Below are 288,358 nucleotides of genomic sequence, written 5' to 3'. Positions count from 1 at the left end.
GGAATAAATCTAGTCCTTTCATAAAATAGCATTCATTTCTAAACAAAAATTAACTAGGGACAACCCCTTGTTACATATAGAGTTTTAAAATATATGATATATACGCAGTAATAGTTCCTTATTACTAAAAGAGAGAAATATAGCCTTATACAATAATAATAATAAGAAGAAGAAGAAGAAATAAATAAATATGCCTTTTGTACAAATATGCTCTTATTAAATATTAATATTTTTACAGATATCGTAATAAGTCTGCTAATGTTTATTTCTGAACTCAAGTGACTCCTGTCGGTAATGTAGTAGAAGCTTTATACATAAAAATAAATTGTCCTGAATGCAGTCGTTATACTTACTTCCATATGCAATCACTCTTTGAGTTTAGTTTCACAAGATATTGTGTAACAAAATTATGCCCTCACGCACACGGTGAATTTTTAATCGAAAAATGTCTTTATATTAACAAAGATATAAATTTTTTAATTTAAGAGACGCATTAAATTTTGACAACGAACTACATAATGAACTCTCTAGCCACCATTATTTATTAGCTGCCAGACGAAGTGCACGCCACTCTGTGTCAGTTTAATGCAGTCAATTTCTGAGATTTCTCTTTCAAAATTATAGTTGTTAATAAATTCTGTAATATATTTTTGGAATTTATTTGAAGTCAGTGCCCTGAAGAATGACGTTTATATCTGTCTAGAAATAAGATACACTGAAATTATATGTTGTAGCTTTCTTCTCCGGTTAGACTAATTGAAGAGTGCTAGTCGAAAATTCAATTTGTTGATATGAGTTTAAGTAAACAAAATAAACATGGATCCTAAGATTATTTTTTTACCAGATTTTTTTTCGACTGATATTTAAACAGATATTTTATTATTATTGTTTTGTTGTTAAATCAACTTTACTAAAGTCAAAGATTCACTTTTTTCAACAAATTTTTAACAGATCGAAACGGAATACTTTCTTTTTTTTAATTTTTTATTAGAAATTGTACAAATATGCTCTTAATATTTTTTAATATTAATATTTTTGTCATTTGTTGTAATCATTTGTTCAGTATTCTGAACAAATGATTAGTGAAAATAGTTTAGTAATTGGGTACAAAAATGTAAAGAAAAAACAACACAGATCACCCAGAGAAATTTTATTAAATATAAATTTACAAATGAACTCACAGAATCTTAAAAAGTCAAAATTATAAAAATATTCATTCATAAAATTTGTAAACAATACACTCTAAGTGTTATTAAATTTTATTTAACAGGAACATTTGATGAAATAAACGAAGTTAAAATAATTTGTAACAAATATTCAAATAATAATTGCTGCCATATATTTATGACTATATACAATGTCTTATTATGTTAAAAATTACAAACAAAAATAATTTATTGTCATAATAATGTGTGCATTTATTATAAATTTAACATTGATTTTTATTTAATTAAATAATTAATATTTAACATTTAAATATTACAAGTCTAAAATTATAAATCTAAAATAAAATAAATGAAAAAATAAAATAAAATATCAACATCTAAATATTATTTAATTTCAAAACGCGCTTTTATTTCAAGTTTTTCTACTTTAAACGTTTTAAAATATAAATATAACGATTTAAATAAATAATTTTTCTTTCTGAGCACCATACTGGTTAAAATGAAATCTATTTAAAATAATCGATATGGAACTAAAACAGAACCTTAAAATATAAATTGATGTAACAGTTTTCCCAAAGGGATCAAGTAATGAATGTCTCAAGAACTGTGAAATTTTAAAGAAATAATTTCGCTTTGTTATTAAAGTGGAACATTTGATTACGTTCTTAAAGAACACGTGCTGTGAAGAGCATGGATGTTTTGATAGGCACAAGACAATGAACATGAAATTATAGCCTTGGAATGCACCCAATAACGTATTCATTTGCACGTAATTGAAGAGTACTTGAAGCGAGCTAAAAGTCATTCGTATCAGTGATCATGGCGTTAGCAATATCCATTAAAGGTTTAAAATGAAAAATAGCGAGCACAGAAAGAAGGACAGACCGTCTAGGTAAATAGCAATTGCCTTTGTTCGATATTCTTCTGCGATTCTCACTGGAATTTTCTGTCCGTTATATCACAGGAAAAATGCTGCCCAGCTTACCGCAAGTCTCAGGAAATGTAAGAGAAGATAATACATCCATTAGTTACCATGACAACCGTCATAAGTGCTTTGCTTGAGATAAAAGTAGATGAGTTGCATTGTTTATACTAAATTGCCTCTCTTAATGCTCAGTGCTGAAAAGAGAGAGATATTACCACGGAGAACCAAGAGGGGGCGCTAATGGGCAGCGTCCGGTGGAAGGAAAAATTGTGTGGCATCGAGCCGTCACTCTATCCAATAGTGTGGCGTTAAATCGCACAGCAGAATAGTCCAAAATGGACTCCTTCTTGAGACATTGAAAACCTCCGAATTCGCAAATCCTGTAGTGATGTAGTAGAGCCTCAGATTCAAGAACGTGAGCTGATGCATATCCTGTAAAAAAAAAAAAGAAAAGAAAAGATATTGTTAAGTTAGTTTCGACAATGTTGCGATTAATATTTTATAATTAATATACAAATTCAATTGATTGATTAGGTATATTATTAGTGATCAACACTCAACTCTACGTCGATTCAGTCCAAGGCATCCAACCCCGAATAACAAAAATAAATTTTAAAAAATGCTGAGTGAATGATTCCAATGAATAAAATTATTTACATATTTTTTAGAAAAAGCGCCATTTTATTTTTAACCTAGGTGCGGTCGACCCTGAACATATTCAATTCTATTGATTTAGTGTGCACTTGGAATTCACTGCTCTGTCGGAATAACGACCATCCCACTGAGTCAAAGATACAGGTTAGGCTTGAATCCCTAACGATCCTCATAAGTTATTAGGGAGGGGTTCATATGCATCATGTATAGTCGCAGATTCCAGTTCCGCATGTACCATCTCATCCTTTCATTGTAGCCTCCATAAAGTATCAAATGCTTACTTCGTTAGTCGCTGCCATCGTGGTCTTAGATTGGGCCGAATGTGGTTTATGCTACATGTTTGAGAAACCTGCTGTAGATTAAAGACAAAACTGAAGGAGAATAATTTGATTATTTGACTGAATGCAAAAAAATCCTTCCAAAATAGTTTTTAAATTAACCCTTTTGTAGACATAGGCCACAGCTGCGTTGATTTCAATATTTATATGGTGAAAAGAAAATAATAATAATAAAGAAAAAAAAATTTTCAGTAGCAATGTTAAAGGCGGTAGAAAATGCAAGTTTTTTCCAGCATCAGCCTTCCTTTTGAAAAATCACTCAACATATCTTGCGTTTTCACATTTGATAGAAGAATGTGTTATCTTGCTTGCTTACCGTCTCGTTTTTATTTATTTTTTTTCTTTTATTCCTAAGGTTGCTTTATTTTCATGAATCCATTCACAAAGTGGTGATGTGAACAAACTTCATTCTATGCCGGGCACAGACGTTATTTTCCTAGAAATGCATTTTTTATCCAGTGACGCAACACAACAGATATTACACCATGGAAAGCATCACGAACCAAACACTTGACACCTTTTGTTGAAGCTATCACAAAGAATGAAACTGTATGGTACGAGAAATATCGAACATTTCTCAACAGCACTGATATAACGAGTGAAGTAGTAAAATGCTTTACGTTTTGTATTACGATATTGAATAACAAATTGCATTACAAATTAGATTAACATATCCCATCCACTTCATTGATGTACATGACGTCATGTTTCTGAGGATATTCGAACATGCTCAGAAACATGATAGGGTTAAGTACTCTTTAAAAATTTAGTGGTGTTTTTGTCTGAAGACTTGCCTTGTGTCTGTGGCGTTATTAATCACAAACACAAAATTGCTATACTGGTTCAATAAGTGGATAAATTAAAGAGTTATCCTTACTATATGATTACATATGATGCCATCCTGTTAAATTATAACAGCATTTAATTACTACTGAATGAAGGAAACATGCAGAACGTTGAACCCTTTGGGTCAGATGCTCTTAATATGGATAGGACTACGAGGCTTAAAGCGTTTAAAATTGGAACCCCATCCTGGGATATTCGCTGAATGTGTCTAGACTTAATAGTTTAGCCGGCAACCTATCGGTTGGAATCACTGTGTTTAAACCTACGTCTTTCCTCTACAAAAAAAAATGAAAAAAATTGCAAATAAAAAGCTAAAAGTACTAAAAACGAAAGAAAACAGAACTCACCAGGAATGTAACGCCAAATGACATGATTTCCGACTTCTAGAACCTTGTCTGGCATAACGATGTATTTCGACCTTGCTCCATACCTCATGATTCCAGTCATTCTTCTGGTTTTGTATTGAGTCAGCAGGTAGGGCACGTAATTAGGTGATTTCTCGGGCTCTTCCCCGTAAGCCTTGGTGTCATTCTCCCAATAAAGATAAAAGAAGACATTTCTCATCAGAAAACCACCGGCCTTCCGTTTATTTCTCCAGTTGGTTGAAACGGAATTTAGTAGAGCGGTAAAGTTGTCGTGTCTTCTCGGGATGATGTACTCGTCGAAGTCCAGCAGGGCAACATATTTAAATAAATACATCGTACGATAAATACAGTCGTTTAGAGACGAAAACAGACCTTCGGTCCTTATCTCCTTTTGTGATTTGATGTCCAGTTCCCATGGCAACGTAGTGACCAATCCTTCTTCCTTGTACAGGGTGAGAATCTTCTCCACATCGGGACCCACAGAATGATTATAAAAAATGAAATGTTGGATTCCCAGCAGACGATACATTTCCAGAAACTCTACCAACCAGACAGCCCTATTGTAGCTATAATGTAGTGGTTTTACGCAGAGAGCAAGATCACCCCTTGGGGTAATGTTGTCCAACTTATTTGATCGCACAGGGATATCGGCGTGCACTTGGAAATTCTGGTCGGCCGATATGGAAACTTTAACGGGCATTGGACGCTCCTTGGGACTTGTGCAATACACAAAGACTGATGCGTATTTCAGTTTCCAATTCTCGTTGGCTACTTTTAACGTTGCCTTCACTGCATGTTGACTGTTATTAGCGTACGTCAGGCGACAATAAACCGCTGGTGGTTTCATGGTTAATGTTACAGCGATCACGGTAACCATCGGATTGTTCAAACGATCGTCCCAAAAAGCGGAATAAACTAATAGTTTGTAGGAAGCCTTTGGACTATTCGCTCTTTGCCACTGGTCATGATAACCATGAAAACGCCTTTGGTATTCTGTCATGTTTGAAGCGATGCTTTTATGGCTTGGATGAGCTGAGTGCGGTGGAGATTTCTTTGTTTGTGAATAAGGTGAGGCAGGAATTTTGGGGATGGTTTTGCTCTTCCGAAGAGGGAGAACAAACTTTGGAGGGAATATCTTAATGGGTGCAAAAAGTCTGAAAGCTCTTATGTGGAGACTCGAACGATTTTCTGTTCTGTACAAGCTTTCTACTGGTGTCATCCCGTCTGGACTTATTTCTGCCAGATCTTGGACGGAGGAATTGAGGATTAGGAAGCCGAAAAATGCCATCACGATGGAGCCATTGATAATTACCTTCATAAAGAACTTCTTCCATCTTCTAGAAACTAAACGTCTCGTTGGCATTCTTTTTAATGAAGTGTTGACTAGATATGGATGGGAGATTGGCAGTTCTAAAATGATACTATCCCTAAGATCCAGGCCAACTGTGGTTACGGGAATTATTATCTGAAAGCGAAGAGCTAAGAAAGGATGGTGTCATCATTCTACAAGTCCACAGTTCTCTCTCTCTTCTGCTGCTTCTGAAAGTTAAAATAAATAGTTAATTAAATGTTATATTCTTACATAAAAGTATGTATTATATATGTGTTTATATAAAACTTATCATCTCAATCCATTAGTTTTTCCAAAAATAGCACATCCCTTGAAGACTGAAGATTAGGTGATAGATAATTATTATCGCCAATGCGAAATCATTGCCATTCTTATCGGAGACCTGAAGTGATTTGGGGAAAAAATATGCATGTTTGGTTTCTTAGAATAGATTTTCAGATAGTACTCACTGTACTAGTGTACGCACGTGAGCCAAAACATTATGATCACCTACCTAGTAACATGTTGGGCCTCCTTTTCCTGAGCTAACCGTTCGTACCCGTGTTGACATTAACTCCACTAGACCACAGAAAGTATCCTGAGGTATTAGTTCCTCTTTCTAGACAGAAAGCGTCGAGAAAGAGGAACTAACATCGATTGGCAGATGGTGCGTTCCACATGATCCTACAAAGGACCACAGTCACTATGTAAGGAAATACCTGTACCGAAACATTCCATAGGTAAGAAGTAACAGTCAAGGTGTGTTAATGGAGACGAGAGAACCTGATGATGTCCATAAAAATATTTCATGCACCAGCATACCCACCACAGTCTCTTTCTAGCCAATCATGTAATCTGGTTGGTAGGAAACTCTCTGATTTGATTTTCCCTTTCAGTCCTTTCCGACCGTAGGTGACTTTGTAGCCATTGCTCACAAAGCATTCCCGATGAGACTTTTACAGGGTTGTTCACCATTGCTTTTCCCAAACCCCCAATTTTATCCGTGCTCGGGATCGACGTATGGCTGGGACGTATTCATGACTGTAATCCATGTGAGTTCAAGGGGCCGGTTTGCCTGTTCTGGGACACGTAAACCCCGAGTTTCCCGGTGGAAAAAAAAAAAAAAACCTACCTCCATATGAGACTGGCTGAGTTACCTTTAGTCGAAAAAGACCAGATAAAGATTCCTCACGTAACTGACGGGAATCGAACCCAGGTCTTTCCGAACAAAGGGGCTTCGTCTATACTGACTTAGCTACAGAGGCTCTGAAAACTGTCTGGATGGGCATGATGTGTTGTCTCATGAGTGTATTATAGATGTGCAAACTTGGCAAATTTTTATATTAAATATTAAAAAAATACGACTCCCATTTATACTCTGTCCGATAAAAGAAAATATTCTGCCTAATTATTTACTACAGAGGGCGTTAGTCATCCCAATACAAGCACTTCTGCTCAGGTGTGTGTGTGTGTGTGTGTGTGTGTGTGTGTGTGTGTGTGTGTGTGTGTGTGTGTGTGTGTGTGTGTGTGTGTGTGTGTGTGTGTGTGTGTGTGTGTGCGCGCGCGCGCGCGCGCGCGCGTTTTCCTCCCAATAGTAACCCTACCAGGAGGTAATTTATTCCTACATCCATTGCACAATGCATATATTACATGAAGCTCCCAAGTACTGATTAACATATATTTACATTTATATTTTTGTATCAATATTCATTTTTACATTTATATTTTATATCTACATGTACATATTCCGAACTTTACATTCTTATTTTCATTTTTATATGTATATGATACACATATATTTACACTATATAATTCTTTCTGTATCAGTAATTTATGGTAAATTACAACGACTGGAAGAGTTGTTCTTAATAACAAATTTAATTAATTCTGAGTGATATTCTACTTTTCGATAAGTCTCTGTTTTGACACTGTGTGTGTGTGTGTGTGAGAGAGAGAGAGAGAGAGAGAGAGAGAGAGAGAGAGAGAGAGAGAGAGAATTTCATCATGACTTCCAATCATGGAGATACTGAATAACTTATTCCAGGAACACACAAAGAGAATGCTGAATCATCACCAGTCAACATATATAGCACAATATTCACCACTTTATATCTTTCTTGCTTGCTTGCATTATGTGCACTTCTAACTTGAATTGCTGTTTTTGATTACTTTATTTTTGCACATACGATACTTGTTATTTACCTTTTAACCCTCCTTTAATTGTATACACGCAGTTCCTTTTGATCCCTGGAAATTAGTCCCAAAAAATAATGATAGCTTGCTCTGTTTATCGCCTGTGACTTTGCCAGTTTCATTGTCTTCATATAATCGCGTGCACTGCGTGTATTACCATGGCAACATCCCACGATGCTTTGCATTGTTGATACGCAGTTTGCGAAACTCGCCAGTTACAGCGTTTTCCCCAGGCGCTCAAGAGTTGCCTGCACGAGTATGAAGTTTGTAAGTAACACGCAAGAGATGCTTTAGCCTGCCACGTGGGATTTCCTTGATTTACATCTGTTATTCAGAAAAAGGAAGCTGAAATGTCTTTGTCGATTCCCCGTGTTGCATTTTACCTTATCATAATTCAGTCTTCCTCAATCACATAAAACTCTGACGTAGCAATTTGACTCCGCATTACACAACGCTAGACGAAAGTGTGTGCGAGCACTTTTTAAATATTAAATGAAGAATGGCAGAATAATGTACAAGAGTGACGGAATCCAATAGAGGAAAGATGAAACTTGGCAGATAAATTAGTGCTGATGTTGCTGAAGAAAATGAGTTAAGAAGGTTAGCTGAGCGGTACACTTGGAAAAGGCATGCAAGAGTACAAAAAAGCAAATACCATGTAAAATACGTAAAAGACATTGTAAAAGTTATGGAAAGGACCCAAGGGTCTCTATAAAAAGATGTATTTCGTTTTAATTCTAGCTTTCCTTATCTAATATGAAGTCAAAGAAATGTACTAAGATAGTTTAGTAAACATTCCAAAACCAAACATCGTGAAAATCTCCTGAGATGTTTATCATATTTGGCTTTAATATCTGCATGAAAAGCTTCTGATTGTAGCTTTGAATGCAGAAAATTTTACCTTGACGATCTATAAAGAAAAAGATAAATTTATCCTCACGAGAGAACACCAATGCCATTATTGGAACATGTAGCAATTCTCATGCATTTTTCTGCCTTTTATACACCCGTGAGCTAAAACATTATGCTCCCTTCCTAGCCTGTTTAAACAAACTTATCATTTGCACATCTGTAGCTTTTGCAATGACTGGAAAATACACCTCAATTACAACTCAATAATTTACTGCCATAATGCGATCGTTGCGGATTTCATTACTAGTGGAACTGATATTTGCATCACATGTGGTTTCCTCTTTTCGCGATAATGGCTTTGACGCTATCGATGGCTTGATAACTCTTTTTTTATTATGAACACTTGAATCAATGCTAACCAGCTTCTGATCCATTATCAAACAACTTCTTATTGCTAACAATGAATTCGGGGCGAAGGAGGGAGTATGGCAGAATCAATTCCACGAATTCAACCAACATATTCCAGCCATGCCAAAAATCTAACTGACTATTAGCCGAAAATACGATGACACTTGCGTTTGTAAAGTGATATGAATAAAAATGGACGCCACTCAAGATAGAAAATAAAAGTGGAGAGGTGTTCCTAATAAAGTGTTCACTCAATATGTATAGTATATCACCCACGAGACGCTCAACAACACGACAGTGCCGTGTGCGAGCAAGCAATAAGAGACATCTATTCATAAATTCCTTAAAAGGCTGAGGGGATTGTATTTATTGAGAAACATGAGTACGGGAAAAGCAATTCAGACGATCAGAGTTAGATGGAACGAAGGAAGATGTGCAGATGATTCAATAAGTTAAAAATTAAATTGTGTGCGATGCTCACCAGGCGCTGGTCGTGTTTGTGATGATTAGAAAAAAAAGCTGAGAAATGGTAGAGGCCGGTTGGGTCGAGCCATGTTCGTAAAAGTACCAATAAAAAAAGAGGCATAAAAGCGTTTATGGGAAAGTAATTGGAGGGAATCTGTAAGGGAAGGGGGATCAACTATTAGATAGATTACTTTCTTCTGTATGCAATAAAGAATTCTCAGGGAGATTTAGAGTGCGTCATCTCAAATGTGAGAACAATATTCAACAGTCGTGATTTCAGATGCATAAAGCGTAAGTAGTTGATCATGAAAGATGGTTTTTTGGAGGAAGAAGAGGAGGAGGAGGAGGAGGTGCGATGTGTTTGTTAAGCACACGTCTGTAATTCTATACTTCAGCAGCAAATACAGTATTTTACATTAATTAAAATACTCTAAGAACGTTAATTAGCCATGGATCCACCATTGATAATTAGCCATATATCCACCGCGGATAAAACATATCCGTGGTCTTAATCAAATCCAGAATTTGGTTTGTGTAGGATTAAAGAAACAAAATGAATTTCTAAGACGATATCACCCAAAATATGTTATACACCAGAATAGTGTATCACCATATTCTGAGCTCTGAATTCATAGCTATTTAACTTTTTTTTAAAAAAAAATCAGCTAACGCCTTTTTATTCCCGTATACGGGAAGTAGGCGAGGCCATTTAGCCCTATCTAACTTTTGGAGACTGAGTGGGCAGTTCAATCTCCACTGGTACCAATCAGAGATAGATGGCCCAAGGCTATCACTAATTAAGCGGTACACAGTGAAGAGAGATGGCCCAAATGTGCCGCCATCTCGTGGTCCCTAGCTATTTAACGATGTTATTTATTTAATTTATGAATTCCAAAAGCGATCTTAATGTTTATGGCATTCTGAGATTTGATTTTAACACTCCAAGTAAGTAAACAAAAGTCTTTATTTCTCAATATGTCACATTATGTCAATATTACTGAATATTGCAAAGTCATTATTAATATCTCTCGGTATAAGCAGTTCAATGTATTTATGATACCAAGTTCGATCTTTGGAGTCTTGATATCCGTGCAGGTTTCCTGAATTCTTGACTGCATTCTGAATGAAGAAGTTCCATCGGCAGCTCTTTGGATTTACTTTTTGTCTGAACTTCTCTTTAGTTTGACCTTTTCTTGGTGAAGGAGGAACACCCACTCTTATTTGGCCAATAGAATCGTCGAACAATGTAGCAGTTGCTGAGAATAGAGGTCGAGTTTGATGGCGTTCTTCATAAAGTAGCTGGAAGTCCGCTTCATCCTCAGAATTCCAAAACATTAGTGTGTTTTCTAACCAACAGTTAGTAGGGATGGAGAGTGCTACTTCACCCGAGATGATTCTTTGAATTTGTGAATTCCGATAGTTGAATGAAACAAATGATTCATCGAAGATCCCAAGTTGCATCGCAGATATGCGAGTAATTCTCCACAAACATCAACGCGATTCTGGGCATGTCTATGACGTGTCAATTCATGACAAATATTGATAGCCCTATTGAGCAAAACCTGATGAAGATGGTGATGCCATCATCGTCTTCAGTTAAATTTAGGTCACCCATTTTTAAGGTGAAGTTGGGATTTAAGTTTCACCATACTAAATTAAGTGCTATCTTTCGAGATAATCCACATGCACTTTCCTTCATTAACCTCTGTTGTTTTAAAACGGGCTTATTGGGTAGAGAGAGAGTCTTTCATCAGACATCGTTATTAAATTGATTAAAAAAAAATTGTAGTTCTATTTTTCTGTCAGTTTTTCTAGAATAAAACTGAATACTAGAATGTGAAAAATATTTTGAGCTAAAAAACGTAACTTCAGCTTGAATATCAGGCCGAGAAAGGTTTGGTTTCACTCCTTCAAGAAGGGGAGAGACCAAACCAAGATCATATTTCGACTACCGCTTACATATTCTATGACTACTTTGTCGCTCATCGTTTTAATTGTTTTTTACCTTTTGCCATAAAGCCTCTGTTGCTCAATTGGTTTCGACGGAGCCCTTTGATTGGAATGGTCTGGATTCAAATCCCACTAAGTCGTTGGACTTTTCAAATGAAGGAGAGTTAGCCGGTCTTATACGGCTGTGGCAGGTTTTTTCTCCTACAAAATCGGGTTCTTTCCATTCCTGAAAAGAGTCAAACTGACACCGTGAACACGTATATCTACAGACAAAAAAAAAATACTTTGGGCAAGGAACGCAACAGGAAACACGTTGTTCTATTATTATTCCCTAGTAAAGCAGCATTACTAAGCCACCAACCATTAGATTGAAGAACACAAAACAATGACCTTTTAACCTTGACTCCGTAATCAACTTGACATTCGTTTTTATGATATTAGAAAACGTGTGTGTACTTTAACCAAATAGTCCAGTAGGTAGGCTAGAATTCAGTGAAATGTATGATTCACATTCTCTTCTGTTATTGCGTAACAGTAATGTTAATGTTCATTTATTCATTTATGCCTATTTACATAAAACAAATCACAGCAATCAACACATCAGAAAAAGTATCTTATACAAAGAATCTCAAATAAAAACCTTTTACTATGTTATTGTTGACAGTGATATCTTCACGTTGGTTCAGGCTATAGAGGATTTAAAATAAAAAGTGATCATTTATTTTTGAGCAGGAAAATATTGAATATTTTTTCAAAGAAAACTGCTTAAGAATATTTTGAAACGAATCAAAGTTGATCAGTTTCAGAGGTGAATTTCAGACTAAAATACACAAATATTATTCAAGAAAAAAAAAAAAAAATTTAAAACATGGACCAAACCTTGGTGATTCATTGCCAGGCCCTGAAAAACACATTGATTGATACAGCCAGAGAGGTAGTATTTAGTAAAGTTGTCTGCAAGGATAAAAAAACTCAGAACTCCATGGTGCACTCAGAAATTTAAAGAGATAGTCAAAGCAACAACAAGAAAGCATATCCAAAGTTCCTGGTAAGTAAATCAGCTGTGTTCCAAAAATAAGATCAAGTTTCAGCAACTACAAACAATCTCACAACCTTCTACAATTCCCAGGTGTATACAAAGTCACATGTGAGTGCGGAAAACCTTCCTATGGCCAAACGGGGAAATCTATCCTCCTACGTCTCGAGGAACACCAGAGAGACATTGCTTACAAGAGAACCAGAGCTACTGCCCTATCAGGCCATGTCCTGTTTTCAATAAACACGAATAACGAAAGCCGCCAACTGAAGTAAATTGGACAACAACTTCAAACCTACACATTTGCCACGATGAGGTAGAACGCCGCATTGTCGAGTCAAAAGAAATCACCTTGGACCCTCTTCATGTGAACAATAATCTCAGCTATAATTTTCCTGACTCTTTCGGCTCTACTATCACATACTGGAGATCGCGTGGTTCCACACACGCACAAGTGTACAACAATAGAACTTTAACACGGACTATAGCTCAAGTCCATAATAACTGTAATTTACAGTCGAATTTATAGCTTTATAATTTTATAGCTCTTTAGAGTGTCTCAATGTTTTTTTCAGTGTCTTTTAATAGCTTTCTATGTTCTTAACGCCTGATGAAGTCAATCCCGACGAAACATGTTGCGTTTTCAAATAAATCTTAATTTGTCATAATTCTGATTTTTAGTCAGTTTATATTAAAATGAACATATCCAATCTCCGAGTTAATAGTAGTAGTCATATCATATTTTCATAGTAGTCATATCACATATTCTGAATATATATATTCCCCAGATTTCAGTCTTCATTTAGTTCTTTTTCTTACTATCCCAACATCACACACCTCTTTGCTAACCTTTTCTCTACTATTCTATTTAAAAGTGGCCATTCCATGTGAGATTACGTTTATTCACATATTCTGAAATAATATGCCGTTCTGCTTGGTCGAGTGGTTACAGAGCCCGCTCTCCAAGCAATAGGCTGCAGGTTAGAATCCTGCCGTAGGTATGAAGGTTTTTGATTGTAGTTTACAATTTTTAATCGCTTCCGTAGCGCAGTTGGAAGAACAGTAATACGTTGCGCCATTCGACTGGAAAAGGTCTAAGTTCGATTCTCGTCGTGATGAGCGGAATAAAGATTCCTCTCATCACGACGATTTCAACTGAATTTGGAATTTGGGTTAGCCAATCTCATACGGAGGTAGCAGGGTTTTTCTCCCTGAAATTCTGGTTTTTCATCCCACATGTAGACAAATCGGCCTTAAGAACACACGCAAATTACAAGTCAAAAAATACTAGCCGTGGTGGTGGCAGTAGATGGCTTTGGAGTGGGTAATGATGGTAGTGGCGGTTCGCTGTAGTTAGAGGATTGAGTGGTGAAGACGGAGGGAGTTGTAGAGTAAATGCCCTTCCCCGATGAGTCTTTGAACACCTTGGAAGTGTAACATAATGATAATAATCCTTCCAATTGCCAGCCTGGTTGTCCTAGTGGTTAGCATACTTGCTTTCCAACCAACAGGTCGTGGGTTAGAACTCCACTGTGAGTAGGTCAATTTGTATTTGTTAAAGCTTGCTCTAGACGAGCTTGAGTCGCTCATTGAGTTTATAAGGTATTGTATTTTTAATTTAAAAAATGTACCTTCAATTTATTCACCCATCGAATTCATCAATTCAATCGCTTGATCTTTCTCATCTCTTATATTTGTGGTCTTCGATCATTGATTAAAGTTTATTTATGTCTGACCAACACTCACATCCGTGACTTAAAATTGGTTTAAACACAGTCTTGTATATTGCTAGTTTAGTGTTTTGACTAATTTTTCTCTTGTTCCATATTAATTTATTCCAATGATTCTTTATCATACTATCTTCGCTTAATTTGCTATCAATTTCGATATTTAATTTACCATCTTGAGTAAAACCGATGCCTAATTAGCTGAAATGTTTTACTTTTTGTAATTGTTATTGTTCTACAGATTCCCTATTTATAATGTAGAGTATCCGTAGCTCAGTCGATAGTGATGATACCTTCTGGGTGGAAAATCTCCCTGCTTCAAATTCAGTCTAAGAAGCGAAAAACTCGTAGAAGGCCTTTTACGCTGAAGGTGAGTAATCCGGCTTCATATGATGAAAGGTTTCGTCCAAACAACCGAACTCAAAACCATTGATATTTCCGCATGCAACGGATATTTTCTGTGTTGTCATAGCTTCATTCATTATTTTAGTTTTTTATTGATGATTCTGACACCATTTTTTTTCACAATTAATTCATTCAGTTAATGACTCTTAAAAACCTGTAGTAGATTTATGTAAGACGATAATATCATTTTACACCATACAGATTTAGTGTTTTCAACAAGATAAATATATATATCTTAATAGATATCTTAAATAGATATATTAATCTTTTAAATAAATATCTGTATTATCTGTATAAAATTCTTGTAATTTCTCGAATATTTGACGTAAAGATCTGAGTAATTTTAATTACTTATCATCCTCATATCCTTATCTTTTTTATATCGCCTTTATGATCTTTGATTCTCTTCCTGGTACTCTTTCCTCTGTTTGTAAGCTTTCTTAGTAGTCTCCGAAATATTTGGTTACCTTCGTGGAATTAGCGTTATTATTTTTCAATGTATGATAGTGAAGGTCATTAGTAGATGTAGATATTGGAATTACGGATGTAGAGAGTAATTTATTTAGGCATTTCAAAACACATCCCGTGTGTTGGTGTGGGGGGTGGGGAGACCTACTATACTCATCTAGCACAGTAGGTCTCTCAGTAGATGAGTAAGTACTGGTAAATGAATATAGGTAGCTCTACCTGTACTTATCTAGTACAGATATTGCTGCCAATTTTGTTATTTGATGTTGCGTAAAACATTGGAAATATTGTCTGACATTGGGAAGTATTGTATGTAAAACATCGGTTATCTATCTAAGAAAAGTATGAGAAAAAGATAGAAATATGATATATAAGGTGTCTAAAATCAAACCAGTTATGCTAGTGTGAATTTCCAAGTATGTGTGTGCACATCCTCGTTCCTTATTGCAATTGGGGACTTTTATAAGAAGGAAGAAAGATGCAAGAAGGTTCCCCACTATTTTATGGTTGTGGGTTAAAGGTGTTAATAATGATGAAACCGAATATATTGCAACACTCTTCTGCTACAACGCGAGAATTTTCTTGTAAATAAATTCTGTCTTTTGTTCCTTAAAGGTTTTGCAAGAGGAAAAAAAAACAACAAACAAAGCTGAAGTACTTGGTTTGTTTTCAGTAATGATAGCTAAATTACACTAGCAGTGCGTTTAGTAATGTTGGGTAAGGTAAGTTGAAAAGTATGGAGAATTTAAAATCTTATAAAATGGATAAAAATTAGAATACATATTATTTTAAACCGTAATATTCTATAGAAATAATAAAATTATCTTCAATAGTTTTTTATATTAAGAAGTTTTAATAATATGAACACAGACACCAATTTATTTTTTGTATACGTGAAACGAAATAACCATTATTGTTGCACACGGAAACCCTTAGAGGGTAATGTAGGAATAATACAGAGCTTTAATAGCTCAATAACACCTATCCCTACACTGTCTTCTACAGATAACGGGGAAGATGAAAAGCATTCTTGCTTCGCCCCTTTAAGCCAGTCCTTATAAGGACGGATGTTGTTTGTTCATACTGCACAAATGTCGCAATTTTGGTGATGAAACGTACCTTCGAGAACTAATACTGAAAGAATTTTTTGAGAACAACGATTGAGTGAGAACTATTTAAATTAATGAGTACATTAAATGGCTTTGATTGATTAATATATTTCTAATAAACGAAGTCCTCATTGTCTCTATCCATTATCACGTGATAGCTCACAGAATGGATCCTTGTGCACGAGATTACACTTAGTAAATGAAGCAATCACGTCAATCTCTCTCTCTCCATTCTGTACTTAGGGGAAGCTTCGCCAGTGTTCCACGATTAGAGCATCTCCAAAGGCTCGTAATTGGGCAGCCTTTCGAAAGGCCTCTCATTAAGCAGTTTCTTTCGTAACTTTGTTCCTAAAAGTTCCGAAGTAATTTAAATTGCATTGCGGGTTTGTGTGATGACCTTCTAAATATGTGCTGACACGGAGGGCGGCCGTAAATTGCAACGTACTTGTGTAGTTTCTCGCATCCTGTGTGAAATGCGTTATGCGATGAGTGACGTTAGTGAAACTCGACAGACACGTCAATAGGCAGTTCGGTGTGGTGTCAAATAAAGCGAATGAAGAAGGAATACCAAAGCATCGTTGACTGACTGACTCACTCGAAGAATAAATTGGCTGACTGCTAATAAATAAAAGTCGTACAAGAAAACCCAGCTGCGTGTCAACGACCAAACTTCATACGATTTTTTTTTTCCCGCATAGCCAATTTCTTGGTTGATTCTAAGCGATAATGAATGCTTTTCTATCTCGGCGAATATTCAATTTGTTTAGCAGATACTAAATTAGTATTTTATACAGCTAAATCAAGTAAGAGATCACGTGAGTTTATGGAAGATTCGATACTGGCACATGATGGCTTGCATGCGCCAATCTCGCTCGCTCTAATATCGGCTCCAAAGACTCATTATGATGAGATTTATCTCATCGTCATTATTACTTTAATATTTCGATCACTAGCTGTTGACTTAACAATCTGTGTTTGTTCTTTAGTTTATATTCTCTACCCCCCCCCTTACATTTTTCTAATTTCTCGCAAGAAACACGAACACTCTCGATTCAATAAAGAAGGTTAGATACGAAACTATTAACTCAGCTTAACCATTGCACACTTCACATAATAGGGTTAAAGAGTTAGCTTTATAACCCCCACAGGCCAATTCCAAGACGTCATCTTAAACGTAGCAAACCGTCACGCCTCGAGAGTAAACAGTTACACCCTCAATTATGAAATGGGACTTTTTTTTTTTGGTTTGTTTGACTATCATGTACTCGTATTTATTTATATGTTTCTCAGACTACCAAGCAACATTTTAAGCAAAGCAGATCGCAATGAACTTAGAATCATTTTTGGCCTCATATATTACAGAAATTTTATGTTGTTGTTGTTTTGCTTAATTTGGCTATTAAAAATATCTATTTGAGATTATTCAACAAATTTAATAGCGATTCAAAATACATTAAATTTGATCAAGTCATGATGGAATAGTTATTATTTGAAATGTTTGCTAATAAAAAATGAAGTTAGGTGACATTCGCTTATTTCACCGATTATTTCGGAGTTTCACTGAATACTTTTGAACCCAGAACTAATTTAAGAAGGGAGATTATTATATCGAAACGAAAACGAAAAAAAACAACACTTTGAACACACAGAAGGATTGTATTGTTATTTTTATTTAATGTTCGGTACTGTTTATGTGGGCCTCCATAGATCAGTCGGTAAAGACGAAGCCCTTTAGTCGGACAGACCTGGGTTCAATGTCCGTCCATGACGTGAGGAACCTTTATCTGATCTCATTAGACTAAAGGTGAGTTAACCGGTCTCATACGGAGTTGGAAGGTTTGTCTCCCGGTAACTTGGTTATTCATCCCTCAAAACAAGCACACACACACACACACCGGTCTCGTGAACACACACGGATTACAGTCATAAATACTTACGGCCACTCAGGATTTAATCTTGGAGGTGGGGGGGGGGAATTGAGTAGACGATTTGAGAATACACACTACGCATCGCATACGACTTATTATACCTGTGAACGGATAAACGAAATAGCGCTCGGTCCGCAAGAGCACTACTTCGTCCGCCTTGTGTTCACAGCGGCCGTGATTTCCGAGAGCTGTAGGGTATTCCCACATTATGTGAACCCTAATTTATAAATAATATAGAAATAGAAGACACGACACACATAAATAAAATAATAAATTTTAATTATAAAAAGATTTTGGAAATTTTTCTAGTGTTTTTTGTTCTTCTTTTTCTTTGGGAGAAGAGGCGCCTTATCCCCCCGCCCTCTTGGTGGGCCACTGCTTATGGCAAGGAAGGCAACGGGAAACCACCTTGCTTCATAATCATCTCCCTAGTAATTAGCTGCAACCCACTCAACAGAGAGGAGGCCACAGGATAGCACTGTTTATGTAATACGGAAGGCACGATTCATTAAATTGGATATAATTTGTATGCGAATCAGCCCATAAAGATCGGAAACCTATTACATTCTGGTATAGTGTGCTAATAAAGATCAGATAGTTCTGAAACCATATCCAAGAGATCAAAATTTGGAACGTTTTAAGCCAATTCAGGCCTCCAGTAATCAGGGAGGTACTCACACACGCACACACACTGAACGATGAAATGCCTCTCCCGCCTAAAGACTATCGCAAATTTCCAGGACCGCAGAGGAATTCGAAGCCGGTTGGTTGGAGAATGAGTAACCATTTGATAAATCAAGCTAGTATTGCGTGTGTTCTGCATTTGTTTGTCTGTTTTGCTGGTAAACTCAAGAATCCGTTAGGAAAACGTTCTACCCTGTATAGGACTAACTAACACTGATGTTCAGTTGAAAATCCCTTATCTTGACATCCTTTTTTTTTGTTTTCCTTTACTTAACTATTTCACTGTCTCACCTAGCAAGTTCTGGAACTGTAATTCGTTTCTCCTTCTGTCCATCGTTATTGTATATTAAATTCGATTCATAATGTGCAGCGATTAAAACAGAGCTTTCAAAGTATTTAACAGAAACATCCTACCCAATCTAGTTGACGAACTAGAGCCTAATCCAGGTATTTCTTTAAACTTTGGAATTACTTTCAATATTTCCACAAACCGATTTGCTGGTATTAGCATATTCTATTCTTCTTACCCCTCCCTTCCTTTGGCCCATATACATTTATTATTCGTATTCTAATTCCCCTTATTAGGGGAATCTGTTGTTGCTATTCTTCCTTTGCTCTCGCGAAATTTCCTTCAGTTAATTGTGTTATCCAAATCCCTATATTTCTAGCCTTTGAATCCCCTCCAGCTGCACCAAAACCTAATCCAGTAACGTGTTTGTATTTTCGTTAATCTGATGAATGTTACTGTGCATTCTCCGCGATTCTAATATTTAAATTTAGTATCATTCCTAGACTTTATCTCTCTTCGATCTTCTAGCTAAGTTTTGAATAATTAACGAGTCTTTTCTCATTACCGTAAAATGCAATTTCCTCTAAGTAATTTTTCCGACTCCGACTCTCCTTTTAGTCTATCCAATTAACAATGTTTAACCTACCTCGTCCCGATATTAATTTATTCATGAAATGTCCTCTTGTTCCATAACATGTCGATGTCATATGTAGAGCTAAAAATGGTTTCACTTTCCTGTTTTCACTAAATATTCATTTTCAACAGTTTTATCTCCCTGATGTACCCTTCTTCAAAAGCACTTACGTTATAATTCTTTCTTAATTCCTTTACGATCTTATGCATTAGTTTCACTGATGTGTTATAAGCTGATAATTCATTCTGTTTTCTTTTTTACTTACTTTTATTCCCTTATTCCCATAACAATAGGCGTGTCTGAGAGCTCTCTATCTAAACAACCATTTGATGAGTCTTTAAATGTATAAGATAAATAGCTCGAAGATAAAGCTACCTAAAGTTATTTCTTTGTGCTAATCCCACCCATAAATGTTGGGAGAAAAAAATACAGTGCGATTGTGATTCACATTGAAATAGATGAAGGCCCCGCTTTACGACGTTTCGCTTTACGTTGATCCGCTCATAAGATTTCCAATTATGACCAATGTTGTCCATTTATACGAGGCCATATTCGCTCATACGACAATGATAGAGTGATTCTGCTGGTGATCAACCATTACTCAGATGTCGTGAACTCGGTTTACAGAAGACGTCATGGTTCTGAGTTTCGGTGTTCTTAAAAATGTATCGTTCTTATTAATGGCAAACAGAAATTAAAGGAAGGGTGCTGTTGCTTCCAGTGAAAGGAAGGAAGACACGCAAACATTAAATTACATACTACACATACTGGCCACTAAATTAGAAACTTTTATTTAATACCATGTTAGACCCTCCTTTAATCCGAATTACAGCATAGACACGATTTGGCATCGATTCCACAAGGTGTTGGAATGCATCTACGTGTACAACATACCAGGCGCTCACCACACAGTCCTTTAACTGCCCAAATTTGATGAAAGAGGATTTTGCTCCCGGATCTGTTTCGTTAACTTATCCCATACATTCTCAATGGGATTCGGATCTGAGCTTTCTGGTGGCCAGGGAAGATGATGGAAGTCGCTGTCACGCTCGCCGAACCACTGCTGAATAATTCTTACCCGATGGACAGGACCATTGTCGGCCATGAACCAACCGCCACCTGCTGGATAAAAAAGTCAACATTGAAGGATGGACTTGGTCGCCAACAATGTTCAGATATTCCTTGGAGGACACCCGACCTTCCAACAATATCAGGGGAACCGTTCCGTACCAATACAACCTGTCCGACTCTGTGCCACCACCTTCCAGAATCTTGAGTCGTGTTTACAAGGTAAGCTGGGTTCATTGCTTCATGGGGCTCCCGGCAAACTCTCTGCCTACTTTCAGTACAGAGCAAGGTTACATCGTGACTCGTCAGACCACATGAATTTCGGTGTGCCTGACACTATAGATGAACTTTCCGGGTCTCAGAAATCACTGGTTTCCGCATAGCATGCGATTCCCAATAATTACCAATACCGATTCTCTTCAATTCGGTGCACATAGTTCGGAGAGATATAGGTTGAGAACAGCTTTCGTTAAATGCTTCGGTCAATTGCTACACACAAGAAGCTCTGTTTGTCTGTACAAGCTTTCTCAGACAACAGCGATCTCGTTCCTGGCAGACTGTCTTAGGACCACAGTTCGACTATTAGAGGCGTAACTGTGGTCCCAAAATAACACAAGCAATGTGTGTTATCTTTCCACTGATTAAACAGTCGGGATATCTTAACTTTTGAGAAACCCAGTCAGCTCTGTTGTTTTCACAGTCGTGATTCCCACCAGAAGGATGATCCCTTGTCGAACTTCGAAAGATCCTTTGTTTTTCCCATTGTGATCAAACTATTGACGATTACTGACCAGCTTCTTTCTTAAATACTTGACTAGAAGAAAAGTTTCTAATTTAGTGGCGGTATGTGTAAGATTAAAATGATTAAATTTAGTGACGAGGCATATTATTGACCAGTATTCCTGTTATAGAGAAACAAACTATTCTAAATGTTTCGTTTACTTAACTGATGTAAAATAAATACTTCATTTATGTAAATAAATGCACAGTTACTCGCATATACGACTGCTTTAAAATGTTATTAAACCATTAGATGCAAGTAAAAAAAAAAAAAAAAAAAAGCAGCGATTCGCTTTACGACGATGGTCTGAAATTTGACGTGTCATATGACCGGGGTACACAGGTTTCGTATTAAAATCAACACAGATGCGTTGTTATCAACATATGATCGTAAGCCTGCTCTTAGTGTGACGTGACAAAGGGAAGTACAAAGCAAAAAATCAGACAGTTGTGGATGAAAAAGTTGATTAGATGAGAACAGAACAGCATTTGGTCAAATGGTTCTATACAAAATCGACGCAGTAGAAATACGGGGTATCCCGCTTTACGGTGAAAGCTGTCCTTCACCGCAGGCTCAGACGAGGTCGCACTCCTTGTTACTGTTGATGTACTAGTGATCGTTGTAGTGTAAGGTATATACATTCATGAATGGGACATAATGAAAATTATTCATTCAGCCAATTAACAGATATCATATTACTATGAACAGAATAGCTACTGCATATGTTTATGCCGAAATGCATAAACATATGCAGATAAACGATTCACATGCCACCCGTTATGACAAACGCTGTTGTGAAGCCGCAGGTCCAGCGATGTTGGAGAAGATAAGCTGCATGCAGTGGAACAATTCCTTGGTACCAGTGACTGCTCGTTTCTAGGTTTTCCAGCCAATGGTACGGATGGATGTTGCACGATTAATTGTATTAGTCCTAGTTCCAGGGATAAGATGAAAGTGAATCAGTTCGGTGATATCCGTGATTTTGTGCTCATATGCACTGCCGAATTCTACTTGTATGGATCTGAAGACTATTTACTGCCATCTGCATAACACATGGAACCAGCTATGGAATGCCATCGACGCAGTTAGGAAGATAACAACATTCCCGAGTCATTCAAAGGACCAGAAATTCTTAGTGCAACAGAACTCGGTTGTACATTAATAATAACGGTAAAAAAACTTCAACATAATTTGCAAATCGTTTGTAACTAACCATATGTGTTCAGTTCTGTTCACAGTTTATAAACTTTTCACCCACAACTACTTTGTCTAATTTTCTTTCCTAAGAAGTAGCCAATGTTCGTGGGTAAATTTTCTATTTACTCATAGATACAGAACAAGATGCTCATATTTAAAATATGTAATTAATATTCTTAATTACGTATTCCCCTATATAATACATTAGTGCCAGGGTTGGATTAACAAGTCAGTTACGTATTGCAAGCACAATCTACTCAAACCTTATTTGCGGAAAGGCAATATGTAGTCTGCAAATATACGTCTATTGTGTCTTTTAAATTAAGTGTTATAAATAGGGGCAGCTCATGCATAGGCACTGCGGAACTGCTGCACCCCCCCCCCCCAATTTTTTCTTCAATATATAAATATATTTATTTATTTATTTATTTATATTTGCTTGTAATATTTAATTTTATCATCAACAATCCTATACAATTCTCTTATTTTGTATAAAAAATAATAACAATCCATCCTGTAGCACTTAGGAGGGTGCTAGCAGCACTGTGTTTACCACAGTGTCATATTGCTACGCGCGCAAGCATATGCACGTCATAGTGAGATGCGAGCTATTAGGGTAATGCGGCACTGTCCGTCGCGCAGTTCCATTGTTGTTTATATGCAGTTTGCTCCAGTAGTAGAGTGTTCGTAGTTTATGCTTATCGTGTTTACTCTGTCTCTTTAAATATTTGGACATTACAATTAAAGACATAACATTTGTTATAGTTTTTATTTTAGAACATTATTGGAGTTATGATAATAGATTTCATTTTTTAAGTAATTTTGAATTATACCAAACTGTAGAATTTTATCGATAATAAACAATATTGTTTCATGTTTATTTTATTTTTTTTTTAATTTTTACCATAATTTTGATATTTTATCCAAACACGTATACACTGTACTTATAGTGTGTATGTACATTTCGAAAGTTGCAGCACCCCCACGATTTCAAGCAACGAGCCGCCACTGGTTATAGACATATAGATGTATATCGCATGGTAGAAACTTCTGTTTCATAAGAATAAAATAACCATTTGAGAATAAAATAACCATTTGAGAATAAAATAACCATTTGAGAATAAAATAACCTTCTGTAGTTTGGTATGAAAACGTGGATGTGTCATATCTGCTAAATACAAGTTCATTTTTGAAATAGGAATAATATTTTCCCCAATAAAACATTAACTTAAAGAAATGCATAACTTACATAACATACAGTAGTTTTTTTGTTTTTGTTTTTTTTACGCAGAGTTTCTGATTTTCTTTGTTTATAAACGTATTTAATCCTAAGGTCACTCAGTGGTCAAATATATATTAGCTACACCCCCCGCATCCCCCCCCCCCGGTAATGCGCGATTAACGATGCGTTGCGCATATAGGCTGCGAAAAACAAGGCAAACTGTAAACAATATCTGCTTTCAAGTGTGTGATAATGGGCAAAGGTCGTGAGGATAACAAATTAAGAAGAGCACTTGCTAAAAGATCAAGTCAGACCAAATCTAAGATTATGCCTACGATCAATCAATCAATCTATAATTATAGCAAAATGCAATTTATAATGAAGTTCTGAAACAATGCAATTTATAATAAAGTTATGAAATACAAGTATAGATAGGGTAATATAGATAGAGCAGTATAGGAATGGAAGTTGTGCGTATAAAATGAAATTTAGTTATAGGGACTCTAAAGAATACACTTTGAGAAGTCACCAAAAAAAAAAAATCTTAAATTGCGTATGATTTAGCGATAACCATTCTAGACTATAAGTCAACAAAAGTCTTAATATCGTTCGTAGAGTACTTAATTGCAGAATAGATGTTTAAATGGCATATAGCCAAAGTGAAAAAAATAGCGTCACAAATAGCGTCATTGTGGAAGATGTTTTATCAGCAAAGTTTCTGCTGATAATGCATCCCACTCTCTTATATCTTAAGCACGTTGGAGTATCCATAAATATAGAAAGCCATTTCACGCTATGCATGTTTAAACAACCGTGTAGCATTGTTTGAATGAGATAGAATGACGCATCAATGTCGTTTTTATATACAAAGAATGATATTGCAATAATTAAGCCTATTTGTTATACGTATAAAAATAATAAAATGGTTTAGCAGTATATGCTGAATAAAATCTTTTTAATGAAAAACCAATGGAAAACGTTTATAATTTTATTATAGTTGCAAAATGTTTATATTAACATTTATAATGTTTTTCTTTGATATGTAAAGCTGAAGAGTGTTTAGCCAGAATCTCTTAAATCGCGAAGATCATATTTCAGACATCACTGGCCATTTCACATCGTTTTTACAATATCTATTTACTTCTTCAGTCAGAATGACGATTATCAGTCAACATTAAGGGTCGAAGTGATTGATAAATTACCTCAAAGAAAAATAAATAAATAATGGCTAGCACTAAAATATTTTGCTTAGTTTAAGGTATCCACGATAAGGAGCCACTCGGCGAGCTTCCTCATTCTTTGAAGAGCTTGCTGTATTGAAGCTTGAGGAAGGAAAAACTGCGCCTGCAATAAGCCTTGCAGAATATATGAAAACAGGAGAGTAATTCGGGAGCGATTGTGGATTTGAATTGCCCAACTCCGCAATTCCGTATGGTGATGGTGAAATGACGTCAGTAGTAAAGAGAAAGGCGAATTGCGGTTCTACCTTTGCTAGAAATTGCAGCCTTTTCTTACAAAATAAGGGTCATTGGAATAACTACGTGAGGTAACAGCATTACAATTATCTTTCTTTCTCTTCACCTTCATTTGAGATGTTACAGCGCCACCTGGTGTAGTTTTTATTGTTGTTAGAGGCAACTTAAACTTACCTTGTGTGGCGTTTATTAACAAACGTCTTAAGAAATGTTTTATACGATTCGCCATTTAAAGAAAAATAAATTAAACAATCAATATTAAGTGTACGTTTTCTTCATTATCACGGTGTCTACGCATAGAATGCAATTCCGATTATTAGATACGCACAAAGAAAAGCAGCGAAGTGAGTGCTGACCTTCCACCGTTAAGGAGGGGTCTTAATTCTGTTCAGAACTAGGGCAAAATGTTGTTGCCTAGTTGATAATAAATGGATAAAGGGGTGCGTTCGTTCGCGAGTTTTTTCGGAACTAGTTTTCAAGATATTTGGTTTGGTTTTGATAAGATGAAGGTAAAAGACACATTAAGTGCTTTCATCCGGTATAAAACCAGTGATATATCCGGTACTTGAGATAATAAGTACGAGTAGGTGTTGAAGGTCGTTTCCATGCTCACCAGTGTCACAATTAAGGGATTACTTAGAAAGTCCCATAGAATCCTCAGGAAGATTTAAGACTGTCCATTGAAGATAGGAAGTGATAGCTATTATTCGATACTGCAGGCTATTTTAAAACATTATTACAGAGTTTACTGTTATATCTTTCAAAATAATCGAAGAAATGGATGAAGTATACAACAGGAAAGAAAATCTTAATGTAATGCTAGGAATTATAGAAAAAAAAAAGTTAGAGTTGTTATATCCCCTATGTCTATAAAATACGAGCTATTTGAAAACTTCTTTTTTTTTTTTTCAATTTTGAATTACTTTAGGATTTTTCCGGGTAGGGGGGGGAATAAGAGACTCTGTACTAGATGATTTTTACCATTTGGTATGACAGTACTACCCTATTTGCTTATTGGCAGTCTTTGCTATCGCCCCATAGATTTCTCGCCTTTTAGGAATGCTGCTGCTATAAAATATGTATGAAAAAAGAATTGCATTAAAATTTAATTTTGTTTAATTCTCAAATAAGAATAGATTTGTAACAGAAGACATACCAGACAATTCTTCAGCAGTACTCCTTTAGCCCTGCGGAGGTCGCATCTGATCTGACAGATACAAACAAATAGTTTAATATAAATATTCTTACACGTATCCAGTGTATAACTTGGAGGTCATGAGTAGCTGCGCATGCGTATATTACGAGTGATATTTCACACTATTTAAGCGGTCAGTTTTGGTTGAACACGTGTTATGTAATGGTGTGTGATATTTGCTAGTAAATTGTATCTGAGAGATACCGCGAACTCCGATGTCAGCATAGTATTGGTTTAGTGGTTGTTGTTTTTTTTCTTTGTTTCTTTGTTAAATAATTAGTATTTTTATTTTTTAAGTTTTATCGCATTTTAGCACATACTAATAATGAATATATCTATCAGATACACGCGACCTACGCTACAATTTTTTCGACCGTGACCTCCGCAGGGTTAAACTCCCTGTCCCCCCCCCCCTGCAGGAAACTACACGTGACCGGATGTATGCCAAGCTACAGTTATGGTGACATTTCGTCTCGCCAACCTCGAGACAGTTGGACAGAGAGACGACAATTATTGAACACCAGCAACCTATAAAAAGGCGCCCTTTTACAAAGTACGTCAGAAGTAGGGCGAGAAAGATACGCACACAATCACAGACATCAAAGAAAAATAGAAAACGTAATGAAGCAATAGACAGCAAGACATGGAGATGACTGTTATCTGACATGGGAACTAAATTCAGCTCTATAATCGCTGTCCTCGACCTTATCCCGTTTGTGACTCGGTAAATAAGCGAATGTTTGTTGAAGGCCATCAACAAAACAGGTTCGACTCGTTCGTTTACCGAGAAGAGATACCGTGGGGAAAATTTTTCAAAACAACTGACTAAACGCTGGATAAAAAATATTCTAATCCAGCAGCACGTGCCTTGGAAATCTTCCTCGTAGAGTATTTCCTGGTTAGATTATCTATGAAAGGATCGTTCGAAATCTGAAATTCAAATAATGGTAAACAATAGTTGCGTTGAAATATTTTGAATGTGTGCAATAATATACTTAGTTATGCACGCATGCGTGAATTGACTCTCGATTGCGACAATGAAATATATAAATATTTCATTAAACACTTCTCATATGAGAAATTTCAGTTCGTTTTGAGATTGCCTTGCTTATCCAAACTCCATAGCGTCTTGAAAAGAAAAAAATCCATTTTTTGGTTTCTAGAGCAGAGTCGCCAGGTTATCTAACCCTACCCAAAGCATTAAATATGTTTTAAAAAATATATTATATTATACTAACTCGATAGGACTAAAATTCCATTCCCATAACCCTTCCCCTCCTAAAAATCATAAATGTAAATGTCCTATTACATTTTGTCTGCCAAGAACGAAAACCTACCTCCAATCACTTTTAAAATCATTCGCTACACTCAAGTAAAACATCATTAAGCTTTTTTTTTTCAGTCATTTATTCTTCTTGATTAATTAATCTTATTTTAAAATAATCGTAGTTATTTTTCGTTCTGTTAAATCCTTTTTACAGAAACTTCTAAGTGCCGACTAGAAAATCTCATTTCTTTTCTTCCCATGCAATTAAGCTCCATAATTAAAGTTTTCTTTTATCTTTAATTGAGTAATAATCTTGTTAAATATGCAACTCGATCCAATGCAGAAACGAATGTAAAAATATTTCGTTCACTTCATTAATTCCCTTCCCCAAGGTTGTCCTCTTAGATCAGACGATTACCATTTTTGCTCACGATTCGTTTTGTTTAATGATTCCATGTTACTCAGCACCAGACGATAAATTATTCAGAACTTTACTCTCAGATGAACCCTATTAATATACGTGTGCCAGAGAATTTCTGGTCAAAGTAATTTAATCAGTTGAAACCAACGTATAATGCAGTTTCAAGCATGCATAAAGTTGTTAGTGAGCTATGTGTATTTCGCGGTAACAATAGAGCACGCGCAGCCAGTCAGAAACTGTCAGATCATGTGACTAGCATAATAATTATGGTGAAATCTGAAACACCTATAGTGAGGTTTGCAATCAATGACTAAGACATTTTGGCGTGCTTATTGCAATGGTAGTAGATTCTCCTACTTCGTATGGTTCGTCTTGCATATTCGCAACCTACCCACCCCTTCTTAGAGCAGCTTATCTACAAATACTGAACGTGCATTGCACATATATGCTGCATGCGTAAATCTTGAATTAATAGGCAAGACCTAAACAGGAAAAGACTTGGAAATGCATTTATCAGTAATGATGTAAATAGGGGCTCGTATTTTATTTATTTATTTTTTCTGTGTCAGCTGAATTCTTGGAGACATACATACAAGCGCATGAATCGATTTTCTTGGCCAGCTGACGGAGTTAAGAAACCTCTTTATTACACGTACATTTTTCTTACGAATGGCTTGCATTGCGACTTATGTTAAATTAAAATCTACGGCCGAAAGCGTATTGCTTCATTAAAATATGGCTTTGAAAGCGTGGTAGATGCGGCAAACAAGACACAATAAACCGTTCTCAAACGAGTGCTTACGTTAGCCTGAAAATACTAAAACGGTTCACTCCACTTTACTTACAAAGGGTAGTTGCTAAATGAGGAGCAGAAAAAAAAAGCCAATCTTGGCCTCGGATATCATAATGCATGTCTATACATTTTTGGCTAGTTAAAAGAATAAAATGACATTTAAACACATGATGGAACTCCCCTTCCTTCTGGAATTTTACCCACAAAAACCAGACAAACCAGCTGAAGAACACACGCACACTCATGGCCTTAGTTACGTTTACATAATTCTAAACGAAATCAACATCAGAAGTAACCAATACAAGACCGAATCCATTTCTTTCTTAAATAATGGAAATACTTCATGATTTTAGAATTTACTTAGACCTGTTTTAATCCTTTTACAATTAATTTCTAAAATAAACAAAAATATAGAAAAGTTTTAGAAATTTTATATAAAAATATAAGTTTTATATACATTTATATTTATTAGGAATTTATGTAAAATAAATTTAAAATTTTTCTCTTAGTATTAGTCAATTTTCTCATATACCCTGTATATTTTTTCATATAACAGTACTTTAGGTTAAACGAGAGTTAAAATTCATTCAGATAACTCCCCGTGTGGTTGCTGAGATAAGAATAGCACCAATGCAAATCCAAGCATGTCGTAAGAGGCGACTAATTGGACGCTGAGATTCGAGAGTTTGAGTTCGCTCTCTTAAGGTTTTTGCCTTAAGGGAGCAATTTGAGTCTCCGAGGAAAGTGTTCTCCGGCACGGCACGCTGAGGGGCTTTGTCGGTGAATGTTTTTCTTCGGAATATGAGTGGTTCTGCTTGGTGGTGGGTGGAAGGCCATCACTGAGTGGAGCCAACGCTGAGATGGACGGTCTTTCGGCCACTATTGAGTGGTCTAGGGATCGTCTTAATTTTTAGAGATTGGCATTACTTACATCACCAATGTAGCTCATGCATGTCGTACGAGGCGACTAAAATTGGTACTCAGGGAGGGTAATGGATAGCAATGCTGTAGCCAATGAAGTTCTAAATGAGGCTCGGCTATTGCTGTTATCCTCTTGCCATGATCAGAGCTTTATAGCTCAATAACACCTTATCCTTACACTGTCCTCTACAGACAACAGGGAATATGAAAAGCAATCTTGTTTCGCCCCTTTAAGCCAGTCCTTATAAGGACTATAAGAATAAATTGATTCAGTTAATAGACCGTGAGATGCGGTGATTAATACCCTTGGAGGGTAATGGATGGCAATGCTGTAGCCAGTGAAGTTCTAACTGAGGCTTGGCTATTGCTGTTGCCCTCCTGCCATGATCAGAGCTTTAATAGCTCAATAACACCTTATTCTTTAGTTTTTATATTTTTTAGTTATAGTTTTTATATTTACTTTATATACATTTAAATTACTTATTTTAATAATTATTAAAATTAAGTTAATTTAGTTCGCTCTTTATTTACTTTAGTTGAAATTGAAATCTATCAATAAATGCCACTTTCAATTACTTTTAATGTTTCTAAGAAAATACTTTGACTTCATCGTGAAGCGAAATTATTATAATAAATATAAGGTGCCTGAATATTTTAATCATTTAAGGATTACTATTCTCCCTGTACCATCCAACTCAAGAATAGTTCCAATTTGCATTCCTATTTCTGGCATTTCTATAAAAAAAAAAAACAGAAATATTTATCTTGTCTTTATACTGACATACTGATCGCGTTAGTCCGATAGATGAAATTAAGATTGACATTTATTGACATCCAGCTACTCTGTACCCAAATAGAGCGAACACTCTTTGGAGATATCTCGTGTAATCAACTGATGGTCGTGTTTTATCAACTAATCGGAACTGTAAGATGCTTCTGATACATCACAATACTACCGAATTACAGCAAACTCAGTATCAAAGAGGCGGTAAGTTATTAAGATAGTTTATCCCTTTTCTAACTTACATTTTGTCCCTGCGATTTAAAAAACTGCCCACCTACACTTTTGAATCTTGTCTGGATATTAGAAAAACGTACGAATATTAGAGCATAATACAAAAAAAAAGGACATTTATTATGGTTTTAAAAAACAGGGGGGGGAAATATTTATTATTACGGTGGGATGAAAGTCTGACATTATATCTTCACTTTAGTCCGCTGGACAAATGAAACTCCTACATACTGAGACCGAAAAATAAGATCACTCTACTGAAAGAAGTTAAATAACTTATAATGAACTATATTTCTATGACTGAAATATTTATAATTAAAGACAATTTCCCTGAGACGCCTTTACAGCCTCTTGGTAATGTTGTTTCATGGACGACAATGTTACTGTCCATCTTGCAAGTATTGTTCAATAGTGGTTCAACGAGCACGAGGTCGAAATCCATCATCTTCTCTGATTACCGCAAAGCCCGGATCTAAACCTCATCGAGAATGTATTAGAAACACAGATCCGGGAGCAAAATCTTCTTCCATCAAATCTGAGCCAGTTAATGGACTGTCTGGTAGGCTGCAGACGTAGATGCAATCCAATCCCTTGTGGAATCTATGCCAAACCGCATGTGGGCTGTAATTTGGGCGAAAGGAGGAACACGGTAGTATTAAATAATTCATTGGCAGGTGTGTGTGTGTGTGTTCGATTTCTTGTTTTCTTTTGTACGGTGTTCCTCCTTTACCCTTATGACTTTGATAGCCCTTATTAAACCACATTGATATGATTGGCATTTTCGGTGTTGATTAAAGTATAAAGACTAAAAGTACATAAAGAATTTTAAATATTATTCATCTTTTATAACGTATACCCAATTAAGAATACCACAGTATTACTTTCACGTGAAATAAAGCGCTTGAAGTAACATTAATCTATATTCTGCCGTGCATTTGCCAGTGCCTGCAATTCAATATAGACACATGCTCTTCGAAATGCGCGTATTATTCTATTACAAATCATATAACAGTTCATTTTCAATATTTGTTTCTAAATTTTTAAGCCCAAATATAGTTTCTGTACCTTAAGGTCGGCGATTAATAATGTGCAGACTTTACTCCAGCTGAAGGTCCGAGATGGAAGGAGTGCTGAATCTGGTTTCTGGGTTTATTATTTTAGCTCTTATTCCATCCTAACCGCCTTATCCTTGTACGGTTAGGAAATCCAAGGATACTTGGAAGGTCGTGGGCGCTTAAGTGCCTGTTAGAGCCACTGATGGATGGGTCCCGTCCACAACACTAATACTTCAAGCAACTAGAGCGAAGTTTCACACCGAGCGATGAAACTCATTTACATGAAGATTCACAAGCATCCATGGTGCAGTGGGATCTGGGCCAGGAATGGATGCTAACAGGTTTTTTTGGGCTTGTACAAGGTGGGTAACTGCCATAGCAGTTTCTTAACCCAAGAGGCGGAGCGAACTCGGTTGTGATAGCCTTTTTGATGGATTGTACACTCCTAAAATAATCAAGTTAGCTACACGACTAAAAAGAAATTTGTTATCTGAAATTTAGGGTAATTTTTCTGGGGGCCTGAGTAGGTGATAGTGCTATTTTGATTAGGAGGCAAATATAATCAGATTTTGGATGGTAATCTAAAGATTCTGGGGAAATACCTAAACTGACGAGAAAGGCTGTCGATTTGTGTTTGATACTAAAGGGGCGAGCGCTTTCCCATGTGTTTTAGGTGAGCTTTTTTAGGGGACTGGGTTTTCCAGTTGACTGAACTCTCAAGTCATATTTGCATTCTATTATTTGTACCACACGATTTAAGGATTACATACTTAATTTCTTTAATGATGAATCCATTGTTTACATAAAAGAATAAATCTATCTACTTGCAAAGAGCAAATTTAAACAAAACCACACGCATGGCAAGAAGCTGCATTTAGTATATCGGACGTGTCTGCGATTAAAAGAAGCTACACTATATACAAACAGATAACGTAGAAGCATCCATATTTTGTTTCGTGATCACCTCGATGTGTTATTGACCTCTGCTATGTACACTCCCTTTTCCTTCCCGTCACTAAGTAGGGGAGGAGTCGAACATGTCACGCGAAAGCTCGCTCTCCGTTTGATTCAATAATGCAACGGTTTACTTTTAGAATGAAGTGTGCGATGAAGTCGCTCTTTCAATGGACATTTCAAATAGCAGTCTGTTCAACATTTCCTTTTGAACAGAGATAAAAAAAGGGTGCTCAAGGAACAACTCGGTTTCCTTAATGAATATGAAAAGTCGCGACAATTAAGAATAATAAAAACTGTCACACTTTTCTAATTCTTTCTCGCAATGCAAACACATCCCCGTCATAATAAAATAAACACCTTTCTATCTCTCTATAGAATTAAACGGCATTAGGCCTCGCGTGATTTTGCAATCAGTCAACTATTCTGCCTTCTGTTGCTAAGCAACCACGTTTACACAGTATACAGTTTCCTCGATCATGTGTACATGGAGGAAGCAGTACGAAGCAGCCACACCCATTCGTTTACCTCCTCTTAGGGGATATAACCGAACACAACTGGGCGTATATAGCCGACACCACATGAATAGTTTGAAACAATAGCACATAAGTCATGTGACAGCTAAAATAAGAGTCTGGGTTATCCGAATCGATCATTTATTAAGCTAAATGGATCGTCTCATTCTGGTAAGATGGTCCTTTTGAATGTTCTCTGAAATAATGAGACGTCATGATGGTATCATTTGGTTTATTAAACTCTTTGATGTATCGTTATAGTCAGTGGGCCTTCCGATCCTCTCTTTAGTAATTGAAAGGGGTGTGTAACACACAGATGGCTATGCCATTTTTTTCCCGGATTTCTTTGAAACAAAGACATCACCAGCGAAATTCTAAATCTAAAACGAAACATCAGTTAGAAGATGAAATAATATATTTTTAGTTTTTTTATCTATTTGCTTTATTGTTTTAATATGCATAATACGGTATAACTTGGATAGCTTACATTTCTTTAGTAGAATAATCACCAACAAAGAGGACAGCCTTTTCCAACAGACGTCATAACTGAGGAACATTAATCTACAGGATGAGGGCTTTGAATATTTTACTTAAGACTGGTATGTTGCATAAAATATCGATTTGTCCCTGTCACGAAATAAAGTGGAGTGAAGAGATATCCAGCAAATGCTGCAATTCGCACAATGCTGTAGCTTGTTCGCCAATTAAATATTCAATGACCAGCGTTATTTCTTTTTTTTTTTTAATTTCTTAAAGAGAAGACCACGCGTGACATTATTGGCTTTTTTTATTTGTACAAAGTAGAGAATGTTTTACCTCAACGTTGTACTCACAATCACAAAAGTTACAAATCATATCATTGTTGCCATTTACAGGCCACACGCACGGTTTTAATTATCGGTATCAGATTGAGTTTTGGTACTTCATCTATAGGATGCATTTTCTCTATACAACTATCGTTGTTTTGTAAAACCCTAAAGTGAAACTGCATAATTTTAACATGTAAAAATAGATAAATAATTTTATCCAAGATGCCGATAAAATCTTGAAAATAAAATAAGATAAAATAAAACTGTTATTTTAGTTCAATCTTTAAAGTGTTTATAAGATTTTCTAAGAATAAACTTCGCCTAATGTTGCTGTCACTTTCTGAATTTAACCGAATTTTCATTTAACCATATTTTTAGAAGATTCAAAATAAGATTTTGAATCTTCTAAAAATATTAGAAGATTCAAAGTAGAGTTGAGAGAGTGGCATTGTGCAGGATTTGATTATTACAGTGGATATAATCTAACCATTTGTTTGTTTTTCCATTCATCGTTCCATTCACCATTCACTGGAAAAATCAAAAATTATGGAATTTGTATGCTTCCTGTCTTAAAAATAAATAAATAAAACTCGAAAAGATCACCAGTTATATAAAATATGTTCACGAGGTTTACTTTCTAAAGTATACATTTAAGAACTGCAATATATGTAGTTCTTCCTTCTTCAAAATCCTTTCTGTATGTTATGAGAATTTTTTTTTACTCCAGTTTTTAAACAACAGTTATGACGCGATCTAGTGTCAAATTTTTGCTTCTCTTATTTTACAATACTTATAATGCATATTTTCTTTTATGTCATAACTAACATAGAACCTTGAGTTTCGTTGTTAGTCTTAATACTAGATTTTAAAACATGAATTTTTGGCACCCAATTAGGTCTCCGTGCTATGAACGAAATAACTTACATCTAACACATGTGAGAACACTTAATTCTACTGCACACAACCCTGCGGCTTGCTTTGCAAATAAGTGACACAGTCTGAGTTCGAACAAATCAACATTAACCAAGAGATATAGCTCAGTAGTTCACGTAAAAGGTTCTGGTGGTTGTTTTGAAGTTAGGATAGAAGTAATAAAGGGAAATATACTTCCTATAAATTGTGCGTGTTCCCCAGCTATTTGGCCTGTATTACGGAATGAAAAACGAACGTTTTCGTGAAGTAAACGCTTTATATATGACCGGCTAACTCACCTTCTGTTGAAAAGACCTTATGACAGGTCTTTGCATGCTACACGTTTTTCCCCTTCACTCGATAGAAATTCTTTACTCTCACAGGCTTTCGCTTTCAGAAGTGGATCCTGCTTCAACAGAATGATCCCGCAATCCACGGATGAGAGGGTTCTACGGAGGGTCTACCTTCTTTGACATTTTCACACTTCCGCAGTAGACGGTTTTGCATATTCCTCCAAATATTATTGTTTTTTCGATCTTTCTAAGATTCTTTGGGACAGTAATATTCTCAAAGTTTCGGTAAAAACTAAAACACCGAGTCTTGGAAGACATGTAAAAGTATTTCAGTTACTTGGATGATATTTTGTCCATATTATAATAGATTATCTTCCTAGAACATTGAATTAAAATACAACAAAAACGATATGCAGGATTCCAGATGTTATGTTAACTCAAATGAACAAGAAGCTTTTCTAAACTAGTATCTTGGACTTGAGCCTAAATAGACAAAACGTTATAAACGTAAAAATTTGCAATTGTTTGAGACGTGTGATCTGTGTTAATGCCAATAAGGGAGATATTTGTACTTAAGTACTAGTTTTCCACGCCTCCCACTTAAAATAATGCGAAACAGTTAACAATACTTGTCACTTTTCTTCAACAAAACCTAGTTTGTTCTTGTGTTCAAGTATAACCTACAGAACTGTTAATCCAGTCGCAACCATGCCATAAAAGAGTGTGTAAACATTCTTGGGAATAGGATCAGAAGTACATGCCTAAGCTGAAAATGACCTGTAAAGACTAAAATGACCAGCACCGTATTTTAATAGGATAAAATCAGTCGCATTCCTCACAGCCTGAACACTCTTCCAGCTGTAGTGCAAGTTCTGAGTGTATTATTCGTATTTCTTAACTATATCCATCATACGAGGGTGGCCTGAAAAGTTCTCTAACAATGAAAAAAACGAATTTATATCAAAATTATTTTTATTTTTCAACATAATCTCCCTTAAGACTAATACGTTTATTCCAGCGATGCTCCAGCGCTATTATCCAGTCCCTGTAGTCGTTCTCAGTAAAATCTGCAAAATACCCCTCTACAGCTGCATTCACCTCTTGATTCGAAGAAAAACGCTGACCAGGAAGGAAGAGTTTTAGTTTTGGAAAGAGATGGAAGTCAGAGAGACAAATCTGGGGAATAGGGTGGATGTTCCAACAATTCATTGTGCAGATCCCTTAATTTTCCCATTGCCAAAATACCTTTGGGGGCAGGTGCATTGTCCTGATGAAAGATGATTTTTTTCTTCTGCAAACCGGGTCGTTTCTGACGAATTTTACGTCTAGTCGGGTTAAAAGATCGGAATAATATTCCCCGGCTATTGTTTTACCCTTTTCAAGATAATTAATAAACAAAATGCCTTTAGCATCTCAAAACACCGATGCCGTGGCCTTTCCTGCTGATTGAACCGACTTTGTCTTCTTTGGCGCTGAAATACGGCTTCTGTCCACCGTTTTGACTGCTGTTTGGATTCTGGTGGATAATGGTGAATCCAGGTCTCATCCATAGCAATAAATCGACGCATAAAATTAGTTTTATTGTTTTTAAAACGCTCCAATGCGAGTGCGATTTTGATCTGCTGTGTGCAAGCGCGGCACCCATCTTGTGCAAAGCTTTTTAATTTGTAATTCTCATGCAAAGTATATCCTACACGTTCTTGTGAAATGCCTCTAGGAGTAGTCTCAGCAATTTCATACACTTTGACTGGCCGGTCATCCAATATCACATCGTGTACTTGATCAATGATTTCTGGTGTTGTTACACTCTTTGGACGTCCTTCAAGTGGATCAACTTCAAGGCTGGTACGGTCACATTTAAACTCGGCAGCCCATTTCTTAATTGTCGAAAATGAAGGAGAAGAGTGCCCATAAACTTTTTTGAACTTCGAATGAATTACATTTGGCGTTAAACCTTCTTTTACAAAGAATTTTATAACCGCACGATACTCATTTTTTTTCAAGCAAGGGATACAGATATACCCTTGACATCTGTATCCGTTGTCAAGGGATATTAATGTAATCTGTATGACATCTATATGACAGATGTATGATACATCCGTTATGGCAGATGTATACAGATGTATGATACATCCGTTATGGCAGATGTATACAGATGTATGATACATGTACCAACTTTGAAAAATAAATGTTGCCGAAAGTGGCAACACTATCGGCAACATTTTTTTTTCGGACCACCCACGTACATTTCAAAAATACTTTGTATAATATTGCATTGAAATATTAAGCTACTGACGGCCTTATTTTATTCATGGTTTCATATAAATCCAAATAATAACTAAAATTATGAATGTATGTTGGATTACTTATGAAAAAATTAATTGAAATATTTTAATATAAGTAATTGTATAATAGGCATGCGCATCGCAGGCTATTACCACAAAATATTAGAGCTATTAGAATGAACAGAGACATTTTCGGTTTATAATACAAAGCAAGTATGAAATTCTGTGTAAAGGGTTTTGTTTATTAACAAGTAACTTGTAGCTTAGACACAGTGAAAAGACAGAAGTACGAAATGCAAAAATCCTCTGTATATATCTGATACTCTTAATGGCTATATCCATAGAAAACATTACTATAATAATGTATTGATATTTAAATTAAAATATATTAATTAAAATAGTACATAATATTTCAATATTAAAATAAACTTTTTTTTATTATTTGATTCTTTTTAATTTTATACTGCTATTTTAAATACTTTTAGTTATTTAATTTCAAACTTTTTTTAAGAATTATTGTTTTAGTAATTCTCTTTAAGTCTAAACTAGAATAAAAATTCATTTCGAAATACATTTTTATAAAATTCCGGGTAGGACACAAAGAAAAATGAAGCAATCATGTTTTTCAAATATTTCAAAAAGGTTATTTAAAACCTTTCAAATTACTATATTAATATCTAAAATTAATATATTTTAATTTATGTTATTACTAAATATAATATCTTGCGTATTATGTTTAAAATCTTTGGAAATATTTTTGCATAAAAAGGACACCAAAATATATAGTTTGATTTGATTAAAGTTTATTCACTTTTCATTTATTGTTTTATTTAGGAGATGCGAGTGAATTAATCATACTTGACATCAATAGCGAACAAATTAATGTGAACATTCACATTTTAAAGAAAATGTAATCTCGCGAGAAAACTAAGCACGAATAAACTCCAACTTGATCTAATAATTTATACGTGTTCCTCTGTTCCTAATAAGTTCATAAATTCGCTTAAGCATAGACCCTACACAATTTTAGTGTAGTACACAATTTTCTTATTTCTGCATCTCTAAACTATACTTTTCTAATGGATTGTATTAAGTTATCTTTTGTATCACAATTGAATTTTCTTCTAATTCTCATTTTCATTATGGCGCACAAATTTTCTATTGGGTTAATGTCTGGAGAGTTACAAAACATCCATTTGCCACTGAAGCAATTGGATATTGTGATGTTAAAGTTACCAAGCTATTTTAAACCTGGTTTTACTCCATTTCCCAAGTAAGCAAACAGACAAACTAAAATCTTGGTATTTCTAGCCTGGCTCCCACTGATGAGACCTCAATAAAGGTCGAAACCGGTCTGGGTAGTGGCCCCCCTTGCCTTTAATACAAAACATCATACATTTCCTCTAGGAGATGTGCTTTGCATTAAGGGTAAATATTAAGATTAGTGATCAGAGCTTATACTTTTACCATGAGTTGCCTTGGTCTTGCACTACCTGTAGGATCAGCTAGACTTGCAACACTTGCAGGCGCAAACTTAAATATGGGTTTTCATTTGTAGGGGATGATGACTGTCCTAACCCTTTGTGTGTGGGGAAGTATTCTCAACGGTTGCATGAAATCCTCTCTACTCGCGCAACATTTAGAAACTAAACATCCTATGTATAAAAACAAAGAAATATATTATTTTTAGCGCTTAGAAAAGCGGCCAAATGTAACTGCATACATCACGTCAGGAAAGAAAGACAATGAGAATGCAGTTGAGGATTCCGACTGCATTGCTTATCGCATAGCTAAGTGTGGTAAAAAAAAAAAAAAAAAAAAAAAAAAAAACATACCACAGTTGAAGATTTAATTTCTCTTTGTATTAACGATACCGGTTTTTGTATGTTTGGGGAAGAACGTCCGCAAAATCGATACTATCTCTTTTTCAAACAATACAATGACTCGAAGAATTCAGGATATGTCTGACGATGTTGAAGCTGCAGTAGTAGATAGAATTAAAAAAAAAAAAGTAAATTCTTTTCCATCCAGGTCGATGAAAGTGTAGATGTTGCTGATTTATCTATTTTGCTCGTCATCGCTAGTTATTTGACAGAAAATAAAATTGAGGAAAACCTGTTTCTTTGTTATCCATTGACAGAGCGTACCACAGGCGAAGATATTTTTAATGTGATCGATGGTTATCTCATTGAAAAAGAGATTATTTAGTCGAATTTCTGTGATGTATGCACTGACGGAGCCAAGTCTATGCCAGGTTGTTTTATAGGCCTACACGGCCGAGTTAAAGAAGTAGCTCCCCATGTACCATGGAGTCACTGCTGCATTCGCAGACAAACTCTTGCATCCAAGCCTCTTCCTAGTGAACTGAAAGACGTTCTTGATGAGGCTGTAAAAGTTGTGAATTTTATTAAGTCACAACCACGAAACTCCAGATTGTTTCAAGCGCTGTGCGAAGAAATGAACAGCCTTCACAGCACATTACTTTTGCATACGGAGGTAAGGTGGTAACGTATCTCGTGGTAAAGTACTTACACGGCTGTTTGAACTTAGACATGAAGTCCAGGTTTTTTTGAAGACCATCGTTTCCGTCTTGCTCCAAAGTTTCATGACAGTGATTGGCTTCAAAGTCTTGCATATTTATCAGATATCTGTCTAGAAATAAACAAACTCAACTTGGGACTTCAAAACAGCTCAATCACTATATTCAAAGTAACCGACAAAATTGAGTCAATGATTAAAAACTGGACTTTTGGAAAGCGTGTATTGAAAGAGTTCATTGTGAGGTTTTTCAAAATCTGCACAACTTCTTATCTGGGAATCACTTGCGTCTATCCCAAAACGTGAAAGAGAATATTTTAAGTCACTTGGAAGGTCTCAAAGTGTCCTTTTATAAATACTTCCCTCAACGTGGAAAAGAAAACAATTGTATTGCAGATTCCTTCAATGAAGAATTCTTCAAAGAAGCTAAACTATCAGTTAATGAAAAGAGCAGTTAATCGAACTTTCAACCGATTTTTCTTTAAATTCTGATTTTAAAAGAAAGCATCTTATTATCTTCTGGGTAGATGTCAGTGAGGAATACTAACAGCTCAGTGAGAAGCCACTCAAATGCCTCTTGCCATTTACCAATACTGAACTAGTGGAGAGAGCTTTTTCTTCGTACACCTTCATAAAGAAATAAGTACCGCAACAAGCTTAATGCAAGTTCGGATTCAAGACTGTATCTTGCATCTTTTGGGCTTGATTTCAAGAAACGAAGTGCATCAAAGCAAGTTCAAGGGTCTCACCAACAATGCTTCAATTCGGCTAGTGTTCTGTATACCAATTATTACAGACTTTTCAGATAACACAAATAAATATTAATAATAATAATAAATCAAAAGTTTGTTAAATACTTGATCATCATTATCAATATTTGACATGAAGCTATACTTATTTCTGTGTTACGAAATTGTAAAATTAAATCTGTGGTTTGTACTTTTAGCGTAGAATTTTCCTTTCCCAACTCATCACCTCATTTCCACTATTTTACATTAAGATAAGCACTGAACAAAAGTGTCAGTATTTAAAACAGCTATTTTAAAAACAAGGAGTACAATTTATAGAAATAAGTTTAAAAGTGGTACGCAAGTGAAAAAAGGTTGGGAACCACTGACATAGAGCAGTCGCCCGTTCAAAGCGACGTCAGCAATAAGTGATCAAGATGCTCGGCGATGACACCACTCAGTAACAGACAAAAAAAAAAGAAAAACACCATAGAGCGAAACCGCTCATATCCTAGGGAAAGAACCCGCGAAAGGGATGGTTTCCCAAGCACATGAAGAAATCAAGACTACTTTAGAAACCAATACTACACCCGTAAAAGCCTGAAAGATATAATGATAATGTAATCTAATCGGTGCAAATAAAAAAATTGACAATTGACATTTATGTCTTTAGGAGTGAAGCAAGAGGCTTTTCATATTCCCCGCTATCTGTTGTGGTTACAGTGAGGGTAAAATTTATTAGCAGTTTCCTCGCCCTGAATTTCTATTAATTAGCGGATAGATCTGAGCTATGGTTTTTAGATGCCTTTGCGCACGCAGACTTGATGCGTTGGTTGAAAGATAGCTTTTTGTCGAGAATTACACCCAGGTAATTTGTTTCTATCTGCCAGGGAATTTTAGTATTGAATAGTAACACATCTCCTACAGGAGACATTGGCCTTTTTGAGAAAAGAACAGCTGAGCTTTTCAGGTGGTTGACTTCCAGTCTCCACTTGGAGAACCAGCCCTCCAGCTTTAGAAGGTTTTCTTGAAGCTTTCTGTTAATGAAATGGGGTCTGAGAGATCTGGTTAGTATTGCCGTATCGTCCGCATATAGGGCCAAAATGGAAGTCATCGGATTGTGTGGGATGTCTGACATGTATACAGAGAACAGCAATGGAGCCAGTAGAGATCCCTGCGGCACTCCAGCAAAGATGTGGCGCTGGGAGGATGTAGAACTGTTGATTTTTACTTGCATTGATCTTGTCTGAAGATATTAATGGATTAGATGAACCATTTTTAGTGATGTACCGGCTGAGATAAGTTGGTGCAGGAGACCAAAATGCCAGATTTTGTCAAATGCTTTGGATAAGTCTAGGAAAACAGCTCCCGTACACTGCCGCCAGTTGTAGCTGGTGGTGATGTATTCGACAATTCTGTGGATTTGCTGAGTAGTAATATAGTGTTGCCGAAAACCAAACTGTTCTTTAGGGAGGATGTTTAGGTCATTTACTGAGGTTTGGAGTCATGAGAGGATGACGTTCTCTGCAACCTTACCCAGATAAGAGATAAGACTGATTGGACAATAATTTTGCGGTAGGTGTGGGTCTTTGCCTGGCTTATGAATAGGAATTACATCAGACAGTTTGCAGGTGGAAGGAAAATAGTGAAATCTTAAGATTGCATTTATTATACTGGTCAGGTGCACTACAGCTTTCCGAGGCAGCAGCTTGATCACCCTGTTTGAGATGCCATCTGGTCCACGTGCTTTATTGTTCTTAAGTTTTTTAATAATATCACATAATTCAACAGGTGATGTGGGTGCAATATGGTCAACGCTGGTATCTTGGAGATTTAAAGGGTGTCTGACCTGTCTGTAGATTTTGTACATGTGATTGAAATCTAAGTTGTTATAAGAGGGTTTACACTGCTCTTCAAGAGACTTTAGCATGGCTTCTGCGTTATCTACATCAGTTTGAACTAAGCCCTGTTTTGAAATTATGGGGGAAGGGAACTGTTTTTATTTCTGATGTTTCTCAGTAACCCCCAGATAGAGTGATCAATAGGAGAGATAGAGGATAACTTTTTATCCCAAACTTGGTTTCTATGAATTTTAAGTGCATCTCTAACTGCCCCATTTATTCTGTTTAGAGCTGTTTTATCTTGTGGTGCACGCCTGTTAGGGAATCTTTTCGTAGCTCTGATTTTCTCTCTGATCAAGTTCATGATGTCTTCAGACAAACGATCTGGCTTGCGGGCAGATTTGTAGGAGGTAGCTACCTTTATAGCAGAATGAATTTGTTGGGCGAGATTTGTAACTGCAGTTTCTACTTCTTCTTTTGTGCGTATGTGAGGAACAGGTCCAATATAATCTTTGAGTGCTGCTGATAGTCTTTCCCATGCAATGTAGGAGTGAGAAGGAGGACACAGGTATTCTTGATTTCCCAGCTGTAGTAGAATTGGATTGTGATCGGATGATAGTTTATCCATAGATATGATGCTGTATTGAAGTTTAATATCCTGCAGGATAGCTATATCCAGGATGTCATTAGTGCCAAACGTACTGAGATGAGTTGGTTCGGTGGGGCCTGCCACAACAGCGTTGCTTGATCCTAAGTAATTGGAAAGGATGCAACCATTCTTGTTTGTGGTTGTACAATTCCACGAAGGATGCTTGGAATTCAGATCCCCGGCAATAATGGTGGGCTCTCTAATGCATAAGATGGCATTTAGGTCAGAGTGAAGTAGAGATTTTTGGGGAGAGTTGTAAGCTGAGTAGATTTTCAGTTTTCCAGTGGATCTGGTGACTACTTCCACGCCAGTGATCTCAAGGTTAGTGGTTGAAGGATAACTCATAAAGTGGTGCTTAATGTAGTTTTTAATGAAGATGGCAGTGCCGCCGCCTCTATAGAGTAGTCTGTCATTTCTGTATAGGTGATAGCCCTTGATTTTAGGATTGTCTGAGGGTTTTAAATGAGTTTCACTGATTAAAATAACATCTGGTTGATACCTATAAGTGAAATCTCGGAGTTCAAGAATTTTGTTTTTGAGGCGATTTGCGTTCAAAGCAACTATCTGAAGAGATGTTGGAATAAGTCTGTTACTATTCATTTATGAGAGCTGTGAGGATGACCTGCGTTTCACGAAGAAATCTTTTAGTGAAAGTTTCAGTAGGGTTTGATAGGCTGAAATTTTGTAGCATGTTTGCTAGTGAGACCGTAATAACAGCTGTTAGATTTTTAGGTGCTGTTGGTTGATTTTGTTCCGGTATTAGTCTATTTGTATCGGCATAACTTCTTGTTTGCTTTTGGGTGCCTCTATTTTTGAAGGTCTACGATTTTGGCCGATGAGTCTCCGGTTTTGATGCCTGGGACTCTGGTGTTCTTATACTGTAGTAGGAGGGCTGATTGACTGCCTCCATCCGTCTGTTCTTTGGATGCTGAGTACATCCTTTGTAGTTCGCAGGATGAGGGCCACCGCAGTTGGCACATTTGGCCGAGCTGGTCCTCGGCTTTGTGCAGGTATTGGTTGGGTGGCTGTCCCTACATTTCAAACATCTATATTCTGCTCTACAAAGATTCTGGGCATGGCCAAACTTCTGGCACCTGTGACACTGCCCAGTAGATGATCTTCTCCGGAGTGGTTCTGGTGTGATGAGACCACAAACTGTTTTTAAGTTGTAGATATCCTTGAATATTTTATGAATCTCAACTAGGACTAATGGCATGGGAGTCTTGTCTGCTTTGTACATTCTGCTGACCTTGACTGGAGACAGATCCTGAAAATTAAAGTCAGCAGCTATTTCTGCTGTGTCAATGTCTTCACTGAATCTGACTGACCTTCTGCGATAACGTCTGTGACACTTTCCGGGGGAAACGTGTCGTACAGTTTCACCTTTCCTGGCCAATTGTTGTTAAGTAGTTCACCTAGTCTTATAAATTCTTTATATACCTCCTCGAATATTGTCTCATTTAGCTGTTAACTATCAATGTGAAGTATCTATCTAATATATAATATATAAATTAAAAAAAAACTAAAAAAAAAAAAACGCTTACCGTGCAGTTGTAGTCTTACCGGCACTGCTACAGGACTCTGTACTGAGCTGGATCTCAAGGACTTCCGTATAGCGTATAAACACAAAATACATCACATTAAAGGAGTATCGTGAGACCGCAATCAACACTCAAAACACACTCGAATGACAATGAACAGCGCGACTTTGAAATATAGACTTTACGGCAAATTCTCGTGAGAAACGAAGTCTTTACGTGTTCCCACGGTAGCTCTAAGAATAGATATCAACACTGGATGGCATCTAACTTACGGTACGAATGCACATCCTATAAAATCTTAACCGAACTCATAATCACCTCTCTACGACAAACTCAGATACCTCCTCATCCAAACCCTCTCCAAATAAAAAAAAAAAATAAAGTAAAATAAAATAATCGGCCAATAATAATATTTTCAATATACAAGTAAAAAAATGGTGCATTATCATATTATTAAATACACCAGATTTTAGCCATTGATTTATAAATTGTATTAAGTATAACGAAATATTATATCCTTGTTTAATATTTTGCTCATTCATAAGCAAACAAAGTTTGCGCGTGAAGGATACTTCATTCTCAAACTTTGTCTATGAATGGATAAAGCTTTAAAACAACAATATAATTTGTCACGCGTAATATAGTTTTTAACATAATTCTACCCTTATTCTCTAATTGGTTTTAGACCTTGTTTGTATTAAAAAAAACTCCAGAAATTCTTTTAATTTTTAAATAATTATCACGATAATTGAATTTTAAGTCAAAAATGAATCGATCTAATCTGGAATCCAATTCCCACGTCAAAAAAGTACGCATCGTATAAACATCACTCAGAAGGAATATTTTAATCTTCGCATAGTGCCATGCATGGGCTAAGGTGCAGATTTTTTTTCATGTTTGTTTATGAGAGTCCAACCACGAAAAGCTTTTAGTCTTTAATATATTGTTCGCCCCGTGGATTTCCATTTCTACCTTAACGATAACTAATTTTAAAATATACAAAAATAAAAATTATAATATTATGCAATAAAATATGGAATATATTTATACATTCCAAATTCTGCTATCGAACAATAATTTTCTGAACAAAATGTCTGTCATAACAAAGTCATTATAATAAAAAAAAAATTTATCTTTAGCGGATTATGTTTAAATTATGAGAGAGAAAAAAGCAATACATTTTCTCGTAATGAACACGCTCGTGCTAATATAAAGCAATGCCTATTGGGAGCGTCATATTTTATTCAAATGCTGTGCAGGTACATAGAGGAAAGGCAAAGTCAATTACAGTTTGCAGCCATCGGACTTATTCGGCTGTATACTCATCCGTCAGCGGTGGTAATGACCTAGCAGTCATCAAGTTTCCCAAGTGCCAGTCAATAGCCCTATTGCGTGAGTAAACTCGTTCTCACTTTCTCTGTTCTTAATTTCCTTTTTCTGTTTTTTTCTTTCTATCAATCCCTCACTGTCTTCGCTACTGATTAGATGCAGATTTTAAATTGCATTTTTCACGCTAATTTAAGGTCCTTTTGCACTGATCAATGCTGTGTATTTCCAACCTTTAATTACTGTTTCAAATCCACAGACGGCTCGTTAAATGTACATTGGAAACATTAAAAATATCATCGTGAAAATAACTCGGGCTTCGCCTAATACCATCACCAGCGATAGACAGAAAGTAAAAGAGCAATATAATGATATTACAGGTAGTTTGAATACACCGGAGGATGTTCTTGTTTTTTATAGATTTCTTGTTGGGAATTAATCACCAGTGTCTACTAATGGTTGCATGTACAACTATCCTGATTGGTCGTTTTATTATTTTTCCATAATTTTATGTATTTCTTTCTAGCAATGCCACTTTGTGCTGCTCGTGTTCGAAATCATTAGTTCTTTTTCTTTAAAGAAATAAACACAATATTCAATGAGATATGCCATTTGTTGAAGAATTTATCGGATTTTTACCAAAAGGAAAAAAATCGAGAGAACAGAAATTTTTAGAGGGTTGTTCAGTCTTTTTTTTTTTCTTAAACTTTCCTAAGTCAATACTATTCAGTACTCTTTATCAGTTAAAATATGGCTACATGTTTGTGTTATAATTTGGACTCAAAAGCACGACGAGCGTAACCTTTTACGTAACCTTGAACTTCACATGGTTGGCCTATTTCGTTCTTGACGACGTAAAACTGATAGCGGAAACACACAGATCATTCTTTCACATGAGGACAAAGTAGATCGTGTTGTTGCCATGGTAACGCGAAAGCATCGAGTGACGTCTGTCTCATCACATAAATAAAAGAAACTGTTTGATGAGACAACAGTCAATTTATGTCTAATTTTCTGTATCTAATAGAAACACTCAGTTATTTTTCTACAAAGTTTCAAAAATTAAATAAATAAATAATACAATTTTTGAATTTTATTTATTTATTTAATAAAATGAGCCGTAACAAAAAATGTTGCCATTCAGCAAGCGATTTTATCCAGTAGTTCGCTTTTTTTTTCTTTCTTTTTCTTTTCTTTTTTTTTTTTTTGATTAAAAAAAATGAATAAGAAACCATGGACTGAATTACCAAAATAAGCGTAGTCTTTTTAATGGTTTTACTGGAAGAGTAAATTTCTGATTTACTGTTTCACGATGCTTAATATTGTTTTCCTTTATATGATAAAATCGACTTAAGAAAAGAGAAAAATATACAATAAAATATTTTTAAAACCTTAAAAGCAATTGTTGATTAAAATTTTCTAATTATTTTGGAATATTGCGAACACATCTTTTCTTTATTAATATAGCTTTTATATAGTAAATGATGCGGAAAAGAAAACCGTGCATTATTTGACCTGAGGGGGCACTTGAAGTGAATTAGACAATTAAAAAAAATTTTTAATATTTAAATCCATGAAATGCCAGCATGTGTAAATAGCATTTAATTCAGCACCTAGAAAATAATATAAAATTTCACACAAATACAAAAGAAAGTTATGTAGATAACAAGATTTAGAAATATACTTTTTTAATGAAATTTGTTGTGCCCTGCACATCTTAGACAAGATAAACGACACAAAAGGATTCAGTAAGTTACATGCCTACAAGCTAAAGATTCCTTTCTGCATCAAACAGTTTTTTTTTTTTTTAAATAAAAACTACATAAAACGAGAAGATTTAACAAAGTTGGAGTAAAAACCTTTAATATGTTAAATTTGGCTATAAAATATGGACGGATCAATAATATCCTTTAAAATCTTTTCTTATTTTTATAAAATACTGTTATTAATCTCTACACTTTAGTATTTTATTATCAACCTACCAAAAGTTAATATATAGTGGATATTTAAATTTCTGAGAGCACTGTTTTTCTGATTCATTCAATCCAATACCCTTGGAGGGTAACGGATATCACTGGTGTAGCTAATGAAGTTCTAACTGAGGTCGGCTATTGATTACCCTCCTGCCATGATCAGAGCTTTAATAGCTCAATAACACCTTATCCCTACACTGTCCTCTACAGATAACGGGGAAGATGAAAAGCATTCTTGCTTCGCCCCTTTAAGCCAGTCCTTATATAAGGACTATAAAGTTCTACTGAACTTGTCACGGATGGAGAAATAAATTAATCAACGGTGAGATGTGGTGATTAATACCCTTGGAGGGTAATGGTTGGCAATGCTGTAACCAATGAGGAGTTCTAACTGTGGCTTGGCTATTGCTGTTACCCTCTTGCCATGATCATAGCTTTAATAGCTCAATAACACCTTATCACTACACTGTCCTTTGCAGATAACGGGGAAGATGAAAAGCATTCTTGCTTCGCCCCTTTAAGCCAGTCCTTATATATGGTTGTACTCAACTCCCCGTGTGGTTGCCGGGATAAGAATAGCTCCACCGCAAATCCATGCGTGTCGTAAGAAGTGACTAAATAGACGCAGAGTTTCGAAAGTTTTGCTCTCTCAGGTTTTTCTTTCGAATTTTGCTTCCGGTGAGGGGGGGGGGGGCTGAGATTTCGGGAAGTTTGCCTGGGAGTGCATACATACATATATATATTTTGAGTCTCTGGGGAGTGCATACATACATATATATTTTGAGTCTCTGGGGAGGGTGTCCTCCGGCACGGCCCGCTGAGGGGCTTTGTCGGTGGATGCTCTTTCCTGGAATATGAGCGGCTCGATGGGGGGGGGCATCACCGAGAGGAACCGACGCTGAGTTGGACGGTCTTTCGGCCATCATGTAGTAGTCTAGGGATAGTCCTAATTTTTAGAGTCGACTTTACTTAAAAAAAACACCAATGTAGCTCATGCATGTCGTACGAAGTGACTAAAATGAGTACCCAGGGAGGGTAATGGATGGCAATTCTGTAGCCAATGAAGTTCTAACTGAGGGCTCGGCTATTGCTGTTACCCTCTTGCCATGATCAGAGCTTTATAGCTCAATAAAACCTTATCCTTACACTGTCCTCTAGACAACGGGGAATATGAAAAGCATTCTTGCTTCGCCCCTTTAAGCCAGTCGTTATAAGGACTATAAGTTGTACTGAACAAGGAAATCGGTTCGAGAACTCGTCTAGGGTAACGGGTGGCAATGCTGTAGCCAATGAAGTTTTAACTGAGACTCGGCATTGCTGTTACTCAGAATAACCAGAGCTTAAATTGTACTGAATAAAGGGTTTTTGTACTATTAAATTAAATGCTTCTGATGAGAATTAAAACAGGGGGATTCAAATATTGAATCTAAAGGTAACATATCGTCTTAGATAAGTGAGAATCTACTTATGCGGTGGTGTTGGCATCACCAAATTTGGTGATGCCAACACCACGGCACAAATTTACATACAGAGGAGCCATTCATGTTAATATGCGAGTTCAGCATGTTTTATTCTTTTTAGACTTCTACGCCTATATATGTATATTAAATTTATTTCCAAACTTAAACGGTGTTGTAGGATTTTTCTTAGAAAACCCCGGTTTTTTCCTTCCACAAAACAAACCAACCAGCCGGTGAACACAGTTAAATTTAAAATGCAATAAACTCAGTCTTAGATGCTTCATGTTTCAAAATAATGAAAGCTTTGATAATAAAAAATATTTAATCAGCAATGACCTTATTTGTTTATAATGCATTTATAGAATGCCATGGTCCTAACTTCCGAAAATTAAAAATAACAAGAAGTCGTTTTATAACTTTCAAATATGTTTTTATAGAAAAGTACTGGTGCTCGTCTCTATTTACTTTTCTAGTATACTGGTAATAAACTGATATTGCATCACTACATTAAATTATCATTTAATGTCGGTTACTTGCCGAGCATAAATAATGATGGATGAGTCATTGCTCTTAAACCAAATGCGAGAATTTCAACTGTATCGATCGTAGTTTCCTAATGCATATTAGTGAAGCGAGAAAAAAAAAAAGAAAAAAAAACACTATTGGTGTTTCTATTATGCAGACTTGTAACTATTGTTGCGTGCTATAATAAGTTCGTCTACCGTTTCCAGGCCATGTCATACATTGATAAAGCAACAATAAACCACACGTGTGTTCGTGTCAGCAAAAGAAAATGTTTATGTTAAAAAAAAAAAAAAAAAAAAAAAAAACCATAATCGAAGCACGAAAATATTAGCTACATTTGCGTAAACTTACAAGTGCGATAATCGAAAAAAAAAAAAAAAAAACATAATCCAAGCACGTAAATATTAGCTACATTTGCGTGACCTACAAGTGCGATCAAGAAAAATAGATGAAGTTAATTTTAACATTTGCCGATATGCTAAGTAAATAATTCTTTATATATAAATCCAACTTCTAAATTTTTCATAAGGTATATTTTTCACAAGAATTCTGATAATTTAGGTTTTTCTATAAAATAGAACGGAATCAATAATATTATTCTCAAATTTAAATTATTTCTGCCCAATCGAGATTATTAGCTCTACACTTTAGTATTTCACTATGAACCTATCCAGAAGTTCACATATAGTTGGATTATGGCGAATCGACCGTGAGATGCGGTGATTAATACCCTTGGAGGGTAATGGATGACAATGCTGAAGCCAATGAAGTTCTAACTGAGACTCGGCTATTGCTGTTACCCTCCTGCCATGATCAGAGCTTTAATAGTTCGATAACACCTTATCCCTACACTGTCCTCTACAGATAACGGGGAATATGAAAAGCATTCTTGCTTCGCCCCTTTAAGCCAGTCCTTATAAGGACTATTAATAATGTGGTATTTTGATTAGGAGAATTGGGAGTGCGAAAGATGGCGGCTCGTGTGTTAGTGTTTCGTGTCGTGTATTATTGATGATGAATTGTGAATTCGATTGATATGTTTTTAGCGATTTATTTATGCTTATTCATTAGTAATAGTAGTTAATTGCTTGCTACCATAAACAGCCACTTTATTTTCCATAGTGCTTTATCCAGGTAAGTCATTTGTAATTACAAGGGTGATACGCTAGGCCTACTGCCGCTAGTATCGCCACTGTTTCTTATAGTGACATTTTACTGCTGGTAGACAAAGAGTGTCTACGGGATTTGCTAGTGGACCCTCAAAAGTCCACAGGATTATCTTTACCTGCTCGGGACACCTGAGAAATCTCTACTCTTCCTCCATCTGTGTCTTAACACATTTTAAATTATTGTAATGGCAAAACTTCTGAATGAGACCAAATTCGAGGAAGTATACATCGAATTCCTCAGACTAGGAAAGCTGCTAAGTGATAATTGGCCGGGAAAAGTGAAATTGTATGACACGCCCCCCCCCGAATGTGTCTCAGACGTTTAGATTCGGTGCCTTCTACTCCTTCAGACTTTATAGAAGTGCGCGCACGCAAAAAAGTGAAGAACAACAGAAGAACTGCACAATGTCAATACTAAAATGGAACAGGATTCTCAGGGTTCAGACGCCGCTATTTCTCCCAAAGAAAAGGTGCCTCCGAACATCCTTAGAGAAAAGCAGAAGTGGGCAGCTTTAAGATCCACAATGTCCAATCTGCATACTGGCTCCATTAAGGCCAAAAACATGGATGAAGGCATGAAGATCCAGCCAGCAACAGTGACAGATTATAGAAGGTTGACTAAAGAACTGGACGACAGAGGCATCCAGTATCATACCTTTGCGCTCAGCTCCGAAAGAAACTTAAAAGTGGTCCTTCGTGGTGTCTGTGAAGACACTGACACAGCAGAAATAGCTGCTTACCTAAATTCTCAGGATCTACTTCCAGTCAAGGTCAGCAGAATGTACAAAGCAGACAAGACTCCCATGCCATTAGTCCTTGTTGAGATTCATAAAATATACAAGGATATCTACAACTTAAAAACAGTCTGTGGTCTCATCGTCACACCAGAACCACTTCGGAAAAGATCATCTTATGGGCAGTGCCACAGGTGCCAGAAGTTTGGCCATGCCCACAATCTATGCAGAGCGGAATATAGATGTTTAAAATGTGGAGAAAGCCACCCAACCAATACCTGCACAAAGCCGAGGAGCACCTCGGCCAAATGTGCAAACTGCAGTGGCCCTCATCCTGCGAACTAGAAAGGATGTACTCAGCACCCAAAGAACAGACGGGTGGAGGCAGTAAATCAGCCCACCTCCTACAGTACAAGAACACCAGATGCCCAGGCATGAAAACCGGAGACTCAGCGGCCACAATCGGAGACCTCCAAAAATAGAGACACCCAAAAGCAAACAAGAAGTTATGCCGATGTGACCCGTACAATTAGACCAATTCCAGAACAAAATCAACCAACAGCACCTAAAAACCTAACAGCTGTTATTACGGCCTCACTAGCAAACATGCTACAAAATTTCAGCCTGTCAAACCCTATTGAAACCTCCGCTAAAAGATTTCTTCGTGAAACGCAGGTCATCCTCACAGCTCTCATAAATGAATAGTAGCAAACTCACTCCAGCATCTCTTCAGATAATTGCTTGGAACGCAAATGGCCTCAAAAACAAAATTCTGGAACTCCGAGATTTTACTCATAGGTATCAACCAGATGTTATTTTAATCAGTGAAACTCATTTAAGACCCTCAGACAATCCTAAAATCAGGGGCTATCACCTATACAGAAATGACAGACTACTCTATAGAGGCAGCTGCACTACCATCTTCATTAAAAACTACATTAAGCACCACTCTGTGAGTTGAGCTTCAAGCACTAACCTTGAGATCACAGGCGTGGAAGTAGTCACCAGCTCCACTGGAAAACTGAAAATCTACTCAGCTTACAACCGTCCCAAAAATCTCTACTACACTCTGACCTAAATGTCATCTTATACCTCAGAGAGCCGACCATTATAGCCGGGGATCTGAACTCCAAGCACCCTTCATGGAATTGCTCAACCACAAACAAGAATGGTTGTATCCTTTCCAATTACTTAGGATCAAGCAATGCTGTTGTGGCTGGCCCCACCGAACCAACTCATCTCAGTACGTTTGGCACTACTGACATCCTGGATATAGGTATCCTGCAGGATATCAAACTTCAATACAGCATTATATCCATGGATGACTATCATCTGATCACAACCTAATTCTACTACAGCTGGGAAAACAAGAATACCTGTCTCCTCCTTCTCACTCCTACATTGCATGAGAAAGACTGTCAACAGCACTTACGGATTATATTGGACCTGCTCGTCACATACGCACAAAAGAAGAAGTAGAAACTGCAGTTACAAATCTCGCACAACAAATTAATTCTGCTATAAAGGTAGCTTCCTCCTATAAATCTGCCCGCAAGCCAGATTGTTTGCCTGATGACATCATGAACTTGATCAGAGACAAAAACAAAGCTAGGAAAAGATTCCGTTGCACGTGTGTACCACAAGATAAAACAAATCTAAACAGATTAAATGGGGCAGTAAGAGATGCACTCATAGCTTTTGGTTTCTATGAGATGAAAAGTTATCCTCCATTTCACCTACTGATCACTCCATCTGGGGACTACTAAAAAATATCAAAAACAAAGACCCTTCCCCCAATATTCTCTGACCAGGGGCTTTCTCACACAGATGTAGACAAAGCAGAAGTTATAGCATACAATTTAGAGGAGCAATGCAGGCCTTCGTATGGCAACCTTGACTTTGACCACATATATAAGATTCACAGCAAGGTCAGACACTCACTCAAACTTCCTATCACCAGCACTGACCATATTGCACCAACATCACCTGCTGAGATATATGACATTATTAAAAAATTAAAGAACAAAAAAGCTCCTGGGCTAGACGGCATTAGTAATCGGGTGATCAAACTTCTGCCCCGAAAAGCAGTAGTGCACCTGACCAGTATAATAAATGCAATTTTAAGATTTCACTATTTTCCTTCCACCTGGAAACTGGCTATACATAAGCCAGACAAAGACCCACACCTACCGCAAAATTATCGTCCAATCTGCCTCATTTCCAATCTGGGTAAGGTTACAGAGAAGGTCATCCTCTCACGACTCCAAACCTCAGTAAATGATCTAAACATCCTCCCTAAAGAACAGTTTGGTTTTAGGCAACACCATAGTACTACTCAGAAAATCCACAGAATTGTCGAATACATCACCACCAGCTACAACTGGCGCCAGTGCACAGGAGCTGTTTTCCGAGACTTATCCAAAGCATTTGACAAAACCTGGCATTTTGTACTCCTGCACAAGCTTATCTCAGCCGGTACCTCACTAAAAATGGTTCATTTAATCCATTCATATCTTCAGAATAGATCAATGCAAGTAGAAATCAACGGTTCTACATCTTCCCAGCGCCACATCTTTGCTGGAGTGCTGCAGGGATCTCTACTGGCTCCATTCCTGTTCTCTATATACATGTCAGACATCCCGCACAATCCGATGACTTCCATTTTGGCCCTGTATGCGGACGATACGGCAATACTAACCAGATCTCTCAGACCCCATTTCATTACCAGAAAGCTTCAAGGAAACATTCTAAAGCTGGAGAGTTGGTTCTCTAAGTGGAGATTGGAAGTCAACCCCCAGCAAAGCTCAGCCGTTCTTTTCTCAAAAAGGCCAATGTCTCCTGCAGTAGATGTTTTACTATTCATTACTAAAATTCGCTGGCAGGCAGAAACAAACTACCTGGGTGAAATTCTCTACAAAAAGCTATCTTTCGATCAGCACACCAAGTCTGCGTGCACAAAGGCATCTAAAGCCATAGCTCAGATCTATCCGCTAATTAATAGAAATAGCAAGCTCAGCAACAGAATTAAATTGCAACTATACCAGATGACGATTCGTCCTATAATCACCTACGCCTCTGCAGCCTGGAGCCACACCTCTAATACTAACATTATCAAGATACAAAGAGTGCAGAACAAGTGCTTGAGAATGATTCTGAACGCTCCGTGGTATGTTAGAAACAATCAGCTTTATAGAGATTCAAATATTCCCTATATTTTCTCTTTTCTACAATCCTTAGCATCCAAGTTTTTCCTGAAGACGTCCACACACCCCAACGATTTGGTTCAGCAAGCTGCAGCATACGAGGCAACTCACTGTAACCACAATAGATAGCGGGGAATATGAAAAGCATCTTGCTTCACCCCTAAAGGCATAAATGTGAATTGTCAATGTGGTATTTTGCAGGTAGATAGCCGTGAGATGCGGTGATTAATACCCTTGGAGGGTGATGGATGGCAATGCTGTAGCCAATGAAGTTCTAACTGAGGCTCGGCTATTGTTGTTACTCTCCTGCCATAATCAGAGCTTTAATAGCTCAATAATACCTTATCCGTACACTGTCCTCTACAGATAACGGGGAAGATGAAAAGCATTCTTGCTTTGCCCCTTTAAGCGAGTCCTTATAAGGACTACTAAGATGTGGTATTTGAACAAACGGATTTTGTCTTCTGAAGTTTTCTGGTGTAAACTAGCAGTTCGCTAAAGTCAGTCAAACATTAAAAACTAATAGAAGGTGAACATACGGGTTCAGTGGACAGAGCTCGTGTCTTTTAAGTAGTGCAAACCAATGCAACTCTCATACCTAAAGTTATATTCTCATAAACTATATATTCGGCTCTAAAATATGGATGGATACATAACATCCTTTACCTTAATGTCAAAATCTTTGTTCATGTAATTAGATGTCTTATAAGCACACGTTTTTCTGTAATGTATCAAAAAGCACTTCATGAAGTCAACATTTAAGCACTGTAACAATAGTCAATGATCTATTTTGATGGGCTAATTGAAGGCTGATGGCCCCAAAGATTTATGATAATCATATCACTCAATCGTAACTTTTTTTATGGAAAAAAGTGCTCCTGTAATTTTCCTAAATAAAGTAATAATTTTTACAATATAGCTGTCAAAATATAAACACTTCATATACATACTCCATTTGCAAACTAAATTGTACATTAAACACAATATTTTAAAATATTATGTTTATTTGTAAATATGTTCTTTTACTGATAAATGGCAAATACAAGATTTTTTTAAAAAAATCATAATATAAATTACTAATATAGCAAAATTACTTAATACTCGACTTGCACACGTGCGGTAATAATACAGTAATTTCTGAAGAGATTTAATTAGGATTGCGGTAATAGAATTTTGAATTTTTAATGGCGGGTGTGTGACTTGCAGTTCCTTAGGGACATATCCGCTTAGCGTACTATTGTGGGGCTCTGCAACTGTGTGTCTGAAGCCTGTTGCTCCCTGTGCACTGTTACCGAAAGAGAAATAAAAAAAAAGGGTGGGGGGGTGACAGTGGTTCCTTGTGCCTATTTTACAAAATAACTATATAATATGACTCGGAATTGATGATAATATGTAGCGCAATGGAAGTATTTATGACTGTCAGATTATCTTTCAAAATAACATAGTTCGAATAAAAGGATTACCTCATAAAAATGGAAACTGCGAGCCTGATTAAGGCAATACAAAAGCTAATCTAACATTTTATGACTCCCAATATGTAAATGAGTCATAAAACGTTAGATTAGCTTTTGGTAATAAAAGGGACCGGTTAACAGAATAGACAGTCCAAAAAACAAGCTGTAGAAGGAGGTTGGGAAATGAATCAGACATTCCAAAACGAATCTATCCTTACTACAGTGTTCCATCCGACTGTGCATGCCATGTGGAGGTGGGACCGTCACCAAGCTACGGCTTTAATGCTGTGATTCACGTTAGTCCTCCCCCCCGAACTTATTATGCCGGTTTCTTACAACGATTCAACCTGTTTCCGTGTCATTGTTAATTGATGCAGACATCGGAGATTTGTACGGAATAGACGAACCGTAGCAATTTTATCCCAGGAAGAGAAAGACCCAGTGGGGTGGAAATTGAAATATAAAAAAAAGCCAAAAGCCCTCGGTATATCTATTTAGGGTCTTAAATGTGCAATGCGTGACCAGCATACTGGAAATCGTTCCCCCAGCTGAAATTCTAAATCAATCACTACATCAGTGTGGCCATCCAAGGTCTTGGTTTGCTGCATTTACGTCAGGAGTACGTCAAAACATCAGTGGAGTATCTTACGATCAGAGCCAGCTTATTTGTTCAGTAATACATCCATCCCGAGTCACACTTATCTATTTTTTGCCCCAACATAAGAAGTAACTTTCCCATTCATCCTCTCCTTTCTCGAGTATTTAGAAAAAGAATAAATCAAACCGTCTTGTAAGTGCTGTTCTTTGCGCATGCAGTCAAACGGGTAGGACTTAATATTGTTAAGAAAACTTGCCATGCAAAGCACGAATGAACGAAAAAAAAAATAAGAAAAGCATCCAAGATCTTACCTTTACGTGTTTATGTGACGATAACTTTTCCTCAGCCTCCCTGTTCAAGTGAGAAGCCAGCGGTTTTGGTCAACGATATCATTCTCACTGGAGCCCCAAGTGCCAAATGCGCACACGCAGTGGTGGCGCGCGCTAACATGTTATTAACAATGAGATGCAATCGATTCAAAGTATACCACGTGACCGGCATATGGAAAACGTAAGCTGGGACTGGCAGAGCGCCAATAGTTGTATTTGTACGGATAGGAATCAGTGGAATTTTTCGCCCGCACTCCCTCTCGGACTAATCAGTGCGCTGGCCCATGTAAAAGCGATCTTTATCCATTTTATTAGCAACGAATAGAACGTCCTGGAATTCGCTATCAATAACTGTGGATCTGCAAATATTGCCGTAGCTTAATCGTAAACGCTTCAGTGATCCGGGATTTTTTTTTTTTTTTTTCAGCAGAGGGACCGTTTATCGGTAACCTTGAATGGCCACCGCGATACCAGAGACCAACCCAATTGTTAATGGGAAATGAAGCGATAAGGACAAGCACCCACACAAATGTAGATAGCGGAGAAATCAAAAGAACCCCCACACACACACACTTCTCTGCACCAAACATACCAAAATGTAATCGGAGATGGGGACGTTAGAAAAATTGATTTCATTGTTCTTGCTTTAAGTGGGGAGGGACTGCATAGGGTGAAGTGGTTCTCCTTGATACATATTATATTCACACATACTTGCGCTCCTGTTTCTCTCTCTCTCTCTTTCTGTCTATCTCTTTTTCGTTCTCCACTTCATTTATGTCTTTATTTGCCTTCTTCTATCTCACAAACCTTTTTCCCCTTCATCTTTCTCTTCCTCTACATATTCGCTGGCCTGGTTGACGAGTGGTTAGCGTATCTGCAGTCCAGCCCACAAGCTGCGGGTTCGAATCCCGCCTTAGGTATGAATGTTTGTGATTGTCTTTAGGTAGGAAATGAAAATCATCGTCTGACGTGAGACTGCCATACTGATTATTGACCTGTAAAGGGCGCATGAATAAAGTTCCATGCTTGGTTCTCTACAGTCTGATTTCCGGTCTATGTAAAAAAACAACCAAAAAGAGAAAATACATAAAATTAACAGAAAAAAAAAATCCTTAGCTCGTGCACTTCTTCGTCCATTCATCGATTCCTTAATTGAAGAATTAATGTATTCTCTAAAAACAAATATTTATGCCCGTATTTGTGTTTATTGCGTGTTTGGTTTGTCTGTTTTGAGGGATGAAAAACCCGAGGTTTCGTGAAAAAAAAAAAAAAAATCTTCCACCTCCATATGAAGCTAGCCAACTCTCACAATTTGATTGGAAAATGACCTGATAAAGGTTTCTAACGTCATAAACGAGATTCGAGGTTGAAAACATCGAGATTCTCACCTCGATATTTTCAACCAAAGGAATTGTCTACACCAACTGAGTTACACAAGCTCCTACCACGGAACTCGTATTGTATTATAGGTTTACACAAAACCTTTCATGGATGGAAGCCAAATATATATATCCTACTCTCTTTCTGTCTACACTTTTCCTACATTCCCGCTCTTTCTTTCTCATTCACTCTATCTTTCTTTCCTCCTGTACATTTCACTTTTCTCTTTGTCATTAATTGTCTTTCAACTGTGACTGTTGCTTACCACACTCTGTGATGCGTCATTTGAGAGAGAGAGAGAGAGAGAGAGAGAGAAAGAAATTAGGATGATTACAGGAGATAACAGCAAAGCGGTTTGCTGAAGAGAGAAGACTTTCAGATCCTTTTCACCAGCAGCGAATGCAGGCGAAATAACATACCAGTTCTTTTTTTTTTCTTGTTTGTAATCTGTTTTATTAAGAATTTTATTGTTTTTATTCAAAAAATAAAAACTATAGACGACCTATGATCGAAACTTTTCGAATCATCCGCTAGATGACACCACTGCTGTAAGCAAAGCTTCTCGGTCCGGTATAGATGGAACTGTGTCTGCTGAGAAAAATAAATAAAAATTGCAGCTTATGTTATTGAGAAGTATCTTGTGAAACGTGACTCTGTGTATGCGTCCTTTGCACGTGAACAACAAGTTCGTGAAAGTTGAGAGAAAAAACTGAGACAAAAATCTTCGGCATGTAAGATCTTGCTTTGGAAGAAGAAATACTGCGTTTATTTTCCAACTTCAAAACGTACACTAACGGGGGGAGGAGAGAGAAAGACCCTAATTTGAAGGTCTCCCTTTTCCCATACTAATTACATTATTCACTACCCTTAAAAGCAATATTTGTGTTCAGATGTCTCCGAACAGTTTCAATTCAGTACGTTTTTTATTTGGTCATGATTTAAGGCTGAGCCAACAAAACCACTTTCCATATTTCTAAGTAACCTCCTTTCTGTGGAAATATTCGCATTCTATCTTGTTTACTCTGTCATGTTGCATATTTCTTTTCCTAGAATGTCTAGAGGACTCACAATACTTTCGTTATATAGTTTGCTTGCCTGCTGTGTAGGCAATTCAACGACACAAGACAAAATTACAGAATTCATCTAGCTGAAAGCATGCGAAGCAAAAAAAAAGAAAAAAAAAAACAGGCTTAATTTTGCAATTTTGTGTCATTATTTTCTATACTTCATGCATATTAAACACAATATGTAAACAAGAAAACGCATTCTTCCTTTACTGTGCGCAACGTCGAAATGAGTCTCTAGAGACGGTTGCCATGACAACAGATTGGATGCACCAAACACACGTTTTGCAGTAGTGAACGGAAGCGAAGAAATAAACCTACTAAGTGCGGTATGCAACAGACTAAGAAAGCTGAAATAATGCTTACAAAAGAGGTATAAACCTTATTTATAATGGAATGTGTATTCACCCTTGCTCAACCATTTGGATTACAGCAAAAGTCCCACAAAAGATCATTTGCATGATAATGTACAGAAAAAATAATTCATAAGAACCGTTCCACTAGGAATTTTCACACAAATCCACCCTTTTTTTTTTTTTTTTTTTGAAGATTATCTGTTTTTTTTAAATATTGCAGAAGAATCTGATGAATAAATTCATACATAATTATATACAACGTTAGCCTTAATGTTGATGTTGGTGTGTGTATATATATATATATATATATATTAGGCGTGTATCCACGTGACTACAGAGTGAAGATTACTTTATAAATTAAACATACAAAAATTCAAAGATAAAGTTAAAAACTTCATCGCTAGCTACATTGCTACATCGCCCCAACCTTAACCTCAACGATTGACTATCTACGTGTATAATCTGGGAAAATGTTATCACCAACTCTCATCTGTTTATTTCTCTTACAAATCAAAGAAAGGAAAAAGTCCAACACGTATCTGGAATTGTTCAGAATAGTTTCTCAAGGTCACCCTGAATCGGATAGTGTAGCTTTAGAACGTTTTTCGGAGCATCTAACCCCATCCACGGCTATATTATGCAATTATACCCATGAAACATTGGATAGGTAGAAAAAAAAAAATTCTTTTGATGACGTCGTCCACAAGTTGATCATGGATCCTTCAATTCTCCTGCAGTCATATGAAGAGTGATTCATAACTTGAAACACATCTTGTGATTGCGCCTTCCAGGAATTCGGGCATGCTAATCCAGGTTCCATCTCTAATAACATATACAAACATCTACATGTTTAGCAAACGCTCTTGCCTTTACACTGTTGCGTCAGGTTTGCAGACAATTTTCTCTAAGACGCATAAGAGAAAGAATCTACGCGTCTTACCTAAGCAAACAAAACAACTGATACACGAAAGAGTACGTAAAAGATTCAGTCCCAAAGGGGACCCTCTGCTGCCGTTCACCGATGGTTTTTTCCTTAGTTTTTTTGTCCATAAAATTTAACACTCGCCGTATCAGTTCAGTGAAACCTAAAATCTTTCGGACTGATGTGGGGCCCACTGGGATCGCAGCGAAGTGCTATTTGAAATAGGAGGCCGTATTTCTGTGTATCGACTACTGACGAAGGTGAGACGAGTCTTATGCCAGCTGCGTTCAAACTTTTATGTATCACCTAAGCTTACGAACAATTTCAATATATTCCGCCCTTTATTTCCATTAAATATTTTTGTAAATATTAAAACGTTTTTTACAGAAGCGCCCTCTACATTTCGGAAACCGTTACCATATGCTATGAAAAGCTTCAATATTTAAAAGCCAGTGTTGGTTTGCCTTCGTAGTCTATTTCTTTCTTTCCGTCAGTTGTCTGTGCTTTCTTCCATGCTCATATAACCAGCTGTGCTGTGCGTGAAATGCAGATCAGTAAGTGAATATTGGATGACATTTAGGACAATCGGGATTACTGCTTTACTTCAAAATACTTCCTCGTGTTGCATAACGTTATATCAAAGGTAACTCAATTAATGTTGCATTAGTGTAGTTGTCTCCACAACAACAGTACACATCATGAGCCGTCAGCTAAACAAATAATCGATCTTTGTCTTATAGACGTGCGTGCTCGCTCATGCGTGGAAGGGTTTGTACAACTTGTCCCGTGTTTCACTGATGCTTTTTAGCAATTTCTGGAGACTTATCCTTTAACAGATTTAACACGCATTTTAAATCGTTTTATGGAATCAAATGATTTCTTACACGAAAAAAAAATTATTAGAAATATCACAACAAATAACTAAATCACGTATCCCACAACACAAAAACTCATTTGTCTAACTGGCCTTGAACAGCATCTCAACTTTGCACCTAGATCGATTGTGAGTTCACTCTGATTCCCCTGCGCAATATGACTGTAAAATCATTTCATAATGGATGATTTTCATCTCCAGGTGTGATTCTATCGCCTTATTTATGAGACCTGAACAAAAAAAAAAAAAAAATCAGAATTATATTCCCAAATTATGTTTGTTTGTCGTGTGGGGTTCTCCCCAATTTTCCCCATCTGTCCAGTTAGAACCGATGAGGTTGTGCCCTCCAGTGAGGGACTTCTAAGTATGTATTTTTGACTGTAGATCCGGTTGTGTGTATGTTTTCGCGAGAAAAACCCTCTACCTCCGTATTAAACCAGCTAACTCATCGAAAGAGACCATATAATCGACCACAGGTCTTTCCGACCAAAGGGCTTCGTCTATACCGAACTGAGCTACAGAGGCTTCTAAGATTATGTAACCATGTTATGTTATTAAAATGTCTTTTAGCTTTAAAACATTTCATTAGACTTATATATGTGTAGCTCCTCGTCAGGTTCCATGGTCCTGAATCTCGTTCCTGATTATCAACGCCCGAACCAGGTTATATTTTTGTGAACCATCCCAAGATTCAGAAGCAGCTCTAAAAGTGATCACCACCCACAATTGTTTCCTGATTTCTCCCTCCTTTCTGTGCGCCTATAGCACCCCTTTATATTTTAATAACTCTTATCAATCGTATAACTGTTAAGTATCCGGGTTGAATTTTTCCGTCGGCTTGACGAAAATCTATCATTTTCATATGATGTCGGATGATTTATCCTCTGATGCAGAATGCCGTTAATTTCTTAGTAGGAGCTCCACCCCTACGGCCTTCGACCGTTACCTCCGTGCTTAGTGGCTCAATTACTTACGCCAACGTGCGTGTTATACAGACTTGTAACCCTGTAGTTTATCGTAATGTGGCAATTATTCAATCTGAAATGGGCGTTGAGTTTAAAGGTTCGATAATTTAGAAATTTAATGTTATGTGTATTAAATTAAACTTTTCTAAATTACTATTCTCTATTGATCGGTCAAATATTTATTAAATTTGATCCAACTTTTGGAGCCGTTTACGAACAAAATCTATAAATTGGCATTCACATAGTCGTTGGGCTCTTTCAAAGTGGCTTCATAACCTTAGATGCTTTGTACGTAATTGAAATAAATATTTATTTCTATTAATAAAATAGAAATAAATGAAGAATGTTTTTGCTCAGTGCAACAATAAAAACACGTGGCTTGCTCTAAAGAGATATTTTGTCTCCTGCGCTATTTAATATTTGCATGAATGATATCAGCACTCTGCCCATAGATACTCACATACTTCAGTACGCAGATGATGTGGCACTGATTTTAGCCCATAACAACCTTCAAAAAAGCAGCAGAACTTCCGAAGTGGTTTCATTAACTCCAATTCATCTCGATAGGAGAAAAGCACATTTGAATGCTGATTAAAACCCCCTAGATATAAATCTCAATTTAGTGAAAAACTAATAATTTGCCACTAAACAGATTGCAGAAACGTAGAAAAAAATAGGCTCATGTATTCTAACAAAAGAAATTAGAAAAGCGAAATGTGTCGGCATTTATAAAAATCACGATATCAAATGGAATAACCATAATACCTGGCTTTTAAAAAAACTATTGCAGTGAACGCACTCTAAATGAGACACATATTTCCACTTGACATCAAAATTCTGATATGCAAATATTTTTGTGGAGCAACAATCCGTTATGACCTGGATGGATACGGAAAATAAACTCAGCTGTGCGAAACTAAAAATGTCACAACTCTCCACAGCCAATACAAAGTGGTCCATTGACATAAACGCTTCTAAATATTCCTCTTTTCGACATTGAATTATAATACTGCAACTCTACTACAAAATACGAATAATGAGAATCAACTCGTGTCATTTCTTCACACACATAAAGCAACGCATTTCCAACTGATACAATAACACTTATGGGAAAGTAGTGACTAACTACCGTGTACCTTTTTTTAAATAAACTTCTAGTGAATAACCTATAGACGCCTTAAGAATACTACTGGATTCTATACAGAAATTATAAACGGGGAGTTACCTCGGATGTTGGTTGGTTAGCTTTCGCTGGATCTTTCTAATTAATTACCTGTCCGGTGGAAGCTAACCAAGCAACACAGGTAACTCTATCAAAGTTTTTATAGTTGAAGAATAAGATCTCTGGATTGAGTTCAAATCCAGTATATGATGTGAAAAGTGTTTATAAGGATTTCTCAAATGAAGATGACGTAAACAAAATCAAGGATTAGCGACAATACTGAGTGAAGCGGTGACCTCACTCTCCACTGCGTTACTTTGCGTCATGTGATGAGAACTGAAATATTAAAACTAAAATTTAATTTTTAATTTAATAAATTTAAATTTTTAAGGCGTAGACAATCTACACTCTTTATACTTGGCCATAATCTTTATAAATTATCATCGCAGATGGGACTTATGTTTCGATGAAACTCCCGCAGTAAAAGCTACTTCTCGTCTCAAATGTATTCTTCCTTCGATGACCTATTTGTCGCCTTTACGGAAGATTATTGCAGTTAGGATACAACGCATTTACGAGGACTCATTTCGCAGGCTTATAAAACGAAATCATCGATAGCAACTAGGACAGACGTTTCTTTTGTGCAATGGAGTTTATTATCATGCAAATAATGCACGAAACTTGGACTGGTTAGCAAACACACCACACAATTACATCCAATAGCAATCACGGGCCGAATTATACGCGAACTCGATGGACCGTACAAGGTGACTCATCACTGAAAAAAAATCACCGCTGGTTATTTTGTGAAACCGGCAGTCGCCACTTCGCTGAAGCATGGGGAAACGATAAATGACCTCATCGTATCTATTTTCCGTCACTACGTACAAGCAAAGAATTACAATATAAAAGTAAACGTAAAAAAACTGAAGGTCAAACTGCAAAACATTTCCTGTAAGTAATCAAGACAGGACAATTAAAAACTGTTGGGCAGCATAACAGTGAAGGGATAACAAACACATTTTGTATATTTCCTATAGTTTACTCAACAATGCCAGCACGTGACTTCAACAATTAAAAAAAAATTAACACTTGTAATTCCGATAATGACTAGCATTGAGTCAGTATGAATATAAAACCTATCAGAAACAAGCTTAATTAGAACAGGATTTTGCATACTGAGTTATTGTCATGGTTACGAATTTATTCTCCAGATGTTCATTTCCAGTTTGCACCGATGACACTCATAAGTGAAGAATCTGCAATGTTTTTCACCTCTTGTGCTTCCTTCATATTTAAATGATGTCATAAGACCTCTCTCACCAAGAGTTAAGTTTACAAATGCTCCCCTTTATCACTCCCACTTGTGCACATATACACAGATTTCTGAAAGAAAGAGAATAAAAAACTGGAATATTTCCATATAACACTATTGCTATATCTTATTTATTTTAACTAGATCTTCGGTACCCAGAGAATGCTAACATATTACCATATTTCGTGATATTTATATATTTACGATATTTTCAGTCTAGTCTGTCACCTGGTGCACGCTAGCTTAACGCTGTTGTCATGAGAACAAGGGAGCCTAGCAACAGCTTATTTTAGGATGCTGAAATCTGAAACATACACGGTTGTATGTTTCAAAATATTTGCATATATTTCAATGTTTACATACATGCAAGCAACAGCTGTATGTATCATTAATGCATCCATCACATCAGTCTTTAACGTAGCAATGAAAGCGAACTATTTTATTTATACACTATTGTATAAAAAGTCATAGTATACACGTGCAGATATAAACAAAAAAAAAAAAAAACTTCATCGACAGATGTTAAGTAACATGTTAGCTGTAATAACTGCTTCAATGCGTCGTTTGCGACTATTTTCTATTTGCCTTTGACATCGTTCAGTTCCAGTATTGAAGAGTGACCTTCGCTGCTCTGTTTGTGCATTCTAATTCGTCCCCAGATGCTCTACCGGATTCCGATTATGACAGCAATGCTCTGAGGTTACTTTCTTCAAACCATGTGACTGTGATGTAGTAATCGAGTATTATAACTTTTGATGGCGTAACAGTGATTGTTATCAGGATACCACAGTGTAAGACGTATCAGTCAGTCAATGTATCATTGGTAATTCCATCCACGCACTTATTTATTTATACCATCGAAAGCAACTCCTGCATAGTTACAGGAAAACCATTTCAAATAAAGCACTTCACTTATCCGGGTTTTCAAATGCGGTTAGTGGGTTGCATCTCTTCTACAATGGTTTACGCATACAAGTTGGTGGTGACTTCTCACAACTTTCAAACTCTCTGACAGTAAAATAAAGGACCCAGCCCCTCTTATAAAGAATTTCTCCTGTAAGTCACTATTTTAACCAATCTAGTTGTGTTTTGGGATTCAGTATCATTTGTTCGACTTCTCTTTGTTCAGCACATAACTGAATGCGAATTAGAAGTGATTAATAAGAAATAGTATGAGTGATATCTTTTCCAGGACGACATCTGATTATCGTTATTACCCTTATTATCTGATGACCCTTGGAAACCCTCTTCTGATATTCACATTCTGCATACAAGATTGAAATGGCTTCCAAGAAACCTAGGGATATCGTTCATATCTGTGCAATCGGGGAAGTGTTCAATGACTTTTTATACGGGTGTTTGTACCAGGATGTTTCTATAACTAAGGTATCTATCCTCACTCCTCCAGAAAAGTCGAGAAAGTAAAGTTATACTTATTAAACACACAATGAAGAATACCATTTATGGCCGTTGCTTACGACTCTGCAGTTCGGTGTTTAAAATGACATCTCGCGACCATCATTGTAGTATTTATGGATGGTTGTGGCAGCTTTCATACGTGTTTAGTATTGGCTGTAGGTTGGTTTCATTGTTTTTTGAATTGGAGAGAAAAAGGTCAAGTTTTGGGGGTTACAAATTGCACTGCTTCTACTGTTTGGAGAGGAATAAATATTTCAGATCGGCGGATGCTTCTACAGATATCATTTTAACATCTTCATAAGCTGCAAGAATTATAGAAAGTTTGAGGATTATATGAAGACCAGATATATTCTTTTTCTGTATGTAAAGCTGAGAAATCTTACCTTTGAAATTTTCTCTAACTGCCTATCTAGTATATCAGTGGGATTCTCCTTTCAAGTGTAGTTATTGCTTTTAAAAGTTTTTAAATATATTTATACAAACATTTCTTGTAATATCATAATTTGTCTTATTTAAATGAATAAATAAATCAACCTATATGTTACGTGTGCAGTTTACTTATGTATAAGACAGAGTTCAATTTAACGATAAATAAAACCGACCTTCAGTTTTCTGCATAAGAAATAAATGAAACACACAAAAATGGAAATCAACTGTATTAAAGGAGTGACCACTTTTGAATAACAGACATTTTAAAAGTAGGAATTCATTTATCACTCCTACCTTTGTCATTTCGCCTTCACCGGTTGACCCTTATTATCTTCTTGACAAGAGTTCCTGTCGACTTCGTCGAATGATGTCGTAAAAATGCAATATCTTTGTCATTCGGAAAGACCTCTCTCCCACATCGATTCTCAGTTGCCTAAAAAATGCGCACCAAAATAAATCTCTCCCTTTATAGAGAGAGAATCCCTTGTGGAAAACGCCCTCTCATATAAAACATTTCAGACCTTGAACATTGTTATCAATTAAATATAGGAACTTGACTTACAATTACCAACAGACATTGCATTGTAATTACAGTAACCTTTAACTTGTGCCACCAGTATCTCTCTTCTATGATCTTTTGATGGAACTAATTGCTAAAATACAAAACGTGAAAGGACAGCAGGAAAAAGGTATTAAAATTTTATTGCCCATAATGAGAGTGATCGATCAGAGCTTCGGTTCGGTCGGTATCACAAGCGTGATATAGATGGCGCTGTTAGAATTGTGGTAGTTTATACATTAATGGGCTTCCAAGAAGAAAAGACTGTGCTCCTCTCCCTCTCTCTCTCTCTCTCTCACACACACACACACATACACGGGTGCAGTACGAGTACAGTGTGTGTGTGTGTGTGTGCTTATCTTTTTTTTTTAATAGCAGTTCAATTTAACCTGTATATTAAAGTTTAGTATTTTCCAATTAATGTTTTCCCGATACTTAGTTACGTGAAACTCGCGAACTGTCACGTGATGAAAACTATATTAAATGCCTCAAAAAGTAACGATTTTGGATTTTTTTTTCATATGAAGCATCTATTGTATACTAAAATTAACGTAAGTAAATACTTGTCATTCGCTCGATTAACACTCAATCATCTTCCGACACAAAGATTTGCATAAATTCAAGTAGGAAGAAACACATGCAAATCAAGGAAGATCTTATTGGTTACATTAATATTGACGGTGAATGATGTTTTAGACAATTTCAAAATAATAAAAAAACTCTGCATGGAATTTGAAATGGCGATAGTCACAAGGTTCGTTTAAGCTTCCAAAAATGGATAGCTCCATGAAAAAGTCAATTCTTAAGAAAGTTTCAAACGAAATCATTTGGCTCCTTCAGTACAAGTATAGGAGCAGCACTATTAGAAAGCTATTGCAGTCGACCCACTTGGGCGCAGACCTAGCATGCTGTTTTTTGGGTTACGATCTTAGACTCTTCGAAACCAAGGACCAAAGGCAGAAGTGTAGCCTAAATAATTATAACGCTACCTGCTAGATCTTGCGGCTACTCCAGTAACCAGGCGCAAGCATGCCTGTAAGCACGGAGTCATCTTTGAATTTTTACGGAGAGAGAGAGAGAACTAGGAGTAAGCAACGCAATTTTTTTTCCAGTTTAGAGAAAATTAAAGGATATCCAAATCGAAGAGATCTTACATGGAGAATAGCGTATGGCAAATTACCAGCCAACTCAAATAGATGACATATCTCGGCTACGGAAACACCTGTTGTGATGCGTGCCTGAATCTAGACACGCCAGAGTATGTCTTCTTCAGTTGCCCCCTAGCTGGAAAAGGTTTCGAAAAAGTCTGGAAAAGGTTTTGAAAGAGAAGTAAGATACCACCATTAACAACAGAAAAGGTGTTGTTCTTATAATTTCTCCAACCAGGAAATAAAGCAGACAAAATCAGAATGTTTGTTATTAACGAACAAAAAATTCCATATTTGGAAAGTAAGAAAGAAGTGTTCAGGTTTTACAGAAACATCAGCATGGCCTTTAATGTTGGAGTCTCTGTCAAGCCTGGGCGCTTCTTATAGTTCAGTTCTCAAGTTTCTACACACTAAAAAAGATCGTGCTAGGAGACGACAAGTTCAGGAAAACGTGGTGCATCACCCCCACTATGCACAGTTCGGAGAGGAGAGATGAAATTCTCTTAGTTAATATTCTAAAAGGGAAAGCTGGAACTCATCCCTCCCCCCTATAAGGATGGACTGAATGACTAACCTTGGAAGCGCTGGCCTGCTTGAGGTAGTCGGTTCGTGAGTATCTCCTGTGCAAGCTACTACGCTTGGGCAGAAGATACTCACGTGACAATTAAAAACACCTTATAAGCAGTCAGACGAATGAAAATTAAAGCAAGTGTAAAGAAGACAGAAGATGATAAAAAGTAGCAGGTGATGCTGTTCAGTACTTAAAAACAAGCAGGGTTCGATAAAGGGCTTATTGTGGGTGCTCGTGTGTCTGGAACCACGTTGAAAACGTCAGAGTTGATTGGTTTCTCAAAAAGTGAGATATCGCTGGTGTTTAATCAGCGGAAAAATAACCGATATTGCTTGTCTAAGGAATGTAACTATGGTCGCGAGACCGCCGTCGTTTGCGAAAGCTTGTACGGACAAACAGAACTTCCTGTGTGCAGCAATTGACCGAAGTATTTAATGAAGGCTGTTTCCGACCCAAATCTCACCGAACCATGGAGGAAACTGAAGAGGATCGGAATTGGAAGTCGCTAAAGGAGATCCAACACGGTATCAGTGCTAGACATAATAGTAGAAAAATGTGTGTGACAATGCACGGAACACAAACCACACAAATATGTCAACGTATTTTTTATTTATATTTTTACAGCCACATTTAAAACAGTTCAACTCCTCAATCACACAAATTATTTTGAATCCTACCCAGCAACTAACTGCAACAGATCATGTTTTCACCCTTGACTTTTTCAAGAAGGTACGCCATTCTACTTTCCTATGAGACCAAGTAATTTTCATTTAAAACGTAATAAAGACATATGCGTAGAATAAGTCTAATAGAATGGAAAACAGTGAAAAAAAAAAAAAATTTAGAATTGAATATTTATAATGCGATGATCATCCCAGTTGTGCTACATGCAACGGAAAACTGGATGGTAAAGAACGATGAACAAGAAAGGTTATTGGATTTTGAATAAAAGAATACCTGAATGAATCAACGCTATTGTTTGGACGGAAAGAAGAAGATAAAAAAGAGAGATAGAGATAGGTAATGTCAGATGAACGTGTAAGTAAAATGCATCAGCTAGACAGGTTCCTGAATATTTTACTGTATGAAAGAATAAAAGCGATGAGACTACCTGAAAATGGATAGCGGATATGGAACAGACCTGTAAAATTTAACATCTGATAATAAATGCAGGAACTACTACGTTACATGTGGAGAGAGGAGGGAAAGATGTTCAGGTAGTCGATCTGTTGTTGCACGGAAGAAAATCACCTGTTATAATAAAAATAATAGTTTAATGTAATGCCCTATGGTTAAACTGAACGCCCCGCTTAGATTCGCTGAACTACTGGTTGCTAGTGTTGTCCCCAGCGGAGACTTGACGTTGGTGTTGCAGACTTGTATTAATATGATGAGCAGAGAAGCTACTAATCGGTATTAAATATCGTCATGGTTACACAAATTAAATATATTCATGTCAAGGTTAACTAGAATTATACTCGAGTGTCCGTCTAGACGTATACAGGGTGGTTCAAAATTCCACGTATAAACTTTGAGGGGCGGTAGAGAACATCAAAATCAATTTTGAACCACCCTATATTATAATAATAATATGATTGTTTCAACGACAAAAGTTTTTTTATTTTTGAATTTAATCCCTCCCACGTTTTTTGCATGAAATGGCTTCTGCATCTAATATGCTGACTTCCATACGCTTATTAAATCACTAAAACATGCATTGGCACGTTTAATGGTTTTGTTACCATGGTTTATTGAGTCACCCAGTCCATTGTTAGCCTTATGTTATTCTCAAAACGAAAGGTGCAGAATTAAAAATAGACTGGTGTCAGAAACCGACAGATGATATTGCTACTCATTCTGGGCGAAGTGCGTATTACCATTACTGTTTTTTTCTATGGAGACCAATTTTAATAACTCATTATTACTTTAATAACTAGCAGTGTTCGTAATTACTACTATTTGTCTGTACAGTAGAGTAGCTTTTTTGCTTGGTTCTGGATGAAGTGACTCTTTCCTAAGGGTTGCCATGTACACGTATAATACATTTCTACATTTCTACCGAGAGAGAGAGAGAAGGAAAGAAAGAATTGTGGGAATGGGCAAGCTACAAATGTCACAATTCTCCTTTCTTATTCCACTGACTAAGATGTAAGAGAAGCAAACATATTTGCCGTAAGAAACGATCTAAAATAAATCATTCACCTCCCAGTCAGGATTCTCACAATTTCAATAGGTGTTGGATTGAAAATAATAATAAAAAGAAGAATATTCTAAATTATTTTAAATTTTATGAAAGAATTTGAATCAACGTAATTTTTACATAAAGATTTTATATAAATAGCAAATAATTACTTAAAAATCATGTAGTTTATTCATTGCTTTAATATCTTAATTCCGCATAAAATATACTCCGTGAATTCAGTTCATTATAACAACCCGGATCAGAACAGTGTCGTTCTATGCTCAAGCTGTTATGTCTGCTGAATGCTACGTTCATGGGACAATTTGCCTGGTTTCAAAACTTAAAAAAATAATAAATAAAAAAAAATGAATCTGCTATACATAAGATGTCTGTGATCTGTAATATAATTCGGTCTTGTCAGAGATTAACAATGACAGAGTTTATCTCATCACTCACAGGAAATGAACTGAAGTAAATTATTTATTGTAAAACTTCATGACCATAAACACAACGATGTGCTTGATAAAAACGGATAATTTTAATTTATATAAAATGAATACAATGCAAAATTTCATTCTTCATTTTAGGGTACAGTCAATGGAAAAATAATAAATTTGCTGATAGAATATATGTGCCTGTAGAAATTGGGTTTGCTTCCATAGTGCTAGACGGCCAGAAGAAAGACCGCTGTAGATTCGATTTTACTCGCCGACTATAGGAATATTTCGTCTTTCTTCGGTCAGTACCAGAGTTTGTTAATCTTTGGACAGGCAAGAATGCTTTTGTCTTCCAGAAAATTCGAGTTTTTAATTTCATAGCTAAATAAAATCAACCATATAACTCGCACTATGTCGGACATAGTATATGTATGTTGGGGTTTAGGGCTACGATATGATGGTAATTGTTTGCCGTAATCTCCCCTCTGATAGCTTGATTCACTGAGGCTATTAGTGATGGGTGTAAGGCGGACACCAGCTGGTAAACAATCTCTAAAATAACTTAACTGAATGGGTTTCATACCCGGGGCTCTTGAAAGAAAGGGCGGCCTGCTGAGCAATGAAAGCTCCGTAAAAAAAAGGAAATTGAGTTCTTTCCTTAAAAAAGGAAAGGACTCAATTAGGGAACATCATGTAGCATTGCTGAACATGTCGCAATTATTGTTATGTGTCTGTATATAAATATTTCATAAAAATAAAAATAAAACATACATAAATTCTAAAAAAAATTATAAACATATCCTCAAACGCAGTTTCATCGAAAGATAGTAGAAGTTTGTCAATAACTGTTGGACAACGGCAGACACATGTTCTCTGTCCTTCATCTTCGCCAGCAATTGAGTGCGCATCTTTCAACGATTTGTAAACTTACGAATAGTGAGATGGAAGGTTCCATGGAAATTCATCAAAAAACAGTTAATCGAAAGACAATTCATCGAAAATTTTAACTAAAATTTCATTAAATTGATCCATCCAAACCGGAATTTCTACTATCATTTCTAAACGTTTTTCGAAATGATAGTAGGATTCTTTTTCCTCATGTGTTTACCTCCCAAACATAAAACTATCTCATAGTATTTATTATTCGTATTACATGTGCTGAAGATGAGTTAGCCGGTATCATATGGTAGTGATAGTTTTTTCCCTCCATAAAACTCCGACTTTTTATCTTTCAAAGCAGACAAGTCCAGCGTGGAACACACACATTTGCAGACGTGAGTAGCTGTCTCATAGTCATGCTTGTTTCTGAGTCAATGTAACCAAGCCAGTTCGATTATGTTCTGTAAATATATAAAGTAGGTTTTGTTTGCTTGGAATTAGGCCTAAACAACAAATGCTGTCAGGATCAGTCTCTTTATGTCTGCTAATTGCACGTATTCTGTAAGCCGCTTGCGTATTTTTCGAGATGAAAAATCCAATTTTCTTGGAAGAAAACCCTTCCACCCAAGTATGAGACGGGTTAACCAAGCTTTATATCGAAAATCATTTAGATGGGACTCAAACATTTCTTAGGGTAACAAGAGGACCTCCTTAGCACAGTCGATATCGACCATGACTTGGGTTTGAATCCAGTCTAGGACGCAAAATGCAGAGAACCTTTAGAAGGACTTTTCAGTTGAAGGTGAGTTAGTCGGTGTGTTGAATGTTTAATTATGGTAAACAGACAAATGTATACCATCATTAAACATTCAACAGTATCAAAAAACAGCAGCGATCTATATCTAAGTTGTGTCTAAGTAGTGTTCTGGAATAATCAAAAAAATTAAAAAAAATAAAAACCAGAGATATGAATTGAAAGAAAAAAACGATGAATGATAAGTAGGACAGTAGATGATGCGTCATTTCGGTGAAGAAAAGGTGGATACACGTGTTTCCTATGGAATTTGCAATACGACTACGCACATGCTAATTTTAATCTCGGTTTTATTGCTTTTTTTTTTATTAAGCAAATAAAAAGAAAGAAAAAAAAAGGTAAGTGGATTACCTTTCCTTGGTCACACAACGCTGGAAGAAAAAGATAAACACGTTTTTGACATATTTATTGATATTATTAGAATTGTAAACAAGTAATAGTTTGTGATAGGCAGACCCAGAAAGAATCTCGAGATTAGTAATGTTATATAACAGAAAAGACCAACTTTTCATGAGAAATTTATTTTTGTAAAAAATTAATTTGGTTTGCATTTCGTCTTAGTAACCTAATCCAAATGACAAGATATTCTGATTATCAAAATTAGAATGCATAGGAAGGTTCTACAACTTGTGGAGGTCAAGTGAGTGAGATTTATTGACCTCTACGACGTCAATAATCTCAACTTGTAAACTTAGCACCTTGGTGTCTGGTCAGAATCTCTTCAGTCATATGAGTTACCTTTAAGATTTCGAGCTGTCTTTGAAAGCAACGAATGCCCAAATAGATATCGTTGATAAATAAATAACCTGGACAGCCAAACTGGATAGAGCTTCACTCTCCAGTCAATAAGCCATAACTTAGAATCCCATTGCAGAAATGGATATTTGCGAATATCTTTTGACTATATTTGAGGAATTTATTTCATCGGCCTACGTGAGATCATCACTCTGATGATCTCACGTAGGCCGATGTTTACGTCAGATCTCATGTTTACGAATAATTTCACCCTTGGCTCATCAACGATATTAATATATTACAGGAATTTCCGTAATATGGAATACCATTTTAAACACAACATGATATTTCTTATTACTCGAAGTTTTTCTATAGATTCACCATTCGTGGGTGGAATTTACATATGAAAAAAAACTAAGAAAATATATTTATTGTGATCTTCATTTGGCATCTGAAATGTATGTTAGGATGCAATTAAAGTACTTGATTTTCTAACACAGTTTTGAAACTATCCTTTTAAAATACGACAGTACTCTCGTTCCAGACATAGAACCATTGAATTCATACTAAATCTTAAGAACAACTATTGAAACGGAAATAAGCACGATGATGCCGATGTGATCTTTACTTGGGTGTTACCTGCGTGAGGAAATTTAATATTCTTATGAAGTTGATTTATGATATACGCGTAATTCGGCACAGCCACGTGGGTATCCTCAAGGAACAAAGTGATCAAAGATGGAACAATAATTTATAGCTATTCAGGTGAGACTATAAGTAAGTGTGTGTGTGTGCCATCCTTCTACAATATTATTACTTCGCAGAGAGAGTGAGGAAAGACAGACAAGGGAAGATTTATAATTCAGACACTTACAAATGATTACAATTCATTTTCGGCTACCACCTTTCCGAGATGTGCCTCAACGAACGAATTACGTTTCTCTTAATACCCCTCACTGCGATCAAAGTCAGTTGCGATTCATCTTTCTAAAGGTTTAATCTCGTTCACAGGGTCTAATCTCTGTGGCTGCTACCAGCGCTTTCGGTGTCATTCCATGAAAAGTGGTTAACGAAGGTGTGTGCTATGAAATGTCTCTCTCTCTCTCTCTATTAAGAATAATTATTAAGATTTTCTGGATTAGGTATTTATAAACAGCATTTGGCTGCTTTCGGTCGCACTTGCTAAAATTCCACTTTTAAAATTATACATAGGTGAAAGTTGTTATATCCACTAAACAAGGGAAAAAAGCAGAAAATGGAGTAGAAAAAGACAGATATTTCAACACTTCAGATGTCCTTTTAATCTTCTCTCTCTCTCTCTCTCTCTCTCTCTCTCTCTGTACTTCCCACATCTCTTCTCTAGCGTACAAAGCAAATTATGCTACCAAGAAATTATATTCGTCCACTATCCTTCATCTAAGTGTAAGTAAACAAAGATTGCGCATGAAATATCTTTAGGAATAAGATGATACAAAAATAATATTTTCGCAAGTATAATTTAATCTTAAATTTATAAAAAAAAACTAGAATTTCTATCTCATATTTAAAAAATTTTAATTAAAAATGCTACACCTTTTTGTTTTAAGTATATGTAAAGTACATGAAAAGAATAGCTAGAATTTCTGATGTCTGATGAATTCTACATCACGTATCTCATATCTATGTTTGATGAATTCTTCATCTCGTATCGTCATTGCCTTTGCATAGCCTCCCATGTGGTTGCCGGGATAAGAATAGCGCCGATGCAAATTTATGCGTGTCGTAAGAGGCGACTAAATGGACGCAGAGTTTCGAGAGTTTTGCTCTCTCAGGTTTCTTCCGGAATTTTGCTCCCGGTGAGGAAGGGGGGCGTTGTGGAGACACAGGTGTCTCCACAATGGCCCTATACTCAGACGATACTGTAATAATGGGATCCTCTCCCTGTAACCTAGATTAGGAACCAAAAAACTGCAATCTTGGGACTAGAACAATGGCGAATTTATGGCAGCGCATACCAGAGTATTGCAATACTATTCACAAGAAGACGAGTGTCTCAGGAGGACAAAGTATTCTTGTTTGGTGCCCTTATTCCATGGCAACTATATACTTTTGATTGGAACCACAGATCCGATCAGAACAGTTAACTTGAGTATCTTTCTCTGGCTATCACTGCTTTGACTTTCCGTGGATATGGTTGTTATGGGATACTAAGGCAAATGATATAAAGTCATCAGTCTCTATGTACGAGGAACCAAGCCACTTTGTGTTTGCTTATTCTCTATGGATAGTTATCATTCAAATATTAATTCTTTTGCTATGAGTGGTGCGTCAATACACACCCAAAATATACAGCGCTTTTGATTTTGAAAATCAAAACGAAAAAGACCAGTTAAAATGTATCAAAAAATTAAAATGGTATGGTTTACCATTATGGAAATAATAATAATAATAAATGTGGACAGCTATCATAATGTATGAAAAGTAGTACACACTTTTTGCAGACTTCTGTGAAAAGCAAGAATTATTTCTTTAAAATGTCGATGTGTTCACCAAATTAACTAAAAACATTCTAAAATATTTATGACCCTCCGCATAGCAGTGGAAGGTCTATCAAAGTCATGAGTATTTTTTTTTTATTCTAAAGGAGTGATTCTGTTTTTGAAGAGCAAAATGAGTACTTGCTATCTACCAAATCTTGTTCAAATTCATTTAAGACAGATTCTTTGAAATAGTTATCTTATTAGCTTGAATTCGAATGCACGTAGTGTTCAAAATAATCAAAACAATTCTATTTTAACGGATTGTATTTATAAAAATTCAACATAACCAAACAATTACCCAATATTCTCTCTTTTTTAATGAATTGCAGATGAAAAAAATTACCAAATTATATCTGCGTACAATGTCTTAAATACGAGGGTTAGTGAGAGTGACAATTCTATAGTTGTTGTTGTTTTTAAACGTGTAATGCCTAAACTATAATTTGCACTTCTATCTCTTCCTCCCACAAATCCTTTACCAGAAGTTTATACAAAATACAGAAATGGTACACAAATTTAGATACGTTGATGAATCTCTCAGGTTTATTTCTTTGTTTTTGAGGGGGTTTCAGAACCACTGCAACATAGAAAGATTCCCTTGTAAAAAAATACTAAGTTGAAAAGTTCGGTGTAACCAATATTCACTCAATTTTTGTTCAATTACTTATATTATTTTTCATTTTACTTTCAGATTATATTTATTTAAGAAATTATTTCATTTTGTTCACTTGACTTTATTTCTTAGAAAATCCCCGTGATAAAAAATAAAAAAATAAACAACTATGAAAGTGAATCAAGAGAATTTTCTCATGTCTACTGAACCTCCTTTTATCTGATTCTCCGTCACACATGAATTCATTACACATAAAAATAAATATTAAAATTTTAATATTCACACATTAAAATAAATATTGCATATATTCTGTGCTAGGATAGCGCAATGTTAATTAAGTTACTAAACACTATTAATTAAAATTCCCTGTTATTAGTAGTAATGATATTATTTTAGTCTGTTCAGATAAAACTTTCTCAGTCATTTCTAAGATATTAAATTATTATCTCATTTAAGGCTGAGGCAACTCATGTCTAAGGTGGAGCAAGCTCCGATCACTATTCTTGATATTTACCCATAATGTGAACGTAGCTCCTAGGAGCTGTATTACTGTTTTATTATTACTGCAGCAACTGACCCTTAAGGTAGTGCAAGCTGAGGCAACTCATATCAAAGGTGGAGCAAGATCCGATCACTGTTCTTGATATTTACCCATAATGTGAACTTAGCTCCTAGGAGCTGTATTACTGTTCTACATTATGGGTAAATATCAAGAATAGTGATCGGAGCTTGCTCCACCTTAGACATGAGTTGCCTCAGCTTGCACTACCTTAAGGGTCAGTTGCTGCAGTATCCAGGTGTTTGCTTACGCTTGGAATCGCCGAACTTTATATAGTTTCTACTATATTCGGCATGAAACTTTTTGAGTTTCTTATTCGGCTAAGAAACGATATGGGATGTAATATCCATTAACTTAAACAAGTTACATGTCGCCGAATTGAAGCTTTTGGCTCTTCATATGTCTAATAATTTATTATCTCATGTTTATTATCTTAGAAACTGCATCTTTTAGTTACAATCCTCAGATATTAAGAAGGTTAACCTCTTGTAATTTCTTATCATTATGTATAATTAAAAATATGTTAATTTGTTTAATTAATGAATAACTAATTTGTACAGTTAGTTATAAGAAGTTTGAATTCTTATAACATCTTATTTTATATAATTAAGTGTTTACAAACAGGCCGATTTAAAAAGAAAATGAAAATGATTTGTCAAAGTTTAGTAAAGAAAAAGGCCTAGGTTGAAATCACGTCACGAATGGGAGAAATCTTTATAGAATCTTATGTACATGCGCACGGGACTCTAGGGAGGTGGCCCCTGGAGGATTCTAGCGCCTCTGGAAAAGTCTAGCGAACATGGTTTGCCCATGTAAGGAACAAGACATTTTGTTTTGTTTAATCCGCATGGCATTCTTACATTAAAGATCAAATATATATTCTCTCCATCTTCGCTTATCCCTAAAGGAATATGTATCTTGATTTAGTGGCAGAGATATAAATAATGATTTACATTTTTGTATTAATAAATACGTAGAATCATTTGCAAACCGTTCGGTTTAATTATTTGATCAATAGATGGCGCCACGCGTGTGCGTATGTCTTGACGAATTTAATTTCTGATTTCAATATTAATACGAGTGTTAGCAATGTCAGTGTGTGTGTGTGAATACACACACCCAATTAACAGATATCATACACTGCCTCGTGGCTTTCGTTGCCATGGTGAAATCTAATCGAGCAATCGCTTAATCATCCAAGTATTTACCGTAGGGGAATTATGTTTCTAAGTAACCCAATTTCCTAAAAATAATAATAATCGTGAAAACGTCCAATTTGCTTCATGAAATATTTCGTTTCAAGTTTTAGCTAAACGTTCATTTTAATTTATAATAACAAAAATCGCATATTTGTCACTCCTGCCAATTTAGCTCTTTTAGAGCTAGATCTAGCTCTTTTTTTCTTCCCTAGCTCCTTCAGAACTAGTTTCAGCTCTTTTTAGTTGTTTTTATAACTTACTGTTAAAGAAATTTTTAAAAGTTTTCCAGATGTTCGAATTTGATAAGAATTGTATTTTACGTTTGGTACGAGCATCGTCCACGTTTCAAATGCATGATGACGTCAGTCAACAACCTGGCCTAACAGTCTGCCATTTTGTCGCCTTAAAATTGAAAGCACCGCTACAAGTTAGTCTTTGCACAGTTCTTGTTGGTAGTTATGATAGCGAGTGGGAAGTTTTCAAAGACTGGTCGTAATTCGTTGCAGTAAAGAGTTGTATACGCTTCTTCAAAAATGAGCAAAGAGAAAAATAAAGCTTACAAGCAAAAATTTAGGAGGGAGTGGTTGCAAATGGGAATGCTTAGTAAATGGTTGTGTGAAGTTCCTGGTGACGATACAAATGGCCACTGTAAGTTTTGTTGATGTGATATAGCTGCTAAACATTGTCAGCTTGTAAAGCATAGCGAAACTAAGAAACATCTTGCTGTAGTTCCATATAAGGCTGTTCCTATTACAAATAATCTTGTGAAAAAGTCTGATGAGACCGCGAACTTTGAAGGCAAGTTAGCATTATTTCTTTGTTGTCACTCATCATTCAGCAGTTGTGATCATCTAGTAGATCTTTGTAAAAATATAATCTTAGACAGTCAAATTATGCCAAAGGTAAAAATGCACCGAACTAAGTGCTCTGCAATTATAAAGAATATTCTAAGTGAGCATTTTGAAGAAGATCTAATTGCGGACATTGGAGGTGAAAATTTCAGCTTGCTAATGGACGAATCGAATGATATCAAAGTGAATAAGATTTTAGGAATGGCCATCATTTATTATAGCAAGAAATTCAACAAAATTATGCATACATTTCTGAGCATGGTGGTGGTTCTAGAAAAGTGTGATGCTAGTGGTATTGTGGCTGCACTGAAAAAGGAGCTCTTGACCAAGAAACTGGACATTAAAAATCCCATTGCAATTGGTATAGACAACGCTAGTGTCTGTACCAATTGTTGCTTGACACAACCAATTATGTTTGGTGTCAATAATGGCGTTTATGAACAACTGAAGGCATATATTCCCTCCTTAATTTTAATTAGTTGTGTATGTCATTCATTACAACTGGCAATGTCTTACACTTGTGCAGAATCTCTCCCAAGAAAATTAGAATTTTTAGTTGCCGAAACGTATAATTGGTTTGCACATTCTTCAAGACAAGCAGCATACAAAGAGTTGTATCAAACTATCAACGAAAATGATGCTCCTCTGAAAATTGTAAGAAATTGTGCAGCAAGGTGACTCTCCATTGAACCTGCAGTAGACAGAATTCTCAGTCAGTGGTTGGAATTAAAAACTCACTTCGAAGTCCTGAGTGTCACTGAGAAATGTTATAAAGTTCAAATTTTGTGGGAGATGTACAAAGATGAAAGGAATCTGTTGTACCTTTTATTTTTGCATCCTGTTCTAGTTCAAGTTCAGCAAATTAACAAAATTTTCCAATCTAACAGTGCGGATAAGATGAGATTATTTGAAGACCTTTCTCGTTTGATTCGCTCTGTTGCTAATATGTTAGTGCTATCGTCATCCACAGTCGACCCGAGTCAGAGATTGATGACAATTTGGATCACAATCCAAATCTTGGTTACAGATTTGAAAGAAAATTTTCAGAGTTGATGATACAAAAGAAAATGACGCAAAATGATGAGCGAAATCTTAGAAGTAGAGCAAGACAGTGTCTTCTTGGTCTCTTCAAACAGCTTAAGCAAAAGTTGCCTGAACACTTGAATATTTTAAGAATGATGTCTTCTTTTTCTGTTGACAGTATCTTAAAACATATAAAAGAACCTGTTACTCCCATCTTAGAAATAATACTGAAAACAAGAAAAGATGTTGCTGCTACTGAATACCAGAATAGTACTAGCCACTTAAATAAATAGACAAATAGTCCGCGCGGTTAGCCTAGTGGCTTTGCGCTTCGCAACCGTATGCCTGGGGAAGGAGTGTCCTAGGTTTTCGATTCCCGTCGACGCAAAGAACATAAGGATCTTCCTCAGCCAATAGCCAAGTTAGCCGGTCTTGGCCGTGGACATCAGGGTTTTCCGCCAGTTGTTTGGGGTTTTCATCCCGCAAACAGGCAAACTGGTCTCGTGAACACACACGGATTATAGTCAGGAATACTAACCCAGCCATAGGCCTGATTCGTCAGCCTACGCCGGTTCCGGAGCCCGGAGAAAATTTAGGGGGGAGGGGGACTAGATGGTGCCGTACCGCCCTGTAAAAGGGGACTCACGGCTACTGTACCATCACACAATGGAATGGACAAATATAGAAAACACTGAGCTATTCTGGACTGAAGTACGAGAATACAAAGATGCATCTGGAATGAATCCATTTAAAGAAATTGCTCAGTGTGCAATGAGTTTATTAATACTGCCAAATTCTAATGCGGAAATTGAACAAATTTTTAATTCCATGAATGTAGTTAAAACTAAATTAAGAAACACGATGGAATTGCCAATTCTGAAGCTATGTTGTCAGTCAAATATGGCCTCAGGCGTAGCAACAAGTGCTGTGCAGACTATCATTTACCAGCCTCTACACTGAGTAATATTGGAACGATGGCCACATATAAATTAAAGCTCAAAATCTAAGTGAATTAAGCGCAGAAGACCACATGGAAGATGTATTTAGCCACTTATATGCAAGTATCACTTCAATAAACAGCTACTACTTTTAAAATTTTAGCTTCAAATTTTTATTTTTACCTCCTTTTTAGCTCTTTTTTTTTTTAAGATTTAGCTGTTTTTAGTCATTTTCATTTGGCAACACTACTCCTGATGTTTTAAGCCAGATATAATCCGTACAGTGATACCGTCTATCGCACTGCAATAAAGTCATAGAGTGCCAACCAGGGTGATCACTCAGCAAAAATATTTAGTACCAACTTATGCAGGAAAAAGGTACTAGATCTAAAAAAAAAAAAAAGTACTAAACTTTTATTTGCTTTTGTTTCATTCACTAAATTTAGGGCATTTTACGGTATTACTACCTTATTATCATAGATGAGTGCACTGTAAACCACTAAATTAACACGTGCACAACAAATATGAAAAGGAAAAAAGTCAAAACTCACCTCACTGTAGTCATTTGTGAATCCAAGAGATGCAGTTGTCAATAATCGTAACAGAAGTCCCAATTGTAACTTTAGCACTTAACATGTGTATTAATTTACCATATAATTTTAGTCTCATTTTAGTGTTTAAAATAATGTAACATTAAATTTTCAGTTATTTAATATGCTATTTACATATATACGAGGATTCCCACTCACAAGAAAAACACTTGAAGTATTTATTCGTTATTTTTAGCAGATTTTGCTAAATTAATTAACTCTTCAGAAATAGTAGAATCTGTAGCTGATGAATGTTTCAATTTTTCTTTTGTCAAAAGGACTCCATTCATCAAGGGAGATTGTAGTTTATTTCTTGTTTTATTTTTATTTATTGTCACTGCTGAAAATATTCTTTCAGTTGCTGCTGACGAATGAGGGAGGCACAGTACAGCTTTAACTAATGTTGCTAAATTAGAAAACATTTGTTCTCCTACAGGATTTTTCATTTCAAAAACTTTATTCCAAAAAAAAACATGAATTCTTGACCTTTTTTCAATGCTTTTACAGTCTTCAAAGTTGCCATTCTTTATATACATTTTCTATGTCTAAAAACTGACCATTGTCGGCTGGATTTCTTTTCAATGGGGTCCGAATTACGCCGTGCATCAATAAAAAGTGGTTACTCATGTTAAAATGTTTAATTTTCCCACTTGTTTTCATTGCTGTAATGATCTTTTAACGCCGAGAAATATTTGAATAGCGAAGAATACATTTTCATTGGCTAATACCAGTCGGATTGCATGAGTATGGGATCGGGGGGGGGGGAAGGTTAGTGAACAGTGAGAAGCGGAGAGAAAAAAAAGAGAAATCATGCTTGTGTGACTGAATGTGACATATAGGGAGGTGGGAGAACAGAAAATTATTAAAGTCATATGTCTAACTCCATATTGTTATTTTAATTATTATTATTATTATTATTCGGAAGGAAGGAAGTACTAGATCTGTTGGTGAACGTACTAGAACACTAAAAATTTATAAAAAGTACTAGATCTAGTACGAAAGTACTAGATGTGGTCACCCTGGTGCCAACTCATGTACTGTCCTTATAAGGACTGGCTTAAAGCGGCGAAGCAAGAATGCTTTTCATTTTCCCCGTTATATCTGTAGAGGACAGTGTACGGATAAGGTGTCATTGAGCTATTAAAGCTCTGATCATGGCAGGAGTGTAACAGCAATTGCCGAGCTTCAGTTATAACTTCATTGGCTACAGATTGCCATCCATTACCCTCCAAGGGTATTTTAATCACCGCATCTCACGGTCCATAATAATAATAATAATTTGTGAGTTCAACAAATCTTCATCATCGGCCTGTAGAGTAAGATAGGCTGAGAGTCAGCAGATAGTAGGAGAGGAAATAAAGATAGAGTGCATAGTGGTAGGGTAGGTTAAAGAGGCCTCAGTTGACCTGTTTTAGCTGTTTGTCCCCCAGGGGCGTTTCTAAAACGGTCGTTGATTTTTCACTTTACAAAAAAAGGAAACATGTGACAAAACAAAAACAAAAAAGTACAGAGAAAAGCAAAAATTGAAAGGTAAACTTAGAGGTGGAGGAAGGATCTGGCCCGAGTGATGCAGCTCACAAGGAACTGCACCGCCTCGCTGTAAGCCTTCGCCGCTCGGGTTCTCAGGTCCTCCCCCACCTGTGATAGCTGAAACCGGTGTAGCTGTGTACAGAAACCCCACAAGGTGGTTACTGTGTCTTTCTTTTGTTGTGGGCAGTTATTATTCTTTTGGCCACCTCACTTCCCTTGGCCATGTCTAGTTTGCAGAGAGCTATGAAGAACGCCGAAGCTGCCTCCTCGTCTAAATCCTGGGCTACCTCTACTTGCTCAGGGGTGATTTTGCTGATGTCATCAACGAAAATATCACCCCATTTTGCACTGACGATGTCAGATCCATGTTCTCCTGTGAGGAGGAGTTCAGGTTCTCCTATTTTTTTTATCGCTTCTTTGAATTTTTCCGCCATCCCTGGGATACCTCTGATGAGATGGCTGAGAGTCTCCCCTGCTTTCGCCTGAGGGACTTCTGGGTGAGCGGTCTCAGATACTTTTGCTGTTTTAGGCGTTACCAACTCTTCTTCCTGTGGGCTTAATGGCCGTTTGGAGGTGTTGATGTTTACCTCCATCTTTCCTTCTTCCCTATCTGTATCTATTTCATCTGTATTAGTATCTATATTGGTATTGATGGTTTCAATAGCCACTGTTTCTTCTTGTTGGATTTTACTGCTTGTGGAAGTTTTTTTCCCCTTTCGGTTTTTCTTAGACGTGGAGGTATGGATTTCTGTTATATCAGGAGCAGCCTCGAAAGGAGGAGAAGCTTCCTGTGGTGTGTCATTTCCATTGCTTGGTGGAGTTGCTGGCGTGATTGCACCACCCATCCTCTCAGCAAGGGTTCTGGATGGGCATGTGTCCACTTTGTGGTCAATTACCCCACATTTCAGGCAAGCTGACTCACAGTTGTCTTGGTTGTGGCCTGCTTTGAGGCAGTTTTTACATTTCATTCTAGGACAGTCTGCCCCAAGGTGAGTGAAAGCACCACATCTAAAACATTGTTTTTTAACACCAGGGTAATTTATCATTACTCTGGCGGATCCAATAAGAATGAAGTTGGGAACGGGCGTTTTCATCTTGAGGGAGATGTGGACTTCACCCGACTTCCATTTGGGGTTTTCTGCGTCATTTAGGACTTCCACCTTGTGTATAACGCCCCATTTCCCGAATATTTCGTGGATGATCTTTACATCCGTTTCAATATATTCTAAAGGGAATCTGGGGATTCTAAGTAATTTGGTAATACTCCCTACCAAAAATGGAACTATTGTTTTTCCATTACATTCGAATCCTGCAAGTAGTTTGTCTCTTGTTTGCTCACTCCTTACTACTACTTGGAAGCGGCCACCACCAAAGGGAGTAAACCCAAAAATCTGCTCAGCACCGACGCTTTCGATGAGCGCTTTGGCCAAACATCGAGGTCGTAGATCAGCTTCCACTTCGATTCCAAGGGTCCGCGTACGCGGCAAAGCCATGCTGGTGAGGCCTAAGCTATTCCCACCACCGAGTGTGTTATTCTTGCCCCAGTCTGGGGTTTATTCTGTATCTGCTGCTGTGGTTTATTATCAAGTGTCTCTATGAGACGCTTTGCCGATAATAACTGAGCTAACATATACTATAATTTGCGCTTAGCTAAACAATTTGCTAATCAGTTATAGGGAAAGTTCACAAAAATGAACTACACACTTGATCTAAGCCAAAAGGCCGAGAAGCGAAGATATATAACATAACACATCAACTACCCGGAAAGAATTATGTGATTCTTTATGTGATAACGGTCCATTAATAATAATTTCATCACACCCATCACCACACCTCATGTGCTGTTTACAGTATATTTGCTATAATAATTAACGTATACAAAAAATTAAATGGTGTGTTATATAAATTTTATTTATTTATTTAAATATAAATAATATTTATATTTAAATATATTAAATATTATATTCATTAAATATTTAATTATATTAAATAATGTATTCAAATATATTAAATATAAATATATTTGAATACATTATATATAAATATAAATTGAAAATAAGGTAAAACTAAGAAGAAATTCGTCTGCCTTTCTTTTCGTTGGATAACAATAAAACCTGAAAATCTGAATCAAAATGTCCCGGATTTTAGTTTTTCACATCCATTTAATGAGCAACATACAGTTTGCAGTTTAACTTCACACTCCTAGAGAAGTTTTGTAAAGTGCTAGTGTTCAGTTTTGACTAAATTCTTCATTCCCAAAACGACTTCCCGAAGCGGATCCGCTAGTTCTTTAAAATGAGATCAGTTTTCGCGAACACGTACATTTTGCGAGCAACAGCTGTTCGCTAAGAGGATCTGTCTAAAGCTAAAGGTAGTGGAAACAAAGAAAATTAACAACGAACAAGAGAAAAGAGCTGCCGTTTTAAGTCAGCTCTTTCTAAGAAACAAAAATCGATGGGATGCGAGAAGAAAGACAAAACAGAAATGGAATCAGGTAAATAAAAAAATACAAGTCTGCTGTCTAATTTTTAGTATCTTAAAATATTGAAATTTCACGATAGAGACATTCTTCGGAGCATGTGAATAACAGTACATGGGAGAAGAATTTGCGCATGCGTTACAGCTGGGAATGTATAAATAAATGTGAAGAAGAGAAATCTGTTAATCATAAAAAGAAAGAAATGGCAGTTTTCCAACGTATCACAGCATTTGTGACAAGTTAACATCGGTCGAGATTCAACGCCATCTAGCGACAATCAATAGCTTTTAGCTGTCTGCAATGTTTTTATTTTAATATTTATAATTTTTTTTTCTAAAATTAATTTTTTACGATAAAACTAATTTTGATTTCGCTAATATTTTATACAATTTATTTTAAAATATTTAAACATACAATTGATAATATAAATTAGTTTCAGTTGTTTTTAACTCTAATTATATTAACATTTTGTTTACCATAATTTAGTCTAATGCAACCGACAACAATCGAACAAATGTTATGACTATTAAAGGGATAAAAAAGCCGTTTGGCTTTTCATTTTAATTACAAATGTTATGACTTTTAAAAGATCAAATTGATCAAATTTCCTTCCTTTTTATCCCTATTATTTTTATGTTTATTTAATGAAAATCGTTTAGTTGTTGTATGTGTCTCCCTCTCTGATGAAAGTAAATGGAGATGAATACAAACGTAGGATAATATTTAAAAAATAAATAAATAAATAAAATAAAAAATTAAAAAAAATATATATATATATGTGTGTGTGAAATATATAAGACCGAATCTTTTTTACTTTTATAAAGATGGGAAGCAGCCAAAAAAAATTCGCATCGTAAAATATCAACTCAATTAGAAGTTTTTATCACATAATGATATTCCATTTTATTTTTATATAATTATTTTTAATATGGTAAATTACGACACAATTTATTATATTATAATATAAAAGGCTGTGTCATGATAATCAATTAAATACTATATTTATTTAAAAATGATTAAATTACTAAAGTATAGGTTGCTGGGGTATTAAGAGAGTTTTTGCTTTGTCTTTGATGGAAACGAAGTATTCGAAACAGCTGTCAGCCTCGTGGATACTAATTTAAGCGCTAATTCCGTTGATTCCTGCTATTATTAAAACAACATTTACATATTGATAATTGCATTTATTAAAGCTGTGAAGTCAGACAATGAATCATTATGTGCTCTGATGGTAACGTTTGTTATGACAAACCTTAGCAAACTCTTAGCCATAAATAAACTGGACATATTATGATCTGTTTTTAGTATTATACCTTTGGATGCATTTTATATGTTCCACATTGTTTCAAAGGACGCAAAGAAGCCATCATTTAATTCGTAATTAAATTATGAAGTGTGGTTCTTGTTAGTAAATCTCTGTTGGTAATTTTTTTTTTTTCCCCACTATTTTTAAAAAAGCCAAAGTACTTTCAATTTTAAAACCTGGTAAGCCTAATCATAAACCGGAAAGTTACCGACCTATTACTCTCCTCAGTTGTTGTTGTTATAAACTCTTTGAAAGACTTATTTATAATAGAATAAGCGCCACAATTTTTAAAAATGTCCCAATAGAACAAGCTGGCTTCAGACCAAATCGTGGGTGTTGTGACCAGGTTCTCTCTTTGGTAACTCACATAGAAGCTGGTTTTCAAAAAGGTTTAAAAACATCAGCAGCATTTATTGATTTGTCAACAGCCTTCGACACCGTTTGGAGACAAGGCCTTCTATATAAATTATCCCATGTAAAACAATAGTCTATTATTAACAATATGCTAAGAGATAGAAGATTTATGGTGACTATAGGTAATAAAACTAACAGCGAAAGGAAGTTAAATAATGGACTGCCACAGGGATCTGTTTTATCTTCGTTATCATTCAGTCTGTATATATCTGATCTTCCCGTCACTACGTCAAGGAAATTTTGTTATGCCGACGATATAGCAATAACTACACAGCATAAATCGTACAGAAGAAATTCTGAAAGATGGCTTAACTATTCTGGATGAATATTTTAAAAGATGGAGACTCTGTTTAAATAGGAGCAAAACGGTAATATCTTGTTTTCATCTAAATAATAACTTGGCAAATGTGAAACTAAAAATTGAATTGAACAACACTATACTTCCATATAATACATTCCCTAAGTACTTGGGAGTCACACTTGACCGTTCTCTCACTTTCCGGCAACATCTTTCAAACTTGGCATATAAACTAAGGACACGTAATAATATCCTACAGAGACTCTGTGGCACTACCTGGGGTTCTAGCCCTCTACTCTTCGGACAACAGCCATTGCTTTGGTATTCTCAAGTGCTGAATATTGTGCTTCTGTGTGGCTAAATAGCCCTCAAACAAAGATTATCAATTCTCAATTGAACAATACCTTAAGATTAATTACAGGCTCTATTAGATCGACCCCACCATATTGGTTACCTCTTTTAGCAGGCATTATTCCTACAGAACTACGTAGATTGAATTCTTTAGTCCGTGAATTCCAAAAAATTGCTGGTAATCCGAACCTACCTATTCATCAGGATCTCTTAACGTCAATAGATTGAAATCTCGCCATCCATCACTACGAGCAGCAGAAGAACTAGTGCTAAATAATTTTAATCCTTCATCAAAGCGGAAAGAAACATGGAAGGAAAATACGAAAGAACATTTGAATAACATCTTTAAAGGTGATCAAATCATCTCAGGATCAGATCTACCTAGCAAAATATGGACGGTACTAAATAGAATTCGGACAAATCATGGCCTATGTGGAGATACTCTCTATAAATGGAACAGACAAACATTTCCAGAATGTGACTGTGGTGCTCCACGACAGACTATGCAACATATTATTGTAACAGAATGCATCTTCCGTGCTTGTCGGAATGACTTTTTACAAGCGGCTCCTGAAGCTGTGACCTGGATTACGAACTTAGATCTGAATTTATAATGATATATATATATATATATATATATATATATATATTTCTTTTCCTTATTATAACATATTAAGACTTTTACGTTTAACTCTTGTTTTAATTTTCCAACTTCTTGGATTAGATCTGTGTTTTCCTTCAAAGTTTTAACTTAAAATATTTTAAATTCTTCAATTCTGTTAATATATAATGACATCATGATTCTGTTTTTTAACATCATGTTTTTGTCATGAGCTATGTTTGTATATATATATTATTATTATTAAAGTTAACTTTAATATCAAAACACAGTGCAATGTTTCTTGCGATAGGTCAGCTTTATCGGTGTGCTTTCATATTTGTTGATGATGCCCAAATCCTCAGCATCACATTTTTTTTTAAGGACAGTATTTATATTCAACCCAGGACTGTTGTTATAATACTTGCCACCTCTAGACAAGCTCTATATTACCATCCCTAAATTCAAGTAAACGTGTAATTTTTTACAAGAAATTACATATGTTTGATTGATATACAATTTCGTCGATTTTTATTTTACCTTATCTTACCTATCCTCTTCGCTTCCTGTGGGGCATAGGGCCTCAACCATCGACTTCCATCTGACTTTGTTCAGCCTCTTTACACATTTACTCCAGGAAATATCTTCTGTCTTTCCTTGCACTTTTTTATCCTATTTCTTTTGTTTTTTTCTGTAGTTTGCAGAAGTGTATTCCATAAAGCTTTCCTTTCTTCACATAAGTTGATTGCTTTTTCAGAGATCCATTGTTTGTGATTCCTGCTCTGCCTTCCCACTACTTCGGTGGTACTATTACATTTATTCTTTATTTTTCCCCAGTTCTCTTCGATGTCTATTTCCTTATGTTGTTCTATAAAACTTCCATATTTATTCCTTAATGTTACTTTATATTTGTCTTTTGTATCCTTGTTTCGATATATTGTATTTAATTCTTTGGTTCTTGCCTTAAAATATTTTCCCTAGTTTCATTTTTATTTTTACAATCAGTAAGAAGTGGTCTGTAAAAGCATCTGCACCTCTCCAAACTCTTACATCCGTCAAAGAGGTTCTCCACGATCTGCTTTTGGATTTCTTATCAGTTGATATCCAAGTCTGTTTATAGATTTCTTATGTTTAAATAAGGTTCCTTCTATGATCATATCATTGAAAACGCAAGTCTTTTAGGATTTCTCCATTTTAATTACAGTTTCCTAAACCTTCTTTTCCCATTATTTATTCATATCCCACGTTACAATCTCCTACTTTTGCATTCATGTCCCCTATAATTAAAAGCATATCTTTACTTTTTCCTTCATCCACTTCGTTTTGGAACATATCATAGAAGTCTTCTTTCTCCTCTGTTTTTGCATTGTTTGTTGTTCCATGTATGTTTATTATAGTTACATTTCTGTATTTAGTTTTGAATATAGCTTTGATGATTCTTAGTGCTCTTCTAGCATCTGTTGTTAACACGAAAGCTACACCTTTGCTATGTGTGTCATCTTCGTTCTGGAAAGGAGGAGGGTGTTGGTTGTTAGTTGGATTTCTCCGCTACAGTTCCATCTTGTCTCGTTTACACCTATTATTTCTATTTTTTTATTTCTATTTTGTATCTGTCCATTTCTCTGGTGCGAAAGTGGAAAATTAGCTTTTCCACTTTCGCACAAAGGCTTAATATTCCAGCATCTAATTTTGGTTAAACATTTTGGGCTAAAGAGATGTTTTATTGGGTTTTTCAGCCTGTCAGCTTCCCCCATAGGGCTTTACTGGCTTTATTTTCCTCAGTGCTTCTCCTTCTTGGTTTTGTGTCGGTTTTCCAACAATGGTTGAGGTTTCTATAGCAATATGTTTTTTTTTTTTTATATATATTGTGGTTGCTGGCCACAAGTACAACCCTCCTCCTTTCTCATCCGGGCTTGAGACAAGCAATGGCGGAGTTGTCTGTTTTTATAGCCCTCCAATTTAGCAATCCTAGGCATTGTCTTAGGTGCTTAGTAGTTATGATGGCCCTATTCCACTCTTTCTTAGGGGTGCTCACGCTAGCACTAATTGTTGCTAATCATGTAGAATTGTACAAATTTAGACTACCTTTCTTGAAAGATTCACTTAGAAGCATACGATGTCTATAACCTGTGTGTGTGTGTGTGTGTGCTTCAGTATAAACTCCATTATGCTGCATTAAACTATATTTATAATTCTATTATTAGCGGACTGATGTACGCTCTATATGTTTAAAAAAAAAATTAAATGTAGAGGAAAAAATTACTATTTACATCTTCATTATCTTACTCAGTTTATCCGTTATCATTGTTATATCTTTAAAGTATTCACTTCGAACAACAGATTAAAGAGAAAAACAGATTAAAATGAAATTTAAAAATAATTCTTCTCTCTTTGGAAAGTTGTCGCCTCATTCCATTCTGCTAAGCGGGACCAAGCAGTGGTGCTTGCGTTAGACCGAGGCATTACCAATATGGATCTAAATCTTTACATATCTTATATAAATTTTTTTTTTAAGTTAAGGGATATTACATCCCATATAGTTTCTTAGCCGAATAAGAAACTCAAAGAGTTTCATGCCGAATATAGTAAAAACTATATATAAAGTTCGGCGATTCCAAGCGTAAGCAAATACCTGGATACTGCAGCACTGATCCCAAAGGATAGTGCAAGCTGGGGCAACTCGTGGTAGAGGTGGAGCGAGCTCCGATCACTATTCTTGATATTTGCCCATAATGTGAACTTAGCTCATAGGAACTGTATTTTTGTTCACATTATGAGAGAAGGTCACTACCCAGACCGGTTTCGACCTTTGTTGAGGTCTCATCAGTGAGTAGGTAGACCTAGTTAATATCAAGTTTGTAGCGAACAGAACTTGTACCCCTACTACGAGTATTGCCGTGAGGTGCTCTAATAAATTATTAGATATGTGAAGATCCAAAGGCTTCAATTCGGCGACATATAACTTGTTTAAGTTAAGGGATATTACATCCCATATAGTTTCTTAGCCGAATAAGAAACCAATATCAAGAATAGTGATCGGAGCTCGCTCCACCTCTACCACGAGTTGCCCCAGCTTGCACTACCCTTTGGGATCAGTGCTGCAGTATCCAGGTATTTGCTTACGTTTGGAATCGCCGAACTTTATATATAGTTTTTACTATATTCGGCATGAAACTCTTTGAGTTTCTTATTCGGCTAAGAAACTATATGGGATGTAATATCCCTTAACTTAAACAAGTTACATGTCGCCGAATTGAAGCCTTTGGCTCTTCACATATCTAATAAATTTTTTGATTTTATTCAGAACACTATATTAATATAAAAATCTAACTTTATATATGCAGAAAATGTATTTTGTAGGTAAAATCTTAATTTATCGGAAACAGATTTTTTTTTTTTTAAGGACGAAGTGAATTTAACAGATATTTTGACTGTCTGACATGATTAGTATTCCATGCTTATTTTCCTACCAACAATGATATTTCATATTAGTCTGTTATTTGTGGGTGGCTTCAGTATTGGCAGACCTTGTATCGGTCTTCTAAGGCATTTCTGATTGCATCACTCTACGAGATCGTTGTCTTCCTCTGGATCTCATTTTTTCCTGCCATCTTGCATAAAACTCTTGTTTGCTAACCTTTCCTCTGCCATTCGAATTAACTGGCTACCTCGCCAGAGATTAGCTCTGCTCACACATTCTTGTCAATATCACAATTGTCAGCAACATTAGCGTCCAGGAATGTCATGATGATGAAAATGTCACGTTCCTTCTAAACATTTATCTTCATTTTCATATAAATCTGCCGTTGTTGCCAATGTGTTCACTTCCCAATTTTCTCAGAACTCTCGTATCTTTGATTTATAGTCTTTTATTTGTTTCGTTTCTATCCCAACCCAAAACATTCATAACTTCAAATTGGTTTGAAAATTATCTTGTGCGATCGTTTATCGTCACGAGGAGAGGAATCCTTATGTGAAAGTTTATTTTTTACATCGGGTGACAGGTTTCTATCTCATGGAAACTCGGGTTCTTCGTCCCACAAAACTTGACCACAGAGCGCACTGTGACAGTGTAGTGATGGAGAGTAGACACCGTGTGGTACAGTTGTCTCCCCCGTAAACAGTCCTTGTACGTGTCGTACAATAATAATAATAATAATAATAATAATAATAATGTCGATTTCTCTCTTGTCCCATATCAAATTTTGTTTAACTGGATTCAAACCAAAGGACTCTGACTTCTTTGTAACTGAAAGATGCTCGACTTTAATTATGTTTAAGACTTTAATAAACATTTTATCTTGCTTAATACTTCATGGAAGTTACTTTCTACTTGAAATACTCTTGTAGACTAAGTCTATATGAATAAATACCCAACAACAATGACATTATCAATAAGAATTCGTGTGTGTGTTGTACACATCAATTTAGGAATATGTAATGGTTGAGCATGGTGTTAGTAATGACTAGTGCATATCCTGAGCAAAAATTAATTATAATGGTAAGAAATTCTGACCTCCCTCTTCACGTTCCCTCACACGCGCATATATTCTCGAAACAGTTTTGAATGATTCGATTTAATTTCGTACTTTTTAAATTTTTCATAAGTAGTAACTACTTTTTATATAACTCTCCCCATTTTACATTATATTACTTCAGTTAAAATCTACTTTAATTGAATGGAGTCATTCAAGTGTAATCTGAAATCATCATTGTGGATTTCTGGACTCAAATGAATGCATTCCATTACAAATTAAAGAAGGGATCCATCTAACGCAGACGTCAGCTTTGCAATAAAATGAGATACTTTTAAGGAAGCATTCCTGGATGAGGAGTGGGCAAATGAACACACACACGCTCTGTAAGATTGCATAAAAAGGAGTCTGCCGGAAATAAAAGGAGAGCGTCGTAAGTTTCGGACACTTTAATGATTTTACAATCAAGATAAGCCTTAAAGGCTCGAAGAGCTATTATGGTTTTTACAAACATTCATATGACCAAAGTGGAATTCGTACCCACAGTGTGTTAGAGTGGAGAACGTATGCTGTCCACTCCGACAACCAGACAAACACTACAGTTCTCTTATATATATAACTTCATGATGTTCATTGGTGTTTTATATGCAACAGAATAATTTCAAATTCTCAGTGAAATAAACTACTTCCCAATTAATACCCAGAAATCATTCTACGTAGTCGCTTGTCAAGACTACTGTCTCGACAAGCGACTTATATAACGGGATCGTCTTAACTTCCTTCCTTCTGCAAGCGAACCTCATTTTAATTAAATTATGCTTCATTTCGAAGTTAACCAAAATATTCAAATCGTGGATACTTTCCTGTCTACTATTCAACTTAATAGTAGTCCATTATATAGCTTTACGTATATATATATCGAGAGGAATGGTGCATTTAATATTCATGTAATCATCGATAGTAATTGGTGTATTTTAATCAACATTTGGTTAGGATAAAAGCACAAGCAACTAGTTGAGTATCTTCCTTGTTATATCACAAGAAAACAAAACGAGAGGGATTATGTAGAAAATCTTTAATTAAATTTCACATATAAAGAATATTCTGATGACAAAATTAAGACATTAACTTAGTAAATGATGGAGATCTTAGACTGAAGAATACAATTATTGCAGTATTATATCTAAAACAGAATAAAATTATTGAAATTCATTACATTTACTTATCTCGGTTCACTTATCTCGTATTGTTAAATATGAGACAATATTCTGAGGCAGCTCAAACTGTTTGACAAACATTTCTGTGTTACAACCAAATATTTGACGCACCTGAGCACAACATAAATGTTGCAAGGAAGGGAGCTGTTGACCTTTTTCAAGCACATAATTTCGCATTTGGTCATCTTGGATTTCCAACAGAGCAGATTGGCTGTGCATCCATCTTTCATTTTGGGATTTTATGCCTGCTCTAAGCAGCATATTCACTATAACTTTATTGTTATTTTTTGCTGCATAAAAAAGTGGTGTTAATCCTTTGACATCACTGACATTGGGATCGCCTCCGTGACGAAGAAACAATTCGACTACGGAATTCAGAGAATGCTTGGAAGCAGACACAAGAGCTGGATCAACGTTTGGAGGGTGAAGTCTTAAGTCACCGAAGTTATGAAATAATAGTTTCATCACTTTAAACTGCTTGGGATGATGATGTACACTGACGGAAACTCTCTCTAAAATCGAAGCCAAACAAGCCATCAAAGGCGTCCATCCATGGATGTTCTGCTTGTTAACCTAAAATATAAGAGACAAAATGTTGAAAACCGAATATGTGGAAAGAAATAATGTTTAAGTAACACTAAGTTCAGTTCAGTGCGTTATAGTATTTTCAGAAATACGACTGTAATTTCCAAAGATCAGCACAGTGCGCATAACTGTGAGAAAGTATAATATCTTCCTTTTTCAGGTCAACTGTAAGATTTTGAGTAAAAAGATCGGTTTGTGTGAATTAAGTAACGTTTAAAAATCGCCAAACTATTCATGGTTATAGAGATCGAGTTTTGAATACCCCTCCCCTCTTAGAATTCAATCTCTGTGCACTTTAAGACAGTAAGATTCAAAGCATCCCCAATGCCTAAAAGGGAATTGTTAAGACTAGTGAATAAAAATTAAGATGGATATTCTCCTACCTGGTCGTAACCCGTTTTTATTAGGAAGACCACCTGGGTTTATACTCTTCTCAGACTACTTAGATGTCGTCTACAACCAACTGTTGACTCAAATGTCTTACAAAAATTCTCCATACACCACTAATTTACCATTCCAACTCTTTTGTTTAAAAAAAAAAACTCAGATTTCAATCCTAAACACAAACCCAAAACTCGTCACTTGCTATTAACGGTCAATTACTCTTCATGTTGGTTATGATCTCAGGATATTTCAGCTAGATTGGAAACACCACAAAGAGAGAGAGTGACGGAAATGAGATGGGTCTCCGACTTAACCTAACTTTGGTTACCTTTAATTTAGAACAAGTAGAAGAAAAACTTTCCTGTATAAATCCCCACCTATGACTCTATTACAAACTTACTTTCTCCAGTCGTTATATCAACTAAACATAAGCACATTACTTTTACATTCCATTAAAACCACCGTTATATAATGTGTATATACGTCCATAATTACATGGATGCAAAGTGTCCATTAAAGTCAATATAACCATTGGATATTATAGAAGAAAATTATATGCATACAGAGGCGTAACTAGAGGGGGGATGGACAGCACTTTGAACTTTTGCAGTTAATTCTAAACTATAGTCTCGAGAACTCAGTTCCAATAATTGTAAATCTACAGCGAATTTTCCTCTCAATTACTGTAAGTGTGAGAGGAGTTTTTCTAAATAAAACTGATTAAGTACATTGCTATGAAATAGACTTCAACGATTTTGCTAAAAGCAAAACCTCTAGCTACACCACTGTATGCATACGAAACATATATTTTTAATCCGATATATTTGGTTGAATTTCATGTCAAGTGCTTGCATCTGAGTGTCTTCAACAAATAAATTATCATTACACCATAAACCTGCTTCAATGCGTTGTATTTTCGTTTTGTTGCTTAAGTTTCATATCTCTCTTGCTTATGAATAAATAATCGCTACGTGAATCCGCTATCCACGCCGATTTAGAGTGCTACTTTAATATTTCAATGAAATATTAAATTTAATTAAATTTTTATTGTCAATATTAAATATTTAATATTGACAATAAAAATGGGAAAATCGGCAGTCTCCAGTTGTTATTCCGGTAATGTGAGTATAATGCAAATATTCTGATGGGGAAAAAAAACGAATTTTTTTGAACGAAAAACTTTATATTAATAAATAAATTATAACTTTATATATATATATATATATATATATATATTGTATCAGTTCGCCACCATTCCCCAAAACTGAACATTCGTCCATTAGTGATATTCTGTAATAACTCTTATAAGCAACTCACCTGTGCTCCTTTGCTCAACAACAGGAATGCCATTTCAACAGATGGACAAATCGAGCTTGTAACATAGAAGAGTGCAGTATTGCCACAATGGTCTGCTTTGTTCACGTCAGCTCCATTCTCAATAAAATATCTTGCCAAGTCAAATCTGTGCCACATGCATGCTATAATCAAAGGAGTGTGGCCATCTCTATCTTCAGCATCGATATCACTACCTGCTGCTAGCAACATCTCTATAATTCCTAAGATTGAAACAAAAGCATATAAAATATCAGATATAATAACAAAATAAGTAGTTGGAAATTTACAACTTAGCTAAAAACTATTCAATGCTGCTGCTATTACTCATATCCGTGCATACCTTTGCTTGAGTGTTTTGCAGCAATGTGAAGTGGGGTCTCCAAAAGAGATGTCCTGCTGGCTATGGCACCTTCTAGTGGACGACATCGCATACCTTCTATATCATTGCCTAATGCAGCAAGATGGGCAAAACTCATTCCATGATTATCTTCATTGAAAATGGTATCTAAGTTGCTACCAAAGACGACGACAACGCCTAATGAAAAAGTAAAAGAATAATATAAGAATACGAAATGATACTTAACGTGGCATGCAGAAATCAATCATTTCAATTTAGTTTAAAAATGATATAACGTGATATTGTATGCTAGTGAAATGGGAAAGATCAAATTTACAACGTATTTGTATTCAAATATCTAAGAGGACTTACTTATATGGACCAATCTCATCGGCGAACAATCACACAGTGCAGATCTGATATTCACATCATTCCCTACGTTAAATGCATTCAGTGGACCAGTTTTTCGCAACATCACTTCGGCATAAAAACTGTTCATTCCTTTTTCATCCTCTATATCGTCATCACATGGATCCCATATCTGTACCTTGGTGTAAGTTGTAATCCTTCTATTTTCCCTCGCAATATTCTGAATAAGATGGTAAATAGCATTAAACATTGTAGTGATCAAAAACGTTCCGTTACATACATTGCATTTTTAACCTGTGCGGGTTATTAATTTAAAATTAAATAAAATACGATAAATTGGAATTCGAAACGATAGAAATCTTACCTCATTGGCCAGTCGAGGACTCATAGCAATATACTTAAAACTAACCAAGCTTTCCACTTGATAATCTTGAATATTCTCACAACTTAAATGAACACATAAATGAATTCAAAGTGGCCTGGCTTCATTATATAAACTTTTGAAGTTGTTCTGGGTTACAGAGTACATATCATTCAATAAAAACTATTGAGTTATTGTAATGACGAAATTATATCGTTTAAGTTGTTGGTGTCCAGGATATGTTTACCCTATCCAATCAGATTAGACTCAGTAACACACACAAAAATATTACCCGAAATAACTTGTTGAATTTCATTCCACAAATGCCTTCGGATAATATTTTAATATTATTGGAATAATTAAAATAAATAAATGTCAGAAGCTCGATTTAAAATTTTATATAAATTGGAATCAGTTTGTTGATGTGTAGCGAATGATGCATGTTCTCAATGCATTTGTCAGATTTTGTGTTTACTATCAAAGATGTTACAAATTAATTACGAAATCTCAGGACTTCACTACTGTTCCTAGGTTTTGTTTTGTTTTTCATCTTTCGATATATTCTCTGTTGATCTTAACCCATGTAGCACGATATCGTTGATGTTTTACTACGTATGTACAGCATGTTATACAGTTAAGTGTTAATTTCCATTTGTCAGATCAAAGAAATATTCTATTTAAATCTACGTGAAGTAGCTGACATAGTCTACTACCAATTTATATCTCCTGCAATTTCATTTTAATTACATTAGCTCTTTCATTGAAAATTCGAAATAGCAGTGAATCCAAAACCGATTCCTATGCTAATCCAATGATTAATTATTTAAGACCGCTCTATCTCTACCTAATCTTTACAAATACAGCTTACTTTGAGTGTCGCATTTTCGCACTTCGTAAATAAGACTACTGTTCAAAATTTTATCCAAGGATTTGCTAAAATCCAAATACATAATGCCCGAAATTATTTCCTACAGCTAACTCTAAGTGGTATTATGTTATCCAAGTTCTAAGAACTAAGCGGTCATCTCGATAATAAGGCCATGTCCGATTCGCTTGTAATTCATTTTAAATTCTAATTATTTTTACTGACTTTCCTTAACAAAAGTTTTGGTTGTCATAGATTTTCGCACTTGTACGAGAGTCGTCTGAAAAGTTCTCGGCCTCGACCATAGATGGCAACACTATCGGCGAGATGCTTTTTCGAACTTAGTACTTCTCTCATAGGCATCCATATGAATTGCAAGTCATTCTATCAAGTAATTTGTTTTATACAGCTGTCTGAAGCAAAAGTGTTGTCTGTATCCCTTGAAATAAATACAAGTGAGCCTCGTACGGTTAAAAAATTCTTTGTAAAAGAAGGGTTAACGCCAAACAAAATTCATTCGAAGTTAAAAAAAGTTTATGGGCACTTTTTTCCTTCGTTTTCGACAATTAAGAAATGGGCTGCCGAGTTTAACGTGGCCATACCACCCTTGAAGATGATTCATGTGAAAGACGTCCAAAACGTGTAACAACTCCAGAAATCATTCATCAAGTGCATGATATGTTATTGATGAAATTGCTGAGAATATAGGTATTTCAAAAGAACGTGTAGGATATATTTTCCATGAGGAATTGCAAATGAAAAAGCTTTGCTTTTTCATTTGCAATTCCAATGTGAGCAACTGCGGCACCCAAGATGGGTGCCGCGCCTTGCTCACAGCAGTTCAAAAACGCACTCGCGTGAAAATCTCTGAAAAGGGCTTGTAGCGTTTTAAATAGAATAAAACTGATTTTGTGCGTCGATTTATTACTATGGATGAGTCTTGGATTCACCATTACACATCAGAATCCAAACAGCAGTCAAAATAGTGGACAGAATCCAGTTGTTCAGCGTCAAAGAAGACAAAGTCTGTTCCATCAGCAGGAAAGGTCATGGCGTCGGATTTTTGAGATGCTAAACGCATTTTGTTGATTAATTATCTTGAAAATGGTAAAACAATATCTGGGGAATATTATTCGAATCTTTTAACCGGACTGAACGAAAATATTCGTGAGAAAAGACCCAGTTTGCAGAAGAAAAAATCATCTTTCTTCTGGACAATGCACCTGCCCACAAAGGTGTTTTTTTGCAATGGGAAATTTAAGGGATCTGCACTATGAATTATTAGAACATCCACCGTTATCCCCAGGTTTGGCTCCCTCTGACTTCTATCTCTTCTCAAAACCAAACCTCTTCCTCGCTGCTCAGAGTTTTTCTTGTAACCAAGTGGTGATTGCAGCTGCAGAGAGATATTTTGCAGATCTTACTGAGAACCACTACAGGGACGGGATTATGGCGCTGGAGCATCTCTAGAATAAATGTATTAGTCTTAAAAGGGATTATGTTGAAAAATACAAATAAGTTTGAAATTATAAATTCGTTTTTTCATTGTTGGGCCGAGAACGTTGACCTTAATATCAATCAGTGGGGGCGGGGAGTACAATCCAAATTACAGAACTACGTCATGTTGTTCCACTGATCGGAAATATTTAGCACGTGACAGAATACGCGTATAGGAATTAATTGGCTGCGCTATGAAAATAAAAATGCCGTGCACTCTGGTTGTCTCAATATAAACATGCTCTCTAGGTACATTTGTAAATATCGTTAACAGTATTGCAGAAATTGTGCCGAGCTCACAATTACATCAATTAGGGTTATTATCTAGCGACAAGAACTGCATGGCTGATGTGGGATAATTCATATTACTCTTACATCTTGAAGGCATTAGTGAACGCATAGCGAAAGTTTAAAAACCATTAAATATTTTTGCCGCCTTTCGCCCAATCAAAAAAATCTCCATCTTTCTCACCTCTCCAAAGGACAAGCTTCCACATCTAAATCATCAAGGTGTCTACTAGATTCCTTGCTTTTGTGGGTTATATTATTTTGGACGAACAGGTAGATCTGCTTTTATTCGGATAGTAGAACACAAGTCTTATGTTGAATACCTTGAACCTAAACAGTCTGAATTTGCAGAGCATGCCATCCAAACTAGACATAGAGTTAATTGGAACAAGACAAAATTCCTTCAGAAATGTTGGTTCCCTATGGAACCAACATTTCTTCATATATATATATATATATATATATATATATATATATATATAATATGAATTAAAAATTAAATAAAATAATATATGCATATGTTATTTTATTTAATATTTATGTTATTTTTTTACTTCGTTATTCTTCTTATTATTTTTTAATAAGTTAAGAGATTTAATGACCTTTAAGTTATCTTACATTAGCTCCCTAGGTGGCGCCTTTTGGAATTTTCAGTTATTTTTCTATCAGCTCTGTACTGAAGGTGCCTGTGATACACAGGAGAAACTTCTACTAATATTTTACGTGAATTAATTCCGGTATTATAATTTTTTAAATATGCTTACTGATGGTAATGAAACACATCTGCTTGAAGTAGTTCAGCCTGTATATTGTCACTCCCAGATGCTTTATTATTTTTTGTTTTCTTTACTGCTGATTTATTTCTAGTTTAGTTATAGTTCCTATATTTATTTTAAGTATTTCTTGTTCTAGGTTTTCCATTCCTCCATTTAAAATTTCTTGGAAATTTTCTACCCATCTTTTTTGTATATCTGCTTCATTTGTGAATAACTTTCCTTGTTCATTTTTACAGGTCCTTCTCTTTTAAAACTCTTTTCCATCTAACTTTATTGTGACCTCAAGAAAGCTAGATGTATAATCTAACTTTCTTGAGTTAGTGCAAGTGCAAGGAAAGATATACATACGAGGAAAACTGCAAGGAAAGATGCATATCTTTCCTTGCACTTTTTTTTACCTGTCCGTTTTTTATCCTGTTTCTTTTGTTTTCTTCTGTACTTTGCAGAAGTGTATTCCATAAAGCTTTCCTTTCTTCACATAAGTTGATGGTTTTTTCAAAGATCACTGTTCGTGATTCCTGCCCTGCCTTCCCAGAACTTCGATGGTACTCTTAAATATATGCTTTATTTTTTCACAGTTCTCTTCGATGTCTATTTCCTTATGTTGTTCTATAAGGCTTCCATATTTATTCCATAATGAAACTAGGAAAATATTTTCCCTAGTTTCATTTTTATTTTTACAATCAGTAATAAGTGGTCTGTAAAAGCATCTGCACCTCTCCAAACTCTTACATCCATCAAAGAGGTTCTCCAAGATCTGCTTTTAGATTTCTTATCAGGTGATATCCAATCTATTTATGGATTTCTTTATGTTTAAATAAGGTTCCTCCAATGATCATATCGTTGAAAGTGCAAAAGTCTTTTAGGATTTCTCCATTTTCATTACAGTTTCCTAAACCTTATTTTCCTATTATTCATTTGTGTGTGTGTGTGTGTGTGTGTGTGTGTGTGTGTGTGTGTGTGTGTGTGTGTGTGTGTGTGTGTGTGTGTGTGTGTGTGTGTGTGTGTGTGTGTGTGTGTGTGTGTGTGTGTGTGTGTGTGTGTGTGTGTGTGTGTGTGTGTGTGTGTGTGTGTGTGTGTGTGTGTGTGTGTGTGTGTGTGTGTGTGTGTGTGTGTGTGTGTGTGTGTCTTGCACAAATTAACTTAGGCATATGTAAAGGTTGAACATGGTGTTAGTAATGACTAGTGCATATCTTAAGCCGAAATTATTTATAATGGTAAGTAATTCTGACCATCCCCTCCCCCTCCACACGCATATATTCTCAAAACATTTTTCAATGTTTCGGTTTGATTTCCTACTTTACAATTTAAGTCATCAACAAGTACTATTTTTTTTCTCACTTCGCGAAAAAAAAAATCCTATACCTTTTCCCTATTAAAGTTCTGTTGCAGCGAACGGGGTATGGATTCAAATCCCACTATGGGTATAGATGTCTATGATTATCTAAAGCTCGAAGATGAATTTCATTACTCGGTGTGAGACCACCTCCCCGTTCATTGGGGGAGGAGAGCTTGAAGTAGCTCGAAAAAGTTTCATATTTGGTCAGGAGTATGTGAATAACATTATATATACATTTTTTTTTGTGGACACCTAGCAACGAGATGCACCACGGGAAGGTGAAGACATTAAATATTGTAGCTGACAATTCAGAGAAATTTGTAGAATTTCTCTGAATTTCCTAAAATGCTACGTGAGATCTCCTGCTAGGTAACTAGCTAAATTATATTTTCATGCCATCAAACTATTATTATTATTATTATTATTATTACGGGCGACTCCAGAGAGTCCTTAGACTCATCGAGTCTAAGGACTCTCTGATTAGTTTTTAAACCAACTACCACGATCAGACAAGTCTTAAGATCTCCCAATGATGAGGTACCTTTCTTCAAATTTCCTGGAGTATATAAAATTTCATGCACGTGTGGCCTTTCTTACATTGGACAGACCTCTTGAAGTTTTGAAATAAGAAAGAAGGAACACGTGGGGGATGTCAATCACAATAGAATCATCACATCTGGTTTAGCTCATCATTTCTCAACATCAAATCACGTTATAGATTGGAAAAAGAGTTCTATGCCTTACATCGAGAATGACTACAGACACAGAACTTTCAAAGAAGCAGCAGCGGTGCTACGCACAGGCAGTAATTTAAATAGAAATCAAGGTGCTTTCTTAAAGACATATGGAAATATCTCATCAATTCTCTCAGCTCAACAGAACTATAATATGCGAAAAACTACACAACACACGTGGTCATGTACCGGATTCTGACTGAAGCATTCGAACGCATGCACGCCATCAAACACGAATGATCAAATGTAACTGCCTAACAGTTACTAAAGTTTATGTTTTCATGTAACTTGATGCATTTGTTTTCACACCAGTTCACCCTTGAAAATGCTAGACAATTGGCTAGTGAAACTTGATGGCTCTTTGTATTTATAATCATTAAATCTTATGGTCTTTTAACAATAAAAGTTCTTAGTTTTAACAGCTTAGACCAAAAATGAACAGTTTAACTTTAAGACCACATTAATCTTAAGACATGCAATGAGATGTTATAATTCGGATACCAGTGATCTGGGGAAAGTGAGAAGTAGTTATAGCATTCATTCAAAAAAATAAATAAAGTGAAGTAAACTTTTTTTTTCTTGTTTGAAATCAATGGTATCCGGGTTTTTTTTGGGGGGGGGTCATTAAAGACAGCTTACAAATAAAAAAAAAAGACTTGTTGAAGAATTCGTCACTTGTAAGAAATGATAAGACACAAAAATGATAGGTAAATTTGTCGAAAATTGCATCACTAATAAAAATGTTAAGTACCGCTGGTTTTGTATACACTACATGGATTAGAAATTACTAGTATTATGTTCCAACATAGATGTGCAGAAATCCAAATGGAAAGCACTGATAAGAAATAAAAGAAACGTCCAAAAACAAGTAAAATAGTCTTACTAGGTTTTTGTCGACAATGATAACCTTCATGCTGATTCCGGATATGAGTATACTTTTCATTCAACTTGTATATATTACTTTTTTACTGGAATACTGAGTTGAATTGCCTCCTGCAGCGTTCAGTCAGAAAGATATGCGAAGAATCGGGAAAAAGCTGTTTACCAAAAGGGCTTTTTATCTTGATGGAACCGTACTAATTGTGATCAAAAGATGTTCTCCTAGACTAACATCGGTTTTTAGGTTAGGTGTTAAATAGGGTCAAGATGGAAGTATAACAATATACAGCCAATTAGAAAAAAACAAAACAAAAAAACATGTCATAAGTCTACGAACACACTGTTGACGTTTTGTTCTCATCTCAGTGTCGCCCAAAGTAATTGAGATCATCAAGAATCAACTTCCTGTAACACTTGGGAAACTTAACTAATCACTCACATCCAATCTGGATGTGAGTGAAATGAAGACCGAAATGTTCAATTTTATTCACTTACTACAAGAATTTTTCAGAACATTTAAGATCTGATTGTGGAAGTAGAAAATCAATCTTTGGCGCCAACTAGTAACTAGGTTTAAAACCCGAAGCTCAGCAAAAATCTACACTTGAATCATAAGAGTATAGAATAAGGGCGACACACAATTAGCAGAACCGAAATCTTTTCCACGAACATTTTATTTTTAAGAGTCCTCGATTAGGCAAAGATTTGATACATTAAACATTTTTGCATACACTTTCTGAGTATCCAATAGAAACGGATCTACTCCTCAACAAATCGCTCACAATGCACATCATACATGTCTATCAATATACGGATTGCCACCACATCTCTTCATATCCGTATTTTGGCTTGCTCAGTAGGTTTGTGACATGCATTATCTTCATGATGGCAATTTCTCATCGTCTATATGATTCTTTTCGATGAGAACCTCTTCGACGACTTGAAGCTTGCAGTCGAGGACGAAGGTGGCACGTTCGTTACTGTATCACAAAATGTCGACTCGGCGCTATGTACGCAGTTAAAGGAATTGGAACTATTACAAGAACTGACCAAGGTTTCCCCGAAAGGCTACATCAAACAACAGACTACCATTTGGCTGTAAAAAAACGGAACTTTTGCGATGTCCTGTCAAGAAGTGTTTCGTGATGTTACTGAAGTCATATATGCAAATATTTCCAACTGTTACCACAAACAATCGCAGAACTTGTCGAAACTAGAGCAATGAAAATGTGGCTTGAAGTTAGTCTGATGATTCCTTTTCGGCCTACAAACGGATTCTAGACGATGCTTGATCTGGAGAGAATGAGAAATACTCAACCATCCCTCCAACGTCAGAGAAAAGCGCACTTCAACTGGAGACAGTGTTCTCCTTTGTGGGAGACAGAGAGGAATGTTGATGAATGGCTCTCCTCACGTATTTTGTAGAGATCGTAAATGCACAAAGGTAACGAGAATAGGACGTCACTTTCTATGCGAATTTGGAAGAGTGTGGTTGGCCCAGTTTTCTTTGAATGCATGACAATGCCACTGCCCAGAGTACTCACATTGGTGAGGAGTTGAATCTGGCCATCACGATATATGATCGTGATGTCCCGATGAAATATGTGCAAGACGTCCTTTTAATTCCCATTACATGCCCACAACCATTCACTTGTTTCCCTGGTGAGTTAAAGTCTCTTCTGATGAAAGAAGGGATTTGTTGCCAAAGAAACTTATTGACACCCTTATATCGAACATGTGCTGCTGTCAAGCGAGTATAGCCGTTAACGCCGTACTCATTTCGTGTGATCATGCATATTAGGTTTAAATCTGCAATGCGATCTTTTTTGCTAATGTTCGACATTGCTTATATATCCTTAAGTATGGCCTAATATATCACAACCTTCACGTGAAACACCGTATTTTCTAAGTGGTTTCTTAATGTTGTCGAACAGTGTACTTAGAATCAGAAATAAGAGATGGCAGCAGATGTCGGCGTATCTCATTTGTAGACCAAATTCCCGTTCCCAGATGAACACCAACTGTTACGGTTTTGGCATAAGAGACTTGCTACTAGCCAGTAATGTAACCTGCTCTTTTTGGAGAAGGAAAAAGGCACTGGATATCTAAATATTTATAATTTTATAAATATTACACGTTAATTTAAAATATCTTATAAAATTTAGTGTCCGCGCGGATAGCTGGGTGGTTATTTGCTTTGCAACTATATGTCTGGGAAACGAATGTACTGGGTTCGATTCCCGTCGCTGACGTGAGTCACTACAATATTATTATTTTTACGTGACACTTCCAAGGACTCAAAAGACTCATCGTGGGAAGGCACACCACTCCATTGGAACTCGGCGAACATCGCCATCTATCGTCCATCACCACCACAACAACCGTGACATTTATTATTAATTTCTATTCCAATGTTACTGGAAATAGTTGAAATCAGTGGGCATTTTACCTGACCGTGAAGTGGTGATTATTAGACTGTAATAGTGATAGGAGAAAACATAATCTAAAGCACGCTTTCTAATGATTCTGGAACTAGTCTACCAATCTTTGGCACCAACAAAAGTCTATACTAGAATCATAAGAGTGGATGGAATAAAAGCGACACAAAATGAGCAGAACCGAAATCTTTTTCATCAATATTTTATTTTTAACACTCGTCGATTAGGCAAAGATTCGATATAATAAACATTTTGGCACGCACATCCTGAGTATCCAATAGCAACTGATCTAGTCCTCAACAAGTCACCCACAATACAAATTATTTAGGCTTTAAAAATAAGGATTGCGACCACATCACTTCATTTCCATTTTTGGCTTGCTGAGTGATTTTATCACGTCTCCAGTATCTTCAAGATGGCAATTCCTCATCGTTTAGATGAAAACCAGTTCAACGACTTCAACCTTGCAGTAGAGTGCGAAGGTGGCACGTTCGCTCACTGTATCACGAAATGTCGTCTCGGCGATATGGATACAGTTTCGGAAATTCGATGTATTGCAAGTGCTGACCAAGGTTTCTCCCAAAAGGCTACATCAACCAAAACAGACTACCATTTGGCTCTGACAAAACTGAACTTTTTCGATGTTCCTGTCATGAAGTGTTCCATAATGTTGCTGGGACCATATATGGAAACATTTCCAACCCTTACCACAAACCATTGCAGAGATTGTCGAAACTAGAGCCAGGAACATGTGGCTTGAAGCTCTAAAAAATAGTCCGATGACGTATTGGCCTTAAAACGAATTCTAGATGAAGCTTGATCTGGACACAATGAGAAATATTATACCATCCCTCAAACATCAAAAAATAGGATCCTTAAACTGGAGACGGTGTTCTTGTGTTGGGATAAGGAGGAATAATCATCAATAGCTCTCTCCATGTATTTTTATAGAATTCCAAAAATGCGCACATGTAACTAGAATAAGACTACAGTTCCTATGCGAATTGTAAGAGTTGCGATTTTGTAAAAGTAAACTGTGGTTGCCACAGTTTACTTTCAATATATGACAATGCTACTTCCCAGAGAACTCAAATGGTGGAAGAGTACCTTGAAACTGGAGCTATCCAATAACTGCCGAGGCCATCACGATCTGTGATCGTGACACCCAGATCAAATATGTGCAGGACTTCCTTTGGATTCCCATTACATACCCACAACCACGTACTTGGTCTCCTGGTGAGCAGAATTCTGATGAAAAAAGATGATTTGTTGCCGAAGAATCTTATATATATACACACACACACTGTATAGAACATGTACCACACTCAAGCCAGTTTAGCCGTTAGCATTGTACTGATTTCGTGTGACCATGTTTGCATGCATAAGTTGTTGAAATGTGTAATGCAACATTTTTTTTTTTTTGATAATGCTTATATACCTTTTAAACCTAATTACTTGTTGGTTTTAAACCTGGGGTTTAAAACCACTTGTTGGTGCCAAAGATTGGTTGACTAGTTCCAGAATCAGATGATAAATGCTCTGAAAAATTCTTTTCATATATAAATATGGCCTACTTTATCACAAATTTCAAGTGCAACACAACATTTTCTAAGTATTTTCTTAATTTTGTCGAACAATGTATTTAGAATCAGAAATAACAGATGGCAGCAGATGTCTGCGTAACTCATTTGTCTCCCAGAACTTTCTTCCCAATTGCACACGAAATGTTACAGTTATTGGCATACGGAGATCGGATATTAGTCAGTTATGCAACTTGTCCTTTTCGCGAAGGAAAAGTGATTAGATATGTAAATATTTCTAATTTTATAAATATTACACGTTAATTTAAAAAAAAAGCTTATAAAATTTATATAGATCAGCCAAATTTAATAAACTAATAGAAAATAATTTAATCCGCGAAATGAGCAATATATTTTCTTAAGGTTGGGTAAAATTAGGTTTTAACGATGACAACATTCAAAGTAAATTCAAATCTACCAATTATAAGTAACTATTCTTTGACTAGTGGACAGTGTCACCACTCTCCAAGCAAACTGGCCGAAGGATCGAATTCCACTGCAGTATAGATCCACCCTTGATCTGAGGGCACAGAGTGGCTTGAAAAGTTCAGTTTAAATTATGACTCTTAGGCTGCAACAGTGATTAAAACACATAATCTAAAGCACGCGTTGGAAAGATAATCCATAAAATTGAAAGTGAGTAGAAATGGAGTTCACAACGCAAACGCATTTGATAAAAAAAAAAAAAACTATGGAAAATGAACATGCTTATTATACTAATTAGCCGTTAGTCGAAAATATTGTTATTATTTTTCCATTTGAATATAAAATATAAAACTATTTTTAAATCATATGTTAATTTGAATATCAGCAAAATTTAGCTTAATTTTTAATAAATTTTATTTCTTAGAAACAGTCTTTATTAGTACACCTTTTATATTTAAAAATACTTTTTATAGAAAAAAACGAGGAAACAAGAATTCGTAAATTCTTGTACTAGAATGTACCTGTACTAGAATGTACAGGCTCGATTTGCCAAATTTCTTTTCTGGATATTAAAGAAGTTTATAGTAAGTTCTATGATTCATTTAACAGACTCCAAACGTCGAAAAATTCAACGCCTCCAGAACTCAAATAATTAAGCATTTAAGCGGTGGTTCACCCAACCCTAGCGGATAAATATCTCGCGAGAAAATCTGAATATTTTTTATTATATTTGCAGTTACTTCTTTGTCAAAAACGAGGTTGGAAAACATTACAGAAGTTGCAAAAAATCAGTAAAATGCATTTGCGCCTGTCTGAAAAATCTGTACATGAATGCATACAAATATTTATCGTGCTTGAAAAGCACTCTAAGAAATTTCGCAACCAATGATGATTTTCCATTTTTGTCCATTTCCTTATTTGATATTTATAAAATTTAACACATCATCATCACAACTTGTTTAACTCAAATCATTAATTTCACATACTTTTCATAAATTCATTTTAGGGGGGTAAAAAAATATCATTTATTCTCTAGAATAGACCATTCATCTGCCTTCTGCTGTTTTCACTTATAGATTTCACTTTATCTCAGCTAATTCCTATTATTCTTTATCTTCATAAACACACATGTTCAGCAAGGAAATTTTATATATAATCATTCTGCTTAGATCGCCTCCCTATGCAATTTGTCCTCCCCATTTTCCTTATCTGTAGAACCTTTTTTTGGTGGGGGGGTTAAAATAATAAAACTCTCCTAACGCATCCTAAAATCTCCTTATTTTCTAATATGGAGTACACCAGACCATTTTAGTTTCATCTAATCTTTTTATACTGAGTGAGCAGTTCAATCTTTACAAATTGCCACCTCAAGAATATCACTAATTTGTAAACTGCATCCAATGAAGTGAGGGTGAAAATAAGTGCCGCCATCTGGTGGTCCCTAACCTAACATACAACACTATATCATACAATGTATTTATGTATTTATTGTATGATATAGTGTTGGTCATATGGTCGATTTACTCTAGTTTATGGGAGAAAAACCCCGACTTCCCAGGAGAGAAAAAAACTATGGGTGTGGCAGAGATCAACAAACTCGCAAATTAATCAAGGAATGGCGTAAAAAAAAATTTCCACTGGTCGATGACTAGAATCGGACTTCGGTCTTTCATCGCAGTATTGGAGAAGCAAACAGGCACTACCACTGAATTACACATATTTCTGGGATAAGCTTCTAGAATAATTTTAGTAACGTCTAAGTTTCTATCATATCATCCTATCGTCCACCGGTCAACTAAACTCTGCTACACAATTTCAATATATACTCATTGGGGTATTTCACTACCAGTCACCAGATACGTCACTCATCTATGATCCGTCTCCACCACAGGATTTCCAAGAAATACAGGTGATCAAATCTGTTCTTGGTAGTCAAGATGCGGCAAAATCAGCAGGGTAATCACCTCCCTATCTATAGTTCCTCAGTATGTTCTTCAACATCCACCATCCACCACAAATATCTAAACTCATCAACCTCGTGTAATCCAATACCATGAATATAATACAAAGTATGTAATATCTTCATCGCTCAATGGACTTTTTAAAATCCATTACCTTATATTTTGCAACATTAAATTGCGACTGTACTCACTGCTTACACTGTCAGTTATTTAAATCATCCTACAGGACATCCACATCACCATTATATAGTTGCCAGTCTTCCATAGTTATCCCCTTAATTCTATAGCTATATCATAATATACAAATTAAAGAGTAATGGCCCTAATATGGCGCGCTAAGCCACTCCATTAATAATCCTCAATATCCTAGATTTCGCCCTTCCATATACCGCTCTCTGATGTCTGTCTCTTTGCCACCCCATGCTAACAACTTCATATCCATTCGCTTAGTTCCAACATGTGTAGTACTTTTCTATACGTTTGCAGAATCCAACAGTATCATGGCTTTACCATTTTCATTATCAGAAAATGTGAATAAATTACTATGGTGTCAACTACATTTTTACGAAGCTGCACTGTCCACCACAGAGTATCATACTCTGTGGTGGATAGTGCACCACAGAGTATCATACTCTTATTCACCTACTGTTGGATTTTACTTTTAACAGACTTTTCCAATACTTTACCCACCACTTCTGAGATATTAATTGGTCTGTACTTTAATTCTTCTTTCTTGAAGCCACTTTTATATAATGGAACTATCTTGCTATCTCTCCACTCCCTTGAAACCTTGCCAGAGCTGAGATTTAGATTAAATTCATCCGAGGCACTTTCATTTTACTTGCCATATTCATGTAGTAGACGGGCTGACGTAGCATTTGGTCAAACTGCTGTATTCATATTGAAAAGTTCCAATATGATGAGCACTTTCTGTTCATCTACCTCGATTTTGACATTAACACCGTCATCAATAACTGCAAAATCTCCAAATGTAGGTTTTGGAGATTTTGCAGTTATTGCCCTTTCAAAGTGATCGCTTTCAAAGGGTGTACTTTCAAAGCTGAACTATTTGTTGTTTCTGTTGCTCTTAGTCAATTTTTCGTTCTGTAGTCATTCCTTCTCTTGCAACAGCGAGAAAAAAAAAACATATTGGTTTTACTTTGGCCTTCTCTTGCCTAATTTTCTCTTGTAAACACTAATTGTCAGCCATCTTGTCTGTACTTTGTATTGCTCATGAGCATACTGATAGCCATTATATTTATTTTCCCCTTGACAATTCTTTCTTTATTTCATTTTTTAATATTTTTGGTAGCACCCGTTTACATCGGTACTCTTCCGTATCCCTACTATGTTTATTCTCGTGAGTTGGACTCTCTCAAGCAATCCCTCACCCCTTCCCATGCGCCACTGACATTCTTTCCATGAGCTTCTTATGTCATGGCACTGCTCCAATTCGCCACATGTTTATCATAATCATCCACGTTTAGTTTCAGATACATTCTTTCTTGACTGAAATGTTCATGTCTGAGGTAGATTTTGACTGTAGTTATTGATATATCTTCTGATGCTATTAGCAGATTCCAACACTCTCAATCCCGTGGTACCCTCTATGACATGCTATTTCAGGTAATTATCCCTTTATAATATAAATCAAATATCCGTCCTTTTTGCCATCTTGTCCCCTTTTAATCTACATCCGCATGATGATTGCTCGGCCTGTATTTATTGTGTAAATCTGCCAATACATGCTATCTGCCTCTTCCTCTGTACAGCAAATATAGCAGCAACCAACAATGTGTTTTTTCCCATTGTTCTCTCTCATTTAATACCACTGCTCCTCTTTCCTCTCTCAAAATGCAACACCCCTTACATTCTATTCCTGTAGATCTTGCCGATGCTAATAACTTTCGGGCTAGTAGATCTGACCAATTCCGAAATCGCCTCCTCTTTATTTCTGATACTTTTGACATTGTCATACATGCATTTTAACATTGCTTTGGACCCACAGTGACTCTTGCATAACATCAATACTACCTCATCCGGATTTGAAACAGCAACCAGCATAGTATAATCATTACTGTGGGGGTTCAGACTCCATAACAATTCTAGTTTCCCTGAATTTGTACTTACACCATCTATTGCATAACACTTTCACCAAAGATCTCATTTCAAAACCATTCAAATGCAGTCCTCAAGTTCCCTCCTTTCATTTCTAATCCACACACCATTCCTCTTGAACAATCAGTAATCGTGGTGCTTCTCAATTCTGTTCTTTCATACCGAAGCAGCAGATTACACGATCTTTAGGTTTGCGAAGAAGATGCAATTGCATCTTCTTCGCAAATCTCTTAAATCTATAAAACATAAATGTCTTGTTGGATTCCTAGCAGGGGCGGTTCGTGCATAGGCACGCGGAACTGCAGCACCCCCAATTTTTCTCGATATATAAATATATTTATTAATTTATTTATATTTGCTTGTAATATTTAATTTTATCATCAACAATCCTATACAATTTTCTTATTTTGTATAAAAGAATAATAAAAATCCATCTTGTACCACTTAGGAGGACGAAGAACGCTAGCGGCACTGTGTTAGTAGTAGTGCTTACCTTGTTTACTTCGTCTCTTTAAATATTTAGACATTACAATCAAAGGATTTAATTGTAATGTCCAAAAATTGTAAATCCATTCCTTTAATTACAATTAAAGGAATGGATTTTATTTTTAAGTAATTTGGAATTATACTAAACTGTATAATTTTATCGATAATAAACAATATTTTTTCATGAAACAAAACAAGAAGAATATATTTAATTTTTAAGTAATTTTGAATTATTTCTTACTTAATCCTCTTTACCCCACCTGGGAGCATAGGTCTTCCACCACCATTTTCCACTGGTCGCTGTTTATGTTTCTGCGTTTATTTGGTTCCAGTTTTATTAGTATTTGTTATTTCTTTCAATGTTGTTCTTTTCCATGTTTCTCTTGGCCTTCCTCGTCTTTTTTTTTACCCTGTGGGTAAATCTAGAGCCTGTTTTATTATTATTTTCTCTTCTTTCCTCAAGACATGCCCCAACCATCTCCGTTTCCTTTTAAGTATCTGTTGCAACAGGGGTTTTTGGTTTGTTCTCTGCCATAGTTCTTCGTTTGATAGTTCGATGCTTTGGTCAATATATTTCCAGTATCATTCTTAAACACTTGTTTAGGAAGACCTGGACATTATTAACTATCGTTTTGTTTAACATCCACGTTTCTGATCCATATATTAGTATTGCCTTTACATTTGAGTTACATATTCTCATTTCAGTTTTTATAGACAAATCTTGTTTTTCCAAATATTTCTAAGTTGGTTGAAAGTTGAATAAGCCAGCTATAACCAAAGTATGTAAACTGTTTTACTTCTTTAAGCGGTATTTCTTCTATTGTTATTTGTTTATTTTGCTTTGCATTTATTTTCATCAACATTGTTTTATTTTTATTTATCCTAAGACCAACTTTTTTGTCTATTTCTACAAGTGTTGTTGTTTTTTGTTCTATATGTTGGTGCTTCTGTGAAAGTAAGCAGATATCATCTGCAAAATCGAGATCGTGGAGTTGGTTTTGAAGTAACCATTGTAGTCTAGTATTTCCATGAGATACGTTTTTCATCACCCAGTCTGACAATTAAAAACATACTAGGGGAGAGTATCCAACCTTGCCTTACTCCTGTCTTTGTTTTAAATGGTTCTGAGAAGGTATTTCCATGTATTACTTTAATTTCAAAATTTTCATACATGTTTTTAATTATTCTTATTTTTTCTGGGAGTCCATAATTTCCAAGTAACTTCCATAGGGAAGATCTGTTTATACTGTCGAAAGCTTGTTCAAAATCGATAAAATTTACATATAAGCTTGCCTGCCATTCCAATGATTGTTCTATGATAATTCGTAAAGTAGCAATCTGGTCGGTGCATGATCTATTGGCTCTAAATCCTGCCTGTTCTGGTCTTAATTGTTTTTCTATTTTGATTCCTTTCTAGTGTTATCCTTGCTGGTAGTTTACTTATAACACTCAGCAATGTTATACCTCTCCGATTTTTGCATTCAGATAGGTTCCCGTTTTGGGGTAATTTCACCAGTAATCCAGTATTCCTTAGGCCACTCTTCTTTCTGCCATACCTCATTTAAGTAAGGGATATAATATCTCTGCTATAAGTTTTGGATTTGCTTTTAGTTTATCGTCTGGTATGTTGTCTGCTCTCGGTGCTTTACCTTTGAATTATACCAAACTGTATAATTTTATCGATAATAATCAATATTTTTAATTTATTTTTAAAAAAAATTATCTTAATTTTGATATTTTATCCAAACACGCATACAATGCACTTATAGTGTGTATGTATATTTCGAAAGTTGCAGCACCCCCCACGATTTCAAGCCACGAGCAGCCACTAATTCCTATCAAACTACTGAATATTGACACCTTTAAATCTTTTCCTGTATCATTAATATGGAAGTTATTTCGATAACTGTACAATCTGGCGTTGTGATTTCCAGATATGGTAATTCAGTAAACTTCCAGAATATCATTTCGCCATCTTTGCAAGGAAATTCATGCAAATGCATCTACAAATTCGGACTTCAGCTTTTAAAATTGTCGAACCGTCCAGGGGGTGGAAGAGCCTCGATAATATTAAAACGCTTTAAGCAAATCAATCTTCATCTACTGCTTCAATTAGTCCTTTGCTTAACATTCGACATGCAGTATTCCCCCCCCCATTATCCGCAGGGGCTACGTTCCAAGAATCCACCTCCCTCGCGCACAGCACCGAACCTATTTTTTCCTATACATACATACGTATGATAAAGTTTAATTTATAAATTAGGCACAGTAAGAGATTAACCACAATAACATCATAGAACAAGTATAAAAATATACTGGAATAAAGTTATATGAAGTTCAACTACCTCAGCGTACGTTTCTTTATTATTATAGTAAATATTGTTGTTAATATCTTACTGTGAAGAAGTCAAAAACTTTCACCTTTTCAATTAAAAAGAACTTTACGGATCCTCTTTGGAATATTCGGATTTCCAGAATCTGCACTCTTGCGCTTAGGGGCAATTATCAATAAAAATAAAGATTACTTGAAAATAAGCACTACGATACAGCGACAGTAGATCCGAGAACTACTCAGAATTCGCACGATTTAAAATTTATGAATTGTTAATTTCTGGAATTTTCCATTTAACATTTTGGGGATTGGATTGACCCCGGTAAGGGGACTAGTGTATTTTTACGCTAATAGTAGAATATAAGTTTTATGTATTTCTTCTAGCACTATTTTCTGCCCTTTTTATTAACATGTTTTTATTGTTTCCACCTTACTTTATTCCCCTAGCTAATTTATAAATTTCAATTAAAACTTCGCTATTAGATATATCTAACAAATAGACACTCCCTTGTTACATTAGGAGCTGAGAGATGATGGCTGTAATCTAATACAGGCTTGACAAGCGTCTTATATAACGGGATCGTCTTAACTTCTTCGTTCTGCAGGCGAACCTCATTTTAATTAAACTACGATTAATTTCTAAGTTAACCAAAATATTCAAATCGTAGATACTTTCCTATCTATTATTCAACTGAATAGTATTCCACTATTTAGTTTTACGTATATCAAGAGGAATAATGCTTTTAATTATTCGTGTAATCATCGATAGTAATTGGTGTATTTTAATCAATATTAGGTTGGAATAAAAGCACAAGGAAGTAGTTGAGTATCTTCCTTGCTAGATCACATGAAAACAAAACGAGAGTGATTATATAGAAAATTTTTAATTAAATTTCACATACAAAGAATATTCTGATGACAAAATTATGACATTAATTTAGTAAATCTAGATATGAATCTTAGACTGAAGATTACAATTTTTGCAATATTATATCTGAAATAGTTGTTGAAATTCATGACATTTACATTGGTTCACTTATCTCGTATTGTTAAATATGAGACAATATTCTGAGATAGCTCAAACTGTTTCACAATTATTTCTGTGTTACAACCAAATATTTGACGCAACTGAGCACAACATAAATGTTGCAGGGAAGGGAGCTGCTGACCTTTTTCCAGTACATATTTTCTCATTTGGTCATCTTCTATTTCCATCAGAGCAGATTGGTTGTGCATCCATCTTTCATTTCGGGGTCTTATGCCTGCTCTAAGCAGCATATTCACTATAACTTTGTTGTTATTTTTTGCAGCATAAAAAAGTGGTGTTAATCCTTTGACATCACTGACATTGGGATCACCTCCGTGACGAAGAAACAATTCGACTACGGAATTCAGAGAATGCTTGGAAGCAGACACAAGAGCTGGATCAACGTTTGGAGGGTGAAGCCTTAAGTCACCGAAGTTATGAAGCAGTAGTTTCATCACGTCAAACTGCTTGGGATGACGATGTACACTGGCCGAGACTCTCTCTAGAATTGAAGCCAAACAAGCCATCAACGGTGTCCATCCATGGATGTTCTGCTTGTTAACCTAGAACATAAGAAAAAAAACAACAACAATTATGTTGAAAACCAAATATGTGGAAGGAAATAATGTTTAAGTAATACTAAATTCAGTTTATTGCGTTAGTACTTTCAGAAATACGACTGAAATTGTAAAAGTTCTGCACATAATGTTACAAAGTTGCCAAATTATGGTTATAAAATTCGAGTTCCGAATATTCTCCCACTCACAAGAGTCTATAACAGAAATGTTAAGAAGAGTGAATATAAACTTAAGATGGGTATACTCCTACCTGGTCGTAATTAGTTGTTATTAGCAGGGATCCTAACGTAATTTTTTTTCTTGGATACACTAACCATCCTCGATCCAAATGCCATTCGAAAACAGAAACATTCCAGTATGACCATGATGGTTTATGGTCTTTTTACACTACCTGGATGCAATCAAATGCTGGCTCAATTGTCAGTTGTCAAAACACAACTCTTTGATTTTGTGGTCAGTATCGATATTACTCTTCACGTTGGTTATGATGTAAGGATATTTTAGCAAAATGAAAACTCTTCAGAGTGAATGACGGAACTCATATGAGCTCCGCATTACCTAACTTTCTTTACCTTTTATTTAAGCTCCATTGGAAACTTTCTTCAGTTATATTAAACAAACATAAACACATTACTCTTCCTCGTAAAACCGCCATATAGTTCTGGATGTATAAATACGTCCGTAATTACATGGATGCGAAGTATCTATTGAAGTCCATATAACCATTGGATATTATCGATATCTTCCATGTATACAAAACGTATATTTTTGATATATTTGGACATGCGGCTGGTTAAAATTCAATTTGTTGAAGAGACTCAGAGATTTCTAATGAAATCTCTGAGTCTCTTCAACAAGAAATTTATAGCTCTCAATATCATCACTTAATTCCACAAGAAGAAGAAAATATCTTCGATGGGATATCTCTCCCATTATTAGTACCTCAGTACTTGCTGCTCGTGTAGAAAACAAATTTCCTCTTCAAGTCATAACCAAATCAATTTTCGCATGTTTCACTTTCTCGCGTCTACAAAAAAACTTTTAATATCCTTCCTTTAGTTCAGTGTTGCCTTCTTTCTACGTGTTAGAGAACGTTTCATTCTGCCAAGCTTCACTATTCAGGTTGGTGTTTCCCCTTTAGTACTGCTCTGTTGTTCTCTTGCGATTTTGATGCAGTTTTACAGTACGTACTTTCAGATTACAATATTTGAACAAAATATCAGGATATATATACAGTGCAATTGACAGTAAAACAAAAATAATAATAATTACATAGGAAAATCAGCAGTGATATTCTTAGGGAAAAACAATAACGCTTATAAAAATAACTTATTTCAGAAGATTTTAAAAACCCTTTATCAAAATATTCTCGAACCCATAGTCTTTTATGTCAGTATATTTGAAAATGCTGTGATGAAACACCCAAATTTTCGGAACAAAAATCCTTATATAATTATAAAATAATATAAATATCGTTTTAATCATTTTTCCCAAGTAAGCAAACAGACAAGTAAATCAAGTTTGCGCCTGAACTATGTTCAGGTCTGATACAACTCGTGGTAAAGGTGGAGTCAGCTCTGATCACTTTCCCATAGCATCTTCCCTAATACAAAGCAATTCCACTTGCGGAGATGTACGATGCTATGCATTAAAGGAAAGCGCCACTACCGAGACCGGTTTCGACCTTATTTATGCCTCGTTACTGAGAGCCAGACCCAGAGATGCCAAGGCTGAAGTGATGCAGAGCTTATAAATTTTACCTATACAAGTTGCCACAATGTGCTTTGACCTTATTAAATAAAAATCTCATATATATATATATATATATATTTCGCGTTAATAATTGGTAATTTTAACTGCTAGAAGCAACTCACCTCTGCTCCTTTGCTCCATAACAGGGATACCATTTCAAGAGATGGACAAATCGAGCTTGTAACATAGAAGAATGCAGTATTGCCACAATGGTCTGCTCTGTTCAAGTCAGCTCCATTCTCAATTAAATATCTTGCCAAGTCAAATCTGTGCCAGATGCATGTTATAATTAAAGGAGTGTGGCCATCTATATCTTCAGCATCGATATCACTGCCAGCTGCTAACAACATCTGCATTATTGCTAAGAAAGAAAAAAAATATATATATATACTGTATATATAAATTGTCAGATATAGTAACAAAATAAGTGGTTAGATACTATTATTTAGCCTGTAAACTATTAAGACGTGGATCCGTGCATACCTTTGCTTGAGTGTTTTGCAGCAATGTGAAGTGGGGTCTCCAAACGAGATGTTCTGCTGGTGATTGCAGCTTCTAGTGGACGATATCGCATGCCTTCTATATCATTGCGTAATGCAGCAAGATGGAGAAAACCCATTCCATGATTACTTTCATTGATAATGGTATCAAAGATGCTACCAAAAGCGACTCCTACACCTAATGAAAAGCAAAATAATAATATAAGAACACGAAATGATACATAGCATGACATGCAACAACCAATCATTTCAATTTAGTTTTAAAATAACATAATATTATATTGTATACTATCGAAATGGGAAAGATCAAATTTACAACGTATTTGTATTCAAATGTCTAAGAGGACTTACTTATATGGACCAATCTCATCGGCGAACAATCACACAGTGCAGATCTGACATTCACATCACTCCTCACGTTAAATGCATTCAGTGCACCAGTTTTTCGCAACATTACTTCGGCGTAAAAACCGTTTATTCCAACTACATCCTGTATAATATCTTTATAAGGATTCCATACCTGTGCCTTGGTATAAGTTGTAATTCTTCTATTTTCAATGGCAATGTGCTGAATAAGACAAATATAAAATAGCATTAAACATTGTAATGATAAAAAAAAGTTCAATTAAATACACTAAATTTTAAACATGCACGCCTGGTTATTAATTTAAAAATTAAATAAAAAAAGGATAAAATAGAATCAGAAACGATAGAAATCTTACCTCATTGTACAGTCGAGGACTCATAGCAGTATACTTGAAATTATCAAAGTTTTCTACCTTGATAATCTTGAATATATTCACTACTTAAATGATCATATAAATAAATTCAAAGTGGCCTGGCTTTCGTTATATATAATTTTAAAATGTTCTGGGTTCCAGAGTACAGATCATTCAATAAAAACTATTGAGTTATTGTAATGAAGACATAATTTCATTTAGGTTTTGGTGTCCAGGGTATGTTTACCCAAGCTAATCAGATTAGACTTAATGACAGACACAAAAATATTACCCGAAGGCACTTGTTGAATTTCATTCAACAAGTGCCTTCGGGATAATATTTTATCCTGAAGGCACGGAATAAATGAAAAAACTTCACGGAATAATGAAAATAAATAAATGTCAAAAGCTCGATTTAACCAAATGCAAAATGTTATAAAAATTTCAATCAGTTTGTCCATGTGTAATTATTGATGCACATGCCCAATCCATTTGTTCGGATTTGTGTTTACTATCAAAGATACCACAAATTAATTCCAAAATCCCTGAACTTCACTGCTGTTCATAGATTTTGTTTTCTTTCATCTTTCGATATTTTCAGTTGATCTGTACCCATATAGCAGGTTATCCTTGAAACTTTACTACCTAGATATAGAATGTTAAACTGTTAAAACTTAATTATCATTTGTCAGATCAAAAACAATATTCTATTTTAATCTACGTGAAGTACCTGACAGTGTCTACTACTAATTCATATCGCTTGCAAATTTCAACTTTTAATTATATTAGCTCTATCATTGACAATTCGAAATAGCATTGAATCCAAAACTGATTCCTATGTAGGGTTACTATATGTCTGCATTTTGATAATGAAAATATCTGTCCCCATATATTTTCGAAAAGGTCCCGTTTTGTCCGCATTTCTGTGGGAGCATTTTAGATTTTTTTCCCCCAGGCTTTTCTGCTGTGTTGGTAACATTGAAACAAGAATGCAGGAGATTGGTTATATTATAGAACAATTGAATCAATAATCGAATCGAATTCCGTGTTTAGATATCCGCACTCTTTTTTTTTTTTTTTTCAACTTTTCGTTCTTTCTCGCTGGCGCTGGCCTCGCGTTAATGGTGTTACTGTGTGCTTAACGCTTTCATTGCCAAGCTGAAAATTGGAATTTCGTGTGGTGGCCAAATTTTTTTTATTTTTTTATTTAGTTAACGACGTCCACGCGATAACGCGTGATCGACCGTTTGGTGAGAACTTGCATCGCGCGATATCGCGTGATTGGCAATGAACGTGTTAATGCTATGATAGTGGTGGAGTTTGAAGTGGAAATCAAGACGCATCCTTAGTTTTCATCGTTCGCAATTAGTATTAATGACCTTACCAAGGTCATTATTAAATTATCAAATTATATTAGAATTAAAATATATACCACGTTTTAGCTTATGACATAACCATTATGTAGGCCTACCGAAACATTACGATATAATTTTATGTCATCTTACTTATATTTATTTCAGATTATCTGGAGGATGTGTAAAGCCAAAAGAAAGTGCTCCTTCAATGATAATCATAGGGGAAATTTTCCATGTTTTTGCCCTGGACGTGAGCCATGGGACGCTGAATGCATTGTATGCAATCCTGGTACATACGTTTCGGTTGCACAGCATGGGATAAGAGACTTGGAACTACATGCAAAAACAGAAAAGCATTTAAAGTGTGTTAGAGGACAGAGTTCAACAGGAAAATTAAATGATTATATTATCAAGCCAAATTCAGAATTGGAAGACAGTGTAAGTGCTGCTGAAGGGGCCCTTGCATATCATACTGTTGTTCATCACAACAGTTACAATTCCATGGACTGTGCTCCTGGATTGTTGAAACAAATTTTCATCGATTCAAAAATTGCAGCCAAAGTGTCGAGTGGTCGCACAAAAACACAAGCCGTTGTAAATTCTGTACTTAATGCTATGATAGTAGATGCTAGTAACTATGGTAATGTGAAAGCATTTCCTATCCTTATTCAATATTTTGACTACAAGAATGGCGGTTTACAGATTAAAGTAGTGAATGTTGGGAGCAAACCAAATGAAACTGCAGAAACTATTTCAACTTATGTCAGTGAAACACTAAACAATTTGGAACGTCAAAATAAATGTGTTGCTTTTGGGTGGTGATAATTGCAATACCATGTTTTGGGTCTTGCAAAAGGTCAAGGCAATAATGTTTTTGCCAACTTGAAGAGGATGGTTAGCCAATCGGTGGTCGGAGTGGTATGCCCTCCACACATCCTTAATAATTGCATCCAATATGGTACAGACCCGCGTGACATTGACCTACAAACTTTAATAGTTAAAATATATAATTGCTTTTCTATATACACTGTCCATGTGGAGTCTCTCAAGGAGTTCTGTGAGTTTGTGGATATAGATTACCAGCAACTTTTAAATCACAGTAAAACACGATGGCTATCCTTGTATCCTGCTGCTCAAATACTAATTCAAATGTATCCAGCTCTTAAATCATTCTTTTTATCTCAAAACAGACCACCAGCTGCTTTAAACTGCACTAAATGATGCATTCATAAAAACATCAGCTAATTAACACAAAATTACAAAATAGGCAAAAACTAATATAAGGGAACACTTGTTAGATTTTTAATTGTATGACATTCCCCACCTTCACCAACTATTATGAAATATAACAAAGATTCAGAATAAGAACGTATTAGCTACAAGTAAATAAAGTAGAGCGTACTTTCCAGGCTGTTAAGTCCTAACGATAAAATGTTCGTTCTTTGTTGTTATTTGCGTTTAATTTTGAATTTATACTGAAAATGCCTTTAACATTTACGTTCGAATTTTAGTTGCATGTAAATTCTGCTTAAGTGTGCCGTTGTATTATGTGTTATCTAAACATCTGCTTAAGTTTCGATCAGTGGATACATTACGAAATCATTTCTGCTATAAGATTAATCGCTTTGTCACATTCATTGGAATATCCTTATCATTTTTTTGTTTGTTTGTTGTTGTTGTTTTAACCTGCAGACCAATTTTTAATTCATACATAATTGGTTACTGGATGTCATTTTCTTAACATTTTCTTGACGATGCACAATTAAAAACGAGAAGCTATTTTTATATAAACTAAAACCGACCTATAGGAATTCAGATCACGAAACATTAGCTAACATTCAAACAAATTTGACTAAAAAAGAAAAAGCTATTTCAACTTCTATTTCTTTCCTTGGTCCACTGAGCTTGTATTAATGAAAAGAGCCTTTCAACACTGGCATTGTGACCTGGAATTGCAAACAGAAATTGAGCCATCTTTACAATTTCATTTTATTCTCTTCACTCTTGCAGACTTCAATGCAGTCACACCATTTTTTTCTGACTTGACACTTCTTTTCCATCATATGAAGCAACAAATCTAAGGATGCGTCTTGATTTCCACTTCAAATACCACAACTATCATAGCACTAAGCACACAGTAACGCCATTAACGTGAGGCCAGCGCCAGCAAGAAAGAGCGAAAAGTTGAAAAATAACGAGTGCGTAGTTCGATTCGATTATTGATTCAAGTGTTCTATAATATAACCAACCTCCTGCATTCTTGTTTTAGCAATGTTTCCAACACAGGAGAAACGCCTGGGGAAAAAATCTAAAATGCTCCCACAGAATTACGTACTCTTTTGTTTGCTTTTCGTATCTTAGTGTGTCTGTTTGTGTGATTTCAGTGTTTCAATTATTAATTTGATAAGATACGATAGTAACATGCACATGGCCCCGGTAAGAAGGAAAATAATGACAGCCAGTTCGCCATCTTTGTTCAAAAATTGTAGCATAAAGGAGATTATTCAATGTACTATATGCGAGATGTATGCTTTGCGGAGAGCGGTTGGAGTCTGGTTAGATGATGATAGTGGAGTGAATGTGTGCATAAAGTGTAAGGAAAATGAGGAATTAAAGTGTGTTTCAGGTTGTGAGTGTGATATTGTTGTTGAAAGTCAGAATGTAGAAAATAGTGATATGATAAGAAATTGCAAGGTAGTACCAGAGAGCTGTGAGGACGGCGTTGAAAGTGAGAATGAAGGTAATAATACAGAACAAATGAATGGCTTAACAGATAATGAAAAAGATGAGATAGATGCAATGAGTGAGATCGCATGGATGAGCGGAGCGATACGTAGGGCAAAGCGGCAACTGGAGCATATGCACAAATGTCTACCGTGTGTACCAGCCAATAAACGGCAAAAGTATGATAAGAAAAATAAGAGTATGATTGTGAACGTCAACAAAATGAAGGAGCGAGTGCTGTATGGAGATTCTTTAGTACTAGGTGTGATAGTGGAGAATTTGACAAAATCATACCAACCTGGTGCGACCATTAAGGACATAAGCAAGTCTATTAGGGAGCAAAAGCAAAGGGTGAAAGAAATGATAGTGGTGGCAAGTACGAATGATTTGAAAGGAGATAAAATGGCTATGATAGAGGACCTGAAGGAATTGGTTAAGGTAGCAAACGAGAAGAGTGAGAGAGATAGGATGGTTAGTCTGTTGTCGCAGTATGACAGTGAAGAGTTTAGAAGGAGGACCATAATTGCTAATGACTTTATGCATGGGTTATACAGGATGAGTGGTGTGGAATTTGTGGCGCGAGTTCGATGGGCGAAAGGATTTATATAAGATGGATGGTTTGCATTTGAATGGATTGGGTGTAAGGAGACTTGAAAAAGTGTTGTTGAATGGAGTGGATGTGCAGAATCAGGGACACTAGATTTATTAAGGGGGTGGGAAGTAGATATGCAGACCTTAGGGAGGCAGTTGAGTGTATGAATGTATATTTTCACCCCAAAATGCATAACCATACACTTTGCCACATTAAATTGACATCCAATCTCCTTAGCCCAGTCCTCCAATCTATCCAAATCATCCTGTAAAATAGTGGTCCAAGAACAGAACCCTGTGGCACACCACTAATCTCAGATCGTCTTTTGGACTCTACCCCTTAATAAACCACTCTGTCATATATCTCTCCATCAACCACCCTCCTATCCATCTCACCATCCCTGTATCCATCCCCATATGCTGCAGTTTATTGATTAGAATTCCATGTGGTATCCTGTCAAAAGCCTTAGGAAGGTCCAGCAGTATCATTGTATGCCCACTACCCTTATCCAGTTCAGCTGTCACTGTGTTATAAAACGTAAGCAAGTTAGAGAGGCATGATCTACCCTTCTCAAAACCATGCTATCCCCCATACAGTATCCCATGTTCATCTCTCCATTCCTGTATTTTTCTCTTGACTACTTTCTCCAAAACCTTGACAACAACTCCTGATATGCTGATCAGTCGGTATTTGCAACAGCAGTCTTGAACCTCCTTTATGCAGTGGAACTATTTTCACCTCTTTCCACCCTCTCGGGACTAACCCAGACCCGAGACTCGAATTTAAAAAAATGGTCAAGTGCACTGACAATTCTTTGGCCGCTTCACGTAAGACCCGAGCTCGTATACCATCGAATCCCACAGATGTATTCACATTAATGTTTTGTAATATACTATTCACCTCAATTCCCGTATAAGCTATTGGTTCCTTCATTCCTGTAATATCGCCATCTGGATGATATACTATTTACTGGGTGAGCAATGTGTTCGCCCAGTAATTCCACTATATCATTTCAGTTACCTACCTACCATCAGCATTCCTTAAAATCCTTCTGCCATATACATTTTTTTTTTACTTGCAGCATATCGAAAAAAACTGTTTTGGGGAATCTCTTTAGCTTGCGTGACTAATTTCCTTTCATAATCTGCTTTCGCTTTTCTTACCACACTCGTTACCCTTCTGGCCTGTGCTTTGTATTGTTCATGCATCTGCACGTCACCTTTCTCCTTAAATTCCCTCCACAGTTGTTTCTTTTTTTTTTTTTTTTGCAGCTCAAGCTTAATGGTGTTATTCATCCATTTAACCCCTACTTGATTTACTATCTGGACTTTAGGTATACAGTCAGCCATTACCTCCATCAAATGCTCTTTTACCGCTTCCCATGGACTATCAACCTCCAGTCCTTGCAGTTTACACGCCATGGCACTGAACCAAGCAATCTCCTAAGCTTGTCATACTTACCAGCCTGGCAATTCCACACATTTAGCCACCTTATGATCACTCTCGCCAATTGGTGGCAACGTGGTCATATTCATTATAGTCAAATTCTCAGATGCAATTACTAGGTCAAGCACTCTCGAACCCCTAGTATATTCCATTACATGCTGTCTCATATAGTTATCCCTTAATAAGTGCATAAAATCTAATTCCTTCCTCCCATGTGTCCTCTCCTCCTTCCAATCAATGTTACCATAGTTGAAATCTCCCATAATAATTGCCCTCCTTCCAGTCATTGCGTCTATTTCTCTATGCATACTATCTCCACCATCTATTCCATCACCTGGTCCATAGCAGCACCCAACTATATATTTTGTTCTGCCAGTCTCAATCTCACACCAAATAGCCTCAAATGTGCTCTCTTCACTATCTTGCAGTTCAGCTTGAATTATCCTTATCTACAGTTCATCGGCTGTCATCAATAACACTCCTCCCCCCCATTCTTTTCTCTGTGTCATTCCTACGCCTACTATACCCTTCACATTATATCCCACTAGCTATATCATCTTCTGCCAGCCATGTCTCACTAATGCCAATCACCTGTGGCCAGGAAGAGCCAACCAAGGCCAAAAATTCTTCCTTCTTGTTCCTAATACTCCTGGCATTAGTATACATGAAGTGCAGAAGCCTGTTAGTCCCACCCGTATCTTGATGCCTTATACCAACTATCCCATTCTGATTTGTTGTCCTTCGTACTAGTTCAGGCATATTATACACATACTTACACTCCTACTAAATTGAAATGATTGATTCCTGCATGTCACGTTAAGTATCATTTCGTTTCTTATATTATTATTTTGCTTTTCATTAGACGTTGGCGTCGTCTTTGGTAGCAGCTTAGATACTGTTTTCAATGAAGGTAATCACGGAATGGGATTTGCCCATCTTGCTGCATTACGCAATGATATAGAACGTATGCGATATCGTCCACTAGAAGGTGCCATAGGACATCTCTTTTGGAGACCCCACTTCACATTGCTGCAAAACACTTAAGCAAAGGTATGCACGGATCCGTATCTGAATAGTTTAATTAGCAATGTTATAATTTACAATTACCTATTTTGTTATTATGTCTGATATTTTATATACTTTTCAATCTTAGGAATTATAGAGATATTGCTAGCAGCTGGTAGTGATATCGATGCTGAAGATAGAGATGGCCACACTCCTTTAATTATAACATGCATCTGGCACAGATTTGACTTGGCAAGATATTTAATTGAGAATGGAGCTGACGTGAACAAAGCAGACCATTGTGGCAATACTGCACTCTTCTATGTTACAAGCTCGATTTGTCCATCTCTTGAAATGGTATCCCTGTTGTTGAGCAAAGGAGCACAGGTGAGTTGCTTATTAAAAAAATATATTAAAAGAATTCGTTTTTTTTTTTTTTCATCAGATCAATTGCATTATACTGACATTACCGGAATAACAACTGGAGAATACGGGTTCGCGACTTTGATATTCCTATTTTTATTGTCAATGGTATATTTTCTGGTATTTCGTTGAAATATTAAAGTAGTACTCTAAATTGGCGTCAAAAACGCAGCACGAGAACAATAGAGCAGAAACAAAGGAGAACAACAACCTGAACAGTGAAGCTGAGGAGGAAACGTTCTCCAATAAACAGAAATAAGGTGGCACCGAAACCAATGATGGTTTGATAATGAATTAACTTGTAAAATTCAAAAATAAAAAGGAATTCGACTAATGACAGTGGAGTCAAGCAGCAATTATTTAGGCATAAGCCAGAAAGATATGAAAGTTAATCAACAATACGAAAAATAACAACGCATTGAAGCAGGTATTATGGTGTAATGATAAAAGTTTGTTGAAGAGACTCAGATGCATGCTCTTTATATTAGATATTTAAGTGGCCAAATATAACGGATCAAATATATATGTTTCGTATGCATATAATTTTCTTCTATAATATCCAATGGTTATATTGACTTTAATGGACACTCCGCATCCATGTAATTATGGACGTATATACACATCCAGGACAAAACGGTGATTTCAATGTTCAGCGAAGAGTAATGTGCTGATGTTTAGTTGTTATAACGGCTGGAGAAAGGAAGTTTGTAATGGAATCAAAGTATGTGCAGGTTTATACAGTAAATTTTTCTTTTACTTGTTCTAAATTAAAGGTAACCAAATTTTGTTAAAGCCGGTGACCTTTATCATTTATGTCACGCTCTCTCTCTCTCTGTGCGTGTGTAGAGGTTCCAATCTAGCTGAAATATCCTGAGATCATAACCAACATGAAGAGTAATGTCGAAACTGACCGTTAATCGCAAGAGACGAGTTTCGGATTTGTGTTTTCGAATTGAAATCGGAGGTTGTTTATAATAAAAGAGTTGAAATGGTAAATTAATGGTGTATGGAGAGATATGAGATGAACTTCGAAGTTTTGTAAGACATTTGAGTCAGCAGTTGCTTGACTCAAATGATAGACGACATCCTAGGCTAAGAACAGCATAAATCCAAGTGGTCTTGCTAATAAAAACGGGTTACGACCAGGTAGGAGAATATACTTCTTAATTTTTTTCATTAATTTTATTCACTAATCTCAACAATTCCCTTTTAGGCACTTGCTATGCTTTGAATCTTATTTTCTTAAACCGCACAGAGATTTAATTCTACGACAGGAAATATTCAGAAGTCGATTTCTATAACCATCAATAATTTGGCGATTTTGAAACGTTACTTAATTCACACACACACACAAACCGATCTTTTTACTCAAAATCTTACAGTTGACATAGAAGAGGAAGATGAACTGAACTTAGTGTTACTTAAACATTATTGTCTTCCACATATTTCGTTTTCAACATTTTTTTCTTATATTTTAGGTTAACAAGCAGAACATCCATGTAGGGACGCCTTTAATGGCTTGTTTGTGTTCCATTCGAGAGAGAGAGAGTCTCCTTCAGTGTGCATCATTATCCCAAACTGTCTGAAGTGATGAGACTACTACTTCATGACTATGGTGACCTAAAGCTTTATCCTCCAAACGTTGATCCAGATCTTGTGTTTGCGTGTAAGCATTCTCTGAATTCGCTAGTCGAATCGTTTCTTCGTCACGGAGGCGATCCCAATGTCAGTGATGTCAACGGATTAACACCACTTTTTATGCTGCAAAAAATAACAACAAAGTTATAGTGAATATGCTGCTTAGAGCAGGCATAAAATCCCAAAATGAAAAATGGATGCACAGCCAATCTGCTCTGTTGGAAATCGAAGATGACCAAATGCGAAATTATGTGCTTGAAAAAGTTCAACAGCTCCAGCTCCCTTCCTTGCAACATTTATGTTGTGCTCAGTTGCATCAAATATTTAGTTGTAACACAGAAATGATTGCGAAACAGTTTGAGCTACCTCAGAATATTGTCTCATATTTAACAATACGAGATAAGTGAACCAATGTAAATGTCATGAATTTTAATGATTTTGTATTTTCGATATAATATTGCAAAAATTGTATTTTTCTATCTAAGATTCATATCTACATCATTTACTAAATTAATGTCATACTTTTGTCATCAGAATATTCTTTATATGTGAAATTTAATTAAAGATTTTCTACATAATCACTCTCGTTTTGTTATCATGTGTTATAACAAGGAAGATACTCAACTACTTCCTTCGGCTTTTATTCCAACCTAATGTTGGTTAAAATACACCAATTGCTATCGATGATTACATGAATATTAAAAGCACTTAATTATTAAAAATTTTAAAAACTGAATGGTAGAATAATAGTATTCTACAATTCAGTTTTACGTATATTTCCTTCTTGATATATACGTAAAACTGAATTGTAGAATACTATTATTCAGTCGAATAATAGACAGAATATTTTGGTTAACAACGAAATTACGCGTAGTTTAATTAAAATAAGCTTGCTTGTTGAACTCAGTAATTTAGAACGAACCCGTTGTATAAGTTTCTTGTGAAGCCAGTATTAGATTACAGCCATCATCTCTAAATTCCTAATGGAACAAGGGAGAGTCAAGTTGTTAGATATGTCTAATAGGGAAGTTTCAACTGAAATTTGTAAGTTAGTTAAGCGAATAAAACAGCTGAGAAATCATAGAAATATAAGGGTCGGTACTGTAATTTTGTAGATCTGGAAATCATTAGTAATACTAACGATTATGCGAATAATAACTGGTAAACACTAACCAATGGAAGTGATTAGTAATGCTTTAGAAAATATTTAAAAGTCATTAAACATTTCAAAGGTGATACCTAATTACGATTTTCTTTGTTGCTTTTCAGATAGAATGACTACGTTTAAACATCAACATAACTGTAAATTAAAAACTTCACCCATCAAAGATTATTCCTGTCCTTGTGATTACTTCCAAATATTGTATATCCAAAATTCTCAGTTTGAGTTGTTCCATCAGAAAGGCAGTCCAAATATCAATAATTGCAATAAATAAACATCTTTTATTCAGTAAAAAAACAGGAATAAAAATCTACTGGATATGCTATTTATTATGAAATAAGATAATTGGACAAAGCGAATCAGCTATTGAAAATCAAAATTAAATAAATGCAAAATTATGTGCTAAAAGGATGTCACATTTCTACTTTGCAACATTTGCATTCAAATGTGCTGAACATTTTAGTTCCAACACAGAAAAATGACAGGCCAGTTCAACATAATTCACAGTACTTTTTCGCTTAGCACTGAGTGTGAGACTAAATGTAAATAATATGGATTTAAACAAACACTAGTTATATCAAAGGGTTTAAAAGAGAATATTTCTAGCCAGGAGTGTAACAATACCTTACTTGGCCCCAATCACACTGAATCCACGATAAGTATAGGGTTGGGTCATAAGGTTGTTGGAAGTTTTCCTCCTTGGTTATACTATAACTTAAGGATGCCAAGAAATTATATTCTTGGTTTAATCCATTATTCAAGTGTAAGCAAACAAAGTTTGCGTGTGAAGTAATTTTACGACTGGGCAACTCATATACAAAAGCTAATGATTTCACATCACTTTCCTTAGTATCCCATAATGCAAAACACATATCCTTATGGACATGTACAATGCTATGAATTATGGGAAGGGTCACTACCCAAACCGGTTTCGACCTTTATTGGGATCTCATCAGTGGGAGCCCGACCCAGAGGTGATAAGAAAAGTTGACGTATATGAAAATATGACTTCTACATTACTTCAACCTTGGAATCACTTCTGGGTCGGACTCCACAGATGAGACCTCAATAAAGGTCGAAACCGATCTGCATAGTGACGTTCTCATAATGCATAGCATTATGGGATACTAATGCAAGTGATGTGAAGTCATTAGCTTCTATACATATGAGTTGCCCAGTCCTGAAAATACTTCACATGCAAACTTTGTTTGCTTACAGTTGGATAAAGGATTAAACCAATATAATGCATTTTTAATCAAGAGATATATAACTTATTTGGATACTACTATGAGGAGTAGATATCCTCTTCTTCATTGTACCAACTTTGTAATGATCGTTCAATGCTACTATTCCTGGTTTTATATGAAGATGGGATTTCTTCCTTATTGTGTTATTTTATTTTAATACTTAAACGAACTATTGCAATTTCTGCAATGATTTATTATGACTGGAGATAATAGATCATTTTCATGTTGATCATCTATTAGACATGGAGTATTTGTGCAACAGAAATTGCTCATCTAATTAAATATACACAGGGCTTGACAAATTATGGAAAACCTGACCTGCCAAGAAAAAAAAAAAAAAATTGCCCAAGATCCCCTTCCACCTCTCTTCATTTTTTATTTTTTTTAATATGTCCCAATAAGTCAATAAAAGTTGTTCCATAAAGTGATTCATTTGTGCTTTATTGTTATTTGGAGAACATTTCCATTGTGTAAGAAACATTCCAAGAAGGAGAAGCCAATAAGGCTTCTCCTTCTTGGAAAAAAAAAAATCAATGTTTTTTTTTTAGAATAGACTAATTTGGAGGAAAATTGTGGATAGGAGATTAATAATAACATAAACTTAATCATGTAGTGCTGTCGTAGTAACCTTAACATGGGTACACGTCAGGAAGTTGATGAAGATGATGTAGCATAGACCCCTGAATATAAATATATGTGATTTTTTTTTATTAAACTAGAGGAAGTATCCAATTAATATAGTTGGAGGTTATCTTCACGTACTAGTACCTTCTGCTACATCATCATCATCAACTTCTTGATGTGTACCCATGTTCAGGTTACTACGACAGCACTACATGATTAAGCTTACGTTATTATTAATCTCCTATCCACAATTTTCCTCCAAATTAGTCTATTACTTATAAGCACTCCAATATTGTCATATCTAACATTTCATTCTTCTAAGGCATTTCTGATCAAATCAATCCACCTACACCTTGGTCTTCCTCTAGATCTTTCTTCCTGCCATCTTGGCATCAAACACCTGTTTTGCTAACCTTTCCTCACCCATTCTATTTAAGTGGCCATATACCACTTTAAATTAGCTCTGCTGACACATTCTTGAATACTAACAATGTCAATTTATTTTCTAATATCTTCATTTTTAATACGATTCTACCATTGATGCCATCAGTTCACTCTCCTTCTACTATGTGGATATTTTAAACATTATGTTTATAAACTTGTGGAGATATTATTGCTATAAGATATCAATTTTTCAGTGGTAGAAATATGAATCTATAGTCAATTAGACAAGTATGACACGAAAGCAATCTAAGAAAGGAGATAAAATATTAATTATTTCACTAAGTAGAAAAACCAATATTTGCACAACACACTTCTTCCAAAGAAGTTTTGAAAATTACAGCACAGTGATAACTTACAGAGCTTATTTTGGTATTCCACTACCAAACATATGTCATCTCTGAAGATCCATGTATTAGTGTTATATTGGTGTTTACGATTAAGTATTTGCTAATGTGACAGCACTGTTTCCAACTCATTCTTCTGGAGTATACAGAAATCCAGAATAATTGCAGCAGCTTATGATGAAAGTGCTTTACCAAGCAATAAAAAGTAACCTAGTGATTGATACGAATATTCGCAAAGATGTAGTCATAGCCTAAACTCAATGAACTAAACAGGATTCATTGTATTTTTTATATAGTGATAAGAAAACTGCAGTTTCAACATGCAGTTTTCTCACTATGCAGGATTTTCATATTAATTCATCCTTAGACCATCTACAGTACTATTCAGTTATAAGTCTAAAACTTTTCATAGGTAGTGTTATATAAAAATAAAATTTCCTTTTCACACAAGCAACGTCATATTTATTACTAGTTCAGCATCCAAAAAGCCATTGTTTGATTCAAGTATAATTGCCATGTTTGTATTTCACAAATACTAGATCTGTCCAACTATGAGACAGTGTTCTAAAATTCAGAAAAATTCCTACTGTTAAAAAAAAAAGAGTAATCAGACCAATAATCTTCCCTTTACTCCATACTTTTTATGTTGCCATTCTACTGTATCTCCTCCCTAAATGCTTCCATGGTTATTATTCAGCTGAACAGATAATTCTGTCACTTCCCTCAAAACCAGATGCATGAATAGCAAAGAATCTATCGCTCATTACATTAGTAACTATTCCTTTTTCGATCATCCATACCTGTATCTACACCTCCACAAAACAAGCCTCCTTCATTAGTAATCAGAACTCCCAAAAGGATACCATGTTGTTGTTTTTCATCAGGTGATCAATTTCCACATAAAATACAAAATCAACAACATAATTTTCATTGAAATTGAGCTTTTAAAATTTTAAGAGCCATTGCAAAATTTATCCAAAAAGTCAAACTAAACTGGCTACAGCTCACTAATAAATCAAGGTAATTGTTTATAACTCAATTCTGTCTTAATACTACTCACGAAAGAGAGACAGACTGAAAGAGAAGACGGAGTTATCTTACTAGGGTGTTATTCACTGGCATGATTGGCCAAGTTGTTAGCATAACTGCTCTCCAACAAACAGGCTGCAGGTTCAAATCCTGCCATTGACATGAATGTATGCAATTGTCTTCAGGTAGTAGATGAAATTCATCAACTACCTGAATACCACCTGAATACTGAATACAACCACCTGCTGACTGGAGGCCTGAAGTAGCTTGAAAAAGGTTTCGTGCTAAGTTTGTAGAGCAAGATTTCCAGATGAGGTATATGTTATTTAAAATACAATTATAAAATTAATTTTAAAAAAAAATTTTAAATCCTTAGCATACAATACTAATGTACTATAGGCTTACAACTTTTCTTGGGTAGAAGACAAAAAAAAAATTCTGAAAGAGGACTTCTTTCATCTCTGATTACTATTAAACTAACTTTATAGATATCAGGAGTTTTCCATAAAAACTAAAACTAATCCTCCAGCCTTTTCTTACAAATATATATCACTCCTAACAGCATTCTCAGCATGCCTAGGTGATTATCTTCTTTACAAACCCTGTTAGTGAACCATCTATTTTGTTCTCTGAATTCCACTGATAGGGATCTTAGTCAACCTTTAGGCAATAAATGTTGAATGCCACTAGGAACATCATTATGCTATACTGCTTAATGAAGGCCATAGATGGCATTTAAAACCTCTTTGGTGTCCGTTTTTTTTAAATTGTACATCAGCTATTCATGTATAGTCATGAATAGCCAAGGGAAAAATTTTGGAGTTCAATCTTTCCAAACTACTTCTTGACTTTTTGGATTGGTGTTAACAGTTACAGGTTTGCTTTAATGTAAGAAATAAATCTGATCTATAAAAATCTTGATGAGCAGTACAAGCAATTTCCTTTTGAAAGAAATATGAAGCTCTCGCACAAAAAAAAATTAAAAAATGAATTTATTCTGATAAGAAGAGCAACAAAAATTTTTTTGAAGTATTTGTAAGGCAAAATTTAGTTTTAACAGCAACAGAATTAACCAAATTGTTTGTTTTTAACTAGAAAATGACTTGTTAACTGATTAGGAGATGGCAGTAGATAAGCTGGAAGATTCGTTTATATAACAAATGATAGAGGTGAGTGTTTTATTATATTTGAAATACAAATCCCAGCATCGGGAGATCTGAAAATACAGAATCATTCGCCATCACCAAAGGAAACTCAACACTTGCGTGCAAATGATAAAATCACAGAATGAGAGCTTATGTTAGAAAATTACTATGACAAATCCATTAATATATCATAAACTGTTTATGTGCATTATATGTTTAAATTGTTTTATGTAGCGACTGATTCAAAAAAATAAATAAAACTAACATGCTAAGTACTATCTTAAATAAACTCTACTTTAAAATTTAAAGACAAAGTTAGGAAAGACAGGAAAGAAGGGGATTATACTAATACAAATGATTGCCGACATATATTTCTGACTTTATTTATTTAGAGAAAGAATAAATCTATTTTATACATGACTACAGCAGATAATATGTCATTTTTAAATACAAGCTGTACAATGGTAACAATAATGATTGATTTCATAACAAATTTTAATCTGTCATGATTTTATGTCAAATATAAACATATATACATATTTTACTATCTTAAACATAAAAATAGATTAACCATAAGATGGCAACCCAAACAATTGTGGTTGAAATTCTTCCATTGATTTCAATACTAGAGTAGCCTTCCTGCACTGTTCTGGTTGGACCCTGGGATCTGGAATCATAACTACTTGCATACCAGCAGCTACTGCTGCTTCCACTCCATTAGGAGCGTCTTCAAATACTAATACCTATAATCAAGCAAAAAAAGAACAAAGCAATTTTTATCTGTTATTCAAAACTACATCATTAAGAAAAAGTAGCAGTTTTAAGATTATTAGGATCAGACTCTTTACAATCTAAGTAAATATTTAACCTATTTGATATGAAATATAAAATTGGTTAAATATTTACTTAGATTGTAAAGAGTCTGATCCTAATAATCTTAAAACTGCTACTTTTTCTTAATGATGTAGTTTTGAATAACAGATAAAAATTGTACTTCAAATGTAACGTAGCTATTTGTGTCTATCAAAAATTCAAATATAAAAATTTAACACAGACACCCACACACATGTATATGCAAGTTCATTAAACGTTCATTGTGATAATGCTTACTATGTGCTTATCGTATCTTGGTTACAATGTGTAAAAACTGGATTAAAGAAATGGTAACATTACTCAAGCTTGGACAGTGTTACCAATGAAAGATAGTTTTAATTTTTTAAAAAATTGTCTTTTTTATTAGATATCTGAATGACTACTACTGGCATAAACAATTTGCTATAAGAAAGACCTTCAGTCCCATGAAATACAATGCTACTGTAGTTTGGTTTGAACTATTTCTCTGTAGTACAGCTGGTGATATACATCATGTACAGGTATGCACATTATGTATATGCTATGGCTGAAAGACATCACATCACTGCACTACACTTCATGATGGAATTCCAATAAGATAAAATGAAAAGGGATATATTCATACACTCAATGCTTATTGATTTTATTGTATTTGGTAATAAAAGTATATCACGACTGCCACAATTATGATATACTGAATTCTACTGCCATATCTTAGCTAGCCTGGTTGACCGAGTGGTTAGTGTATCTGCTCTCCAGCCAAAAGGCTGTTGATTCAAATCCTACCATGTGCATGGATGTTTATGATTGTCTGTGAAAATACTCTTGCGGTGGGCAGTAGATGGTGTTGGTGTAGTTGCAGTTCGTTGTAGTTGGTGGATTGAATGGCTGAGAGAGAGAGTTTTAGAGTAGGTGCCCTCTCTCTCTCGATGAGTCTTTGAACTCCCTGAAGGTGTCACATAATAATAATAATATACTAATATGTATATGGCAGAATAGAATCCAGTAAAATGGGTGACAAGCATGCTGCAAGGCTTATACTGGAGATGCTGCTATTAAATTTATACATTAATAATATAGGGGGAATATATCCAGTTTGCTGATGATGCTAAACTGGGAGACCGACCATTAATAAAGGTGTAGTTAAGATCCTGCAAGATTATTTAGATTGACAGTATCAACAAAGGATAATATGTCAGTTTTGCATGACAAAAAATGTAGTAAGGTTTTCGGATGAAAAGATTACAAACTGTGCATTCCACTAATGGAAATAGACTACAGAACCAGACAAAGTTAGAGATTTGAAGGTAATAGCAAATAGTTCAGATGATACATTACAAAAATTGGAAAAATAGATCACAGGGTCAATTTGATGTTAAAGACTGCTCAAGAATTTGAGATACAGAGATTATTATTCCTCATCATAAAGCTTTGATATGACCATGTTGACTACTGTATACAATTTTGACACTTCAATTTTTTGGGGATGAGGAGATAATATATAATATAATAGAGTATCCTGAGTTAAGCAGGTGAGAAGTCTGTAGAATGTTATGAGAGATGGATGGTGTGGTTGCCAAAGGTTAGTTAACATACAGAAATAAGGTGACATGTTAACATATTAATAAACAGGGACAAACAGGGATAGTGCAATGAGTAAGTTCAGGGAAAGGTGTGATAATATAATAATAATAGAGCTTGTCAGTTAAAACAATAACTATGCAGTCTGGAAATTGTTTGTGTTCCTAAATAGCAATAGCAATGCCATTATAAAATCAGTACATGAAATAGATGTCAGTATAATCCTTATTTGAAAACTTAGCTACTGTTTTACAAAAAAGCACTCAGTTAAGCAGAGTCAAGAACACACAACAGAATGCCTGACTGTAAGCTTGAAAAAGATGACCATGATACAAACACAGCAAAGCATCAATGCAGTTATTATTAACCAAATTATGAAATAACCTTATCTCTTTACCCATCAAGAAAAGAATCAGACCAGCATTGAGAAAGACTTTTTTTTTTTTTTGGCTTAAACTCGATCAATCTATAGGCTTGAAAGATTCAAGTTACATGTTCATGTTTACAACTACAGATTGTAAACCTGTAGTCATAAACATGTAACATACTACATGCTTACAACCTTCTGTGGGTGGGAGTCACATAAAAAAAGTCAACCACCACCTTGAGGTGCAACCCATTTCAAAGGAACTCTGACATTATCAGCATGCATTCCCAATGTAAAAAGATATCTTTCTAACTGGAAGAAATGTCAACCAGACCCATGTGTGACCAGTGATCTTCATTGCCCAGTAATATACCACCACCTTAATTACTGGACATCTAAAGTGGCTGATGCTATGCTTGGTCTCCAGAGCACAGGCTCTAGTTTCTGCCTCACAACTTCTTAATATGCATTGTGAGTAATATCCTTCAAGGGCATGCCAAGCAAACTGTGGTCTCCATAAGCATATCACTACATGCCATGTAGTGGTATGCCTGCAGTACTGTCAAGATCATATTATGATATGGAGACTAGATGCTCTCTATATGGGCAACATGTCTAAGTATCTATCTCCTCCCACTATGTGAGTGTTTCGCTACTCATTTCTCTTCATCTCAAATACTAACATGACAGTAAATTCCCACAGACATAGTGTCTCTGCAGTTAAACACGCATACACACACAGAAATAAAAATTCAAAAAACGTTTACAAAAATCTCTTCCACATTCACTTCAACAACAATCACACAAATGCCAACTTAAAAAGTGATGAACCACCTACAGACGCAACCTGATCTGTTTTTGAAAACTCCAAATTACTGCCACAACAACCACTGTCCATTTTAACTGCCCAAAACTGTACTTTGCTTGGTTCCTTCCACAAGAAAGGTGATGCCCACGTTTTTGTGCAATCCAATATTCCTCCTGCATGTTTTAAGATTTTTGACTTATTATGTATCATTCATTTGGTCTTTACTACTTCCCCAATTCTGAAAATCATTCTGACCTCACTGACCTCTTATCCTTGAAGCTTTCCTGCAATCCGAATATCCCAACAGTGAAGTTAACTTCCTAGGTAACTTTAATGTCCACAACTACAACTGGCTCCCCTTTTTTTTTTAAAGTTCCAATAACAAGCCAGAATAGAAGTTGAGGTATATGTTTTGAGCAATGACCTAGAGCAAACTGTTTATCTGCCAACCAGAATATTTGACAATATGCTCCACCCACCTGGCACTCTAGATCTTTTCTTAACTAGTCCTCTTTCCTCTTTGTTTGGTAATTCAGATCATCATCTCTTCTGCTCTCTCTTCTGCATAGATGACTAAGGCATATCACTTCCAGTCTTCCACTAAAAAGAAATAGGAATCATAATAAGAAAAAAAAGACTTCAGATCCTGAAGGTATCCCACTTATCCTTCATTCCATCTAGTTCAGTTCTGTGAAACAGCTTTCCCCATTAAGCATTTCCAAAGAATAGAACCTCCAGCTCTTCAAGAAAAATATCAACAGATTACTTTTCTCTTGATCCTTGCCCCCCCCCCCCCCTACACACACACAGCATCGATTTGCTATAGGTTTTGTGGCATCCCAAGTGAGGATGATATTAAAAAAAAGAAAGAGCAAAAGAGAGAGAGAGAGAGAGAGAAAGAGAAGGAAGGAGTATTATGAGAACTGGCACAGAGATGCATGTTCTACCTTAATCTGAAGACAGCAAAGAATAAGTTCAACTACAATCAAAATATTGCTGACTTCATCAAAAATATTTATCAGTATATAGTGTACCACAAAATTTCTAACAAAACCACATTAATATCCCCAATATTTTTAGAAATAAAAGATCCTGTGCTTCCATTTCTTTCTATATTCTGAATCTTAATTAATGCTTTCTATTATAATTTCAAATTTAATTTATTTTCCTGCTTGAAAATTTTACACAAGATTAAGTAAAAGATTATACTGATTGCTTACAATTATAATAAGTTACACTTGAAAACAAACAGGAGAATGATTCAATTAATAGTCATAATCAATTGCTTTATTTAATATAAGTAAGTGGAGTGATACGAAATGATTATCCAAAGTTAAGTTTCTAACAAAATACTGGAAATTTGATTATAATCAAAACAACTCTTAAAATAGTTCCGTTCAGGAAAGCAGAACTATATAATAATACCTTCTCAGGCAGTGGCTTATCCTCAAAACGAGAAGCACATACTGTAAAAATATCAGGAGCAGGCTTTCCTTTTGTTACTTCAGGATCTTCACTTCCAAGCACTACATGGTGAAAAAGACTAATCAATTCTTGATGTTTAAGAGTCTTCAAATCAAAGCTGCTTTTCTTAGAACTGGTAGCTATAGCAATGGGAATATTGTGTTTACGTAGATGGCGAACTAACTTATCCACTCCTGTAAAATAACATTAAAACATGAAGTAATCCAGGTTCTATACTCTTATCTTTCAACTTATCTTTTTACTTAATGAATTTGATATTAAAATATTCTGAGCTCTTTTAAGCATCAGTTCTAATGTTGTGTGACTAATGTATGCTTCAACTTTCTTCATTAAATATTTATTAAATGAGCAGTGTACAAACAAAAATCTTATTTAAGTAAGCCAGGATAATGCTTTCTTTCAATTCTGACCATTAAAGATTGATTGCTGGAATTAATATGACTTCATAAGCATATTGCATATTTACATAGGTTCATTAACATTCATTTACTCCAGGTTTGACAGAATATTAATTAGTAATTAAAAATTCTCACAACTAAGAGCTATATTTCAAGTATAAACCAATATATACTTAAGATAATACTCATGTCATTTTTAAAATGTCAATATGAACCATATTCTAAATGAAAAAATCAAGTTTTTTCATCAATTCATTCTTATCATTAAATGAAATCATTATTTTACTTATCATTTTGGCATGCTACACAATTTCAATAGTAATACACAAAAAAAAAAAATGGAACTAATACAGATGGCATTGTCTAAAGTATTTCCCCCCTCCTCAGATAAAGACTACAAAACAACTACTAGAATGCAAAATGGCTGAAAATCCTAAAATCACTATTTTTAAAAGGTCACATGATCACAATTTGTCTAAAGGCAACTCTTCTAAAAATCAATTTCAAACTAAAAATTGGTCTGTTAATGTAACTAATACTTATCTCAAGAAAGACAGTATTCTACATTACTAACTGGTGATTACTGTCAGTAGTGGTTACTCTATGCATATATATATTTTTTTTGATTTTGTGTTTAAAAAATAGGTTGTGTATTTATCATTAAAAATTAAAAAACTTAATGAAGAATCACACAAAAAGAGGCAATCAATTGATCTTGAAACGAAATTGCAAGCTCAATGATAGTGACGAAGCAACAACAAGGTCCTATCATTGATTGGAAAAGCTACTTTCATCATGCATAGAGGACCTTAACCAAAAGTGCATACCTCTTAGCACTATGACACAACTGCAAAGGCACTAAGTCTAGTCAACATGTTGAAGGAGAAAGCAGAACCTGATTATGACTACGAATTCAATGCTTCTTCTGGTTGGTTGATGAGATTCAAGCAACTTTTTGCACTGGGTGAATCTACAAGTTCCGATGAGAAGGCTGCCAAGGAGTTTGTGGAGAAATTGGATAAAATTATTATGGAGGAAAATTATTTGCCACAGCAAATATTTAATATAGATGAGACCTCCTTGTTTAGGAATAAAATGCCCGAGTGGACAATTCATCCACAAAAAGCTAAAATCTATGCCTGGTTTCAAAGTTCTTAACACATTCGCTGCCAACTATGAGTATACTCGTAGTTGGTATATGAGCCTCACAAGCCAACTACGAATATACTTGTATGTCAATTACCGCCAGCAACAAGATTACTTGTACTGACCTTAAAGAAGTGAAAATGCTTGGTGTGTGGGGCGTAGCAACGAACGTGTGTACACTCATAGTTGGTATATGAGCCTCACAAGCCAACTATGAATATACTCGTAAGTCGATTACCGCTGGTGATGAGATTACTCGTACTGACTTTGAAGAAGTGAAAGTGCTTGGCGTGTGGTAACAAACTATGTCCGAGGAGCGTGGCAGCGAACATGTTAAAGACCGTGTTACAATTCTGTTAGGGGGTAATGTGGCTGGATATAAACTGAAACCATTTGTGATACGCCACAGTGAGAATCCACAAGACTTCAAAAACATTAGGAAGCATCCTCTTCCACTTCATTAGCAGTGATATAAGAAGTGGATGACTCAAAAATTGTTCGCGGAACAACTGTAATGTGAGTGAAATGGAAAGCTATCGTGTGAAAGAAAATGTTGAATTAAAAATTTTATTAATTCTAGATAATGTTCCAGGTCTGCTGTCTTATATCGGTGATCTTCAACAAGTGTAAAGTTATGTTTCTCCCTGCAAACACTACATCATCGATCCAACCGATGGATCGGGAAGTTCTTGTAGCGTTTAAGGCTTAATATCTACGGAGAACTTTTTCACAAGCCATTCCTGCTACCGAAGGAAATGACCAGACTCTCATTCAATTCCGGAAAGCATTCGATATTTATCATGCTATTAAAAATATTGCTATAATTTTTGGGACAAAGTGATCTCTCAATGTATGAGTGGCATATGGAAAAAAGATATTAAAAAGGTTTGTGCACAATTTTGGAAGTTTTGAAAAAAATGAAGACCTTTGTAAATTGAGTGAAGAAATAGTGGGCTTAAAAAACAATCTGAATCTTGAAGTGTTGTTTATTATTTTAACGGTATAATAGAACACAGAAACTAAGTAAATAATTAATTTATTAACTTGATGCTGATATTTCGCTGGTATTATAACCAGTATCTTCAGAGCACAAAAACACTGTTTGTCACAATACGTGAGACTAAAACAACATGGTGTACATTAACAAAATTGTAGCAGCAACACAAAGACTAGAGTCCTGATTTTGGCGCCCTCTATCTGAAAAAAAAAAAAAAAAAAAAAAAAAAAAAACGCTATCATATATTGCTAGAGTCCTAGAAAAGTGCTAGTTTTTCCTTAATATGACTGTCTCCCAGATCTTCGGCAAGTTAATACAGCCATATTTGTTGAGATTTGGGGTGTGTTTTAGGGCTTCTGTCGCCTCTAAGAACAATCTCTCTGATTTATATGGGTTTCTGTGTAGTACTTTTGTGTTTTTCCAGTTGATCCTGTGTGCAGGGGTATCCAGAGCATGGTCTTTTTTTTTTTTTTTTTTTTTTTCTTTCAGATAGAGGGCGCCAAAATCAGGACTCTAGTCTTTGTGTTGCTGCTACAATTTTGTTAATGTACACCATGTTGTTTTAGTCTCGCGTATTGTGACAAACAGTGTTTTTGTGCTCTGAAGATGCTGGTTATAATACCAGCGAAATATCAGCATCAAGTTAATAAATTAATTATTTACTTAGGTTCTGTGTTCTATTATACCGTTAAAATAATAAACAACATGTTCGACGAACACATAAGTCTGTCCACACATTTATTGAATCTTGAAGTGAATGATAATGACATAATTCAACTCATAGAAAGTGCCCTTAAAGAGTTAACCAATGAAGAATTGGTCGAACTGGAGGAACATGTTGCAGAAGAGGAATAATGAAAAAAGGAAGAAAGAAAAGAGAAACATGAAGAGGTAGTCAAACAATTCACAGCGAAGGGTCTTGCAGAAATATTCTCTGGAGTTAGCAATGTTCTCAAAATGGCTGATGACATGGACCCCTATGTTGAACACTACTTATTAGTAGAAAGTATATGATGCGTTTGTTTGCTATAAACAAATTTATGATGAAAAGAAGAAGAAGAGGAATGAGCAAATCACATCGGACATTTTCATCAAAACACAAAAGGTTACACCAGAAGAGCTGCAGCCTTGTCCTTCACTTAGGGAAGGTAATGAAGATGTGATTGTGGAGGAAGATTTGGGTGATTATTCTCCTGTTTATAGGAGAATATCACCTATAAAGGTCTAGTAGCCGCTAGAGGGCTACAGGGTGTGAAGTGTTTTCAGAGAGCTCCCGAAAGCAAGTATAATTTTAAGTGAAAATTGGAGTATTGGTTTAAATTTTAACGTAGTATTGTTTATTTTTAGTAGCTTGTTGTGTCTGTGTGATTTTGGTGTGAATTCCGTTTTATATAACATAGTATTTTAAAGTTACATTTCATAGAATAGCACATGGTGCCAATGCGATGAAAAACAATGGTGTCCAAAAATACAACGGCGTTGTTCAAAAACTTTAATGTGAGGGAGTTTGTCCAGTGTGATATGTCTGGGATGTATGCTTTCCCGAAAGAGGCTGGAGTTTGGATGGAAAATTATAGTGGTGGGAGACTGTGTAGAAAGTGTATGGAAAGTGAGGAATTGAAGTATGTGTCAGGTCGTGAGATTGTTGTGGTTGAAGAAAGCCAGAATGTGAATGAAAATAGTGGCTTGATAGAGAATTGCGATATTGTACAAGATGTCAATGAGAGCAGTGATCAAAGAGAGAGTGAAAGCAATTATACAGAGAGCGAAAATGGTTTAAATGATGAAAAAAATGAAGAATTATTTGTAAGGAATGAGATCGCAAGGTTACTCGGAGTGATACACAGTGCGCATCGGCAGTTGGAGCACCTGCAAAACTCTTTCCAGAGTGCCTCGGCTAACAGATATAAACAAGTGTTTGCAAGGAAAAATAAGCGTAAGAGTGGGAGAGTTTCAGAAATGAAGGAAAGAGTGTTGTACGGTGATTCATTATTAAGAGGTGTGATAGATGGGAATTTAACTAAATCGTACTTACCGGGTGCAAAATTTATGGATGTAAGTGAGAGTATTAAAGCGCAAAAACAGAGGGTGAAAGAATTGATAGTTGTAGCAGGTACGAATGAATTGAAAGGAGATAAATTTTTTATGAGAGAGGACTTGAAAGTATTGTTAAAGGTAGCGAAAGAAAAGAGTGACAGAGTTAGGATGGTGAGTCTGTTGCCGTGGTATGACAGAGAAGAGTTTAGAAGGAGGGCCATAATCGCAAATTACTTTATGCGCAGGTTATGCTGACAGTGTGGTGTGGAATTCGTGGACGTATGGAATGAGTTTGATGGATGAAAGGATTTATACAAGATGGATGGCCTGCATCTGAATGGATTTGGTGTGTGGAGACTGGAAAAAGTGTTGCTGAATGAAGTGAAAATAGATGTGAAGAACCAGGGAAACTAGAACTACCAAGGAGGGGGGGAGATATGCAGACATCAGTGAGACAGTTGAGTGTAAGAATGTATATAATGTACCCTAGCCAGTACTAAGTCAGTACCATCATCGGCAAACTCATTTGTTCGCTGATGATGCAAAGTTGGGTAGGGCAATCTAGTTCTTGGAGTTCTGGGCTAAGGAGAATGGATGTCAATTTAATGTGACAAAATGTAAGGTTATGCAGTTTGGGGTGAAAAGATTAGCAGCAGTATACAACATTGGTAGAACTCTACTCCAGGAGATTGATGAGGCTAGGGCTTGGGAGTGTTGGTGAATAGGGAGATGAAGTTTATGAGACACATTGCAAAAGCAGCAATCAGCTCATCAACTCACTTGGTTGTTGAAAAATACTTTGACGAGCAGAGACAAGCAAGTTATTGTTCCTCTGTACCGAGCCATGATAAAACCTCATCTCGACTACTGTGCTCAGATTTGGTTACCTAGGTTCCTTCTTGATGGGGAGGAGGTGGAGAGGATCCAGAGGTGAGTGACCAAGATGATAGCAGGTCTATGGAATGAACCTTATGAGAACATGTTGAAGATTTGTGGGTTGCAGAAATGGGTTGATAGGCAAAAAAGGGGAGATATGATTGAGACATAAATTGCTGAAGGGTTTCTATAGGATTAATTCAGAGGATATTTTTGAGATCAGGACTGGTGGTGGGAAAACTAAGGAACATCTATGGAAGCTGGGCAAGAGTCGAGTGGTTAGCAAGGGTGTTAGAGCTGGGTTCTTTACTTTTAGAGTGGCAAATGAGTGTAATAAGCTGCCAGTCTGTTGTGGGTGCTATGACAGTGAGTGAGTTCAAGGCAAGGTATGATAGATACTGTGAGAATGTCAAATAGTTGTGTGGACATGATGTTTAAGGACTCCCTGGTGTTGCCCGTAATAATAATAATAGTGGCAGTAATGCACAGTACAGTTTTATGATGAGGTTTAAAACTTAAAATGACAGGTGTACTTATTACTGCTAAATCCCTAATCCCTATAAGTCTGTTGATTTAATGAATCGATTTACGTCCATGACTTGCGTCCTGTCGGATGGAACGGAACCCTGATGTAAGTCGAGGGTTGACTGTATATATATAAATATATATATAGCAGCTGATTGGCCCTGGGAAGGGAGTCCTCAGGGAAGGTACAATATTCTCTGATGACCTTCAGCAATTGACATCTTGAGATAGTTCATTATCCATGATTAACTAAAAAGCTAAGATGCAACGACTGCAGTACTTTACAGACACATGAGATGTCTGTTTGAGAATGTGGTAACTAATACACTTGACAATAAATAATTTGCATACTACTGTTCTGGTTCTAAGCAATGGTGGCTTTATACAAAATGTATGTGATGATCTGAAATCTTTTGTCTGTTATGAATTCATTTTGTGTTTGTAGCATTAAAATTAGTCAAGTTCTTTTGTCAGCTGCTAACACCAGAATGATATATCAACTTTGACTTCATTGGCATCTGGAAAAAAATGTGGGAGATGAAATAATAATAATACTTGAGCTAACAAATTCCAAAGTCGATTTCCATAAAAAAAAAAGATTCCTACCAACCCATTTGTTCTTCCATTGTCAAGTTAATGAATAGTACATAGAGCCATTTAGATATATCCATTTGGCTAACCAGACTGGCAAACTGGATAGCATATCCCAGTGGTGTTCAACCTTTTTTACTATGCGAGCTACTTTTCTATAAAAAGTTATTCGACGATCTACTCTCTTATATAGATCACGTTCCCCCAATCTGATATCTGATTACGCACAAATAAACAACTAAAAACTTATTTAAATTAAGGGAATATTAAATCCCACATTGTTTTAAAACCCAATAAGAAACTCAAAGATTGGAATCAGAGAGTTTCATGCAGAATACAGTAAACTATAAAAGTATCGGCGACTACTACTGTGAGCTAATGCAAGTAGTCCTAGTACGTAGTACAATCTCGGGCAACTCGCAGCAAATGTGGTAAAGTTCTGATCGCTATTCTTGGTATTTTTCATAATGTAAAACACATTTCCTAGGAAATGTATGCTGTTATTACATTACAGAAAATGTGTTTTACATTATGGAAAATACCAAGAATAACGATCAGAACTTTACCACCTTTGCTGCGAGGTGCCCGAGTTTGTACTACGTACTTGGACTACGTGCATTAGCTCACGCTAGTAGTCGCCGATACTTTTATAGTTTGCTATACTATATTCAGCATGAAACTCTCTGATTCCAATCTGTGTCTTATTTGGTTTTAAAACAATGTGGGATTTAATATCCCCTTAATTTAAATAATGTTTATATCGCCAAAATGAAGCCTATTGGCTCTTTATACTTAAGTAGCAAACTAAAAATTTTATTTGTGTATTTAAAAATTTATTTATCACTTTTAATTATTTTAATACAACAACTATTTTAATACAACAAAAAAAAAAAAAAAATCATATTAGAATAAAAGATTTATTTCTCTATTTTGGAAAACCAAATTTAGAAAAAACAGCAAACTCACAAAATTACAGGAAATGCTGGTTGATTAAAAAAAAAAAAAAGTTAATGTGAAATTTGGCATTAATTGTTTGGACCTTGCAATATTTTCATAGTCAAGTTGATACGAAGAAGTGGCCAATCGCAGAAAATCATCGAAATGATCATTTGTAATTTGGTTTCTTAATTGATTTTTTTTTATGATGTCATATTTGAAAAAGCAGATTCTGACAAGTATGTCGATCCAAAACACGACAGAATTTTTCGCGCAATATCAGTTAATATTGGGAATTTTTCATGTGCATACTTCCAAATGACTTCATTGTTTATTGATTTTAAATGTAAACTATTCTGAATGTTTATTATCTCAAGTTCTACTTCAAATTGGTTTATATCAAACAGTCCACTAATTTTATTTGAAATTTCTGTGATGTTCAAGTTTTCTAGAAATGGATTATTGATAAAAGATACAATCATTTCAGTTTTATTAAAATTTTTAAATCTTGAATTTATTTCCTCCTAAACTAATTCTATTTCACGAATAAATTCTTTTAAATCATAGCGAAGCATTTCTTGATTTTGTTCAAAAAATTTTAATAAATATGGGAGATGTCTAAATTCGTGGTCATTTATTTTTTTCTTTAATAAAAGTAAATATTGTTGGAAAGTTTTTATTGAACTTAACATGTCAATTAATTTTTTTTTCTCTACCTTGTAACACTAAATTTAAATTGCTTAATTTCGTACAGAAATCTACTAAAAATGATAAGTGTAACAACTATCTGTTATCACTCAATTGTGGATAAATATCTCCTTTTTTCAAGAAAAAATTTTATATCATTAATTAATACAAGAAATCTTTCTAACAACTGACTTCTGCTGAGCCAGCGAAGCGAACATTATTGTACAACAAAAGTTCCCTATCATCATCTACCTGGCAGGGCTTTTCCTTGAACACAATTTAATTTTAAATGTAATATCCAAAACATCTTTTGTGTTTAATCTTTTACTACTGTGCTTGTTGGTGAATAATACAGTGGTACGTTAAAAAATCTGGATATCTGTCTTCGGTTTTACATAATCAAATGAAGCCTCACTTATTACCTATCATTGCAGGACACCATCAGTAGTAATAGACACAAGTTTAAAAAGCGGAAGTTTGTGTTGTTTCACAAATTCATCAAATGCTGAAAAAATGTCTTCTTCCCTAGTCCTTCCCAATAATGGTATAATTTTCAAAGTTCTTCTTTACTTGAATAATCTTGAAATACCATGCGAATAAATACCTGACTTTACCATTAACTGAGCAATATCAGTGAAGTCGTTTGATTCATCAAATTGTAATGAAAACGCAACACACTGGTGAATGTCTGACATTAACCTGGCCTGGAAACTTTTCTACGGCAATTGGAACTCTTCTTTTTGGCAATTTGAAACCTTGTCTGCGGCCTAGAAGTAGTCTCTCTCTAGCGACGTCTCGAACCGAGAAGCTCCTTTCTGGAAGTGGGGAACTCCTCTCTCAAGCAACGTGGATCCGTCATGTTGTTTATTATTTTAACGGTATAATAGAACACAGAAACTAAGTAAATAATTAATTTATTAACTTGATGCTGATATTTCGCTGGTATTATAACCAGCATCTTCAGTGGATCCGTCAGACAGGCAGAGTCTCTGACGGCGACTCTGGACCAGGCAGCCTCCTCTCTGACAGCAATTCTGAAACCGGGACCCCTTCTGGTTGTTTGTCCATTTTTATTAGGCCTCCTCTGAGACCTCGCCTGAAGTTTGGCAACCCCCAAAGAATCGGTATGAATCTTTCATCTTAAGTTTCAAGTTCAGCATGCCTTTTGTTCTCCTCCGCTTTCTTTTGATTGTAAGTTGCTGGCCATCAGAAAGTTATTTGAACTCTTTCTGACTGACTTCGGAGATGTTTATACTTAAAGCCTGCAAGTCTTTCTCATACATACAAGTTTCAATAACAATCTTTCTAATGCCGCCATGTACAGCTTCGGCAACAAAAACATTGCCTTTGCTTTTAAGACTAACATATTCTTATTAAAGCAGTATGTACATTTAGCTTCAAAAGAGTTATTTACAAAAACATCTAATACAAACTATACCGAGACAAACAAAGTTTATTTTTTTACAATATTCACATGGAACTTAACCTAAGTAAAAAATCGATGTAATGCGCTTTGGAATTTTTACACTTTGCTAATAATCGTATTCACTCGGCTCGCTGTTTAACTTCCACTGATCCAAATTAATTCATTTACCCGGACTTATAAGAAAATTACTGATTTGACAATTTTAACTAAAAATAAATAAACAATAGCAATACACTTAAAGCGAATTAAAAATAATACAAAATAATGCAAAATGATAAATAAAATATGTTTTCAGTTTTAATTAAATTTATAAGTAAGGAGGAATACACAAGAGATCGACCAAAAATCGCTCCGCGATCGACGGGTTCAACACCCCTGATCTATACACTCTTCTCCGCTTAGGGGGCTGATATCTCTAAAATGCACCAAATCTGTTAATGCGGTTGGAAGTTGCTTGGTTACCAGAGATTCTTTTAGTTTTGTTGTGTCGGAAAGCTACGTTAGTCAATTTTAATGGACGATAGATGAAAGTGCTGTATTTCGGTTAAAAGAAGGCGAAAATCCCTCGACCGTGCATTAGTAATGTTTGATATACCTATTCCACGGCAATCACGAAATAATGCAACTCTCATCCGTTCGGTCTGCTTCAAAGCAAGCAAGACAAATGTACACATTTTATCTAGTGCACGTTCGGCATAGCCACTTACGCTGTGGGCATGGATGTTTATGATTGTCTCATCTTGTGTAATGCTCTAACCTTTGATACGGTGCAGTATGACCTTTGCTGCTCTTCTACCATTAAAACCATAAATCACCACCACTATGTCAATATGTTATAATCCAAACCCAAATTCTCCGATTTAAGCAAGTCTTCCGTGTTGCATAGCAAAACCCAAAAGTATCATGGTGTATCCATTCCACTCCCCTTTCTAACTCAGCGGTAACATTATTATAGAATGTGAGCAAGTTCCTAAAACATGACCTTCCCTTAGTAAATTCATGCTGTTCATTGCAAAGTAGAGATTATTCGTGAACCCATTTCTGAATGCAAGTCCTAACCAACTTCTTCACCACCACTCCTGAGATACTAATTGGTTGATAGTTGGATACATTGGTCTTTGCGACACCCTTGTGCAATGGAATTACCATACATTCTTTCCATTCCTGGAATCTTGCTCGTCTTGAGACTCAAAGTATATAGCCTGGTCAAAGGAATAGCCAGTTCGGCTGAACATTCTTTTAGCATCCATGCTCATATCCCAGAGCCTTTGTAGCTCATTCCGTACCGACGAAGCCCTTTGGTCGGAAAGACGTGGGTTCGATTCCCTTCCATGAAGTGAGGAGTGAGCCTTTATCTGGTCTCTTTCGATGAAAGGTGAGTTAGCCGTCTCATACGGAGGTTAGGAGTTTTTTTCGCCCGGAAACTCGGGTTTTTCGTCCCTCAGAACAGGCAAACCTGCTCAGTGAACACACACATTTACAATCATGAATACTCTCCATATGAGGAAGGAAGGGATAGGGTCCTCACCACATGTCGTAACACCCGTAGTTAACCATGACTCAAATCATGGTAGTTAATCTTTTAGATAGGAAATAGCAATTGAATAGGATGGACTGATAGTCCATCAGTTCCTATTGCAGAATTCTTATTCAGTTTGTGCAACAGCTCCAGTGCTTCGTCTCATACACGAGTTTCTTCATCCAACGAAGAGGTAGCAGTGAGTTCAATGTTTCATATACCAGGCTGATAGTTTTAATCAAAATGGCTACACAGTAGCTGAACAAAATCTTATGCATCACTCACTCGCATAGCATCTACAGTTACTATAGTTATTCTGTCAAATCCATTCTTTCTTTTACATGATGCATGACGATAGAATTCTTTTTGCTTTTCTTTAACTTACAGAGCCGGTTTCTTTCGTTCTCAGACTTACCTTTCCGTTCAACACTTGTGACTCGTCTGGCCTGCTGCTTATAATTATTATAACTGATATAATAATACGAATCACTTGCTTAATTAGATTACACATCCATTTGACTCTATTTATTCTTCGAAACATAGGACACATTCTCATATTACATCATTTAAGTTTTTTTAAACACTTTCCACGCGCTGTCGATATCCTTCTCATCCAATAACTGCCACTATGGTGCAGAACACAGCATACTCCTCAGTTGTTCATAATTTCCTGCTTTGTAGTTCAGCACGTAACCTTTTCTGAATGCTGTGCTCACTTCCCAAGTGAGTATAGCATAATTACTGTCACCAACCGTAAGCAGAATAGTCACGTCTTTAACTGTAACCCCCCCGGACACTATAATCAAATCTAACGCTCTTTGACCTCGATTTCCTTCTATCACAGGCTGCTTGAGGAAGTTGTCCAGCAACAGCTCATAAATTAAGTTTCGTTCTTCTCGTGTGATTTTACAACTACCTAATCAATGTTCGGATAATTAAAGATCCCCTTATAATTACTCTTTTCACGACGATCGTCTTTATTTGGTGATCATTTCTTCATCACTAGCAACCGATCCACCAGGTCTGTAACAACACCCCACTATGTTAGTGGGGTGTTGTCACGGTTATCTTGTTAGACTCCACCTCACACCAGATGGCTTCAAACTCACTGCCACATGAAAAATTGTTACTAGTATTCTAGATGAATTCAAGTCATCTGATATCATTAGTAGCACGCCCCCTCCTTTCCTATCTAGTCTATCCTTCCTAAAACGCTGATACCAGTTAGTATGTCTGATTCTTATAGCCAGGTCTCACTAATGCCTACAATCTCAGATCCCAACGTATTAACCAAGACAACAAACTTTACCCCCTTAGCGTTCGTCTACAATCATAACAAGTTACCTCTTTTTCTTCTTTATACTCCTGTCTGTGGTCTGCGTGTTCGAAAACCTGCAGATCTCTGTTCTTATCTATTTCCTTACTTATCAAGACATCTTTACACATTCTTGTTAGGTCCGAACCGGACGAACACCGACTCGTTCTCTCTCTCTCTTTTCATTCTTTTTTGCGTTCTCTTTTGCATATTCAGTTATTTGCAATTACAAACATTTGCATATCGGAAATGTGAGGAATCATATTCATCGAGACCTTTTTCTTTAGTTTTTTTACGTACAGAATACGATTGCGAAGCTCGTGATTGAAATTTCAAGTGGCAATAAAAAAAACTGTCAAATCCTGAATATGTAACATCCCACCAGATTATCTGGTGTTTGCTTCGACACTTATTATTTTTATTTTATTTTATTTAATCATTTCTCAGTTTTCAAATTAATGATTCTTTTTCTTATTTCATATATAATAATCCCAGACAGTAAAATCCAATTCAAACAATTCTTTTTTAAGAATTGTTGCAGTAGTCCATCTCATACTGAGATTTTTTTTTATTGAGATAGACTACTGCAAATCTTTTTTAGTTACGAATTGCAAAAAATATGAAGCACTTTTTTTTCGCAAATGATTCTTTATATTTCTTATTTAAAAAAAAAAGTATAATAAAACGCAAGTTTTTCCTGGCCTTTAATGAGTGAAAAGTACAAAGAAAAACAAACATATTTCTATTGAAAATGTTGATAAAAGTAAAAAAAAAAAAAAAAAAAAAAATGTACGCGTTGATATGAACTTGGAATCAAAATGTAGTGTCCTAAAATACGTTTTCCGTAATGAAATATGGTTGTTCGTAGAAAATTTGAATTCAGGACATAATTTCGTAAACAATAAAAAAAAAAAAGGAGGGGAACCTAATTTGATGGCAAGAAAATGATACCAATGATTAATTGTAAAGTATTTGATTCACCTGCTAGGATAATCCTACTAAGCTCCCATAAAATAAAGCGTTATTGATAATAACTAAAGTTAAGAAGATTTCATAGATGGTCAAGATGAGGATGAAGTATATACGAAGTAAGTGCTTTAACTTCTATTCTAGGCGATTTCGAATTGCAATTGAATTCTCGAATATTGAAGATTGGCTTGCAGCGGTGATGACTGCTCGCCATCGTATCACAATTGCATGTTATTACTTGTTATATCTAATATTATTATTTATTATGTCATTCTCTTATTCCTTCCCTTTCCATAAATATGCGAACTCCACAGTGTACTTATAGGTAAATTAGAGAGAGTGTTTCGAAATATCACCGGAGTATATGGAATTTACGTACTTCGCATTAAAATGCGATGTTGTCATCTTACACACAGTTTGATTAATTTGCAAATTTTGTCTTGCAGGAAGAATGTTAATGCATTAATCTTTCTTTCTTTTAGAAGTGGATGAGGATTGATAATAATATTAACTGGATTACTGCACGGCCTTCAATCTTGCGTTCTGGGTACCAGTTTAATAAGATTACATAAATCTGATTTAGTTATTCGTAAATTTAGACGAAATAGCAAAACCATCTGAAAGGCCATAAGCTTTCTATTGACGCAGAAGTTGTAAGTTGAAGAACATCTTCGCAATCACCAGAAGTGTGAATGGACAACTGGATTCGGAGAACAGCACTGAAAATACGTTTTTATTTATTTATAGGCACAGTTTTTAGTGATGAAGACAAATTAAAGTTGGATACGGGCAAACAGAATAAGAAATGTTCTTGGGAAGGGAAGCCAACTGAATAAATCTATACGGGATAAGAGAGGAATGAGAGAAAACACTAAACCAGCAACGCGAAAAATGTACAAATTAGTTTTAAGTTGTGTTGCTTTAGAAATAAAGCACATGACGAAAGATTGAGGAGAATAAATGTGAGGGCTAAGAAAAATTGGATTAAACAGATTAAAAACGAAGATACTAGAAATGAACTTGACATTATTAGTATTCAAGAATGTGTCAGCAGACTAATATGAAGTGGTTTGGCCACTTAAATAGAATGGGAGAGGAAAGGTTAGCAAAAGAGGCGTTTGATACCAAGAGGGCAGGAAAGACACAGACCCAGAGCAAGACCAAGATATAGGTGGATCGGAAGTGTCATAGAAGACCGAAATATTAGAAACGATAGTATTTCGATGTAATATTTAGAAATATTAATATTTGGAGTACTGACAAGTAATAGAGTAATTCGGATAAAATTGTTGATGACAATTAGTAATGATATAAACTTAATCCTGCAGTGTTGTCATAGTAGCCTGAATACCCCTTGAAAGTACATGGCAGGAAATTGATTATTATTTTTTTATATAAATTTTTTAGTAGTAGCAGTAGTTCACTATTTTCAGTACTACAACTCGTCATGACATTCCAAATTATGGTGTGTGTGTGTGGGGGGGGGGATGAATTTCTTATCTTACTGCTGTGGTCAATATCAGATCTATCAAGCTTCAGTCTTCTTCCAGCACAGTAATAAAAACTATCCGATGTCATCCTCACATAAACTTCGAGGATGCAAGCGCAAACATTACGCCTCAACAGGGATCGATATTTAAAAAAAATTAATTTATTACTCCTTCAGCATTTAAATTCATTTAAATAAATTAAGAAACACTTGAATGCAAAATTTGTAAAACTATGTATATACCTAATGTATGTATATGCGTTTTATAAAGGAATTATTATTATTCTGTAAATATTGTAAAATGTAATTTTATTCAACTGCATGTGTGTGTGCGCGCGCATATATAATAAAAACCTTAAACTATCCCTGTTTAAGGGTTCGTGGAGAACCATCCAGGGATCCAAATACTGTGAAAATTTGCAGGGATACATTACGGGTCATGAGGAAGCGATAGTTGAGGGGGGGGGGGGGGAAAGGTAGTTCCAAAATTCACTACCAGGCGCTTTGTAAACACCAAATGCATGGAATTTGCATATCACGCAACTCGGCAGGTGCAAGGGGAGCTGAAAGAGATGGACACGGGATTTTTCCCTTCATTCCGGTCCGTCCTCAGTGATGGCACTAAATTTGGCCCAACGCGTTTTGCTCGTGAAGCTGCACTACCAAAACAATGGCAATGTTGTTGGTTGCTGCAGTGCACAAGGATTTGCCTTACACAACTGTCTCGAAAATTCTGCATTTCTATTCATTCAAGATAACCCTGACCCTGAAACTTGACCGACATATGACTTTAGCATTCTTTGCTCGAGTGGATTTGCACGCTGCGTGGTCATGGATAATTTTGAGGGAAAGATGGGGCGCACTTTTACCTAAACTAAGCTGTGAATACCCAGAATTACCGGGTATGGGATACGCAAAAGCCGCTCCTTTGCAAAAATGTAGAATTACCTTTCTCACTTCGAGAAATCCTTCAAATACAAAATGTAAGCATGCGAACTTAGTTTTTTTTTATTAGTTTTATTATTTTAGCTTTTATTATTAAAAATATTCTATTTCCAATTTCTTCCAGGAGTAATTCCGTGTATCAAAGGGAAACGCCCACAACCACCATCACCACGTGGTATATTAAGACATACTTCACGATATGCTAGTTCGCAAAATGCACCATCAGTAAATGCTGTCGCCCCTTCAACTCCTAAAGCTCATCAAGAAATGGTTAACAATGTAGCAGGAAATACTGTGCTTGCTGCACAAGAACCTGCAGCCAGTAGTAGTTACCCATCTACTCCTTTTGGATGCATTGAAAGAACGCAGTTTCTTCACAACAAAAAACTTTCACTCTCGGCGTTCCCGGACCATCCACTTTTGTGGATACTAAATCCAAGAAAATTGTCGTATTTGCAGACAAAGGTGTTGTTAATTTACCTGGTCCTTCCACCTCTGAACAACAAGAAAGTACTCAAGAAATGGGTGATTATGAATCAAAAAATACTATGCTTGCTGCACAGGAATCTGCAGCCACCTAGCGATCCATATGCTTCTGGAGATAATGCTCCTGGACCTTCAGCTCCTGTTGCTCCTGTACCTTCAGCTCCTGTTGAACCCCAGCAACTAAAACGCGTTTCCTTCGGAGAAGATCGAGTTAGGGAATTCCAGTATGATTCTATTCGATGAATATTGTAAAAAAAAGACGCGAAAGAAGCCTTGTTAATGGTAATAACGATTGTGGTAGCAATCTGTTCAGTTTTAATGTTGAAAAGTGCATACATTCAGTGTACAGTGCGAAACGCATCGACCAAATAAACGTTTAACTCTGTGCGTAACGAACAGAAAACCGTCGGAGGATGACACGTCTCGTATCAATCTATCTAGAGATCTTTCCATGGAAATTTTTGCGGCCATTCAGCGTTAAAACTAGCATAAAGTGAATCAAGTGACACATTGATTTACTTCAGACGATTTATTATTGCTATTATTTATTTATATATTTTAATTATCTATAATGGACTTAAAAACGGAACTATGATGACAGGCTTTTTTTTTTTTTTTTTTTTTTTTTCCTGGTCGAAACAGTTTGCTTGGTTCATAATAATCATACGTCACCATTTACAATTATTATTTTCTTTCCATCCTTTCATTCATATGGATACTATGTTTGTTGATTAACACGTGGAAAGATTTCAATGGAAAAATGAAATTTTGATTGTAGCATTTCTCAATATTTCCATTTACTGTTATTAAAATGTTCTCCATTCTGTCATTCGTTACAGTCGCACAGAGAAGGAAATTAAGCTTAGAAAGGACCACTACAAGGAATTTAATGCCGTAGTTAAATACCGTCAAGATCTTCTACGTTTGGGCGTCAAACTAGCAGACAACATCGGCTATATTGAAGAGGAGAAATCCATTTGGAAGTTTATAAAGCGCCTCTTTTAAACTCATTATAAAAATATTAGTAAGTATTTAGAAGTTTCAAAATGACGTCATTATGTAATTATTTAGGAAATTATCGATTCTTTATTTATGAGATGAATTTATTCATGCTACGACTGCATGATTTCTCCCACGAACATAAAATTATTTAATGTACACGAAACGTATTTTCCAATGATTTTGAATCCGTAATTATATGTTTCTAAAATATCAGTTGTCGTTAAGCCGATATTCACTGATACTCGGAACCACTTAGTTCTTTGCAACTAAATTTTCTGCTTTAAATTTAGGGATGCAATTTGTCGATTTCATGTACGACACACAATCACACGGCCTTCCAAAAGGATGGGGAGAATATTATTCTTAAAGTTTGAGTTTCTTATATATTTAGTCAAGGCTATAAGAGTGTGACTTTTTATTTTAGTGACTTTTTCCAAGCTAATTTGAAAAATGAATATTTTTCGTGTATGTTGTTCAAATAAAAGGCAACTGCACAGCTGTCTGTCATAAAGTGTAAAATATTACCTTGTCGCAATCTATATACTGCATATAAAATCATTTGTATCATTTTGTTTACAAATGATTTTATATTTTTATGCAATTTTTTGGCTAATAAGATGAAAATTATTTCCTATTCAGGTATATTTTTTTTCTTTTTAATTTTTTCAACTGTCAAAGTATACTAAGTATACTTGCTGTAAGAAAAGAATGTCTGTTTTTTCACAATCTATTAAAAATGTACCTTCTGTTGATAATTTGGAATAGAAGATCTTTAATTTATCCATGTTCTTAAGAAATTAAACGAAACACAGCAAAATATGTTAGTATCTTGGGTGGGCTAAGAATTACAGAATTTTAGCCTGTTGATTGGGAGAGGAGCCATCATCCTATTGGTTGTCACACTTACATTAAAAATCGCAAATAAATAAATAAAATAAAATGAAAAAAAAAAGGGTGTTTAATAATACCCCGGCCTCACAGCCTTTTCGGAAGTTCTTCCAAAACAATAACGGCTTTTTCTGCACGAACAAATAACATTAACAATAACAACAACGGGAATTATATAAATATTACATTTCATTTCCCTTAATCCGACTAGATAATTACTTTTAATGATTAACATCCATATTTTACAGTAGTGTTGACACAACTGAATTAAGAGAGGATCGACTGCTACAAGTCATAATTCAAAGAAAACGCGTTTAAAAAAAATAATAAAATAAAGCTTTTACTTTAAATATTAAATAAACACTAATGAAAAACGATGAATTTAATTTAATTATATTATTATCATTATTATTATGACGATGGAATTTCCATGTGGCACTCACGGGAAGTCCCCTCGATAAATAACACCAACTTATTTACTTCATATTTACACTTAAACCTGAAACACTTTCGGGAATAATCAGTGACACTCACTCATTGCTCCTCCCTCTCCTTGAACTCATTCACTGAAGTTACACTCATCATATTCTCTCTCTCTCTTTCTCTCTCTCTCTCTCTGGTAACATATTTCGCCACGAGAAAAATCTTTTCCTTTCACTTCCCTGCTCACCGAACTCTTATTCAATCCACAAGAATGACCTCTTGTGGATTGTGTGTGTGTGTGTGTGTGGAAGAAGAACAAATAGAAAAAAAAAAAAAAAGCTACGCATGAGATCGGCTAATTCGAAGTCTCCCCCGAGAACAGAATGCAGCGCTTTCCAACCAAAGCGCATCCTCGCACACGACTGGGTTCCAGGGATATTCACTTCAATTAAATAACTTATTACGCTTGCTTTAAAATAATTTTTATAATTATTTTGAAATAAATGTTTTTAATTATTTAAAATAAAACATTATTTTTAAAAAATTATTTAAAATAATTTTTATACTTATTTTAAATATTTTAATATTACAATGTCTTTATAATCATGATAATTAAGTATGCATTATTATCAGATCCCCGTGAACAATTTTATTCCAAATTAATCTGTTAGCTGTGGAAGAAGCTAAAATGTTGTCAGATTTTGCGTTTAATTTATTAAACATTTTCTACTCCGTAATTCGTAATAACTTTTGTGGATGCAGCACAGTCATCTCTCCTTCGTGGAGACATGAAATATCCTTATTTTCTGTTTTTATGTCACCACCTTAATATCTGATTCTTTTTTTACAGGACTTTTCCCTCAATTTTAGTCCCCCCCCCCAAATACTTACAGAATATTTTGCCGCTCTTATTCCATTTATCTTCTATGTTCTTCTCTCAGCCACTCGCGATATGTTGGATTTTTTTATCCTTGCAATAATTTTAAAACGAAACTCCCCCAACTTCAGAAAGCAAGTTGTAGGTGTTACTTCCGATTATTTACGATTCATTTCACCATCAAAAATGCCATCCCGTAGATTTGGGAAAATATAAGCCCGTAAAGAAGCATAGACCAGAATTCCTTATTATCCTGAAAATGCAATGAATTTATAACCTTTCTATTAAAAACCATAGTGCTTTAATTGCAAACAGAAAACCACAAATTCTGACTCGTCCAACCTTTCATGAGATTGGGATTTAAAAAAAAAATGGACGGCGTGATCCCTCATTAATAATAACATAACACGGTTGACTTAATAAGAAGTTTGCTTTTATCACTACCATTAAAAAATATCAAAGCAAAAAGTCGACTGTAACGCATTTCAATATACATAAATAGCACTGAAATGCATTGAAAATACAATTGATAGGTTGATCTAACAGTAAAAGCCAAAATAATAATCCTTATCCTTATAAGGACTGGCTTAAAGGGGCGAAGCAAGAATGCTTTTCATCTTCCCCGTTATCTGTAGAGGACAGTGTAGGATAAGGTGTTATTGAGCTATTAAAGCTCTGATCGTGGCAAGAGGGTAACAGCAATAACCGAGCCTCAGTTAGAACTTCATTGGCTACAGCATTGCCATCCATTACCCTCCAAGGGTATTATTAATCACCGCATCTCACGGTCGATTTCCATTCTCTGTTCCCCACCCCAAAATAATAAATTATGCTTCTCATTCTATTATTGGGTATATCTTTAGAATATTTTATGGTGTTTTGGTGGTTTTAAGTTATTTTTAAAGTTATTTTTCTATTTAATGTTTTTATTTTTATTTTATGATTTGTGTTTTATGTTATATTATAATCTTTAGCTATATTATAATCTCATGTTATATATATAATCTTTAGGAAATATTTCATGATGGCTTAATATAACTGTTGTTACGCATTTAACTGATAACTGAAGACTCATATTAATTTGTGTGTGTGTCGTGTGTGGACAGAGATTTTAACTTCGCCCCCAGTTTGAGAATGAAATACGATGTAATTAAGCAAAGTTTTTGTAGCATCTTCATAAGTAAAAAAGAAAGAAATCCTCGAGGAAAAAAATTGATCCTTCGAATTTTTCATTTGGAATAGCAGAAGTGTATACTTAAAACAACCATTAAAATGATGAAAATGTTAAAAATCATTTGTTAACAAATAGAATGATCTCAGATTTCGTAGCGAACGAAAGATAAACCGTGCTTTCACTCCGCATTCCCCTTCGGTTTCTGATGCAGTGAAATACTGAAGTAACCAACCAGCCGTCGTGGGCCTCGTACCCGCTCTCCAAAACTGGCTGCGGTTTGGAATCCAGATTTTGTGATTGTCTTTAGGGGGGGTTGAATTTTATCTTCTGGTATGGGCCCACCCCCTGCATATTGGAGGTCTGAAGAAGTTTGAAAATCATCCACGTTAATCTCTAGAAGAGGGTTTCCGATTTATTCAAAAACTCAACAAAACTAAAAAAAGTAAATAAATAAAACATTAAAATTACTAAAAAATCTCTTGGCCATGCGCAGTACTAATGTACACATTGTCTCTTGCGATTGCTGTATTAATATATACTGTCGGCGAGAATTAGTTTTACACGATTTTAGATGCATCAACAATCTCTGTGTTCAATGAATGCAGGAATTACATCAATCAGCCACGAGAATTCTTCTAATATTTATTTTATTTTACTTACAGGGTAAACCAAGTCTAAATTCCAGAAGACAATCAGATGTCCTGTTGTTATTTATTCGATTTGTTATTTTCACATGTAATTTTAACTTTGTTTTGTTTAAAAACTTTAAATTCTTGTAGATTATGTGAGGGCCACATTTATGCATTAGTTTGTTTATTTCATGTTTTATTCAACCTAGTTTGATTATTTAGTTTAATATTTTGTATTTTATTCTGTTATTATTTTTCATTTACTGCATTGTTATTTTTATTTCATTGTGTTGGTTTTTTCTATTATAATATTATTTATCTTTGTTTATTTTAAAAACAAAATTCTTCAAGATTATGTGACTGCTACATTTATGGATTTCATTTGATTATTTAGTTTATTATTTTTATTTCATTCTACTATTGCTGTTAATTTATCGTATGCAATCATGCTCGTTCTAATCATGTTATGAACTATACCAACAGAACCCACATGGTTCAGACGAATAGACCATTTCTAAGAAAAAAAATCACCTAGTCACAAATCATGTGCCAAGTAATATCATTGGACGGACTTAAATGAATAGCAACACAACCCTTGAAGAAATACTCCACGAATAGATTAATGGACTGCGAGAACCTAGTCAGAAACTCCATACCGTGGAAATAAGAATACATAGATCGTCTTCACTGGAGGAACTTAAATGGACACACAAGGCTTGGAATAAAAGGTTAATAATAGATTGATGGACTGCCAGAAGCTCCATATCGTGAAAATAAGAATGCTGAGATCGTCTTCCCTAGACGAACTTAAATGGATAGCCACAGAAGCCTTGGAACAAGAGTTAACGAATAGGTTAATGGAATGCCAGAAGCTCCATACTGTCGAAATAAGTATGCTGAGATCGTCTTCACTGGACGGACTTCAACGGATAGCCACACAAGCCTTGGAACAAGAATTAACGAATAGGTTAATGGAATACCAGAAGCTTGTCAAAAGCTCCACCGTGGAAATAAGAATGCTGAGATAGTCTTCACTGGACGAACTTAAATGGATAGTCACACAAGCCTTGGAACAAGAGTTAACGAATAGGTTAATGGAATGCCAGAAGCTCCTTATCATTGAAGTAAGAATGATGATATCGTCTTCACTGGACGGACTTAAATGTATAGCCACACAAGCCTTGGAACATGAGTTTATGAATAGATTAATGGACTGCCAGAAGCTCAATACCGTGGAAATAAGAATTCTGAGATGAACAGGGCATAACCAAGCGTTCAGACGAAGAGTCACTCTTGTCCTTCAAGTTGAAGGTTCATTATGGGGCCAACAAACATTTCTCGTCTAGTCACGAAATAGGTTCGAAGTGATCTTCACTGGGCTGACTTGAATGGATAGCTACACGATCCTTGGAATAATAGTTTACGAATAGGTTTATGGAATGCCAAAAGTTTGGTACAGCGTTGGTACATTTCAAGAAATCATTCATGAATGAAATAGTTCTTTGTGATAAGAAGATCCCACTGTACCTAAAATCAAAGATATGTAGAACAGTCATAAGGCTAGTAGCCATGTACGGAGCAGTATGCTGGTCAAAAAAAAAAAAAAAAAAAAAAAAAGAAAGAAAGAAAGACAAGCAAATCCTCCATTCCATGGAAATCAGAATGCTGAGATGGAGACGTGGCGTGACCAGGCTCGTCCGAAAACCAAATACCGACATACGTTAGATGCTTGGCATCGTATAACTCGGCACCAGTAACAATAATGGAGAAAGATTATTTATTTTGGTCACATCCAGAAACGTAATAATACGCCGCACTATGTTCATGAGGAAGAATACACGCAAGCAGATGTGGAAATCTCCTAATGATCATACGTTCAATCAAATAGCTGATATCGTAATCAGTAAAAGACATGGAAAATGGATATGATCGTTTTATGCCGATTTGATTGTAAACATGGTGGAAAAGAAGAAATAATATAAAAATTATTGGAAGCCAAATATTAATGTAGGAAGGTTAATTAATTTGGCCACATCCAGAAATTTCATAATACGACGCACTATTCTGTTTATGAGGAAGAATACACACAAGCAGACGTGAAAATCTCCTAATGGTCATATATTCAAGCAAAAACAAGAATGCTTTTCATATTCCCCATTATCTGTAATAAAGAAAATGTATGATAGGGTAATATAGCGCTATAAGCTCTGATCATGGCAGGAGGGTAACAGGGTAACAGCAATAGCCGAGCCTCAGTTAAAACTTCATTGGCAACAGCATTGCCATCCATTACCCTCCCTGGGTATATCATAATCATTAAACGATATGGAAATTGCATTCTGAATATCCGTTGCTTCAGAGGAGCTGAGTGTGATAGTGACCATCTCATAATCGGCATTACTTAAGATTGAAGTAAACAGTAAATATTTTTCAGCACATGCGAATCAACTGAGATGCAATATTAGCAAACTAGATATAAAACAAGAGAGAAGAAAATATGAGCGTGAATTAAAACAGAAGTTGAAGTATGTGCAACCGGAGGAGGGTGAAAATATTGCAAACATCTGGAATCGTATCGAGCATACTCTAATATAGATACTGCTGGAATAAGAAAGTATAAAAAAGGCAACTTAAAACAGGAATCACCTCTGGAGCTCAAACCTTCAGGACAATTCGAACCTTGCCACCAAGACAAGAAGAATGACTACGAATCTAATCGAGAAATGCCATCGAAGCCACCACTGCATATTGCAATTAATCTTTCGGGGGACGAATTAATCTATCTGAAGAATCACCCAACGAGACTTTCACTGAGTTGAAGGAAGTCTTTTAATATAAAGAAATATCTTTAAATCATCAAATAGATTCTTTATCTTCTGAATTGAAAGAACAGGTTGGCTTCGTTGTGGAATAGAGGGAATCATCTACACTGGCGTCAGAGAACTACGTCATGATCCTGAGCCCGAATTGCTACTTCATGTAAGACTTAATTTGTTCCGCGTGTGTGAACTCGAGATTCCAGATTTTCAATCTGTGCGAATACACGCGAAGCATGGAATGTAGTGCATGTAAACTACAGAAACCATTTACGTCACACAAAGGAGTCCAGTTTTTCAGCTGGAAAACAGGATTAGTGACATAACAGTTTTGACTAAACTTTTGTTTTCCTATGTGCAAAACACTCGAGTGTAGTTAAGAAGTTGTAAAGTATTATTTTGTAAACAGTTCTCTGAATAAAAATATAAGAAAAAAATTGTATTTTCTGTTCAATCTTAGCTACGAACATTCGATACATACCGGAGGCTCAAGGCAAAATGTGCTCCTTGATTTAAACAAGGAGCACATTTTGCATATTCAATCAATTCTTCATCTTAACACAGTTTTGTTGTCGTATTCGTGCTACGTGAGAATAACAACAACCGTATCACGTCCTCACTCCATGGAAGCCTGCGCAAAGCAGTTCTTCTTCTGCATGTGGATACAAAACATTTCATGAATCGCATTTATGTCTGCTTATTGCATTCATTATCACAACAAGTGAACAACAAAACACTTCAGTGTAGTTTAGGAGTTGTAAATTATTTAAAAAATTTTAAACTCTTTTAGGCCAAATGAATCTTACAGCAAAGCCTAAAATCTTAAGAACTGCTGTAAATTTCAGTAAAATTCATCAAGCCAGAAAGCCAGACTAATTTGCATAGAATGGAAAAAATAAAGTTATACATAAGGGACGACCTATTTAGGAATTTTATAGGTGCTTATCTATAGTTCAAGTCTAGTTGCCGACTGGAGGAACTTTTTCTAAGGCCTTTCTTCGATCGATTCTCGAGTTAGCCGATCTCTGGCACAGGCAAGCGGGTTTTTCCTCCTGGAAACTCGGATTTTTTTATCCTGTAAACTCAAGAAAATCGACCGTAGAACACAAATTATTTCAGACAGTAGCATATCTTGTTAGGGTTAGGTACCAATAGATGGCAGCACTTTTGCCAGCCTCTTCATCGGTGGCTGCTATAATTAGTGATAGACGTGGGCCAGCTATTTCTGATTGGCTACCGGTGGAGATTGAACTGCCCACTCAATCTCCAAAAGCTAGATAGGGTATAAAAGGCCTCACCTACTCCCTATAAGGCGAATAAGGGTGATTGAATAAATCAATCGACCGTGAGATGCGGTGACGGATTCATTCAATCCAATACCCTTGGATGGTAATGGATGGCAATGCTGAAGCAAGTGAAGCTCTAACTGAGGCTCGGCTATTGCTGTTACCCTCCTGCCATGATCAGAGCTTTAATTATAAGGCGAATAAAAGGCGTTAGCTGATTTTTTTTATAGGTGCTTATCGACAAATGGCAGTTGGATTTTATTGACAGTTGCAGATTTTTTTTTTATTTTAATCGAACTATTGCGAAAAAAAGTGTTTAAGCATACATTTGCAATAAATCAACCTTAAATCCGCACAAAATTTAATAAAAGTTGCAATATAGGATGTACACAACAGATCTTCAGAGAATTCGATTGCTTTCTTTTACTTGTGTACTTCCTATATTGCAACTTTTATTAAATCCATTGGCCGACTGAATAGTATTAAGTGAAATTCAGTGTTTAGAAATTTTTAAAAAATAATAAATTTATACGGTCGAATAGTATGTCGTCACTCAAGAAAGCTGCTGCCAGCTACGACAAAAACCATGAAATTAATAATGAGGTTCTTTTGGTGAACAATTACTAACTGGCTTATCTATTTTAATACATTTTAGCGCAAGTGAAGTAAAATTTCCCCAACTCACTTCTCTCGTATTGGCTGTCGCGAAGAACACAAACCACATTCAGATAATGGGATTAATGTCTGAATAACCTGTAATATCAGAAATTTATAAAATATTTTAAAAAGAATAACTTAAAAAATCTTTTTAAAATTCAATGGTATTAAATCTCTAGTTTCTGACATTTTTAAGAATGTTTTTTTTTTTAATTTCTGAAAAAATCCTACTATGCCAGTTTTTATCCTTAAATATTACATACGTTAAAGTATGAAACTGTAATTTTAGTTCGAATTACTTGAAGAGGCAAAATGTTTTCTTTTAATATCACTCAAGTTGAATAGAATATGATAATCTGATAAAATAGGATTAGAATATACGAGACTGAATGATAAACAAATGAATAAGAATCGTATGAGAGTACGAAAGTTTAAGTTTGATTAAAAAGTAGAACTAAATAGTTTTACGAAAAATATGAATTGTCAACAAAGACAAAAGGATAGATAATTGGCTTAATAACAATTTTAATATTTATAACAAATTTAAGCTAAATTGAGTATCCCAAGCGCATATATGGTATGCGCTTGGGAAAGTGAATATATCATTATTATTATTATTTACAGACTTCCGGGAGGGGGTGTCAGGGTAGGGATCCCAGATACATTGGAAAAAAATACGGGACACTCATGACTGAGGGTGAAAGTTTAGTATGCGCATCCATCAGATATGCCAGTCTTACAAAACGATTCTAACTTTCCAAGTGTGTTCCTGGTAAGGTTTACTATGCACACACTTTACTAAGTATGAGTAAACAAATAGTAAATCAAATTGTTAGGCTGCATATTTTCATTAAGTGACTTTAAGTTGCCATCAAATGGTTTTTTTATAGATACAAAATAGATCGTTAATACAGTAATGCTCTTCTCACCTGACAATATTCTTATTAATCAATCAGTCTTGCAATACTTTTCTGAAGAATGAATTTCACTTAACAATTGTTTATTTTTAAGAATCATATCATGAAAAGCTACACAATCCTCACTGAAGAATGATTTTACAATAAGCATTGATTTTACAGACAATTTGTTTTTTCATCAGTCCACAGTGCGTTCATGCGAGAAAATAATCTTTCGACACACGCATTTGTTCCAGGGATACACATAACGAACTCCACTACTTTCTTTAAATTTGATAGTTCTCCTTCAACATTTTTAAGAGATCAACAACAGGAAGCATTAGCCAAAAACGGGATGATCACATATTTTAAGGGACGTCTGGGATCCCTAGGTCAGAGACTCATCAAGGGAGACCACAGACTACACGCACCAGCTATCACACTAATTATTGAATTCACTGACGTTACTTACACCCACAACATCCAACGGCAATCATTCCAATCATGCACCATCCTATGAGAGAAAAAATGTAGCTCTCACCCCTACATTCTTAGATTCCAACAATGTCCTCTTGTCCATTCTCCACCTTCCATAAAATGAAAAATTCCACCAACTGAAATCCTGTATGACCCTTTCAGAAGTCTCAGTCATATCATCCCTCTTTCTCCTGTTTTCCAGTGTCTGCGATCTACAAATTCTCAATTCGTCTTCATAATCAGTATTCCACAATCCTGATATCATTTTGAGACTCTACTCAGCACTCTCTGTATCTGAATCACAACGGATTCAGATCATTCTGTAAGCACTGAATATAAGCTGCATTCCTGATTACCTTACATATCTTTGCATCATCGGCAAATAACTGTATGTTGCTTGTCAAAGACTTCCAAATATCATTAATTTACAGACGGAATAATATCGGACCAAGAACTGATCCTTCAGGCATACTACTGGTTGCCTTGAATCTCACAGATTCTCACCACCATATACGACTCTTTGATATCTGTCAGTCAACCATCCTCTTAACCATGTTAATATTTTATAATCAAAACCCATATTCTCCAATTTATGCAACGTCTTCCATGCTATTGTAAAACTCGATGTAGCTTGGAAATACCAAAGCGCTTTACATCGATTTTTACAGAGGTCAAGTCTCGTGAGATTGTTACAAAAATAACCTTGTCTCTATATATTTTATGCTAAATATTAATGTAAATAACCCTATGGGAATTGACTGTACTTACTGCTTTAACAAAAATTTCTAGAATGTCAAAAACAAAGGCAATGTTTTGCCACCGGAACTTTGTATAATAGCTTTATGTAAGGGCATAAGAAAGTTGTTTACGATTTAAGTGTATGACAAAGTTGTTTGCGAGCTCTGCGTATAAACACCTTCAAAGTTAGTGTCGAAGAGATAGGCAAGTTTCAGACAAATTTCCGCTGCCCAACAAGGTAGAATTATAGGAGTGCACAGAGGAGAAGAAAGAACGGGTCGGTCTTAACAGAAGATCAAGGAGTCGTGCCAAATTCTTCGGGGGATTACAACCCTTGGTGCAAGGTCCCAGAGAACACCAAATAAAGAGGGATTGAGCCGAACATCGGAGGAGGCAGTTATCAGGGTCGGCAGTTATACCGGGAGTAGGATCCAGAGGACGGGACGTTACAGTGAGGCCAAGCCAGATGAAAATGTTGAGAGAAATGCCTATGTAAATACCCGAGCCAAGTGTCGGTCGGATGTCCTTTTGCCTGAGTTATTGGTGTACCACAGATTGCAGTCCAAAGGCCGCAAATATTCCAATGAGATGCCACTGAAGCAAGACACTCCAGAAGGAAGCCTAAGACCCGAGATGAAAGAAAAGACATAGGGACTTTAGTGCAAGACTTTTGGATGGGTGCGCGACACAGAGCCTCTGTAAGTCTGTTCCATCTTTTGTTGTACATTCCTTTTGTAATCTAGGATACGTTATAGATGGACTGATAAGAAATAGTAATAAGAAGTGTCTTTAAGAAAGTCCTCTGATTTGTTAATAATTGGCATAAGATTTGTGTAATAACTTAGCATAGTTAGCTAACCTCTTTGTAAGTTAAGGTTTCAATAATTTGATTTAATAAGCAGAGAAGTAATTGAGCAAATATATTGAATAGTTATTTAGTATAGAAAGTGGAATTTTGTTTCTGTATGCTAAACGTTTAATGGATAGGTAGAGAGAGTAACCTCCCTATTGATGAATTAACGTAATTTGTTAATCATCATCATCATCATCATGGCCTGTTCTGGCTTTAGAAGTCATCGTTGAATCGTTTAAGAGGACGTCCTGGTTTTTTTTCCCAATGGCTTGTACTTTAAGGCTTGTTTTAGTAATCTTTATGTTTTCATTCTTTGAACGTGTTCCATCCATTTATGTTTATATTTTTTAATTTTTTCTATTACTGGTTCTTGGTTTAATTCTTTCATTTCTTCGTTTCTTTTGTGATCAAATAGAGTATACTTTGCAGTTTTTCTCATAAACTTCATTTCTGCTGTTATTAATCTTTGTTTGTCTTTTTGTTTTATTGTCTAGATTTCGCATCCATACATTGACTGGTAGGGCTAATACTTTTAGTCTGGTTTGTTTTTGAACAAGGTTTGATTTAAATATAGTTAATCACACCTATTATTTTTAAATATTTTGCAATTTTTACGTTTATATCTTTTTCATTTTCATATGTGATCATACATCCTAGGTAGTTAAATGAATTCACCTGTTCTAAGATCCTGTTATCTATTACTATTTTAGTTATTTAAAAAAGGTAATAGAGATGACCCTAAAACTATAAAGGTATCAGTATACTAAATTCCTGTTACAAAATATATAGCAGAATCTTAAATAGCAAACTAATGAAATATTCCGAAAACTTTATTTTAGAAGTACAGAATGGATTTAGAAAAGGACGATCATATATAGACTCGGCCTTTTAGTCTGGTTTGTTTTTGAACTAGGTTTTTGGTTTAAATATAGAATTAATTACACCTATTATTTTTAAATATTTTGCAATTTTTACGTTTATATCTTTTTCATTTTCATATGTGATCATACATCCTAGGTAGTTAAATGAATTCACCTGTTCTAAGATCTTGTTATCTATTACTATTTTAGTTCTTGCTGGATCTTGTCCTTTAAAGGCCATAGTTTTTGCTTTTTCTGTTGATATTATCATACCATAATCTTTGGCTATCTCATTTAGATCTAAAATAGCGTTCTGTAAGTTATCTTCAGAAATTGTAATTATTATTTGGTCGTCGGCAAAAAGGAGAATGTTTAAGTTCACTGTAGGAGAAAGTTTAATATCTTGATGTAAATTTTTATTCCATTTTATTATTATTTCATTTAAGTAAATATTAAAAAGAGTTGCTGAGAGGGGACATTCCTGTCAGATCCCTTGGTTTATCTCTCTCATATATGAGAGCTCATGATTTAATCTTATTTGTATTTGTATATTATTTCTGGGAAAACTCCCATGTTACTCCTCTTAATAAACTATTATAATTACGGCTATTTTGCCTGCTTCAGTTTAGGAGTGCCCCTGTTTAAATGTCATTGGCTATTTACTCACGGATTCTTAGGGCATTGTAGATGTAAATTTACCAAAAAGTATATGTAGCATAAGGAAGAGAAATTTACACATACCTTTGTTCTGGGTGTTGCGTCTTTTCCTCCTTCTGCGATGTCGAAAAACTACTGAGTGTGTGGAGGGGGGGGGGTAGGCAATTTGGGAGAATTAAGTTAGAAAAACCCGGGTTTTTTCCAGTAATATATATAAAAACATATATATTATATTATTATATTATATAGGGTGGGGAAAAGGTGAAAGGGTTGATTTTTTATATAGGGAGGGGGAAAGGGGGTTTGACTGGGTGCGGTCCGTTTCGACTATTCTTGGTCGTCATCTGAACACATTGGGAAAGTGGATGCTATATTAGGTCGGGTAGGTGCTTCTGTTTTTGAAGTGTTTGTGTTATCGCCTCTTATTAGCGTTTTGTGTTATAAGTTGTTTGTGTTATCAGCCGCGATAACACAAACACTTCAAAAACAGAAGCACCTACCCGACCTGACATAGCATCCACTTTCCCAATGTGTTCAGATGACGACCAAGAATAGTCGAAACGGACCGCACCCAGTCAAACCCCCTTTCCCCCTCCCTATATAAAAAATCAACCCTTTCACCTTTTCCCCACCCTATATAATATAATAATATAATATATATGTTTTTATATATATTACTGGAAAAAACCCGGGTTTTTCTAACTTAATTCTCCCAATTTGCCTACCCCCCCCTCCACACACTCAGTAGTTTTTCGACATCGCAGAAGGAGGAAAAGACGCAACACCCAGAACAAAGGTATGTGTAAATTTCTCTTCCTTATGCTACATATACTTTTTGGTACATTTACATCTAGAATGCCCTAAGAATCGGTGAGTAAATAGCCAATGACATTTAAACAGGGGCACTCCTAAACTGAAGCAGGCAAAATAGCCGTTATTATAATAATTATTTGGTATTTCTTTCTTTTAATATGTTAAATAATATGTTTCTTTTAACTTTGCGAAATGCTTTTTCAAAGTCAATAAATGCAATATGCGTTTCTAAATTGTATTCTCTTCTTTTCTCTATTATCAATTTTAGGCAAAAGGCCAAGTCTATACATGATCGTCGTTTTCTAAATCCATTCTGTACTTCTAAAATAGTTTTCGGAATATTTCATTAGTTTGCTATTTAAGATTCTGCTATATATTTTGTAACAGGAATTTAGTACCCTGATACCTCTACAGTTTTTAGGGTCATCTCTATTACCTTTTTTAAAGATAGGAATCACAATTGCGTTTTTCCAGCTGAATAAATTTTATTTAAAAATAATAAGAAGAATCTTTCTTTGGGTCTTGTTCCTGGTATTTATATAGTATTTATTAGATGAACCTTGTAATTTGTTATTAATGTAAATAAATGTTTTATTTATATGTTAATAGAGTGCAGCCTGATCTCTTATTTTACAATGCACTGTTCCTAAATAAACTCAGATCTGTGAGCAGGAAACAACTAAAGGATTAAAAGTGTAGTTTAAATACTTTAGAACCATGAGTGTTTATGTAAACTTTATTGAAGGAATTTATGCTAGTGAGAGAGAGAGATCTACCGGATGTATTACTAAGTCTTATGCCGATACTGGTGGCGCAGTCTTAACAAATAAATTTTCCAGTGTTCATAGGCATACGACTAGTAAATACGAAAAGTGGATAAACATAGTAATAGAATAAGTAAGAAAGGTTACGAAGGCAAAAGCGCACTGCTAATAAAGAATAAAGAAGATATTACAATATAGTCAAACAAACAGCCTTTTGTTACAATAACAGTATATCGTTATTATCAGAATACAATATTCTGTCAGAAGCCTTAGCAAAAATCCTAAAGTATCATGTTGTATCCATTCCCCTTGTCTCGTTCAGTGGTATATCATTATGAAATGTGAGCAAGGTGCTAAAATGACTTTCTCTTAGTAAACTCATTGCAAAGAACAGCATGAGTTTATGCCCATTTCTGAGTGTGAGCACCAATTTTTCCAAAATCTATAAGTTCCTCTAATAAAATATCTTGCCTCAGGTGTGTCGTCGTTCTGCTTTACTTTTCATCCAACAGATGTCCTCTCAGATTCAGGTTGATGTTTTGTGCCTGCTACTGTTCAGATGTTATTATCGTCATACAAATGATTACATTTTTTTTTGGCAGGGAGCAGTATTGCGTTGGAATGATACAAGCCGGTAACATAAATTGCTCCGATGTAGAGCAGGCCCAGCTCTCAACAGTGTAGTACGCATGCTTCCATGAGCGAAATCCATATCATTGCAATGCCATCTCCATCCTTAGGACAATACGCTCCAGCAAAAAGATTCAGTGGGTGCACTAGCTTTTTCAAGGGTCAGCAGGCACGCACGTGCGCGCACACACACACACATGCAGGATGATTACTGTTGATAAATGCATTTCTTTCCTATCCTATTACTTATAAAAGGGGAATGCAATGTGATTGTCCTGAGTTTCAATCCAAATCCAGTTCATCCATAATGAATATTTTGGGGAGTTTATTTTTATTTTTAGAAAGAGTGGTAAAACTAATTTATCTGCAGGCATCTCACGTGAAAGCATTGGTTAAGATGTTGAACTGCTCTATTTACAAACGGTCTCCACAGAACTGAGCGGAAACACATTATTTATTTGGATCGATCACATCAGCGTGTAAGAATAATATTTTTCGTTGAAGAGTTCAAGTTCGAGTTTTAGAATACCACAAAGCATCAAATGCCACGTGCTTAACTGTACGTTATTCAGATTCAATATGAACAGGTGGACATGGTTATACCATAATTCGTACGCAATGCCTAACGTAATCCTACCCACAGCTGGTCCAGTAACTAAATATAGCACAAGCCTTCACTTTGAAATAACTGGTGCTTCCTTCTAATACACAAATGAAGAAACTACACATTGGACAGAAGCGGTCTTTTTGACGGAGTAGATTATAGTCACTTTATCTCAACTGTTCTCTATCATATCAATGTTGATAAAACATTTTTTTTGAAGCTAGTTTTTAAAAAAAAATGTATATAAATTTAGAAAATTATAATATAAACATTCATCTTAATATTTTTCTAGAAAATTTTCTGATAAGTGTTAAAGAAACCTTTAAAAATAGTTATTAAAGAAATTTGAATAAAATTGCATTTCTGTATTCATTTATATTAAACATGAATAAATGCATAAAGAAGCTGTTTATGTGATAGCGTAAACAAACCGAAGCAGGTTTAGAATTCTGGGAAGACATTTCATTATCTCTGCAGTTCGATGCGTGTCTGCAGCAAGGTGACGATGGTCCGATCCAAACTGGTACTTGTTTTTATTCGTGTGGGGTTCTAGTTCCTCGACCGACCCTTAGGATTGGTTGGGCCCTCCTATTGAGGGATTAAGTATTTTATGACTGCAGATTCGTGTGTGTTCACGAGTCGGTTTGCCTGTTCTGAGGGACGTCACGGACAGGAATCGCACCCAGGTCTTCCCGGCCAAAGGGCTTCGCCTATGCCGACTGAGCTACGGAGGCTCCAAATTGGTACTGATTAATGTGTGTTCTGAAATGGGTTTTGTTGTGATTATTACTATTATTATTAAATACTTTCTATCAGGAAAGTTATGTCCATTTAGGATGGCAACGGGATAGACTACAGGATTCAATTTAATATTTTACCAAAATGTACTCGTCGCTAAAACAAAAGGAGTTCAGTGTTGGTTTGACATTTGTCAGGGGAAAGTGAAGCATCCAGAGGGGGAAAAAAACAATCCAGAGCCACACTTTGAAAATAAAATAAATGAAAAAGTAAATAAAAAAGAAACATCAGGCACTGTGTACTGATTAACAATTACTGTAGCGAAACCAACACGCGTACCACAAAATTCACTCGATGCGTATAGAATGGCGTACATAAATCGACTCAGCTTATCTTCTCCTTCGCATTCATTATTTTCATTTTTTTAAAAAATTCCCATTTATATTTATACACAGACGCATGACAAAATCGATATGTTCAACAATATCAAATTATGTGATCCCCTTTGCGCATGTGCCTGAGTCTTATGCAAGTGTATCTATCTTTATATATATTATATGAGAGGGCAAATGACATTTAATGATAAGAAAAAATAAATTTAAACTGGATTTAAATTTAAAGGATAACATAAAAAACAAATCCATCTAAAAGAAACCAAGAGCTGTATTTTCTAAAATGTTCAGAGGTTTTGAAATGATAATTTCTTTCGATTTCTTTTTATAAAGAGTTTACGTAATCGGATGCAATTTGGTAGAGATGACAACTGACCAGCTTAAATTAAAAATGCAAGAAATTCGTTACCAAATTTTAGTACTTAATTCACTTCAATCTAGAAATAAAATATTATGGCTGATTTTAAAATTTCCTGCGTCCTGCAAATTTGACAAGAACCAAGCCTCGTTAAAATAAATGAAACACTTCCCTATTCAGATATGGATTCATAAGAGATTATTTTATGATGTGTAGCTAATGTGAATAACAGAGGGGATAACGTACATTTTTGTCTCACATCAGATTTAACATTAAACTATCTTCCTGTACTTCCTTCAATTCTAACTGCTGACTTACAACTCAAACAAAGACCAAGTATTGCTTGATATAATGTCCCATTAACACCATATAACTGTAGCGTATTGAATAGCTTCTCTCTTGGCACCTTGTCATATGCCTTTTCCAGATCGACAAAACTTAAACACAGATCTCTGTTATATTCCCATGATTTCTCAACTATTGGTCGTAAAGTGAAGATCTCATCCTGACAACCTGTATTTGGCCTGAATCCAGCTTGTCCTTCACCAAGCTTCTATTCCACAATCCTTTTCAATCATTTTTCAAGTATGCTTGCTTAAATCTTACTAGGAACACTCAGTAGGGAAATACCTCTATAATTCTCACATTCAGTTTTATATCTTTTTTTATATATGGGTACTATGAGAGCTCCACTCCAATCATTTGGAATTCGTCCCTCTGTCCAGGCCTTCTGAACTGTGCAGTGCAGCCACATTAAGACTTTTATACCTCCATACTTCAGCATTTCTGGTCGAATATCATCTATACCTGCTGCCTTTCCGCATTTCAAGTTCTATTCAAGTATGGATATGTATTCCTGACTGCACCTTATCTGGTCAGTGTTTTTTTATCATTGTGCTGTCATCACTGCTAGTTTCATTTAGTAATTTTTCAAAGAAATTACCCAATACTTCAAGGATATCTTTTACGCCAGTTTTCATATCACCTTTATCATCTCTAATCCCTTTTACAGCACTCTTTCCTCCATTTCTGAGCTTCTTCAACAGCCTCCAGAATATCTTGCAACCTTCTTGATATTTATTTTCTATGTTCTTACCAAAGTCTTCCCATGACTTTTGTTTAGCTAGTTTTGCACAGTGTTTCGCTTTCTTACATTTGTCTCTGTATTCTCTAAGAGCACAAGCCGACTTATTTTCCAGGAACTTTTGATGTGCTTTCTTCTTTTCCTTCACTGCCTCTTTAAAACTTTCTGTATTCACCATGGAGTTCTGATTTTTCTATCCGTAAATGATAACTTGTATTTTTAATATAAGAGTACACAGCTTTTGCATATATGGAGTGAATAAAAGGAAGTAGCTGTTTTACACTTACATATCGGAAATGTGTAGACAGCGAATCTCTACTTTTATAGTCTCCACAGTTTAGTGCCATCCTGTGGCTTGTTGATGGGTGATCGATGAACGCAGTGTTAACTCTCCTTTATACCAGAGTAATGAAACTGAATTCAAACTGTTTGTTATTTCACAACATCTCAAGCATTGTCCTCTTTCTTGGAGATTGTTTTAATATTCCGATTTCTTGCTCTGCTTTTATCATTTCTCTAATGTAATAGTAGCGTATTGGGTTGCTAGCCGTCTTTTTTTCCCCTTTTAACTCGTTTTGGTTACTTTTAATTGCATTTATACATACGTTCTATTTTAAAATAAATTATTCCCAATACACTGAAGATGACAACCAATCTGAAAATAATTTCCCTAAATGTTAACAAATATTAGAACAAAATAAATAAATAAATAAAGATTCTGAAAGCAAGGAAGAATATTTTTTCAAATATTCCAATCGAAAAATCCATTTTTATTAGTAGCGTTTCTCTGATTAAAATCTTTTTTTTTTTTTCCTTATTAGCCTCTAAAGCAACACAAAGAAATATTAAAATAACTCATAAATGTTGTTTGTTAAATATTGGCAAAATCACTACTCTTGGTCACATCTGGCAAAATCCTATTTATTGTAAGATATTCTATAATAATAACAACAACGCTCTTATTGTTGCTCATTAATTTATTCGTATGGGATTTTCCCCCTTTCTCCCTACTAACTTTGAGGGAGGGGGGGGGTGATCCATCCTAATGAGGGATAGGTATATATATTTATGACTCTAAACCCATGTGTACTCACAGGGTCGGGTTTGCCTGTTCTATAGGATTAAAAATCCGAGTTTTCGAGTGTAAAAAACCCTCACCCCGTATGAGACCGACTAACTCACCTTTAGTCGAAAGAGACCAGATAAAAGTTTCTCACATCATAGACAGGAATCGAACCCAGGTCTTTCCTGGCAAAGGGCTTCTTCTATACCGACTGAGCTACATAGACTCTATTATTACTCATAATTACTATTTACATGGTTGTCTTTTGATAATGATGATGATACGCAATCCGTGGGGAAGGAATATCCGTAGTTGTTCCGAAATTACAGGTTATAACTCTGATCTTCATATGAAGTACAAATAAAAATAAATATATATTTATTTTTATATATAAAAAATATATATATTTAAATATATCTTACAATTTTTCTAGTATATAATTATTATTAAGAAACAAACGAAAGTTTAATTTTTATTTCAAATTTTATAAAAAAAGATTTAAAAAAAAATCTAGTAAAATTTCCAAAAGAATTGTTAACACACTTTGTTTTGAATTAACTATTAAACGTAAAAATGATCGCGATTAGTAAACACAGCTTCCCTTTCTCCTAATTTTGTTATTGTTTTGAATTTTTACGTGTCATTTATTATTAATGAATTATACTCTGAGATATGAAATATTATCAGCAAACAGTGAAGAAAAAGTGAAATATAGATCGGACACACACACAAACTTGATTATAGAAGTCGATCCAATGGTGAGGACCAAACTGCTGAAAATCGGTGTTAAAAAACCTATGGAGAATTTGCCATTGTGCAGACTACGTAAGCGTTCTGAGATGCTTTAACTGCAATAAATTTCAACATCATACACAACATTGCAGGGGAAAAACCACCTGTCCATTCTGTTCTAAAGAATATAAGTTCAACGAGTGCTCATGAAAGATGAAGTGCATGAATTGCCAAAACCACAACAAGCATGATAAAACCAAAAACGACTCCAAACACATGGCATTAAGCAAAGACCGCCAGACATACAACTACCACAAACAGCTCAAAATTCAAAACATAGATTATGGAAAGCAATAATAAAGCTTGCAGAAACAGCACTACTTCCCTGGCATGTCTTCAAATAAATCTACAAAGCTCTATTAAGGCTGTTAATAACTTAACAAAACTCATAAATAGAAAAAAAATATATATAAAGGACTGGCATTATCAACGACAAAATATGCGGCTTTCCAAGTAATTTTAAAATATTTTCCAAAGGATCTGAAAGAAAGAGAGCTGCAATACTGGTGGTCAACCCTGAAGTCGAGGCAATATTAATTTCTCGGCACAGCAACGAGGGCTCGGTACTAATTGAAATTACGTACAGAGGAATTAAAACTTTCGCTGCAAGTATGTATCTAAACTATCACGCTGATATAAAATATGACTTAGAAAAAATGAGCAACATCGTGGATTTTACCATCAACCACGGTTTAATTATGGAAATAGATAGCAACGCCCATTCGGTTTTATGGTTTAACGAGAGCACAATCAATAGAGGTAAAAATTTGGAAGAGTTCATAGCATCAAATTCCCTACACAAACGACGACTGTAACACTCCATCATTCGAAAATACCAGAGGAAGCAGCTTCATCGATCTAACAATGGTAAACAGCGCTATTTTACCACTGAATGGAAATACGAAGAAGAGGAAAGCTGTTCTGACCATCACATAATAAGTTTCGTCAGTAACAAAAATTTAAACGGAATAGATAACAAAAACTACCGCATTAACATCAAATACTTCACCAATAAAACCAACCTAGAGAACTTTATAAAAGCATTAAAAAGAGAATTTTCACTCTTAATCTCAGAACATCACTTTAATGCGAACAGCGAAAAACAGCTCAGTTTAGACAAAAACCTAGCCATCTGGGCATCGGCACAAAGCGATATAGACTTTCTTGCTTCTGCACTCTCATCAGGTCTGAAAAAATCCAGCGAACAAACACTCAGAACAACCAAGAAGCTAAACATCGATGGAAGAAAATCAATACCGTGGTGGAACGACGAACTAACAGTCCTAAGAAAACGTGTCAACGCACTCAGACGACTATACCAAAGAACATACAAAAACCAAGATTTAAGAGAGAGCAGACGACAGAACTACTATAAAGCTAAATACAGCTATCAGTCCAAAATTACAAACGCGAAAACAGAATCATGGAAAAAAATTTGTACAGTTTCAACCGTATCCAATCTTTGGAATTACATATATAAATTAGCAGCAAACAAGAACAAGACAACACCTATACTATCAACTATCAAGAAACAAATGGCACCTACACTAAAAACTTAGCAGAAACTGCAGCTATTATGATAGAGAAGTTTATTCCCGATGACGATGAATCAACAGATGAAGAAATCCACAAAACTTGCAGACAAAGAATGGAAATAGATATATACTTTCCTGACGACGACTCATTTGCAACTAATGAAATCGAATCAATATTAAGATCAATGGATCCAAGAAAAACTTCTGGAGAAGACGGAATAAGCAGCGACATACTCTTAACAGCGTTTCTCGAATTCGTAACAACAGTTTACAACAAATGCCTAAAAAGAGGACGATTTCCTTCGATATGGAAACACTCAAAAATTATACCTATAATCAAACCAGGAAAAGAAACATCCGACGAAACTAACAAATACACACCAATCAGCCTCATAAATGTTGCCGGTAAGGTACTAGAAAAACTTCTAATAAACCGAATAATGCACCACGTCTACTCAAGAAACGTATTAAGCGGCAATCAATACTCATTCAGACCTCAGTTCAAAACAGTAGACGAAATTATGGAAGTGAAAGAGTTCGTAGAGCACAGTCTACAGCAAAAAAAAAAAAGACGTACTACTGATCTCACTCAATGTACAAGGAGCCTTCGATATTGCTTGGTGGCCAGCCATAATCAATCAATTAATAGATTTAAAATGCCCTAAAAACTTACTCAACCTTACAAAAAATTATTTTTCAGACAGAAGAGCAACCATGACACTAAAAAAACACAACTGTAACGAAAAAAGTCAAACGAGGCTGGTTGCGAGGATCCTGCTGTGGGCCAGGTTTCTGGAACATTCAGTATCACTCGCTTTTTAAGACTTCCTGTCACCACTGAAACAAAAGTCATAGCCTTCGCCGATGACAATGATTCGGGGACGCGACGGCTTACAGTTAGAAGAAACGGCCAATGAGTTGCCGTTTAAAATTGAAGAGTGGGCACGCGAGAAGAAAGTGACCTTCAATAGCACGAAGTCTAAAGTGCTCCACATCTCACAAAAAAAAAAAAAAAAAAAAATCAAAACAACCTGTAACAGTCTTCCTAAACAGAGAAGTTCTCGAGGTAGCCAGTGAGCTAAAATACCTAGGAGTAACAATAGACGAAAAATTCACCTTCAATAAGCACATCTCATATGTTGCCGAAAAAAGCTTACAAATAGTAAACCTTCTAGCTAAGTCGGCAAGGATTAAGTGGGGATTAGGCCAACGAGCCCTGAAAATGATATATACCGGTGCTATACTACCACTGATATCTTATGCTGCATCTGCCTGGAAACATACACTAAAATCAAAGATAAACCGACAAAAACTAGAGTTCAACGTCTTATAGCCATACGTATAATCAAAGGATACAGGACAATATCTTTCGAGGCAGCTTGCGTTATTGCAGCTCTAACACCGATCTGCCTGAAAATACAAGGATTATCTCTTATATACGAAGTCACTTCCGGAAGATATATCGAACGTTACAAAATCGATCCAAATTGCTACGAACGTCGGCTTCACTACAGTAAGTGGCCTCACCCAGCAAAGAAAACAAATATTAAGGAGAAGTAAAGCTCTGAAAGTGACGAATTCCAAATATACACTGACGGAAGCAAAACCGAAAGGAACGTCAGTTGTTCGTTCACTGCATACAACAGACAGTCCATAATACAAGAACGCTGTTCTAGACTGCATCCTCTCTGTTCCAACAACCAAGCAGAACAACTTGCTATAGTTCAGTCACTCACATATCTCCAAGAATTAGAACTCAACACTTCTCAGCAAAAGACAGCAACAATCTACAGCGATAGTAAAAGCACTATAGACGGCATAAAAAACCAGAACCATATTGCATTGATAGAACAGACAAGAAATCTGGTTCGAAATCTCACTCTAGAGGGATGGGAAATCAATTTCTGCTGGGTGAAAGCAGGCAACGAGAGAGCGGATCAGTTGGCTAAAGAAGCGGCTAGAAACAAGTTACCAGAAATTCTCGAAATCTGTAATAAAAACACTTGCAGAAGAGAAAAGCCTAGATATGTGGGAAGAAGAATGGAAAACATCAAAAAACGGATCAACAACAAAAGAATTCTTTCTTAGCATTAGAAACAGACTCCAGCTGAAAAGACACTCCATTTCTCCAGGTTTAACCACGCTACTAACGGGACACGGAAAACTAAGACACTACCTTCACAGATTCCATATCCTGGAATCACCATCGTGCATTTGCAGTCCACACCTTCACCAGACGGTTGACCACATACTTGACGACTGTCAGCTATTGGACTCCATCCGGATGACCCTAATACAACACGTCATCACTTCCGGAGACAAGTGGCCAGTGTCAAGACAGAGACTTATCGAAAACTATTACATAGAATTAACTAAATTTGCTAATAAAATCAATTCACATAATATCAGTATTTATGTGATATAACATAAATACTGATATTATGTGAATTATACTGTATAGTGTTAATATATGTATATATAAAACACACACACACACACACACACAGGGTCGTCGCAAGATTAGATCGCACTCTGAGGCAAACAATTAAATATCGCCCCTGATGGATTATAAGACAAAATATAAGAAAATCTCCAATCGCTATTGTTTTTATTACAAGAGAAACATTAATGCAAAACAATTACATAATATTAATTAAATGTTTGCTCTATGAGGATATTGCACAATGAAACTGTTTTTAAGCTCTTTTAAATTTAAATTATAAGCTTTGTCAGCCTCTATCGATATAGTTGCTAGACCAACCAATCTTTCTTGGGTCATTGCTGTTCGCAAATAATTTTTAATCAGTTTAATCTTAGAAAAACTTCTTTCCACACTTTCTACACTGACAGAAATTGTTAGCGTAGCGTCGGCGCCTACCGCAATATAGCTGAACGAGCGCCATTATTAAACCACGCAGTGAGGCAGGCTGCCTCAATGTTATACCCTGTCGATGGTACTGATTATATCTTTAAACGAAGGTAACTAAAATTATAAAGTTTTCTTCCTTTCTCTTAAGCTTCTAAAATTTACATTTCGTTTCCTTACAGAGCAAAGGGCCCAATGTGCGGCTATGAGAGAGATTCTCAACAACCTTCTACAAACTAAAACATCTTAACAAAGATAGCTCAGTAATTCTATGGTGCTCTCTCTCGTATTGTTGCCAACCGCAATGGTTTGCACTTTGACCAGAAGAAATACAATACAGTTCACTCTGTTGATGGATCTACTCTCTAGGATGGAGGGAACGAAGAATTATGGAGATGACCTCTGCAGAAAGGAAGGTGGAAGTATAGATAACGTAGAATAGCATGTGCCAAGGACGGTGCAATAAGCAAAAATCATGAGGCCAACATCAGACAATGTGATGAAAAACAGCGATCGAAGCAAGTTACAGAATTGACTGGATCGTCAAGTTCAATAGATTAATAGAAACACAACCCAAAAGCTCAGAGGAAGAATGTGATGAGTTAGCCAGACTCATAAGGGAGGCGAAAACTTTATTTATGTGTATATATATATATATATATATATATATATATATATAGGAAACCGGTCAGAAGAATAACACAGTCCAACACAATCTTTGCCGACTTTTATATGAGACTTGATTTTTACTAATTTGGGTGCGCTGATTTCAAATATCAAACCCATTTTTCTCTATCACGTCAGGTTTTTCCTCTATGGCATTTTCTTTTTGCTAATTTGTAAGTTTTTGATATTTTTAAGGAGGCAGCACTATTTAGGGGATCAAAAAAATCGATTTTTTAATATTATTTTCTGAAAGTATGTACTTTTAAAAATCTGTTCCTAACTTTTTATCAAGACATTCGAAAAATTCCCGAAGATATAGCCTATTATTCAAAGCGGTGCGCAGATCAGAATCGGAGCGCTCACCGCTCTCGCTTGTCAGTAAACGAATAAATGCGTAAGAACCTGCAACGGTACGTATTGGCGCTTTGAATGCGAGAGAGGCCGATAATTAGATACATAACTAATTAACAATATTCATTAAAAATTACAAGAATATTTATAAAAAAAATAACAATTTTACTTACACGAGTTTCAGGGAATAAATTTTTGTTTGTAGCAATTTCTGCTGTGTGTTCTGTTTTGGCAATCCCTTTGAATACTCCAACAGTAGTCGGCCATCATGTGAGAATCCCATCTTCCTTGGTACCGATCTTCCATAGTTTTTAAGTCTTAATGAAATATTTCGCCTTGTTCATCGCTTACAGCACCTAAATTCTCGGGAAATCTATCAAGATGACTGTATATAGGAAATGAAGCTTTATGCTCATGTTTCAACCTAGGCACTGGAAAATTTCAAGCATTGTTTCCACTAGATCTTTGTAATTGCACGCTTTTGTTTCCAAGAAAATTATTCGCAACCATCGTAAATGAAGTCCAGGCCTCTTTCTCAATTTCGTTCATAGAGTTGATGAAATTTGGGTCTCTCATTAAAGTTCTAATTTGCGGTCCATCAAATACACCGGCTTTAATTTCTTCATAACTAAGTCGTGGAAATTTTTCACATACGTATTGGAAAAAACAGTCACCTTGTAAATCTAAAGCTTTAACATATTGCTTCATAAGACCAAATTTGATGTGTAGAGGTGGAAAAATGATTTTTTTCTCTGTCGATTAAAGGTTGATTTATAACATTCTGTTCTCCAACATTTAAGGATATTCTAAGAGGACAATGTTTCTGACTCCAGTGTTGTACAATATCATTTGGATGATATTGTACAACACTCATTTCAGTTAGTAAACCTGACACATTGTTACAGTAAACAAACCCACACTCGTGTTTAAAATATTGTACAAGATTACTTTCCCTGCTACGATAAAAAGTTATCTTCGTATCTTGCTCCAGATACGAATTTCATTTAATTTTGAAGCTAACAATTCCGATGATTCCTTTGATAGGCCCAAATCTCTTACTAAGTCATTCAATTCCGCTTGAGTAAAACGTTGCGGTCCAGAACTAGAAATTAAATTTTCATTGTCTAAATCATCATCCGGGTCTTGCTCCTCAAGAACATCTGGCACATATCCCGATCATGCTCGTTCTCAAGTAATGGAAGTCCTTTATAAATTGGCACAGCTATTTCATTGGAATGAGCAACTGGCCGAATTACTGAGTCGAGATTTGGATACACAATTTTTTTCTTATTCTTCTTATTATAACCAGAAGTCTGAACTAAACAAAAATAGCAATCATATACGTGATTTTTCGGTTCACGCCAAATCATTGGAATGCCAAAAGCTAATTTTTGGCGTTTTCCCTTGCTCCACTGTCGTAAATTTTCTACACGACTTACTTTATTTGAAGCCCATGACTTGTCCTGATCTGCAATTTTTACTTCAAAGTATGCAAAGTACACTTTTTTAACGAAATCAGTGATATTTGTCCTTCGACCGGGAAAAGTAAAGCTGCCACAAATGTAAATCTACACTATTGACAAAATTTCGATAGTAGACATGTATTTTCTTAACTGCCGACTAACATGCAATTAACAAGACAAAAAAAACCAGAGACTTTATTGAAACGTTATAAGCGCTCATCATACTTTCACGATCGATTAACGATTGACTGATTTCGATCGTTCTTTGTCCGCTATGACGCATATAGCATTCATTTGTTTTAGGCAGTTGTCATCGCCTACCTTTCATCACCTAAATGTATTAGGTCGGTTATCGGCCTCTCGCATTCAAAGCGCCATCACGTGCCGTTGCAGGTTCTTACGCATTTATTCGTTTACTAACAAACGAGAGCGGTCAGCGCTCCGATTCTGATCTGCGCACCGCTTTGAATGATAGGCTATATCTTCGGGAATTTTTCGAATGTCTTGATAAAAAGTTAGGAACAGATTTTTAAAAGTACATACTTTCAGAAAATAATATTAAAAAATCGATTTTTTTCATCCTCTAAATAGTACTGCCTCCTAAAAACTATCAAAAACTTACAAATTAGCAAAAAGAAAATGCCACAGAGGAAAAACCTGACGTGATGGAGAAAAATAGGTTTGATATTGGAAATCAGCGCACCCAAATTAGTAAAAAAACAAGTGTCAGATCATAATGAGCAGAAAATTTTTTTTTTGTTGTTGGTCAGTGTAATCTATAGATATATAGCCGGCCTGGTTGGCCGAGTGGTTAGAGTGTCCACTCTTCAACCAAGAGGCTACGGTTTCGAATCCCGCCTAGACATGGATGTTTGTAATTGTCTTGTCTTCATACATGCATTCATACATGTGAATAAACACTCCTTCAAGATGCACTGTGTGTCACCCTTGTGGTAGTAGACCCAACCAGCGGTGGGATTCAGATAATTTAACAACTGGTTCGCTGCCTTAATGACTGTTTTAAGTATTAAAAAAAAAAAAAAAAAAATGTAGGAGTAGGATCCCATTCCTTTTGAGGTAGGTCGATTAGACTAATAGTCATTGTGTTTGATATATTAGAAACAGTTAGGCGACTTCTCTGAACATATTATATTGATCTTTGAAAAACCCTTTCCGCTTCTGCTGGACTTACAGCAATTGTTCTGACAATATTTTTAGCTCTATGAAAACTTTCAGGAATTGCATAACTCTGGGAATTTTTTTAAAACGTTTTCCACGAAATCTCGATAATCATTAATATCAATTTGGTAATTAAAAATGTTATTAAATACGAGCAATTGTTCTTCAGCTGCTTTCCATGGAACTAGTACTTCTTCAATATTCCAGTAATTTGGCTCAAAAAAAATTGAGAAATTGTAATTTATTCCTATCTTGAAATTGGCTACAACTTGTTTTTAAATGTTCACAATCTATTAGTCTTTTTTTTTTTCAAAATCGTTACGATGTTTTCTAAAAGTCTTTCCCGAGAAATCGATGATTTTCTACAAATTTTATATTTTTGAAGGTATCTGAAGTAACTAATTCATCAACTTTTTTTTTTTTTTCGTATGGACCCTTTTCCTTTCCAAGCACTTGAAATGCTTTAATAGATCTTATCACGAGTTTTTCAGCCTTTATTATGTCTATATTTCTTGTTTGCAGTGCATTTGAAAGAAAGAAATTTCGTTTAAAATATCAATCATCAATGCCAAATCACTTATAAAATATATATTTTCAAGACGGGAAGCCATACCTAATTACTTTTTATTTGAATAAAAATAGTGATGTAGCGCTGGATAAGCACGCCACACAGCTAGGGTTGACTTTAAACTACAGGCAGCCCATCTTGGTCCCAAAACTCTATCAATCTTTATCATTTGCAAGTTGTTTGGATATTTTGGAAAGTTCAATTTGGTTCTTATTGGATTGATGAAAAATAGTATATATATTATCAATAAATATTTTAAAAGGATTTACTTGCTTTATTTCCTTTATCAAATCATCTAAAACAAGATGGAGCCGATGGTTTAAACAGTGCCATATTATTATGTTTGGAAACTTTTTTGCAATCCTAGTGCTCACTCCAGATTTTCTCCCAAGCATAACACTGGCACCATCAGAGCAAAATCCTATTAAATTTTTTTTCTAGGTGGTTCTTAGTAAGCCCAACATTATTTAAACTTTCCATAACTGAAGAACATATTGTCTCTGCATCTTGTTTTTCCAATTCAACTAGTTCAACGAAAATTGTTGGTGATGTAACTGAATCCTCAACTTTTAAGAAAAGTATAACTGGTTTGTAGGATATCGCTGAAGCTTCGTCAATAATCAAACATATTTTCAGATTATTTTCAATAATTTTATTAAATATTTCTTTTTTAATTTCCTTTGCAATGAAATCAACTACTTTCACAACAGTTTTACGAGAATGTAATGCTATTCCCATATCTAATCCATTTTTAATTTGCACTTCTATCTCATCTTCTATGTCTGAAAACGGTTTACACATTTTTGCCAGGCCGTAAACTGTATTAAATACTCTACAAGTAGTACATAAAATATTTTTCATTCATCGTATCTATTACTTTTGTTACTGAATCCTGCTCACATTGTTTTAAGTTCTCTTTACAAAGGTTATGAACTTTTGATGAAAAATGTTCTTTCATTTTTTTCCTTAGAGAAACTTGTAGTATCTCTTTATTTTTCCCTGATGCCTCAATCTGAAAATATTTCCATTCTTTTGACACATGAATACTTTTCTCTTTTATAGTCACAAATTTTGCACAATACTTGCAACCTAACTTTTTGTTAGAAATTAGTGCTTATATATATATGTAATAAATTTTTTACCTTGGGGATATTGTATATTAGGATAACCAAATTATTTTATAAACTTGGTTATTTTAACTCCTAATCCCAAGTATGCAAACAATTAAGTTTGCGCCTGAAACAAAGTTCAAGTCTAAAGATGTTACAACACCAGGTTCCTACATTTATATCTCCTCCATTTTATTAAAAATAAAAACACCTTGCTGCAACTCCTATAGGTAAAGTTGATAAGGCTCCGTATTACTATAAGCTTGGTATTTAGGGTCTAGCTACTCACTGAGGAGACCTCAAAAAAGGTTGAATCCGGTCTGGGTAGTGACCCCACCCATAATGCATTACAGTATACATCTTCTAGTGAGATGTGCTTTACGTTATGGGATAATACTAAGAATAGTGGTCAGAGCTTTACCCACCTTTACAATGAGTTGCCCTGGTGTTGTAACATCTTTAGACTTGAACTTTGTTTCAGGCGCAAACTTAATTGTTTGCATACTTGGGATTAGGAGCTAAAATAACCAAGTTTATAAAATAACTTGGTTATCCTAATATATATATATATATATATATATTTGAATATTTTTTCTGCTTCTGTCCACGTGTGGTCATATCATAAACTTTTATAAACAAAGCACTGTGCTTATACTATTGATAAACATCAGTCAAAACATACATTTCTTCATTTTGTACTAAACGAAAATTTCTTCCTGAATTAATAAATGGCATAGGCCAGTGGTGTTCAACCTTTTTTACTACGCGATATACTTTTCTATAAAAAGTTATTCGCCGATCTACTCTCTTATATAAATCACGTTCCCCCACCCTGATATCTGATTACGCACAAATAAACAACTAAAAATAAACAACTAAAACCTTTGTGCATTTAAAAATTTATTTATCACTTTTAATTATTTTAATACAACAAATATTTTAATACAATAAAAAAACCAAATATATTGGAATAAAATATTTCTCTATTTTGGAAAACCAAAGTTAGAAAAAACAACAGATTGATTACAAACTCACAAGTTACAGGAAATGCTGGTTGATTAAAAAAAAAAAAAAAGTTAATGTGAAATTTGGCATTGATTGTTTGGACCTTGCAATATTTTCATAGTCAAGTTGATATGAAGAAGTGGCAATCGCAGACAATCATCTAAATGATCATTTGTAATTTGGTTTCTTAATTGATTTTTTATGACGTCATATTTGAAAAAGCGGATTCTGATAAGTATGTCGATCTGAAACACGACAGAATTTTTCGCACAATATCAGTTAATATTGGGAATTTTTCATGTGCATACTTCCAAATGACTTCATTGTTTATTGATTTTAAATGTAACGTATTCTGAATGTTTATTATCTCATATTCTACTTCAGCTTGATTTATATCAAACAGCCCACTAATTTTATTTGAAATTTCTGTCATGTTCACGTTTTCTTGAAATGGATTATTGATAAAAGATAAAATCATTTCAGTTTTATTAAAATCTTTAAATATTGAATTTATTTCTTCCTCAACTAATTCTATTTCACGAATAAATTCTTTTAAATCATAGCGAAGCATTTCTTGATTTTGTTCAAAAAATTTTAATAAATGTGGGAGATGTCTAAATTCACGGTCATTTATATTTTTTTTAAAATAAAAGTATTGTTGGAAAGTTTTTATTGAACTTAACATGTCAATTAAATTTTTATCTCTACCTTGTAGCACTAAATTTAAATTGCTTAATTTTGTACAGAAATCTACTAAAAATGATAAGTGTAACAACTATCTTTTATCACTCGATTGTGGATAAACATCTCCTTTTTCATCAAGAAAAATTTTTATATCGTTAATTAATACAAGAAATCTTTCTAAAAATTGACTTCTGTTGAGCCAGCGAACATTATTGTACAACAGAAGTTCCCTATCATCGTCTGCCAGTAATTTAAATAACCGCCGTTGCACGGTTTTTCCTCTAACAGAATTTACAATTTTAAATGTAATATCCAAAACATCTTTTGTGTTTAATCTTTTATAACACAGTACTTGTTGGTGAATAATACAATGGTATATTAATCTTTTGTCATTGTTTTTACATAATGAAATGAAGCCTGCTTAATTACCAATCATTGTAGGAGCACCACCAGTAGTAATAGACACAAGTTTAAAAAGCAGAAGTTTGTGTTGTTTCACAAATTCATCAAATACCGAAAAAATGTCTTCTTCCCTAGTCCTTCCCAATAATGGTATAATTTTCAAAAGTTCTTTACTTGAATAATCTTGAAATACCATTAACTGAGCAATATCAATGAAGTCGTTTGATTCATCAAATTGTAATGAAAACGCAACACACTGGTGAATGTCTGACATTAACCTGACCTGGAAACTTTTCTCCAGCAATTGGAACTCTTCCTTTCGCAATTTGAAACCTTGTCTGCGGCCTAGAAGTAGTCTCTCTCTAGCGACATCTCCATTCCATAATTAATGGAATGGACGTAACCATTCCATACATCAAAGGAAAATCAAATAAAATAAACATAATACTACAGAAACACAACCTTAATGCCACCTTTAAAACCTCCTGCAAAATTAAAGAACTTATTCAATTTATCAAAGGATCCACTTCTTCCAATAGCCTGCCCTGGAGTATACCGTATTCAATGCATCTGAAATTTGTCCAATATAGATGAAAAACAGGATGCACAATTCCTATCCAAAAAAAAGGAACATAAATGGCACATTAAATTTAATAAGTATGGTAAATTTGGCCTTTCCAATCATGCCCTGAATACTCTACATAGAACTGTTGTTTATATCACACTAAAATGTGGTATGAAAATAAATTTAAGGAGGCCTGTGAAATTCTTATCAACCACCCTAATTTTAACAATAATGATGGTCTAAAAATTCCAAGAATATGGAAGGCACATATTCTACCCACATAACCTTTTTTGTCCAAGAGTTAATTATAAATAAGACTAAGTAATACAGAATTTTTAACTCTAATATTAAACTCTCATGTTAAAGTAGGACACCACTTTTGATGTAATAAATAGAATAGGGCATTGATAGTTTTTTTTTTTTTTTCCACTACAGGTCAGGCCAGTAGAATAATAGCTGATCAATTCTCTTTGGTTTACTATTTGGAATGTAATATAGCTTGTCTCTGGTATAGATATGTATACTCCAGATGATGACCTTAATATAACGATCAAAATGTTTGGAAAATTACAGTAATTATTTCCAACACAGCTGTAGTCTCCATAATTTGTCTGGAATGAATGAATAGTTTATACTTAAGTTGTAAATCAGCAGTTAGAATTGAAGGAGATACAGAAAGATGGTTTGGTGTAAAATCAGGTGTAAAATGTGGATACACGTTATCTATGCTGTTGTTCATCTATGTGGATCATATTATGAAGAAAAGTAGCATTAGGCCTAATATCAAAATTGGAGATATTCAATTCAGCTCTACACTTTATGCAAAAGACAATATACTTTATAATAAATCCAGTGAGTCTTTGGGAATCTTTAACTAGGCTGAATAACTGCTGTAATATATATAATATGAAAATCAGAAAGAAAAAGACAAAAAAACTTGAATATTCACAAGGAGATGTGTTTTGCATTATGGGAGATACCGAAGTAGGAGTGATGTTAGCTTGGTCCACCTTTGCTACGAGTTGCCCGGTGTTGTACTACCATACCCCAGTCCTGAAGATATTTTCAGGTGCAAACTTTGTTTGCTCACACTTGGATAAAGGATTAAACTAAATTTATTATAGTCTAACCAAGTGAAAAATAAACTTTCAACATATTTCTCTAAATCCAGAGTAATTTAATAAAATGGTGGCACACCTTTTGGCAACTCCTATAGGTAAAGATGACTTCGCTATTTCTTCTGCCTGGTATCTCCACTTCTGGGCCTGGCTCCCACTGAAGAGACCTCAATAAAGGTCGAAACTAGTCTGGGTAGTGGCCCTTCCCTTAATGCATAACATTAAACATATCCACAAGGAGATGTGTTTTGCATTATGGGAGATACTGAGGTAGGAGTGATGTTAGCTTGGTCCACCTTTGCTACGAATTGCCTAGTGTTGTACTACCTTACCCCAGTCCTGAAGATATTTTCAGGCGCAAACTTTGTTTGCTCACATTTGGATAAAGGATTAAACTAAATTTATATAGAACAAGTAAAATATTTCAACTATTTAAGCATAACGTTAGTGAAAATCACAAACTAAATACGGAATTAAGCAACAGAATAATCAAAGCCTGTATGTTAGGGAACCAGTTAAATAAATTTATACAGAATAAAAGAGATATTAGCCAAAATACTATGCTAGCAGTATAAAAGATAGTGATGAAACCAATTTTAAATTGTAGATCTGACAAGTGGACTAGAAATAAAACAGTTAATTAAAGACTAGACAACAGAAGAGTGCTGAGAAAAATTAGAGGAGTGAATAGATAGCAGTATCATTAAAAATGAAGATGTTAGGAATGAGCTCAACATTGTTAGTAGTTAATCATGCATTGGCAGAGCAAGTGAATTTTGGTAACATTCCACTTAATGAGAGAGGAATGTAGCAAAACTAACATCTGATTCCAAGAACGATTCAGAAGAAGACCAATATCTAGCTGGTCTGATGCAGTTAGAATGTCTCAAAAGGACTCCTCTATTGTGAGACCAAAATATGGTCTCACAATAGAGGAGTCCTGACAAACAGGCAATTAATTTGGAGAGAAAATACTGATGGAAAGTTAATAATAATATAAATTTTATCATGTAATACGATCACAGTATTCTGTGCCTCCCTGAAAGGAACATCTCAGGAATTTGATGATGGTGATAAAATAAAACTTAGCCCATTCATGGTACTAATGTACTGGATTAAAATCTTTTATAGATGGGAGTAAAGCCATAATTTGTACTCTATAACTTACTAAGTGCAGGGTGCAAGCCATTCCTATAAGAGCATCAAGCTGAATGAGGGAAAGTAACTTATTTCCACAGCTAAAAAATCTAAGAGGCAGAAGTGCGTTTAACACAATCAACTGCAAGCAAACTTAATCTAACAGATAAGCTTAGGCGTTGCTGGTTATTCATGACTTATTTTTCACTGTATTAACAACACCACAAACACTTTTATCAACAAGGATGTTTTATTAATGCTAATATTTTGCTGATTTTCAACTCAGCATCATCAGAGCACAACACACATGTAAACGCGACAGTGAGTGAGTGAAACAATATAATTGCAGAAAGACAAAAGATCTAAAGTCCTATTTTTGGCACCCTCTAACGAGGAAAAAAAAAAAAAAAAAAAAAAAGGCAGCAGTTATCCAGGAGTTTTTCTTAGGATAACCGTCTCCCAAATTTTTGGCAAATTAATGCAACCATATTTGTTAAGGTTGGGAGAATTCTTCAAAGCCATTGCTGACTCAAAAAATAGTCTTTCAGATCTATAACGACTCCTAAATAGCACATTCGTTTTCCTCCATCTAATCCTGTGTGAAGGAGTGTCCAAAGCATGGTCTGCCAGTCCTGACTTGCCATAGTAATAGTAGCGAATGTATCTTTCATGTTCTTCCAGGCGGATAACTCCTGGATAACTGCTGCCTTTTTTTTTTTCTTTTTTTTTCGTTAGAGGGCGCCAAAAATAGGACTTTAGATCTTTTGTCTTTCTGCAATTATATTGTTTCACTCACTCACTGTCGCGTTTACATGTGTGTTGTGCTCTGATGATGCTGAGTTGAAAATCAGCGAAATATTAGCGTTAATAAAACATCCTTGTTGATAAAAGTGTTTGTGGTGTTGTTAATACCGTGAAAAATAAGTCATGAATCTTGCAAGCAAACTTGTTACAAACTATAGTATCAATATGCAACAATTTTTTTTTTTTACTGCAGTCTTTTTTTTTTTTTTTTTTTTGGATTGTTAACAATTAAATTTTTCAGTCTGTCTCCTGTTTCACTATATTCACTTAAAAACTGTTTATGCTATAGTCTTTTAACTCATAGTGATAAACAATCACTACAAGCCAAAATAAATATAGTGATTCATCTCCATATGAATGTTTTCAGGTGGGAAATAAATTTCACTGCTTGGTGCAAGACCACTATCCAACTTACTGGAGGCCTGAAGTGGCTTGGAAGAGTTCCACATTTGGTCTTCAAAGCAGAGATTCTGGATTATGTAAAAAGTAAATAAAAATCTCTTAGCACATCCTTGATACTAATGCACTTCACTATTTTACAACCTTTCATGAATGAGAGTGACATTAAAAAAAAAAATTATAGAAACTTATTTAAATAAGTTTTGAAGCCAAACACAATCAAATGCTTTACAGATATGATATCAAGAGAAACTACTTGAGATTTCCTAAATGGCATTTGTCCTCAAGTGAGTTATATAAACAAAAACTCCTATTGAAAACAATAGCAAAATCTATACTGGTGATCATTTATTAATCGAGAAGTTTCTAGGCAGTATAGAAGTGGATTAGTAATGATTTCTTCTATTACTAAAGAAAAAAATGTAGATAGAAAAACTGAATAATAATTCATGGTAAAGATGTTGTTGCCATTCTTAGGTACATGTTAAATATGGACTAACTCTTAAAGCTACAAGATAGATAACAATGGAACAAAAAGACAATAAAAAGCTGAAAGAACAGCATTCAACAATTCTGGATCAAAACACTTCCAGTTTCAAAAGATTCTTCCAATCACTTTCTGGTGAAAGGTCAAAAAGTACTGAATGTTGCATGTGAGGAATGATACAACATTTGCAAATGAGGTGGACACAGGATTGAACAAAAGCTACAGCTAATAGTTTTAATGAAAGAGTAGAAAGCATGACTACCATTTAGATAATATGCAAGATTCCTACTTTTGACCTTTTAAAACTCTTAATATTTGCATTTTGAGTGCTAAGCAAGCAAAAAAAAAAGATTAAAAAATATAAACTAAAAAAAAGTATAGACAAATTAAATAGAGATTTCAATGAAATGGTAATATCCTTAATTCTTCTCGTGCAAGGCTTTGGAACACTTCCTGGAAAGCAAATGCTTAGACAATGGATAAGAATTTCACCACCTCAGACTGTTTCATATCTGTTATACATGAGACAGAAAAATGCTTCACCATACATCAAGTTCATTCAACATCAGGAGGGCACATATTTACCAATTCAATTGATAAATGTCTTTTACACAGAATGTCTTTTAAATTTTTTCAGTATAATTTTTATGTAAAAATTAGTATTTCTGAATTGTCTTAATAGTACAAAAATTTCAACAGTACTGTTATCATACTAAAGCCATTTACAAAAAAAAAAAAAAAAAAAAAGCATTTTGCATCCGAAAAATATGCACTAATCATTCATCAGGTGGTTCTGTACTTGGTGAAGTATATTGAATGCACAGCACTATTTCAATTTTTTGATTCTATCATAGGGGTGCTTAAGGGTCAAAGCTGTATAACTGAAAAGAGACCTCCACATAACCTTTAAAGGAATGCGGAGAACCGACCATCTCTTCTGACCTAATGTCCAATCCTCACCTTCTTGTGGTGCACCCTGTTGGGTATCTACCTGGATACTGAACAAACGAGGATGGGCTGGCAATTTGGGATTTAGCTGACCAAGTTGTATTCTTATTGGCTTAAACCAGTATACAAAACAATGGTACAACATGACAGAATTTCATGCCGGCTGGGGCGTCGTCTGGTTAAACAAGGCCCCCGTTGTTTTCGCCAGGGAACCAGGGCGAACAGCGAAAAGTCAGCTACTGGAACAAATCTGAAAGCACACCCCAACTCAACATCACAAGAGTTAAAGATCGGTACTATCAACATAAGAAGCCTGAATGGTAAAGAAATGGAGCTAGCTGAGGAATTAGATAAGCCAGATCAACATACTATGGGTGACTGAAACAAAAAACACCAAAACTGGTGAGATCATTCTAAGCAATAAATACAAAATGTTATATTCAGACAATGACAATCAAGGAAAAGAAGGAGTAGTATTCAACACTAAATACGAGGCTAATCTTCTTGAATGGCAGGCAGTCTCATAGAGTGATGCGGGCAAATATCAGAATGGGGAACTGGACAATGAGACTTATTTGTGCCTATGATCCCACAGAAGGTTCTACTAAGGTAGAAGTGGAGGAATTTTTTGAGGATTTAGAGAAAGCAGCTGACACAATGAAAAAGGAAAAGTTGGTCCTTGTTGGGGATCTAAATAGCACAGTAGGAAATGATTGTCAGACATACAAAAATATATTGGGAAAATTTGGAGAAAAGAGCAAAGCTAATAATAATGGCAAATACCTGTTGGATTTCCACTCAGGACATGGACTGGTTATTACTAACACAATGTTCCAACATAAAAATGTGCACAAATTCACATGGAGAGAAGAGGCAAGGAATAATAAAAGTCTAATTGACTATGTTATTGTTGATAGTCATGTTTTCTCCCTGGTGTAGGACATCAGAGTGTACAGAGGATTTGAAATTGGAAGTGATCACTACTTAGTCTTGCGCAGGATAAAATTGAATTTCATACTGAAAAGAATAACATGTAAGAAAGTTTTAAAAGAAAAAGTTGAGCAGCTCTCAGATGTGAACTGTAGACTAAAATACACAAAGATTATTGAAGAAAAAATGAAAGAGATTGAGAACAGGAACCACACCTTGGATATTCAGTGGCAAGCCTAGAAGAAAACTATGATTGATTCAGCCAGAAAGGCATGTGGTGAGCTTGTCTGCAAGGATAGAAAAATCAGAACTCCATGTTGGACACAGGAAGTAAAAGAGGCAGCGAAGGAAAAAAAGAAAGCATATCAAAAGTTCATGGCAAATAAGTCAGCTTGTGCTCTTAGAGAATACAGAGACAAATGTAAGAACACTAAACACTGTGTAAAACTAGCTAAACAAAAGTCATGAGAGGACTTTGGCAGGAACATAGAAAATAAATATCAAGACGGTGGCAAAATATTCTGGAGGTTGTTGAAGAAGCTTAGGAATGGAGGAAAGGGTGCTGTAAAAGGAGTTAGAGATGATAAAGGTGACATAAAAATTGGAGAAAAAGATATCCTTGAAGCATGGAGTAATTACTTTGAAAAACTGCTAACTGCTATTCCTGACTGTATGCACTCAACAAGCATACAGTCAGGAATACATATCCATACTTGAAGTAGAAAAAGCCATCAAAGGCTTGAAATGTGGAAAGGCAGCAGGAGTAGATGATATTCAATCAGAAATGCTGAAGTATGGTGGTATAAAAGTCTTACAGTGGCCGCACTGCATAGTTCAGAAGGCCTGGACAAAGGGACAAATTCCTGATGATTGAAGTACAGCTCTAGTAGTACCCATACATAAAAGGGAAATAATACTGAATGTGAGAATTACAGAAGTATTTACCTTCTGATGTTCCAGGAAGATTTATGCCAGTATACAGTTGAGAAGAATATAGTTCAGAAGAATTGTGGAAGAAAAGCTTCATGAAGAACAAGCTGGATTCAGGCCAAATAGAGGCTGTCAGGATCAGATCTTCACTTTACAACAAATAGTTGAGAAAGCAGGGAAATATAACAAAGATCTCTATTTAAGTTTTGTCGATCCGAAAAAGGCATATGACAAGGTGCCAAGAGAGAAGCTATTCAATACACTATAGCAATACTTGGTCTTTATTTGAGTTGCAAGTCAGCAGTTAGAATTGAAGGAAGTACAATATCCCCTCTGTTATTCATTATCTATATGGATCACATTATGAAGGAAAGTGGTATTAAACCTGATATCAAAATTGGAGATGTTAATGTCACCTCTTTGCTTTATGTGGACGATGTTATACTTCTAAATAAATCTGCTACAAGTTTGCAAGATTCTCTGACTAAATTGAATAACTGCTGTAATAGATATGGTATGAAGGTCAGCAATAAAGAGACAAAGACAATGAAAATAGGTAGAATCTTTTAAAATGTCAACTGTGTTTTGAACAGAAAACCTGTGGAACAAGTAAAAATTTCAGCTAAATAGGCACAATTTTTAGTGAAGATGGTAGATTAAATATGGAAATAGACAACAGAATCAACAAAACTGGTGCAGTAGGAAGTCAACTGAATAAATTCATATGGAATAAGAGAGAAATTAGTCGGAACACTAAATTAGCTGTATACAAGACAGTGTTCAAACCAGTTTTAACTTATGGATCTGAGAGCTGGGTCAGAAGTAAAATACTTGACCAAAGACTAGAGACCGCAGATGTGAGAGTCCCGAATAAGATTAGAGGCATAAACAGATGGTATCAATGGCAATATCATATTGAAAACGAGAATATTAGTAAAGAACTTGACACTGTCAGCATCCAGGAATGCATTAGCAGAGCTAATCTCAGGTTGTATGGTCACTTAAACAGAATGGACAAGGAAAGATCAGCAAAACAAGTGTTCTCTGCCAGGTTTGCAGCAAAACGACCCAGAGGAAGTCCAAGATATAGGTGGATGATACAGTACCGAGTGCCTTAGACGATAGAAACATAAGATCTGATAATGTTGGAGTCTTGACAAGTAACAGACTGATTTGGAGGAAAATTGTAGATAGGAAGTTAGTAATGATGTAAATTTTTCATCTAGTACTATCATATCCTGTACAGCCCTTGAGGGTACATGTCAGGAATGTGATGATGATTATATCATCCTATATTATTGACAAAAACAAAAACAACAAAAGGCAATCATAACAATCAGAAAACTACTAATTGTAAGCAGTAGTTTCCTTCCTCCCATACTAAAGACAACGTTTTTTTTCTCTTTTAATTTAATGAAATGCAGCTTTGAGAAAGGGGAGGGAGATGTAAATCCCTTGGAATAAATAAATTTGCAGGCATGATCTAATTATTAATAAAAATCAATATGATCAAACACTGAGTAACACACACACACACACACACACACACTTTTAGATTTTATTTATCAAGAAAATTCAAACTCCTGTAATACAACATTTCACAACAGGTTACAAAATGCAGATTTTGCATACAACCTCAGGATTTCTTGTTCCAAATGACTTTCAAAATCAAGATTAAAGGATTTATTAGGAGTTATTTCCAAGAAATGACGAACAAGTCATTTCTTGGAAATAACTCCTAAAACTTAAGTGCATGTGGTTTTGAGATAAAAAAAATACAAACAAATGTGAAATTATTGTAAATTCTTAGAATCAATTTCCCATATCTGTCATCTCTAATCCTGAAATATGTCAGAATTGCTTACGTTTTTGGTTGCTGGTTTTGCTTACGTCTGCAATATGGTTTGGAAGGGATGTTTTTACTATACACCGTTTCATTCCAGTCTCCTAAAAGCATACTTATGATATTTTTATATTTATTTAAATGTAACAATCTAATCCAGTGGTTCTCAAAGGGTGTGCCAGGGTGCACTGGTGCGCCCTAGAAGATTTCCAGGTGCGCCCTGTGGTATTCCAGAGAAATATGTGTCCAGATATAAAAATAAATATAGTTACTCTATTATACCGTTTCATTACGGATATACTGTTCTTTTTGTCAACACATCATTATTATGTTAATTAACAGCAGTTTTTCTTGCAAAGAGAACAAGAATATGGTTTATTCTTGTTGTGTATATTATTTTAAAAGTGTTGGAAGTGGATGTTATGTGCATATTACTTATTTTCAGATAAATACACCCAAATAAAATGGATAGATTTCTCAAAAAGAAGCTTGATATTGAAGAATCAGATTCTGGAAGTGAGCAAAAGTTAAGTGCAAGTAAGAAAGCAAAATCGCGGCCTACTCGCAAATATAGTGAAAGTTATTTAAGCTTTGGTTTCACTTGGACCGGAAGTGATCATCCTTTGCCGTTATGTTTAGTATGTCGATGTAAAATGGCAAATGAATCATTGCTTCCTAGTAAATTGAGTAAACATTTTAAAACTATACACTCTAATTTAAAAGATAAATCTGTAAGTTTTTTCAAGAGATTGTCTGAACAGCAAACAAAAGTGGCAAATTCTTTTAAAAGTATAATGACTGTTTCTGATAAAGCTCAAATCGCTTCTTATCAAGTCTCAGAACTGATAACAAAAAATATGAAAGATCATACTTTAGGCGAGTCACTTATTTTGCCTGCATGCAATAAAATGGTCATGACAATGCTAGAAAATGAAGCAGCAATGAAAATAAGCAAGATTCCTCTGTCCAACGATACAGTTCACAGGCGTATTATAGAAATGTCTTCTGATATCGAGAAAAATATATGCAGTAATAAACTTCAGTATTCAAATTTTGCATTACAAGTTGATGAGTCAACAGACATTATCAACAAGGCACAACTCTTAGCATTCGTCCATTTTATTAATGAAAATAAAATAGTAAATCAGTTTCTTTTTTGCAAAGAATTAAGCGTGTCTACAAAAGGTGAGGACGTTTTTAACATTTTGAATAGCTATCTTGATAAAAAGCAGTTAACATGGAAGTCATGTGTAGGCATTTGTACAGATGGAGCCCCTTCCATGGTAGGCTATGTTAACGGCCTTACATCTTTTGTAAAAAAACAAAATGACAATGTTATCATAACTCACTGCTTTCTTCATAGGGAGGCCTTGATGGCAAAAACATTGGGAGAAAAATTAAGAGAAGTTTTAGATCAAGTTGTTCAGATGGTAAACTTTATTAAAACAAGACCTGTCAAATCGTGTTTATTCGAAAAGCTTTGTATCGATATGGATTCACAACACAGATGGCTGCTTTTACACACTGAGGTGAGATGGCTGTCAAGAGGGAAAGTACTTACCCGTGTACACGAGCTACGACAAGAACTTCTTGCGTTTTTTGAAGAGATGAAACAACTACATTTTTGTAACCTCCTTCGGTGCAAATTTTGGATTGCCAGGTTACAGTATTTGGCCGATATATTTCAGCAGCTCAATATTTTGAATACTAGCATGCAAGGGAAAGAAGAAAATATTCTCACATCCACTGACAAAATGAAAGCGTTTCAGAGAAAACTACAGATTTGGAAAAGAAAAGCTGTTGAAGGTAATTTGGAAATGTTTCCATTGGTAAGTAACACTTGCATAAATGAAACACTTCCAATAATAGTTGAACATTTAACAAGTTTAGAAGAAAAATTGAGTTCTTATTTTCCATCACTTAACACTGAACAATACGATTGGATTAGAAACCCATTTATGGAAACTTCAAGTGATTTTGGTTTAACATTAACAGAAGAAGAACTGGCAGCTATATCCACTGATCGTGGATTGATGATTAAACATAAGGAATTGTTTTTATTAAGGAAAAGTAATAAGCTTGAAGCCTTTTGGATTTCTATAAAAGAAGAATATGTGTCAATATCTAAAAAAAAGGGAGAATATATGCAGCAACACAGGTCTGGATCCTCCCCATTTGTTCCGTTGTCTCTCCATGTACTCCTCAGTGGTCAACAATGTCCAACTCCTACGTATCCGGAGTTGACTACCATAAGTCCCGGCAAGGCATCACAGCAGAGTGCGGCAGATAGTGCTCTGATGTAATACTTGAAGAAGCGAGCGCCAGACTCTAAGAATACACGTGACCTCCACGTGGCAGCAGACCTTGAACATCAGAGTTTCCACTACGATTGAAGGATGGAGGGAACTCCAAAAACCTGTGCAGTGTAGATAAGTACTTTACATATTCTTTGTCCATTAAATATTAGGATGAATGTGAACGGAAGAAATTTTGTGTTTCAGAATAGAAAAAATGAACTTTGAAGATTAAGCAGATTATAGAACAATTAAAAATCTCATTAGACTGACTGTCCGAGAATCCTGAATTTGTTAAGAACCAATGTTTTAACCCATATACGAAAAGGAAATAATATGTGTTTTGCGCTTAACGAGCACCCGATCAACTGTAAATAGTATTTTAACCATTTGAAGGAAATATTCTATGTAATGAGAAATTGTATATTTAAGGTATGAGAGAGTGAGTGAAACCCTAGATGATTTTAACTTAGAATTGCTTACATTATGTCTATGTCTTGTATTACTTATGAGTTCATTAAATATGTTTATAGCTTCATATACAGGGTGTTCGGGATAAATTTGACAGTTTCGTAAGGAAAAAGAAAATCTTCTTTGTATCTATTAAATTTAATGAATTGACAAAAAAACATTACAGGCAGAGTTAATTACAATACTATCAACAAGATTTACTCAAAATAACCACCATTAGCATCGATCACAGCTTCAATTCTGCTTCGGAACCTCGAACAAGCTGATGCTACAGTCTCCCTGGGAAGGGCCGCAAAAACTGTTTTAATTTTATCCATTAACTGGGCTTTTGTATTACTGGAAGTGCGATTGGTGTCTTTTTCAACTGCGCCCCATACAAAATAATCCATGGGGTTAAGGTCTGGGGAGTTTGGAGGCCAAACATTTGGACTGGTGAAGTCGTAGAAATTTTCAGACAACCATTTTTGACTTTTCCCAGAGGTGTGGCAAGGGGCCGAATCCTGCTGCCATACATACGGCCTACCATTGGCTACCCTTGTTATCCAGGGCTTGACTACAGTTAGCAACTCCACGAACAAAGCCCGAATTCCAATGCCAGGGTTCTTCAACACCTGTTCCTGCAGATTTGCGAGGAATTCTGCTGTACGAACGCAATCAGATCGTCTGCTAGGGATCTTTCTTCTTGCTACATCCTCGTAGTCACCATTGCAAGTCTCTAGTTCATGCCTGATTGTTTTTACTGTATTCAGGGAGCATTGGGCAGCAGTCGTAATATCCTTATTTTGATGGCGGGCACGAATCATCATGATACAAGTTATTCTCTTCCATGATTCAGGTGGGTTCCAGCTATCCATCCTTTCTGACATCTTGTATATGAATGAAGAAGGGTCCAAACTTTTAAATGAAGAGAAGTGTGTGTTAATACATGTAACTTACGGAAAAATATAATTAATTATAAATATGTCAAATTTATCCCGAACACCCTGTATGTGTGATTCTGACCATGTATACTACTCATAAAAATTTCGAACCTGTTTATCTGTATATGAACACGGGGATACCCAGAGTAGGTTAAGAAGGAAGGGCCGCAAGATTAGAACGCTTACGGCCTCTGATTCAGTTGTAACCATATCAGTGGCATCTAATTTCTGTGACCCCCCCCTATGTTAAGATATACTCTGTACCTAAGCTCAGGCTGGCACAGTATATAAATTCATCTGAGAAAAAGGGGGTGCCTCACACAAGTTAGAGAGTAGGTAATCTAAGGGCCACGAACGAACTGAGCACATAGTATAAGAGAAGATAACAAAGAAAACAAAACGAAAAGAAATAATATATAACACTTCCCTGTTGAGGACTGCTGTTTGCCAAATTCAAGCCGAAGTCAGAACACAACTCTCGTGGACACACAGCTTAACATAACAATGAGAACCATCTCTGGTACCTTACAATCCACTCCTCTCCCATAGTTACCTGTTCTTTCTCACATCGCTCCATGCTTCAGAAGAGAAGCTACCATGAAAGAAATAAAAAAAATAAAAAATAATATCATGTATCTTATTATTATTATTAATATGTGACACCTCCAAGAGTCCAGAAACTCATGTAGGTGTCTCCACCACCCAATCCACCAACTACAGCAAATTGCATCATCTACTTCCCACCATCACCACCACCACTAGTATTTCCACAAAAAACCACAAACATCCATGCCCACAGTGGGATTCGAACCTGCAGCCTTTTGGCTGGAGTGGGGATATGCTAACCACTCAGCCAATCAGACCATCAAGATATCTCTTCACTTCCAGTGCACTGTCCTGCATCCAAATTTCCCATATGGCTTGTGGAATTAGCAGATGGTGGTCCTCAGGATAGGTGGAGAAGTCTGGACAAACTACAAGGTACCTGATCACAGATCCAACTATCAAACTGCCAGGATTCAATCTACCTCAACACCGCTGGAGTCAGCTAAACAGATTTAGACTGGACAAAGCCAATGTGTCTACTTATTACATCTGTGGGGAATTTCACAGTCACCCTTTCATGTATGTGTAGCACTGTGCAGACTATGCATCATATAACTGATGACTGCCCCATACACTCCTTCCCTGGAGGCTCAGGAACTTGCATTTACTCCCAATTAGTGCCATTGACTGGTTAACTGAACTGTCAATCTGTCGTTTTGCTTAATAATTTCTTGTATTTCCTCTACATATGCTAAAAAAATAGACATTCATGGTATACTTAAATAAACTTATAGAAGTCACTAGTGAAGAAGAGATTAAAAGCATTTGCCAGAGTGATGGAGTTATCTGGTAGGCATATGAACAATTTGTACGAGATCGCTAGATACCAAATATCCTGTCATCTGCTATATCAGTTCATCTGTTCTCATTGTTATGTCATCTGCTATATTGGCAAAGGAAAACCAAGTTGCAGTAATGAGCATTAAAATTAATTAAGAAAATTAAAATTATGAAAGTTGAACTGAAGAAAAATCAACATGTAAAAAAAAAAAAAAGAAAATTAAAAAAAAAATAGAATAGTTAATAGTATAAGGAGAGCACAAGAGACTGAATATGAATTTAAGAAAATGGAGCAGAGATAGAATTTTAACTAAAGGTTCTTTTGTTAAAAATCTAATAATCTTGAGAACCCCCCCCCCCCCGGTCTAGAAATCAAATATGGTACTTTTTCAAGTGCTACTTCAGGCCTCCAATGAATGCAGTAATCTCACACTGGGCAACAAACTTCAACCAGTGCTTACAACATCAACATGCACAGCTTGTTAGCTGAGACACAAAGACATTAGCCATTTAATTTACTAGGCCAGTAATAAGTATCACAATATGAAGGACAGTCAGCAATAAATAGTTCAAAATTGAAGATATTAAACTCACTTCTTTATTTATGCAAGTGGTGTTTATACTCAACTACAAGTATTAAGGATTTTTTACTAAAATAAAAAACTACTGTAGTAAATTTGGTATGAAAATCAATAAAAAGACAAAAACTATGAAAATAAGCAAGAACACAGAAAACAAAATGGCTGCATACTCAATAATATCGTATTTAAAATCTTGTATAGAAGGAATTGAGAAAAAAATTTCTTCTATACCGATTTTACTTGGTAAATAAAATCAATATAAAATACTTGTAATTCGATTAACACTTAGCTCATTTATGCTGTATTAAATCTGGAAGATTGTATGAACAAAGAAATCACTCAGATGGGATTAAAAATGTAAGGCCTGAGGCTAGCGCAACTCACAAAGGTCAACAAAGTACGGGCTTCCCACCTTAACTCAACGAATGCAGGGTGGTGGAGAAAACCCCTCCAAGACAATCCAGGTGATTCAATCTGTAAGAGTTCCAAGTTTGGGAGAGCAGAATAAAAGGGGAAGAATCAAGGGAAACGGTCTTTTTGTTCCTGCTCTCGCTAAGAGGAGTTTCCTGTGTGTCCTACCGTTCCAAGAACGGGAATCCACGGCCTGCCAGAAGAAGTTCAACGATGTTAGGAGGTTCATGATAGCAGTGACAGTCTACTCCAGAATTCTCACCGCTAAGTTCCTTAACGATCTCTGCATGTGAAATATCATCAATGTCATGAATTACTGCCCATTTGTGGATTTTATCAGAAAGAAGAATGTGTTCAGCGATCTCTAGGATCTTGTATATAGAACAAAGTGGCAAAGTAAGATTTTATGTAGAACTTTCCTAGATGTGATTATGGCAAAGATTGCTGATTTTATAGTTTGTTAGCATAAAGAACAGTAGTGAAGACGGAAAGCTACACTTCTAAGTAATTGTGAAGTAGCATAGTTATGACCTTGAGAGGGGGGGGGATTAAATTGTTAGACTGAAAGGATTAAAGGTGATAGACTATTTCAAGCAACGAGATTACACTTGGCGTTACGACAATTAAAATAAGTTAAATAAGTTAAAGGTAAAATAGTGAAAGATAGACATCAAATCTAAATAAAATAAATAAATATAATAATAACATATTTTTAAAATATAAAACAAGAAAAACATTTCAGCTATTTAGCTGAACAGAAATTTTAATGAAGTTGGCAAATATGGAAGCAGAATATGCAACAAAGCCGGTATGGCTGAGAACTAGTTGAATAAATTTATATGGAATAAGAGACACACACACTAGTTAAAACACTAACCTAGCATTATACAGTTTGCCAGCCTAGTTGGCTAAGTAGATACCACATCTGCTTTCAACTGACAGACAGCGAGTTCAAATCCCACCACAGATGTTCATGAATGCTTTTGGTGGCAGATGATTTTCATCACCCTGCTGATCAAGTACGAAAGTGGTTTAAAAATGTATCGTGTTTGATTTCTAGGGAAGGTTCCCAGATTATGTAACCTAAAGCTTGCCCAGTACTAGAAGAAAAACAGATTTACAACCTGCTGGGTGGACTTTACATTTACAAAATAAAAATAAATAAAAAATACAACATGGTGTTGTGTTCAAACCAAATTAATATAACAGCTGACCAAAAACTAGAGACCTCAAATATGAAAGCTCTGTGAAAAAATTAGAGGAGTGAAGACAATGGCAAGATCATATTAAAAATGAGGATATCACAGAAACTTGACATTCCAGTAGATGCACACTATAGCAAACACCAATATAACATAATGATGTGCTACAAAACTCCAGGAAAGACCTACCCTAAGAACCATATGAACAAATACTATTTTTAAGCTCATTAATGCAAACAAGTAAAAACACAAACCCTCAGAAAAGACATCTCAAATGCAGCTGCTCAGAGTAATCCTGTGAGGTAGTGCATAACATTTAATTAGTATTTTTTTTTAACATTAAAACTAGAAATTAAAAGAAAGGAGAAAATTGTAGCTGGCAGCAATAAACAAAGAAAATGGCAAGAAATCAAAACCTGATGACAGAATAGTGACAATAGAACAAAAGATATGGTGGAAAATCTTACATTAACATGACAGAAAAACAGAACAAAGAAAATAACAGGAAATGATGCACTGATGGCAGAATGGAGGAAAATAAAACAAAAGAGATGGTGAGAAATCTTACATTGAGAACAGAACACAAGGGACTGGCAGAAACAATAGAAATTAAAGAAAGGATAACTTATGTTAAATAAAATAATTTTAATTGTAGAATTGTGCCACACTATGAAAGGCCTCAGCCACAAATAATGTTAGAAACTTAGCTATACTACTGCTAAATTGTGGTACTTCTGTAAACCTCTGATATGTCCAAAAAGGTACAGTGCAGTTCATCAAAATGTCAACAGATTTTTGTCTAATGTAGACGCAATTTTTTTTGTTGTTGTTTTGTTTAATTTTCAACTATAAATTGTTTGATTAAAACCAAAATTGAAAGGAATTGATAAATCTGGTTTGAGAAAATTTTAAATTCTATCCAACAGTACTGAATTATCATCATCATCATTTGGCCAATAAAAATGATCCAACAGAAACCAAAACTGAACTACATGAATATATTCTAGTGCCCAAGCTAAATACTAAATTTTATTAAATTCCAGCCAGCCAGAGTGGAATTATTGCTATAAATTCTGAAACAATTTATGCAAATTGCCCACCTGAAAGAAAAATTGAGATAGCTTAAACATATTTTTGAAGCAATTTAGTATTATTAACATCAAGACCATAGTAAAAAAGACTCATAACAAGAGGCATGTGCACATACACACACACACACAAAAAAATCACCAAACTGTACTTAAATCCACAGTTTCCTCATTTACTACACTCAGGCAATGCATTCCACTTGCCAACCACTCTCTCTCTAAGTAATGAACCTGCTCCTTGTTCCCTTCATTACACCCTCCATATATGGCTTTCATGGATGGCCTCTGGTCTAACTCTACTTGACAAAAAATCCTCTACACATCTGGTAGAAAAACCCTCACCACCAACTTGGTCATCTCAGTCATACCCCCCCCCCTGATATATATATAAGGCTCTGTAAATTGCATTTCTTCAATCTCTCTCTTCATATCCCACAATCCAATGACCAGACACTGACTTAGTGAATCTTCTATGGGTCCTCTACAAAACAGCATCATCTTAAAAACAAGGAACCAAATCTGCATGCAGTAGTCCATATGCAGCCTGATCAAGGCCTACTACAAAGGAACCATAACCTCTTCACTTTTAGAGGACAAGGTCCACCTCATCATTGCCATAATCTGTTATGAAGTTCTCACAGTTTTAGCAATGTGACTCCTAAATTTGTTGTCTCAGTGTACCACCACCACCACTTCCATATCTTCTACCTTCATCAAAATTTCCCCATTATTTGTATATTGTATTCTTTATCTCATCCTTGCCTACCAAATTGCAAGACCTTACATTTTGCAACATTAAACTGGTAGCTGCACTCACTTGCCCACTCACACAATCTATTCAGATCCTCCTGTTAGGCAACATCTGCTGTACTCCTCACAGTTCTTCCCAATTTTGCAAACAGCTCCATATCTCCACAGTTAACCTGTCTCAGTGTCATTAACATACAAGCTAAATAATAATAGTCCCACTGTAGCAACGTTTCTCTTTTGTCAATGTCAATCACCTATCCAATTCACTAGTATATTATCCAATCACAGGCCTTTGAAAAAAAATCAGGTATAGCAAGGTATAATGCATCTCCCTTATCCAGTGAATTTGTCACCTTGTTGTAGTACATAAGCAGATTGTTAAAATAACAAACTTTTTTTGAGTACACTTTTCAATTTTTTTATCTGAGATTTGATGAGACTGTAATCTAAAGATCTGTAGGTGGAACAGTTTCTGAGAATGATGTATTCACTGGTAGTATTAATAGCAGTAGAGCTCCACTTATCTACTCTGGTGATGACTATATTGCTATCTTTGCATAGTTTCTTGAGGGCACTGAGTTGGCAAATGATAGATTTCTTAAAGGAAGTAAAGATCTATGAAGAATGCTGGTGATGTCAAGCCTAATGCTGTTAGCTATTTCCAGAGCTAAGTTATGGATACTGCATTTGAATGAACATTAGGTCTAGTCATGGTAATTGCTTCAGAGCTATGGTAAAATTATGGCTGAGACTTAGGACAATGATGGCAGCATTGCTCAGCCTTTCTGACAACCTGTTAACTACTGTATGAAAAGGTTGAATCAGAAGCACAAGTTTATAATCCAAAAGACTACTGTACTTTTTTTTATGTGATTATTTTTTATTTTTAAGAATTCTTTTCTGAGCAAAGGCTTCTGAAATATTAAAGAGAATGGTACAGAGTTCAGTTCAGAAGAGCTGAAAGCTCTGAATGAAATGAGCTAATGGCTGAATTGATATCAGTAGGGATCCTTGCTGATACCAAGGACTGAGGTGTTGGCAACTGGTTGGTAGTTTAACAGTAGACTTCTATCTCCCTTTTTTGGAATGGGCTGGATATGTGATTGCTTTTAGATGTTGGGATAAGTACCAGCTATGTATAACAGATTGAAGAAGCAACACAGGATGGATGTTAGCTCTGCAGCACAATTTGAGAACAACTAGAGTGATGCCATCAGGACTAGGAGACTTAAATGTTCAAGTTATTCAGTAATTTTCTGATGTCTTTTTGTCAAAAAACTGCAGGAGACCCGATACAGTTCTAAGATTCTGGTATGATAGGAGGTGATTTCCCTTGGTCATCAATGCAGGAGTTGAGGAAAACAGCAATGCTATGTGGTTAGCTTTATTTTGGGTGAAGTAACAGTGATCCCATCATATCATCAGAGGATATGATTTTGGAAGTCTAATATTTCTCCAGTTGGCAAGAGTGGCCCTGAAGTGTTCACATGGGTTGTAATCATATGAGAATTTCTGTGATGAAAGGATATATATGTACCAGATTGCAAGTGGTTATGAGAAAATTAGGAGACAAACAGGAATTACAGCATAAAAAGATGAATTGGGTGGAAAGCAGGCAGATACTGCTTAGGCCTTGATCAAGAGATATGTAATATCAGCAATGTCTGAGTGTATTTCAAAGGTGAAAAGGGTAAATAATGTAGAAGTAAAATGGATCAATAAAGAGATTAACCACACACACGATTTTTATGTAGGCAGCACAAGATGATGGTTACACTTGAGGAGTAACTGATTAGCACCAAGTTACAGAACAGGCCAGGAAGATGATTCATTTGGTAAGGACAACAAATATTATATGAGCAGAAATTAGCCAGTCAAGCCAAGAAAAATCCTAGAGTTATTTTAATATGCAGCAAAGTAGAAAAAGGAATAATTATAAGAGGATGATGTTAGTGGATGAAAATCATAATTAGTAACTGCTGCAGAGTTGAGGTATTAAGTGAGCAGTTTATCAAGGAATTTCATTCTCATGAATATGACATCATATTCAGAGTAGAGGAGGAGAACCTGAAGTGAGTGAGTAGCAGTTGTATATATGAGCAATAAAGTAAACTTGATGTTAAGAAGCCATCAGTCTTAAAGAAATACCTACAAAGTTAGCAGCATCTTTGGCCTAGATATTGAAAGGAGTGTTGCAACAGGGCAAGTCCCAAAGGAATGGAAAGAGAGTAAAACTGTTTCACCACACAAAGCAGAAGATAAGATTTATGCCAAAAATTATAGGTCAATCTGTGTGTGCGCGTGTGTGTATGTCTAGGTGTTATGGTTAAGGTGTTGAAGATGTTGGTGAAGGCTAGAATTTAGAAATGGATTGATAACAGTTTTCTCTATGATGGTCAGCATAGGTCTGTTAAATGAAGGGTCATGTACTATAAGGTGACAAATATCCAAAAAGAAGAAGGTCATGATTTGGGACCATTATTGTTTAACTTTCTATAAAGAATATTTAACTCATATGTTAATGATATTGGGTCAGGTTGAACTGGAAATATGCAGCTGTTTACAGAGAATGCAAATTAAAAAGTATGAGGAGTAGAGCAGATGTTGTAACCTTAAAGGAGGATCTGAACAGACTATGTGAGTGGGCAAGTGAATGGAACTACCACTTTAATGATGCAGAGTGTAAAGTCTTGAAATTTGGTAGACAAGGATGAGATGAAGAGTTTATAATTGATGGAAAAATTATGAAGGATATGGATAATCAGCGAAGATCTTGGAGTGGTCATAATGGACAGATATGAAGTTTAGGGGTCACTTGTTAAAACTATAAGAACATTACAATAGATTATGGTAATGATCAGAAGGACCTTGACATGGAAAAGCAAAGCGATAATGGTATCCTTGTGTAAGACTTTGAACAGGTAGCATATGGATCACTGTGTGTAGTTGTGGTCAACTGGTGTTTAAGGGATGAGGCTATCTTATAGAGAGTGCAAACTAGATTCACTAAGTCAATGTCAGGTCTGTGGAATATGAGATGCGAAAATAGATTGAAGGAATGAACCAGTAGAGCCCTACAAATATAATGAAAGGGAATATGACTAAGATAATAAGTTCATGATTGTTACCAGATTAATTTGTAAGATTCTTTGCATGGATAGTGGTATGTAGAATACACTGCCTAAGAGTGTGATGAATGTGGAAACTGTGAATGGGTTTAAGATAGATAATTTTTTTTTTTTTTTTTAAGAGTAGATCTCTCATAATGAGTCTTCTGAGTATAATAATTTTTTTTAAATGGTAAACAGAAGAAAGAAGTTTCCATATAAGACTGGTCATCACCTAGGTCAACAAGGATCGCATTTGGTGCTATAGCTCCCAGGCATGAGATGATAAATGGGCTACAGGGACAGGACTCCTTTGCTAAGCAGAAGAACTGAAATACAACTGCAAGAAGACCAATAAAAATACAAAAAAAAATGGAGCTTGTTTGAAAGAAAGATGTGTTGTGTCCTGAATAGTCAGAAATTGAAAATTAAAGTTTAATTTATTCAGGAACAACTACCTTTAATTATTTTGGCATGGAATTTGAAGTGTACATTATAAATTAAAGCAAAACTGAAGAAGTGTTTAGTTTAAGAAATGTGAAACTTAACCAGTTTGGTACAGAGTCAAATAAAGGGATTTATTCAAAGTTATTATTTAATTAGCGTATCCCATTCTATGTATTGTGTGAAAGCAAGTTGAGTGTAAGCTATAGTCCAAAGGTCACACTTTAGCCGTCAAGTACAACGTATGGCCTAAGGGAAGGAAAATTTATTGGGAAAGAGAAGCTAGAATGCTTTCTCGGAAGAACACCACGCGCAAGTGAATAAATGCCACGAGGTAAACAACGTCGCTAAGCACAAGACTCTCCGAGAAAGAGAGGGAAAATATAAGGGTCAACCTCTCCCACACACACACAAGGCTTTTTTTTTGGTTCCTGGTTCCTGCGCTCTTGGACATTGGCTCTCCAGCTCTGCCAACGGGATGATTCCGGGTCGGCCGTAGAAGTCATGAAAGGCTTATCGAAGTTCGCAAGGCAAGGCTAGCTATCTCTTCATAACAGATTAGCTAAGCTGTATTGTGTGACCGACGATACAGATGTGTTCCTGCGGTTCCACAGAGAGACCACACACCGCCTTATCGTCCCAGAGAACCTGATCATGCTGCTATCGTATGTGACTCGAAGAACGGTAACCCACAACGGTGCCTTGATGTCCAGACAAGGCTGAAGACAGAACAGAAAGATTCCATGGGATAGTAACGTAGAATGTTAAAGTATCTGATTTCCAATTAAAGATATGAGAGACTTTATAGGTTAATTTGTGAATGGACAAGTTGTAGAGAACTTTAGTGATTATCCCATTTGGCAGTAACCTGTCTCTGTTTGAAGAAGGTCTCCCTAGAAGGGATTTGTATGTGAAATAACTTAGATATGTTGTGAGATATGATCAGTGACCCTAAAGTGATTAATGTATTATAGTGTTAGTATTGATATCAGAAATTGCTAGGAAGGTGATTAAGTTAATCATGTACCTTATATTCTTCATGTATATCTCTTAAGCTTTAATAAATATGTTTTATATTTTGCCTGAATCCAGCCGATTTTATGAATTCAAATAGCCAGTCATAAAATTATTAACGAACCTAGCAGGAGGGACATATGAATATAGTTTGATCTTTCAAACCATGACTGCACGTAAAACTAAGAGAAGTGAGAATAGTTAGATTACTGTTTGAAATTTTATTACTGTGTATTACTCTGAGATAGCCACCTTGGATAAGAATTTGGCTGGCGCAGCAAAAAATAAATTCATCAATATTTAACAGGCGGACTGTCTCAGAGGACAAAATTTTAGGGCCTTGTCCCATACATAGACAAAGCCCTAATGAATGAAAGGATTGCATGTGACAAAATTTGGGAACGGCCTGAATCATAGTTTGTTTAAGAAAAGGAGAGTGATAGCTGATTTATTTAACTCATTGGGAAACTATCACAGAAGCCGGAAAGGAAATAACTGTATGGGAGAGTGTAGTGAACAGTGGTAAAGGCAATAATAATGATAGAAATATATAAAGAAGATCAAACGATAACAATTGGCGCAAATGACAGGACTTGATTGAGTAAGGTTTTAGGTAAGAAGGATAGATTAAGTAAACAACTATATTAAATCTTATAGAATCATCGATATAACCATAGACAACGACACAACAGATGATTACAAGCTTATTATGAACCAAATCCAGAATCAAGAGGATACCAAAAAACGAATGTCTAAAATTTGAAACAGAAATGCCGCAATAATATAATCACTGAGAATCAACTCATTGGTGATATTGATATTTCAGTGATATTGAACTTGAAACAGCTGCAAGGCTCACAGAAAGAAAGAAAAAAAGTTGAGGTAGATGTCTTGAACAAGCAAAATCACTGAAATACTAGATAACATGAACTGAGAAGTATGATTGTAGAACAAATGCAGGGCATGAAAGAAAGACAATGCCTACTAACACTGAAACAGAACCGAAGACAGGAATTAGCTACAATATTAAGCATCAACAACTGGGAAGTAAGTAGTAACAAAGCAGCTGATGTACACTAATGCAGTTGTAAGTTACAAACTTTGCTACACAATAAAATAGAAGAATAAACAAAAATGAATATTATGTATGGAATCAAAAATACACAAGCTTCAAGAAGATGTTGCAATTTAAAGTATCTAAAACAAGAAAAATTTAAAGAAAAGATCAAGGGCACTGTTGTAAAGCCTTGAAACAAAATTACTCACTGAGGTAACAGAATGATTAAAAACAAAACTGTGGCTACAACAAAAAAAATCATTCGCTATGAAAGCAGAATAGGTCAATACAACAGATAAAAGATTCAGTTGAAGTCTAACCAACATCAGTTTTACCAAAATATCAATGGGAAATCCCCAAACAGCGTTGATATGCCTGAAGACAGAAGTTCTGGAAGCAGCTCAGGATAATCCAAAGAACTTAATAAAAATGTTAAGACGAAATATGCTGGAAAACAACTGAACATTCAGATGAAGACTGTCATAACTGCAGAAATGATCCAAAAGAATCAAGCAAAGAAAGTGAAGAACTAGAGTGCAACAAGCAAAGATGAATTCCATGGGTTTGGGCTCAAATACTTGAAAGTACTCATGCTAGAATGGCTCAAATGAAGAGTAGATGACAACTAGAAGGGAAATTCTCATTGTGAAAGGCAAAGAAAAAGGAGGCATTAGTAATTACCATCCAATAACTTGCTCACTACCATCACCAACATTTCAGTTATACACTGTAATTTCAACAACTTAGATGTCAATGTTTATCACAACACTAATGAACAAAAGTAGTGTTGCAGAAACTCCAAGGAACAAAAAGACCAGTTACTAATTGGCAAAACAATTTGGAAAAATTCTAAAAAACGAAAAGTCAACTTACATCCTCTGTCCAAAATGAACCTGAACTTTTCGAAAATAGAAAAAACTAGTGACTCCACCTATTGTATCTTTTTGTTGTCGAAAGCGGCAACCTTCGTTAGGGTTGTGTCAACTGTTTATAACATTTGTTTCCTTAGAAGCCAAGTTATAGTGCCAAGAGTGACAGTGTGTTTTGACAAATGTCGGAAAACGATTTTCAAATAGAGAGCTGCGATTGACTTTTGTGTTAACCTTGGTAAGTTTTACCAAAACGCATCAAATGCTTCAAAAAGCATACGGTGATGAATACTATCCCGTTACTCAAGTTTACAAGTGATTTAAGCGATTTCAAAGTGGTTGTAAGATGCTTGAGGATGATGAAAAGCCGGGCCTTCCAAAAACTGGATTAATGCCAGTTGTTACTGAAGTTAACATCCAAAAAGTGCATGATTTCAAAGAAAACCCAAAACCGTCTGTGAGATTGATTGAAGATGAATTGGGAATTCCAAAATCAACTGTGCACAATATTTTGACAGAGTCTGGGCCTTCGTAAATTGAATTAGCGATTTTTTCCCCACAAGTTGACCGACGACCAAAAAAATATATTGAATTGAACACTGCAAGAACTTCATTAAAACCGCTCGTAAGACTCAAACTTCATTGAAACGATCGTTACTGGTGGTGAAATGTGATGTTTTGAGTATGAGCCCAAAACAGAGTGCTGAGTGGTGACCACCAGGGAGGAGGGGGGGGGGGCATCCGAAAAAAGTCGCTTGGAGAAGTCAAAAACAAAGACAATGCTTTTTTGTCTTTACTTTTTGTTTTACTTTAATGTCTGATTTGTTTCTACGATTCTAAGGGCATTGTCCACAAAGAATTTGTTCTGCCTGGCCAAACAGTCAATGGCGAGTTTTATCTCGAAGTTTTGAAGCGATTGATAGCGAGAATTCATCGCATACGGCATGAATATCGTGAGACCAACTGTTTGTCAAAACATTGTCGCTCTTGGCACTATAACTCGACTTCTAATGAAACAAATGTCATAAACAGTTGACACAACAAGTGAAGGCTGCCGCTTTCGACAACAAAAAGATATGACAAGAGGCACCACTGGTTTCTTCTATTTTCAAAAAGTTCGGTTTCTTTTTGGACAGAGGGTGTATATATGTCATGGATTGGTTACAAGAAAGTGTTCAACTCCTTGCTACATACTAGGATTAGAAAATGTTCAAAAATTTCTGAAGCGAGTAAAAACAGAAAATTCCTAGCAGCTGTCATGACCATGGAAAACTGAACTATTAATCAATGGAGAGACGATCTGGTATAGTGAATACTGAGAGAGGAATTTTCAAGGTGATTCACTATTACCTCTATTGTTCATTCTAGCAATAATTCCTCTAACATTAATTCTCAAGAAAGCTAGCCTCAAATGTGGCCCAGACATCAAAACAAGCAGGAAAAATATTACATCTATTATGTGCATAGATGACCTTAAACTATACGAAAAATCATCATTCAGACAAATTGAGTCACTATTGAATACAATATGAATCTTTAGCAAAGACATTTGCATGGAATTTGGATTTCATAAATGTGCAACACTCTCCATAGTTCAATGCTATTATTTCTGCTATTATTAAAGTGCAGATGGAAAAAAAATTAAAAACTTGTCCCTGAATGAATCCTACAAATACCTAGGAATTCCTGGGGCAAATGGCATCATGTGTTCAGAAGTTGAAAAGAAAACAGTCTGAAAATTTGAAAAGAGTGAGGAAAGTTCTGAAGTCCAAACTGAATGGGGACAACATTGAACAATAGAGATAACAGCAGTCAACAGATGGGCTGCCATCTATTGACTGCTGAATAGCTGATTTGGATGCACTTGATGGTAAAACATGAAAATTAATGACAATGAATCATGCCTTACATCCCCAGTAATGGCTGAAAAATTGAATAAAGACTGAATTATTAATCAAGGTAAGCACAGAAAAGATGCTAAATAAAGCTTACAAAAAAAAAGTACTTCAAAAAAAGCCATATAAGGACAAAGAAATAGTAAAAAAGATCAAAAGGATGGAAAAATAAAGCACTCCACAATCAAACATGTGAAGGATATTGAAGGGAAAGTTGACAGGCACTTAACTTGGCAATGGCTTCAGCAGGACAACATCAAGAAAGATACAGAAGTTTTGACAGATGTTGCTCAAGTACAAGCACTAGAAATGAATATAATGAAGGCAAAAATTTAAAAGATCCATAATGATACTAAACGTCAACTGTGCAGAGATAAAGAAGAGACAGTGGACCATCACATTAGTTCTTGCAGAAAGATTGATCATACAGCCTAGTCTAACCATAAAAACTGTTACAACTTGAACAGTGCATAAACCTTTAATTTATCAGTAAATCATTTACACCTTTCAGCACATACAAACCATATGTATAACATGCACATTGCAGAACTCAATGTTTGAATGTCTCCTTATTTGCGTTCACACATGCCCGAAGTCTATGAGGCCACATATTGACAGCAGCATGCCCAAAAATCAACAGAAACCTGCCACTGCTCACTTCAAATCCACCTTCAGGCTGGCAATGCTTGGGTGTCATATCTTGCAAGCTACTCTCTCAAGCTCCAACCACAATTTGAATGGCTCTTCCAGACAGCCAATCAGATGGTGATGTGTGGTTGGGCATATTCGCCTCCAACCAGTGTTGCATGATTCTAGCCTTTTGTGCAGGGTCGAGTCCTGTTGGAAGGTACACTGTCCACTATGAAACAAGTTGTTCAGGGGTCATACCACAGGTTCCAGCAGAAATACAACTTGGATATCCCCATTATCACCAAACCCATCACTGACATGGTGTGATGATCTGGGTGCTATGGCATGTGCTATATGACCATCCAGGGAATATACCCAATCATTTTGGTTAAACAACTCTTCAATGGTGAAAATCTTCTCATCTGAGGATATCTCTGTGTGTGTTGTTCATATACCACCAGAAGTGCCTTTGATTTTATCACCCTTTGCTGCATAAGTTGTGGTGTTAGGAAGTGCCCAACAGAACAACAATAGGCTTTCATCCCCAGGTTATCAGTTTGTACATGTGACATTGTTCATCTCTTACAACATGACTTTCTATGTTCTCACAGGCTTATGGCAGAGGTGTGCCTTCACAGTCCTACAGCCCTCACAATCTGCTGCATTCTAATGCAGAGTGGTTGACCTGTTCTTTGGGGATCAGACACATCTTCTGTATTGTTATAATGATTAATAGTCCGATACACAAACATTCTACTACTCCCGAGTGTTTTTGGCATGTCGACAATAACAGGGGTAGCTGCATTCCAACCTTGTGAAGCGCTATTACAGCTACATGGTTCTCATAATCTCCCCCACTGAATGTTAACTCACACAGCTAGATAACTCTCTCTACTGATAAACATATGCACAGCACACTAATGGAACCGGGCTCATGCAATCCTGTGGGCAGCATGGGAGTGTACAGAAGTGGTAATAGTATTTATGGTAAGACTATGTATAAACAAAGGCATGATCAAGTTGCAAAAGCTGTACACTGGCAAATATGTAGGAAATATGGTTTCTCAACTTGCAAAACCACTTGATAACACACGGTTGAAAAAATTACCAAATGAAAATGCAAAGATAATATGGAACTTTAAAATTCCGAGAGATAGATATCTAGAACATATTGATGAGTAACACCAGGGGGACAGCAGAGTAGAACTAGTACATTAAAAACTGACCAAGTATAGAGATCTGGAGATTGAAATTCAATGACTCTGGAACAAAAGAACAACAATAGCTTCATGATAGAAGTGGTAGGAGCAATACCAAGAACATTTATGAAACTTCTGGAAAAGCTGAGGCCCCCCCCCCCTTCCTCAGATATAACATCAGGGACATCCTACATTTTACAACAATATTTAGTCAATTCTAGGCCTTTGGATAAGGCCTGAATTTTGAACACGTCTGTCAAACAAATATTTCATTAAGAAGTTTCATGTTTCTTGTTACTTGCTGATTATGAACTCCATTAACTGAATATAAATGATTAATAATAATAATAATAGGTAAACCAGCCAGAAAGATGCATGCAATTTGCAGACATAATATACTGATTCCACAGCCTTAGTTACTTCAACTTACTTCCAAAACACCAACCACATCACCAGTAAGAACTATCAAAAACAACCAAATGTAAAGAAAAATCATAATAAACTTCATGCTGACACTACTTTTGATCTTCATTCAAAACGTGCAGAACCAACAAAGCAGGAATTTTTCTCACTATTTCTCTGTCTAAATTTAATTCTTCTGTCATTAATCATACACTTAATTGTCTCTTGAACAAAATTAACTGCTGCATTCTTTCTACACTTTCACATGTTCGATGAGTTTGTGGTCACCTAGTTCTTTCATCATCTCTCATAGCTCCCTGTCCCTCTTTAAACCTCATATGCCATTTAAATATGCTAGACTTTTTCATGGTATCATCAACATAAACTATTCTTAACATGTTTAGGGTCTCACTTGCACTTTGGCTTCTCTGAACAAAATTTGATGTTAATGCACTATAGAATCATACTAGAATACCAATTCTCATTCTCAGCAATAATTCTGTTTAAGAAATCCAGGTTTACTATCAGGTGCTTGAACAGAAATGTTTGCAAGCATTCTGAGTTTCTCCTCATCAGAAGCAGCTATGAAACAAACTTTCTTTTTCAAACTCATCTATGGTAATTATAGAATTTAACTTCTTATTCACACGAATTCATTTGTTAGCATTCTCAGTTAAATAGCAGTCACTTGCTAGTAGTACACACACTCCACAAATGATCTGAGGCTGCGGGTTATTTTCAATGCCTTTGAGAGTCATCTGTTACATCCTCTCTACTCGCTTTTAAATTCTTAAACCATTAAAATGCTTATGCTCAGGACAGAACCTCATAACAAGGTATGTGTGCTTCAGTGGGACTTTTTGCTAATTTTAGGGATTACTTCTCACTGAAGTTCCAAAGAACAACTCAAGGCCAACTGATTGAATGAGTGGTAGGGTCCAAAGTCACACTACTTTATTTTCTAGTGCTCTCTCCTAAACCAATATTTGCATGAGGTATTTTTGTTTTCAATTTTGTTTTTTGTTGTTTCAATTCAGTCTCGTTATTTTATTGCCACATGGTGCATCTTAACATAATGAATATGTCGACAATGTTGTGATGTTCATACATTTCCTAAGTCATAACAACATCTTTGCAAGACAACTTTCTCAAGCAGCATGCAAAAGAAGGAACTTGAGGTCAAAGAGTGTTGGATTTGTTCATAACGTTAGAAGGGGTCTCTGTTAAGAATATGGCTATTTTACTACCAGTTGGTGACAGTGATCCTGCTGTGCTTTCTTGAGAAGTATCTAATGTATTGATGATCTGATTACAACAGGTTACATGTTGAACTAAAAAGCTGGAAATTAGGATCAACTTAGGAGAATACTGTCTTTGGTGCCATGGTATCAGTCAATGAATGGGAAAAATGTCAGCAATGCATGAGAATCTTGGAGAAAAGTGCTTAAATGAGACAGTATCTGAATGTATCCCTTGTGTACGAAAAATAAATAGGTAGGAGTGAAATGGATGTGCAACTGTATTAAGCAAGAGATCCACAAGAAATCCTTGGGCCATTATTGTTCCATCTGTACATTAATGACATCAGGCAGGGTCTAACATCAGATGTGGATTTATTTATTTATTTAGAATATGGCTCACACATGAAAAGTTACATTGCATTAATCCTTAATATATATGGACATAGTAATAGATATATGTACAATAATTAGACATAATACAGTCATAAAAGAGACACTCAAGAATAGGCTACAACTAAATGTCTAGGTTGATTATCCATTCAACTGCACTTAGTGCAGCATGAATGGAGTCTGACAGGTTTCCACTGTATACATGTTGGACACATTCTGCTGTAACATGATTAATTGTCTGGTGGGTGATCCACAGTCACACCTGGGTGAGGCAATCATGCCCCATTTGTAAAGGTGGTCTGCACATCTGCCATGGTTGGTGCGGATTTGGTTAAGGGCAGACCAAGTTTTCCGAGATAGGTCAAAACCCGAAGGTATCTGTGTTGGGTCCACTAATTCATTGAAGACCCCTGTTAAAGTGTTACACCAGTTTGACTCTTTCCACTTCTACTTCATGTTGAAACTTGTCTCTACAAGATTTTTTGCTGTTAAGATTGGAGGGTGCCTTGATTTTAGCCTGTTTATTTCTAGGAGCGGGGGTCCTTGTTGGGGATCTAAATAGCAGAGTAGAAAATGATTGTATGATATTCGACCAGAAATGCTGAAGTATGGTGGTATAAAAGTCTTACAGTGGCTGCACTGCATAGTTCAGAAAGCCTGGACAGAGGGACGAATTCCCGATGATTGGAGTAGAGCTCTCATAGTACCCATATATAAAAAGGGAAATAAAATTGAATGTGAGAATTACAGAGGTATTTCCCTACTGAGTGTTCCTGGCAAGATCTATGCAAGTATACTTGAGAAACGGTTGAGAAGAATTGTGGAAAAGCTTAGTGAAGAACAAGCTGGATTCAGGCCAAATAGAGACTGTCAGGATCAGATCTTCACTTTATGACAAATAGTCGAGAAAGCATGGGAATATAACAAAGATCTGTATTTAAGCTTTGTCGATTTGGAAAAGGCATATGACAAGGTACCAAGAGAGAAGCTATTCAATACGCTGCAGTTATATGGTGTCAATACGGCATTATATCAAGCAATACTTAGTCTTTATTTGAGTTGTAAGTCAGCAGTTAGAATTGAAGGATGTACAGGAAGATGGTTTAATGTTAAATCTGGTGTGAGACAAGGATGTACATTATCCCCTCTGTTATTCATTATCTATATGGATCACATTATGAAGGAAAGTGGTATTAAACCTGATATCAAAATTGGAGATGTTAATGTCAGCTCTTTGCTTTATGCGGATGATGTTATACTTCTAAATAAATCCGCTACAAGTCTGCAAGATTCTCTGACTAAATTGAATAGCTGTTGTAATAGATATGGTATGAAGGTCAGCAATAAAAAGACAAAGACAATGAAAATAAGCAGAATCATTGAAAATGTCAACTGTGTTGTGAATGGAGAACCTGTGGAACAAGTAAAACATTTCAGCTACTTAGGTACAATTTTTACTGAAGATGGTAAATTAAATATAGAAATAGACAACAGAATCAGCAAAGCTGGTATGGTGGGAAGTCAATTAAATAAATTCATATGGAATAAGAGAGAAATTAGTCAGAACACTAAATTAGCTGTATACAAGACAGTGTTCAAACCAGTTTTAACTTATGGATCTGAGAGCTGGGTCAGAAGTAAAACACTTGACCAGACTAGAGACCGCAGATATGAGAGTCCTGAGAAAGATTAGAGGCGTGAACAGATGGCATCAATGGCAATATCATATTAAAAATGAGGATATTAGGAAAGAACTTGACATTGTCAGCATCCAGGAATGCATTAGCAGAGCTAATTTCATGTGGTATGGTCACTTAAATAGAATGGGAGAGGAAAGATTAGCAAAACAAGTGTTCTCTGCCAGGTTGGCAGGAAAACGACCCAGAGGAAGACCAAGATATAGGTGGATTGATATGGTACAAAGTGCCTTAGACGATAGAAATATAAGATCTGATAATGTTGGAGTCTTGACAAGTAACAGACTGATTTGGAGGAAAATTGTAGATAGGAAGTTATTAATGATGTAATTTTTTCATGTAGTACTGTCATATCCTGTACAACCCTTGAGGGTACATGTCAGGAATTTGATGATGATGAAAATGATTTTCAGACATACAAAAATATATTGGGAAAATTTGGAGAAAAGAGCAAAGCTAATAATAATGGCAAATACCTGTTGGATTTCCACTCAGGACATGGACTGGTTATTACTAACACAATGTTCCAACATAAAAATGTGCAGAAATTCACATGGAGAGAAGAGGGATAATAATAAAAGTCTCATTGACTATGTTATTGTTAATAGGGATGTTTTCTCCCTGGTGTAGGACACCAGAGTGTACAGAGGATTTGAAATTGGAAGTGATCACTACTTAGTCTTGCGCAGGATAAAATTGAATTTCATATTGAAAAGAATAACATGTAAGGAAGTTTTAAAAGAATAAAAGTTGAGCAGCTCTCAGATGTGAACTGTAGACTAAAATACACAAAGATTATTGAAGAAAAAATGAAAGAGATTGAGAACAGGAACCACACCTTGGAGATTCAGTGGCAAGCCTAGAAGAAAACTCTGATTGATTCAGCCAGAGAGGCATGTGGTGAGCTTGTCTGCAAGGATAGAAAAAGCAGAACACCATGTTGGACACAGGAAGTAAAAGAGGCAGCGAAGGAAAAGAAGAAAGCATATCAAAAGTTCCTGTCAAATAAGTCAGCTTGCACTCTTAGAGAATACAGAGACAAATGTAAGAAAGCTAAACCCTGTGTAAAATAAGCTAAACAAAAGTCATTCCTCCCACGACTTTGGCAAGAACACAGAAAATAAATATCAAGAAGGTGGTAAGATGTTCTGGAGGTTGTTGAAGAAGCTTAGAAATGGAGGAAAGAGTGCAGTAACAGGAGTTAGAGATGATAAAGGTGAAATGAAAACAAGAGAAAAAGATATCCTTGAAGTATGGAGTAATTACTTAGAAAAATTGCTAAATAAAACAAGCAGTGATAGCACCGTAGTAAAAAGCACTCAACAGGCATACAGTCAGGAATACACATCCATACTTGAAGTAGAAAAAGCCATCAAAGGCTTGAAATGTGGAAAGGCAGCAGGAGTAGATGATATTCAACCAGAAATGCTGAAGTATGGTGGTATAAAAGTCTTACAGTGGCTGCACTGCATAGTTCAGAATGCCTGGACAGAGGGACAAATTCCTGATGATTGGAGTAGAGCTATCATAGTACCCATATATAAAAAGGGAAGTAAAACTGAATGTGAGAATTACAGAGGTATTTCCCTACTGAGTGTTCCTGGCAGGATTTATGCAAGTATACTTGAGAAACGGTTGAGAAGAATTGTAGATGAAAAGCTTGGTGAAGAACATGCTGGATTCAGGAAAATAGAGGCTGTCAGGATCAGATCTTCACCTCACGACAAATAGTCGAGAAAGCATGGGAATATAACAAAGATCTGTATTTAAGTTTTGTCGATCTGGAAAAGGCATATGACAAGGTTCCTAGAAAGAGGCTATTCAATAAGCTACAGTAATATGATGTCAATGGGGCATTATATCATGCAATACTTAGTCTTTATTTGAATTGTAAGTCAGCAGTTAGAATTGAAGGACGTAGAGGAAGATGGTTTAATGTTAAATCTGGTGTGAGACAAGGATGTACATTATCCCCTCTGTTATACTTCTAAATAAATCCGCTACAATAATAAGCTAAAAGGCTATTTTACCGGCAACATAGGTTAAAGGGAGATGGTAAATCGCATTTTATTTTAGAGCTGGGTACGAAACTCGGATCAAAATCCATCGAATCCATAGAGTTTCATGCCGAAAAAACTATCGATGAGCCCAAGTGTAAGTGATCATTGGGTAGTACAACAGCAAGGCAACTCCAAGCAAAGGTGGAGCAAGCTCTGTCACTAACCTTAATATTCTCTCATAATGTAAAACATTATGAGAGAATATTAAGGTTATAATGTGATTCGCATTAATGTCATAATGCGAAAAAACTATCTCGCTGATAGTTTTTTCACCATGAAACTTTATGGATCGATGGATTTCGATCCGAGTTTCATACCTGGCTATAAAATAAAACAGGATTTACCATCTCCCTTTAACTTAATGTTAAAGGGAGATGGTAAATCCGCTACAAGTTTGCAAGATTCTCTAATTAAATCGCTACAAGTTTGCAAGATTCTCTAATTAAATCCGCTACAAGTTTGCAAGATTCTCTGACTAAATTGAATAACTGCTGTAATAGATATGGTATGAAGGTCAGCAATAAAAAGACAAAGACAAGGAAAATAGGTAGAATCATTGAAAATGTCAACTGTGTTTTTAAAGGAAAACCTGTGGAACAAGTAAAACATTTCAGCTACTTAGGCACAATTTTTAGTGAAGATGGTAAATTAAATATGGAAATAGACAACAGAATCAACCAAGCTGGTATGATGGGAAATCAATTGAATAAATTTATATGGAATAAGAGAGAAATTAGTCGGAACACTAAATTAGCTGTGTACAAGACAGTGTTCAAAACAGTTTTAACTTATGGATCTGAGAGCTGGGTCAGAAGTAAAACACTTGACCAAAGACTAGAGACCGCAGATATGAGAGTCCTGAGAAAGATTAGAGTCGTGAACAGATGGCATCAATGGCAATATCATATTAAAAACAAGGATATTAGGAAAGAACTTGACATTGTCAGCATTCAGGAAGGCATTAGCAGAACTAATCTCAGGTGGTATGGGTTAAGTGTTCTCTGCCAGGTTGGCAGGAAAACGGCCCAGAGGAAGACCAAGATATAAGTGGATTGATACAGTACAAAGTGCCTTAGACGATATAAATATAAGATCTGATAATGTTGGAGTCTTGACAAGTAACAGCCTGATTTGGAGGAAAATTGTAGATAGGAAGTTAGTAATGATATAAATTTTTCATCTAGTACTATCATATCCTGTACACCCCTTGACGGTACATGTCAGGAATTTGATGATGATTTTGCTGTATTCATGTAGAAGAAAGCTAGATCTGCGGATGTGTGGAGGCAGAATGCTGCTTCAGATGTGCAATTGTTTACCAATGATGTCAAGATAAGCAAAGTAATCAGGGAAGCTACCGATATCCAGGACTTACAAAATTATTTGAATAGGCTGGAAATTTGGACAAAAAAATGGCTGTTAGTTTAATGTTAGTAAGTGTAAAGTTATGCACTTTAGCATGATTAGATTTCCAGTGGCATATTATATTAGCTGGGTTATGCTACAAGAAACTGAGGAGGCAAGGGATCTTGGTGTATTGGTGGATAGAAATTTGAAGTTCAAAGATCACATAGCAAAAGTTGCAAATACAACTCAGAGGATAATTGCAATGTTGAAGTGAACCTTGACATGTAAGGATAAGGAGTGATTTTGCCTCTTTATACGGCTTTGAGAAGACCACACCTGGATTACTGTGCGCAGATTTGCTCTTCCAGATTCCAAGGGGATAGGGTGCAAAGAAGAGTTACAAAGATTATATCCAAATTATGGGATTTAGATTATGTGGATTACAGACTCTAGTTAACAGGAGAAAAGAGGGATGATATGATAGAAGTCTATAAACTTTTGAATGGGTATTATAGGATAGTGTCTAATGAAAAATCAAAAGCTTTAACCACCTTACCAGCCATTAAAGATCAAATACGCACCCTCAAAAGCTTCGTATTCATCATAAATTTCAATGTAATAATATCAATGATATTACAATTTTAGTATGCACTTTGCATCCATGGGAATGTGGATGTGTATACATGTCCTGGCCAGTAGTGTGGTTAAGATATGTTCCATTTACAGTTTTTGTAAGGGTTCAAGTGTTTTTATTGCGTCAAATAAACTTTCAGGTCCCTTGTATTGCAGGATTTAATAGTATAGTAGTTACACCACATAAAAGAATACCTATTATTTTTATTCATGACTTCTAAGTATGCTATCCTTTGAAAATATGCTGTATACATATTTTTAAATTTAACTTGTGCAAAAAATACTTACCTGGTAAAACTTCAGTCTCTAAGAAAACGGTCTTATACAATTCTTCCATTACTTGAAGGAATTCTTCTACTGTTATCGGAAGATCTAGTTCTGAAATTATAGTCTCTGCAGCTTCCACTGAAGTCATGCCCATTGCTTTAACTTTAACATCCCAAGTGTACTGTTTCCCATAGCGGTTTGTTACTAACTGTGTTGCTTTAGTATACAAACTCTCTGTATCTTAAAAAATATTTTTAAAAAAATAAATGCTTAATTCTGTTAAAAATAGCAATACAATGACAAAACTTAATTTTTATTATTAATAATAAGAAATACATATTAAAACGAAACATACTTTTTAAAAATATATGACAAAAAATTTGTTCATAATTGTTGTCATATCTGAATACACCAATAAGGCTAAACCGTTAGCAAACAAATGCAGATCAAGAAAGAACTGCAGAAAATTTTCAATATAAACCTCAAACAGCAATACCCATTACTGCAATATGACCATGACAATAGTATCACCATGGACTGAAAGTATTCAATACTTTGAACTTAGGATAAACAACAGTTTATAGTGGTGATGTAAATGCCCCACATATCTGATTATAATTCTATAAAACTGTACTTTCAGTTTTTCAGACCAATCCTAACTATAATCAATCAACTGCAATAATTTTTAACAATGACTTCTACTATATTTTAACAGTTTCTGTCTGTATTTTCTTTCATATTATAATTATACAGATTTGTGAAAACAATGTTAACAGGAATCCTACTGCAATATCACCATTTTAAAAAAACAATCATTTGATTGCAGGACTGTTTTCAAGCAAACTGTTTTTTCTTTTTCTTTTTTTGCTGGGGTTCAATGTTGTCATGTGGAAACTTCATCTCATGTTTTCCTATTATTATTATTATTATTATGGGCTACTCCATGGAGTCCTTAGACCCATCAAGGGAGGATCTAAACACCATGGTAAGCACTATTCAACATTCAAGTAGCATCTATCATACTTTGCTTTGAACTCATTCACAGTCATGACTCCCATAACAGACTCTGACAACTTATTCCACTCATTTACCACTCTCCAAATAAAAAAATCTAGTTTTTATACCCTTGCTAATTACACTCTTATTCAGTTTCCAAGGATGGCCCTTCCCTTTTTGAAACATTTCCTCTGCATTAATCTTGTAAAAACCCTTCAGTAATTTGTATGTCTCAATCATATCATCCATTTTTCCACCTATCAACCAATTTCTGTAACCAGAAATCTCCAATAAGGTTCATTCCATTGACCTGCTACCATCTTGGACACTCACCTCTGAATCCTCCCAATCTCCTCATCCCCAGGAAAACCAGTTAACCAGATCTGTGCACAGTAGTCAAGAAGATGGGATCTTATCAAGGCTCTATAAAGAGGTAATAATAACCTGTTTATCTCATCAGGGTATTCTTCAGCGAAGTAATCTGATGAGCTGCTTTATTATTATTATTATTACGTCACACCTCCAGGGAGTCCAAAGACTCATTGAGGGAGGGCACCTACTCTGCAACGCTCCACCAACTACAACAATCGCAACCACACCAGCACAAACTACCACCTACCACCACTAGTATTTCCACACAGACAATCACAAACATCCATTCCCACGGCAGGATTTGAACTCGCAGCCTTTTGGCTGGAGAGTAGACGCACTAACCACTCAGCCAACCAGGCTGGCTAGGCAATCATCCTTTAGCTATATATATATATAGCTGAATTGAATATAGCTATATAGCTGAATAAATATATAGCTATATATAATAGTGGATTGGAAGTTAAAGTATTGAGGGTATGTCACAAAACTTTAACTTCCAATCCACTATTATCCCCAAATCCCTGGCTTCGTCAAGTTCCTGGAGTACAGTTCCATCAATATGGCACACAGCTGGTGATCTCTCCACCCCAAAATTCATAACCTTACATTTTGCCACATTAAACTGACTTCCACTGCCAGTTTATCCAAGTCATCCTGCAAAATTTTAGCATAGCATAATTGTTATTAACTATTATTCTATCCAATTTTGCATCACTGGCAAACAACTAACAAATCTTGCCATGACCAAGATTCAAATCCTGGGTTATTGTGGCCGCAACACAATGTCCTAACCACTGGACAATCACGAACTGTATGGAACTATAGAATATGTCATACATTCCTTCCTACAAACTCCAAATATAATATAATATAATAATACCAATGGTGCAAATTTCTGTCAATGAAACTTCTGGCATAAGCTATACTCAAGCAGCTGAATCATTGAATTTTTCTTTCATGTTTTACTTTCTTAAAGCAGTATTGACAAGAAATTAAGAAGAAAAAAAAGTGAGTTAAACCTAGCACAATAAAATAATCCATGCAATCAGCAAGAAATAAATCATTTTTTTTTATTGTTTTACTTCATCACATTATTATTATTACATCAAACCTCCTTGCACTCAATGGATCCATCATACTGAGCATTAAATTCATTCACAGTACATTTTTAGAATGCATCGCCCACGCCCACCACTCAATGCAAAAAAAAATGTATACTACTGACTACATTTTTACCACTTCCAGAGCTGGCATCTCATTCTTTCCTCCTGCTTTTACTCTTTGTATAATCTCCTTTATATTAAGCCAATAGAACCTCTTTTACAGCAGCTTCTATCATATCACCTATTTTCTGCCTAAATGCTAAACTCTACAATTTATATTTTCTCATTCCACCTCTCCATAATAAACCTTGATATCATTATTACCCTAAGATACTATGGAGTCAAGGACTCATTGAGGAGGTCCTTTTGTCAAGCACATAGCTCATACCACCACCACCTTAAACACTCAAATTCTCTGCAGACACCACCCTCTCAGCAAGGCATTTCAATCATTCATAACTCTGCATGCAAAAAAACTGCTTCTCACTCTCCTGCATACACACACCTTATACAGCTTCCAGGGATGACCTCTGGTGCTCCCCTGACTTCTGCCGTTTTCTGTAAATCCTCTTCAACATTGATCCTATAACAATCCTCTTACTAACTTGTCTCTATCATATCACCTTCCTCCTATCCACTAGACTATAAATTGCATCTTCGCAACCTTTCCTCATATTTGACATTCCAGAAACAGTCTCAGTCAGTTGTCTCTGGGGACTTTACAACATCTTTTTGTCCTTTTGAAAACCAGGTGACCAAATCTCAGTAGTTCATGTGTGGTCTAATCAGAGCCTTATACAATGGAACAAGAATCTCCTTACTTCTACAAGTCCGTGTCCTCTAAATTTTAGATCCTTATTCACTATCACCCCAAGATCTATTTCCTCCACCTCCAACAATATATATTCCCATCAAGCATAAATTCTACAAAAAACATCCCATCTTTGTTTCCTAAATTTTAAAACCTTACATTTTGCATCACTGAATTCACATCCCCATTTCTGTGCCCATTCACTCAATTCATTCAAGTCTTGAGAGTTTATTTTTCACTTGGTTAGACTATAATAAGTTTAGTTTAATCCTTTATCCAAGTGTGAGCAAACAAAGTTTGCACCTGAAAGTATCTTCAGGACTGGGGTAAGGTAGTGCAACACCAGGCAACTTGTTGCAAAGATTTTAGCAACACGTTGCAAAGGTTACCTTTGCAACGAGTTGCCTGGTGTTGCACTACCTTACCAGGCAACTCGTTGCAAAAGATTTCGGCAACTCGTTGCAAAGGTAACTTGCCTGGTGTTGCACTACCTTACCCCAGTCCTGAAGATACTTTCAGGCGCAAACTTTGTTTGCTCACACTTGGATAAAGGATTAAACTAAACTTATTATAGTCTAACCAAGTGAAAAATAAACTCTCAACATCTTTCTCTGAATCCGGAGTAATTTAATAATAAGGTTGCACACCCTTTGGCAACTCCTATAGGTTAGGATGACCTCTCATTGCTTCTGCCTTTGTATCTCCACTACTGGGCCTGGCTCCCACTGACGAGACCTCAATAAAGGTCGAAACCGGTATGGGTAGTGGCCCTTGCCTTAATGCATAGCATTGCACATATCCGCAAGGAGATGTGCTTTGCATTATGGGAGATACTGAGATAGGAGTGATGAGAGAGCTTTCTCCACCTTTGCAATGAGTTGCCTGGTGTTGCACTACCTTAACCCAGTCCTGAAGATACTTTCAGGTGCAAACTTTGTTTGCTCACACTTGGATAAAGGATTAAACTAAACTTATTATCATTCAAGTCTTCTTTGTAAGGCCACAACAGCTTCTCTACTCTTCATAGTTCATCCCAACTTTGTATCATCTGCAAAACAACTGAATATCCTCATTCGAATCTTTGCCAATATCATTAACATACAGGTTAAACAGCAATGGCCCTAAAACAGGCCCCCTGAGGCGTACCACTAGTGACTTTCCTCTTCCAGGATATTGTTCCCGATACACAACTTGCTGATACCTATAGATAGCCAGTCTCTGATCCAATATACTAATCTAATATCCAATCCCATCCACTCTAGTCTAACTATCAACTTATCATGCAGTAATTTATCAAAAGTCTTTGCAAAATCTTAGTATACTACTGTGTATCCCTCCTCCTGTCCAATGAAGCCATAACTTTATTGTAATAAGTAAGAAGATTACTAAAACATGACCTCCCTTTAGCAAATCTATGATGTTCATCAACAATAATACCATTGTTGCCAACCCAATTCCGGATCCTGGCTCTCACCAGCCTATCCAACAATTTAACCACAACATCTGACAGACAGATAGGCCTATAATTTGACTTCAGTTCTATCACCTCTCTTATGAAGTGGCACAATCTTGCCCTCCTTCCACTCCTTTGGAACTCCACCCAGTGCAAGACTCATATTAAAAAAAATATGTCAAGGATGCCAACTCCCTGGCATATTCCTTCAAAATACATGGTGATATATTATCAAGTCCCACAACCTTATTAACATCAAGTTCGCTCAATTCCCCATATACCTCTTACTCACTTTACAGTCAAGTCTCTCCTCCTGATCATCAACTGCTCTCAAACTCTCCATGATATCACATTCACAAAAATAAAAGACTTTTATGAACTGCTCATTAAGTATCTCAACATCTCAACAATCTCTGTCCAATCTGATGTGTTCTGTGTTCCCAGTCAAGTCATTTGTCCATATTTCAACTACCAACACTTTTGCTTGGTTACTTATATCCAATGCTTATCATATCCTGCACACTTCTAATAACTAAATCACCATAAGGCCAGTGCAGGGCTTTTGTTACCTCTTTAATACCAATATTATTCGTTTTCATCATTTTCACTCTTCCATACATATCTCAAATTCTCTTTACTTCATTCTGCATCCATTTCATCTCTTGCCTCATCTTAACCAACTCAACTTTCAAATCTTACATCACATTTTTGCTCTCATTCACGCTCTCAATTTTGTTTCCAGTCATACATGCTTATTCGCAGTCAACGCAACTCACCTTACCTTACCTTTAACTGCACTTTGTTTTATAAGTTCCACTACATTTGTATCGCTTTCATCCTTCTTGCCATCGATTGTTAAGTTTATCAGATCATTCGTTCTCTTTTTCAAAACTTTTTACCATTTTTTTGCTACTCATTTATACTATTCCCTCTTTTTTATCAGACAAGCACTAATCCTCCTCACAGCATGCTTGCAACTAACACTTTCAGTTATCAACACATTAGCACTCTTAAAGTCCACATTCAGCTCACACTCAGCACACACCCTCCTTCCATCAGCCTTAAATATCCATAATTTATCTATATAATCAAACAAATATATATAATACACATCACATTTCACAAAATGATTGAAATCAAAATTAAATTCCTGCATAGACAAAGCTGCCACCATCTTTCCTTTCTCAGTTATACTAAGCTCTAATTTTAACGAATTCATAACAAACTTAAACAAGCACACTCACTAAAAACACTGCAAGCACACAACTTTTACAGTAACTCTTACTCATAAACACACATTCCAAAAAACTTATCTGAAACAAGAGCCTTCTTTACACCCTGCTACTTCTCTTGCAACTAGCTTTATCAGCCTTAGTGATGTTATCTTAGCCACTTGCTGAAGCAGTTTCCACAAACATGGTACATAGCCTTATATCCCTACACTCCAAAGTGCAACACTCTGCACATTCTAAAAAAAACTGGTAGCCCTACTAATATGCCCACACAGTTAGTGGGGAATAAAAAGGCATTAGTTGATTTTTTTTTTACCTACTTAATATTATAAAGTGAAAAGTTAAATGTAAACATCCAGAATTATCAATATTTTGCCCAAGTCATTCTGTACTGAACCATAAAGAACTGCACATGTAGTTTCCACCTCTGATGTCAAATAGCGCATGCTTTAGTTTTGAATAACTTCAGTCAATTTTGGGATTTTTTTTTTTTTTCATATTATTACTGGTTATTTAACCAAATCAAGTTATGTTATTTTGCTGGAGTTTCCATAGCTCAGTCAGTTTTGAAAAGCACTGATAAAGTTCTTCATGTCCTAGATGGATTTGAACCCAGAGAGAAAGACCTGGGTTTCAGATCCAGCTAGGACATGAACTTTATTAGGACTTTTTGACTAAGGCACGCAAGTTATCCAGCCCTATACAGAGATGACAGGGCTTTTGCTTTTTTTCTCCCAGAAACTTAACACTTTTCATCTCATCACATGGCAAACCAGTAATAATGAGAACACACAAAATTTACACACAATAATATATATATACTAGGGGGCTCTGCCCCCGCTGGTGCCTCCGGCTCCCCCCACCGAGTTCCGGGCTGGTAAGCCAAAGACAAAAAACGTGACATAAAAAAGTTTCAAATTTCGGCTTATCTTTTTATATATATAGAGTATGTATGTGTGTGTGTGTGTGTGTGTGTGTATATATAAGCATAAAACTAACAACTTTATTCTAAAAATTATGATTGCAAAAGGCAAATTTTGGCAGGTAATGAGCCTTAAAGACATGTAAGTACAGAGGATGATTATTATTATTATTACTATGTCAGATGTTGCTGGATTAAGTATGAAAGATAATGAAGTCCAGCAGTATCACTTGTTGCCATTTCCTTTATCCAAGTGAACTGCAACTGTTATAAAAAGTCGAAAATTACTAAGGCAAGACCTACCTTTCACAAATCCATGCTTTCCCACCCATATTTTTTGCCTGTTATTTGAAGAAAAAACAATCCAAATATTAAACATAAACTGCCTTGGAACAAACACGCTCACAAGTATTGTTTGCCTGTTGGACTGCCAACCAACAGGCAAACAATACTGTATCCTACTTATAATCTGAAATGTTCAATAATCACGTTAAGGATGCGCAGAAAAGTTAAATATCCCTGTGAAAAACTGACAAAAATGCTAATATGATTTTAAACTATATACAGACTATGGCAATTAAAAACTGCCAACTACAGACCCTGGGCTAAAACTGTTGCAATAAATGCACAACCGATAATTAGCATATAATTCTGCCAGCCTGGTTGGTTGGGTGGTTATCGTATCTGCTCTCCAGTCAAAAGGTTGCAGATTCAAATCCTGCTGTGGGCATGGATGTCTGTGATTGCCTGAGAAAATGCTAGTGGTGATGGGTGGCAGGTGTCTTTGGTATTGAATTGCATTGCATTGTATTATATATTAAGCCAATTATACATAGCCAATTATATATTAAACAATTATAATAGTTTTTGTGCATTATGAGAACATTTTAATTTTTACAGAAATCATTTTTTCTTGTCAACCATAAGAGGATTTATATATTAACCAATTAAATATTAGTTCACCTAACACAAACGTTAGCCTGCCAAAGTACTAATGTACAATAGGTTGGAAACCGGATCTTTGTACTACAACAGGAACATTATCATTTACATTTTTCAGCAAGTTTGAATATGGAGGAGCAATATTCCAGAAAAGGAAAAATATGATGGTGCATACAGTACTCTCCTTTAAGCCTCACTACTGTTTAACATAGAAGTTAACAATACTCTAATTAGTAAACTGGAGCAGATGGGGATGGATATAGGGTTGATAGGAGGGTGGTTGATGGAGAGATACCAGAGAGTGGTTTATTCAGGAGTGGAGTTCAAAGATGGCTTGTGACTAGTGGTGTGCTGCAGGGTTCTGTTCTTGGACCACTATTTTTCAATTTGTTCATTAACAATATAGGAAAGGATCTAAGAAGAAGTGTTCACTTGTTTGCTGATGATGCAAAGCTGGGTAGAGCAGCAATTGTGAGTGCACAGGATGTCAAAATTTTGCAGGATGATTTGAATAGTTTGGAGGACTAGGAAAATAGATGCCAATTTAATGTGGCAAAGTGTAAGGTTATGCATTTTGGAGTGAAAAGATTAGCAGCAGTATATCACATTGGTGGAACCATACTCCAGGAGATTGATGAGGCCAGGGATTTGGGAGTGTTGGTGGATAGGGAGTTGAAGTTTAGGGGGCACATTGCAAAAGTGGCCAAAACAGCTCATCAAATCACTTGGTTGCTGAAAAATACTTTAACAAGTTATTGTTCCTCTATATCGAGCCTTGATAAAATCCCATCTAGACTACTGTGCCCGGATATGGGCGCAGGGTTTCTTCTTCATGGAGAGGAGGTGGAGAGGATCCAGAGATGAGTGACCAAGATGATAGCAGGTCTGTGGAATGAACCTTATGAGAACAGGTTGAAGAGTTGTGGGTTACAAAAAGAGGCAGAAAAGGGGTGATATGATTGAGACATTCAAATTACTGAAGGGTTTCTATAGGATTAATCAAGAAGATATTTTTGAGAATAGGATTGGTGGTGGGAGGACTAGGGGCCATACATGGAAGCTGGGCAAGAGTGTGGTTAGCAGAGGTGTTAGAACTAGGTTTTTTACTTGGAGAGTGGTGAATGAGTGGAATAAGTTGCCAGAGTCTGTTGTGGGTGCTATGACTGTGAATGAGTTCAAGGCGAGGTATGATAGATACTGTGTGAATGTTGAATAGTTGCTCTTGACATGATGTTAGGGCCTCCCTCGATGAATCTGTCGACTCCTTAGAGTTGCTGAGATAATAATAATAATAATATTTGGAGAGAGGTTTAAACTGCAATATATATAGATATGGTTGCACAGGATTGTTTAAGAGTCAAAGCCAAAGAACTAGGAGGAGACCTCCACATCGCCTTTCAGGAATGCAAAGAACTGTCTGGGACTTCTAATCTAATGTCCATTCCCACCTTCAAGTGATGTGTCCCATTAGTTGGTATTTGCTGGGTACTGAACAAACCAGAATGAGAAAATTAACTCTATTGGCTTAAACCACAAATATATATATATATGATGGTGGTAAAAACATGATGAGATTTCTGCTAGCTGGTGCATCAGCTGGATAAACAAGTACCTATCTCCTGGGACTTTTGTCAGGAAACCAGTGTGTGAACAGTAAAAAGTCAGCTACTGGAACAGGCTCCAACTCAAAATGTAGAGGAATAAATCCAACGTAAGAAGAACAGAAGATAGGAACCATCAATATAAGCAGTATTAATGGAAAGGAAATTGAACTTGAAGAAATGGAAAAGTACTATGTAGACATAATTGGCATTACTGAAACAAAGAAGACAAAAACAAGTGAGATCTTACTAAATAGTAAGGATGTTATATTCAGGCAATAATTATCAAGGAAAGAAAGGTGTAGCAATAGCATTCAATACCAAACACGAAGATAAACTTCTGGATTGGAAGGCAGTTTCAAGTAGAGTTATGTTGGCAAACTGCAAAAATTGCAAAAATCTGAATAATATAAGTATATGCTGGACTTATGCTCAGCACATGACCTAGTCATTACTAATACGTTCTAACATACAGATATGCACAAGTTCGCGTAGAAGACCAAGAAATAAGAAAAGCCTTCTTGACTATGTCATTTAATAGTATCTTCATGCTGGTTCAGAAAACAAGAGTGTACAGAGGATTTGAAATTGGAAGTGACCATTAATTAGTGCTAAGCAGGATAAAAATGGATATTACATTGAAAAGAACAGTATGTAAGAAATTTTTTAAAAGAATTAAAGTCGAACAGCTTTTACAGGTAAACTGTAGATTCAATTATACAAATATTATTGAAAAAAAAAAATGAAACAGATTGAAAACAAGAACCCAACTTTGGAGTCTCAGTGGCAAACTCTGAAGAAGGCATTGACTGATTCAGATAGGGAAGTATGTGGTGAAGTTGTATGCAAATATAGAAAAATAAGAACTCCATGGCATACACAAGAAGTTAAAGAAGCAGTTCTGGAAAACAAGAAAGCATACCCAGATGAGTCTTTGACTCCATGGGGTCTTGGGTAATAATAATAATATACCAAACGTTTCTAGCAAATAAGTTGCCAAATGCCCTAAGAGAATACAGAGAAAAATGTAAGAGAGCTAAGCTATATGTAAAAATAACTAAACAAATGTCATGGGAAGAATTCGGTAAGAATATATTGAGTTGTTGCAAATGAAATGGCCGTTGAATGGCTGTCAGGTTTCTACTAGTTGCTGAAGAAAGCAAGTGCTGAGGTATATGCAAATTTTTTATGTCATGTGACAGCATCACACGTGGGTGATGCAATTGTAGTATTTGTTTCGTTCAACGAGCATTAAACATTGAATACTACCGACATCAAGTCAATCATGGAACCCAGTCAATTAAGGTTGCTATACCTTTACGAGTTCAAATTGGGAAATTCTGCAGTGGCTGCAGTAAAAAACATCAATAAAGCATTTGGTGGAGGAACGACTAATGAGAGATCCACTCACCATTGGTTTGCAAAATCTGGCTCAGATTTGAGGCTAAAAAAACAACCCCATGGCCATCCTTCCTCCATTGATTCGAATGAATTAAAGGATTTAATCAAATCAGATCCACAACAAACTGTACGAGAGATTGCGCAGATACTAAATGTACACTTCTCAACTCCTTCACGGTACTTGGCAATAATAGGAAAAGTAAGGAAGCTCAACAAGTGGGTGCCTCACAAACTCGTTGATAAAAAGTGTGCTCTTCTCTTAAGAAGTAAAGAAAGGTTCCTGCAACAAACTGCAAGTGTGGATGAGAAGTGGATATTCTACGACAATCGTACACGTTCGTCGCAGTGGTTGGGAGTGAAAGACGCTTCAGGAAGGACTCCAAAGACACCTCTGCATCCAATGAAGATGTTTACTGTATGGTGGTCTTCTGCTGGTGTTATTCACTACTCATTCCTTCCAAGAGGTGACGATAAATGCAGCTCGATATTGTACAGATATGCGGCAAATGCATGACAAATTGTGCCTTAAGCAACCAGTACTTGTGAATAGACAATGGAGTCTTATTGCTTCAGGATAATGCCTGACCGCATACAGCAGTGTCAACCATACAGTAAATCAACAATTTGGGATACAAAATTGTGCCTCATCCTCCATACTCTCCTGACATTTCCCCAACAGATTACCATTTTTTGTCCAAGAAATGCTTTGCCAACGACGCATCAATTTATCGGGCAGTGGAGGACTTCATCACTTCCAGAGATACTGATTTTTACAAATGTGGTATAAATGACCTTGGCACACATTGGCAACAATGCACTGATGCTGCTGGAGATTACTTTGATTAAACAGGTATTCTTCTTCTTTTTATTCTCTTCTTTTTCAATCGTCTTTAAAATCAGCCATTTCATTTGCAACAACCCAATATATCGGGAAGGCAGTAAAATGTTGTGGAGGTTACTGAAAAAGCTTAGAAATGGGAGAAAGTACTGTAAAAGGAATCAAAGATGATAAAGGTAGCACATGAAAACTGAAGGTAAAAATATCTCAGATGCTAGCAGTTAATTACTTTGAAAGACTGTTAAACGAAACAAGTGTTAAACGAAACAAACAAACATTTTCAAGAAAAATATAAAAGGGATGCATATCAATATTTCAGGTAGAAAAAGCTATCAAAAACTTGAAATGCAGAAAGGTAACTGCAGTAGATGATATTCAATCAGAAATGCCTAAGTATATGGAGGTATAAAAGTTTTGCAGTGGCTACAGTGCATAATTCAGCGTGCCTAGTTAGAAAGTTGAATTTCAGATGATTGAAGTAGATCTCTAATAGTTCCCATCTATAAAAAAGGAATAAAGCTGAATGTGAGAATTACAGAGGAAGTTCTCTACTAAGTGTTCCAGGTAAGATTTATGCAAGCACACTTGAAATGAGGTTGAGAAAGATTGCAAAAGAGAAACTTGGAAAAGAATAATCAGGACTCAGGTCAAATAGATGTGGTCAAGATCAGATTTTCATTTTATGACAAGTTGAGAAATTATGGAAATATGACAAGGATTTGTATTTAAGTTTTGTAGATCTGGAAAAGGCATACAACAAGGTGTCCAGAGAAAGCTTTTCAAAATACTACAATTATATGGAGTAAATGGAATATTATTCAAAGCAATACATAATCTATATTGAGCTTGTCATCAGCAGTTAGAATTGAAGGAAATACAGGAAGACAGTTTGATGTAAAATCACAGATAAGACAAGACTGCACATTATGTCTACTCTTATTCATCATCTATATGGGTTACATTATGAAAGAAAGTGGCATTAAGCCTGATAATTAGAACTGGACATGTCAAACTTAGTTCTTTGCTTTATGTAGCTGATGCTATACTCCTAAATACATTTAGGTTTTCCAGGATTTTTTTATTTTATTATTATTATTTGTCATCTCCACGGAGTCCAAAGACTCATCGAGGGAGGGCTCCTACTCTACATCTCTCCACCTCTATCATCATCTATAGCAGTGCCATTTATTGTCCAGCACCACTAGTATTTCCACAGACAATCACAAACATCCATGCCCACGGTGGGATTCGAACCTGCAGCCTTTTGGCTGGAGAGCGGATACGCTAACCACTCGGCCATCCAGGCTGGCACAGCTATTTAGGATTCTTTAAATAAATTGAATAACTAATAAATTTGGCATGAAAATCTCCAATAAAAAAATCAAAACTCTAAAAAAATTTTTAAAAAAGGCAGAAACTTGGAAACCTTCAGCTGCGTTCTGAACCGAGTTTCTATAGAACAGGTAAAATATTTCAGCTATTTAGGCACAGTTTGCAGTGAGGGTGATGGCAAGTTAAATCTGGAAATAGACAACAGAATAAGCAAAGCTGGTATTACGGGTAGCCAGCTGAATCAATTTATATGGAATAAGAGAGAAATTAGCCAAAACACCAACTAGCAGTAAACAAAACATTGTTCAAACCAGTTATTAAGTTATGGATCTGAAAATTGAGTTAGAAATAAAGCACTTGATCAAAGATTAGAGACCACAAATATGAGGTTCCTGAGAAAAATTAGGATAATATTAGGATAATGCTCATATTTTATAACAATGTTACAGCTGAGTTGGATAAAGGGAATGGATACACTATGATAATGTTGGATTTTTCTAAGGCATTTGATAGGACACCACATGATAGGCTGTTGTGTAAACTGGAGAATATGGGATTGGAACATAATCTATTGACTTGGATCAGGGGATGGTTGACAGACAGATATCAAAAAGTGGTTTACAGTGGGTGTGAATCTGCCAGATTTAAGGTAACCAGTGATGTACCTCAGGGTTCAGTCCTTGGGCCATTATTGTTCAATCTATACATTAATGACATCAAGCAGGGTCTATCATCAGATTTGCAATTGTTTGCTAATGATGCAAAGATAGACAGGGCAATCAGGGATGCTACTGATATTCAGCAATTATAAAATGATTTGAATAGACTGGAAATCTGGCCAAACGAAAATGGCTATCAGTTTAATGTTAGGAAGTGTAAAGTTATGCACTTTTGCATGATTAGAGTTCCAGCGGCATATTATATTAGCAGGGTTATGCTACAAGAAACTGAAGAGGCAAGGGATCTTGGTGTATTGGTGGATAAGAATTTAAAGTTCACATAGCAAAAGTTGCAAATACAACTCAGAGAATAATTGCTATGTTGAAGCGAACTTTGACATGTAAGGATAAGGAAGTGATTTTGCTTCTTTATAAGGCTTTGATAAGACCACACTTGGATTACTGCACGCAGATTTGGTCTCTGGGTTCCAAGGGGATAAAGAAGCTGTGGAAAGGATGCAAAGAAGAGTTACAAAGATTATATCCAGATTATGGGATTTAGATTATGAGGACAGATTGTATGTGGATTACAGACTCCGGTTAACAGGAGAAAGAGGGATAGAGGTCTATAAACCTTTGAATAGGTGTTATAGCATTTCAACTGATAATTTTTTCGTTATATGGAAGGTGGGGAGAGAACACAGGAGCATCCATGGAAGTTAAATTTATTTGCAGTCAAGAAAGGGGTAAGAGCTAGGTTTTTCTCCCAGAGAGCAGTGAGTGAGTGGAATAATTTGCCCTTACGAGTAGTGAGTGCATCTAGTGTGAATGAATTCAAGGGTAGGTATGATAGCCGGGTTGGGTATTTTACAGCCTCCCTCAGTGAGTTCTTGACTCCCTGGAGGTCTCAGATAATAATAATAATGAACCAATGGCATCAATGGCAGAATTATATTAAAAAGGAAGATATTTAGAAGGGAATTTGACATAGCATTCAAGAATACGTGTTATAGCATTTCAAACGAAAATACCACCTTAGCTTAGCTCAGCAGAGCTAAGCTAAGGTGGTATGGCCACTTAAATGAATGGGTGAGGAAAGGTTAGTAGAACACGTATTTGAAGCCAAAATAGCAGGAAAGAGACCCAGGGTAAGACCAAGGTCTAGGTGGATTGATTCACTCAGAAGTGCCTTAGAAACACAAAATGCTGGACATGACAAATTGGAGTGCTGACAAGTAATAGACTAATTTGGAGAAAAATTGTGGATAGGAGATTAATAATAATGTAAACTTAATCATGTGGTGCTCTCATAGTAACCTGAACACCCTTGAGGGTGCTTATCAGGAAATTGACGATGACGGTAGTTGCGATTTGTTGTAGTTCGTGGATTGAGTGGTGAAGACAGAGTTGTAGAGTAGGTACCCTCCCTCAATGAGGCTTTGGACTCCCTGGAGGTGTCATGTAATAATAACAGTGATTCTTTGCAGATGGTGAGATTTAATGAGATGCAAAGCAAAACTGATGTTATGACTCTTCAGTGAAGGACACAAAGAGGACACTGCAAAATTATGAAGCAAAAAAAAGTATATTATGGCAATGATGTAGCAGACACCAACATGTATGAATAATCAGGATACAGTTACTCTGCACAAAGCAACGATCACACCAGATGTCAACTAATGTGAGACTATTTAGCCACTTTGTTTTCAATACAACAAAGAGATTTACAAAAATTCTCAAGTCTCTGAAATACTGCGTAACAATGAGTAACAAAGAGTGAGAATGCTTATCTGCAGAGACTGTTGGGAGAGGAGAAAGAAGCAGCAATATTATGTGTGTATATGTATTATTATTATGTGACACCTCCAAGGAATCCAAGGCCTCAATGTGGGAGGACACACTACTCCACAACACCCAACTCATCATCTCTCCTATTTTTCCTCCAATTACCATACCACCATCGATACACAATGCCATCTACTGCCCACCACCACAAGAGTATCTTATGTCTGCAAATTGTGTGTTCTCATGGCTAATTTGCCTGTACACAGGATGAAAGACCCGAGTTTGCAAGACAAAAAAACTCTGCTACCTCCATATGAGATCGGCTAACTCATCTTCAAATGAAAATGCTCATATAAAGATTACTCTCATCATAACAAGAATCAAACTCAGGCCTTTTCCAAGCAAAGGCTGCAACGTCCCATTGTTTTTCCAACTGCACTACAGAGACACTAATACATGATGATTTCAGACATCACTTGATATACACTATACAATTCACCTCACAAATGTGATTCAGTCTGTTAGCTGCATGTGTTTTCTCTGGCTGGTTTGGAAGTTTGTAGGAGAAAAATGTTGCTAAGGTGCTATATATATATATATATATAGTAATTCTCTTTTTACACAGCCTTTTTTTTATATTATTTCGAAATAACACAGTTTAGAAAACAGAAGCAATTCTATTTTTACACGGCATATTTTGATTTCACACGGTTCAAATGGTGCTTATTTTTAAAATTTCTGTTTGAATTCAGTTCTTAAAAAGGGTATTTCCATTATAATTAACATTTCCTAGGACGGTACATATGTACTTAAATTTTGAGAACCCTCCCCCCCCCTCAATGTTTTAAATGTTAAGGATTACTCTATGCTACAGAATGTAGACAACTGTGGTGACAACAAAAAAATATAATTTTTGTAATTACGATTCCCCAAAGTTAAGCCAACAGATGATACGTCATATTCACTTGCCGTTGGTTCCTGGAAGCAGAAGGGTGCTATGCTGATTCCTCGAAGTTAAGTTGGTCTGTTACCAGAGGCCCACCTATATAGAGCTGCTTGGAAGGAGTTAAGATGTTTGCTAAACAATCATTTCTTGTTTACAATTCGAAATGTTGAAAACCATTACTCATTAATTGATTCCAAAGACTGCAGGCAATGAAAGGTGTGAATTTTAACACATTACCAGGTGCACTGGAAGGCAAACAAAAAAGGCTGGGTTACAAAATAAATTTTTAATGAATGGTTCCATCATTGTTTTGTTCCAGAAGTTAAACACTATTTCATAGAGAAAAAAAATCTGGGCTTAAAAGTTTTATTGATTATAGACAATGCACCTGGCCATCCTGTTTTAGACCACCTGAATGTGGAATTTTGTTTACTGCCACCTAATACAACATCCTTAATATAACCACTAGACTAAGGTGTGATCGCTACTTTCAAAACTTACTACATAAGAAGAACATTCCAATACATTTTGGATAAATTAGATAAGGATAATTTACTGACAGTTATTGATGCATGGAAGAAATATTCTATTTTGGATTGCATCAAACTTGCTAAGTTGGCATTATCAGAATTGAAACCATCAGCTTTAAATGCATGCTGGAAAGCTACTTGGCTAGAATGTGTGAAAAAGAAAAACCCCATACCTTTGCATACAACTGAATATCCCAATATCATCAGATTAGCACATGCAGTTGGCAGAAAAGGATTTGATGATTTTTCGTCTGCAGATATTGAAGAATTGATGGTTGACAAGGCTGTTAGTGTTGATGAAATAATAGAAGCTGTCCTTGAGAATCTCAATGAAAAAGAAAAAAAGTGATGATGATGATGAAGAGATTCCACTCACTGCAGGAGTGAGTAATTAAAAAAAGGTTTCAAATGGCTAGTAAATTGCAAAGTCATTTTCTTATACATGATCCAAATACTAAATGAGTTGAACAGTTTAAACGTAAACTGAAGTCATGCAATATGAAGAATTATACAAAAACCTAGTCAAAACAGGATCTCAACGATTGATTACAGAGTTCATGGTAAAAAAAAAAATCAATCTTCAGAATTATTGGAAATTAGTGCTAATTTAATTTAAGTCCGCGCGGTTAGCCTAGTGGCTATGCACTTCGCAACCATATGCCTGGGGAAGGAGTGTCCTAGGTTCGATTCCCATCGGTGACGTGAGGAGCTGAAGGATCTTCCTCAGCCATAGCCAAGTTAGCCAGTCTTGGGCGTGGACAGCAGGGTTTTTTCCTCAGTTTATTCTGGGATTTTTCATCCCGCAAAACAGGCAAACTGGCCTTGAGAACTTAACACTACAGGCCATAGGATATACTGGGGCATAGGGCTGACCACCCTTATCCTGTAAAACGGATTGAGGTCCGATGATCAATGGACCCTCGACACCACAAGGTAAAAGAGGGTATAAAGAAGATGAGATGAGAAGAAGAAGATGAGAGTGCTAATTTAGTTCTTTTTACTGAAGAAAATGCATTGCAGTATGAACAAGAAGGCCAAAGTGTTTCAAGTGATGGAAGTGATTTAATTCCAGTCTCTCACAAAAGAATACAACTACTGTCAGAAAGTGATGGCAAATAAAATTTAATTAATAACCATATGTGCAAGTTTATTTGAACCTTTTCGAATTTCTGATTTATTAGTGACACACTGTTTTCTTTAAGAAAGATGCATATGTATATACTTTAAATAAGTATTTAAAATAAAATAAAAAAAAAACATTCCATTAAAATTAAATAGTTTTATTCAATGAATGTCATATATTTTGTTTAAAATAACTTATTGTTTGTATAAACATTTTCACATCTGGAACCATTCTTCTATTTTTTGTACCATATTCTTTTTTTACACGTTTTTTTCTGGAACCAATCTACCGTGTAAATGAAGAATTGGGTGTATATATTATATTATAGATTTCTATAAAAGAAATTTTCAGAGTGCAGAGGGTGAGATGGAGCCACAACAAAGGATGATCACTGCCATTTGTTGCACAAAGAGGGTTGGATTCCTTTGAGTTATAATCAAAGTCATTAAGAATATGAACAAGTGTATTGTTTGTTAACTGAGTGTTCTCCTGAACAGTTTACGTGCTTTGCAGGATGAAAAATCTGCCATCTCTCTCTCTCTATCCATGAGGAAGTCAGCAAGAAAGTAAACAGCAGGAATTTTGACGAGTACTGCAGAAACTATAAACATGTTGATAGCTCAAAGTCATATAAACTCTGGAATGATATATTCAAAATCTCATGGTATAATACAATGCTTGGAAACAAGTCAATGGACACCATAGTGTGAAGAACAAACAGCCATGGTGCCCACCTTAATAAGATGTAGGCCCTCCTTTTACTGTGATGATTGCAGCAATTCTGTGGGACATACTTTGAAAAGCATACGATAGCGATCAATGAGAATTTTGGACCATTCTTCCTGGTGGAATATAATGAGGCCCTGGACTAATGTGAGGTGGATGTCCCATAACCTCACCCAATGCTCCAGTACATCCCACATATGTTCAATAGGGTTGAGATCATGGCTCTGTAGAGGCCAGTCAAGTGTGACTTTCATGTCCAAAAACCATGCAGTTACAGTAGCAGCCTTATGACATAAGGTGCACTGTTTTGCTGAAAGAGACAATTGCCACTTCCATAGAAACACTACAAAGTAGGAAGCATTACATTGTCCAGAATGTTGAGATACCTCTTGGAGTTCAATGTTCATGGCCCTAGAAGTCAAAACAGTAAAAACAGGAACATACCATCATACCACTATTTCCAAATTCCATAGTTAGGGCTACGCACTGTGGTAAGAGATGTTCACCGGGCATCCACCACACCCACCCATCCATCTGCTCATTAGAGGTTATACATGATATGTCACTCCATAACACAGCTTTCCAAGCTTCCATGTCCCACTGTACATGCTATTTGCATCACAGAAGACCACGCTGCACGTTGGTTTGGATAATGTGGGACTTGTATCTTGCAGTTCTACCATGGAAACCCATGTTGTGAGCTTCAGTTCTGAATGTTTTTGTGCAGATTCATGTTCCAGTCAATGCCCGGAACTCCACATTCAATGTGTTGGCCAATTAATGCCGGTTTTTAAACATTATCCTTCATAGTGCCTACGGTCAATTTGGTGAGCATGATGGATCATCCACTGCAGGTAATAATGCTCACAGTTAACTCCTTCCGTCTTGGTATGGTATTACTAACTGTTGTCCTGAAATGGCCCAATTTGTCAACAATTTTCAGAACAGATAGGCCTGCAACATGGCATCCTATCACCATGCCTCTTTCAAACTTTCTCAATTCCCTTCTTGCAGTCAATTAACCCAGACACAGTTGCACTTACTTGGGAGCATCATAATCCTTAAATTTATACTGGATACAAAATATAACTCATTACATGGCATGATGCAATTCCCCTGTTGGGAAGGTGTCCATTAAATTCTTTCCAACAGTGTATGTATATACATAACTCTTGAAAAATATATTTAAAACATCATGGTGTAAAACATATCTGGCTGTAAAATTGCAGTATAAAACTTAGTACAAATATCTGTTCTTCAAAAAAATAAAATAAAATAAAAAATTATAATTTTTTTAAAAAAATGTGTAACCCGTCATATCATAATATGAACGTGACAAGAAATAAGCTGTTTTTTTTTTTTTTTTTTTTTTTTTTTTTTTTTTTTTTTTTTTACAAAAGTAAATACGATTTCCAATGTCTAGGGAATAAGCAACAGAAAATCCTGCAAACCGGCTTTTTTTTTCTTTTTTTTTCATTTTACTTTCTCATATTGGTATCAGTATACAGAAATTACATTACAATGAGTTTTCTGTGTGCTTATCTATGAGAATGACTCCACTCTCAAAGATAAACAAATGAACTGCACGCATCAGCACATGCATTCACCTTGCACGTTAATACCAACGACTATTCCACTAAAGCCTTCACTACATGTGAAAAACACGAAATTCCACTCTTTGAAATATCTTATATAATTATAGCTTTCTGCATTACTTACTTAATAATAACCCGTCCATATCGAATATCACATGGGACACCGGTTTGTAAGCAGCCATTTCAAATTTCTTAGTGACATCTGGTTGTAGAGTTTACAGACTGCACTGTGTTTGTAACAAATATGTTTATAACAACTAAAATTTCACGATGTATAAAAAGAAATGTTTTGTGTTTATTGGCAAATCAGAAGAGTATATTTAAAGAACGGTGTATTTATTCGTACTGACGATATTCAGTTTAAATATTACCTTAAAAAATGGTATCACTATTTTTAACACAAGAGAGTGGGGAGGGAAATTGATTAAAATATACAGGTAACCGGTACTTATACAACGCGGTCTATAAATTATAGTATCCCTTGTTCAACACGGTTTCGATATAACGCGGTCTACAATTTCTAGTGACCCTTTATTTTTATTTTTTTCATATTTTTCACCGTGGCACTTAAAAAAATCAAATTTTATCTTCGTTAAATGTGTCTGCCCGTGTCGCGCAAGTAGTTATAACTCGAATTTAGTTCTATTGTATCACTGAATAAGGTACTGTACAGAGGCTTTTGCAGTCTGTGTCATTCTCAGCAAACGGTGCAATTAGAGGCAATAAAAACGGCGCTAACTAATAAATTACATGTCCCCCTCACAGAAACTATGCTGTATAGACTTTAAACAAAACCATATGTTGCACCAAACACAGTATCTAACTAAAAACTCTTGTCCAATTTTTCAATTATGAAATAAGTGTTTTTTTTATTGCATTTGAAATTCTCGATGTCATTATGACAGATCACAAAGGCTAACTTAAAATAAAAACTACCAAGAATTGAAACATGCCATATAATGAATGTGTGAGTTCGCCTACCACCTCAAACGCAAACAAGAAACCATAAAATTCAACCAAGGGTTGAAACGTTTGTGTGAGTTGAGCCAGAGTAATGAGAAGTTCCATCGGAACGATAAATGACAACCTGTTGTGAATGTGTTAAAACTAATAGTGAATGTTTTTATAACAGTTTCAGATGTTATGAAATTCGATTGAAGAGAATTAGCATTTCAACTCAACACTTGTCGGTTGCTTTTGTCTTTGGGGTCGCGCGATCTTTTGTTAACACCGCACCAATCATATGCACGTCTTTAAAGCTGCTCTCTTGTGTAAAACAAAATTCAGCTTGTACGTATTCTAACAATTAAAAAAAAAAACTTCAATAATTTATAAGCGTATAAAAAGATATCACCTGTAAATCGTTGACGTGCAAGCAAAATTCTCAGACGTGCCACCTCTGGAACGAGTGCCATAGGTTAGTCATCTAGGGTTTATTGTATAAAGTGTTTATTGTCGAAAATTGTCTTCGTTTTCTGCCAGGAAAGCGCATTTAAAATCATAAGTATTTTATTCTCAAGCAGAGCAGTTTATTTTCTGGTGAGTTACATACATATGTGATGCTCTTTTTTGAATGTAAAAGTTTATTTTTATTGTAATGACCACTAAAACTGCAACGAAATGGAAAAAACCAACGTTGAAGAGGAAATTCATTTCTCTCGAACAAAAAATTAAAATCTTGGATCGGCTGAAAATTGGAGAAAAACCAGGAGTTGTTGCAAGGACTCTGAATTTAAATGAATCAACAATTCGAACTATCAAACAAAATGAACATAAAATCCGAGAAAGTGTTATTGCTGGGTCAACGGTAAGTGCAAAGCGCGTTGCTCGTGTTCGCGATATTCTAATAGAAAAAAAAATGGAGAAATCTCTAATGATTTGGATAGAAGATTGCACTCAAAAGAAAATTCCTTTGGATGGACACCGTATTAAGTAAAAAGCTCTCAAAGTTTATAAACATTTAAAAGAACTTGATCAAGATTCTTCAGAAGAAATCTCTCAGCATGGATTTTCTGCCAGAAAGGGTTGGTTCGAAAACTTTAAAAAGCAGTTTTCTTTGTATAATCTTAAAATCCAGGGAAAATCAGCATCAGCAGATGTTGAAACTGCCCTGAAATACCCAGCAGTACTTTTAAAAATTATTAAAGAAGGTGGTTACAGTGCAGACCAGGTGTTCAATGCGGATGAATCTGGGTTATATTGGAAAAAATGCTAAAACGCACCTATATTTCGAAAAATGAAAGATCAGCTCCTAGATTCAAAGTTTCCAAAGATAGAATCACTCTACTGTTTTGCAGTAACACCAGGTGATTACAGGACAAACCAATGTTTATTAACCGATCTGTAAATCCTCATGCGATGAAAGGGCTCGAAAAGTCCATTATACCTGTTTATTGGTGGGCCAACAAAAAGGCATGGGTTACAGCTAGCATGTTTGAAAATTGGTTTTTCAGGTGTTTTGTACCCGATGTAGAAAGTTACACAAAGAAAAAGAATATGGATTTCAAACTTCTACTAATTTTAGATAACGCACCAGGCCACCCAACAACTTTAAGCAATCCAAATATTAAAATAACTTTTTTGCCACCTAATACTAGTTCACTTATTCAACCACTCGACCAAGGAATAATATCAACATTTAAGTCATATTATATTCGGCGAACATTTCAATTAATTTTGTTAAAAATGGAATTTAATCCAAACATGACACTACCTCAAGCGTGGAAACAGTTTTCGATATTGAATTGTGTAAAAATTATTTTTCTGTCCATTAAGGAGTTACAACCCTCTACACTGAATGCTTGCTGGAAAAAAATATGGCCTGAAACTGTAATGGAACAAAATTTCGTACCTCCAGTGGATGCCGAGCTACGTCGTATAATAAACGTCGCACACATTTTTGGTGGAGATTGCTTTTGCGATATGGTTGAAAACGAAATTAGTGAATTAATTGATGGAGAAACAGATTTAAATGAGGAGGAACTGGTACAATTAATAGGTGGTGTCGAACCAAATGGCAGGGAAAGTTTTGCCGAAGATTCCGATTCTGATGAATCCGTTAAAGAATTCAGTTTAAAGAAATTAGCAGAAGGATTGAACTTGGCAAGAAAGTTAGGAAGTTATTTTACGGATAATGATCCCTCAATGGAGCGTTCGGAAAAATTCATGAGACAATTGGATATTTGTTTTAGCGCCATATTATGAACTTAATAAAAAAAAATTGTAACATAGTGGAAAGCAAAGTCTTATTACTGACTTCTTGATGACTAAACCAGCCGAAGTATGCAATGAGAATTATACAAATGATGTCCAAGAGATTTAAAGTGGTGACGACCTCCGGCCACTTAAAGAACATCTACGAAATGTTATTTATGAAGACAGTGATGACGATTAAAATATGCGCTTTATTTTATTGTGTCTAAAACATTTATGCATTATGTGCAATGAAATATATATACAATTTGTAATTTTTATAATTTTATACTACGTATTTTCATAGTTTATGTTTTCTAAACTTAATGAATTTCCTGAATTAAATAAAAATATTGTTTTTGTTGGATATGTCATTGTTGTTTATATAATTAAAAAAAAAAGATTTCGGAACATAACCCTACTTTTTCTATGTGATCTAAGTCTCGTATAACGCGATTTATATAACGCGGCATTTCTATGGAACCTAACATCCGCGTTATACGAGGGTTACCTGTACAGTACATTTGTCAGTTTATGTTTTATTTATTTCTTTTTTTTTTTAAATTCTCCTTGTCCTGCTGAAAATTTGTAGATACTTCAAGCTGAGGTATTTAGCTGAATATTTTTTTATTTGACCCCATGGAGGTTTATAATAATAATAATAATAATAATAATAATAATAATAATAATAATAATAATAATAATAATAATAATCTAATTTATTTTTGTTTTATTTTATTTTATTTTGTTGGGTATTAGGAATAGTTTACACGAAGTGCATGTTTTATCACTTTAAAGCTTCTAGTCTACGAGTATTTTAAAAAAAGTGAAATAATATTCTGGTTTAATTCTTGCTTTTATCAGTCTTTTAAAAATATGTTCAGCTAACTGCGCAAAAACAAAATCAGCGCTGGCGTGCTTTGAAGCATCCTGACAACTGTTAAATAAGACCTGCAGTTGTTAGCACTTGTTGTCAGCCACCTGCTTTCTGTAACGGAAGGATTTTACATGTGAATAGAACTTGTTAAACATCAGCTAGCTTGCGATAAATGAAAAGTAGTATGCATTTGTAACCTGAATATAACTGAAGGAAATCATATAATAATTGAAGTTATAATATTTTTTTCTTACGAAAACTCTAAAGTCGCCAGGTAAGAAATTGTTTGATTTGAATTTTATTTCTGGATTTACTTTATGATTAGAATGACCTGTTTGAAGCTGAGAAAGCGCAGAGATGTGATTGGTCATTATTAGCATAGAAATGATTTAGAGCAAAGTGTTATTTTAAAGTTTTTTTAGCAAATTTTAGCTCAAATTAAAAATAAAGCACATCATATTGATTAATTATGGCGATACGTACAGCCGTGTTAAGAATAATTACTTTAATTTCCCGACGTTTCGACTTTTATATTAAGATCATCATCTGGAATATATATACACACATAGGCTTACAATATTCTAAAATGCCAAAATGCTGACACCCCATTGCCTGACCAACTCGTTCCGGACACAAACATCTAACACAAAAATAAATACATATGTTCGAAATATTTACCTTTGTAAGCTTTTCATTAATTAGATGTGATGAGTATGCTTATTAGAACACACAAAAATATGAGATTTTAAGTGTCATCATAAGTCTTATGAAACAAGAGTAGGCCTACATGAAAAAGAATTAGACTTATCACACTATACATTACTTTGCAGCCCATGGATATTTTTCACTAGACCTAATTTTCTTTAGCAGTTCTTTGTTTCGAACATATTATTACATGTAAAATGTCTGTAAATAAATTTAACTATAGCAAGTCCTTTCACAAATTCTATGGTAAGTCTATTTCTTTCCTTGGTCCATTGAGCTTGTATTAATGAAAAGAGCCTTTCAACACTGGCATTGTGACCTGGAATTGCAAACAGAAACTGAGCCATCTTTACAATTTCACTGTACTGTTCTTCACTCTTGCAGAATTCAATGCAGTCACACCATTTTTTTCTGACTTGACACTTCTTTTCCAGCATATGAAGCAACAAATCTCTTCAAGTTGGAAAATTGGTCAAAACATTTGCTGTCATCAACTTCCACACCTCACTCCATCAAGAAGTGCATACATTCTTCTACACTTTCCCGGGCGGGGGGGGGGGGTTCTTTAAGACCTAGCCATTTAAAACAGGAAAATTCATTAAACTGTTGCATCCACATGTTCAAATAATCTAAACACCCTACATAGAGTGTTTCTACATTACACCAAAACTTTTTTACCCCAGATTTGAAGGCATCAAGTTCCATTTTCTTCAACATGTCCTTTGCTTTTAACAGGACGAAATGTTCATTTTTCCTTTCCTGAAGAAGATCATGTAATGAAACTAGTATTTCCATTACACCAATAAGGGAATTGTCTTCTTTTCTCTAGCCTGCTAGAGAAAGAAGACACCAATTATAGACTGCAAATGCCATAGATAGATTTCACTGAAAAGGTCTTCAAAAAAAGTTGTTTATTACAGCTGGTGGTCAAATTTGAGATAAAAAGAATGATTTAAGAGCTAGATACATTTGAATTAGTCTTTGAACAGGGATAGCCATCCTGTTTCACTTTGATTTAAAAGTTGCTGGTATTCTATATCCACAAACTCACAGAACTCCTTGAGAGACTCCACACAGGGGCAGTATATATGGAAAAGTAATTATATATTTTAACTATTAAAGTTTGTAAGTCAATGTCACGCAGGTCTGTACCATGTTGGATGCAATTATTAATGATGTCTGCAGGGTATCCCACTCTGACCAATGATTGGTTAACCATCCTCTTCTAGTTGGCAAATACATTATTGCCTTCACCTCTTGCAAAACCCCCAAACATGGTATTACAATTATCACCCCCAAAAGCAACACGTTTATTTTGAAATCCCAAATTGTTTAGTGTTTCAATGACATAAGTTGAAATAGTTTCTGCAGTTTCATTTGGTTTGCTCTCAACTTTCACTACTTTGATCTGTAAACCTCCATTCTTGTAGTCAAAATATTGAATAAGGATAGGAAATGCTTTCACATTACCATAGTTACTAGCATCTACTATCATAGCATTAAGTGTAGAATTTACAACGGCTTATGTTTTTTGCGACCAATCGACACTTTGGCTGCAATTTTTGAATCGTTGAAAATTTGTTTCAACGATCCAGAAGCACAATCCATGGAATTGTAACTGTTGTGATGAACAACAGTATGATATGGAAGGCTCCTTCAGCAGCACTTACACTTTCTTCCAATTCTGAATTTGGCTTCATAAAATAATCACTTAAATTTTCCTGTTGAACTCTGTCCCCTAACAGACTTTAAATGCTTTTCTGTTTTTGCATGTAGTTCCAAGTCTCGTATCCCATGCTGTGCGACCGAAACGTATGTACCAGGTTTGCATACAATACATTCAGCCTCCCATGACTCACGTCCAAGGCGAAAACATGGAAAATTTCCCCTATAATTATCATTGAAGGAGCACTTTCTTTTAGCTTTAGGCATCCTCCAGATAATCTGAAATAAATATAAGTAAGGTGATATAAAATTATATCGTAATGTTTAGGTAGGCCTACATAACGGTTATGTCATAACCTAAAACGTGGTATATATTTTAATTCTAATATAATTTGAGAATTTAATATCTTACTTACTTGGTAAGGTCATTAATACTAATTAAGAACGAAGAAAACTAAGGATGCGTCTTGATTTCCACTTCAAACTCTACCACTATCATAGCATTAAGCATGCAGTAACGCCATTAACGTAAGGCCAGCGCCAGCGAGAAAGAGCGAAAAGTTGAAAGAAAAACGAGTCCGGATATCCAAAAAGCGCAATTCGATTCGATTATTGATTCAATTGTTCTGTACTATAACCAACCTCCTGCATTCTTGTTTCAGCAATATTACCAACACAGAAGAAAAAGCCCGGGGAAAAAATCTAAAATGCTCCCACAGAAATGTGGACAAAACGGGGCTTTTTCGAAAATGTATGCGGACAGATATTTTCATTATCAAAATGCGGACATGTCGGTATCCCACAGCTAAGAGGCTGTGGGATGCGTAGGCATCGATGTTTGTGATTGTCTTCTCCCTATATGGATTGGATCACCATGGGAGTAGTAGACCCAAAACCTCCTGCAATGGGAGAGGCCTTCACCCTGCAGTGGGTAGAAAAATGGGCTGCTAATTATTATTATTATATTATATACAGCAGTATGCCAAAAATACCAGGTGATTATAAAATAACGTCAAGTCAGAGCCCTCTAGAGAGTAACATATTGGACGAAACACTATAATATTCGGTAGACGTACACAGTGGAACATGGGGATTCGATTTAACAAAAAACAAATAGTACCAAAAGTCGCCAACAGGGGAAATTTTGGCGCTGCCAAATTAATTTTAGTAGGTGTGACTAATGAATGACTAAATGGCAAATGAGAGACAGCACACATCAATTTCATGACGTTTATTGTTAATTACAAATGAGGTTCAATATGACCACCATTCTGATGTTCCAGGAACTGCATACAGTGCACGTCATTTTCCACAGTGGCTCGCAACATATCAGAATTGATTTGTCTCACATGTAACGTTATTCGATCTTTCAAAGTTAGAATATCGGGTACATGTCCTTGATACACAATGCTTTTAAGAAACCCCACAGCCAAATGTCACACGGATTAAGATCAGGCGATCTCGGTGGCCATGGCATGGAAATGCATGACTAATGATTCTTCTGTCAGAGAAATGTTGTACAATACAGGCTGTATCTGAAGTCCAATATGGGGTGGTGCACCATCCTGCATGAAGATGGTCGAATAGAGACATCCTCTTTGCTGCAGTTGTGGAACCACAAAGTTCTGTAGCATATTGGCATACCTGTTAGCATTGACGGAACAGGTCACTTGTCCATTTTGGCGATTTTCCTCATAAAAGTATGGACCGATGATAAAAGATGCCGTAAATCCGCACCACACTGACTTTAGGCGAGTGGATAGGCATCTGCAGACACACATACGGATTAGTTGCAGCCCAAATGCGACAGTTGCGTGTGTTAATATCGCCGTTCAAATAAAAGTGCGCTTCATCACTCCATGAAATCTGCCACAGCCATGCATCATCCAATTCCATGCATGTTAAGAATCTCAAAGATAAGTCGATTCGTGTGGTCGCGTCACCAGGGCGCATTTCTTGAACATGATTGATTTTATAGGGGTAAAACTTCAACATCTGATGTAGGATTTTCCTCACCCGTTGTGTATGCGATATCCGCTTGCTGGGATATTGCTCGTGCACTGCTGGAACCCTGCACATTCGTCATCTCCTGTTCCACAATAGCAGTTGCCACTACTTGTTCAACTTGCTGGTGATTGATTGGTTTGCATCCCCTGCCTACCTGCACTGCTAGAGTTCCAGTAGTTTCAAATCGCCGAATCAGTTTTCGTAAGTTTGTTACGCTAATCCGTCCTTGTAAATTTTTCATACACCGAAAATCACTTGCATTATTGTTCCGCTGATAATAGAGTTTGACTAGCAAAGCACGCTCACATAAGGTAGGAGGCTTCGAAAAGCAGTTCGTCTACGAATGATAAGAAATCTCACAGGCTTTCCTTTTATTGCATGATCGCTCACAAGAAACGCGATAATGCAAATTAATGCATCTTACTCGGTAAACAGCGCCAAAATTTCCCCTGTTGGCGAATTTTTGTACTATTTTTGTTTTCGTTAAATCGAATCCCCATGTTGCACTGTGTATGTACGTCTACCTAATATTGGTGTGTTTCGTCCAATGCATTACTCGCTAGAGGGCTTTGAACGCTTGATGTTATTTTATAATCACCCGGTATATAAAGCTGTATGACAATGATCTGATGAATCCTCATTCTACTGGCCTGACCCCTCTAGTGAAAAAACTTCTACATCAAAACTATATCCTATTTGTAATATGGTCAAAGAACAAATTAATGCTTTTAACACAGCAATAATGGCGGACTAATCAATAATTTAGCAAACGTTTTTGTTGTTTTAAAGCCAGACAAGAAACTCAGAGATCGAAATCTAAGAGTTTCATGCTAAAGAACCTTCGGCGAGTCCAAGCGTAAGCCAACACCTGGTAGTACAACACTAGCACAACTCGGAGCAAAGGTGGAGCAAGCTCCATCACTATCCTTAATATTTTCTCATAATGTAAAATGCAGCTCCTAGGAGATGTATTACTGTTTTACATTATGAGGAAGGTCACTACCTAGACCGGTTTCGACCTTTATTGAGGTCTCATCAGTGAGTAGGTAGACCTGGATAATACCAAGGTTTAAGTGAACCGAACTTACATAATTTTGCTATACGAATTGCCAGCAAGGTGTACCCATATATTATTACTACAATTTTTTACGTCGCCAGAAAAAATGGCCTCTTGGCTCTGTATTGTAGTAATAATATATGGGTACACCTTGCTGGCAATGCATATAGTAAAGGTATGTAAGTTCAGTTCACTTAAACCTTGGTATTATCCAGTTCTACCTACTCACTGATGAGACCTCAATAAAGGAAACCGGTCTGGGTAGTGACCTTCCTCATAATGTAAAACAGTAATACATCTCCTAGGAGCTGCGTTTTACATTATGAGAAAATATTAAGGAGTGTGATGGAGCTTGCTCCACCTTTGCTCCGAGTTGTCCTAGTGTTGTACTACCAGGTGTTGACATAAGATTTTGTTATATTAAAGTTAAAATCCTGGATTACTACAATAATAATTATAATTGATAATCAACTCAGAACAAAAAGTTATGTGGATAGAATATGTATCATTTATATTGTAGGGATTTTTAGACTATCATTATTGTTAAGATTAGGGTAGTTGGTCAGAATTTCATAGGCCGCTTTAAATTTGTGCTCATACCTTGTTTTAGTGTGATTGATGAACAGATGCCTTTACAGTCCACTCTATGTGGACTGTAAAGGAGTATTGAGGGCATGATCAAAAAGGCCAGATTTACCATAGTTATTAAATTAAATGTGTCCTTTATGTTCCTTTTTTTCGGATAGGAATTGTGCGCCCTGTTTCACCTATATGAGGCAAATTTCAGGTGCACCTGGATACAGTACTCCCGAATGAACCAGGGGAGGATCCTTGGAGAAATTGAATAAGTTCTTTCATTTTGCTCATTAAATTAAAGGTGGCATTAAGGTTGTATTTCTTTAGTATTCTGTTTATTTTATCAGATATCCCTTTAATGTATGGAATGGCTACAGTTTTATTGTAATCTAGATTATTTTTATTATTATTAGGTGCAGTCTTTGAAGAATTTTGTTAATAAAGGTGTCGCTGATAACGTTTAACAACCTCACCGGCCATTATGGATCAAATACGCATCCTCATACGCTTCGTATCCATCATATATTTCAATGTAATATCAATGATATTACAGTTTTAATATGCACTTCGCATCCATGATAAACTTGACGTCTATAGACGTCTTGGCCGGTAGCGTGGTTTTAATTCGTACTCATTGGAGGAAATTTCTTTAGTATTCTGTTTATTTTATCAGATATCCCTTTAATGTATGGAATAGCTACAGTTTTATTGTAATCTAGTTTATTTTTATTATTATTAGGTGCAGTCTTTGAATAATTTTGTTAATAAAGGTGTCGCTGAAAAATTTGTAATTCGTGCTCATTGGAGGAAATCTTTTAAAGCACTGTGTTTTAGAATGTTAATGACACCCAGTTTTTGCGTACATATTGGTCAGTATGTACTTTCTGACTTTCGATTTCAATTCTGTTGTTTGTTTAGGTGGCTGAGGAAGATGTTTAAAGTCTTTCAGCCATGGGGGCAAGATAACGAAAACATCGTCAACGTACCTAAGCCAGACGTTGGGTTTTAAAATAAAGGAATCTAGAGCATTATAAAGTTAGCAATGGGTGTGGGGGGGTGATGACGGCGAGTCCATGGCTATGCCTTCTTTTTGCGGGTAACAAGTATTTCACCACACAAAATAACCAGAACGTAGTACATGGGCAAATAGCGCCGTGATATCATGAGAAATTTGTCCTTTAAAAGAAGAACTGTGTTATTGATTGGGACATGGTGAAAAGTGAAGAGACATAAAAACTGACTAATAAATCACTTTTGTCAAATACTTAATTTTGTTTACAAAGTGAGAGAGAATGACGGACCAACTCCTTAAGTGTTGACGCTAGTTTCTTGGTTAAATGCTAATTGGTACTGTCGATACTTCAACTAGCCGCCAAAGTGGTAAGTTCTGCTAAATCTTAAGTAAACCTTAAATTCGCGGAGAACAAGCATAGTGCAGAAGTGGTTCTTTAAGAATATCTGCAGTCAAGGAATTTCTTTTTTCATTAGAGGTCAGGCCAGTAGAATAATGGTTGATAAAATCATTGTCACTTTGGCACTGCTTAAAATGCAATGTAAACTTGTCTTTGTATATAAATGTGTATACTGCAGATGATGGCCATCATATAGGCTGACCAGACGTACCGTTTTGAACGGGACAGTACCTTTCATTTTCATATTTCCCGGCCGTCCCGTCGTTTCAATAAAAATGTCAATTTTGTCCTGTTTTTAATAAAAACTATAAATATAATAAGTGTTTAATCCTTTATCCAAGTGTGAGCAAACAAAGTTTGTGCCTGAAAGTACCTTCAGGACTGAGCTAAGGTGGCGCAACTCGTGGCAAAGGTGGAGAAAGCTATCATCACTCCTATCTCAGTATCTCCCATAATGCAAAGCACATCTCCTTGCGGATATGTGTAATGCTGTGCATTAAGGCAAGGGCCACTACCCAGACCGGTTTCGACCTTTATTTAGGTCTCGTCAGTGGGAGCCAGACCCAGTAGTGGAGACACCAAGGCAGAAGCAATGAGAGGTCATCCCCATCTATAGGAGTTGTCAAAAGGTGTAAAACCTTATTATTAAATTACTCCGGATTCAGAGAAAGATGTTGAGAGTTTATATTTCATTTGGTTAGACTGTAATAAGTTTAGTTTAATCCTTTATCCAAATGTGAGCAAAGTTGGCGCCTGAAAGTATCTTCATTACTGGGCTAAGGTGGTGCAACACCAAGGCAACTCGTGGCAAAGGTGGAAGTATCTATAAATATATCAGTTACACATGTTCACTTAAAATGTTTGCTTAGAAAAAAGACATAATGGGATGAGGAAAAAACATTTCTAAAAGTTATATTTTTAAACTTGTGCTCTTTATTGTTACTGTTCTTTGCATTACATTGAAAAACATGTTCCCGGAAACTATTGCTGAAAGGTTTTACTTCTGTATGTCCTCCATTCAGGTCGCAGTTGATGTTGTCAATGTTTCGACCTATTTTAGTAGTTTTCGCCTTTTATTGCCGATTTTCATATTAAAGTTAAAACAGCACTTATTTAATTTGGTTAAGAAATCATGCAGAATTATACTGTATCTATTTAACAGTAGAACGTAATTTGCATAAAATAAAGAGCTAAGTTGAATATCTCCAATTTTGATATCAGTTTTAATGCTTCTTTCCTTGATTGTTATCAACAACAACAAAAAAAAAAAAAAAAATGATCAGCACTAACATAATGTGCACTCTTGTCTCAAACCTGATTTAACGCCGAACCATCTTTGCTAAAATATTGTGCAAAGAATTCGTGTTGTACGGTTGAGAAAGCTAGTGCTGTTTTCATATAAAGAGTTCTTGAAAATCATCGTAGCCTTGACTTCAGTTGCTGAAGGTTGGTTCTGCCTAATTATCTCTGATAGAAAAGAAACAAGAAATAGAAGAAGTAAGAAAAGTCTCATTATCTAATGCTATTGTTGATAGAAATATCAAAAAGAAAAACATACCTAAGAATGTTTCAAAGCGAATCAAATTTCAGCAGCTTTCAGAGGACAACGGTTCATATTATTCAAGAAGCAAATGAACGCGTTTGAAAATGTGGACCGACTCTTGGAAATTATTTAGCAAATTCTAAAAGAAACATTGATGGATTATTCGTAAAGTTTAAAAATATTAAAATATTGGAACTAAAATAAATGCTAAACAGTTTTAATTTCCCTCTAGTAAGGCTCTGAATAGCAAATAAGGTTTTGAAGACGTGGACCATGCACCGTTGATACTGATTAAGTTGCAATGGATCTGAGAGACGGGGGAGGGGGGAGTGTCAATTGTACCATCAGAATAAAAGATTATAAAGTAAAAATAAAATTAGTATAAAATACTATAATGCCATTTGTTCCCAAAGGGAGCAGACAAAGCTCTTTTATCCCTACCTTTAACCTTTTGAAGACAGTAGGCAGGCGGTCTCCACCATTTGGCTTTCAGCGAGTAGACTCAAGACTGTTAGTAAATCAAGGCTTTCTGGAGAGGGCGAGTATAAGTCCTGAACTTATAGGGCTAAAAATTTCCTTTGGTTGGCAACCAGAATCAAACCTATAACAGTCATTCTTCGGGCATCTTAGAAGTATGAAAACCAACTCCATTCCCATGGAACTATCCAAGCATCCCATAAGATTATTTTAATATCAAATATACTTTTCGAAACATGTTTGCATTTATGCGATATTTTTGGATGGCTCTTTGAAGTAGTAGAATATCAAACTGACATTGCACTGCGGCGATCAGCGATCCATGGGGGTTAAGGTAAGATTCATCAGATGTCAGTCGGTTTGCTAGGAACGATAAAAAAATATATATATATCTTATTACAGTCGCATAACTGTCGCACGAACTCTTCGTGACTTTAGAATTTTGTTTATTGACTGTTTTATTTGCTTGACTGCGAACTCAAGTGGCAAATTTGAGTTTTTGAGTTCTCAACCCCCTATTCTGGAGTTCCCGAGTTTTCTAATTGTTCCTCTGATCCGGTCTTTAGAACCATTAAGAGTAGCAATTAGGATTTGGGCAACTTTTCTTCTTTTCTTCTATGAAGAAGAGATATCCAAATCATTTCCCCGAGGCTGTGAATTCAACAGTTTCAAAGCTGGAACAACAACGTTCATTCTATTAACAGTCTAGAATGAACAACAACGTTCATTCTAAGCTGTTCTATTTTTGACTAGATGCTTAAACAAGCATCAACGCGAGGTCGACACCTCTAAAGTCGAAGCCGTGATAATGTTTCCAAATGGTACAGTTGTCTATACTATAAAAAAAATATTTATCTCAGTATTACTTTACTCATTGCTATTTAATCTGTATAAAATAAGGTTGTTTGGAGCTTTATTCATCTAATCGTGTTAACAATTGGGTGTTACTAAGTAAATCTGAGATATTATAAAGTGTCTGCACTACTTATCAAACAGTAATTTAGCATATGGCGATTTATACTGTTGCTTCAAAACATTAACTAATCTCTGTTACCTCTGTGTAAATTATATGTAAAATACAAAAGTTGATCAGATTGGACTCTAGACTTTGTTTCTTATTTCTAATGTGGCTCTTAATAATGCTCTAAATATTTACAGAAATTGTAGATGCTGATGCAATTATTGTTGTAATTATCAACATAGTGATGATTAACATATCAAGTATTATTATTTCTTTTTAGGGCTTGTGATAATTACACGAATTATGAAGACTGCCTTCAGATACTCCATGATAGTCATGATTCTGGCAGGAGCTGTTATTGCGTTAATTTTTTTTAAACGTATTCTGCATGAATTGGAAAACGAAGATGTTGGTTCTACTCACCTCTGGATAAAAATATCGGACAATATTAATGTTTACTCTGCTTTCTGGCTAGGAAATAATGCCGGTAGGAGTTCTAATGTAGTTGTTATCGTTGCAGTAGTTCACCTCGAATTGGAAAGCCCTCAGCTCGAGTGCATCGTAGTTCATGAAGGCTTGAATAGGGTTATATCTGTAGATGCAGTGTTCAATATATACCAAGAGCAGGAAGCACATCAGTATAAGGCAGCCTATTTTTTCTGCTATTTGGATGACTCTTTACCACCATCCAAGGTTGGTTTGGCGTTAAAAAACTCCTTTAAGAGACCGAAGTGGGTTAAAGTAGAGATGGTGTACGGGGATCAAATTTCTCTTTCCAATAAGATAGCGGTGTGTGCAAAGCCTTTATCCGGACCCTTTAATAATACATTGAGAATTGCTGAATTTGTGGCTTTCTACGAAGCAATTGGGGTGCAGCATTTCACTTTTTACGACTTGGAAACCACCACAGAAGTGAAATCTTTTCTGAATGAATTAATGCAATCTAATTATTCCATTGAACTTCTACCATGGAACTTGCCGGAAGAAGTCAATTACACTTTATCGATGGCAGCTATCCAAGATTGCGTTTACAGACATGCGTCTATTTGGAAATACGTGATTACCACAGATTTGTATGAATATATCGTTCTTCAAAAGCACGCCAATCTACAAGAGATGATTCACAGTCTCGAAGCTAGTAACAAAGAATACGCACATTTAAGTTTCGTCATTCCCCATGGTGCCTTCTGTAAAGAAACTCTGCCTGAAATCCCAAGTATTTCAATTCCTCTTCTCACTCAAACTCAGATAAGAAGAAAAACAAAAATCTCTGATCATTTCATTGATGTGAATTTCATTGACAAAGAAGTTGCAATTATTTCGACTGCAAAGCACCTCGAACAAAGGAACAACAACAACGTCGTTATGGTCTATTCAGTACCTCGAACTGTGGCATTGGTGCATCATTATCATAGCGAAAAATGTGACGATCTTAATGATATAATAATTAAGGATGTAGGCGCACTGAAGTACCGCAACGCCCTGCTTGCATCACCTGCTCTTCAACTGTGGGGATAAATGTAGAATAAGATCGAAACCTGGAAGTCTGTACGAACGTTATGCGTCTTGAAAGGTCGGCTATTTTGTCCAATGCACACACGATAATATATATAGAAAAGACATATGAAGCATCACTCGCACCAGTACTCCGTTAGTCGTACAGATCGCCTCGTCTTCATCACTAGTTATAAATCGGAAGTACTTGAAGAAGCACATGACTTGCCTGTTATTGAGAGTGTTCTCAACCAGTTTTTGAGAAAGGAACGTGCACACCGACTTCATCTCGCATGCCTTCTGAAGAAGAAGACTTATTCAAATCAATTCAAAATAGACGCTGTTACCAAATTTAGTATCCTTAATCCGTGTGTTCCTGCCGTCAAAATGGAGGGGATGAAAGTCATTGAAAAACCACCGTTTTACTTATCGGGGCTATGAAATGGCAGCTCACACGTAGTGTACGTGATACCCCCCCACACACACACTCGAGGGAATGATAACCATACTGTACGGAGCCATATTCGGAGGAGAGGTACTGTTAAGGGCAAGCTCCATGCTGTGTAGTCTTTCACCCTCGGACTACATGTCACTATTTTCCAATTAAGTATCTCCATCACCAACCATCAAAGGCATCATAAATAATTAGAATATCATTGTGGATCACAATAAAACTTCTAAGAAAAATAACCAAAATCAATAAGCATCTCTACATCCAATATTTTTGTCCTAAATACATTCATAAACGATGTGCATTATTAATTACAGGCAATCACACCCCAACTGAAGAGAATACTTGTGTGCACATGAAATCTGGCGTCCCAGATAGAAACTGCCAAACCTTTTTAAATCTGCACTAGTTGAAAGTACTTGAAATGACATCCGTTTATTTCTTTATCATCTTCCATTTTGCCACCAGTTTCGATCAGTTTTATTTTTATATCGCTTGATTGTCTACATTGTACATCACCAAACAATGACTCTGTATTATTTGAAGAATTTAGTATCCACAGAGAATTTAATATCTCAGGAAAAAGCTTCCATTTTCTAATTCCATTTGATTCAACTGAAAGAAATATCAAGGTATTCTCGGTTAGGGATAATAATTCAAATTTTCCACACTCACCAGAAACACCAGATAGTCCTTACCATCCTCCTCCTCCAAGTTGTCTGTTTTCTACGAAACGTCCTTCCGCACTCATCCCAGTTATCGTGTCCTCTGGAATGCATGGCTAAGAAATCATACGAAAATTAAAGTCGTATATGAGAGCACGTGCGATTTCATTGGGACAGTTTATTCAGTGAAAACTGCAAAAGAACGACTATATAGATTTATTGTTTTCTGTCTTCAATAATAATTATTATTATTTATTATAATGATCATAAAAAGAGCATATTTTGATTTCCGATTGTAAACATATTTTCCAGTCATATCAAAAACTAAAACAAAAACAACTAAATATAAACTGAGCGATGGAACCATAACGAGTAACGAAATTCATTTATCACCTAAAGACGATTACACACAAAGACTTATGCCAATGGCGGGATCCGAACTCTATTGGTTTGAAAACTAATACGTTAACAATATGTCCAATAATAAGTATTATTATTATTACGTGACACCTCCAGGGAATCCAAAGACTCGTCGAGCGAAGGCACCTAAGCTACAACTCTCTGCCTCCACCAACTACCACGAATAGCAACTACCATCATCTACACCAATCCCATCTACTGACCACCACCACGACTAGAATTTTGACAGACAATCACAACATCCATGCCCGAGGCGGGATTCGAACCCGCAGCCTTTTAGTTGGAGAGCGGTATGTGCTAACTAACCACTCTGCAAACCAGCCAGGCCTTGCAGGCCTGGTGTGTGTGTGTGTGTGTGTGTGTGTGTGTGTGTGTGTGTGTGTGTGTGTGTGTGTGTGTGTGTGTGTGTGTGTGTGTGTGTGTGTGTGTGTGTGTGTGTGTGTGTGTGTGTGTGTGTGTGTGTGTGTGTGTGTGTGTGTTGTAATTTGATAAGAATAACGTGTTTTAAGTGATTCAGCTCACGAAAATTATATAGCACATTTAGCATCGTGGGTAAGCTAAGGTTATTATTTTATTTTTTTTTTATTTTTTTTTGTATGAAATTTATCTCCCACCGAAAGACAATCAGGAATGTTCATGCCCATTTGTAGTCTGCTGGAGAGTTGGGTAACAGGCTGACGAACTTCATTGTAAAATTTCACGCTAAGAATTAGTTGGCTGGTTTTTTAGACTATGTTAAAACAACCAAAGTATTGAGAAGAATGTAAACTGCATGTGTTCCCTGACCCGTTTTCAGGTCAATGATATATTCGATACATTCCTCTAACGAATTGTTCTACCGACGTGAAATCGAATCCGTATCTTTCTAACCAATAGGCAGTCTGCACTTCGGAGTCACCTCTAGGCCCAGATATAATTTTAAAGAACAGAAAAGTACCTCGTATATAGGCTGATATGCCTTTAGAAGTTATATAAAACAATTAAATTATTATTATTTTATTATAAATGCATAACTTTGTACACTGAGATCTATGAAATTAAACTGTTAAGAAAATACTATTTACCTTACACTTCCAAGCGCTTGAGACACAAAACAAAACACAGACGTAATGGAATTCTCCATGCTTGCTGCGCAAGCTCATTAATTGAGAAAGGAGTAATATTTATTTGTTAATAAATGCATACATTTATAAGCATTCCATTTAGGATTTTTTTTTTTTGTGAACAGAAGACGTTTTTAGCTTGCGCGGCAATAATTGAGCTTTGAGTTGTGTATCGAAGGCCGACGCTAGTCAAGCTACCTTGGCTTGCTTGGTTGTGGGAGCATTCAGCACTGATTTCATGCGCGTGCATAGCCATTTCCGCTCCCTCCACGTCATCTCACCCTGTTGCTTAAACACGGGCCATACGCAGTCAAAGTAGCTCTAGCTAGTGAGCTTCAGCCAGCCTTTACAAGTGTGCGTGTTGCTTGGGAAAATTAAGTTACAACCAACTTTTTATGACGATGTTATTGACCAGTACATAAAGAAGAACCGTAGGATAGAATTTGTATTCAAGTAGCTAAATTGAAAAAGATAGAATATCATTTGTATGATTAAATGCATAAATTTCTAAATGCAGGTAACCCTCGTATAACGCGGTACTTATACAACACGGTTCCGATAAAAACACGGTCTGCAAATTATAGTAATCCTTTATCTTTTCATGTTTTTCACAGCGCGACTTAAAAATCAAATTTTATCTTCGTTAAATTTGTGTCTGCCTGTATCCCGCATGTAATTATAAGTAGCGAATTTATATTAGGGGAAATACCCTTTAGCACGCATTTACCTCAATTGTTTACCGTATAAAACGTTTATTGTTGAAAATTGTCCTCGTTTCTGCCAGGAAAGTGCATTAAAATCATGTGTGTTCATCTCAAGCTGAGCACTTTATTTGCTGGTGAGTTACATACAATATGTAATGCTTGCTTTCTTGTGTAAAAAATTATTTTTATAGTAATGGCCATAAACTGCAGCGAAAGCGAAAACCCAACATTGAAAACAAAATTAATTTCTCTCTCGAAGAAAAATATTCAAAATCTTGGATATCGGCTGAAAAATGGAGAAAAACCAGGAGTTTTTGCAGGGACTTTGAATTTAAATGAATCAACAATTCGAACAACCAAACAAAATGAACATAAAATCCGAGAAAGTGTTTGCTGCTGGGTCAGCGATAAGTGCAAAGCGCGTCGCTCGTGTACGCCATATTCTAATGGAAAAATGAAGAAATCTGTAATGATTTCGAAGAAGATATACACCTCAAAAGAAAATTCCTGTGGATGGAAATCTTATTAAACAAAAAACTCTCAAAGTCTATAAACATTTATAGTGCAGACCAGGTGTTCAATGCGGATGAATCTGGGTTATATTGGAAAAAAGTGTAAAAACGCATCTATAGTTTGAAAAATGAAAGATCAGCTCCTGGATTCAAAGTTTCCAAAGATAGAATTACTCTACTGTTTTGTAGTAATGCATCAGGCGATTACATGACAGAACCAGTGTTTATTAACCAATCCTCAAATCCTCGTGCTATGAAAGATTAAAATATGCACCATTTTATTTTGCCCAAAACATTTATGCATTATGTGCAATGAAGTTTAACTACAATTTGTAATTTTTATACTTTTATGCTATGTATTTGTTTCTTAGTTTATGTTTTCTTAACTTACATGAATTACCTGAATTAAATAAAAATATATTTTTTGTTGGATATGTCATTGTTTTTTATGTAATTAAAAAAAAGCGATTTCGGAACATAATCCTACTTTTTCTATGTGATCTGAGACTCGCATAACGCGATTTATATAACGCGGCATTTCTGCGGAAATCCTGAATAACTCGGTTACCAACAAGACTTCTGATCCCGATGGTATTCTCTCCAACTGCATTCAAAATTTGTATCCCAGAATTAACAGTCGTCTGTCGCTACCTTAATATTTCATAATCATCGAGCAATCATCTGCTCGATATCACGGAAGCAAACCCTTGTTCATCCCCCCTTTCAAAAAAAAAAAAAAAGGAAGGGAAAAGTCAGCCATCGAACTATCCTTCCATAATGACCATGCTGTGTTGTCTTAAAACAGTAGAAGAAAACCATCAGTGGCCAATTTCGGAACCACCTGAAGGGTCACCAATTAATAATTCACCACCAAAATGGTCACTCTTAATCCACTGCAGATCACCCAGTCATCACTCCACTTTTAGACACAAGCCTTGGAAAGATTTGGAGAAACTGTGCATCCACTCTTGACCTTTCCAAGTTATTTGATTTGTCCAGCATAGAGGCCAACTTACGAAGCCACCGTCTCGTGCTACCCTATTTGTAATTGAGTTGGCAGTATGCTCTTTGCTCGAACGTTCTCCGATGCTCTTCCCCGTGTACATAAATGACTGAATGACTTCTCTCTTTCTCTTACTAACATCAAATACCATCCAGTGTTTTTCTGATGACAGCGCATTTGATTATTTTTCTTCGTTTGCCATCATTTTGTTTAGCAACAAACAAAATGCTTTATACTGATAATAATTGTTCTGTAAAAAAAAAAAAAAAGTTCAAGGCAGACTCGCAAATGCTGTAGATCCCCATACTATGTAACAAAAAAAAAAAAAAAAAAAAAAAAAAAAATCGATCATACACCAAGTTTGGTCTGCTTTCATTAAAAATCTAATTGCCACAGGCTACGCGCGATGCTACAGGACATGGCAAAAACAAGCATTGTTACAACGGAACAATGCTAATATTAATTATACAGTAATTAATATACCCCCCCTAGTTACTTGTGCCAATTTTTAATGCTAAAAGACTGGCATTAAATAATATTAGATAAAGTCATCGTATTAAAGTAATATTAAAGTAATAATACTATAAAGGAATAAGATAATTCTTATTAAAATAATAATATTTAGTAAAAGTACTAAAATAAAAGACTGAGAAAGAATAATAATATTTCTTGCCAGCCGTTGTGCAACCAACAGACTTCGGATTAGAATCACAGCGTGAGCATGGAATTCGAAGTGGGGGATATTCACCGCCGGTGTAAGATATCACCCTAATTATTGAAGGACTGCAGTGACTTCAAAATGTTCCATGTTTAGTTTATAGACCAAGGTTTCCGGATTGTCTAAGACTATCATTACTCCTATAAGATTGTACAAATATAAGTCGTACAAGCGAAAGACTGGGTGCCTTTCCTGGGTGGTGATTTTCAGAGGAAAAGAAAAAATACAACTGATAATCATTTAGCATATAATGCTATTAGTCCAATCTGCATAAAGACAGGTATGATACCATGTTATTTATTTTACTTTATATTGACTCACACACGACAGGTCAAATAATGTATAATGCAATAGGGCGGCGTGGACAGGTGGTTATAGAGAAAGAAGGAATCTTTAACAAGTTTTGGCGATTGTACTCATTGGGAAAATATAATCTTAGTCGATATGCTTGGAGTTGAACTATATAGGAATATAAGAGCAATTCGCGTTCTTATATGGTTAGAGAAAAAGCTGATGAATGGTAGTAGCGAATTAGATGGAGCATTGCCTATGATAGTATTTTAAAAAGGTATAATGTAGAACCAAAGCGCTAATGGGGAAAGTAAATGAGACAGAGAGAGCGAAGGTTATTGCTGTATAAGAGGAAGAGAGTATACAAGAGTATTGAACCCTGGAGGTGCTTCTGCATTCGTAAAAATTTTCATGATGAAGCTATCCACTATGATACGTAATTAATGATTAGAGAGATAATTCAATCACCAAAAGCAGGGCGGAGACCATACGATGTTAACTTCGTAAGAAGGCCATACGTCAGACAAGAATTAATGTCTTGGAAATATGTAGAAGTGACCACATGAGTTTCTTCGGATTTTTTCATGGATCGAATAAAAAGGTTGGTAACATTAGTGAGGAAGTCAACTGCAGACCGGGAATTCCAGAATCAATTTTGACAATCACTAATTAATCTATGGATCTGTAGATAGTGCAGATGCTGGGTGTTGGTGAGGTCCATCGCTTGCTTTCGTGAATATTGAAGTAAAATCAACGAGAAAATAGCTTGGTGGATTACTTTTATCTCCCTTTATAGGAACAGGAGTCCGCGCGGTTAGCCTAGTGGCTTTGCGCTTCGCAACCGTATGCCTGGGGAAGGAGTGTCCTAGGTTCGATTCTCGTCGGCGACGTGAGGAGCTGAAGGATCTTCCTCAGCCATAGCCAAGTTATCCGGTCTTGGGCGTGAACAGCAGAGTTTTTTCTACCAGTTTGTCTGGGGATTTTCATCCTGGAAGCAGGCAAACCGGCCCCGTGAACACAGTCATACAGCAAGGATGGCAACGGGAACCACCTTGCTCATAGTCATTTCCCTAGATGGTGGCGTATATAGCTGCCCTAAACAGCCGAAAGGCTATAACAACACCAATTGTTGTTGTTATAGCCTTTGTTGGATAAAGGCGTTAGTTCCATGTAGTACCAAATTGGTATGATAGAATACATATATACATACTGGATATATAGGAGATACTAGCTGGATATTAATTGTAGAGCACAAGTTTTTAGCACCAAGAGGACACCATCTAGATCAGAGAAGACTTATTAGAATTAAGATTATTGAGTTTTGTCCAACAGCACTGGCAAACGTAGTGTGTTTAGATGGGATATTCTAAGTCCAATTCCACTAATTCCAATATCTTACTGTTGATTGAAATATACATTTTTGTCTGTAAATGCGTGTATTCCCTGGATGGCTTGCCTATTTAGGGATGAAAAACCTAGCTATTTCTAGAAAGAAAAATGCTTCCACTGTCACTCACTTTCATTTGAAAAGTCCTTAAAAAGTTCTTATTTTCAATGGGAATTCGATTACATCTTTTCTATGAAAAAGAAGTAGTCACAACCGAGTAACAGAGACTCATCAAAGTTATAATATTACTAAATGTAATAAAAGAATGTAATAATGTTAATAAAAGCAAATAGAGGGTAGTCATGCTGTATACATAGGTGTGTGTGTGTGTGTGTGCTTTCCTAGAAAGCGCATATAAACAAAAATTCGCTCAAATTATCCCACAGAATACCTTAAAAACTTTTCAATTCGGGATATATATATATATATATATATATATATATATATATATATATATATATATATATATATATATATATATATATATATATATATATATATATATATATATATATAGGTTCACTTTTTATATTTTTATATGAATACACACACACACACACACACACACACACACACACACACACACACACACACACACACACACATATTATATATATTGAAATTTTATTTATTAAATGATATTTATTAAAATTTTGATAATCCTCCGATTATATTTTCTTAACGACTTATATTGGCTGTAAAAGGCTTTAAAATCAATCATCGAGTTCATCAGTCTTCTCGCTTCTATCGCTCACTGTTGAATGAACATACTGGGAAAGTTCCAAGAAAACAGAACTTCAGGAAGTAACAGCCTTGAGATTTCAACAAAGTTGTTGAAATCCCACTTTCAATGCACAAATAAAGAGAAATTACGTTTTATAAGTTGCATGTATCAGCCTTATTTTAGAAGTAGCTGTAGAAAACATCACTGCTGATTAAAACGATGACATCTTAATAGCTTTTTAAAATAAAAATGACTGAGAAATGTGTGAAGAAGTTATGAAATTCGTATATGAATTACTTTTTACGCAATAGATTAAAATGAATTTAAAAAATTATTATATAATCTATAATTATATATAAGAATTAATAAATCAGGTTGCATTTTATAAATCAATACAGTGTCATTATGATATTAATAAATATTTAAATAAAATCAGTTAGTGATCATTGATGTCACATTTTGTAAACGATCATTTATTTAAGTTCGATTATTTGAAATAGTGATCCTATTTGTCTCTGAGCTGTAAAAGTACTGCATTATTGATAGTGGGTTTTAATTATTTTATTCATTTTGGCAGACTACGACTTGTTCCTTACCTCATTAGTCTCCCTGCATATCACTTCACAGAGTCTTGTAAAGTTCTATTTGACTTGCGTTTAGTTTGGTTTATTTGAAATTAAAGCCCGAAAACAACCAAAATTATAAAGCCCGTGTATTATATCTGTTAACTACAAGGATGGTCTGAAAAGTTCTCGGCGTCGACCATAGATGGCAACACTATCGGCAAGTTTTTTTTTTTTTTTTTTTTTTTTTTTTAAGTTGGTACATTTGTGATAAGCATCCATGTGAAATTTCAAATCATTCTATCAAGTAGTTTGTTCTATACAGCTGTTTGAAACAAAAGTGTTGTCTATCCCTTGAAACCTTGAAACTGATAAAATTAAGTATCGTGCGGTTATAAAATACTTTGTAAAAGAAGGTTTAACCCTAAAAGAAATTCATTCGAGTTCATAAAAGTTTATGGGCACTCTTCTCCCTCGTTTTCGACAATGAAGAAATGAGCTGCGGAGTTTAAACGTAGCCGTACCAGCCAGGGCTGGCTCTACCGACGGTGCAAGACGCGCATTTGCACTGGGCGACAAGTTTTTTTGGGGCGGCAAAGTTGGCATAAACTATACGAAAAATAATGGAGAAGGGGCGGCAAAATATGCTACTGCACGAGGCGGCAAAATTCCTAGGGGTGGCCCTGGTATCAGCCTCAAAGATGATCAACGTGAAGGACGTCCAAAAAGTGTAACAAGACCAGAAATCATTGATCAAGTGTACGATACGCATTGGATGACCGGGGAGTCAAAGTGTGTAAAATTGCTGAGACTATGGGCATTTCAAAAGAACGTGTAGGACATATTTTCCATAAAGAATTGTAAATTAAAAAACTTTGCGCAACATGGGTGCCGCGCTTGCTCACAGCACATCAAAAACGCACTCGCATGAAAATCTCTGAACAGTGCTTGGAGTGTTTTAAAAGAATAAAACTGATTTTGTGAGTCGACTTATTACTGTGGATGAGACGTGGATTCACCATTACACACCAGAATCCAAACAGCAGTCAAAACAGTGGACAGAAGCCGGTTGTTCAGCGCCAAAGAAGACAAAGTCGGTCCCATCAGCAGGAAAGATCACGGCTTCGGTGTTTTGGGATGCTAAAGGCATTTTATTTATTAATTATCTTGAAAAGGGTAAAACAATAACTGGGGAATATTATTCCAATCTTTTAACCAGACTACACGAAAAAAGTCATCTTTCATCAGGACAATGCACTTGCCACAAAGGTGTTTTGGCAATGGGAAAATTAAGGGATCTGTACTATGAATTGTTGGAACATCCACCCTGTTCCCCAGATTTGGCTCCCTCTGACTTCTGTCTCTTCCCAAAACTAAAACTCTTCCTCGCTGGTCAATTAAGAGGTGATTGCAGCTGTGAAGGGGTATTTTGAAGATCTTACTGAGAACCACCACAGGGACGGGATCATGGCGCTGGAGCATCGCTAGAATAAATGTATTAGTCTTAAGCGAGATTATGTTGAAAAATAAAAATAATTTTGAAATTATAAATTCGTTTTTTCTTTGTTGGCCGAGAACTCTTCAGACCACTCTCGTACATGTTATTGCACGTTTATCTATTTTACGGGATATCAAAATCAGTTTTTAGTATGGAGAGCCTTATCCGTCCCTACATGAGATTATATTCAAATGAAAAACTCTTAAGTTCCCTAATGTATATCCTAAATATAATTCTAATCCATGGTTCTCTATTAGAAAGATCATGTGGTCATCGAGTTACATCGTTTAACAGAATATTAACAAAAAAAAAAAAAAACTTATTCTTTGGCTGATCTGGAAGATTCCTAAGATTGACGGATATGCGTCATAAATGGCAGAATCTTAAGTACATAATCCTAGATTAACCAGTTAAATCACTTACGAAGTAAGACGAGATTGTAATTGATATAATATACTTAAAAATGTACAGAAAGTATTTTAGAGAAGCTGTGGAAGCAAGTTTAAAACAATGTTGTTGAATTACTTGGTAGTTTGATCATAAGAGCGAGATATTTTTCGATTACCATGTGATAAATGAATTTAGAGGAATGGTTAAAATCACTCAAACGCAAGAGTTTAGAAAAGTGAAATAAATGAACTAGAGAATAAATTATTTAATATTTCTTTTTTGAATGATTCAATATCTCGATCATGTGCATTTTGCAAAAATGTGGTGCCAATTCTCCCTATCTTTATTTATTTAAGAGACACAGTGCATCTCTTAAATAAAGCCGAGAAGGTATTTGAATAAACTACTGCTGACTTTCTTCCAATCCCAAATGTCAACGAACGAATCTTCAATAAAAATATCTCGATTGTCAACGCAAAGTTTCAGCTGACATGACACGCAAGATATCAGTGCTTGCCTGAAAATATAACAGCCCTAAATGCCAGTCATTCTTCAAGATGCACTTTTATCTAATCGGCAAAGACATTAATTAAGATGTCCGCTTGCAGTTTGATTTAATTAAAATTGTAGATTGTCCCTTAGCGATAAAAAGTTACAACACGCTGTTCATCAGAATAGTTATTTAATAGTTTACTAGTCGAGAAGAGGCCTCGAGAGTTGACTGATAAACAAAGATACATGAGAACGAGAGTGTCGATCGAAGATCCCATTTTACTGTATCCATTAAACATTTTGGTGTGAATGTATGTGGAAAGATTTGATGTAATGAATTTATGAACGAATAATCTTATTTCGAACAAATAATTAGATTTTCTTAGACATCTTTAAGTAGCTTTGAAAATTCTAAAGAACAATAGTAATTTATTTTACATGTTTACTCAAATAAATAACTTTGATGATACGAAATAATTATTTTTACTCTTGGCTGAAATGAAAGACATACCAGCATTGTTTGCTAGCGACACGGTAGATGGCAGCACTTGAGATTTAAAAATGAACTGTAAAATACAATTTGAATGAAATACCATTAATTAGGAAATAGGTAGTTGCTACATTTTTGTTTATCCATGATATTAAAAAAAAAAAAAAAAAAAAAAAAAAAAAAAATCCACCAAGTAGCAATAAATCTCTAATGATTCTTCAACAGAATATTTGTCTCTAATATATCAGTTTTAGGTGATTTATATTAAAAGAATCTTTGCTGTTAGCTCCAATGTATGAGTGTTTCTTGGTAAACTGAAAGTTGAATATCGTTACAAGGAAAAAGATTTGAAAATCGTGCCAATTTGTGACTAGGATGAGGACGGCATTTTTTTTTTTTTTTCAAATGAAGTAAACGTATTTTTTTTTTGTTTCAACAATAATTATTTATTTTTATTATGAAAAATTGTTATTATCATTGTAACATTGTTGTTATTGTCGTTGTTTATGAATAAATATAACTGTAAAATGAAAATTCAAAATAAAAGTACTTTTTTGTAATAAAAGGTTATTACAGTTTTTGTAATAACTTTTCTAACCATTCAATTGTAAATTAATTATTATTTGTACTGAATTTGTACAATATTTAGTGTTATTGCTACAATTTTCATACCATACCATACCCTACGCATTTAAATAACACGAACTTCACGAATTATCCAAATTCATATTTCAATCTAGTTCAAAAGGTTAGATTTATGTTAGCAAGCCGAAAGTTGGAACACTCAGAGAAAAGTCAAACTCAGAGCTACAGTTTGAGAAACGGTTGGTTAACCAGAAATTATTATTAATTGACACCTCCATGGTGGTCCAAGGACTCATCGAGGGAGGGCACCAGCTCTATAACTCGGTCTCCACCATTCGATCACCAACTGACCACAACTACACCAACGCCATCTACCGCTGACCACCACTGGTATTTCCACAGACAATCACAAACATCCATGCCCACGGTGGGATTCGAACCCGTAACCCTTTGGCTGGAGAGCGGATAGGGTAACCATTCGGCCAACAAAGCCGGCAAAATTTCAGGGGGAACCCGGGACTGAACCAGTGACCTCTCGATATCATTGATCACTACTGTATAACACCCAATACGTAGAGCACAAAATTCATCTCACATCTCCTATTATACGTTGGTTGTGTGCGCTCCCACACAACTTATTTTCTCCCACTTCTTCAGTTTCATCACATCATTTTTATTTCTTTATTTTTTATTATCTTATTACTTTAAAAAATGTTTTCCATGTATTTATACACAAACACATAACAGTACTGATATATATTTACCACTACTAAATTAGATAATCATTCTATGTGATTTAATTAACCTTTCAGCTACCATGACTAGAGGAAATTTTTCTAAGCCTTTTTTCGACCTGTTCCCGAGTTAGTCGATCTCTGGCACGGGCAAGCAGGTTTTTCCTCCCGGAAACTCGGGTTTTTCGTCCTGTAAACTCAAGAAAATCGACCGTAGAAACCACGTTATTTCAGACATTAAAAATATATTGTGTTAGGGTTAGGGACCACGAGATGGCGGCACATTTGCGCCGTCTCTCTTCACTGAGTACCGCTTAATTAGTGATAGCCTTGGGCCATCTATCTCTGATTGGTACCAGTGGAGATTGAACTGCCCACTCAGTCTCCAAAAGTTAGATAGGGCTAAATGGCCTCGCCTACTCCCGTATATACGGGAATAAAAAGGCGTTGGCTGATTTTTTTTTTTTTTTTTTTCAGCTACCATATCAGCTTCTTTCTTAAAGTTTCTTAAATTCCTATTTACGAAACCCGTTGTTGAATATTCGACTAGAAAATGAACTGCTTGTATTTTAATGACTTCGTCACTAACTGCCGAATGCACCAAATAGCAAATCTCTTCTCTTTCTTCTGTTAGATAAATTCATTAATTACAACTAACCGACCGATTGTCAACCATCGTAATCACTGGCGGCTCGTGGCTTGAATTCGTGAGGGCGCTGAAACTTTCAAAATATACATACACGTATACACTAAGTGAAGTGTATACGTGTTTGGATAAAATATCAAAATTATGGTAAAAATTTAAAAAAAAAATTAAACATGAAAAAATATTGTTTATTATCGATAAAATTATACAGTTTAGTATAATTCTAAATTACCTAAAAATAAAATACGATTTTTTGGACATTACAATTAAATCCTTTAATTGTAATGTCCAAATATTTAAAGAGACGGAGTAAACACTACGAACACTCTACTACTGGTGCAAACTGCATATAAACAACAGTGGAACTGCGCGACGGACAGCGCCGCATTACGCTAATAGCTCGTATCTCACTATGACTTGCATATGCTTGCTCGCATAACACTGTGGTAAACACAGTGCTGCTAGCGTCCTTCGCCCTCCTAAGTGGTACAAGATGGATTTTTATTATTTATACAAAATAAGAGAATTGTACAGGATTGTTGATGACAAAATTAAATATTACAAGCAAATATAAATAAATTAAGAAATATATTTATATATCGAGAAAAATTGGGGGTGCTGCAGTTTCGCGGTGCCTATGCACGGGCCGCCCCCTGATCGTAATACCATCGCTCTGCACACTTAATTGGTCGTCTCTGAGTATCTTCGATTTTCTTGGCATCCATTAAAAACCTTGGCGAGTCAACTGGTTACCTAATATCTACCTAATTGAAGGCTAGTATAACGGTATTTACTCATTACTTCCCTGAGCGTCTTTTAAAATCAATCCCACAATCTTCTTAGCTTTACTGATTAACTTATCAATATTATCATCGATCTCAATTTTCCTATTAACCAAAATATCCAAATCTTTGTATTATTTTTTTAAAAAAATACTTTGGAATTACGGAATCGGATATACTTGCATCTGTTCGCATTGAATTTCAAATCCCACATTCCTATCCACTCTTCCATTGTTTTAAGATCCTGAAAAGAACTTAGATCATCCGAAAAGCTGAATACTCTACCCAGCTTTACATCATCAGCAAAAAGAGCGATGATTTTTACTCTTGATATGAAGACGTGATATCATACATCCTCTAATCCTATTAATTGCCAAGCGATTAAAGATATCCAAAATTTCCTCCCTCTTGTATTATGTTAGATAAATCCTCGCCTTGACTCAAGCAGTATTTACTCTTCTAACCAACCATGTTTTCATTTTTGTTCATTTACAAAATATTTATTAAATTCTTCTGCAACAAACAAGTCATTAAGACTACTCTATAGGAACTGATTATGCATATTTTATTTCTCTTAGCCATACCTCCTTTTAACACGCCTATAAATGATTTCCTAATTAATCTTAGCATTCTTTGCTAGATGTAATTCCAATTTTAATTTCGAATTCACTTTGCAGTGTTAAATGAACAGTTTAATTAATAGTAGTTGTTGCTTACATCTGTCGTACTTAACTCATCTATCAGAATAATATTCTTTCCGTAATTTTTCTTACTTATAGTGTAGCTCAGCGGAAGTGGCGTTTGCACTCCACAACGCTTGACCGCAAGAAGGAAGACTTGGGTTCGAATCTAGTCGCCAACTAGAGGAACATTTTTTAAGCCTTATTTTCCGACCGATTCCCGAGTTAATCGATCTTTAGCAAGGACAAGTGGATTTTTTCTCCCGTAAACCCAACAAAATCGACTGTCGAACCCACACTATTTTCAAACATTAAAAATATTGTGTTAGGGTTAGCTTGTAGCCTTGTCTCTTCACTGTGTGCCGATTAAATTGGTGATGGGCCAGATATCTGATTAGTTAGCAGTGAACTGCCCACCCAGTCTCCAAAAGTTAGATAGGATTACAACGGCCTCGCCTATTCCGTATACGAGAATAGCAGGCGTTAGCTGATTTTTTTTTTTTTCATTTCTTTAGAAATTAGTTTAATCATTCATCTAACTCCAGATTTATTTTAAAAAATATTTCTAATGATACAAGTGTTACACATGAAATTATGCAAGTTGTGCTTTGGTGTTATCTAATTTGCAATAATCATTTGCACTAAACAAAGTTTCCTAGTTAATAATTCTTAAATCTTTCATGTATTCTCAAAGTTAGAATTTTTTTAAATTTGTTTTCCGTTATGCCCTTTAATTATTATTTCTCCCCGTAGTTTTCACCTCTTTCAAGAAGGATCATAAGTAATTGATGATTCACCCCTATCGGATTTTTTTGAAATTTTTTATCAAATCGAAGATCCTATTCCATATAATAAGTTTACTATATGTTGCTTTAATTATCTATCATGAAATAACCCTCACAAAAATTGCTTCAAAAATTTTCTACCGGATGTATTATCAGCTCATTCATTCTCCCAGTCCAAATCTCCCCCCATGAAGTCCCTCGTCGGTGATAATTTACTATTCCTTATCTCTTTAAGTAACTGGCCCATAATATTATCGCCATTTCCTCTACTACAATAACACACTCTCAACTGTACCTTTATGCTTACTATGCATTACAGTTGACAACTCTTCTCTCGTATAAGAAGTCGACGTGTCATCTACCTGATCGTTTAAACCTTCGTTGGTAAGTATTGACGTAAAGTCATCTTTAAGTGAAGATTAAATCACCACAATATTGGAATGTAATTTCTCCGCCTAATAATTTAAACCACACGAACATAAGCTTTAACGATATATGAGAATCTGATACCACTCAGAATCCACCTTAATGTTGAGTTTATCCCACTATTAATCCAAAAAGCCCTCTGCAGAGTCATCAAAGAAGTCAAAGCATTCGTGGAAGAAATATTTCTGTTTCGGAGTGTAAAGTCCGCAAAAAAAATGTGAGATCGCATAAGGATTTTTTTATGTCTATGTCTGTCTGTCTTGTCTTTCATTGCTTGAACCGCCCAAAGGATTATAATTACATTTTATTATAGAATATACTAAAATACAATTTTGGACCTCTATTTTAAATTCGAATTTTTGTTTTATATAAGGGTTTTAAATCTCCTACCTTTGAAATTTTGTATATTTCCATGTATAGAGTACACTTGTCTTTCTTGTTTGATACGTAACAATGAAACAGACAACTGAAACTGCGCTCTTCCAACAGTTGGCCTACACTTTGGTGAACACACAGATTCTTAGCAAAATATTAACATGCTTTATAGTAGTTTTTATTTAATGCTCGATTTAGCCATGTACATAAAATAAAGAAAAACTTTCAGGGATCTGATAAGAATTTTATTTATTTATTTATTTTTAAATTTAATAAAAGCCTTATTTAAATCTTTCTTGTATAATTGTTAAAATACGTGGGCTGTTCAATAAGTAATAAGACTAATTTTACTGTGGCGAAACCACTCATCACAATATTAATTTCTGTGGAATAAAGAAATGTTGCTGTCTGTATTAACAAAAGAGGTTGATAGATGGCGTATACGGGCTGATGTGCCAGAGTGTCACATGACTAAACGCAAGTGCTCATCGGCGCGCCTACGAGGTGCGACCAGTCTTCGAAATGGAAGCGTCCTTGGAACAGCGTTATGCGATTAAATTTTGTGTGCGTTTGCAAAAATCGGCATCGGACACTTTTAACAGGATACGCGAAGCTTTCCACGATGAAGCAATGTCGTGGGCAAGTGTTTTTCGCTGGCATAAAACTTTTAAGGAAGGAAGGCAAAATGTGGAAGATCTTGAACGTGAGGGAAGACCTTCAACGTCCATCACAGAGACAATGATCAACACAGCAGCGATTATCATCAAGCACGTCAAAAGGAAGCGTCCATTGCTGAAGAATGGCTTCTTATTGCACCACGATAATGCAAGGCCACATATTGCTGGTTGTGTAGTGGACGTTTTGCAGAAGAACAACATAGATATCCTACCACACCCTCCATACAGTCCTGATCTCGCACCGTGCGATTTCTGGCTGTTTCCTCAGCTCAAGAAACCACTAAGAGGCCGTCATTTCGAAAGCAACAAAGTATGTGTAAAAGCTGCGGAGGCGGTTTTGAAAGAACTCTCAAAAAACGGACTCTCACATGTGTTTAATAAGTGGACGCAACGTTGGGACAAATGCATCGCGTCTCACAGTAGTTACTTCGAAAAAGACCATGTAAATGATGACGATTAAAGGTAATCTGTTTTCTGTATAAATATAGTCTTATTACTTATTGAACAGCCTACGTATGATGCTATGTTTCAATTATTATAACAGAGAACTGTTCCCGTTCTCTCTCTTTATCTCCAATTCTGTTTAATTTATATGCGCACCACAATAACCACCTCTCATTACAAACTAAGCTTTCCATTGACGGCACAATCATGGTGTCTGTTCATAATGTTGCAAACAGCCTACACCAACATTAACCAGGTCACCAGCTGGCTAATCGAAAACGGCATACACATAAACTCTGAAGGAAAAAAAAAAAAGTTAATGATATTCAAACACCCATAGACCCAACCCACACAACTAAGTATCTCACCATCCGACATCTGCTCCTCTTATACACGAGACCCTAACCCTACAAAACCCACAGCTATCACAGGTCAGTATAATACGATACCAGTGACTTCACTTCGATGTTGATCTAGTTGGAATAGCTGCATAAACTATCTACAAAACAAACTCCGGATAATAGCTAGGTAGCAAACTATACCGATGGAAAAAAAACTTATTTAAAACATTTAGGATAGCTATAACAATATATGCGTTCTGTGCAGAGTACATATCAAATATATAACAATAATAATTGCTACATTATAAAATGATAAAAAGTGATATGAAAACAAAGGTGACAAAACACGAATTTTACGTAAAATCTCCATGCCAGGACACAGTCATATTAAAACACTACTTCCATCCTACCTACAGAATAACCAGAACAGCATATCACATAGCAAAATCAACAAACTACATAACATATAATTATAATAATCGCTACGAAAAAGCCACCCGAAGTTGACGTGATCAATAAACTGCCATACGACGTCAGAAACCTAGGGACCTACAGAGAGCTGAAAACTGCACTATGCAGATACTGTAATGCCTAAATGGTATATAATGAAGCTCGCTCAAATACCAGCACAAAGATAGAAGCGCACCATATGCGATGCCTACCCCTTCATATTGCCCAAACATAGAGACGAAAAAAAGTAATATATGCGCATGCGTGTGTGTGTGTGTTTCGGCTTCGAACCTTCTTGTATTATTATGATGATGATGATTATTATTATTATTATTTCGTGACACCTTCAAGGAGTCCAAAGACTCATCGATGGAGAACACCTACTCTACAACTCTTAGTGTCCACCACGTAATCCACCAACCACACCCAACCGGCACTACTATCATCATCTACACCAGAGCTTCCCAAACTGTGGGACGCGGCCCCCTTGGGGACCGTAGGTTTGGTTGGGGGGGGGCGTGAAATAATGAAAACAAATTAAAAATGTTTTAAGACTAAGTAGATTTTTTTTTATCTTAAAAGAAACGTATTTAATGTTTATTTATTATTTCTTTTTTGTTATTTTTTTAATGGAAAAAATGTACACATTGTTGTTGGTTCCCAAATTTTGCTTCCTGCGTATTTCGGCGCTTAATGAATATTAGTAAATATCTGCTGATTCATGTAAGTTTCATTTCAAAGCAGAAATCTAAGAATTACAGTTTCAAATATTTCACCTGATATTGAGTTTTTGTGTAGCAGTATTGAAACACATCCATCACATTAAATTGTTATTAAACTTCTTTTATGTTTTTAATTCTTTCTTTATTACTAATCATTTTACTTTTCATGTGTTGTACTGCAAATGAACAATAACAATATATCTATCTATATAAAATATGAGATCATGCGCCATGTGTATGTAAGATGCTAAAAATGTAATATTTGCATTCGATTTTTGCAATATTCGCTGTGTATGTTTTGTATTGAATATAAATACAATAAATATTATAATAATATATGTCTATATTGCGATTTTTTTTTCGAGGGGACGCCGTGAAATATATTATTTTTTCCAAAGGGGCCCTGACATTCAGAAATTTGGGAAGCACTGATCTACACCAGGGATGGGAAACACCCGGCCCGCGGGCCGTATAAAGCCCGTGAAATCATTTGATCTGGCCCTGCCAAGGCAACCGCAGGCATGACTCGAAATTCAATAAATCTTAGAGCTTTTTTCATAGCAACATAAATTTATATTAAGTGAATCATGATAATGACGTAAATTTTGAGGGACAAGCAAAAAACGTATATATATATATATAACTCAATACACAGTTAGACAGGCAGACACAATATAATGACAATTAGTGTAAATTGGAGACATCTGGAATGAAAACGGCCGGACTCTGGATAACGATAAACAACTCTCCTCCCTTAGACACTAAACATTATCATTAAGACCATACTAATTTTACAATTAAAATATAGTCCAAAGCACTAGCGTGCCGTGTATATTTAAAACTTGATAAAAAAAATGGGTCCATTCAACGCTGCAGGGACATAAAATACCCGTCAAGCGAGTTCCCTCTTAAAGAGAAACTCATCACGTGACATCACCAGCGTGAACTTGTTAAAGCTATGAAATCTGAGATGCATTGTGATATTGATATAATATAATATATTTTCTAAATATATTATATTATATTTATTTTTAAAAATAAAATAATTATATTTTATTTTTAAAAAATGTTGATCCCAACCTGCTCAACTGATTTCACGGCTTACTAATCGGTTGCGACCTGCAGTTTCAAAGAAAAAAAACTGGTCTAGCAGAAGGCGGCCATGAAACTTATTTTACAGGGTTTATTCTATTTATAATTAATGCCACAGTTGAGCAGGAACGTTTCTTCAGCATTCTTTTTCTCCATTTTTCTGCAGTCCAAAGAAAAGACCCCCCCCCCCCCCTCCTTGGCAAGTACATAGCAGTAAACTGTCTTCTTCCTAGTAGGAGAATAATCTGAGAATAAAAGTAGTTAACAAATATGAAACGAAATTATTTGTCTCATGGCCTTTGCCGATCGATCCCAGTCATAATTCCAACCAATCTCTTTAGAATATTTCCTGCTTTTCAGGGAAAAAATAAAGTTTTCTTGCTTATTTATCTAGATATACTGACAAACAGTGAGAAAAAATTGTCTTATATACTGAAATAAATTTAAGATACATACCAGGAATCGTCAATAAATGCAACCAGGGGAAGTTAATTCCTCCCCACAAAATCTTGATCTCGGATTAAAGAAACCCTTTTATGGTCAAATTGATGCATCGAAAGACCTTTTCCCTTAATACGTCAAATAATTGAAGATGTCAATGTTAAATATTTGCTCTGTGCCATACCATTTCACACGAAATTTTTACTCAGTATCCTCCAGTTTACACCACAAAAACTAAAACGTCAGACGTATTCTTGTTTATCCTCCTCCTCCTCCTCACATTTTTATTTCTGTTCTCATCTTTTAAGGTTAAGATAACCCGTGGTTTACAACCATTAGCAAATATGTGATCGGATTTACACATAAGCTAAATAAGCTACAGCTTACAAGGCCTCCAAAATCCAGGATACCATCCATTCATGGACATCATCAGATGCCACTCCTCTGTGGTATGCCGCACCAGTCCTCGTCAGGTTGGCCCTGTTGTAGGATTTTCTGGAGATTTCAACTCTCTAAAGATTAGTCACTCCATACATACCATCCATCTCACTGATGGTCTATCCCTTCCTCTTTTTCCACGAACTTTATCTTCTATTACTGGCTTGAGAAGTCCTCCTTCCATCCTTTCAATGTGTCCGAAGTATTTCAGATTTCTTCTATCAATATCCTTAAGGAGCCTTAAAGTTCTAGCAATTATTTCTAGCACCCCTCCATTTGTCCATCTTTCAGTATATGATATCCTCAATAGCCTTCTGTAACGACATTTCAAAACTGGTTATTTTTTCCCTATCAGACTTCTTTAGGTTCCAAGTCTCACGTCCGTTAGTCGCTGTTGGAAAAACAGCTGCATCCAGAATCCTCAGCTTTATTTCTGTGGAGATAAATCTATCCTTCCAGATTTTCGACAAGATTTTTACCGGTAATAGTGTGATTACGTGTTGAAAGATTGATAAATTGATATACTCTAAACAGTTATTAGGTGCATTAATAAAAATAAAAAAAAGGGAAAAAATTCAAAAAATGAAAAGATCACATGATCAGTTTATCTGCTTACAGGTAGATATCTGAGCGTGTTTTCTTGCTACGGTAACTGGTTTTTTTAAAATCATTACCTCATTCTTAGTTATAGTAACTCAGTTCTAGCTTGATTTCCATCCAATCAAACTGACAATTTTCAAAGTCCGTTAAAAACGGTGCATTTGTGTCGGCTAATCTTTTAAACTCTACGTTTCCTGCAATTGCTTGCAACCACACACACACACACACACACACACACACACACACACGCACGCACGCACGCACGCACACCTAATGAAGAAACAGAAAAGTAACGAAGAGGAAGAAGAAACGAAAAGCAGAACGAAGAAGAAGAAGAAACGAAAAGCAGAACGAAGAAGAAGAAGAAGAAACGAAAAGCAGAACGAATACAAGAAACAATAACTCCAACAACTAAATTTGAACCGCTATGGTTACGTTTTGCTGGCCTAGTTGGCCAAGTTCGTATCCGCTCTCCAATCAACAGACTGCGGGTTCGAATCCCGTCATGAATATGGATGTTTGTGATTGTCGTTAGATGGGAGATGAATTTCAACTAACGATCTCAACGATGTGAGAGACTCGCTTGGTGAAAACCACCGCCCTCGCAAAGTGGAAGCTTAAAGTAGTTTGAAAAAGTTCTGTTTGGTTTCTGTTTGGGTTGCCAGACCACGTAAAAATAAATATAACTACAAAATAATAATAATAATAATAATAAATTATAAAAATAGGAAAAAAATATCATTGACCTACTCTCACATCCCTTATTTAGACTAACTTTATTTGTAAGACTAACTTTCAAGTTAGTCTTACAAATTGTAGATTTAAATCCAAAAACCTGAGATTCCCGCCCCCACTCCCAAATTCACGAAACATGTTTCGGCACTCTTTTTGGCGCCTCATCAGGAGATGGCTAGGGAGGAGAGAACATTCTTATGTAAAGTGTTGACTGTCCCAGCCATCCCCCTCCACATTTTTCCATTGTTTGGTCCTGACTTGCTATAGTATAGTACGCCCACAGATGTGAGACCCTTCGACACTTCTGCAACTTCTGCACATGTCAGAAGAAGGAGAATCCATTCCGATAATAGGGTAATCAATCCGTATTGTGGGATGAGCGTTTATTATTACAAGTCGGAAAATTAACTTCTTTTTTATGCACATTGTAGTTTTTAAAGTGGTAACTATTTTGCTTGTATAACAGTTGGAAACTTTTACCTATAAAGCACGTGATTTCGCATGTTGGTGACCAATTCGTACATCGCCTTATTTCTTTCTCCCCTTTAATATGAATTGACTCTTCTTGGCAGTCTGCCAACGAGAGCTCTTGCTTCTATAGTCCGACTATACATAAGGATTTCTTTATTTTTTTGTTTGTAAAAATATTAGATAAGCCACTGATCTGGGAGATGCTATTATTTTGTAAAGTCTTTATCTCCCTTTTTTCTCTTACTTGAGGAAGAAAGAAAAGAGCGACAAAGATACTATAAAACAATAACTGAAATTAATATAAAGTTAGCATAAAAAAAAGTTAAAAGAGTAGAAATGCATTGGATACGAGAGTTTAATAGATTGGTCCAATGCGTGGTGTTCATTAGAGTGTGAGTTAAACTGTCAAACAGAAAGAACAAGGATATGAAAAGTTAAAGAAAATACCTGCAAGAAATCATGATCTCCCTCCCTCTCTCTCTCTCTCTCTCTCTCTCTCTCACACACACACACACACATGATTCAAGATTAATCCAGCGAGACTTTGGTCAGATTATCATTGATTACATATTCTGTTTGCCATCCTTAATCTTCCAAAGCACTCAAAAGCTCAACCGCCAGTGTCCCACATGTCAATGTTAACCATCCTAATGCCCCACCAGTGAGATACCGAAATTCCCCTACTGATGACATGCCACAAACTAGGAACTAGCGTTTACTTCGGCGGTGTGACGAATCAACACGCCTAAGGAATGAATGGTCTTACATCACAACTGCAGACGGTACTCAACTTGCATAACTCCATGAAAATAGTTTCTGCAAGTGACAAATCGAAGATTAAACTTATTCATTCTGAAACCAGTAAATGCAGAAGAAAGTGAAAAGACCATGAAATATGAATGATAAAATC

At 35.6% G+C, this 288,358-nt stretch overlaps 4 protein-coding genes across 4 annotated transcripts; 1 reads left to right on the top strand and 3 right to left on the bottom strand.

Annotated features, from left to right (window-relative positions):
• Window positions 1-1,503: 1,503 nt before the first annotated feature.
• On the bottom strand, window positions 1,504-58,109 carry LOC150097309 (glycosyltransferase family 92 protein BAH-4-like). Its single transcript, XM_090407003.1, has 3 exons — window positions 57,998-58,109; window positions 4,277-5,833; window positions 1,504-2,523 (listed from the first exon to the last, which is right to left on the bottom strand). The coding sequence occupies exons 2-3, from the start codon at window positions 5,655-5,657 to the stop codon at window positions 2,303-2,305; spliced, it is 1,602 nt and encodes a 533-aa protein (XP_090263129.1). The 5' UTR covers window positions 5,658-5,833; window positions 57,998-58,109; the 3' UTR covers window positions 1,504-2,302.
• Window positions 58,110-96,201: 38,092 nt separating this feature from the next.
• LOC150097308 (uncharacterized) lies at window positions 96,202-99,446 on the bottom strand. Its single transcript, XM_090407642.1, has 4 exons — window positions 99,200-99,446; window positions 98,831-99,025; window positions 98,473-98,711; window positions 96,202-96,759 (listed from the first exon to the last, which is right to left on the bottom strand). The coding sequence occupies exons 1-4, from the start codon at window positions 99,444-99,446 to the stop codon at window positions 96,202-96,204; spliced, it is 1,239 nt and encodes a 412-aa protein (XP_090263768.1).
• A 37,951-nt stretch (window positions 99,447-137,397) lies between these two features.
• Window positions 137,398-248,888, bottom strand: LOC150097307 (pseudouridine-5'-phosphatase-like). The gene is made up of 4 exons (XM_090406829.1): window positions 248,772-248,888; window positions 228,302-228,520; window positions 142,064-142,296; window positions 137,398-137,773 (listed from the first exon to the last, which is right to left on the bottom strand). Exons 1-4 carry the CDS (start codon window positions 248,827-248,829, stop codon window positions 137,597-137,599), a joined length of 687 nt encoding a protein of 228 aa, XP_090262955.1. The 5' UTR covers window positions 248,830-248,888; the 3' UTR covers window positions 137,398-137,596.
• LOC150097306 (uncharacterized) lies at window positions 173,259-264,637 on the top strand. Its single transcript, XM_090407641.1, has 2 exons — window positions 173,259-173,494; window positions 263,400-264,637. The coding sequence occupies exon 2, from the start codon at window positions 263,423-263,425 to the stop codon at window positions 264,635-264,637; it is 1,215 nt and encodes a 404-aa protein (XP_090263767.1). The 5' UTR covers window positions 173,259-173,494; window positions 263,400-263,422.
• The last annotated feature ends 23,721 nt before the right edge of the window (window positions 264,638-288,358 follow it).

Source organism: Typopeltis vanoorti, chromosome 17, assembly GCF_054136105.1.
Source record: "Typopeltis vanoorti isolate ZY-2024b chromosome 17, IOZ_Tvanoo_1.0, whole genome shotgun sequence".
NCBI classification, from domain to species: Eukaryota; Metazoa; Arthropoda; class Arachnida; order Uropygi; family Thelyphonidae; genus Typopeltis; species Typopeltis vanoorti.
The sequence above is the reverse complement of the archived record's forward strand: the minus strand, read 5'-3'. Positions and strand labels throughout refer to the sequence as shown.

Bases quoted from the DNA above. Each gene is read 5' to 3' on its own strand.
- LOC150097306 (XM_090407641.1), top strand. From the start codon at position 263,423: ATGAAGACTGCCTTCAGATACTCCATGATAGTCATGATTCTGGCAGGA.
- LOC150097308 (XM_090407642.1), bottom strand. From the start codon at position 99,446: ATGTTTAATGCTATTTACCATCTTATTCAGAATATTGCGAGGGAAAAT. The intron at 99,026-99,199 runs GTAAGTCCTCTT...CTTTTTCATTAG, and splicing joins GATGAGATTGGTCCATATAA to GCGTTGTCGTCGTCTTTGGT. The intron at 96,760-98,472 runs GTGAGTTGCTTA...CTTATATTTTAG, and splicing joins TGTTGAGCAAAGGAGCACAG to GTTAACAAGCAGAACATCCA.
- LOC150097307 (XM_090406829.1), bottom strand. From the start codon at position 248,829: ATGGCTGCTTACAAACCGGTGTCCCATGTGATATTCGATATGGACGGG. The intron at 228,521-248,771 runs GTAAGTAATGCA...ATATTTTTTAAG, and splicing joins TATGGACGGGTTATTATTAA to ATACAGAGAGTTTGTATACT. The intron at 142,297-228,301 runs GTAAGTATTTTT...GTTATTTTACAG, and splicing joins AGAGACTGAAGTTTTACCAG to GAGTGGATAAGTTAGTTCGC.
- LOC150097309 (XM_090407003.1), bottom strand. From the start codon at position 5,657: ATGCCAACGAGACGTTTAGTTTCTAGAAGATGGAAGAAGTTCTTTATG. The intron at 2,524-4,276 runs GTGAGTTCTGTT...TTTTTTTTACAG, and splicing joins CATTTGGCGTTACATTCCTG to GATATGCATCAGCTCACGTT.